Source organism: Molossus molossus, unplaced genomic scaffold, assembly GCF_014108415.1.
Source record: "Molossus molossus isolate mMolMol1 unplaced genomic scaffold, mMolMol1.p scaffold_m16_p_7, whole genome shotgun sequence".
Classification (NCBI taxonomy): domain Eukaryota; kingdom Metazoa; phylum Chordata; class Mammalia; order Chiroptera; family Molossidae; genus Molossus; species Molossus molossus.
The window spans coordinates 40,816,305-41,057,913 of NW_023425401.1; the positions used below are offsets into that span (position 1 = coordinate 40,816,305).

Genomic DNA, 241,609 nt, shown 5'->3' on the forward strand with positions numbered 1-241,609 from the left:
TTGAAGACCCTCGGACTCTGGGGATCTCTTGTTGCAGAATCTAATGAGGCTTTTGTGACTGAACACTTAACTACTCTAGCCAAGGCTCCTGGTTGTAAGCACTTCACCTTCTACCTTCTCCTAGCACTATGTATGTGAATTAGAGAAAGGTGCCCCTCCAGATCCATGAATTACCAAAGACACCTTCCCACTAGGTTAATGCAGCCTGGCACATGAGCACTGGACACAGGGCTCCTTCTCACCCTCCCACTGGGTGCCTTTGTGCAGTGCACAACCTACACAGTTGTACTCCTGCAGGCCTGTGCCCTCCATAGACTGTCTACCGGGAATCCAAAGTTTCTCCACCAGGCCCTTCTGCTTAGGATCTAAGAAAACATGCTCTTCTCTGTGCTCATTCTCCCATCACATAGTGTCAAGGAAACCAAACCCTTTTATCTGTCATAGGTGAGAGTGCAGTCACACCAAGTTAAGCCTTCTTTTCTTTCAGCCCTCTGGGAGATCAATCAATACACGGCCTCTTGTATTTTATATTTATCTACTGTTAATTAAAAAGCAGTCTACTGTATCACTGTAATTCCAAGGATATAGCAATGGTTTTGCTGAAGCAGCAGCACCCCTCCCCAGAGTTGAGGTGAGGGAAAAGCATGCACACTCCCACCCTGGACCTACCAACTTCCTTCCTCTCTCACCTTTTTGAACTTGAACTCTTTTATAATCCACATGGTTTAAAGATACTCCACTCAAGTCCATCACAGGGTGTGTGGCAACTCTTGCTTTGGAATATGGAAAAGTTGACACCTTTTGCCTTGAAGTTGCAATCTAAATTAAGACCAATATATTTGTTTTCATACTGTCTAACAGTAAATAAAATCAGATTTTACAGATGATCCCAGAGGTAGCATATTTTGAAATGAGTTGAAAAATAACTGAGGAATATTTATAATCAAATTAAATACAAGTTATAATATTTTGTACATACATAATATATTTACATAGACATATGTATTAGGACTCCAGGAGTGACTAGTCCTATCCTGGAAAAAGAGTTCCACAGAGGGATTTAATAGTCACGTGGCAGATGGAGCAAGGGAAAGCTGAGGCAAGAGATGCTAGCCAGATGATTGGGAGCTTCAGGTGACCATGTAATTTAATGAACGAACCTGACATTTTTGAAAAGTAATACAAAATACTGTTAATACGCCCATACAATAGATGTAAACCAGAGCTGTCCCAGACAAACGATATCTGATCTCCCTACAAATGATCAAAATAACTGCACATTGCTGACTGATAGTAGGAACCAACAGTGAAATTGATTTCTAGATTGAGCCAATGAAGAGTTGCTCCAAAGGGAATGCTAGTGAGAGCACAGTCTAGATCGGATTAGGGCATAGAAGGCATTTTATTTGTAATTAATAATGATAGCATATCAACTCTCCATGTGATCTGAATGAAGAATGGTATGCTGTATGGGCCACATTAAAAAGGTAGTATAGCAAAAGTCAGGACATTAGTTGTAGGGAGTCTTAAGAAGAAATATCAAAATGAATCATTAAATAAATATAGATGGATTAGTAAAGAAATTAATCAAACTAATATAAAATATGAACTAGAAAGAGTGGTCTAGATGTCCAAATACACATATGTTTGACTTGGAAAAACTAGATAAAGCTAAATATGCTATGCTAGAAGTACTTAAAAGAGGGACAGAATTGTTTAGAAACAGAGCCCAGCTAGAATAGTTGGGGGAGAGGTATCATGTCCTAATTTTTATTTAGTCCTATTCCCTGAGGATTTTATTTAAGTTGAAAAAAATAAAATTAAAATTAAAAAATAGAAGAAATCTAAAAGCATGCATACACACACACACACACACACATATACACACACACACATAAACAAACACACATTCAAGTTAAAGCTATGTTCCCAGTTAGTATAAATTTAGATTAAATTAAAAGGGACGAATTAAAGTACCAGACTAACTGCCTTCAATTAAATACTACATAGGCTCGACAATTAAAATACCATTAGTTAACTATAAACTAGAGACTAATAGTCATAACTAACACTTGTATCTTACTTACAATGTACTTATTAATCCTAAAAAATAACAGAGATGAGCAATTATTAGTCCCATATTTTATTTTATAGATGATGAAACCAAGATACAGTGAGATTTAAAAACTTGACCAAAGTCACACAGCTAGAAAGTAATGGTAATTAAGGATTAAAATTCAGGTAATATGCTACCACCAGGTTGAAAAACCCTTGTGTTCATCATTTTTTTGTACATGTGTGGCAGGGAGAAAAGGAAAGTGTCTCATAAGGCTAGATCTGAGAGTGACAATTTGCTTCAGTATTTCAGTCTCTACACATCAACACTTCTAGGGTGTTTAAAAACCTAGATGTAGGTTATGCCAATGCAGCTCAGTCTATACATTAATGCTTTCTTTTGTGCAAACACAGCTACTTTCCTTTTTTAATGAGATAAAAACATCAGCTTTCTTTTACTTTTCTCAATCTCAACTAATTCTGATAAACTTTTATTTTTTCATTTTTTTTTCTTTATTGATTTTTAGAGAGGAAGGGAGAGGGAAAGAGAAAGAGAGAGAGATAAAAAACATCGATGAGAGAGTAAATTGACTGGCTGCCTCCTGCATGTCTCCACTGGGGATTTGGCCCATAACCTGGGCATGTGCTCTGACAGGGAATAGAACCAGCAACCTCTTGGTGCATGGGTTGACACTCAACCACTGAGCCACACCAGTCAGGCTGATTCCGATAAAGTTTTAGAAAAACAAAAGGGAATCTTCTGAATGAAATCAAGAGATGCTAATATGGCTTCCTGATGCATGGAAATCCTTGCAGTGTGTAGAGCTTTATCTTCTCCATTGCTGTGTCATTGCTCTTGGGTGTACAGTTGACTATTGGACAAACATTGTGAAAATGCTCTCTTATGAAAGTCTACCGTGTTTGTGGTAAGCAGTACATGTTAGATAATAGTAATGAAATGCAAAGGAAGAGTGATGTTGCTTTTATTTTGACAAGGCTATTGCATTCTAGATAGAATGGTGTTGGAAGGGGGACTTTACAATATTTAAGAGTATTACTACTTAGTGACATTCTAATTTTTAATATATTAAGTTTCTAGTTTCAGTAGTATTCACACTGGACTATATGACTGAGCACACATGTCTTCTAAATATTGTTAGCTTCTAAAGGAAACAGTGGTAAAAATTATTTCTGTAGTTTACATGTTTTGGCTAGGTTACAAAGGAGGCAGTTGTTAAACAACTTAACATTAAATATTAAAGAATAATGGTTCATTAAAGAATTAAGTTGAATTGTCTCTGGCAACATATAACTCAGTCCTTGGTTAACACAAAGTTAGTATATCAGATTGAAAAAATTAATGACAGTGAAGGTTCAGTTTTGAAATTAAATGCAATGTGTTTCTGAACATGGAAATATGCCCGGAATTATACCTTCAGGATTTTATCTGTAGCTCGGAGTCAATTCAAGCTATTTTCGTTTGCCTTTTTCTCTTTTGTGCCTACGTCACCGATTTAAGGTTTTTATTTATTTAATTTTAAGAAGAAAGAAGAGATTCTGTGGAGAACATTGACTGGGTCTGCTAACCACAAGGAGGACTAGAGAAGGACTAATGTGTGTGGGTGGGGGTTGCTGCAAGGGGGCAATGTGACAGCATAGAGGGATAAGAAGGAAAATAATTCAGCACTCTCCTCTAATCTTATTCCACCCAAGAAATTTGAGAGAATGCGAAAAAGCAGCAACCCAGCATTCTTGAAGGGGCGTGTCTTCCCTCCAGGGGCTGTCCAATCGAATTCCTTCAGAGGGAGCAATTGCAAGAAGATTGATGAGGGTTGCTAGGAAACGAGAGCGTCTCCCTCCGCCTGACCCAGAGATTGTTCTGCACAAGCTCTCTCCAGGGGCTTGCAATGTGCAGTTGAGCTGCGTGCGGGGTAGAGCTGTACACCGGACTCGCAAGCAACCTCGCTCCCTCGCTCCCTCTCTGCTCCCGCTCTCCCTTTCCCCCTAGCATGAGGTTAGCTGGGTGCTCGGGACCATGGGAGACCATTTCTTGGGCTGTTAGTACTTGCTCTCCCTCAGACCAAGAGCTCTAACAGAGCTTCAAAGTTAGAGCCGGATCTCCTGCCGCCCCACGCCCCTTCACCCCGCCTCTCCGAAATTCCCAACATTTGCATGCACTGCCTAAGGATTTCAGAGTGAGGCGAAGCAGCCCAGCCGGCAAAACGGCTCCGGCTCGCCATTCAATAACCCTCTCGTCTGTCTAGGTACTCTGGCTCACCGAAGACTCTGCAGATACACCCCTATAACAGAGAGGGAAGAATGGGGGGAGGGGGGAGGAGAACGAGAGAGGAAGGAGAAAGACAGAATGAGGAGGACAGAATGCCAGGTCCCTGCCTCAACCGAGAGTCCTAATTAGATGCTGTGGTTTCAGCCTGGCCAAGGTGAAGGAAAGTTGCTTCCGTGCCTGGGAAGTGTGTTTGCCTGTAAAGAGGAGAGGGACTCCTCTGGGAACTGCTCCCCTTCCCTCCGAGAAAGACCACTGGGTCTCCCTTTTTCCCAACCTCCTCCTTCTCTTCTCCTCCCACCCTCCCTTTACCCACTCCCCACTGACTCGGAGGCCTGGATGTTCTGCCACCGGGCAGTGGTCCAGCTAGCAGCCGAGAGGGGGCGGTGGCAGGGGCAGGGGGCACTGTGACAGGAAACGGCGCGCACAAGTTGGCCATTTCGGGGACAACATAAGTTCTTCTTTGGATTTGGAAAGGACAAAGCCAGCAAGCTACCTCTTTTGTGTCGGATGAGGAGGACCAACCATGAGCCAGAGCCCGTGTGCAGGCTCAGCCGCCGCCACTGCCACCACGGTCAGCTCCAGTCTCAGCCAGGAGTTGTCAGTGCAAGGTAAGGAGCCCGGAGAAGGACGCGTCCCTCTGGAGGGCGCCCGGCGAGGGCACGGAGGCTCGGGCGCGCGTGGGGCAAGTGCACCCGGGAAAGTTGAGGTAGACACAGGCCAGTACCTACAGCTCTGCCAGGGGTGGGGAGGGTGGGGGGCAGTGGCCATGTGGATGTGCGTGAGTGAGACTTTGTGTGTATGCGCGTACTTTTGTGTCTCCGGGAGGGAGGCAGCTTTCAGAGCACAGATCTGCAGCCAGAATGAGGGGTGGAGGGACAACTAAAGCTCGCAGACTCCCAGAGAGACCAGTCTCATCAGCCAACCATCTCCAGCCCTGTTCTGGGCTCAGGATACGTTTCAATTGGGGGACTCTTTAGGCTTTGGCACAGGAAATCCTGCGATGACTGGCTGCCACACTAGCTGTTTCATGTGGGTGTGGAGGTTCCAGGCGAGGTGGGCAGTGGACAGCGGGACTTGGTCCGTGTTGCAACCGAGATACACTGCAGCGAGAGGCGGCCAGAGGTTCTCTCTGCTGCAAGCACGCTTGGAAATGATCCCTAACTCTGTGCCCTTTGCTCTCTTTGGCTTCAGCGAAAAATCGAAAAGCCATTCTGGGAGCATATCTCTTCATCGCTCCTGTTCCGTTTTCTTATCTGACAGTGAGATAACCAAGAGAGGGCGAGAGATTCGCGATCTAGAAATAGACTAGGTAATATATCCAATAAGCTTGTTTCTTAAGGATTTCATTTAGATTTTCTTCTAGTTCCTTCCCTGCGTTAACAAACGTGGAAGATTCCCCTAACGTATAACACTTTAAGGTAGATATTTTAAGGGGATATGTCTTTGCCTTTTAAGTATTTTAAAGCATTGTACATTTTGATAACAAAGGGCAAAACTGTACATTTCTAATAATCTGTGGTCAACTGCTCATCTAATTTGCTAATAAAATTTTTCTACTGTTATTTGAATAGTGCTGTATTTGACATATTTAGTTACATATCTGTATATTCAAAGTTGAGGTCATTGTGAGTTGACGTCAGTGCACGTTAAAGACCTCAGCAATAGTTCAGTACTTTGAGTTTCCTGCTTCAATTTATTTGTGCTACCTGATCTTAGAACTATTCAGGAGAGCTACGTTGTATGTCTTCAAGGGGGAGAAAGCATTTATTGGTAGAGAAACATTATTCATTTTTCTAAATCTAAGTTTGTTTTGGTTTATCTGATCACATATTTTAAATCTGCAACCTGAACTCTAATTGTTTACATAAATTTATTTAATATATGCATGACAAGAACATTTAGATAGCCTTTACACTAAACACCTGTGGGTTACACAGTACCTACCAAAGATGTTTAGGTTATTCATTAAGTGCTATACACACACCCCTCAAAAGAGCCCAATAAAATTTGAATAAAGTTTGTAAACTATTGCACACCAGACCTTAATAAAGTGATATTTCCCTTTCATAACATCGTGTCTTGTATTTACAAAGATTTCTATAACCTATAGGTTTTAGCTGTCCATTCTTTCGGGTTCTGATCATCCAGCAGGACTACAATAGCTGTGCCCCAAGGCTGACTTGATTTATATTCAAAATAATACAGGTGCTCAGGCTGGAAACTGAGGAGAATAAGTCATGAAACTTATTTTTCACAAATAAAAGAACAAAATGCTAGAATATCTACATTGGGCTAAAAGGAAGGTAAATGATAAGAATGACTTTTAGTATTGATAAGTCTCCACACCCCCAAAAAAATTTTGTATAAAATCTCTTGTTCTATGATCTAGATGCTTGCCAATGAACTCATTGAAAATTATGCCAACACAAGGAATAGGATAAATTTGGGCAACTTGCGGGGTAGAGACCTATTCATATAAACTGAATGGTATTTTTCACAATTCAGGAATATGTGATTATTAAATTGAGAAAATGTATGAAAAACTACATAAACAAAATGTTATTAATAATGAAAATATCTTTTATGAACCACTCATTTGTATATGATGGTCTTTTTAAAAAGTTGCAGTGTACATATGAAAAGAAATGAGTTGTAAACCATGATTTACCTCACAATGGCCAAACATCAAAATGATCTCATCTCTAAAATTTTATGACTGCAATTAAAATTGGAGGGTTGAACAAAATCAAAATAGGCTAAAACTGAGTTCTAATTAAATTTCAATTAATAATTTTATTGAATAAAAGAATGAGGATAAATGTCAAAAGGTCATCTGCCTTACTTCTCTTCTTCATGGCAGGTGATTAACCAGAACAGCACAAGATTGAGGATGGTCTTATTTTGAAAGACTCCCAGCAATAACATTTTTACAACTTCCCTGGATACCTTTTCCTCTTCCTTATTTCATGTCAAACTTTTTTCAAATCAAACCCTTTCTCTTTTTTGTCCATTTCTCTAATAGATATCAATCACAAAATGTTGCAAGATTTTTTTCCAGGGTCCTAGCTGCCTCCTGCCAAAATGTAGTCATTGGCTTGGGTATGAAATGTTTCCTATTGTTGTCCTGTACTCATCATCCCAAGATACCATTAAACAAAAGAAATGAAAATTAATACCTAATCTCCATTGAAAACCAGGCAGACCACATGCATTTATGCACACTGGAATGTGGGTGAGAATTGTTTTCTCCAGGGGTTACTCCTCCCAAAAAGGGAGTTCTATTTACTCATAGCTTTGCTATTTTACACTGTTTATTGTGCATTTTCTTCTCTTCTGAGATGCTCTAAATGCATCCAATTCTGCATTAGGTAAATTTGTTGAAAGTGTTCCCTAGAAGTAGCATAAAATGACAGATTGTTCACCAAGACTGAACACATAAAATGAGTACAATCATAGTAATCACACAGACGGTAGAAGCTATTAGGTCATTCTCCTCCTTCCATTTCTAATGTAGGCTTGGTCCCCATAGCATACTGTATTTTGGAGTACTTCAGTCCAGTCTGATTTTAAATGGCTCAAGTAATGTCTTTTTCCAGCGCATTTGAAAGACTATTTCACAGTCTAATAGTTCTCCCTATTAAGAACTTTGTCATAATATTCAGCCTAATTATTCCCTGGTTCTATTTTGTCCTGTTACTTACTCCCTATTATAACCCCTCTGGACCATTTTGTTGCCTAATTTAGAGTTCGTCTCACATTTATACAGGATTTGCATGACACAAAAGCTTTATACAGGAGAGAAAACAAAGGTGAGAGTTCTATATCGGACACCTTTTCTAAATATTTAAGATATGTCTTTCAGGTTATCTATATGATATATATGATTATATATTCTTAATAACTTATGTTACTAACATAAGTGTGAGGAAGTTTTCCATCTCTTATATTAATGACCCATGTGAATATTGAGGTGATTTCTTCTAAGTAACATTCTATGTGGATGCACATTTATGAGACATTTTCACTGCATATTTGATGTCAACAGAACCCTGTCAGCACCCACACTACAAGGGAATTCTGTGACATGCTGGTCTGATGCTCCACTGAGCCCCAGAAGCTGTTGTCATGTAAATTTTACTATTGAAATGAAAGTGACTTCCTCAATTAATACGATGTGCTAGGAATATAATAGTGTATATAGTTGAGGTGTATACAGTAACATGCTACAGTAAGTTATGTTAGAATACAGTAGCCCCTTCATATTAAAATAATGTTAAAAGTTAGTAGAATTAAGTTTGAATTGATCACTGTGCTATATCATGAAAAGTACGTTTGACTCATGCATATATCAATATTCAATAAGTTTAGATTCATAAGGAGGTACCATATGTGAAGGTGACCATATGTGAAGGTGAGTTTAAAAATAGGAAAACCTGAAATAACCACAAGAGAGAAACAGGTTTTTTACTCTGTTCACCTAAAATCTGGTTCTAAGATATCCATGTGTAGGCTTCTTTTAAGAGGCTTAAACAAATATCCTGATAGACTTACCATCCCACTCAATTGTTTCTCCAAGTCCCAGCCACTGAAATGTTAATTATGCTAGTCAGTAGAGGAGTAAATGATATAAATCAGGAAATAAGTTTCTAGGTTAGACTTGGCAAGTCCAGAAAATATAAGATTCAGAGTAAAGTGAGTCAGCAGCTAAAAACCCAATTTAATGTTGTCTTTTTCACTGCTTGGTGAACATTAGACTGCACATAGAAACATTCATGTAGATTAAATTAAGGAAACAGTCAAAAGAAGTGGCATTCTAAAACTGAATATATCTTTAAGAGAATAAAATCAGACTCCATAGAATAAATAATTTTTAAACCAAAGTTTTTTATAGTACCATTCATCACGTAGCAGTGAGTACCCTCAAAATGATTTTCCTTGAAAACGAGGGGAAATCAATTTTCTTGGTGTAGGAAAAGTAGGCCATTAATGTACTTGTGACTTTTCCCCGGGACTGAGGTACTCTAAGAAGTCTCTGCCTATACAGACTATAATAATTCCACATCAAGTGAGTAATCTTTTTATAAAACTGAAAATTATACATTGTACTTTAAGAACAGGATAGGAAATAAACTGGGAAAACATTCAGGTATGATTTCTACAAGCATAGGCTAAAACATCATGTTTGAAAATAAAACCACATATAGAGAGGGTCTCTCCACAGAAAGCCAAGGTAGCTATCATTTTTACTTGCCTGTGTAGCACTAAACACACCCACACACATACCCACATACACAGACAACATTTGAGTAAATTCATTTCAAAGAGCACAGGTACACACCAAACAGAAATTTTTGAAACCATGACACTAAACACATAGTTTGAAAAACATTACAACCTATATATGTAGTATGAGATTGTTAAGAATATGACAATTTAAAGACACTCCCCATAAAAAAAATAGATTTCCTTAAGAAAGAAAAGATAGCTCATACGCAAGCAATCAGTCAACAGATATTTATTGAATACTTATTATAATCAAGATTCTACACATACCATGGGGACACAAGAAAAAAAAATGTGAAAACATACAAAATTTCACAAACACATGTAAACTTGAAGGTATTCTAAAAATCAAACTTGAAACTCTAGAGAAGAGTTTCCACCCAACAAAAAAAGTCAATTTCTTCATTTAACAGATATATTTAGATTTAAAATTTCAAATATAGGTTGGAATATTATCCATTTCTCCATCAGAAGGATGTTGGTGTTGAGGAGAATACAACTTCCATGTCTTCTAGAGCTTTGACAAAAACTCAAATGTGTGGCCTTTTGGACAAGTGTCTGCTATTTCATATTGTTGGAGTTGTTGTATCTCTGGGGGTTGTAGCTTTCTAATTTTACTGTGGTTGAACCAAGAGAGAAGGGATGCACAGATTCCTACAAAAAGTATAATTCCATAAAAGATTTTTAGGAGATGAAGAAGGCTGTTATCTTTCAGATTGCAAAGTGATCATAGAATGTAAAGAATTTCTTTGGGTTGAATTCCATGGAAGTTTGTCACTGACCTGTGTTCCTGAACTATGAAACATGAATATTTGAGCTAAGTGTCTCTTAATAAATAGACAATTAATAAATACAAGAAATAAAATAAAATTTCAAATACAGATATTCTGACATAGTGGAGACATCATGCTGGATGCTGTGGGGTGACAAAACTAATGCTACGTCATAATAATAGGTGATATTATTGACCAATTGCCATGTGCTGAGAACTCTGCTAAAACATTGCAGGGATCATCTGTCTAATTTAATACTTGCAAGAGCCCTATTAGGTAGGTACTAAGAAAGGGAAATGGAGGCCCAGAGAGATAAAGTAATCTTCCCGAGTCCAAGGTGTTAACAAGTCAAGAACTGGAATTCAAAACTTTCTTATTCCAAGTCCTTTTTTTCTTTACTACTAAATTATATTGTCTCCCAATTTATGTTTTATGTTGAGCTTCATTTCATTTAACAAATATTTTCTGCACTCCAAGTAGAGGAACATATTTTGGTCAAGAAGACCAATGACTAGTGAAACGAAACCACTGGGTTCTTTAGGCTCAGCCTTTCTCTACCACTATCAGTCACAGTCTCCTCTGAGGGACCAAGGAATGCAAATGGAAGGAATAAATTGAACAATTACTTAAAATTAACTAGAGCTAAGGGAAAAAATAAAAATCAGAAAAGTCTATGAGCATATAAATTTATTAACAAGCTGAGAGAGAAACACCAGGTGTGAAAAGGGAACAAAATATATTTCCTGGAGCTTTCTTTTGATGAACATCACAATCTGCAAAACTAAAGACAGTGATAAGAATATAATCTCACAAAGAGCTAGCATGTAGGTGAATAGCATTTCTGCTTGTTAAGGCTACAATGCTAATGTTTCTCTCCCTACCTACTCCCCCCACCCCCCCCCAGGAAAACAAACTGGTAAAAATGTTTTATAGACTAGTAATTTTTTTTTTACAATTTATTTTATTTTATTTTATTTTCATCACCATTTACCCCTTCTATGCCCTCTGGACTCGTAACATTTTGAAATTGCTTTACTCTCAACTAAAGTATTATTCATCTTTATATAAGAAATGCAGCATTTTACACATTTGGCCATTTATTCATAATATATACAACAACTTTTAAAAGGACCAGTTCAAGGGTTTCAAATTTTAAGCAAACCAAGGACAAGAAAAGCAAAGTGACTGCTAATGATTCCCAAGCCTCAGCTAGTAGAGCTGCTGCGGGAAAACCCACATCTCATGGTTCTCTGACCTGGGTGCTTTCCCACAGGCAGGAAACTTGCTACCTTGGTTGCATAAATTTATATTTCATTTCAGACAACTAAACAGCTGAAATGTGAGGCTTTACTTGAAAGTTTTTCTCTGACTTACGATTTGTGCTAGAATATTTTATGGACATAAAAATGAATGGATATCACAGATCTGTCTCTCCATCTGGTGAGGACTGTTTCTTTTGATTGTTAATAATATATAGCAAGTAGATTATTAGTCATATTTTATATTTTGCTTAACAGTTTTAATTCACCATGTGTTGATGAGTATAACATAATAGAAACTGCTTTCACAAAATACGTCAAAATACATGCCAATTTGGGAGATGGCACTACAAGGTCAGAACAGTTGGAATTTGTATCTGCCTCAAGGAGCAAATGAGATCTGGAGAATATAATTAACTGTTTCTATTTTGAAGAATCTCATTTTTCCTATAAAAGACCCTTTATATGCTGATGCTTTAATCCTGGTGATTTCTGTCAAGTTCAGATACACTGGTGACCAGATCAGATCACATTTCAGAATTACTGAGGAGCCATACCATGCGACTTAGATTCCTAACCCATCTCCTCAATAGATTTTAGTCAAGACCTGCTCTTGGGAAAAATGTTTTTAAGAAAGCTAAGAGCCCCACTTCTCCCCACCAAAATCATCTCTTCTAGTGCCTGCCTTGGTTCCTTAAATTTTCTGAATTTTAAACTAAAGTGTTTTATCCAAGAAGTACAAAAGACCATATACTTCTAGGTCCCTGTAGTGCACTACTCCTCCTACACATTGGATTTATTGGTTCACTTTTTCAGAAAACTAACTTCATCTAGTTTGGTGAGAAGTGGGCAGAGTGAAAAATTATAATTTTTGCCTGCTTCATAATTCTGTCTATGAAAAGCCCTTCCTTGGCTATGATTTCTTGAATATACATAATGCAGTAACTTGAGAGAAAAAAATACCTTTGCTGTAGTTGTGGAACAAACGAAGCCTTGGTAGGAAAAGGGTTGAAGTGTTATAGAGTGCTCACCCTCCTCACATTCTTTTCCTTCTAAAAGTCTAAATTTGTGTTTGTTGCTATGTGATGTAGGTAGGGAATCTGGTTATTTTAAGTATGCTCCTCAGATGGAAAAGGTTGGAACATATGAAGCACGAAAGAGTGAGAAAGTTGAAGGACAAAGTTGGAGCAGCTCTTCTTCCTTCCTTCCCACCCTCCCACCTATTGTACCAACAACAATCATCTGCTTACTTCTGCTGCAAATACTGTTCATCAAATTGTTACCCAGAAAAGCCTGCATCAGAATCACTTTGAAATTTACTTAAAAGGAAGAATACTGGGATACATGCATCCCAGATTACTTTTCTTTAGGTTGGAATTCAGGAATACCCACATTAAATAAACTCCCAGATTATTTTTTACACATATTAAACACACACATTTGAGAAACACTACTGTCTTAGTCTCCTCAGACTGCTATAACAAAATACTATAGACTTGCCTGCTTAAGTCATAAACATTTATTTCTAACATTCCTGGAGGCTAGTGTCAACATAAAAAGGGTCTAAACCTGTAGATAATTTTTATGAGTTTATTTCATCCAACTGACCACAATTGCCAGGTAGCAAACTCTCAACAGATTGAGAAAATACTCTGGAGATGGGCAGTTTTGCAGCTTTTTTTATACAGCATAATCAAAGGAACACTCATGAGAGAGTTACATGAAACCCATTGGTGATAGATTAAGGGGATGGGAGGAAGCAAAGCAAGGAAATTTCCGAGACTGGATAAAAAGTAAAGTAGGGAGACACAAAATTATTTTATGTTGGTGCGTACAGGGTAGTTAAAAATTAACATTTACAGCACATATAGATGGTATGTGGCAAACAAGATAACAATGAGAAGTTCTGAAGTCTCTTATTCTGTTGCAGAGGTCATGCCCTGGGGGGGTCTGGAAAAGATCACTCTGACATTTCAAAGGTATGTCATCTTAGATGCAAAAAGATAATAGACAGGTTCACTTAAGGTGAGAATTGACCTTTGTCAAGGAAGTAACAGGCCTAGAAAATTTTTTATGTTCAGACCATTTTATGTGGTTACTTTCAGTGTCTGAGTTTCTAGGGCCTGCCATGCAGGCCTCCACCTGAGCTTGTTAGGTTTAGTATGTGGCTCTTTTTCAGTCCATAATGGAAAGTTCAAGATCAAGGCATGGGCAGATGGGTTCCTGGTGAGAGCGCACACTTCCTGAGAGACCACCTCTTTGCTGTGTCTTCACCTAGTAAAGGAAGAGAGAGAGAGAGAGCACTGGTATGTCTTCCTCTTCTTACAAAGACACTAATCTCATAATGGTTCCCCCATCCTCATGACCTCATCTAAACCTAATTACCTTCTGGCCCTGGCCCATTTGGCTCAGCAGTTGGAGCATCAGCCATGGACTGAGGGGTCGTGCATTCAATTCCTGGTCATGGGCACATACCCGGGTTGCAGGTTTAATCCTGGCACTGGTCAGGGTCATATGGAAGGCACCCAATCAAGGTGTCTCACTCACATCTGTTTCTCTTTCTCTCTCTCTCCCTCCCTCCCACCCTTCCACTCTATCTAAAAAATCAATAGAAAAATGTCCTCGGGTGAGGATTAACAACAACAAAAATAAACCTAATTACCTCATAAAAGTCCCTCCTCCAAATTCCATCACCTTGGATTTAGGGCTTCAACATATGAAGGGAGGTGGGGCAGAAACATTCAGTCCATAACAATTAGAAGTAGAAATAAAATGATCATACAGAGAACACCCAGTTAATTACTGTACAAAATTTTTCCCCACAGCAAATCCACTCTAATTATATTAACCAGTTGTCTAAAACAAATTCTGCAAGAGTATTAATTAATTAATTAAGGTCAAGTAATAAAGTCCAGTCTCTGTGAGCTGTGTGAAAAGATTCATTTTCTGGAAATATCATATTGTTTCCATTGCAAAGGAATTTTTCTTCTATTACCTACAGTAAAGTCCACAAAGATACACAAACCCATACAATACATATCTTTTGAACATCTTTATTACGAAAGTTTCTCATTTTTTATCTTTTATCCTATATTTTATCATTGTAACTTTGAGATGTTACAAGGGAAGTTACTGGTTTTAAAGAGTATCATCAGTGAAAACATTCTATTTCTAAGAATAGAAATGCTTCTGGACTTGGATAACTGCACATTTAAAACTCAAATTGTCTTTATAACTATATTCTTGCGAGCTTGGGGAATGTGGGAAAACATTGTTTTGTTGCAGTTCTCCCCTTTGCCCTCCGGATCTGCAGAGCGGAGAAAAACTTCACTTGGCAACTTCTTATACCTTCTCTACTCAGCGTCTACTTCATTCAATTGAATGGTTGCTTAGTTGAAGCTGGCAATCCTCACAAATACTGCCAAAGATAGTTTTCTAAGCAGCCTCCAGAGCCACATGGGGTAAATGCTAAAGAGGGAATGAGGGAGGGGCATGAGAGGGTGGGGGAGGCTTAGGCTGGGCCACCAAATTTACCTCCTAGGGGGTCTAGGCAATCTCTTTGTGTTCATTTGCAATTGACACTTAATAACAGACTTCATGAAGAGAAAAGCTATGGAAAATAGACCACACACACACACTTTCTCAAACAGTAAAAAACAATTTAATTTCTAAAATGTAGGCTGTCTCAGGCCCCAAAATGTTAAATTGTTGAAAGCTACACTATCCTTAGCAGAGCCTGGCTTCTTTACCCTTTGATGGTTACAGTGCCATACCTGATAAGGGCACCTCCACTGGACCCTCCCACTGGCAGGGCAGCTTTGTCCAGCTAAAGCTAAAAACCCATCACCACCCCAAACCAGCTTCTTCCTTCTTCCTTCCAGAATCTAGGAGGGCACCATCATCTCCCCAGAAAAAAGTTCAAACTCTTGAAATGTATTGATATTTTCCCTGTGTTTGGTCCTCTAGTGATTCCTCCATCGAAACTCCCCTGGACAGTGTACTGTGCTCTTTTTTCTCCCACTGCTGCCAACACCATAGCCCAGGTTATCATCACTTACTCTTAAAATCACCTGTAATAGTTTACCTCTTCCAATCTTTTCTTCATTCATTACTTCTTTACCTGACATTTAGTGAGTACCTACTGTGTGTCCCATCACAGTTCTAGAGATATTACAGCAGCAAACAACAAAAATTCAGAAGGATTTTTGCTCTCATTCCGGCTACACTAAGTAGTGTGAGTCAGACTAACAAGAGAACTAGGTGCTATGAAGGACATACAATGACATGATGCAGAAAAGAATGATATTCAATATCACTACCAGAGAAAGTTTGATGAATAACTGACTTGACCATTCCATCCCCTGGTTTAAAAGGCAATAAATATAAACTCAGCACTTAAAAACAGAAGTTTGAACTTCCTAGCTTAGCCATCAAAAATCATTTTCAAGCAGGTCACCAATGTGTCTTTCCAAACTTTTTTTCTCAATATAAGCCTCTCTGCCCAGATTTTCTGCCTGCATACAAAATATTCCTTTGAGGATATTTGTAGACATAGTCCATTTAGAATAGGCTTTCCTCTTCCTTTTTACAAATCTATACTTTAAGGCCAATTTCAAATCTCCTTTCATCCAGTCCATACTAACGATGCTTTCATCTGACCTACCAAAGAAATTTTTACCCAAAACATTCATGTGATCTTCATCATATCTTAATTGCAAACAGTCTCCATTTAAAACTTAGTATGCCTAGAACGATGCAACAATGGAAACGTTGAACTTTAAGGTTGAATCTCCTCTGTCCCCAACAGGAGCCTATTTCAGGTTAGAAGTTGAGAAGGAAAGAGCTAATGCTCCTCAGGTCCTCTTCCACCTTCCTTGTCTCTCTTATGAACTCAAGTTCTGACTCTTCCGAAGTTAGAGGTGGAGGGTGGGCTTATGCAGGAGAATTATGAGAAACAAGTTCTTCTTGACAGGCTTCACACCCTCTGGGCCCCCAGATTTTTAAGGCTATATTTAAATTTGAGGGGGGGGGGGATAAAGAGAGAGTTAAGATTTCTTTCTCCATTGCTGGAGGTCTCACACCTGAGTTTCCTTGACACAAAATTTCCTTTCTCTGAGCACACCCCCCTCAGCACCTGCTCTTTCAGCAATTCACTCTATACAGAAAGACTCTCATTTCTGGGGTCCCATTTTCCCTCCGGTTGTTTCTCTTGGGCTAGGACTCTCTTTCCTGGCATTTGGTCCATAAAAATAAATAAATAAATAAATAAATAAGCCCACTAATATTGTTGCAGGAACAATTCCAGGCATTTCTTTATTGCTCCATGGCCAAAGCATCTAAGTATCTGGCCCCTCTTGCATCTTCTGAATTTCCCAGCCTGGCATCAGATCTAGCCCCTTTTGTGATGATTTGTGTTTTGGTACATATAAGCATTTCTTGATACTCTCCCTTGTGAACACAGTTTGACATAATAAATGTAGTGCATTCTCTTGTTTAAATAGGTTGTGGTTTCTGACTTAGTTGTGAATTTAGTAACATGCCTTGGTACCACTATACCAATAGATGCTTATGTGGAATGTATGAATGTAATACATTGTAAGAAAAAAAATTATAACTTTTTATAATCCATAAGAATGTAGTTTTTTGTTTGTTTTTATGGAGCTACCTGTACAAAGACTCACAGAAATCAATGCCTATGAAATAATTTAATATGTGTCTGGAACATCCATCTGTCTCCCTACTTAGAATAAATTCAAAAAGGAAAAAGATCTTGTCTCTCTTTTTCCATGGTCTATAATAATAAATGGAATATATAATAATATTTAACACATATTTAATGAATGACAGAATCCTATTTTCAATTTTATATTTATTCATGTGTATCTTCCATGCTAAAATATTAACCTTAAACTTTCCCTTTTGTATGTTACACTTTAAAAATCAGAACTATTTTTACAATCTTAAATTGCATTCATAATTATATTCATTTCCTAAAAACATTTTGGATCTCAAACAAAATAACTCCATGTAAAAATGTTAAATTTGGCAAGGAAACTGACATCACTTCGATTAGACAAGCCTTTATTGAGTATCCACTACTTTCAAGGCACTGGGCAAAGTACTGAGGAGGATACAGAAAATAAAAACTCACTCTGTTTCACCTAAGAGTTTATAATCTTATAGGAAAGATGAGATATGTGAATATGTTACTACAATAACAGGAAAAATCAGGAGCTCGCCTGTGAGACCCCTGAATGATAATAGTTCTGCTTAGCATAACTGTATCATATAAAAAAGTTGCTCCTGTCCAGGATCTTAAAAATGTAGGGAAAGCTGTTTGATACCTATGCAAAGGTAGAGAGATAGTGTGTGGACTGGCTTAATTTAACAATTGTATGTATGGGGGTCAGGGAGAAGGTATGTCTCTAAGAGCAGATGGAATCATGGCTAACATTCCTCCTGTAGGCAGAGAGAAACCTCTGAAAGCATCTGATCAGGACAATCTTAAAGCACAGTGTGAAGATAAATATGAGGAAATAATGCCTCGGGAGTCGGGGAGATGAGTTGACTCATTATGGCAATAGTTCAGGTGAGAGGTAATGATGGCCTAAGTAGGGCAGTGGCAATGGGAATAGAAAACACAAAATGAATCTAACAGACACAAAGATGAATAGTGCCTGGTAGGTAAGAATTAGCTGTTGGGTGAAAACACCAGCCAAGACAATTAAGCTAATCATTTCCTTCCTTCTACAATGAAAAAGGCCATGCTATATCAAATTCCTGGTTTAATAAAGGGACAAGGAGGTTTTTGAAAAGCAGGTATGGGGGAATGAGTAGGTAAGAGGGTGTCAAAGGGGGAAAAAAGAGGGACATCTGTAATAAAAAAATATTTCTAAATTAAGTATTAAAAATAAAAAAGGCTATATTTCAAGAACTTAGGTAAAAAAAAATAATCCAAGTGAAAACCACTTGTAAACAAGACAGAAATGAAAATAATAGCATTTATCCTAGACAGGCAGCAGGTTAAGCCACTGTGGAGTCACAGGCTTCTGCAAGAGTCACCCACTGGCCTCCTTGACTCTTGTTTTACCCCTCAAAATCAATCCAACAATACAAATCTGAGCATGTTACTTTCTGCTTAAACTCTCCAAAGATTTTCCATTGCTCTTGAGATAATCAAAACATGCTTTACCTGGCCCACTATGGCCTGTATATGCCTCCAGCTTTATGTCTTATTACTTTCAACTCACACTTCTTCCAGTCAAATAGCTAGCACGCCTTGCCCTTTGTCTCTCTCTCTCTCTCCAGGCCTTCTCATAGACTGGGCAACTTCCCAGGGCTCTGGCCCACTCAATTAGAATTTTCATGGCTCCATTAGAATTCTGTACCACATCTGACTGCCTATAGGGGGTTAGTTCTTGCTGCTGTGTACTTCTCAAGCTCCCTGTACCCTTCATCATACTTTACTATACTTGTCCACCTCCCTACTGCAGTCTGTAAGTGCTACAAAGACAGAGACCATGACTGCTTAGTCACAGCTGTATCTCTATAACCCAGCAGAGTGAGTAGCACAGAGTAGATCAATAAATATTTATTGAATAAATGGAGTAGTGGTTAATTAAATTACTCTGAAGCTCATTTTCCTCATCTTTATAATCAGGTATTGATCTTTAAGATTCCTTTTAGTCATATAGTTTATATAACTAAACTCCAATAAAGAAGACAGAATTCAGCATCCAAGTCTGAGTCAGTATCATATTATATTTAAAATATCATTGGGTCCTACTTATAAATTTACATTTTAATTGTTGTCTAAATAGCAAAATCATTAATAACATTAGTGATATGTTTCCTTATTCCTCAACTTGTCCTTATTCTGCAAACATTTCTCCTCTTCACCTTAAACAATGAGATATGAGTAACAAGGAAATAGATGAAAGTAACCATAAAAACTGACAGTTGCGTAAACTTCCCAAGAACATCAGCTTCAGGCAGATTTCTGCCTCCCAGAACTTTCACAAATGAAAAGACATTTTAGACATTTTCATAGAAGAGGATTCATAAAGCTCATTTGATAATTCTGATTCCCACCAGCTCCAAGGTGTTTCATTTAACACAATCTCTGTCACAATACTTCTCAAAATAAAATAAATGCTTTAGATAATAGGTGTCTGTAGGTTCACACACGCATTCTCTAAAGCACTTTTAAGAGAATGAGAATGATACCTTGAGTAACAACACTGATTGAGTACTTACTATATGCCAGATACTGCTTATTTGCTTTACCTCTATTAACTTATTTAATCCTCACAACAGCCCTATGAGGTAAATACCATTATTATTATTAGTCCCATTTTACAGAGAAGAATACTGAATCACTAACATTAGTTTACATAGTGAGGCTCTAGCTAGGATTTTAGCAGTTTTAGCTAATAAACTTGACCAGTTGACTATAATGTAAAATAATCTCAAAACTAGATTGTTTGACATGCAAAAAACAGTTGGAGTAACTTATATTTCTCAATTTGAAAATAAAAACAATGCAAAATCTAGTGACATTCTGAGCTCTTTGTTGAAAATAAAAATCAGTAATATAATCAAATTTGGTTCAATTTGTTAATATTATTGAGCAGAAATATATTTAATTGTTTGTTTCTTATTTTCACCTAAAGTGTTCTAATTCCAGTAGTTTGAGAGTCAGCTGCAACTAAAAGAACTATTTCTAAGTCTTTATTTCTTTAAAAACAATTTGTTCTTTTGATCTCCAGAATTTGTCCTGTGCTCAAAAAGACAGTCAAAATACTTTTAATCTTTATGATAAAAGAGAGAGAGAGACAATATAAAGGGGGAAAAAATGCTTGCCTTATTTTTTGGGGGGGGGAGGGGGACCATCTCAGGTACCTTCGTATAAAACAAAAATAATTGATACATTTATGAAACCAGTAGTCAGGAAAGGAAATTGTCCTATTTTATTCCTTTTCCTGTTCACCCAGTTCTCAGGGTACATATATTTACATGTATATAATCCGTGACTTGATTTATTAAACTGAGTTTACAAGTTAAAAAGGAAGAAGTCTTGAGGAGATAATTAGGAATACAAACCAAGAGAGACAACTTTGAAAGAAGAGCAGTTTTGCTTCTTAATACTGACCGTAAGTCCCCAGGAAAAGAACAGTTTAAAGCAACTTTTTCTCTCTTTCCATAAGTGATTGCAAATTAATTGTGCAGCTTAGTTGAACTTCCCTGTATCCTAGGAGAAGGTCTCTAACAGACTGGGAATTTCTGCTTGTTTGTAATGTAAACTCAATACCTAGAGATAGTTCTTAACACCACATAGGCTTATTGGAAAGCCCTAATTCCAAAACAAACAAAGAGGAAAAGGTGAACAAAACAACCCATCCCAAATAGGAAACAGAATGTTTAAAATCTTTATTTTGATAGTTTGGTTTAAAATAATCTACATAAAATCTGTGGTAACATCAGAAATCTGACTACGAAACCCAAACTTATTCATCAATGAAGTGGGTAAGTCTTGTGGTTTATGTAGCTTAATTAGTTACTTTGATAATAAAAGCACTTAGTGAAAATTCTATCTATGTTTGGTATATCAACTAGTCCATGCAGTTCTAGCAAAGAGTAGGTCTGAACATTTGTTGATAAAGAGCAACACTGCTGAGTTTTAATTTTGGTAGTAAAAATTAAAATATTAGTATTCTAATTTACTCAAATTGGACATTTCTATGCATGTACATACATTTCAGATAGTTAATATTGACTTTATGATGATAATTCCACAGCTTCCTTCACTTAATCATGACATTTTTATTCATCCATCTAACAGCTATTAAGCACATATATTGAAAATGTACTATGTTAGGCACAGACAAGTAAAAATTTTTTTTAAAAAAAAGAAGAGGTTTCTGCCTTCAAAGATCTTATTTTACAATTTTGAAAGTTTACATTGTAAGATTTTTTTTAAAGTATAGCAAAAATAGTGGCATCATTGTCCTTCATCTCATGTTTGAGGCAGAAATGAGTCAATAAAGTCTATAGGGAATGGATCCGCTTCCCTGGGCTTCCCTCAAGCATGCCAGCGGCTTAAGAGTCACCCCAGACAAAGTCCCTTTCCTTTTCTATTAGTAACAAGATTTGCTTAATACTTTAAAAAAGAAAAAAATGTGTTGCAATATGAAATACAAAGGAATGTTCTTGGGGTTAAGTCCTTAATATCTTAGTATCTATAAAAATGCCTCCATTTGCTTTAATTTAGTATGTTTTAACATATCCACCTATTCTTCCCAGAAACTTTGACTAAGCACCTTCTGTAGGTGTCTGACCCTGTAGTTGGTGCTGGGGATCTGTAGATTTGACTTCAAATATATCTTTTCAAGTAGCTCATGGTCGTCTTATGTATAACTTAAAAGAAGTCACATGTGTACCAGTGTATAACTTATCAGTGACTATGGGCTCAGGATTTTTTAAAATACAAGAGGTACTTAATAAAATATAGACCATATTTTCTAATGTTCTTGGGTTACACGAAATTTCACGTAATCATAGAGGCAAAGTATTCTTTGACAGTTAAAAAAAGCAATCTGGATCAAATGGATTTGGAAAATGTACATGGGACCAACCTGAATTTTACAGAATAAAAAGCAGTTTTGCTGCCAAGGTTGTTCTGAAATTAATTACAAGACGTGATTTTTAAATGACATCAAAAATTGTTAAACTGCCCTGGCAGGTTTGGCTCAGCGGTTAGAGCGTTAGCCTGCAGTCCTGAGAGACCTGGGTTCGGTTCCTGCCAAGGGCATGTACCTCTGTTGCAGTTTGTCCCCGGCCCCGGTTGGAGTTGTGTGGGTGGCAGCCACTCGATGTGTCTCTCTCACATCAATGTTTCTCTCTCTCTCTCTTCCTCTCTCTCCCTCCCACTCTATCCGAACAAAAAATGAAATAATGTCCTCGGGTGAGGATAAAATAAAATAAAAAAATCGTTAAACCAATCAATAAGTCAACTGAGGCTGGAAACCAGCACCAGCTAGTAAGTTGATTTACTATTAGAATTCCTCCATAATGCATAATAGGCACTTTCCTTTCACAGCTTAATGTTTCTGTAATTGAGATATAAATTAACTTATGTGCATATTTTATAAAATAAATTTTTTTTTTCAAAAAGTTGTTCTTAAATTCATGGTGAATCTTATAATGAATGGTATCAGAGTTAAGGAGATATATTAGTTGCAAGTACACTAACTTCTTATCTTATAAAGTACATGTTCTATAAAAATTGCAAATATTTAAACTAAATTTACTTTTTTTTAACCCTCACCAGAGGATATGTTTTTATTGATTATGGAGAAGGATAAAGGGAGAGAGAGAAACATTGATATGAGAGAAACATCCATTGGTTGTTTCCCTACATGCACCCTGACCAGGAATCAAACCTGCAACATTTTGGTGTATGACAACGCTCCAACCAACAGAGCCACCCCACCCAGGGCCTAAATTTACTTTTAAGTGTTTCACATATTGCTATAAATAGAATGATTAAGTCTTTTTTTTCCATATACTTTCAAAATAAAAAGTTGCTTGCTTTGAAAATCCTCATTACCAGAATCCAAAATTCTCTCTCACTACCTTCATTGTTATTCTGCTTGCAAATAAGAATGGTGTTTTTTCAATCTTGATACATTTCTTGTAGGGAAAGTCATGTCCTAGTCATTTTTATACAGTAGGAGTCTATAATAATAACTTTAAAATAATTAATGATCGTTGAATGAATAAATAAGATAATGGAGGAATGAATGGAGGAATAAAGATCTTGGACACAATGAGCCCTCAAATATTTGTTGATTTACAACAAGCTGCTATGTTGACTGACAGGGTATATTGCCACAGTTCAATGATAAAGTTTTAATATCTTTCTGTAGTGCTTGCCTTTGTACCATCAAGAGCAAATTAATAAATACTAATGATTAAAAAATATTTAAATATTTGATTTTATGTATATCTAAGGTCTACGTGTTTAAAAGAGTCTTGGTATGTCAGTCTTTGGCTTAAAGATTTCCCTCACATAGTCAACTATTTTTATGATATTATCTGCTAAAGAATGTCTCCTGAGTAACTTTTATCTTAATGATGAATTTTTGAAGATATGAACTTCCTATGAAACATAACCTTCTTCAGTGATTATTTTCTGCACATATTCCAATATTAAATTATTTTAAATGTATCTTTACCTTTATACTTTACCATCAGCCCACCTAACCCCTAATACTCATGAAAGCCATCAAACTTAGTATTTTACTTCTAAACTGAACTTATTCATTCAGATACTTTCTGTGATTTTCCATTTTTCTTGTAGTTTCTAACACTGATGAGTTAAAGCAGCCCATTAAATTTAAAAACTGCCTCAAATTTTGGGATAGTATGAATAAATATATTTTAATACAATTAATGAAAATTGAACAGTATTTTTTTTTGTAAATGCTCAGTAAATTTAAAACATATGTATAATTTACTTATGTAGTGGCAGAGACCATTTTACCAATGAGACCAGTTGGGATATAATGTAAATGGGGGAGCATAGAGGAGACTTAAACCAAGCCCTAGAGTACTGCTATTTGTGAGTCCACACAAAAAAATAAAAGGAGCATTCAAAAGATATACATGGAGAATGTTCACTAAGGTAAGAAGCAAATTAAGAGAAAATGGTAATCACAAAAACAAACTGAAAAAAGTTTTCCCAGAATGCAATGGTAAATTGTAATGAAGCTGCTGGGAGAGCATGTTAGCTGAGAAAATATATGGGATCCATGCTTTAGCACCTTGATCCTAAAAACTAAATAAATCAATGCATTTATCTTCTTAAAAGTCATTGGAGGCCTGGCCAGGTAGCCAGTGGATTAGAGTGTCATCCCAATACACCAAGTTTGTGGGTTTGATCCTCAATCAGGGCACATACAAGCAGCAACCAATGAATGCATAAATAAGTGGAATAATAAATCAATGTTTCTCTCTCTCTCCCACTCTAGTAATCAATACATTAAAAAAAAATTTTTTTAAGCCATCGGAAGTTAACATGGTTAATAAGAAGGTAGAAATCTGTTTGGAGAAGACTGAGCTGAAAATTGAATTTGAAGATATAGAAGCAAGGACTCTGTTCATGTAGTTTTGCAGTAACAGTGGGCAAGGAAATGGAATGGTAGCTGGAGAGGAACTTAGGTCAGAATCTTTCTTAAATTTCAGTAAATTAAATGATATAATTCCATGGAGATGAGATTGAAGAAGTATTCTTCAGGCCAGATCAAAAGGCCTTATAGACCATGTTCACAATTTTGTTTATAAGATTTCAGGCTTAGAGTAATGGTAAGTCATTGAAGTTCCTGACTATTGGGAACTTATTATCTACTGGGGGAAGAGAAAGATTAATCAAATGTATAAAAGAAATATAAAGTTACAACTATGCTGCATGCTAAAAATGAGCTATACAATGATGTGAGAACATATGATAAGAGGAATTGTTATCACAGAAGTCAGTCTTCTGTGAACAAAAGAAGACCATTGGAAAAGGAGAGAAAATCCGGTTATATTTATTGAGCTGAACAAGAGCATGGATCCTGTAAAAGGAAAAAGGATGACATCTATGAGGAATTGAAAGGTCAATGTGACTGGAGTACTGAGAACAGTGAATAGCACTGTATATGCAGAGGGTTGTCCTTATTCTAAGAAAAATGGGAAATTGGGAAGTTATTCAAGTACTTAAAGCAGGGGGAGGGTCATTTATTCCACTATTTCAGTAATACAACAAAAACAACCAAACAAAAAAACTTAACTGGAATATGAAGAAGGGATAAGGGTTAAGGGGTCAAAACAAACAAAGGTAGATCAGTTATGGGACTTCTGTGATTGTGTAAAACAGAGAAGATGGTGGTTTGGACAAAGTTGGCAAATGTTGAAATGATGAGAAGGGGGATAATATAAAAAAAATTTTACTCATTAAGATATAAGAGGACTTGGTGATATATGAGTTATAGATATTAGATATAATTGTGATGTTTATGCAGTTGTTCAGAACCTTCACAATGAATCCATTGAGCAGTCAATCAATAAGCATTTATCAAATGCCTACTATGACATCAATATATCATTCCTTTTATGGAAGCCTCGGAATTATTTACACATTAGAAGATCAGATTTTAATATTGTTTATCTCAATTGTTTTTGACACACTATAAAAGAAACAAGCCATTGTCGATGAATATCCATTGTGTGCTAGGAAATTTGGAACAAACAATGCATTCAGAAGCTACACTAGGCTCATCCAAAAAGGATGACAAAATCATCTCTACCCAGTACAGCTTGTGCAACTGTGGTGCAAGCACATGAAGTTGCAGTTGGCTGAGAAGCCCATGGAGGGTGATTCACCAACACAACTGCAAGATTCAATGACATACACGTACACCTACTTACACCTCCTCCTGACATACGTGTGCTAGTAAACCCAAAGTCACACATATCTTTAGTTTCACTCCAAAATGTACTTTGTAGGACTGAGGGGGAGTGACCACATTAACCTTGGACGGCCTGGCTGCCATCAATCTAACACTGAGGAGAGAGACTGCTTTTAAAATATTATAAAGATGAGATTTCTTGTTTATCTCCCTCAACTCTCTGAGAAAGATAGCTAAGACTTCAAAAAAAAAAAAGTCTGAATCAAGTCTTAGAGTTTTATTCTCAGTGTCACTACTGATTGTGGTAGCTGTGAAGGTCTGCTTCCAAAGACACATTTTTTATTAGTCAAACTATTACCCGATACAGGATGAAATCTATTTTTTTATTTCTGTTTTCTTTCACTGTTACCAAACTGAATATATGTGTGAGAGAGAACACAGTGAAGAAGATGACTACCACACCTGCTATGAATACCAATTCTATCACCTATAAGGTATACTGTTCTGAAAGATATACTATATTTCTCCAACTTCAGTACACTCTCTACCTCACAATGTTGTTCAGATCAAGGACAGTAACAAATGTAAAAACATCTACTATGGCATGGCACTTAGTATGTGCTCATTAAATATTAGCTGAATCTTATTACGGCTGAAGCAAGTCTACAGCTAGAGTAAAATCCATTGATAGAAGTTTCTTAATCTTCATTCTAATAGTAATAATACCCCACTAACAGTCAAACTAATTCAACTCTCTCTTTATAATCTTGTATAGATATTAATTAAAATAGGTTCACTTATCAAATGATTTCTACTTATTTTTTGGAATTTTCTTTATAAATCCCACTATGAATTTTATAGTCTTCTCTATAACTACATGTTATATTTCTTATGTTTATGAAGATTGCATGTACAATCTAAAACTAAGAAAATAAGATTTTATATAAAGCATTATTTGCTGAAAGAAGCAAAAGAATGCAGAATATTCCCTGACTTGTTTCATGCTGAACTGCTGTGGCTTTAATAACTTCCGCACTGCAGTGATTATGAAACTAATGCATATTTTTAAATGTTAGCTAAGAGTGTCAGACATTTACTTACATTCCACAAAACTTTAGGGAGAATAAGTTAGAGGACTACACAACAACACCTGAGCTGTTAAGCATGTTTTCTGTTATTCACATTTTGTGAAGACACTTACCTTTTAATCATTTTTATATAAATTGTACTGTAATCTTTACTTTCTGAGAGCCTTGAGGTCAGAAGTAAGAATTTGATGTCAATGTTAATTACATGAGTAATTGAAATGTATTTTAATAAAAGTATGAGATATTAGAAATCAAATAATCCCTTAGAGACTTTGTTTCACTTAATAAGCAGAGAAATCTAGGGTAAAATTTTGCAAATTAATAACTCAGTTATAGAGAGAAAAAAATCTTGCATTTCATAGTACAAAAAAATGGTCTGATTAGCCTTCCTTTTCTCTATATTGACTCCAAATGTCTTACTCATAGAAGCAAATGAAAAGATACTTCAAGAAATCACATAGCCAAAAATATGACTTTGTTCACAAAACATCACCTCTCAGCTTAATACACTTAACCTTTAAAAAAAATTTAAATCTCTTTAAAACTAATATGTATAGTCAATGATATATTTGTGGCATTTTTTTTCCATCTAAAACCTGAGCAATGCTAAATGGGGGATTTTATATTTAGAAGTGAATATCCTTCTCAAAAGACAGAGCCTGATCTTTTGGAGCTTTTTCTTTCTTTCTTTCTTATTCACTTTCCACAAATAGCCCTTCAAGTTTAGAACCTTTTTTCCCCTAATGAATTGTAGTATCAGTACCAGCCATTGGTTGGTTGGTTTGTTTTTATGCAAAAAATAGCTTATTTATGAAGCACATCTTACTAAAAAGATAGACTGAAGCACTGATGAACTGAATGTTAATTTATTAGGACAAATTAGGAACCAGATTAAGATGAGCAGCCCCCTGAAGAGCATGCTCTTACCTTTCTCATCACGTCTGTTTATTCCATATGGATACCTGTTCCTGGCAAGTTATCCACTTAGTGCATTGCTTGCCAAAATTCACATCAGATATTTTGTTGTATAACTTAACTACCCAGAATAAATCTTTGATGCAAAGGTTGTCATAGGAGACTATGAAATAATATGAGTAGGAACATTTATATAAAGCATATTTCTTTCCAGAAGTTTGATCTCATTTTCAAGCTCAGTACCTCTGACAGGAAGGAGGCAGCAGGAAGCAACGTATCAAATCAAAGACTTGTGGATCTTCTCTATTGCAAATGTCAAAATCCCTCAAAATTGTTTTGTGAAATGACTGATAATCTACATATGCCAGGTAACTAACATTGCAGTACTTTCACATCTGACCTGAATAGTGGAGATGCCTGACTGGCCCAGATTGTTAAGAATTAAGGGCATAGAAGAGTAGTGGATGATTCAACTAGGTCCCTAAAGCAGAGGGAGGGAAAATACCTGTGCTTTGAGATATATGATATCAAGTAGTGATTGCCTGGCTTTTAGTTAAGAAATAACAGTGCACATCACAGTAAGAATTCCAATTTATCCTTCAGTATTTTCCTTAGCTTACTGTGCTACCTGCATTTTTCTGATTTCATCCAGGAGAGGAAAATAAACACTTAGAAGAGCTTTAATCCCGTTTTGTTATCTTTCTGTTGATGGTGGAAATGTGGTCCTTTCAGAGTCACAAGGAAAGCATGCTAGGGACCCCCATATGGGAGGGTAAGGCTTAGTGGCAAGATTTATTGTAGAAACAAAATTAGAGGACGGCCCCTGGGTTCCTAGTGTCTCATTTCCATCCATCCCACCTTGGAAAAAGTCTAGCCTTGCCTTCATCAGGACCAAAAATAGGGCCAGTGTCCAGAAATTCTGTGCCATAGGTTTAGCCCATGTCTGTCCCCATCATGCTAGTGTGATCTCTTCCTGGCTTCACTCTGGTTGTTGTACCCAGGCTCACACTTTGAGTCTGGGCCCCAGGCAGCTTCTATGCTCGCATGGCTGTTTTGGAGAGACAATGCAGAGTGCATGTTACCCAGAGGAAGAGAGAGAGAGAGAGAGAGAGAGAGAGAGAGAGAGAGAGAGAGAGAGAGCTCTTTGTTACACTGATTATATTACTTTGGGCTTGGGAAGGACTAGGAGCTTTTTCCAACTAATCAATTTTCCAATCTTTCCTGGCCAGTGTTGAGTCCTCCCCCTAATCAATGCATTTCCTAGATCTTTCAGGGTTCCGTGTCCCTTATCTAATGTGATCCTTTTTCTAGGCTAGACAGACAGGCCTTTCCAGTTGCCATCTTGACTCCTACTGCACATGTGCCCAGTAGGAATTTCCCCTTTATTGTTTTGTCCCTCTCCCAGGATAATCTGCAGGGATTTAACTGGTGGTTCCTTCAGGGAGATTGGAAAGCCAGTCCTGGAGAATGTTAATTTCTTGGGCCGGGAAAAGCTGTGATCCTCTGGAGTGCCTAGGAATGCTGCAACTTCCTAGTGAAGGAGACATATTGCCTGATTCAGCTCCCTAGTTTTAATGCTTAAATAATATCTGATTCCCTTTGCTCCTTTCCTTTACTGATATCTAGCTACCTATACTAACATCTCTATATGACCAGTTTTTTAGTATAGCAGCAGTATAGCATTTCAGTCACCTTAGGGTAGAGTGGAGGTTCACAACTGCGTCATTCTGCTCTCAGAAGGTGCACCCTGAAGTAGGGATAAACAAACAGCAGAGGCGAAACTAAGTATGCTCAAGCAATGGGCTACCAATATCTTATGCACCTTGGCCTGGCCTAGGCCAAAACCTCCAGGAATCTCTGAATAAACTTTTAGCTCTTCAAACCTGAGAAGAGCCAGTTGGAGTAGGAAGGAATGAAGTCCGTTAATATATTGGCATTTCTTTTTTCAAAATATGTTTTTATTGATTTTTTTTTTTTTAGAGAGGGAGGGAGAGTGAGATAGAAACATCAACGTGAGGGAAACATGGATGGGCTGCCTCCTACACACCTCCCACTGGGATAGAGCCTGCAACCTGGGCATGTGCCCTGACCTATAATCACACCAGGACCTCTCAATCCTCTGAGCCCCACCTGCCAGGGTATATTGGCATTTATGTTTCATTGACGCTATAACAGTTATCCACCAAGCCTTCCTGTCACTTTCACCCAATCAAAGACAGGCTTTCAAAACAGACTCTGGAGGAAGCCAATCAGATCCTTCACTTTTTTTGTTTTTTGTTTTTTTCATTTCTACTTACCTCAATTCTTATCTCCCATCTTTCTAAGTCTTACCCTGTTTGGTGGAACATATTTGGTTTATGGATAAAAATTAAATACAAGTGACTTCATTAGAGTCTCATCCAGGTCTGCCTATCATATTGCTGACTTGTTTGAGTGTGTATTCATTTCAGTTGCCCACTGTGTCAGTAACAGTTTCATGTTACAATGTGCTACTTCACACATTTTCCTCGCAAGTTTTTTTCTGTTACTGGTTCCTTAGAATTCTCCTGGTTTCCAAAGAACAGCTAAAATGTCAAAATATTTTTAATTTTGTTTTTATTATATAGGCCATCAGTTAAGAACAAATTTGGGTAATCGGCCAGTTTATATTCAGAGGCAAATGTATACATCTTCACTTACATGCACCCTAAATTTTAACTATTAGAAAAAGTATTCCCCTTTTATTCATGTTGGCTTTAAAGTGATTTAAATTAATTCCAACCACCCCTTCCTCATCCCATTGGATGGTTTTAATACCCTTTGATGGTGTTGTTTGGGCTTTTCTCTCACATGCTAATGAGGCATTAACTTTAGCTGCCAGGGCTTCATATAATCCTTGGGCAATTCTCACACTTCTTAATGACCTCTTCTTTAGAGAGCAGTGAATCTTAAAGGACCTGAGGAGAGGGAAGTGCATTACTGGCCCAGTGTAGATTTACCCTGATAATATAATCTGAAAATAGATTTGTGTGGTTGACAGCTCCTACCCTGGAAGAATAATTGTCTCTGAAGAAGAGACTTATTCCTACTTGCCATGTACAGACTGTCTACTCTGTACCCAGAGCAGACAACTGTAGTTTTTCTGCAGCCTGGTGGTGATTTCAGAAAGGGAGGAAGAAAGCCCTGTTTCCTGGGAGCCTTGCTTTGTCTATTAAATTTTCCTTGAATGTGAATTTCACAAATGTCCAAATAATAAGATACTGATAGTGTTTGCTTCCTCACAACTATGGGGAAAAAGCCTTGATTAAGCTGGGTAAAAGGAGAAATAAGGGAAACAGTCCTGTTTTCCTGCCTCAAAGAGATGAGTATTTCTCCAGTTTCTTAAAGCTGTCAAGGTTTAGTCTACAATCCACACCTTTCACACCTTTTGGAAAATACCTAGCTGCAACATATTATCTTCAGTAGAGATACTGAAGCCAAAATTGAATACGCTAAAGCAGTGGTTCTCCAGGTTGGCTGCACATCAGCCTCATCTTTAAAGATCCTCCATGCTCACACCTCACCCAGACCAATTAAATCAGAATCACTGCAGTCAGGATCCAGGCTTCCATGTTTTCTGAACCTCCCTGCATCATTCCAAGCAGACAGCCAAGACAGAGACCATGACACTACCAAATAGTGGAAGAACAAGTACTGATGACCAAGACCACAGAGATGTAAGAGTTAGCTTCTGCTAGTGAGACTGTCAACTCATCATCACCCAATATTACATCTCTCTCATGTAGGAACTTGTCCGCTAGATCTAGAGCAAGAAAATCTTTACAAAATTCTGTTTTTCAATGTTTCTTTGTGAACCATGAGTGGATTCTTATAAGACTTAGCAGTAAGTTACTATCATCAGTGTAAAGTAATCATTATTTTGTCTTTCAAAAATGCAAGTGTAGCTAGTAGTAACATTTCACAGGAAAAAATATGTTTCAATAATAATAATTAAAATGTCATTGTGACTATTTTTTTAATATCTTTACCATCTAGATTGTTTTATTTTTCTGTCTAAAAACATGCTCAATTTTTAAAACTTATAAAAAATTCTTCCCAAGGCTGCATATCCCTTCAGGTCACTGCTCTCTTTCTACCTTTATGATTAAATTTATCACCCAGAAATAATTTTAGGCTGTAATAAGAATAAAAACCAGTTACTGCCCTGGCTTGTGTGGCTTAGTTGGTTGAGCATTGTCCCATGCACCAAAAAGTTGCCGGTTCAATTCCCAGTCAGGGCACATGCCCAGATTGCTGGCTTGATCCTCAGTAGGGGCCTGCAGAAGGCACTGATTGATATTTCTCTCTCTCTCCCTTCCTCTTTCTCAAAAAAAAATAAACAAAAACATTAAAAAAATAATTTATTTGAGCAAAAGATACAATTCAAGGGATGCAGACTGAGGTAGCAACAAAAACTATACTCTGCTGTGACAAAGGAGAGGCCATCGTTTATAGTGAAAGTTCCTGCCCAAGTTCCCATTCAGGTCCATATATGCAAATGAGGGCTTTAAGTCTGATCAGTTCAGATTGGTTGATGTAGATGGAAATGAGATTACAAATTGTGCAGTTCTGATTGATCAGAACAGATTACAATTTATTGGTTAGGTGGTAGTGTGGTGACAGAATGAAGAGCTCCCCTGCAGTGGTTGATTCAGATGATGTAACAGGCAGGACATAGTACCGGAGGTTGAAAGTTCAGTGTGGGGTTCTTCCCAGAGAGCAGAGAAGTAGGAGGCCTCTGCCATTAGCCTCCTGTACACCCCCTACTGGGGATGGAACAATCAACCTGGGCATGTGCCCCGACCAGGGCCTTTCAGTCCATGGGATGACACTCAATCCACTGAGAAATCTTATCAACTCCTGTGGCTGCAAACCATCAACTTCTAAGCAGATCATTTTTGGTGCTCTACCTCTAATCTCCCTCCAAAACTCCAGATTTACATTTCCTACAGTTTGTTAGGCAATTCTACGAGGTATACAGCTACACTCTCAAATTCATTATATCCTACCTCATCAACCAGTACCTCCTTATGATTTTCCTATATCTTTTAGTAGAAGTCTCATATCCTCTTATGTTCAATTAAAATCCTCAGAAACCCAAAAGAATGTCTGCTCCCCACCTCTTGAGTCAACAACTTCAGTTGTTTCTATTTCCAAATGGCTCTTTTTCATCCCCTCATTCATTATTTTGCATTAGGACTTTATGTCTTCTTAAGTGTATATTATTAAGTGTCTTCAAGTCTTCAAGCTTCTTCACTGGGTGGTCCCAGATAGTCTGTTTCCCCTTCCCTTTTCTCTCTCATCCCTGCCTTCAAAAATCTTACTCATCCTTCAAGTATTATCTCAAATGCAGCCTTCATGAAATATGTTCAAACCTCTTTCTGAAATGTAAAATATCTTTCCTCTTCTTTGATTTTTTGACAAAAATATTTCTAACATCCACTCATCCTTTAAGACGTAAATCTAATGTCACCCAATTCAAGATACATTTTTTTTTTTATCCCCGCAGCTTCCTAGATTCTTTCTTTCACACATTCCTATAACCATTTTTATTAGTACTCACTTACTTTATGGCATGGTAATTATGTATTTCATGTATGACTTCCTTATCAGATTTTCAATACTAAGGGTTAATAACTTTTTCCTTCAACTTTTTATCCTCTGAAGTTAGCACTCTACCTAACACATAGTGAGTGCACAATTAATATTAAATGCTTCTCAATTATGTGGTTTCACCATATTCTGTGCCCATAATATTTTTGTTTATAACATTTATATTCAAATTTTCCTAATTGCTTCCCTCTAAGCTCTCACACAATGAGAGTAGACTCCACCTTACTCAACACATACTCACTATTATATGCTGAAATTAATTTAATTATTCAGGTTATTTGAGAAGACTTTGGATGTGTCAACATTGTGAATTACTTTAATCTAGAGGTATCTGAGTACAACCTCCAATCCTTCCAACTCGCTTACTTTCTGTTTCCCATGTCAATTGCACTTTCCAAGGAAGTAAAAACACTTTGTTTTGCCCTGGCCAGTTTGCTCAGTGGTTAGAGCGTCAGTCCATGGTCCAGAGAGACCCGGGTTCAGTTCCTGTTAAGGGCAGGTACCTCAGTTACAGTTTGTCCCCAGTCCCAATTGGGGTCCTGTGAGTGGCAGCCATCAGTTGTCTCTCTCATGTCGATGTTTCTCTCTCTCTCTCTTCCTCCCTTTCTCCTTTCTCTCCCTTTCCCTCTATCTGAAGATAAATGCAAAAAGTGTCCTCAGGTGAGGATATAAAATAAATAAATAAATAAATAAATAAATAAATAAATCCTTTGTCTTTTACCCTTCTAAGTTTTGGCTGAAAGTCCGCCTGTAATAAATAGACAAATTAACAGGAGAAAAAAAAAATAGAAGTTCAGTAATATGTATACCTCCTTTATACATGGGAGATACCCAGAAAAACTGAGTTAACTCCCCAAAATGCCTCAAGCCACCACCTTAAATGCCATCTCCAGCTAAAGATAAAGAAAGATGTTTGCATGGGGAGGAGGGTGGATGGAGAGGGGTTTGGGTGGGAACAGGAAGGCCAGTCAAGGGAGATAACCAAGAAAAGTACAATAAACAAGAGTAAGGTTGTGATGAAGATTTTAGTCAGTTGTCTTCTTCAGATTTAGAGTCATCCTTCTCTTTTTGGTAGAGATAGGGAGGCACTCTTATAAATGGAGATTTCTCTTATAAATATAATTGTCTTTTATAAAAGAGTAACTGCTACTCAGTTTTTAGAGCTTCTTCTGGGTCTGCTATTTTTCTTAAAAGTAACCAATTCAAAATAATCAATTAGCCAGAGGCATATCTTGGGGTGATATATTTTGCTCCCCTTCATTCATCAAATTCCTGAAAATTTAACCTTTGATTCACTTCTTTTAGCTTCTCCCTGCTTTAACCTTTCCTAGTTTCCTTCTTTACTCAATCTGAATTTTATGAGTAACCATTCTACTGACACCATCTGAACCATTCTCCCACTGATAACTTGATTCTATGTCCTTATCCATTTACTGATCTCATCACATAAAAAAGTTCAAGTGGACATCTGGGTAACCAACCAACCAAACAACACTATTCTTTATTAAACAAGTTTGACTTGAATAGAAAGAAGCATCAATTTTCCCACTGCTACTAAATGTCTTGCGATTTTTGTTGTTATTGTTTTGTTTGTTTTTTCCAACCCCTGGATAAAACCTCAGCCTGATTACATAGATTTTTCTAATCAATCTTAGGTAATAAAAGGTCAAGTCCATTCTAAAGAAAATCCCATCTAGTCCAGTCCAGTCCAGTCCAATGTGAAATCAATTAGGCAAATATTAAGCTTCTTCCTTCAGCTTAGGACTATAGACTGGGGAGGCCTGCAGTAGAGGAGGAATTGCAATGAATACATTTTCTCCCTCATTCCTTGGATACTGTGTTGGTCTGTCCACATTGGGCTGAAGTAGGGAATGTAGGGAAAAGAAATAAATGCACAATAATCTATTTTCACAGACAAATTTGTGATTTGGAATCAGGTTTGTGTGTGTGCACAATGTATTCCCAGAGATGATTTGTGGCACACATTTGCAGTTTCCACTAAAGACCATTCCCTTTCTTACCCTCCCCAGTTTTCACACCGAGAGCATCTACAGCTTCCTAGATGTAGCACTGCCTTTCTTCCAGGTGCCACCTCATCTCAAGGGTTGCATGGGGCAGGCTTCCTTTTAAGGAGATCATGGACTGGCTCCCTTGTGTAACACACATCCGGTAAATGAGAAACACAACTTTACCCCATCAATAGTAGAAATACAACTAGTTCCTAAAGCATCTCATTGCATTGTTTTGTTTTTTGTTGATGTTGTTGTTTGCCAGCCCCAGCCAGGCCCTTAACTTCTAACTATGTTCCCTAAACTCTAGGGGACTCAGGTCAAGCTTCCTCAAATGTCTTTCTCTTACTTGACTTAAAACCTGCAAAAGCACTCTGTCTCTATGACTACTGAGCGTGGTGATAAAAGACATTATTCTCTCACCTGGCCAGTGTGGCTCAGTGGTTTGAGCATCATCCCATGGACTGAGAGGTCCTGGTTTGATTCCCGGTCAGGTCACATGCCTGAGTTGTGGGCTCGATCCCTGGTGGGGGGCATACAGGAGGCAGCAATGTTTCTGATGTTTCTATCTCTCTCTCTCACTTTCTCACTTTCTAAAAAAACAGTAAAAACATATTAAAAAAAAAAAAGACAAAACTCTCTTCTTCAATATCTCTAATATCAATAGTGACTTCTCTCTTATATTCCAGAACAGCGGTGAACTAAGGGTTACAAAACCAATTTCACAATCTTTCAGAATGTATTGTTTCTATGGTATTGTTATCAGCTTAGGGCTCCAGCTGAATTGAAATGGAAAGAGCCCCAGTTGTATATACCATCACATTTCCCTACTGGTATCACTTACTTCAAAGACATAGACTCCAAATCTCAGTTAAGTACTCAGTACAACCCATCCATTAACTTTATTTACCTTTTTTGCTCTCCCTCTGCAGCTATTCCAAATGTTCTCTACTTAACTGTTATCACCTTTATTCAAAATGATGGATCTTGCCTTCTACTTCATCTGAAAAACTCACTGTCAAGAATGATTTCTATCAATTATCTGTCTAGTGTCAAACATAACTAAAAATGCACACCTATTCTTGTCACTTTTCCCCAGTGTCAGAGAATGAGATGCTTTTTCTAATGTCCGAAAGCAAACCATCTACCTTTTCAGTTTTCTCCAAGTGCCTCCCTGGTTTTCTTTGTGCCTTCCTGAAATGTCTTTTATATGCCACCTGCTTCCAGGTTGCTTCTTCAAACAACTGCTTTTCTCATTGTAGACACCTTTCTTAAATGATCATATTCTTGTTTATAATTTTCAACCACCTCACCTATGCTGAGAACTCCAAATTTCTATCTTTTCATTGATAGATTTATTCTGGACATTTTACGTGGACATCTCACAGACACTTCAAAGTCAGTGTTCAAAACCAAGTTTATTCTGTCTCCAAAAATACGGCATTTCTCTGTTTCAACAGCATCAACCACCTGGTCACACAAGCAAAAAATATGTGAGTCAACCTTGACTCCTTCCTCTCTCTTCACATTTAATCTTCATCTAAGTCCAAGACATATTAAACTCTTACTATGTTTATATGTTTTCCCTCATAGATATGTTTACCTCTCCTAAACTAGACCTTATCATTTCTAACCTGGTCAATAACAATAGGCTCCTAATTTGTCTGCCAGTGTATTAATAATCTATTTATGTAAAACAACTTATCATAAAATGCAGCTACTTGAAACAACAAACATTTATTATTTCACATAGTTTCTAAAAGTCAAGAATTCAGAAACAGCCGAACTGGTGGTCCTGGCTCAGGGTCTCTCCAAAGGTTGCAGTCAAACTGTTGGTCGAATTGCAGTTACCTGAAGGCTTGACCAGCACTGCAAGATCCAATTTCAAGATGGTTTTCTCACATGGTTGCTGGCAGAAAAACTCAGTTCTTGTGGCCTTCTCCACAAGGCTTCCTGAATGTCCTCTCCATGTGGCAGCTCTCTTCCCAGAGCCAGTGTATGTATACAACTAAAATCTATCTCTTCACCAACTGAAAACCCAAGATGTTTCCCATTATCCCCAGGCTAAGTCAAAGTTTCTTTACATAGCTTACAAGACTTCTCAATGATCTAAGCCCTAACTCTATCTACAAGTTCAATTCCCATCACTCTGTCTTTTTATAGCATCTTCTAAAAACACTGAATTGCTTTTTATTTCCTATATACTATGTTGTTTCTTGACCCCAAGACTTTTCTCAGGCTACAGTTTCTATATAGAATTTCCTGCCGTCTGTGACTGACTAAATTATATTCATTTATTTAGACCCAACTCATACATCACATGCTCTAGGAAGCCATTTTAGAAATATGACTCCCACCCCTAGGCTCAGGACTTATCTTGCTTCCTTAATACCTCTTCTCATTACAATAACAGTTTTCTATTATAGTAAACTAGGCATATTCTTTATGTAACTAAATTGTAAGCTCACTGAGGGGCAACATATTACTTATCTTGGATCTCTATATACAAATTAGGATAGCATAAGCTTCTATAATAGTTACTAAAGTCTCAGTGTCTATCTCTGTTTTGATGACATACTTCATCATCACTGCTTCTTGGAGATCCAAGAGTATAATCAAGGTGGTCTGACATTTGCTAAATAGATCATCTGTAGTCCTTTCTGGAAAGACACTATTTTCTTCAAGTAAGATTTATAGATCTAGCCCACCCTCTTTGGTACACCAGAATTGGTAAGCCATGCTGAGTTACAAGTGTTTAAAGAAACTACCACATCCCTAATTCCAGAATGTCCTGTGCTTGCCTGATTTGGCAGCCTCAGAACAAACCAGAAGGAAAAATTCAAGTAATCCTAGACTGAGAACCATAAAACCAAATCCAAAGGAAGTGAAGTTGATATCCCACCAGGAGCCCCAGAAAAGCAGTACTAACAATGGACAACCAAAATTGGTCTTAATGTGTCTTAGTGAGTTTGAAAATGGGGTTAGGAATGAAGATGGAATATTGTAATCAATTTTTTAAACCCAAAAGCCTCAAAAATATACTTTAAATAGAATAATGATTTCATTGATTTATAGTCAAGTTTGGTTACTTCATTTCTGAGGGGGACCTAAATCTAAAGAAAAAAAATAGGAAATCAAAATTCTTCTGACTAAAAGAAGTATTGTATTTATTTTAAATTATTCCATATATTTAGATGTCTCAGGATTTTTTTTTAAAAACGTTCAAGAAATAAAATACCAAAAATAATGAGATTTAAATTCTTTTTAATTCTAAAACTATCTTTAATTCTATTAGTTCAATAATGGTAAAGATATGAAAAATAAGTACTAAAAACAGTAGCAGCAATAAATAAGTTCTCAAATATCAAAAGAAGAGAGTGACTGCATTAAGTACTATATTGTCCCATTTTGAGAAAAAAATAAAACAAAACAAAAAACTTTGAAACCTTAGGCTTTTTTCCCCCCAAGCTAAAGCTCTCAGCAGAGGCTACATGAATTTCATCTATATGTTTATATGATTCCAAGCCAAGAAATTCTATAGAGATTACCAAACTATCTGATGTAGCTTCTGGCAAAGAATCTCACAAGGACCTTGCAAAAACATGTCTGTTAATTGTTGCTGATCTAATCAAGATTTTTAGATTAAAATCTAAAGAGGAGAAAAATATCCCAATAAAAGTATAATACCAAATAGCATCGAAAACAATACATATAATGACATAAAAAATTAACATCAAGGAGGAATATAAAAAATACATCCTCAAGTCAAAATACTAAGACAGAGAGACTAAGCCTAGTAAATATAGTAAATTCTGTTTTGACACAGATATAATTTCATAGATATATTCTAATTTCAGTTGTGTAACTAATGATAAAAACATGTAAATTAGAAGACATACCTTGTTACAAAAATTTTAAATGGACCAGATATTAGCTTCCCTTTTAAGAGGATACAAACATCACTTAAAAATACAGACATACCAGTGGAAGAGTAGAAAAATGTGCTTGGGTAACATGGAAGAAAAGAGGCAGAAATGCTATTGGAAATGGGTAATAATGTGGGCCATATATTCAGATGAAGTATATGAACACTGTTTTTCTAATAGATTGATCTATTAGAGGTGGGATAATGACAAAGAGAAAGTATTTAACTATATTTTCCTCTGCTAGAAAACTCTTTTGGTCAAATCGAAGTATCTAGAGAAGTAATGCCTTGATTTTGGTCATTCCTGCCTTTTCTCCAGTGTAGTCCTTCACCTCAGTAAGCATCAAAACCTTCAAACTGCATTCTCATCCTTATACAGTCCTTAAACCATTCTTGACTGGGGCAGATCATATGTACTAAGTTCAATCCCACCAGTAGCCCTAACCACAGTGTTGATGAAACTGTCTGGAGCCCTGCATATCTTCCTGATTACTATCCCTGATTCTTCCCCAACCCATTCTGTATTTCACCATTTATATCTCTGATTACCATTAAAGGCTCTAATTAGGGCAAGATTCCTAGCTGAAACACTAGTCTACTTGGCATCTACAGACCTTAACAATTATGTCTTTTGGGGAAAGTAGTCCTAGAACCCTAGATATCCAACTGCTGGGCTATGGATTGCTTAAAACTGAGAGACCAGTAATAGCTGTAATATTACTCTCTTTAGCATTATCTGAGACTTAGTTTCCCTCACCTGACCAAACTATGCTTTTTAGTTCCAGATATCTCTTTTGCCCCATTGACTTTCTGCTCAGATCAAGCATGTTTTATCACAACACTTGTACAAAACATGTCCCTCTGCTATTAATTTTCTCTTTTAGAAGACCACAGAAAGCAAGGGTATCATAAAAGAGAATTTCCTAAGGCCTTTATCAACTCTAGTATTTTATTAGTCTGTAATTTTAAGTCTGGCTGAGAAGGAAGAACTGACAGGGAATTGATGGGTGTCTTTGGAGCAGGTAAATATGGCATCAAGTCAGATAAATAAACTCTAGTCTCAGAAAGAATTTTTTTGAAATTTTAGAGAATTAGCAGACTTTCTTTTAGATGAAAAAGAGGGATGAGAAATTCTTAAATTATGATTCTACAAATTTAATTATATAAGAAAAAATAAAAATGATTAAAATCAATCATTGTTGCTGAGTAGGGAACTGTCCAATATGGTGAGGTTTTTAAAGAATGAGAATATTCAACACAATTTTATTTATAAGAACACAAAATTACAAGAGCCCACATTTCCCAAAAGAGGAGACTGGTAAGTACACTCTACTATATATAATAAAACATTTTGAAACTACTAAAATTATATAAATATTGCATGGGTATGGGGTAAATCTTATAAATTAAAAAAGCAGGATAAAAATATTAGTATGAATATGATCCTAAGTGAAGAATACGTATGTGTACAAATGATATGTTAAAATATGAATGATTTTTATTTTAGTTTTTACACTGATCTCTGCTTTTCAGGGTTTTTTTTCTAGTATAGATTTTTTTTAAAACAGAAAAAAAAAAAATTAAAGGTCAGGTACCGAAGGTGAAAGAAGAAGCACAGAACTACAAGAATACAAAAGAATGGTACAGACCTTTAAAAACAGTGTCAGGGATATAACAGCAATAATTCAAACTGATGAATATTGCTAAGAAAGATGAAAAGAAGCTGTAAAGTTATGTTTAAAACCAGAAGAAAAGAATGGGCTACACCCATTCCTCTAAGCAGAGGTTATATTTAACATTGTTTCTCTTTCTCTGTCAGAGCAAATCTTCACATTGGAAGGACAGCATATGGCTAACGGGGAAATTCCAGGGTGGTTCAGAATACTGTAAGCAACCATGTCACCAGGTTAAATGATTTCACATCTCCAAGCTCAAGAAATTTTACTGTCTAGAAGGAATTTACACATATAATCGCAAGATCTCAGATATCATCTTTGAGAAATCATAGCAATTAGGATAAGTGAAAAAAAAATTGGAAATGGACAATCATCATCTACTTTTCCAACAAAGACATAAAGAAATGTGTTATGAGAACTATATGTAGTGATCATAACATTGTTTCTAAAATAGACCTTTAAGGAAATTTTTATCTCTTAGAAGGTGATGTGGAGCTCTTAAGTAGAATATTTGCAGTGCAAGGCAAATGTAGTTAAATGTACAATAGATCAATATTTGCTCCAAGGTAAGAATGTGTTACGTGATTCCTAAACTCCTAATTCTGAAATTCCACGATTAAAAAAAAAAATGATTTTCTTGATTTTATGTAGCATTTGGAAGTTTCTTACTATCACTTTAGGCAAGATGTATTGGTGTAGACTAAAAATAATGGGCTAGAAGTACATATTAATGGCTAGACAAATGACCTACATCATGTTGATTAATGTACCAAAAAATTCCTGATTCATTCACTCTCTTTAGTAATTTGCTATAGGATTCTAATCTCTTAGCTGCCCATTTTATATGATCAGATTGATAAATACATATGTGACAGACACATAATATCTATAGATGTCATCAGTTTGTGGAAGGAAATATATTTAAATAAATTAATTTGGATTCTAAAAGATTATGATGTTATGTGACAAAGCTAACAGTATATACACACATACACATAAATGCTGTGATAAAACATAAAGGACTGTGCCTTTGAAAAAGTAGGTATGAAAAATACAGGATGAAGGAGATTTCTTGTTAGCATTTTCCATGAAAAAAGCCTAAGACTTTGAGTTCTATACAAGTTCAATATAACCCAAAGGATGACACAGTTGTTGGAAAATTACACTGACCTATCCAGAAGAATTGGGGAAGAGAAACTGACAGACAAGCAGCCAAATCCTACAGCCCCAAATGAGCAAATAATATTGGACACACTGAACAGCCAATATTTAAAAAAAGAAGAGAGACATTTTTATTGTTTGCAGCAGACTAGGAAGAGAATAGAAGTAATGGTTGTTGGCCCCAGTTGCCCACTCCGAATTCCTGACCCTCCTCTCCTCCTCTCTCCTTCAGCCATCCCTTTGACCTCTCCATTTGGAAATGATCTCCCTATGTTGTCTTTCCCATGGCTCATACTTTACTGGTTCATTACTCCCAAAACCTGCCCAGAGGCCAGAATTAAACTACTTTGGTGGCTAGATCAGATAAACCAGTACAGACAAATTTATCTTAAATGTATTTTTTCAAAGCCATACATTTAAAACAAAATATATTCCATAACTTTGTTTTCTTTATTTTTTTCATAGGGTAAGATGATTGTGATATTTTTTAAAATCAAAATTAAAAGAAAAAAAAAACACTGGCAAAATGAAATGGTATGGAAATTGAATGTGTAGAACAAGCAAGGCTGTGGTCCCACCATGCCCTGTACTGTCCCAGTATTCAGCTATTATTCTGAGCAGTTATCTACTCTACAATTTAAAAGGCGTATAAGGTTCTAGAAATGAGTGATCATAATGATAAAGCATGTAGGAACCACCGACATGAGGACTGCTGAAGAAACCATGGTCAATTTAGAAGAAAAGAGTTAGGAGGAATATTATAATTGGCATAACACAGTTTAACAGTTTATTTATTCAGACTATCTCCAGAAAGGTGAATCTGAACAAAACATAGAATACAATTGTAAAGAAAAATCTAGGGACAATATGGCCTACTTTCATAATATAAAACACCAACTTCCAAGATTTAGTCCTAAAAGTATAAATTTTGGATGATGGGACAACTAATGGAACAGTCCTGCCTCTCTCTCTAATAGTTCTTTACTACTTGTTTCCACCTGCCTCCCTTATGCAGGCTTGTGGTTAGTTCTTCCCAATTTAATACATCCCACTTTAATGCACAGTATTGAACAAAATTATCGTTCCTTAGTATCTATTGTGTAATTTAGACAGATTAACACTTTCAATAAGACTTTATTAAATACTAAATGATTGCAGAGGAAGAATTATCATAGACAGTACAGGAATTGGGCCCCTGGAGCTGGCCTGTTTCAGTGTTCCCAGCCCCCTCCCATTCCACAAGCTACACTTTAGCCACCAAGGACAATTTCATCTCCTTGACCACTCACAATTCCTAAATCCTGACCTGCCTACATGTAGTGGGCACTAATGTACCATTTTCCTTGCATCTCAAATCAAGAGAAACTAAACACTCTCTCCTCTCCCATAAAGTCTATCTTCCTACTCTCTAGTGCAAGCCACAATATAACATTCAACCACTATCTTAAAGCAGCACAATTATTATAGCATTTGTGTAGCAAGAATATCACACCCCGACAGGAAACAAGATGATTTTCTCCTCACAATATTTTATGATAATTAGAGCTATCACAGAATTGATTTAGCAAACTTCCCATTGTAGAAATATTTTCAGCAGAAGTTATGTGAGCCACAGTTCATTATATCAGTGGAGATCTCCACACTGGCCAAGACCATAGAGCCATTTAGAATAGTTCTAATATCCCATCAGTTCTAAGAGTAAAAGATACTATATCCTATTTACATTTCCTTTTTTCTGAATACTTTCCATACTATGTCACATTAATGGAATTTAATAGAATAAAATATTAATATATTCCAGAATTCATTAGGAATAAATATGTTTTTTTATGTGTCTACATTATTTATCAATAGCTCCTTTTTTTAATTTAGGGAATTTTTTGGAGGACATGGGTAGGATGGGGTGGAGAATTTATGCCAATAGCAGCTGGCAAGCATGAATAAATGGAGCAATGATCAACACATAACATATACCTGAAGAAATATTTTAAATTCTTTGGTATATATTTGAATGCTAGGATAATATCTTACCTCTGGATTTTTCTGTTTTGAATTCTATTTTCTCTTTTTTTATCTCATATTTCATTCCATGATTTAAACACTCATAGAAACATTGACAAAGGTAAATTAAATGTAGAACTAGTCCTGCATTTCAAAGAATAAACAACCCATTTAGAAACATAAACTTAGGTTGTATTTTTGAGAAAAAGAGTTCTTGCGATAAGTGGGTGGTGTTTAACAGTTACATCCCTTTGTCAAAAGGGAAGAATCACAGGTACTGACAAAGCAAAATATGTAGATCAGTGACACTGTCTAAAGCTTACAGCTTATACACACAAACTCACAGATGCATGCAGTCGTTAATTCCTTAATTCTAACATGGGAGTCCAGTGTCATTGAAAGAAAAACAAATTCAGGATTTAAAAATAATTACACTGAGTGTATGAAGAATTCTCTCTTAACTAGTGCATTTTCAGAGCACAGAACATAACACTGATATATAGGTAGGTAGATAGGTGTCCTTTGATGTATGATATATATGCCTTATATTTTAATTCTATTATATTTTTGCTTTTTTGTGACTACAGATGGATCTACAGATATCTCATACATATCAATATCTGTAGTCACATAAAAGCAAAGATATAGAACTAAAATGTAATGCATGCCATAATTATGTACATATATCATGTGAATGTTATCACAATATTAAATAATCCACAGCTTATGGGGTTGCAAGTCTATGTATGCAATAGATGAATTACAAAGAAAGTCATGACTGTTGGATTCATATTAGTACATATTTAAAAGAGACTATGCTTATTATCTTTGGTTTTGCACTGTGTTTTAGTTTAGTTTAGAAGATAGTTTAAAAATAAATAAATAAAAGATTCCAGTGTGATAAGAACTATGGTAAAGATAAGCCCCGAATATTTCTCCAGCAAAGAGTAGGGACATCTAATCAAGACTAGAGGAAATATCATGAAGACCTCCTAGAGAATATGACTTAAGCTTATTTTTGAAGGCTGAATTGGCCAAAGAAAAGTCAATATTCCAGCGAATGAAAAACAGCAAATTGCAATTCAATATGCAGAGGACTTTGGTTAGAAGTAGAGTTGAGCAAAGTATGAAGTGGAGAAAAAGAGTGTCACTAGTTCCCATGCTGAGCATTTAATTATTTTCCAATGGGCACTGAAGGGCCAGGATAGTAAAGGGCATGGCATTTTCAGATTTGCACTGAAAAACTTATTTGGGATAGCAGTTTGGAAAAATGGATCACAAGAGACCAAGCCTGACATCAAGGATAGTCTGAAGTAATCTAGATGAAAAATGATGAGGTGTAAACTCAGACAATGGCCATGTAGATTTACAATAGCAAAGAGATTGGAGAAATATCTTCACTGTGAAGAAATTTTATGACCAATAAATGACATTAAGCAAGCAGAGCAGAAGAGGTAAGGGTCAAGTGATGTGGGTGCGTGGATGGTCTTGCCATAACATTCACCGAAATGGAATGTGTAGGAGAGTTGGAGGTCTAGAGGAAGTAAAGATTCTGAATACAGTTTGAGACATGTTAATATCAGAGTACCTGAGAAATGCACAGACAGAGATATATACCAAGTCATTGTACAAACCAATCCAGAGCTTGGAAGAGATATCTATTATTTGGGAGGCATTAGCATGTGGGGTATCACTGAAGTGTGACATTGCATGAAGTCCAATAGATACTGTATGAAAGGGAAATGCTGGCAGATTGAACAATGATGACACTACCTTCTCACATAAGGAGCCTGAAGAGAGTCCAAAGAGATGGGAAGACAGCCAGTAGAGCATGGTGCCACTGAGACCAAAAGAGAGGGGATTTTGAAAAGCACCTGCTATGTTGCAGGCACTATGTCAGACACTGTGGGAATCCACCTTGAAGGAGGCCATAAATTTTTGGCAAAGTAGCAGGATACAAAATTAACGTCAAGAAATCGATGGCATTCTTATATACCAATGATGAACTCACAGAAAGAGAAACTAAGAAAACAATCCTATTTCCAATTGTGGCAAAAAATTAAGATACCTAGGAATAAACTTAACCAAAGAAATAAAGGACCCATTCACAGAAAACTACAGGTCATTGAAAAAGGAAATAGAGGAAGATATAAAAAAGTGGAAGCACATACCCTGTTCATGGATTGGAAGAATTAACATCATTAAAATGTCCATACTACCCAAAGCAATCTATAGATTCGATGCAATCCCCATCAAAATACCAACGACATACTTCACAAAACTAGAACAAATACTTCAAAAGTTCATATGGAACCAAAAGAGACCTCGAATAGACACAGCAATCTTGAAAAAGAAGAACAAAGAAGGAGGGATCACATTACCAGATTTCCCGTTATACTACAAAGCCACTGTAATCAAAACAGCCGGGTACTGGCACAAGACCAGGCATATAGACCAGTGGAACAGAACAGAGAACCCAAGGAAATATGCTCAATTAATATTTGACAAAGAGGCAAGAGAATACAGTGGAGTAAAGGCAGCTTCTTTAATAAATGGTGTTGGGAAAATTGGACAGCTACATGCAAAAATATAAAACTAGACCATCAACTTATACCATACACAACAATAAATTCAAAATGGATAAAAGAATTAAATGTGACTCATGAATCCATAAAAATCCTAGAGGAAACTGTAGGCAACAAAATTTCAGACATCATATGCAGCAGAATTTTCACTGATACATCCCCTAAGGCAACAGAAACAAAGGAGAAAATGAACACATGGTACAACATCAAACTAAAAATCTTCTGCACAGCAAAAGATACAATCATCAAAATGGAAAGGCAACCCACTGTATAGGAGAGCATAATTACCAATGATATATCAGATAAGGGGTTAATTTCCAATATATATAGAGTGCTCATACAACTCAACAGAAGGAAGACAGAGAAACCAGTTAAAAATTGGGCAGAGGAGCTGAATAGACACCTCTCCAAACAGGACATACACATGGCTAAGAGACAAATGAAGAAATGCTCAACATCACTATTTATCAGAGAGATGCAAATTAAAACAACAATGAGGTATCACCTCACACCTGTCAGAATGGCCGCAATCAACAAATCATCAAACAAGTGTTGTCAAAGGTGTGGAGAAAAGGAGACTCTAGTGCACTGCTGGTGGGAATGCAGACTGGTGCAGCCACTATGGAAAACAACATGGTGTTACCTCAAAAAATTAAAAATGGAAGTTCCATTTGACCCAGTGATCTCATTTCTAGGAATATACCCCAAGAAGCCTGAAACACCAATTAGAAAGAATATATGTACCCTATGTTCATAGCAGCACTATTTACAATAGCTAAGATCTGGAAACAGCCCAAGTGTCCTTCAGTAGACGAATGGATAAAAGAGCTGTGGTACATATACACAATGGAGTACTATGCAGCTGGAAGAAAGAAAGATCTCTTATCCTTTGAGACGACATGGAGGGACCTGAAAAATGTCATCCTAAGCAAAACAAGCCAAACAGAGAAAGACAAGTATCATATGATCTCACTTATTTGTGGAATGTAATGAACATAACAGTCTGAGGAATGGGGTAGCCCCAGAGATGTGGAAGTGTGGTACAGACTGACAATTCCCAGAAGAGGGGCTGGTGGGGGAGGGATAAACCACAATGGACATGGACAAAAAAGCTGGGGACAGGGCGGGTATGGAGAGGGAGGGGGAAATCAGTGGGGGGGAAAGGAGAAACATCTGTAACATAAATAAATAATTTTTTTTAAAAAAGAAAAAGCATGTGCATAGTAATCACAATACAAGATAGGAAGTGACATTGTCTTAGGAAGAGTTCAGATTAAGTGCTTAGGAGCTCAGAGGAGGGAACAGCCATTTCCATTTCAAACACAGAGGTGATGTTGCAATGCTGTTGTATGAACAAATGTTCATGGGTTATAGTTTATATGGTATCCTTTAAATCTTAACTTCACTACTTTTTTCTTAATTACCACAGCTGATGTCTCTCCCTTCTTTGAAGACCTTAATATTGCATCTCAATTATGATATGTATCATTTTCTCTTTACTATTAGACTTATGTTTGTTTTCTTATCTCTTCTACCTCATTGTAAGCTCTTTATAGTCTTAAATTCTGTCCTACACTTCCCTGAGGATGCTATATTCTTTCCCCAATGTCTGAATCAGCACCAACCACATTATAGCCTTGCTCTTGAGTCATTCAGTCCTGGGCTCAAAGCTCATTTCAGCCACTTGCACGGCCATTAGCTTCCTGACAAGGAACAAATTATTAATGCCTACTAAGTCACAGTTTCCTCAGCTGAAAGGAAAATACATTCTGCAGAGAGCTACTGTATCAAATGTGATAATGTTTCTCAAACTACCTAATACATTATTTGGCATGTGTTAAATGTTTAGTAACAGTTAGTTTTCTTTGAATGCTTAGTGTGTAATAACTAAATGCTAGCAGAATGAATGAGTTAATGAATGATCACATGGTAACCACACTATGCTTCTAATGATAATTTTCTGATTTTTTTATTTCTTTATTATTATTATTACTATTTTAATTTTATTTTTGTTACAGATGCTTCTTCTTTTTTACCCCATTGACACCCTCTCCCCATCCCACCTGCCTCGTCCCTGGCTTTGTTGTCCATGTCCATTGGTTATGTGTACATGCATATAAGTTCAGTGGTTTATCTCTTCCCTCCCCCCCCACTGCCTCTTCTGAAGGTTGTCAGTCTGTACCCTACTTCCATGTTACTGAGTCTACCCTATTACTCAGACTGTGTTATGTTCATTATATTCCACAAATAAGTGAGATCATGTGGTATTTGTCTTTTTCTGCTTGGCTTGTTTTGCTTAGGATAATACTTTCCAGGTCCCTCCGTGTAGTCTCAAAGGATAAGAGATCTTTCTTTCTTACATCTGCATAGTACTCCATTGTGTATATGTACCACAGCTCTTTTATCCATTCATCTACTGAAGGACACTTGGGCTGTTTCCAGATCTTAGCTATTGTAAATAGTGCTGCTACAAATATGGGGGTACATATATTCTTTCTAATTGGTGTTTCAGGCTTCTTAGGGTATATTCTTAGAAGTGGGATCACTGGGTCAAATGGAAGTTCTATTTTTAATTTTTTGAGGTAGCACCATGTTGTTTTCCATAGTGACTACACCAGTCTGCATTGCCACCAGCAGTGTACTAGAGTCCCCTTTTCTCCACACCCTTGCCAACACTTGTTGTTTAATGATTTGTTGATGGTGGTCATTCTGACAGATGTGAGGTGATACCTCATTGTTGTTTTAATTTGCATCTCTCTGATGAATAGTGATGTTGAGCATTTCTTCATATGTCTCTTAGCCATTTATATGTCCTGTTTGGAGAGGTGTCTATTCAGCTCCTCTGCCCAATTTTTAACTGGGTTCTTTGCCTTCCTTCTGTTGAGATGTATGAGTACTCTACATATTTTGGAAATTAACCCCTTATCTGAGGTATCATTGGCAATGATGTTCTCCCACACAGTGGATTGTCTTTCCATTTTATTGATTGTATCTTTTGCTGTGCAGAAGCTTTTTAGTTTGATGTAGTCGCATGTGTTTATTTTATTTTCCTTTGTTTCTGATGCCTTAGGGGATGTATCAGTGAAATTTCTGCTGCGTGTGATGTCCAAATATTGTTGCCTACATTTTCTTCCAGAATTTTTATCCATTTTGATTTATTCTTGTGTATGGTATAAGTTGATGGTCTAGTTTCTTTTTCTTTCTTCTTCTTTTTTTTTTTTTTTTTTTTGCATGTAACTGGTTCAATTTTCCCAAAATCATTTATTAAAGAGGCTGTCTTTTCTCCATTGTATGTTCTTGCCTCTTTGTCAAATATTAATTGAGCATAGTGTCTTGGGTCCATTTCTGTGTTCACTATTTTGTTCCACTGGTCTATATACCTGTTCTTGTGCCAGTACCAGGCTGTTTTGATTACAGTCGCTTTGTAGTATATAACCTGATACCTGGTATTGTGATCCCACCTGCTTTGTCCTTCTTTTTCAAGATTGCTGTGGCTATTTGAGGTCTTTTTTGGTACCATATGAACTTTTGAAGTATTTGTTCTAGTTTTGTGAAGTATGTCGTTGGTATTTTGATGGGGATTGCATTGAATCTATAGATTGCTTTGGGTAGTATGAACATTTTAATGATGTTAATTCTTCCAATCCATGAACAAGGTATGTGCTTCCACTATTTTATATCTTCCACTATTCTTTTTTTAATGTCTTGTAATTTTCTGCATATAGGTCCTTTATTTCTTTGGTTAAGTTCATTCCTAGGTATCTTACTTTTTTACCATGATGGTAAATGGGATTGTTTTTTTAGTTTCTCTTTCTGTGAGTTCATCATTGGTGTATAAGAATGTCATCGATTTCTTGACGTTAATTTTGTATACTGCTATTTTGCCAAATTTATTTATTAAGTCTAGTAGATTTTTGATAGAGTCTTTAGGGTTTTCTATGTATAATATCATGTCATCTGCAAATAATGACAGTTTCACATCCTCCTTTCCAATTTGTATCCCTTTTATTTTTTCTTCATGTCTTATTGCTGTGGCTAAGACTTCCAGAACTATGTTAAATAAAATAGTGAAAGTGGGCATATTTGTCTTCTTCCTGTTCTTAGGGGAAATGCTTTTAGTTTTTGCCCATTGAGTATGATGTTGGCTGTAGGTCTTTCATATATGGCCTTTATTATGTCAAGATATGACCCCTCTATTCCTACATTGCTGCGTGTTATCAAAAATGGATGCTGGACTTTGTCAAATGCTCTTTCAGCATCTATTGATATGATCATATGGTTTATTGTTCATTTTGTTTATGTGGTGTATCACATTTATTGATTTGCGAATATTCTACCAGCTTTGCATCTCTGGGATGAATCCCACTTGGTCATGGTGAATAATTTTTTTTGATGTATTGCTATATCCGATTTACTAGTATTTTGTTCAGGATTTTGCCATCTATGCTCATCAGGGATATTGGCCTGTAGTTTTCTTTCTTTGTAGTGTCTTTTTCTGGCTTTGGAATTAGAATTATGCTGGCCTCATCAAACGAGTTTGGAAGCCTTCCTTCTTGAATGATAGTCTTGTTGGATTGAGTTGTCTTGGATTTGAATTCTTATTTTTCATTACCTTGATTACTTCATGCCATTCCCTTCTTACCTGTAGTCTTTCTATTGACAATTTAACTGATAGCTTTATGGGGGTTCCTTTGTAGGTAACCTATTTCTTGTCTCTTGCTGCCTTTAGGATTCTCTCTTTGTCTTTAATTTTTGGCATTTTAATGATGATGTGTCTTGATGTGGGCCTGTTTGGGTTCTTTTTACTTGGGGCTCTCTGTGTTTCTTGGACTTGTATGCCTTTTTCCTTCACCAATTTAGGAAAGTTTTCTGTCACTATTTTTTCAAACATATTCTCTAACCTTTGCTAATTTTTTTTCTTCCTGAACTCCTATGATGCCAATGTTGTCACATTTCATATTGTCCCATAGTTCTCTTCAACTAAGAGAACTGTTTTTCATTGTTTTTTCTTTCTGGTTCTCTGATTGGGTCATTTTTTCCACCCTGTTTTCTAATTCACTGATCTGATCCTTGGCCTTCTTTACTCTTCTAGGATTCCTTCCAATGTGTTTTTTATTTCTGCTATATCATTCTTTGTTCCCAATTGGTGTGTTTTCAATATTTCTATATCTTACTTATGCTTTTGAGTTTTCTCATGGTTATTACTCTTAAATCTCCCTCTGATATCTTGCTCAATTCCCTTTCATTTATTTCATCTTCTGTCAAATTATCTTGTTCTTTTGTTTGGGATTTTTTTCTTTGTTTCACCATTTTGGCTGTTTCGATGGGTTTTGGAGCCTGCCAAATTTTCCCTCTGGGTGTTAGTGTTCCACTGGTTGTGGCTCCCTATTGGGTTTGGTTGAATATGAGAGGACTCACATTAAACACCACTGTCAAGTCTTACTTTCCTGGGTAGATTTTCCCATTGAGCATTCTATAAGCAGTATTTTCAACTCTGTATCAGGTACTTGGCTTGCCTGCATTTCATTTAGTTCTTTTTCTGGAATGTTCTCCTAGGTTTTTTTGTTTGTTTGTTTTTCTTATGGGACATGTTTGTCTTCTAATTTTGTCTGCCTTTGTGTGTTTATGTTTTAGGTAGATCTGCTACATTTTCGGGTCTTGGCAGAGTGACTTTATGTAGTAGGTGTCCTGTGGAGCCTGGTGGTACAGTTTCCCTAGTCACCTAAGTTTGGTGCTCTAGTAGAGTTCTTTGTGTGGATTGTCTGTGCCCTCCTTTGTAGTTGAACCTTAATTTGTTTGCTCATCAATGGGTAGGGTTGACCCTCAGGCTGACTGTCTTTGAGGATTGGCCACAATCACAGCATGGACTGACCCCACAGAGTACGATTTACCCCAGCTGGGCTGTGGGCCATCCTCCAAGTATGTTGGTTCTGGGGATTCTTGGGCTCAGCTGTAGTGCAGGCCAAGGTAAGCCACTGACTATTTCTACCCTGAGATCACCTGGTAAGAGCTGCAAACTGATTTATGGTTGGCACCTACCTGTGCTGGTCTCAGAGGCACTTTGTAGAAGCCACATTGTGACCCAAGGCTGGCTGTCACCTGCATTGGGTCTGCACTTAGAAAAAGGAACCAGGCACATTGAATCCAGCCATTGCCTGTTCAGGATCTTCTGAACTTGAGGAGTCTTTTAAAAAGTTTACATCATGAGTCAAGGCTGTCCGTGAGGCACAACCTCTGAAAAAACTAAAGGCAGTGTGGGAGTTAGGTGAAACTGAGTCTCAGGGAGTCACCAGGGTGTAGTGAGCTCTGTATTCCCAGTTAATGAAGATTCAGATTGGCCCTGCCTGCCTCAACAGGCTGTGCAAAAGGAGGGGTCAATACAGGGACATTGGTGACCCCACCCTGAAGTTATACAATTCAGTTTCTCCCTTGACTTTGGCACCTTTTGAAAAGCTACCCCTGCATTGAAGCTCAGGGTGAGTGCCCATGAGCAATTCAGTCTGTGTGCACGTGCTCTTTAAGAGAATGCCTGGGTTTCCAGTAGCCCTCTGACTCACCTAAGGGAATCCCCAGAGTGTTGGGTTCTCAGGGAATCACCAAGTTGGGGAAAGCAGTGTTTTCCCTGGTTAATGCAGATTTGGTTTTACCCTGCCAGCCCCTGTAGGTTGTGTTCTGTGTGTGTAAAAGGGGTGGTGGGGGGTACTCACCCTGAAGCCACACAATTTAGTTTCTTCCTATATGTCTCTGGTGCCTTTTGAGCTGCATTATCTTCATTGGAGCTCAGGGTGAGTGCTTGTGAGCAAGTGAGGCTGTGTGCCAGCCCTTTAAGAGGTTGCTTTGGTTTCCAGCTGCCCTCTTTTTTACTGAGCTAGGACAGAATTGCCATTGATTTTCAAAGTCAGCTGTTGTGGGAACTACTCTTCCGAGCACTGGATCCCTAGGCTGGAGAATTTGGTGTGGGGCTGGGACTTCTTTGCTCCTCAGGGTGCACCTCCGCAGCGGAGATAACCTTCTCAACTCTCAGGCAGCACATGTGTGTTTGAGCCCATTTCACCTCTCCACCCCTACTATCAGTCTCCATATGGCTGCTTCATTATTTCCTTAGTTACAGGAGTTCCATTCAGCTAGTTAGTCTTCAGGTGGTTCTCCCAGGTGGATTCCTCTATAATTTCATTATCATTTTGATGTGGTCTTGGGAGGAGTTGAGCACAGCACTTGTTTATTCTGATATCTTGATGGAACTGCTTGCCACATAACTTTGAAAGTTTTGGACCAAAATAAGTGTGCTGATGTAACATAAAGTTATTATTTTGCACTTGTTTAGAGAAAAAAGTTTCTGACAAATGCTGTATTGTTCAAAGAGAATTTGAAGACAATATAAGATATTGGCCAAAGCAGTCAGTAAATAAGCTATAAGATGTAACTTTTTGTGGGAGACTATTTGCATGGCATCCATTTTGTTAAAATCTGCTCTGCCATCTCCTGCCCCCAAAACAGGATATCTCTGTATACAATGTTTCTGCATTCCTTTAAGTAACCATTTACTCAGCCAGTTATGTTCTGCTTATCTTTTGTTTCACCCATGATATTTACATGATATTTACTTGAAATTGCTTGGGGTGGTTACCACAAACATGCTTGGCAACAAATGTTCTTGTTTTTCTGCTTGCCCTATATATAGTGTGGATCTCCCCAGAATAAAGAGACTTGATCAGAGCCCTGTCTTGTCTCCATTTCTCTGTCTCTTGTCCCTCCTCATCCTCACTCCCCCTCTAGAGTCCTCGTTGCTTGACCTGCAGGACAGGTCAACTTTTGAAATTAAAAGAAAGATTCTGACTTTAAAAAAATAATAGCAATAACAATTCATCTACATGAAGGTATCTTGATGGACTGGACCTTCCAATAGAAATTTGGAAGTGTAAAGATTTTAGCTTTCTCTAAGAAGTCTATTATTGGCATATTTGTCTTCTAAATATAAGCCTTTATATTTTTGCTATTAGTTTTAAGAAATTTAGATATCTGACAGACTTTACCTTGTAAATTAGTCATTCATTTTCCAACAATTATCCACTAAGTGTATTCCATGGTCTAGGACTGAGTTAAGTGCTATGGATGAAATGGTGAACAAGAAAGTTTTTGTTAGTAAAGTAAATAAAACAAAAATAAAATATGAAAATACAATAAAGAAAAAAGGCATTTCTTTGACACCAAATAACAACAGGCAGGAACCTATTTTAGATAGATGGGTCATAGGGACCATCACTGAGGTGCTTACATTTAAATAAGAGCAGATAGTGTCCCAAGCAGCGAGATCAGGCCTCACTGGAGTCAGGGGGAAACTCGTAGTGCCAAGCACTGAAAGAAGGCCCATGGGGCTAGAGCACATTGAGTGAGGGGAAGAGTGGCCTGGAATAAGTCACCAAAATGAAAATTAAACAAAGTAGAAAGATTCAAAATGTAGATTTTGTGGGTAGACTCAATTAGCCTCACTGATACATTGTGCGCAGGAGGCAAGGAAAAGGGAGAAAACAAGTATAAACCCATACATTTCTGCCTTGAGCATCTAGATAGCTACTGATACCATTTACTGAAATTGAGATGGTTAGAGGTGGGGGAGGAGGGGCAAGAAACTTTGCAGAGTGGGAATCAAGAGCCTTAGGTTGGACATGGTAACCTAAATATTGAATTAAAAAATGAGGGGCTGGAGAAGGATGCTTAAAAACTTTAATTTGCATATATAAGATGAGAAATCATTCTGGGGATTTCAGAAGACTTGAGCTCATTCCTTCCCTGGATGTGAAATTTGCCCTGATGTGAAACACAGAAAGCTTTGGTTGGATATCTCACATTTTCAAAGGACAAGTAAAGGATGTTAAACCTCTTCTGGGAGTAGGCTCCACCTTTATTCATGAAAAGACATAAGGAAAAGGATAAATACAGGCCATAAGAATATATCATATATATATATACATATATATATACCAATTTTATTTGAATGTACAAAAATGTGGGAAGTATACAGATATTCAAAGAACTGCGTCTTGTTATAAGTCCACTTTATTTGCATATCAGCATATATTAGAATGGATAAAAGAGGGAAAATGCCTCCCATGAAATTGTAAGATTTTGAAGTTATTAAGATGAAATTTCCCAGGGGAGGCAGTTTTTGCCTGACATTATTCTCATTGTTGGATTATTACTGTCTTTTCTTGTCCTTAAAACCTTAAGGACTTAAGCATTTTCATTTTCTCTCTCATGAGAGTGCTGAAACAAAAGTTGAAAACAAAATGAGGACAAAGTTTTCTAAAAATTTTTTATTCTCAAAAACTGATCAACTGAAGTTAGGGAAGAAAGTAAAGTGCTAACTCAAAATCCTTTAATATTTAAGCTGATTTTCTAGAACACAAAAATTTGTGTTCTTTTCCTGGATTATGTGTATATTTTAAAGTATTTCATGCTGAGATTAATTATGTAAGTTATTTGTTTATTTATTTTTATATCCATTTGACAAGTTTTATAATGTGTAATTTTTATGGATTTAAGGGGCTATTATTTACATCCCTTTCTATAATAAATTACTGATTTATATAATAATAATTGTTATATTGAGTGTTTACTATGTAGAACACTATTCTACAGTCTTTCCTATATCCATTTGTTTAATTCTTATAACTACTCTATGAAGTGCATATTATTATCATTAATCCCATTTTATAGACAGAAATACAGAAAAACAGCTGTTAAATCACATGCTCAACATTAAATGATATGCCCAATAAATAACAGCTCCTTATTCACCATGCATATTTGGGGCTGTTTAACGAGACTTTAGATACTATATATTTAGGATACTAAATATAATTTTAACATTGACCTAAGAAAAAGATAGTAAGGATAATCTATTATATAAATTATTATTCTAAATCATATGTAGCTAAATTGAATTGCCTTTTTTATATTCCACTGAATAAGATCATACAGCATTCTCCCAATTGTAGAACTAGTTTATTATACTTTATTTGTTCATATAGTCATAAAAGTATTGAGCACTTACTATGTGTTGAGGTACTTAGCATATTTCAGTCAATAAAAGAGACAAAGATCCCTACCTTCAGGCAGCTTACAGGATAATAATGAGGAGGAAGACAAATAATAAACATAATATCTAAATAAACAGAAAATCAAAATAAGGTGGTAAGTAGCAGAGAAACAAATAAAAAAAGGTCAGAGGAAAGAATCAATGTACCTAGGGTATGGGGAAGAGTGGCTTGCCATTTAAATGGAGTGGTCAGGGTCAGCCTCATTGAGAGGCTCAAGAACAGTTGAAGCAATATTGTCTCCAACGATTAATACATAGTAATAATCTGTATATCTTTAATGCTTTCTTTTTTCAATGCTATTGTTTGTCTCATTGGATAAATACATACATGTATTGAAATAGATGGGACAAAATGATCTCGTAAACAAAATAAGGCTCAGTAAGATTAAGAAATTGCTGTTTTCTTTTTCTCCCTTTCTTTCTTTGCCTTTGTTTGTTTCTTTCTTTCATTAATCCTCACCCAAGGATATTTTTTTCCATTGATTTTTAGACAGAGTAGAAGGGAGGAAGGGACGGGGAGAGAGAGAATAGATTGGTTGCCTCCTGCATGTGCCAAGATTGGGGCCAGTGATTACACCTGGAACCCAGGTACAAGCCCTTCACCAGGAATCTAACCTGAGACCTGTTGGCATGTAAGCTGATGCTCCAACCACTAAGCCACACCGGCCGGGCTGGGATTTTCTTTTTAAAGCAATTTTTGTCAGTTGAGTAACAACTTTTAACATTATAGACTAAAAGATTCTTCAAGTCAGAGGGGCTTTAGTTTATAAAATAATGTGCCCTAAACATCAGATGAATAAAATACATGTGTTTATAAGTATATCTATGTTTAGAGAACATATATATGATTATAAAAATTAATTAAAAACTAAGATTTGCCTGATTATTGCAAAAATACAGACATCAATATCATTATAAGGGAATTTGCCAAAGATATATATTTGTGTAACAAATTAACATATCCAACTAGATCTCTTAATTTGCTCCAAAATTTTGCTCTTCCTCCATGACCATCCCTCAGATGCTCAAAAAACTACTAGATTTCTCTATGTCACACATCTTATCTATTCAACATATGCCTGGTCTCTACCTCCAAATCAAATGTAAAATCTAATCAGTTCACACCATCTCCATTCATACAACTTACTTAGGCCATCGTGACCATGCCCGTTGCCTATTTCACTTCACCTTTCTCTTCATTTGTTTGTCTCCCTGCTTCCCCCTCAAACTTCACACATTCCATTCTCCACTCAGCAGCCAAAGTGAGCTTCATTAACATATAGAAGTATATAATTTTCAAAACAGTTAAAATTATAACTCTTATGCAAACATAAAATAGACATACATTAAACATATTTTACCAATTAATGGCAGACCAGAACGATTTTAAAGCTGGTTCATACATAATTAGAGAAATATGGTAAATGGGAAAGGCATACTGAAATAACTTTGCTGATTTGAGACAAAATTGGTTAATGTCCTATAGGCAATGCAACTGTAACCTTTGGGATTATACTTTCATACAGCTAGAAATCATTTGCATCTTTAATGGACAAAAACCTACAGATTATCACAAAATTCAGAGTCTGGGCCCTAAACAAAAGTAAAAAGAATGTCATCCAAAGCTATGTGCCCCTAGAGAATTATGCAATCCTTGAAAGATACTATAGGACATTGTTCCCATATAGTCAAGAAAGCAGACACAACCATCCTTTGGCCTTGTTTCCAAATTCATCATAATTTTTCTCAACAAGTGTAAATCTGGTTCTATGCCTCTATTTAAAAGCTTTTTTTCTGAGAATAAAACACAAATTTTCTATCATAGATTGTAGAAGTCTACATAAACTGGCCCTTAGTTAACTATCTCTTTGCATCTCTTTCTCTCTTTTCCTCGGTCATGACCCTACCAGGTGATCTTGCTATTCTTCAAACATGCCTTCTTCAGACCCTTGCTCTTGCTCTTCTCTCTGCCTCCTGCTCTAACACCAGATTTAGAACTGCCTCTTCACATGTCGAGTCTCGGTTCAATGGCACACACACCTGCCACGTCTCTCTATCCCATATAGATTCTTTATTTTTCTTTATAGAGCTTACCACATAACATAATAATATATCTTTATGTTTCTACTTATTTATTATCAATATCCTTTATTAGAATATTAAGGAATGTTTCCCAATTTTATTCTTCAAGTTATTTCTAGTGCTTTTAATAGTGTCTGGTACATAATAGGCACTTGCTACATATTTTTTTAAATTAGTGATTAAAGTACACATAGACACTAAAAAGCATGGTCTCAAAACAAAAATGTTTTCTCTTAATACTGTTTCTTATTTTATAAGAGACAAAGAAGAACTAAAGATGTAATTTCAGAAAGCAATTGTAAAACATATGTTGTACATGAGATTGGGATATGGAAAGACTTGTTCTTTGGAGGTAATATGGGAGATAGGGCACATTCGGTCAGGACCTGGAGACTGAACAGATCCACAATGAAATGGCAGAAAATCAAGGCAGCCCTCACAGGCTGGAAATATGAGCAAATCCGGACAGGTGGGGTTTCCTCACCAGAAAGGATTATCTGGTAATCAATTCATGATGGATATTATAAATAAGTGGACATGGATTAAGGATAATTTGGGGAGCAGACCACTATCATTCACTGAGAGCTTTCTCTATCTGAGGCACTCTACTAGGGACTTAACCTATGTCAACCTCATTTCATCTTCAGCAAAACCCTTTGAGGTGAGTAATATAAAACCTATGTTGAAATAAGGAGATCAATACTCCAAGAAGTAAAAGTTACATACAACCACTAAGTGGCCGAGTCTGCATTAGGACATGCATTAATTTGAAATCCATGCACACTGTGTTGATCTTTACTGCTCCTCACTTCCTCTCCCCATATACACATCAAAAGGTAGGTGCTCAAATAGGGTGATTTAACATGAGGATGTCCACCTACAGACTGCAGAAACACACATGCACTGGGATTCAGGAGCAGAATTCTTTGAAGCTCAGTGATTGAAAGAAATAGGGCAGGATGATGACCACCAAGTCACCAGGGCTGGAAAAATGGCCAACTTTTAGAAAAATAAAAAGACAGGGTCCTAAATTATAAATAGAAACAAGGGTTTTATCACAATGAACAACATAAGACACCAATGAATAATGTTAGAGCAGAATCTTCTCAAGTCTACTAACATGCAACTGCGTTTAGAATTCCTGACATCTTCACAACCACAGCCAGTAGTGGGCCCTGGAGTATCTTGCAGCATGACCCCATACGTAGCAGACAGATGTTCTCAGAAAGGAAAGAAAAAAAGGCCTAGGAAAAGAGCTAGAGTGCTATAAAAATTCAATTCATTGTAACAAGTATTTTTTGAGCATCTACTCTACAGAACATCATGCTGGACCTGGTAGTACCAAGTAGTAAAAATTATGTCCTCTGAGTTTTTTAACCATAGCTAAGCTTTGAAGTTGAAGAGCATGTCATTTAATAACTGCATTGTCTATTTTTATTACTTTTTAAAATCCTTATCTGAGGATATTTTTGCACTGATTTTATTTTAGATAAGTGTGGAAGGGAGGAGGACAGAGGGAGGGAGGAAGAGGGAGGGAGGGAGGGGAAAAGAGAGAGAGAGAGAGAGAGAGAGAGAGAGAGAAACATCAATGTGAGAGAGACACATACATTGGTTGCCTCCCTCACAACACTGACAGGACTGGGGATCATACCTGCAACTGAGGTATTGAACCTGAGACTCTTTGGTCCATGGGCAGACGTTCTAACCACTAAGCCAAATTGGCCAGGGCTGCATTGCCTATTTTTAAATCATTACAATCTCTCTTTCACTACAATCTCACTGTTTCATGTAGGTAGTTCTGTATTAAGTTCATAAATCACTTCTACACTATCAATTCCAGACATTTTCCTTAAGACTTGATTATAAAAGACAACTGGATGATAAAAAGATTGTTAAACCAATATGGATTGTAGAGGAGAGAAGGTAATTCTTGATTTGGATTGACACCAGTTATTTTCCTCACCAAGATGCATACAATTTTGAAAATGAGAATGGGATTTATCTCTAACAGCAACTAGCCAAATAACTCTCAGATATAAGTATAAATTCATCCTTAAAAATCAGTCCCTCTGCATAAAATTCTATATTTTTTTACCAACCTCAAACATCACAGGGAGGAACAAAAGTGAGCTGGCCAGTGTCACTCAGTTGGTTGGGCATTGTCCCAAGCACCAAAATGTTGCCAGTTTAATTTCTAATCAGGACATATGACCAGGTTGTGAGTTCAATCCCCAGTAGGAGGTGTGCAGGAGGTAGCTGATGAACGTTTCACTTTCACATTGATGTTTCTCTTTCTCTTTCCCTCTTACTTCCTCTCTCTCTAAAAACCAATAAAAAAGTCTTTTTAAAAAAGTGAACCAAGTATTGCCTTCTCTTAGCTATTTAAAAATAAAAAGTGACAATGCATGAAATGAGGAAATTATATAAAAAACATTAAATACTGACACATGGTACATTTATTTGTAAATATCTGGTTTTGTTTAAGGAGTGTCTTTTTTTTTATTTGAGTATGACAGGTAGGTAATTCTTCAGGTTCTGCTGTTTTCCTGAGGAAAATTGCTAATCCTAAAAGAGTGCTTGATATTTAATGAGCTACACAGTGACAGCTCATCTATGGATGGAAAGAGAAATAACTGGCATCTTCACTTCCTCACACATTATGTGTGTTCACAGGCTTCTTTCATATTAATTATTTTCAGAACACTTGTGTTGGGTAATGAAAAAAGATCAAGGGTTTCCTTTTATGACTATAAAGTTAATTACTGCAATAAGAGAGCATTTGCAATAATGGTTTTTATCAATGCTTATCAAATCCTTAAAAGTATTCATTTGCTTGATTCCTGGACAAGTCACCTAAAATAAAGGAGTCCATAATGTACTTCAGTTACCTTGCTGATTTATTTATCCCCTTTTCCCCACAACTAAAGTTCATTGAACTGTAGACAAAAAAAAGACAATGGATTTAGTGGTGGGTTAAAAATAGAGAAGTTGTCATAGAAAAATGATCCCTTTTCTTTCTACTATAAATAGGTTTGGAAAGGTGTTTCATTATAAAAAGAATATCTGATTTGATAGCTGCATGAGCAGATTTTTGTTTCAAATCTGAAAATTAAAATTACATAAGGCCTGGAATTAAAATCTTTCCATTCTTTCAGTTCTGTATATATTTCTTATGTTTAATATGGTAATACCAAGCTAAACTCTGAAAAGGGTACAATAATTAACTAAAGTATTACTATTAGGTAGAACTGTATTAAATATAATAGAATTCAGAATTTATAACACAAACAAAAATTTGATTTAGAGAAAGATCTCAATATAAAGCTTGGGACGAAGACACCCAGATCCAAGCCCTGCTCTTACTCATTTAGCAAGTTCTTCTGCAAGAGGTGAATTTAATCATTTACTTGCTCTGAGACTGCAAACAAGTTACTTTAGGCTTCTAAATTTTAGTTTCTTCAACAGAAAAATGGGTATAATAATATCAATAATATAGATAATTTGCCAGCCTTATCAGGTGTTCAAAAATGATGGTCCTTTCCCCCGAAACACACTATCTGAACCTAAGGCAGATTCCATGCCTTTTCCAGCTGTTGAAATCAACAGCAAAACTCTTAAGAGAAAAATGATACCATCCACAACAGACAAAGCTTTTCATACAAAAATGTATTTACCTGGAAGAGTATATATTATATTTTAACTTCCACTTACACATAACAGATAGAGTTGTTGGAGTAAGAGTTTGCTCTATTGCCACTCAAAATAGATTATTTCTATTAACGCTTTCTGCTCTTCTGCTTAGAGGTCAAGTGACCACCTGGCCTTCCATTGCTTCCTTTGCACCAAAGTGCTCAGTCTGTTTGAGGTAGATTGCATCCCCCACCCCCAACCGTACACACAAAATGTCCATGTTTTAATCCCTGGAATTTCTGAATGTTATTATACATGGCAACAGGGACTTTGCAGATGTGATTAAATTAAGAATCTACGATGGGGAAATTATCCAGGTGGGTTCAATGCAATTACAAGGGCTCTCTGAGAAGGACTTAGGAAGGTCAGAGGGAGGAGAAAGTGGGAGGACAACTGCACAGAGATTGGAGTGATGAGGACACAAACCAAGGAATGACAGTAGTCTTTGGAAGCTGGAAGAGACAAGGAATAGATTTTTCCCTTAGAGCCTCCCAAAAAGGACACAGCCATGCTAATATCTTAATTTTAGGCTTGCAACACTCATTTAAATTCTGACCTCCAAAACTGTACAAGGTTTTAAGCCACCAAATTTGTGGTAATCTGTTACAGGGCCATAGGAAACAAATACACTATCAATGCATGTCTATGTTGTTGGCAGCTCATCAGTTTTATAAAGTTGAAGTGTATTCCTTGCTTTCAGCTCTTCTGCATTAATAATATTAATAGTGCCCTGGTCGGTTTGGCTCTGCAGTTAGAGCATTGGCCTGCAGACCAGAGAGACTGGGGTTTGGCTCCCGCTAAGGGCATGTACCTTGGTTGCGGTTTGTCCCCGGCCCTGGTTGGGTTGTGTAGGTGGCAAACAGTCAATGTGTCTCTCTCACATTGATGTTTCTCTCTCTCTCTCTTCACCCCTCTCTCCCTCCTGCTCTATCTGAAGATAAATGCAAAAAGTGTCCTCAGATGAGGATAATAATAATAATAGCAACAGCTGGCATTTATAGAACTTCTGATCTATGCCAGTGACTTAAACATCTTTCCTGCACTGTGCTCTAAGGGAACCACTACTAAACCCATTTACCCACAGGACAGCTAAGACCAGGATTCTAGACCAGGACTGTCTGATGCCAAAACCCATCATCATCTAAGCCACTGTGCTATTCTAGATCTCCTCCCCCTATACATCTTCTCTCCCTTCCTCTTAGATCCATTCCATAGAAAGAGATCAAAGAAAAGATGCTGATTTATTATATTTTTTCAAGGAAGGTTTTTAAGGAATGAAAACCTTGACCTATACTCATATATAAACAATCAAGTTGTTCTTAAATATATACATTTAAAAAGAGAAGAAAGGGAGAAGAGGAAAGAAATGGATAGGGAGGGAAGGAGAGAGGAAAAACTTGAAACTCTATCCCCAAATACATTTAATTGTCTGTTCACATGCAGGGGCTTTGAAAGTTGAGAACATCTTGAAAAGGTGAAGAGAGGTAAGGATATTCATAGTGTAGGATTAAGTATAATCCCCACCCCACCCCTCCAAAAAAAAGAAAAAAAAAATCAAATGATAGAAATAGACATGATTTGTAGGCAGAACTAACAGAAAACCAGCCTGACTCAAGCAGCAAATTTAAATTAGAAAAGAACAGAAAAATTTGACACAAGTTAAGTCCAGGTCAGTTTCCAGAGAAGCTTAACTTCCAGGTAAGTTTAGACCTGACTGTCAGAGGATGAAGCCTCTGCCCCTTCTTCAGAGGGGCTCTGAGAAAGTAAGAGGGTTTTTTGTTTGTTTGTTTGTTTTGTAGCTTTGTTTTTTCTATAGAATCTTCCTAAATGTTTAAGTTCAGAATTAATCTTAAAATAAAGATAATTTCTAAAATATTTACACTAATTCAGTAACTTTTCCTGATTTATATTTTAAGTTCACAATTTAGAGGTAATAAATACTACCTACTAAAAAATTGAAATCCCCTTGCAAACTTATTTTCACAGACTATATACACAGAGTATTACATGATATTTACTAAGCTCTAAGAGGCAATGACTCCCTCCATGGATTATAAAGGTCTTCTAAAACACACACCAGCTCTGGTTTAGGAAATGTTTGGGGACAGAAAAGCAAGGGAGGTGACCCAAACTCTGCTGACTACTTTATTTATGTCTCTCATTAATCCTCACAATACTAACAGGGTAATTTTATTATCTCCATTTTACAGATGAAGAATCTGAGGCTCAGAGGATTTAGGGAACTTGGCAAGATATTAAAAAGAAAAACCGAGCCTGAGCTAAGCATATATATATTCCATGGCTGAGGATTAAACTGAACAGACATTTTAGCTATAATTTCCTTTTGTCCATCTATTCTCTAAAATTACAAACATTTCAATTGCTTGGAAATAAACAATTGAACTAGGGGATTTACCAAGGCTTCTTTGGCCCCTCCTCTCTGAACCAAGTATTAACACATTGACATGACAAAACCATTGTGCCTATACCACAGGCTGCTCTTTACAGTTGGACAGTTGAGAGCAAAGGGTCGCTCAAGGCAACCTTTCAGAGAAAACTTAGAAATAAGTGCCCTTCACCCCTTCCACCCTCTCCTCGCAGTTCTTTTACCGGGCATAGAAGTTTCTAGCCTGAAACTTCCTGCTTATTTTTCTTTTTTTTAATTTTAAAATACCTAGGACCCTGAGGCCAAAATGAATATATTTTAAAGTCCAATTTCCTATTCAAAAATGGGAAAAACTGGTGGATGTCTGCTGAAGCATTAATTACTACCTGATGAAGACAGAACAAGACTGGTTCCTGAAGTGAACCCAAAAAACCCTTTGGAACACTTCCCCAGAACAGGGCCACAGTAGCTATGTGTACAGCTTTTCCCTCTCCCCAGTGTCAAAGACAGTTCCATTTCACATTCAGTTCCACGTGTCTTAATTTGAGATTCAGAAAACTTGGCCCATCTGATGGTATGTTCTTTACTAGGAAGCTGTTCAATTATGTAAATATGTTGCGGCCCTTACTCAGAGAGAGGGCACTAATAAATTCTTCACAAACCTCTGACGATCTTAAATCACATACACAAAACCAGAGATTCTAAAGTCAAAAATGAAAGTTTAACCATAAGAAAGAAATATGGGGGAAAAGCCATTAGACTACTTCAGGAAAGTGACCCTCCGAGTTGTGACCTGCTTATTAATTAGAAGAGATGGAGATTCAGAAAGAGAAAATTCACTACTCTAATCACATCAGCTACCTTAATAGAATAAGTGGAATTTTCTCTAATTTACTTTATTAGTCAGGGCTAAAACCTACCAGGTTATACAGGATAATTAGAAACAACACATATTCATCTAAAATCAGTTCTCTACCCCTTATGTGGGCATTTATCCTTCCCCTGAACCTGACTCTGGGAAGTTCTTTGGCTGTTTATTCTTATGGTTTAACAATTGAGCAGCTAGTACTCTTACTGGCCACTCCCAAAATACCATGTTTATCCCTAATATCATTGTTCCTCCCACTGAACAACAAAGCATATTGATAGGGGTTATCAAATTAATACCAATCAGGAGAAGCAAACAGATCTTTAAAAAGCAGTAGCATAGTGTACCTTCAAGTGGTGGTATTACAGGGAATTTGTATTTGATTTTTCCTTTGTTTTCTGAATTTTGAACATGCTTTACTTATTTAATCAGAAAAGAAGGTTATTTTTTTTAACTTGAATGTAAACTATACACCCTATCCCATGCCGAAGTGCAGAGCCAACATATCTCACAAGTTCAACCAAATTGAACAATACGGTTTTGTAGGAATTTGGTCAAGAGAAAATTTCACTGTCGACAAAAAGTCTGATGCCACGAGATGAAGAGAATCAGCATTTCCCAAAGCTGGAGGAGGAAAAAAAATCACTCCTATCATTACTAACATCATCCATCATTGTTTGAGGGCAAGAAAAGCTTGACCTGATCTGATGTTAATTTATTATCTTGGAGTGGCTTCGATGGATATCCTGCAAAGTTTTCTGGTGGTTGGGTGGTTGGAAGGCAGGCTACATAGCATGAATTTGGTAAATTTACCACAGTCCAGAGGCCAGCTGTGTCGCGCAGATTTTTCCCACACAGTGAAAGCAGTTCCACCTGCAAATGGGGTTTCCATTGACCACATTCATGACACTGATGTGTAAAAGTATAAACATCATTATATTAATTTGCAAACTGAAACAATAATATTGGAGACAGGAGTACCAGAGTACCTAATTATGTATAACTAGCCCAAGTGTTACTTGTAGACAGACCAATCAGGAGGCCAGTTTATAATCAGAAAACAGTTTAAGTAGAGTCAATGTAAAAAATGTCCAAACCAGTAGAGAATTTTTATGAGTTTATTAGAACCAAATTGATGACAATTGCCAGGAAGAAAATCCAAATGGATTGAGAAAATGCTCCAGGGAATGGCAGTTTTACTATTTATTTTATGCATCAGAATCAAAGGAGAAGACATAAGGGGGTTACATGAAATACATTGGTGATAGATTAGGGAGACAAAAGAAAGCAAAGTGGGGAAATCGCTGAGACTGGATAAAAAGTAAGATGGATAGACACACTTCTTTTACAGTGGAGGGTACTGGTTAGCTAAGAATTAACATTTAGAGCACATAGAGATGGTATGCACGGTGAGTGGGGGAACAAGACAACAATGAGGGTTTCTATGGTTTCTTGCTCTGGTGGGAGATTATGCCCTGAGGGGTCTGGAAAAGGGGATTAATGTGATTATTCCAAAATTACGTTAATTTAGATGCAGAAAGACAATAGATAGGCTCAGTTAAGGTCAAGATTGACCTTTGTCAAGAAAGATACCAGCCTAGGACATGACTGTCCACCATGATTCACTTCTATAGTTTTAATTAGGAAGTTTTAACTTTAGACCATCCTATCTGGTTACTTTCAGTCTCTGAGTTTGTCAGGTTTAGTATGTGACCCTTTTTCATCCCCAGTAGCAAGAATTCAAAACTAAAAGAGTTAGTGAAGACTAAAGGAATTAATTAAAAGACGGTTTTCAACTTTTCTGCAGAGCCTCTTCTTCTCTGCTGAAGAAGTTAACGTGGAAAATTTTTGTTCTGATCTGTATTGTAAAGTGAGACTGCAGTCTACTATCTTATTTTCAAATTCTTTGGAGAAGCCTCACGTCAGTCCTGAACTACTAACCACAACTTTAACTTTTCACTCTAATTTGTACTTTGTTTTACTTAACAATCCTGAAGATGACTTGGAAAGTGTTTTCTACATTTCCCCGCCTGAGCAAAAGTTGCCTCACACTATTTAGTGAAGCTAGACAGTTATCTTATTTATGTCCCAATATCTTGACACTGAGTGCATTTAACGATGCTAGAAAGTGGAGCGCTGAGAAATATTGGAATCATCTTCCTGATGTTTTCCAAAGGACACTAGACATTTCTATAATAATGCAATGTGACTGGGGTCACTCAAAAAAATGATTGTTTCTGCTGTCATATTTTTTTCTTGGTGATTGGGAAAAAAATAAAGACTAATGATCTGAGATACATGAATTCAAAAGCACTTATTTAAGTTAACACCAGCGTTATTAATTTATTTTCTTCTAATTTAGAATATATGTTTTCAACTTGAGATTAGTTGAAGTTATATGCAATAAAACTGCACTTAAACTTAATTATTCTATACATTTGAATTTTTGTAATCCAAATTAGTAAGTTTTTTTCCTACTATTCAAACCATAAATACGTTCTGTCATCTATAATTAAACTGGAAAACACAAGTTTTCATTAGCACTATTTCTCATCACAATAACCTGAAACCTACTAAGAAACTAAATATAATTAGATAAAGATAAGCAATGTTCAATTTAAATGTATTATATTCTTATTTTTGAATGCCTTACACAGTAACTATTAATTAGAATATTATAATAACCAGAACAACAATTTGCTAATACATTGGGTAAAAGAAACTTTACTATAATTGAGAATTGACTCAAAAGAATGAGTTTAAGGGCCTCAGAATTCAGAATCCAGAGAGCAATGTTAAAGACTAAATTCTATTTTTTTTTTATTTTTATTTTTTTATCCTCACCCGAGGACATTTTTTCCATTTTTTGTTCAGACAGAGTGGGAGGGAGAGAGAGAGAGAGAAACATCGATGTGAAAGGGACACATCGAGTGGTTGCCACCCATATGACCCAACTAGGGCTGGGGACAAACTACAACTGAGGTACATGCCCTTAGTGGGAACCGAACCCAGGTCTCTCAGGACCGCAGGCCAATGCTCTAACCACTGAGCCAAACTGGCCAGGGCAAGATTAAATTCTTTTATATAAAATAAGACAAATTCTGACTGGGAGAGATATCAAAATGAAGTTGAGGAAGTGTCCTCTCCATGGTCCCAAAGGTTAAGGAAGTTTAGGTTTGGTTTTATTGCATGCTATAGCTAAAACTGTTTCTTCTTTATTTGCTCCATAATATGTGTTCTTTGTTTTTAAATTAAGTTGAAATAACTCATTGTTGTTACCCATAATCTGTCTATTTTTTGTACCATTTGCTAAATCCAAATTATTTAGATCAATTTTAGTTAAAATGGGAATAATATCCAACCATAACTACTCAAACTTACTCACTGATCTTCAAATTTTGGACCCAAAAGGAAAATTCTTATGGGAAACAAAAATTTATACATCTGCAAATGTTATAACATTTCTAAGAATAGTCATTAGTATTAAGGGTATATTGGCTGAAGCTAAGGTTACAGGGTCAGCTCCCCTGAATTAAAAAGAATTATGCTTTTGGCTTAGTGGATCGAGCGTTGTCCCATTGACTGAGAAGTCCAGGTTTGATTCCCTGTTAGGGCACATGCTCAGGTTGTGGGCTTGATCCCTAGGAGGGGGTGAGCAGGAGGCAGCCGATTGATGTTTCTCTCCCTCTTCCCCTCTCTCAAAAAAATCAATAAAAACATTTTAAAAAAGAATTATGCCTTTTATACAAAATTGACACAATCTCTTATTTGTATGAACTTTTCTATATAGATACACATATACATTGCACCTTGACAATAATACTGGGAGGTAAACATATCAGAGTCTATTCCCATCTCATTATACTGAGGAGCACACAGAGGAGAAGAAAGTCAAGACCTTGTCAAGACTGCACAGGTAGGAAATATTTGACAGAACCAAGACTTGATCTAGGTCTTCCAGAAAATCTCTTCTTACAGTCCTTATTCTAATAAAGTAGAAGATACTATGCCTACCTGAGAGTAAACAAGTGTGAGGTTATATAACAACAGAAACAGGAAAGGAGATCAATTCTTAGATTATCTGGGGAATTGTCTCAATCCTTTGCTTCACCCCTTGGCTGGGATATTTATGGCCTGGAAGATCCTAAGGGTTGATTAAACTGGCTGGCTAGGCCTGCATCTCTGCATCTCTTCTGCATCTTGTAGGGTACACTCTTCTGGGGACAGAGTGCAATGTACCCTGGGGGAAGAAAACTGTTGCATCAGGTTTTTATAAGCTGTATACCCCCTACTAGATGGCCCTAACAAGCAAACTTTCAATGTCTATTTGGAAACATGGAAAACATAGGGTTATATTTGTAAGAATCTTAGATTGTAAAATAATGCTTAAGGGTATAGGATTTATATTTCAATAAGGTTCTGATAAAGATCAAAACCATGAGCTGAAGCTCAGCTTTAGGGTCCTTCGAAGACTCAATGATCCTTTTCCGTTTCCCATGATTCATTGTGAAAATCAAGGGTAAACAGAATGATCTCAATTTTCACCTTGCCCTCCTTCTTTCTTTCCTTTTTATCTTTTTTTTTTTTTTCTTTTATAAAAACATAGCATTTTGGCCCTGGCAGACACTCAGGTATCTGACAGTTCTAAACCAAGAGAAACAATACAGTGCCAGTTTCAACAGTAAGCATATGTGTCAAAAAGTGCCTGATAGTTGGGACATTGGAGTTACTCTTCAGGAGAAAAAATCAGGCAGAATAAATATAAAAGAGAACAACCTCCTAGGAGATGGTTTTCCACAAGCTGTACAAACTTTCTTTCACTAAACAAATAATCTTAGAGATGAACTTCTGTTTTCATATTTTGGGGACACATTGTAATGATTACCTGTGGTTTTTCTCACTGGAAACCTTGACTATGAGACAAAATATATTTTTCACTTTTCCCGGCTAAAATTATATTTCTGGATTCTGAGCATTTCCTATGTGAATGATTTTATAAAATTTAATGTAGATTTGTAATCATCAGATCTAGTATGTCCAAGCACCAGTTTTCAAAGTCACGCCCCAGAAACTCCACCTAGATACAGGCAAAGCTTTTGTTTGTTAAGAACCACTTTACGCCCTGGCTGGTTTGGCCCAGTGGTTAGAGCGTCAGCCTGCTGTCCCTAGAGACCTGGGTTTCGTTCCCGCTAAGGGCACGTGCCTCAGTTGCAGTTTGTCCCTGGCCCTGGTTGGGTTGTGCAGGTGGCAACTACTCGATGTGTCCCTTTCACGTCGATGTTTCTCTCTCTCTCTCTCCCTCCCTCCCACTCTATCTGAACAAAATATCAAAAAATGTACTCAAGTGAGGATAAAAAAAAAAAAAAGAACCACTTTACAACATGTATCTAATACTCCACTCCCTCAAAGAGGTGGGAGAACATGCCCTGTGGTAAATTACAATGTGAAAATTTTATGGGATTTCAACATATTCTGAGGACTTCGTCTGAGAGAACACTCTTGAAATTCAATCCCAGATAATGAAGCAAAGAGATTGAGTAGACACAGGAGAGACAAGTGACTATTCTAGGAGAAGTAGCTTGAATCCAAGTCATAAAAAAAATAAGAATGTGTAATCTAAATCCATATGAATGTGTAACTGGAAAAGGTCCAGTCTTTGGGGAGATCCAGGTTTAAGCAGTTTGCTGAAATTTGCTCTGGTTGGCTCAGTAATCATTTTACAATGATTATTTCCAAATGTCTTCCCTCTTCACACTTTTTTCACCTTCCTCTTCTCAAATTTGTGGTCTTCTCTCACTCTTGAAGAGTCTGAGTTGTCTTACCTCAAACTATAACTTTAATTTGGAACCGAGAGTCACTTGCCTCTTAAAAATAAAATGGTTTAATAAAAGCCTCATTTGAGAAAGGCAAGACCTTTTGCCTGCTTCCCACTTCTGCTACAGGAGTGAAATGTCACTGGAAACCTATGTAGTACCCATGTCCTGTGTGACAATTGCCAAAAGAATATGAGGAGGACAAATTTCACTTTGCTTTCTAGGAATGTGCATTCATTTGTCTGTTCACCCTGATTCACCTTGGATTAAACTAAACTTTGACTCAGCCAAGTCGAATGATTCACCAAGAAGCACATGGAAAGTTGATGGCACAGTCAGAACATCACAGTTCCACTGAAGGTAGTTCCACTGAAACGCGACGTCATTATCAGTCCCTTCAAAAAAAACTGAAAAAATGGAACTGTAAAGTGTGTTTATACTTTTTAACAAGGTCCTTTCTAGTCTTAATTGGCCCCTAGAGGACATCAGACATAAATGTTCAATGACCTTTAAAATAAACTGAGCCCTGGCTGGTTTGGCTCAGTGGTGGGAGCATTAGCCTGTGGACCAGAGAGCCCCAGGTTCGGTTCCCACTAGGGGCACTTACCAAAAAAAAAAAAAAAAAAAATATATATATATATATATATATATATATATATATATATATATATATATATATTAAAATAAACTGAAGCTTTGAGACTTTTATAAAATATCCCTCCAACAACCACTAAAGTTTCCTGATTTGCCTCTAATTATAAAGTTGTTTAATTCCATTATTTTCTCCCTTCCTGTTGATCTTAAGTCATCTTTCTAATCAGGTGATGATTGAAAATAATGTGTTCCCTTGCCCTATCAATTCTGACCTGCTCACATTTCACATAGTATCCTCATTTAAACAATGCAACCTCATTTAAATTGTGCAACCAAATATTTTTATACTACCTATTAGTAAAAGGTACTAATGTTTTTCTCATTTCTTCATGGGTATTAAAACACATTTTAAACAAAGCTTCTTTTTTATAGATATAGATAGAAAAAGTGGAATACATTATTCTTAAGTTTTGATTAGGTCTTTTGGAGTTGGCTAGAGAAGTATTATTATAGTTAATTTGTACATTTATAATCATCAATGATTGCAACACTGAATAGTTATCAGCTGAATAGTTCTTTAAAGATTCAGAACATAATGTTGGGTCACAAAGAGAAATTATCCTTTATAATGTGTTTTTACTATGAACCAGAACACATTTAATTTCTTCCTTTATAACTCCAAATATAGGAACAATTTTTAAATACTCTTTAAAACACACCTAAGGGTACCATCAAATATTTGGAAGTTTATAGTACAGGAAAAGAAAGAAGAGTTATTTACTCAACTTTAATCAGCTCAATATTAATTTTATGAATTTTACACTTGAAGGATTCTGATCGCTATAGCTCTTACCATGAATAAATTTTGCTCTTGAAAACTGATAATTAATTCTTACACCTTGAAAGACTGAAAAGCCTAGACTTCCGAATACATTTACATGGAAATTAACATTCTTTTCCCTTGTTTCTTTGAAATTTCTTTAGTCATTACCTTTCTTCCTTCTGTTCTGACTGTATCAAACATCCATTAAGATACTTTTCTTTTCTTTATTTCCTCAAATAAAGAAAAGACTTGGGGTTTAAGAAACTTCAAATATACAACAGTCTAGAAACTAAGGACAATTCAACCAATTGTTAACTATGAAATAATTCCTTTAATCTTGAGAATGTATTGAATATATTGCTAACCTGACATAGGTACCTATTTCTTAATCATGCAGTTTCTTCCTCCATACATGAAGCATTTTTCTGATATCAAAAAGATTTAATCAGAGAGTTTACGTAAAACAGATTATATTTTGATATGAATATGAAGTCTAGGAGGCAATACTAAAACATCAGTGAATGTTATAAAACTATTCCAATTAGAATTACTCAGCAGCTCTCTCTTCATTCCTTCCTTCTTTGTTTTAAATTGCCTTGCCTTTTTCTTTCAATGTCATTTATTTTTCAATCTTTGGACCATTTATTTTCCCATTAAAGTGAAACACAAGGAATAGCTTTCATTACATTTCAAAGAAGTGAAATGCTGGTCAATTGGCACCAACATATAGGTTCCCTCACTGGAGAACTGAGAGAGTCATCTTTATTTCCCAGCTTTGAGACAGATTCTTCACAAGAAATAAGTGATATAAAAATCAAATTGTCATTTTGTTGCAAGAGTAAGCCAAGGCTGAACTAGCAGCGTGGTTCAAGTCTACCATATACTGATATGTGAGCCAGTACACAAAGCTCTAGAAGTTAAATAAATAGATAAAAATTGCTTCTTTAAACATACCTATGTGTAAATATTATACTATTAAATCTGGCAAATGAAAGAATGCCCGTGTCTTTTCCTTTGTTTTGCATACATCATCTTTGGAAGCACTTGTTTAGACAAAATGTTGAAATCAAAAGAACAAGAGAAAAAAAATCAAATAAATAGAAATTATTTAATCAAGTTGCTAATTTTTATTCTTCAGCTTCCCTGATAATCTTGTAAGCATACAAGACATAAATGTCATCTGGTGGACCTCACCTCTATCCTTTAAAAAAATTTCTCTCCAAGCCATAAATTTATCTCCTTCAAGTCAAGGTTATGCTGATAATGTTTATTAAGACATAAAACTGAAAGATGAGTCCATAAAAGACTAAAGCAAACACAAAAGTGGCAAATCACCATAAATGCTGCATCAGACCTCAGCCCATCTAAAGCAAAATTGCCTGGATGATAAAAATTACTCTTTGCTTACACAGATCCATGGACTATTTGAACAAAAATTGTATACACTGTATTTCTAATTCTAAGGATAAAATTAAAATTACTAAGAGACAATTTACAATGAATTCATTGAAATATTAGACCACATTCAAGTCTGACTTTCTTATATTTTGGAATATTCTTTATTCCCCATGGTGAAGACACAGTGTAGTGCTAGAAATATCTCTTATGGCTTAAAGAGTCTCTAATTTTTCATTATTAATTCTTATCTCCATCAACAAAGCTATATCTAGAAATTCCTCTGGAATTTGTAAGCTTCATGAGAAATCAAAAAAGACTTTACCAGAGACCATGATTTCAAGAAGCTTATGATATAAAAGAACAGAGATGATGCCACATGTATAGAATGGCAGTTATAGATAGTAGGAGTTGGGAGGAGGGGAGATCACTTCCAGCTGGCTTGGGTTAAAGGTTTATGGAAGGTCGTATGCTATATACAAATGGTAAACTAGAGGACACCACAAATCAAGTTAATGACACTAATGAAAATGCAATCAAGAAGTGCAAGGCTGTCCTAGCCAGTTTGTCTCAGTGGTTAGATCGTGAGCCCTCTGACCAAAGGGTAGCAGTTTCAATTCCTGGCCCACCTCGGGGTCAGGTTAGAGGCAACCAGTTGATGTATCTCTCTCACATCAATGTTTCTCTCTCTCTCTCTCTCTCTCTCTCTCTCTCTCTCTCTCTCCTCCAATTATCTCTCTCCCCCCACCCCGCTTCTACTTTATCTAAAAAAATAAATAAATGGAAAGAAATCCTTGGGTGAGAATTAACAGAAAAAAAATTTAAAAAGAAGAGGAATTGCAAGGCTCACATGGGCCATACAGACCTGAGAGCCAAGTGCACAGTAGTTAGCTGAGAGGTTCCTATAGTATTGGACCAGGCAAATACTCCTGAACTAGAGACACTGATGACTGATCAATATTAATAATGTGGGCTCTTTTATTTTTAACTTATCTTCTTTAAATATCAAATAATAGTTAACATTAAAAGAAAGCCATTCTATAATTCACAATTTCACCACCTTAACAAAACAAGTATTTTCATTACTTTGTATTCCCTTCCAGGGATTTGTCCATATGGCTGAGTATTTTTACCTAGAAGTTGTCATACAATTTTGCACTCAGATTTTTTTCCACTGAATGTTATAACATCGAACATATCTTTGCTTGCTTTTTAAAAATGTTCTTTGAGGAAATATACTTCCTTAGAAGACAGAATTAGATCTATAACAGACACTTAGGAGATTGAAAACAGACACTGAAAAGAACTTTGCCTTAGCAAGAGTAGCTAAAAACCAAAATGATTTCTTGGTGAGTTTTTATAAATACACTTCTCTGGAAGGATCTTAGGCATATGGTACAAGTTCCACATCTTAAATTTCCCAGAGCAGCACTGATAACAATTATTTTGTTCTACTGAACTTTTCCCCTTTTTCCTTCTTCCTCACTTTCAGTACATTCAGGCTTGTCAGATTTTCTTGATTTATCTTGATTTTTTCTATATTTTTAGTAAATTCACTTGAATCCAAGTATTGTTCCACTTACTTGCAGTGTGAACTTAGGCAATTTGCTTAACCTCTCTAAGCCTTAGTTTCAACCTCTATAAAACCACTCTGCCTGGATTCAAAATTTTGTTCTAGCCCTGGTTAGGTGGCTTAGTTGGTTGAAGCATTGTTCTATGCACCAAAAGGTTTCAGGTTTGATTCCTGGTCAGGGTACATATGTAGGTTGCGGGTTCAATCCCCATTTGGGGGAAGTACAGGAGGCAACAGATCACTGTTTCTCTCCCATAGATGTTTCCTTCCCCCCCTTCCTCTATCTCTAAAAAATCAATAAAAATATATCCTTGACTGAGGATTCAACAATTTTGTTTTTAATGTTGTCTACTCCTAGCTGTGGGATCTTAGTCAGGTTATCTAATATCTTCTTGCTTCATGAAGTTTTCTCATCAGTACAATAGGGACAATAATAACAATGGCATGTATGTTCTCCTGTCTGGGTTGGTGTGAGGCATAAAGGGGTGAAGCAGGGCAAGTGACTTGGAATTGTGTCTGGCATGTGCAGACGCTATGTACATTTTCACTGTTATTATGTGAAATGGCTGGCATAATATATAGATTATGGTAAGCAGCCAATAAGTGGTAACTAATAAGTGGTAACTACAGATATGACTTTCTACTATTCAAGCAGAATACTTTTATCATATCTAGTAGTCAATGTGTATTTTTACTTACTAAACCTAAGAGACATGAACCTAGTTGATGTAATAAACAAGTATGTAATATTTACCAAGTTCCAGGCACTTTTACAAGTAGTAGTTCATTTAATTTTTACAAGAACTCTATGAAATAGGCACCATTGTTTTTGAACTACATAGAGATTATATGTAACTAGCCCAATGTCACAGAGAAACTCCAGGTCAATTAATCCACATGTGTGCTGCCTCTGATAGAGCTGACATCCTCACCCAGATTCTCTGATTCTACATCCCATGCCCTTAACCATGGCACTATGGGGCTTCCAAGAATAGAAAACATTCAACCCATAGGCTCTTTTCTCAAACAATCTCCTGGGCCACATGCCAAGCACCATAAGCCCCATATTGACACTTGAAGAACATTGAGAACAAGGTCTGGAAATATTCAAGCCTTTCCAGTTTGTAATCCTGATTCCCCAAAAACTTCCACTGCACAGTGGCCACAAACAGAAGCCCAACAATCCAGGAAATGTCTATTAAATTCCAAAAACAGAAGGCAGATGAGAAGCATTGGGGAGTTTTACTCATGAATGTCTTCACACAAGAATCTAAATGCTGATTGAGGGCATATTGCCCTCCATTGAAGAGAGACCAGCTCCTGCTGGCAGGAAGCTCAGCCTTGACAACAACCCCTGAAAGGAAGGCTGAGAGCTTTGCCAGCTGGGGGTAGACATCTGGCAGAGGATCAGAGGGACGCCACATTAACTAATCCAACCCAGAGCTTGATTTAAACACATTGCCCCTCAGTACTATGCAAGAGCTTGCTCAGTCCACTACTGGAAGAACAGAGCTAAAGAAATTTATCCAGAAGAAAAGCCGTTTTAAGATAATGAGGGTGTAACTCCTAATTATACATCATTAACAAAATCTGACCAGAGCATAACTGAGGCTGCCCAGAATTTAGGCCAAGCACACTTGTAAAGTTTAAAATATTGATCACCTTGGTTTAATTTAAGGCTTTGTATCCATATAAGCAATAGGAGAGTATCTTGACAGTTAGCTAAAAAGCTCAAATCTCTCTCTCTGTCTCTCTCTGTCTCTCTCTTTCTCTCTCACACACACTGCTATTAAAGAAAATGTCTTAGTTTTAAGCTTTTTATAAAGTTACAAAGGTTATTTTGTTCTAAAACTTGAATTTTGATCTAAGTGGTATATTCAGTCTTCAATGGGGTAAAAAAGGAGAAACATCTGTAACAAAAATAAAATTAAAAAATAAAACTATGCAATATATATATATATAAAATTTAGATTTCTCATGTGCTACGGTTTGAGTGTATTTAAGTAGCAATGAGGGCTGAGCTTGGCCCCACACTTATAATTCCGGATCCTGGTTCCTAATTCAAATTGTTCTTTGCATTTTAAAGTTTCTTAGTTACTCCAATTTCTGACTTTCTTTCAGTCCCTGTAATGGCAATGAGTCCCCTTGTCCTCCAAACCAGCCACAATGCTCAGCAGCTTGCCCCAGACATCCAACTCCCCACCCATCAGAACCCAGTATTTCATAGATCTCCCCTCTCAGACCATTGAATCACTGATTCCATGAGAGACTGCGGCTGGTCCCTCAGTCTAGTGACTTATGTGCATTTTACTCTCTGGCATATATATCTGGGCTTTTCTTTTAATTGTCAGCCAAATATGGCCATTTAATTTCAAAATTCCTCAACCTCAGGTGAGAAACATCTTCCTGTCCTGGGGAACCTTCACAAGTGAGCCAAATGAGACAGTTTTTCTCCCATCCCCCACCAAAGAATGACACCTCATCTCTGTAATTACCACTGACCTGTCAGTTAGGCAAGTCTTCTATATTCCTGACAGGTTACAATAGACCTTGAAATGATATCCTACTAGTCAATACCAAAATAAAATAAGTTGTATAGATCTGGGAATGCTGAGATTTAAAAAGTAGGATACATACCTGAGTTTTACCATAAATGTCTGTAAATGAAATATTCTTACCAAAAATAGTATTCTGAGATGTAGTGGGGATAGGTAGACAAGGGTGGGAGGACAGCATGCAAGAAATGTGAAATATCAGAATGGCTTTGGGAAAACAACATTTGTCCCCATTGGAGTTAACTGCATAAACAAGCAATGGGAATAACCTATTTCAGAAACCAACATTATGGAGTATCTTGCCATTAAGAAATGGAACTAGCATTTCATATGATCCTGCAATTAAAAATGAGCACTTTCTTCTATCTCCAAGCCAATTTTGAGTGTGGCCTGTACCTATAGTCATATAAAGTCAAGAGATCATTTGTTCATAATTAGGAAAACAGGCTGTGAATGGAGCTTCAGTCTTCTTTTATTATCTCGGCAATCTAATTTACTTACATTCTTCATAATGCAAATGCAACCAATTAAAAATGTAAATAATATAGTCCACTTATTTTTTCCCTCTGAATTCCCTAGTTGTGGGCGGATAGGAGCTCTGGAGAGCATGGCGTCAGTGCACATTCAGCATATAGTTCAGAACCCAATAGTAGGTGAGCTTGTTTAATTACAGTCTCTGTATTTGGAAGTCTGCAAGGCCCATTTTCATTGTTGCCATGAAATTCGACAGCCTAACATTGTCTATGTATACAGAACTACTGTGCTGGAAGTTGTGAGAGATACAAAAATGTTTAAGACAATCCCTGCTCCCCAGGCACAAGTAACTCAAACATGAGGCAGACTTTATTTTGTGCCAAATGAGGTAAAGCAAAGAGGGGATCTACCAGCCCATAACTGAATGTGGCAGATATATGAAGGCAGGCCCATTCCTGGGAGAATGGAACTCCTCTGTCCTCTGACAGCGACTTTGCCTCAGTGGCTCCTGGACGGCTTTGCCAAGCCTTCTTATATCACACAGGAGTCAAGAGCACATCACAGTCTTGTCTTCTTTCCTTCACTGCTGATCAGTCTGGTATCAGTCTGATGAATCTCCCAGCTTGTCCAGCTCTCGCCCCATTTTTCTCACACAGATATGTCTTACACATTTTCTCCCATTTTGGCCTGCTTCTCAGAGGACCAAGACTGACCCAATTTCATATCTGACATGTCTACATTTCTTTCCTGAACTTTCCTTTTAAACCTCATGCTTTGGAAACCTTGCCTTAGTCACTACTTTAACAACCAGTTTAAACAATAACAACAACAATTAACCTTTTAGTGTGCATTCTCTCACTTGACCACACGAGGAAAACAGGACTATTATTTTCATCTTACAAGATGAGAAAAGAGACATAGGTTAAATAACTTCACCATAAAATCTAATTCCAGAGCACATCATTTTAACCAACTCAGTGCTGCTCAGTAGTTAACCTACCAAATCAAATACATTTATATAAGTTTGCCATCTTTGCATCCATTTAAAAATTTACAAAGGCCCACCTTGTTTCTTACACAGCTATTCACAAAGTGCCCGCAAATTCCCAAACAGTATAGGAGAAGTGAGGACATTGGACTTAACTATGATTCAGAAACACCTTTTTACTGCTGCAGACATTCATTGATTTTTTATTGAACAAATACATTTTGAGTGACAATCATGTGCAGGCAATAGGCAATGATAATGAAGAAGGCTGTTCTCTCTTTAAAAACAGGTGAAAATTTAAAAAGAGGACTCCTGTTAAAGCTAAGGTTCTACTTCAAAAGAATGCCAAACTTCTGACGACATTTTACCACCTGTCACAGAAGCAAGACTAGAGTCAAAACTTCCCCCTTCCTGCCCTGTTTCTTTAACTTCTTTTAAATTTAGAATCACTGCCTTCAGTTTCCCTCTGCTGGGACCCTGATGATGTTGGACAAAAATAAATAATTCAATCAGAAGAGCTCAAACATTTTTCTGCCTTCCAGCAGGTGTCATTCTGTTTGTTTATCACCCACATGAGGAAGTATAGAGGGTCATGATCAACACCAAATACAATGTGGGGAACAGCTGCTGTTAATAGTCTCAAACACCAGCTACCATCTCTTGGTTACCGTGGTCGCACTTATGTACAATACCAAAATAAACTTTTAATTATGAAGCAGAAAACAATAGTAGAAAGGTGGGCTTTAACATCAGACAGATTTGGGTTTGCATCTACCACTTACTGACTCAGATTATAGGCAAATTACTTAACATTTCTGAACCTCTATTCTCTCATGTAACATATATGAGAACTAAATGAGGCATCATAAGTAAGGAGCTTGGAATTATGAGTAGGTGCTCAGTAAATGTCTCTTAGCATCACTACAAATGCAGCCCCTGCCAGGCTTAGGCTTCTTCCAGACCCATTTCCAGGTCATATACCCTCAGCACTAAACACAGTGCATCATTCAGAATAGATGATTGATAATGATTTATGTAATGAATAAATGAATGGTTTGTGGTCTACACTAATTCTCCAGCTGAAAATTCAGATGGATGACTTTCCAGACCAAATATACCTTCAGCCCTGATTCATAAAAGCAATTCTAATAACTCTTGAGCCTAATTCCAAAATGCCAGCTTACTCTAAAAGGCCAGTGTGTGTACGTTTAGAATACAAAGTGAAAATTTTAATTTGTCACCTTGTAGTGTTATTTAAAGATGAAAGGCTTAATGAGTAGGGGTGAGGTAGGGGTGACAGTGGGAAAGCTAAGAAAAATATATTAAAGCAATGGTGATTTCAGCTTTTAAAAATGTTCATTCAAAACACAGATTAATAAATTAGAGTGGCAAGCAATAAAATGACAATTTTCATCTTCAAAGCCCTGGATCAACTGTTAACATGCATTCTTTGCCTGCCGTTGTGGAACACTGATACTATTTGACAGCTGAATAGGTGGAGTTAGAGAGACCCTCCAATGTATTTCCAATGTCATAAAAGGACCTCCGTAACAGTCAAGATGGGTATCTAGACTTATACTCATATATGGACTCATGGACCTTCTTTGAGCATAGGATATAAATAAAATAAATAAAAGATTAATTTAGTGGTGGGGTATGAGGGAAAGAAGTAAAAGATGGAGGGGGAAGGAGAAGAGAGAAAAGAAAAATAAAGAAATAGAATAGAAAACATGTACTGAGTACTTAACATTCCAAAGTAATCATAAGCATCATATTGCTTAATTCTCAAAGCAACCCTTGGTTTAAATAGTATTGTGAGAAGACTCGGGCTGAGAAATGCTAAGAAATGTGCCCAGATTAAACAAACACCTGGTACATGAAAAAGCTGAGATTCAAAGCCAGTTTTTTCTGACTTGAGAGCCCAAGATTTTCCCAATACTTTTGACTGTAAGTTGTCCACAAGGACTTGTGCTTATGGTAATAAGAGGCATCTATGCAAAGCAAACATGAGCATGTGTGTGGACATCTGCCCATGTGAGTCCAATGAGATCATGGAAGGAAAATGCTCTGTGCTGTAACACGATATGCCCCTGTTCCAGGTGTTGTATGCAAAAAACAGTTTCTGCTTGTTCATTTGACTAATATTAGGCTTATAATTTCCATAAAGCAATTAGGAAAAACAGTTTCCCTGTTAGAAAGTTTGAGCAGTCCCAGCCAAGAAGAATAAAATATTTCATTTCAGCTTTAGTATCCCCACCATTATTAAAGAGATCAATGATTATTTTGATTTATAAATTAAAGATTTATTTTTTCCCGTATAGGTAGACAACAGAATATAAAACTCTTGAGTTGAACTATGTGGGTTCAAATTCTGGCTCCCTCATTTATTAATGGTGTGGCCTTGGGCTAGCTATTTGTTATTTCCTGCCTCAGTTTCCTCATCTGTAAAATGGAGTGATAAAGAAGATTAGATTAATCAATACATGTTCAAATACATAATTAGTGAAAATAAAAATTAGCTTATTAGTCTTATTGCAAAGTGTATTACTTGCTTAGTTTTGAAGTCTGGTTCTCTTATCGCTGAACTGTGCTGATGCCCCACAAAGTCTTGGTACCTGCCAGATAACAGACAGAATTCATTTTAGTTTTGGTCAAAAATTGAGATGTCATTGTCAAATAAATGAATTTGATTACATTTAGGTGCCATGTCCCCACAATAAAATATACCAAACCCTTCTTCCTTACTTTCACTCCAGTATGTGTGAGCAATGACTTTTATTTAAATTCATAATGGCGTTTACCACCTACAAGCTGATAGAATCAGACAGATAGCAGAATAATAATCAGCAAGTGTCTATCATTTGATCTTTTTTATTTTTCTGTCCATTTTTCTTCATCAGTTTCTCCTTACAGAGAAGAACCTTTGCCTTATATCACCGATCGAAATTTATGAAAGTGTTATCAAGGTATTTTGAAGCTTTATTGTTCATTTAAATAATATGAACAATAAAAAGACATCCACTTCTCTAGAAATGATGAGGATACTGGACTATGGTTAGCCATTTTTAAATGCCTCACCTTCTCAAAGTAAACTGGACAGCAGGAAATCCTTTGTTACTTAAAGACCTGGAATGTCAGGGCCTGTCAAGGCTCACTCAACTCCAGGTGTGAAAAGATGAGCACTGAGAAAAGGGCTTTTGAAATATTAAAGAACAGGTACAACTGCAGCACTATCGACTTCAAAAGCACAAAGGGAATATTCAGAACAGGAAGAAAACATCAAAAAGTCATTGTAAAACATTGCACGTGCTACCTTCATTGTCGGTGACTGTAAGTGGAAAACATGGGATCAGCTTTAAAAAAAAAAAAAACCTCACTAAGGATATTTTATTGATGTGCATTCATTTGCTCGAGACCTCTTAATTCTCATGGGTTTCTGAAACTGTCAGAAATTCTACAAGTGTGAATAGTGTTGTCTAAGCAAAATTAATGTCTTCACTGCTGAGTGTGATATTTTAGGCTTTCTACATGCCTTATTAGCAGTTTTATAAAGCAAAAATGGAAATGGAAATCTGCTACCATTTACATTCTTCAGCCTACCTGACCTTAAGTTGTTATTTCAATCTGGCATTTATCTCGGTGTTGTAAAGCTAGTACTCTTGTCCACCCAGGAATTCTGCTTCACAATTCACCTTAACTTACCACCATCTAAGATTTGAATGTAAAGATCTAGTCAATTAAATAAACACTGGAAAATCAACAGAACACTGTTTGCTTTCAGATATATTATAATCTGACCCTTGAATAAGAGTGATATGTGGGGGATGGGTGTGAGAGAGAGAGAAAGAAAGAGAAAGAGGATACTTCTACATTTCCTTGGTAATTCTCTGACATCATTTCTACTAGAAATAGTCAGATTTGTTTCCAAACACTTGAGACTAATTGCTGGATTACCAGGAGAGGACAGGGTATTATTTCCAACCACACCGGTGTTAGGTGCAGTTGTTCCAACATTCTCCCACAGCCACTACCCACCTCTGTAAAGACAAATCTACAGAGTAGGGGAGATGGTGTAGAGAAAAGGGATATAGCATTCAGTACACCTGGTTACCAGTAACATAACTGCTGTTCTGTAGTTTGTGGCCAAGGGCAATTCACTTAACCCCCAATGCCTTGGCACCCTATATTATATGCAGAAAGTTGAGTGAAGGAACCTTAGAATTCTAAACTTCTTTGGTTTGTCAGGATTGTTGTGTTGGCAAAAAAGCTGAGGCCCACCTACGTTCTCTAAAGACCAGGACTGAGTCTTCATTGCGTTTGCGTTCTGAATGGTGCTGGCTGGCTGGCAAGGTGAAATCAAAAACATTTCTGAATTCATTTGAAAGGGGGGACTATCCAGAGCACAATATTGAGCATGTTGCTTTTGGGGTGGCAGTGAAGGACCAAAATCGGGGTGCCATTGAACAGTTGGTTAAAACAGTTTAGATATCAGGAGATGAATGGAAGTTGGAATAGAGATAACAAATGTAATCATGGGAGTGGATGAGAGTGAACTTGAAAACTAAAAATATAAGAGAGAGAGAATGAATACCAGAATAGTCTGGATTTCTTGGCCATGATCTGAAATGTGTAAGGCAGAGCCATGCTTTTGAATTACCTATCCTCTCCTAAATTTGTTTTCTGCCAGAGAGAGCCACAACAAAGCAAAGTGGCAAATCAAGTATGAACTAACACAGCGCATCCCAGTATATATGACAAATATTCAATACCCAAAGTGACAGGTCCATTCAATAGGAATGTGTGAAAATATGCACTTGTTCATTCCTTCACTCAGAAATTATTTATTGAAAACCTACTATGTTTTAAATACTAGAGATAGACAGGTGAGCAAAAAACTCTGCCTCTTAGGGTTTACCTTGTGGTAAACAAACCACTAAACAAGACTTATGTGCTATGAGAAAATAAGCAAAGTTTAGGAATAAAGAGTGAGCTGATTTAGGTAGTGTGCTCCAGCCTTTGCTTATTTCAAGCCCAACAGGAAGCTGATGCTCTACCGTGTCAGCTGTCTGGTCACTGCTAAGCACTCACTTGTTTATGCACTCACATTCATGCTCACTGGCTATGTAGACAGCTGTCGTCCCACGCATCCCCATAGCTCAGGACCAAATTTGTAGCAAATTAATCTACTGAGCAGAGAAAGAGTTCAAAAGGGGTTATATAGGAGCATAGTATTTAACAGATGAATGCTTCCAGTATCCCAGCCTTCATGCTGGTTTGTTGATGAGTTTTTAATTTCATCCTCATGGCTTCTTGGATAAAATACCAAGTAAGGGGAAAATCTAGGAGGCATTTATTTGACCCCTAAAAACCTGAAAATTTCTATAATCTGACAAAAATAAAAAAGGAATATGATCAAATAATATGTACATATTTCTGCATAACATGTATCCTCCTCTATAAAGAATAGTTTGTTTGTTTTTTTTCATAATGGATTGTTTTATTATTGTTCTACAATTCCAATTTTAGATTACTGGATTAAACCTAAAATTTAGCCTGAAAAAAAGCTATACATAGTTGGATTTGAATATAACAATGCTATATCATAAGATTTGAGAGGAACTGTAAAACATCTCTCTACCAGTGGAACAAAAGGTTAGATGTCCACCAATAGATGTTTGTTTCAGCCACCCTTGTAAGGACCTCATTATCTCCTAAAGGGCTCTATTAAAGGATACTTGTTACTTTATCAAGGAGATGACACCTGGAACAGACACACTTTTGTTTATGTGCTTGGTTAATCCCCAGTGGAGGATATTTTTTCATTGATTTTTTAGTTAAAGTGGAAGGGAAGGAGAGAGAGAGAGAGAGAGAAACATCGATGTGAGAGAGAGACATCAATTAGTTGTCTCCTGCACAACCTTGGGGTCAGGGACAAACCTGCAACTCAGGTATGTGCCCTTGACCATAATAAAACCTGAGACCCTTCGGTCCATGGGCCAATGCTCTAACCACTGAGCTAAAGTGGCCAGATGTATTTTGAGGCAAAAGAGAAAGGCTCAACCAACACTGGGAGGCGCTCTACAGGAAGAACAGATCCAGTTGCTCAATACCAGAGGACGGCATGAGCTGCCACATCACAGTGAGATTATTGAGCACTTTGAGGGTCGGACACCACTGGGAGGCATGAAAAACAGCAGGAGAAACACAGATTTCTGGAACATTAGAGTTGGCAGGAATCTTAAAGTTCAGCAAGTCAAGACCCCTTCTTGTGGAGAAGTGGGCTCCTGGGGGAGAAGATGTCTTAGAACCTAGAAACTAAAAGTTGGAAGAGAACTTTGAAATGAGGCACAGCTCTAAAACATCAGTGTACCTTACTTTCATTTAGCCATAATAATCTTTGGAGTTGCTTATGAAAAATACACATTCATAGCTTCTTCCCTTGCCCACCACCACCAATTTTAATTCATTATATCTTGAGTTATCCCCACAAAGTTCTATTTTTAAAACTGATTTCTATTATCTAGAAAATTTGAGAAAAATTCTTCTTTATGATGTACAAATTCCATTATCTCCTTTATTCATCATGCAGCCTCTGCATGAACTGATATGTTCTAGTTGCAGACTTATCACTATCTAGCTAATAAATGTATTACTTCTTTTCTCAAACACTCTACTGAGCACCTGACACATGTCAGAACTATATATGGGGCTATAAGACATGGTTAGGATGCAACTCTGCTCCCTAGGACCTGGCCCCTGGGCAAGCTCTAGCTTCTTCACAATGCTAATGAAATGGTTTATGAACCTCAAATGTGCATTACCCAGGGCAGGAGGCTCACATGGTAGTCTTAACATGTCAGTTCTAGGCTCACAGGGCTTCTTAGATTGAGAGTCCGAACTTCTAGTCATAATTCAGTTTGTTTCTACTACACTGCTGTTCATCCGTTTTAAAAAATTCCCTAAAGTTGACCTTTCTTAATGCAGTCCTAATAGCTCCAAATAATATAATTATTAGTACTACCCACACTATGAAATTTGATTATGTACCTGGTATACACTATTTCTTTAAACAGCAATAAAAATTCATTGATAATATAGAAACTCTGTTTTTTTGAATGACTCCCAAAGAGGTGATCATTCCATTATTCTCAATATAGGCAGAACCTATGCAATATATGATTTCCCATTGAGTTCTACATTTATTTATTTTTAAATTAATAACATGAGGAATTCGGTTCAAATGATAGTCATAATGATAATTAAACGAGGGAACGGGGATAACACTTGTAAGAAAAGGTAAAAGAAATTGGGATTAACAAATCTGCAGAAGAGAAGGTAGAGCGTGATGATATTCTTCTAATACATAAGAAAAATATTACACACAGAATGGTAACTGGCTAAGCTCCATTTGTACTGAAAGCAGAAGAAAAAAAAAATGGGCCTAAGTACTCATTTCTTTCTCAGCGCTAACCTTAAAATGGAGTTAAATTGATGCTAAGAAACATTCCTAAACATAGGATCTTACTACCAAAATAGAGTAGGAATTGTCATTCATGAAAGGACTTTCTATTTAAAAAGTTAAAAACAATGCAAGATTTGTGTCAAAGACAGTGTGTGCGGTAACGACTAGATTTTAAATCACATGTGTTTACAATTATAGATCAGCACTGCAGGCTCATTAATTATAAATAAGGTAAACTAAAGAGAAAATGCCATTTTTTCCCCTAGTATTTCTTGAAGAGGTGGTTTGGACATGTGTGTAAGAACCAACTGTGTCAAGAAGATACATAGATAAATAGATTCAATAGATCCCTCCAACCCTGCTTGAAAACAAATTAGCAGAATTCTGTTGATTCCTATTAGAAACCCTGTATATGTAAAACTGCTCTCTTCCTGAGAGATTGCTCACTAGGTAGAAATGTCTGCCAAAGCAAAAACCATTTTCCAGGCAAGGCATCCATTGCAGAATTTAGCTCTCATTAGCACAAAATATACAAAGTTTCAAAGCTCATATTGTCTATTCCTATAGCTTCTGGAAAGACTTCCTTGGAGACACAATCTCCATGCTACACAATCATTTTCCTGGGAGCTCTTTAAGTTTCTTCACAGTGACACATTGCAGAACTCAGTGGCAAACAGCCCAACCAGCCCATTGCTGGGAAGTTTTCCTATATGAGTACCTGAATCTGTGTTCCTCAAATTCTAATGAGCATTTGAAACACCTGGGGATATTGTTAAACATGCAGGTTCTGATTCAATGTCTGAGATGGGGCCTAAGAGTCTGTGTTTCTAGCAGAATTCTAGTTAATGTCTCTGTTGTTGATTCTAGGAACACACTCATAAGTGGCCAGTGTTAGACCATTTGCCAAAGCCAATTCAATTTAGCATTCAGCTGAGGAGCCCTTATTCTCCACCAAACACTGTTTGTGCTCTTCCTCAGAGGCATCACTAAAACACAATATTATTTAAAGAATTTAGTCCAGTTCATGAGGTGGCATATATTACTAAACTTCCCCATTGATACAAGAAACATCTCTGGAGTGGTTTGTTTAAAGTAATTCAGTGGAATTAAGATGGAGCCTAGATATCAACATTTACCAGGTGATTCTTATCATCAGACTGGAAGTAAGTCCTAGCATTACCAAAAGTTAAAGGCATTGCAGTTGGCTAGACCTTAATGTGAATCCTGATTCTTCCACTTAATAACTGTAATTTTAGATAAGTTTCTCAACTTCTCTCCACTTTGATTTTCTTACTTAGAAAATGGAAGTAACAAACTATCTTTAAGGATTGGTTTGAGGATTAACTTAATTAATGTGTGTAAAAACCTAAGCACAGTGCCTGACACAGAGTAGGTGTTGTAGTTACTATTGCTTCACAACAAATCACCCCAAACTTAGTGACATAAAACCACCACCATTACACTGTGCCATGGATTCTGTGGGTCAGGGACTGGAAAGGGCATGACAGCCTCAGTGCAGTTGAACTTTAGCATGGTACATCTGGGTTTCAAGCATGAGTTCAACAGTCTGCCAGGCAAGAGCTGCTTCTCCTTTCATGAACTAGCCTCAGAGGTCCTACAGCATCATTTCTACCACATTCTGTTGGTTACAAGTCCTCCCATAGTGAAGGGTAGGGGAATCAGACTCCACCTATCAATGAGACAGTAGCAAAGTCTCATTGCAGAAGAGCATGCGGGATAGCCAACTTTGGAAAATAAAGTCTGCCACAGTAGGCAAACAATAATTATGTCTCTCTTTCTTTTGGTCTACAAATATATCAAATAGTTTGTTAATGTGACACTGGCAATTGTACCCTTGCCCACCAAAAACTCACTCCTGGGTCATCCTGAGGTCATCGTTTAATCTTCTACTAACTGCATCTGTGTCTACCACTTAATCTGAGAATGTCACACCAGTTTCTACCTCATAAGCACGACTAAGTATATTCAGAGAGGTACTGACCCTTACTCCAAAGTGTGGACAACAAACTTCTCCTTCAGCGAAAGGACCTTTCAAGTCATGAAGATATTTTCCAAAACAAAAGACCACTCTTTCTCATAAACCAAAGACAGCTTCATATCTCTGGGTGAGAAGATTACCCCCAAACTCCTCGATGGCAAGGGCCCTATCTCTGATTATCCTCCAGTTTCTAGATTGGGATTACATTGCAGTGTGTGGTGCAAAATTGGTGCTCAATAATATTGCATAAATTTAAGTCCATTTTTTGTGCTCATACAACTTCCTTTTAGCCCTAGATTCTTTTCTGAATCTAATTCATCATCACTAACCCTTTCCTCTCTATGCCCCCAGTTGGATATTTAACAACTTATTCCAGTTGCCCCCAACAATATAAAATACAATTCCAAAAATATCACTTTCACTCTCCTTCCTCATCTCAAGTAAGTTACTTCCAAGCACATAATTGAAAATGAAATGACTAAGAGCCCTTTTAGGGCCAAATCTAAGAATTCTTGCTCCAGTTAACTGTTTACAGTATCTGTGCACCTAACCTGGGAAACTACTGCATTTTGATATAGTCATTTTCTCTTGAATGACTCTTCTTAATGGAACTGTCAATATCCATCACTCTAGAGTCATAACTATGTGTCAGGGGCCAGACATGAGTACTAGGAATAAGGAAAAAAACTGAAATGGACAATGAGGTGCCTATTTTGAAGTTGCAGTCAGGACTGAGGCAGAGGGAGCTAAGGCCTGAGTGAGAGTCAAATTTAAGTAGTAAAGAAAGTCTCAAGAACCAGCCAGGCATATGACCTATAGATTAGGAGAGAATACAAATTTGTGTAACACAGAGTTATTTTTTCTAGGAAAATTAAATAAAACAGACATGAGGAAGACAAATGAAAAATAATTATTATAACACTAGGCAGAACATGATGGAGCACAATAAGCACACAAATAGATTCATAGGACATTTGTGGAAAGTTTTAAGAGAAGACGTGTCATTTTAACCAAAGACTCTATCTCTCAGGAGAAAAGCTATCTGGAAAGACATACAGTCTGTTATGGTCTGGTCCCTAGTATAACTCCTCTTTCTGCATGTTTTGCCCCCATTCACTTATGGTTCATCACCTTCTTTGATAAACTCTTAAATCTCACCAATTCCTAAAGACTCCCTTCAGGCATCTCTTTCTTGGGTTATTTAGTTATTAGTTCTCTATACTCACCTCAGCCTATAATATATAAAGCTATCATAGCCCATATTACAGTGCATTTTTATTCATCTACATTATCTATCTTCCTCATTAGCCATCAGGTTCTTTAGGGAAGAAACTAGAGCACGGACCAAACAGATGTATACTATATAAATGAGAATCTAAAGTCAGGTCATAAGTGTGATCAAGGTAAAAAAAACACTGTAAGAAAAAAGATTCAGTGAGCAGTTACTGTTTTTCAGTCCGTATTTATACATGTGTATTTGTACATGTGTATATGTACATGTGTATATGTATAGAGTTAAATGTGTATGAACTAAACCAGTAGTCTACAACTTTGGCCTATAGACCAAATCTGGCCCAGCACTTCGTTTTGTACATTAAGTTTTATTGGAACACAGCTGTGCCCTTTTGTTTCTGTATTATCAATGGCAACTTTCACACCATAACTGCAGAGATAGGTAGTTGCGACAGAAACCATATGACCTGCAAAACGTAGGTTGTATACTATCAGGCCCTTTATAAAAAAAGTTTGGCAACTCATGATGTGTAATATTTTGAATAATAAAGAGCAGTTTCTCAATATAGCATATTACATCCAGAAAACAATTTATATTGGCTCCAAAAAGACCACTTTTTTCCTATGAATATCTCTCTATGTACTTTCTACCTACCTTTTATCACATGCTCCTACTAAGACCCTGCTCCACCCCTATTGCTTAGCTAGTCTCTTACAATATACACTGTATGATGGCATGCAAAAAAAAAAAAAAAAAAAAAAAAAAAAACACCCTAGACTCTGCCTTCTGGGAACTTAGAATTAAGACCAAAGTGTAACTAGTAGCAGCATTAGCAGTCCACTGCCTCCTGGAAACCACACCGACTATCAAGGAGGGTGAATACGTGACAGAGAGGCAGATCCCTTGGAATATGGATAAAAAAACATTAATGAAAGTCATATATATTTGAACTCAATAGTTTCGACCCATCATTTTTCAATTAATCTACTTCCAGAAAGTCTGAGCAAATTTGACTCCCTTGAGAACTTGGGAGACTATATCTTCTGAGACTCATCCCCCTCTTCCCTGAGCAGTGGGGTTGTTGAGTAAATCAATGAATTAAACCAGGCAAATACTTATCCTTCCGAAGTCCTGGCTCCTGCACTCTGTCCTACTGAACTGACAGTCCTTCACATCATCTTCTTCCCTCTTCTCAGGAGGCTTCCCCTTGTCCTGTCGTTTTTGAGTACTCAGGTGTGACTTTCCCCATATGTTTACTGTTCTCCATTTGCCACACACAGGGCAGGGCATCCATGTCCACATCTGTTCTGTTGGGGTTTTATCATTTAGCTAATGAGCAGGCAATGAAATTGGTAAAGTAACTGCAATTAAGTGTGAACTGCCCACAGTAAAATGCAGTGGTGGAGATACACACTTATCTTTATAGGATTGGTAGTTCTTGCCCTGACCAGTTGCTCAGTGGTTAGAGCATTAGCCCACAGACCAAAGAGTCTCAGGTTTGATTCCAGTCAAAAACATGTACCTCGGTTGCAGTTTGGTCCCCAGCCCTGGTCAGGGTAGTGCAAGAGGCAACCAATCCATGTCTCTCTGTCACATCGATGTTTCTCTTTCTCCCCCTCTCACCACTCTATTTGAAGATAAATGGAAAAATATCCTAGGGTGAGGATTTAAAAAAAAAAAGAAGAAGAAGAAATTCAGTTTCTTAATTTCTAGAGGCTTTGTTGATATATTATCTTTTCTTAGTATAAAAAAACTACCTTCCAAGATAAGGAGTTTACAGTTGCCACAGTCAATTTATTCCCAAAGAAAGTAACACTCTTTTATCTGCTCTGATTCTGCCTGCGCAGAGTGAATCCAGATTTAGTCACACCGTTATTTCTGATTAGCTTTGTATTGTGAGATCATTTCAAAGCAAATTTTTTAGTTGAAGAATGCTGATGGACTTTACAAGTCACATAATGTGATGGTTAAGAGTTTCTATTCTAAACCTGGACTGCCTGGGTTCAAATCCCAACTTCATCTGAAAATAATGATGAGTGGGTTTATTTAATAAGGCTATCAGAAGGCTGAAGCAAGTTAATATGTCTAACCTAACATTCTTAGAACAGTGCCTGGCATGTTATGCATATTAATAGTATTATTTTTCACACCAGATTTATCTATATTTTTTTAGGGAGTATCTTTGTGCTACGTACTGTTTAACACAGAATGGACCCTATCCTATTAATGGCAGAAAAATGGTTTTGAACAAAATGTTACTTTATGTTTCTGACTCCAAACACATCCTTATCTGACACAGAGAAAAGCTATGATTTCTAAATTGTTAACTTTATATTTCTTTCATTATCAATGGAGCAATCCACTTATTGCTCATATCTTGGTTGTAATTTAAAGGAAAACTGTAATTTTATGTGTACATGCACAAAATTATATTTTTCTAACAGAATATAAGCAATTTACTGTATATGTTACTGTAGAACAAAAAAATAATTTTACATGCCATATGAAAAATATCTGTCTCATTATAGTTCTCTCATGGTTTCAATCATATAAGATCAACTAAATTATTTCAATAATCCAGGATATCTAAATTACTACTAAAAAATAGTATAACTGGTTGCCATAGTGGAAAGCTTTTAGAAAGTGTCATGGACTTCACCAGAAAGGAATGCCCAGTATTCCTACCACCTAAGAATTAATTTCTCTAGCATCACACCTGTTACAGTACCATTTCATTTATTTTGTGCACTTTGATAAGGAAAAGTAGCTTTTTGACAATCACACTCTATCTTTCCCCCTAATAACTTTAGAAACTGCCCTCTCATTTCTTCCAAATTTAACAGAAAAGACAGAACCTTGAGTCTTTTTTGGACCTTCAAATATACATGTGAAGAATCACACTCCAAAAAATAACTTTCAAAATAATTAAATAACAAGTATGGGTCAGACCAATTTTTTTCCAAGTTTCAGACTCCTAGATCTTAATAACAGGCCACTTTGCATGATATCCTTCACTCCTTGCTTTTGCTTTTTCAGCGCTTATTCTCTAAACGTTAGCATTCCGTCTTCCACTGCACTACCGCTTTGTGGGCCGTGAGGGGCACTCTAACTACCAAATACAAATGGCCCTGTCTCTGCCCTCATTTCACTGAATCGGCTAAGATAATGTGACAGGGTTGGTCATCACTAGATCTTGAAGAACTTACTTCTATGATAACACTTCTGAGTGTTCCTGCTGTGCTCTCTACGTGTTCTTTCACATCTAGGCATTTTAAAATTTTCCTTCTTGGCTGCCATCCTATAAAATATCATCTTTCTCAATGAGCCCATTTAATGCCATGGTTTCCATCATTACCTGTACAAGCTTGACTCCATTCCCAACCTCTCTAGAACTGTGACTCATTTCCAGTTACCTATTAGACACTTCTGATTAAATACTGACTGCTCGAATTCCCAAACTATCACCTTTTCTTTCTCAAATAAGCTCATCCTCTTAACTTTCTATTTTGTGTTTCTAACTCCATGTTGTTGTTTTTTAGTCAGATGAGTTTTAATCCTAGGAATCATCTTTGATTTTTTTCTCTCCCTACTCACTACACAAAATCAATTACCAAATTATTTTGTTTTTTCCCATGAAATGACTCTTAGTTATTGCTTTCCTTCCAGTTTCCAGGGCCATCCCAAACATGAAGTCACCCCTGCACTTCTGAACTTGACATTCCAGTATCTCTCTGCTCTGATTGTTTGGTGTGCTGGCTCACACAGGGATGCATTCACATCAACACCTTTTCTGGCTCACGGCTTGCACATTCTTATTCCAATATAAGAAAGTCTCTCTAGGGCTTACCAAACATCATGTAAACTTCTGTTAGACCTTTTTTTTAACTAAGACTCTACACAACTTAAATCCAGTGTGTCCACATTTTTATCCCCAGTCCAGCAAAATAGTTCATTCAGAGTTCCCTCGGATAAAGTTTGAGAATTTCTGCCAAACATCTTATTCACTTTACTTATTTAATTGTCCTCTTCCAATAACATTATATCAATTTTCAGTGTCCACTTTAAATTCTACCTTCCCTATGATTTTTTCCATATCTTTCTGAAACTATATAGACCTGTTTATATTATAGCCATATGAAACTAACAATACTCAACAAGCTTTGATGAACAAAAATGTCAATTTAACATGGCTTAACCTGATATGCTATCTGATTATTTGATATTGTAGGTATCTGCCTTCTACATCCTAACTGTGCTAGTTACTCCTTATATGATCTTGGCAAGTCATGTAATCTCTCTATTTCTTAATTTCTTCATCTGAAAACATAGTTTAATTGGGCTTGCCATACCCATCTTGTAAGATTTTTGAAATTTCAGAAAATAGGTTTGAAAACCTTTAGGGGTAATAATATCATGTATACTGAAATGTAAGCACCTTAATAGTGAATTTCTGTGTCATATTCCAGGAATTATTCTTTTTCAATTTCTCCATTAGGAGCATTTTAGGTATTCAAATAGCTATTAAGTGACTGGCTGACTAAATGGTACACCTAAGAATTTGAATCCATATGTTATCATATATGCTTAAGGGCAGTGACTGAGTCTGTTTTTCCTTTGTTATCACCAAGCCTAACACAGTCAAATAGCTATTAAGTGACTGGCTGACTAAATGGTACACCTAAGAATTTGAATCCATATGTTATCATATATGCTTAAGGGCAGTGACTGAGTCTGTTTTTCCTTTGTTATCGCCAAGCCTAACACAGTGGCTAGCCTGGGATAGGCAATCAAGATGTATTTGTTAAATTTAGTTTAACTGCATTTTTTTAAGGTACTGAAGAGTGGAAATTTATAAATATTCACTGAACTTGGAATTAGAAATATAAATCCTTGCCCTAGCTTGTTTGGCTCAGCAGTTAGAGTGTCAGCCTGCAGACCAGAGAGTCCTGGGTTCAGTTCCTGCTAGGGGCACGTACCTCGGTTGCAGTTTGTCCCTGGCCCCAGTAGGGGTCGTGTGGGTGGTGACCAGTGGATGTGTCTCTCTCACATCATTGTTTTTCTCTCTCTCTCTTTCTCCCTCTCTCCCTCCCAATCTATTTGAAGATACATGCAAAAATGTCCTCAGGTGAATATTAAAAAAAGAAATATAAACCCTTATTTACAATAGCTACATTGACTTGAAGTGTTGAAGGTTTACATTTTAGGATGTTTATTATATTTTCAGTGGATAATTTTTCAATTATTTAAAAAATATATATATACAGAAGGTCTTCCACATATAAGATATAGTAGATGGCACAGAACGTAATTGATAAGGTCCTTGACCGTAAGAAACTTACAAGTTAGTCGAGAAAAAAAATTTTTTTTAAAAAAGAGTAAATAAGTGTAAAGGCAATGTAACAACAAAAATATCAAAGTCCTACAATGTCAGGACTCAAGCACACTTAAGTATGAGACAGACAGATCTAAGCTGGAGAAGAAGCAAAAGCTAAGGATTAGAATGAGGGCTGGAAAGTAATCTTAGCTACAGCGGCAGTCCTTCGTGTCAACAGAGCAGGGCAAGCGTGGGTGTGATTCAGGCAGAAGGTTTTTATTCGGAGACTGTAGCTCAACAGACATGGCATATTAATAATGATATTAAGAACACAGCCCTGGCCGGTTTGGCTCAGCGGTTAGAGCGTCCGCCTGCGGTCCGGAGAGGCCAGGGTTCGGTTCCCGCTAAGGGCATGTACCTCGGTTGCAGTTTGTCCCCGACCCTGGTTGGTTGTGCGGGTGGCAGCCACTCGATGTGTCCCTTTCACATTGATGTTTCCCTCTCTCTCTCTTCCTCTCTCTCCCTCCCACTCTGTCTGTACAAAAAATGGAAAAATGTCCTCGGATGAGGATTAAAAAAAAAAAAAAAAAGAACACAAATAATAAGAACAACTAATATTTTTGAGCATTTACTGTGTGGCAGGCAATGTCCCAAGGATTAACTAATTTACCCTCACAATAGCTCTATGAAATAGGTATTATTATTATTGTGCCAACTTCCACATGAGGAAAGTAAGGCTTAAAAATATTTAGCAATATTCCAGTGGTCACACAGGTAGCAGGAGACTAGGAATTAAGTGCCACTTGAAAAAAGATGGACAATCACTCCTAGTGATCATTCACTTCACAGAATACAGAGAGCCGAAGTAACATCTAGCACCACAATCTGCAAAAGCAGGGGGCTAGCGTGATCCAGATCAGTTCTGTGTCCAATAGTGGGATCCAAACTCAGAAACAAACCCTGAAATGCTAGGCAGAACATCTGCATCAGACGAGTATATAAACAGACCCCACGAGCAGAGGAGTGAAGAGGAGACAGTTATAAAAGCCAAGACTTAGAAGCTCATTCCCTAGAATGCTGTATGCCCAATCTATGAAAAACAGACTGAGCTAAAGTCCAGAAAAAGGTGGACTTGAGGCTCTTGTCATTCTTTCTTGCTTCCTGGAAGCATCAGGCAGGACTGAGTCAGGGGAGGGGGTGGCATCTGTAACTCTACAAGGGATACGCCAACATCCAAAATTTAGGAGTGGACAAACATTGGATTATAAAAGGGCCTCATGGAAAAGCTGACTTGGCTATTCAAGAAATAAAATGTCTTAAAGAGGGGGGAAAAGAAAATAGTTTCTAGTGAAGCAAAGATATAGCCGAGAAATAGGAATTAATCTAGTTTTGCTGAGACAAAATGTTTAGTCAGGAAATAGCTAAAGAAAGTAAAAAAAAAAAAAAGCAGATGCCAGATTGGAGACTCCATATACTACCTGATGGAATAAATGAGGCCATCTATAGTCCTGAGAGAGTGAGGAGGCAGTCTTTTTCTACCTCAAACTCCTGATTGTCCAAGAATGATAAAAGGATAGTTTAAAATCAGTTCAGCAATAAATTAAACAGTATAGGTATTTCTAAGGCCTTTGATCCCTCCACCATCCCTATTGCTCACTGATTTGGGCCATTTCATTACTGAATTCGTTTCTTTTCTGGGAGATGTGCCAGACAGGTAGGAGGCAACACTATAACCATCAGTTCTGCTACTTGTTAACAATTCTGCCATTTGAAACTATAGGTTAAAATAAAATTTGGAGATTGTTTCTGAATTCCACTTCTCTTTCCTATTTCTGCCCATAAAAAAAAAACAAACAAAAAAAAAACACATGAAATTAGTCATAAGTCATCAATCTCCTCACAGATCTGTTAGGGTTAGATAACTCAAATATTTACTTGTAAAAAAAAAAAAAGAACTTCATATTCCCATAAATGTCACACAGCAAATCTCTCCACAGGCAGCTTTGAGAATAAAGCTCTCAAACAACACAAATGTCCTTCACAGACAACATGCCCACAGACAGATGCATTTCCATTTCCTACTAGTTTTGGAGACTTGGTAATATTCTTCTCACCATACTGTTATCTTCTGCTCCTGTATCTTTTCCTCATCTGTCATCTTTATGTGTGTTTTCACGTCGGTTGCCTTCTCACTTCACGTTTGCCCGTCACACTGGTCCAAATGGAGCCACCCTTCTTTCTTCGGCACACACACTCAAATGTGTCTTCTTACACTCTACTTAGTGAGAATAATATGCAAGTATTGTCAAAGCTTTTCTCATATTTAAAATGTGTGAAAAGTTTGTCATTATTGCTGTCGGTAATGGTCTCATACATTTCGTTAAAATGGTTGGAGGGGAAAGAATAAATGGAGCAGAGAGGAGGTCTTTATTTGCATATGAAACCAGATAAAAGTTGCAACGGGATAGTGAGGCTGAATCTACAAGAGACCACAGGGATTTGAAGAGAAATGATGCTGAAATAGCTGGAAGGGGAAAGAGTGACTAGATTTGGGTGATGACACATCTCCTTACTATCCTCCGGTCTCTTCTTTAGTCTTCAGCCCACGCTTGATAGCAAATACACCTGTCTGAAACCCACAGCACTCCTGGTACTAGCAAACTCTCTACGCAAAATCATTGTTCTGACAGACCTCACAAATAATTTAAAATTTTATAAGTCAGATAAACAATATCCCACTGATTGGCATTATACATTCTAAGATAATTTATCTGACCTCCAATTGACTGTGACTTCTAATTTTTCAAAATTAAGTTTATCTCCATTGTTAAATATTTGCTAATATGCATGCAAACAGTTACTAATACTGAAAAGATGTGACCTGCAGTAAATCTTTCAAATATATTAATTTTGGTATTTTTTAGTGCCTAATTTGCAAGCACTCGTGTTGTCTCATGACACTCTGTCAAGTAGGCATTATTATCCAGAACTGACAGATAATAAAACCACATCATAAGGCTACCAGTTCAATGAATTACCAATTCATACAACTAGTAAGCAATGGCATGTAAGATTCAAATACAACTGTCTATCAATTAGTTTTAGTACACCGCACTGCCTTCCACAATAAAATGAAACCTTGTAGCAGGACTAAGTAATTGCCATTTTTTCCATAAAGACTCCAATGTGTATATTACTATTTTATGTAAATAACCGTTATAATGCCCTGCAGAGCACTTCCTAATTCCTTAAGAACATTCTCATAAACCTCTGTCTATTCTTAAAGCATCTCAAGGAGAGAAGCAGCACAGGAATTAATCATATTTTACATAGGAGAAAACTGAGTTTAAGAGAAATATAGGCTTGTTCAAGGCCCAAGGCTCCATGGCCACTGAGCAGCGGGAGTGGAACCAACACCCAGGTCACAGGAAGCTCGGAGATATATCTTGCTGTGCACTCCTGATGAAGACAACACATTTTCTCACAATTCTGCTACACCATATTGTTTGTTTGTTTTTTGTAAACCAGATTTTGCATATGTGTGTTTCTTTAAAATGGAATCCATACATAACAAAATCTCCCTGACAGGCTTATCAGCAAAATATACTTATTTTTACTATGTGGCAGAGCCCTAAACACTGTTACTAAGGCCCATAAAGAATAGAAGCCATCTGCCCTGGCTAGTTTGGCTCAGAGGTTAGAGCATCGGCCTGTAGACTAGAGAGTCCTGGGTTCAGTTCCCGTTAAGGGCATTTTGTCCCTGCCCCAGTTGGAGTCGTGTAGGTGGCAACCCGTCAGTGTGTTTCTCTCATATCAATGTTTCTCTCTCTTTTCCCCCCTCTCTCCCTCCCAATCTATCTGAAGATAAATGAAAAAAAAAAGAGAGAGAGAGAGAGAGAGAGAAAAGAATAGAAACATCTAATTCCACTTCAAAATAACAACTGTAGTTCCTTCATAAATAGCCAAATGCACCTGCTAGATATGATTTTAATTCATCGTGAAAACAGAAACAAGCACAGTCCTGCGCTGGAGAGGATGAACTTAAAAGACAAAAAGCTCCAGATCTGAGTGCTGACTGTGGCTTTTATCAGTGATAGTTGATGTCTAGTAAGTGCTTTCTAAGAACCAAGCCAGTGCTTCCCACTTCATGTGCATTTCACAGCTACACGTAAGGAGTAAGATTTGGTAGATGATTTTAAAGTTTTCTTCACCAGCCCAGCAGGACACAATGGAATACAGAACTGGGTTCAGACCTGAAGTCTGAGGCTTCGATCCTGTGCTTCTCGGGCACACACTAAACCTCTCTGACAACTGGCTACTTCACTTACAAAACAGGACTAATACTGCCTCCCTCACAGATTAGCTGCACATAGTAAGTGAGCATGTGTATAACAAAGTGCCAGGGACATAATGAAGGGTTTCATTTGGCACAGTTATTATTAAGCACAATAAATAACTGCTTTCGCAATATGAGCTTTTATCTACCATAGTTTACTTATTTCACCTTCAAAAAATATATCTGAGAAGAATCAGACAAAAATATTCTTTATGACGCATCTATTTGGGACACAGATATCTCCAGAAATTTACCAAGGGCCAGCTTTGCTAGTAGTTAATAAGAGTTCAAACTGCCTCTACAGAGGCAGGTCAAAATACAAAATAAATATGGTCTTTAGAGCAGCTGTAGAAGAAAAGAGGATGAAATATAATGGCAAATCCATAATGGAACAGTCAGCATCAGCCAATCTATGAATCGATAAACTAGCAGAAGAGAAGGATAAATACTTTCATTATGATTTCAGCATGTCCTACCTAGTTCTGTGTGAAATCTGTGGTGCACATTTGCCCCACCATTTAGAGGCTCCTTTGTCAGATTTGACATAGGTCATTTCCCAGATTTTGAAGTTTCACTCTGCTGGGAACATTTTGTAAGCAGCAGAGCCAAAGCACAGTTACAGTTAACGTTCCTGACTGAGTGGCAAGGAGTTAGGACAGGAAGGAGCCATATATGTATTTCTTTGGTATGCTCAGTGCCCACCCAGGGATGAACAGAGGAGAGAGGTCAGGAACTAGCAACTGAACGATTTCACACTGACCCTATTCATGCTGACTCCTTTGCTCCCAGCAAGAATGGTTAAATGGAACTAAACTAGGAGATGCCAAATTCACATCTTTTGGTTCAGCAAGTAAAATGCATGAGCTTTTGAACAAAGTCAAGGAGAACAGAGTGGCATGTTCATGGTCCTGTGAGGAACATTTGACTAGGGCAGAGGTCACTTTTTAGGATGTGAGACACAACGCTGAATTAATTGTGTAGGTCAGTTAATGACAAAACTAGAAAGTCAAATATAAAGCCAGGCACTGTGCTCTTTAATACATTATCTCACTTCAGTTTATTTTCTCTGCACAACTTTCCTGTGAAGCCAATGTTCTTTCCCTCATCTTACAGATAAAAAAAATAAAACAAAAACTGATGCTCAAAGAAGTTAAATGACTTGCCCAAGATCACATACTTGTTCAGCATCAAAGCACGTGCCATTTCTACTCTGAATCTAGTCTCCTGATGCAGTAGGAATTGGGGTGCTTTGGAAGCTTTTTAAAATTGCCAACTCAAATGCCTTATAAATGCATAATCCATGGTACCTGTAGCAGCCTAGAAAACCATGTACTTCTCAGAGTTACAAAATGTACCAACAGTTTAAATCACGTCACCATTTCTGGACCGCACACTTACCAGAGGGTGGAGCTGTAGGTAGAGGGCAGTAATGTTCCTCAGGGAGGCACACCTGGGCCTTTGCACACTGAGACGCCCTTTGGGCATCTTTGCCCACCTCTTATACCAATGTTGCTTTCCTACTCATACACCATGTGGTTGAAACACCCAGGATCCTCTCATTTCCCTCATCTTCTCATAGCTTTCTTGAGTACCTCCATAATAAATCAGTTCACTCACATCAATTCAAAATTCTACCAACAGAACAAATGTAACAGTGAGCCAAGAATAACTGTCTCTGATAAAATCAGATTGCCAACGTGAGAATGGTCAATGAATTGAAAACAAAGAATAAGAAGGATTTGTAGAATTATTACTTCCTAGTAAAATCAGACCTATGCTACCTATAAATGTCTGCCATAATAAAATGTCTTTCATAATCAAAGAGCTATAAAGTGATTTCATCTATAGAGCAACAGCCTGCAGTTCTCGACCCATTAGGATTAGGCACTGTCCTTGAAGTGAGGGGCTACAAATGGCTGTCCTTCTAGTTCTCTGTGGTCCCTTCAGCCAAAAGTGTCACTTAAACTTGAGGAAATAGCTTTCATCTGAGGCTGACACCACTGCAATCTTTAGAAAGAGAAAAGAAAAATTCTAAACCATGCATAATTCCGTTTCTAGGAAGACAAAAAAAAGAGGTAAAAGAATAAGAATCCATATATATGTGTGTGTATATATACATACATACACACACACACACACACAAATTCCATATATATATGGAATTTGGTAGGTACAAAGGTCTCAACATTACCTGGAGGGAGTGAACTAAACCAGTGGTTCTCAAAGGGCTGTCCCAGACCAGCAGTATCCATATCATCGGGGAACCTGTTGTGCAAATTCTCAAGCCCACTCCAGACCTCCTTAAATAGCAAGTGGAGCCTGGCAATTTGTGGTTTAACAAGCCCTCCAGGTGATTCTAATAATTATTGAATAAGACAACTTTCCTGCACCTTTGGAAGTTTTTTACCTTAACTAAGGTAAAAATCAGAACCTAAAGTACACGCAGAAGATAGAAAAAATAAATTTATTACTAGGGCACAATAGTAAATGATTAAGGTCTTCTACCATTTTGTGTCCTTTGGCAACTTATATATTCTCATTTCTTCAGTTTCCTCATCTCTAAAATGGAAATAATAATATCACCTGATTCACTAGGATATTGTGAGGATTAACCAAATTCTTCCTGGGGTAACTTATGTTCTCTTAACCTGGAAAATCAAGACTGGGGAGCAGAAGATGAGACAAAGTAACACATAGCAATACTCTCTTGGTTCAAAAATGGCAATCAAATCCATTTAAAAAGCAAGAATTTTCGACAAAAGAAAAATTGCGAACAGCAGACCCTATTGCCAGTGAAAACCATGAAATGAGTCCTAACCAGAATAAAAAGACAAATCTCGCTGCCTTTCCAAAATCAAGTTTCAGAGGAAAGTTTGTAACCTCAAAACTAACTCAACAAAAATAAAAAAGTCCGTAAGGAAATTTTAAAAAACAATTCAAATTACGGCAGAGGCAGGCTGAGAGTTGCTTTTGGTGAAGTAAGACGATCAGAAGTTCTTGGGTCATTTCAAAAATCAATCTACCACTAGCTGAAGACTTGGAGAGCAGAAAAAAGTTTTTTTGCAAGGACTTCCAACTCATTGACTTCATTCATGCACTTCATTCATCCAGTACCTGCCTTGATTGATCTGTCATCTTCCTCCCTGAGTGATGGGAATGGTTTCACCTCATCCATTTTTCCCTGTGGTGCTCTATTCTTGAGCACATTGTGAGTATGTCAGCTGGAGATGTAGCGATCAACCTTTACAGTTGATGTCTAATTCAACCTTTGCAAGCAGATGAAGGAAGAAACATATATGTGTGTGGGGACTGACCTTGGCAGTAAGGCAAAGAGAAAACAGTCATCTCTACCCCACTGTTTCCCCTCCTGCAGTGTATTTCTAAGCCCTTTCTACCCCAGGCTTTGTGAAAGCATTGGAACATTTCATCACTTGAAAATAAAATAGTTTGTGTTATGGGGCAGAGATAGATGTACTATAGAGTTACTCTGAAGAACAGACGGCGCCGGACATAAGTTAATATCCCTAACCAACTACTGAGTTATCTACACAGAAGGAGTTTTCAAAGATGAGCTGATGTAAAAGACAAGAGCTGAGTTCCACTTGCAGCTCTGTTCATTTGCTTTGCTACCTAAAACAAGTGAAATCCTGCCGCTGGGCCTATTTCCACATCTTTAAGGTTAGAAGAGTAAACTGTATCAGTGGTTTCCTAATCTAGGTACTTATCAGAAGGCTTTTAAATCTATGTCTGGGCACCACTCCAGATCTGTCTCATCAGAATCACAAGAAATAGAGCCCAGGATATCTCTTTTCAAACAATTGGCTCTGAAATTGTTCCTAACTTACTGGATTAGATAGATGATCACTAAAGACCATTTTTGTATTATTTGTTGTGTGCCCAGCATTAACTTGCCTTCCAAGTAAAAGATAAGAGAAATGGCTTTTACTCCCCCAAAAAACTGGAAATGAAAAGGAGAAGCAGTACTCTCCAGGTGTTTCAATTATCTAGTGTTGTGTAACAAACCAGTCCAAAACTTAATAGTTGAAATGGTAACATTAATTTTTTCTCATGAAGATGCAATTTAGGCAGAGCTTGGTGGAGACAACTCATTTCTCCTCCATTCCTCCTATCTGGGCAGATCAAGACTGGGGGCTGGACTCTCCTAAAGACTTGTTCACAAATGTCTGGTGATTGATACTGAGTGTCTGCTGGGACGTCAGCTACGTGCTGGCAGCTGGACTCTTACACATGCCTCTGGGTGTGGCTGCTTAGCTCCTTCAGAGCAACATATCTGGGCTCCAAAGGTGAGCATCCCTAGAAAGAAAGCAGCAGGAGCAGGCAGCCTAATCACTTTTTACAACCTGCTCACTAGGTCACGTAGCAGCTGGCACTTCGATTTTATTTTATTCACAAGGGGGCCACAAAGTCCTGCCCAGGTTCAGGGGGAGGGAAAATAGGCCCCATCTGTTAAGGAGAGAGGTTCTGGAAGAGTATGGGGACCAGAAATATATTTTGAAAATATAACCTGCCATTCCAATGAATAAAATAGATGTATGAGGGAGGAAAGTAAGAAATTGGGCTAGATGGGTGCAGCTTGCAAGGTTATAAAAGAACTTGAGAAACTGGCAGAAGAGTTTAGGCGTGCTTAAATAGGACATTGAGCCTCTGAAGGGTTTTGGGCAAAGATTTCTTTGAGCAAAGGATTCTTATTGAATTCCACCCCAGTAAGAGATATATATTGTGAATCAAGGTGAACTTTGCAAAGCACTTTAGAGAATATGTTTTATAGGTCTAAAGAACTGAGTTCTATTTCTCTGCGCCCTCTCACCATTATTACAACTCCAAATTACAAAAAGATAATGAGAGTACTTTTGGATAGCTCCTGTGTGTGAGACATGTTGAATGTATTGTCTTATTTAAACATCACAAGAATAATCAGAAGTCAACATCTTTACAGATGAGGAGACTGAAGCTCGGGAATGTTAAACAACCTGCCCAAAGTCAAATAGCTTAGAATCACAGAGCCATGATTCTGAACAAGAACTCCCTATGTCATGGTACATGCCCTCATCATTTTGAAAATAAAAATTATATAACATTGAATGTTTTATGTAAAAAGATGATGTAGTAGCCCCTCTCTGCATATGTTTTAATGTCAGCAAATGAAAAATAAAATCCACAGGAAGATTCAAATAAAATTCTTTTCTGTGGGGCAGGAATAAGAACTTTCTGAGAAAAACTGGTAAGGTGGGAGCTAAATCCCATGTACTACCATCTGTAATGCATCCTCTCCCTAGCTACACACAGAGACACACCAAAGTGACGCAGGAAAGTATATTCTCTGGAAAACTATAATTAAGTGAAGAGAATTTGTAGAGATTTTTGTGGTCCTTTCTATCAAAAATAATGTTCATGTCTCATGATTCTTTCCCCTTGAAGCTGCATATATTGTTCTTATTCTGAGATTCAGTCTGCAACCCTGCCTCCACCTCAGCCCTGTGACAACAGCAAATTAGAAGGTTGACAATGTTTGTTTTTAGAAGTTTTATAGCAACTATTGACCCTGGACATCTAAAATGTCCTCTATTGATTGAAAAAGAAAAGTTTATGACATACTCTTGCCAGTAGAATTTATATTAGAATTAGAAACTCATGGGTATAAGGAATAAATCTAGCAATAGACTTGCAGGCCTAGTAAGAGGCCAGGGACCAGGATCTCTATGGGCTAGAAGGGAGTGCTCAGCACCTCTTACAAATCCATCATATATACACTAATGCACTAATTAATTTCAAGTCTGACCCAAACCACTTTTATATCTAATGCCTCAAGAAGGGAGTTGGCTAAAACAATGAGAATAAGATATTCCACTGTAAGGTTTTTATAATTTACACAGCATGAGCATATCTCATTTAAGTTTATAAACAACATTATGAGGTAGATGTTATTAGCAGTATCTTACAGATGAGAAAACTGAGACACAGAAAGTTATTTACAATCTTAAAGCAATTTGGCAATATTAGTGCCCCAATCTACAAAAAGTTCCCCAAACACCGTTAAGCATTGTCCCCTATGCTTCACCTGCAGCACGAGTCACCTTCCTCCCACTAGGAGGCTGCTGTGGCCCAGGCTGACCAGCACCATGTTAGAGAATGCTATAGCTTTTCTTTAAGGAGAGCAATAGCAGATGTGCAGTGCTAGAAACTCTTGCACTCGGTAGCATTCTAATGTAATATTGGTGTTTCTCCCTGATACGGGTCCTGAAAAAAAATTTCAGAGGGCTATGTTGGTGGCTCTACCCTACAATGGAGACCATAAAGAACTCCCTACCAAGAAGAAGTATTGGCCACAGGAGCATGGGGCTCAGAGGAGTCACAAAGATTCCCCCACAGACCGCTTGTCATGGGTTTCCACTAGGTTCCACTAAGACAGTGGTTCTCAACCTTCCTAATGCTGCCACCCTTTAATACAGTTCCTCATGTTGTAGTGACCCCCAACCATACAATTATTTTTTGTTGCTACCTCATAAGTGTAATTCTGCTACTGTCATGAGTCGCATCGGAAATATGTGTTTTCCAGTGGTCTTAGGCAACCCCTGTGAAAGGGTCGTTCTGTGGGAGGCTGTTTGCATGGCATCCATTTTGCTAAAATCTGCTCTGCCATCTCCTGCCCCAAGGCAGGATACCTCTGTATACCGATGTTTCTGCATTCCTTTAAGTAACCATTTACTCAGCCAGTTATGCTCTGTTTATCTTTTGTTCCAACAGGGATATTTATGTGATATTTACCTGAAATTACTTCAGGGTGGTTACCACAAACTTATCGCTTGGCAACAAATGTTCTTGTTTTTCTGCTTCTTGCCCTATATATAGTGTGGATCTCCCCAGAATAAACGAGACTTGATCAGAGCCCTGTCTTGTCTCCATTTCTCATGTCTCTTGTCCCTCCTCATCCTCACTCCCCCTCTAGAGTCCTCATTGCTTGGCCTGCAGGACAGGTCATCGTTCAACCCCCAAAAGGGTCATGACTCACAAGTTGAGAACTGCTGCACTAGGACATCAAAGAAGCTTCCAATCTTCAGTTCCTATATTTGAGAGTGTGGATGAGCACTACCATCTCAGATGTAAGAGTCAAATAACAACTACATGTGTCAACATTCTTGTATAGGAACATATGAAAAAGAAGCTGAGTATGCTCCTAAGGAACTTGAAGGAAGTCCAGCATGGGGACCAGAACAAGGGTAGAGATAAAGATACAGGGAAAGCACTCTTGGAAGTGTAAGGAAGCTTGACCAGCAGAAGCAGACATGGTCTCTGCTTTGTTCCTCATGCCCAGGCCCTTGAGCTCCTACCCAACTGCCTGTGTTGGTTCCTTTTGCTGTGGCCAAATCTGGGTACACTGGCTGTCTTGGCATTTCATGGCCAATGTGATAAGGCTGACTTACGAGGAGAAGGAGCGCCAGGCTTTCTCATTTGCATATGTTACCTTATGGAAATTTCCCTTAGATCTCATAACTCTCTCAGTGCTGGCATTTGGGTACTTTTCTTCTCCAATTGGCTTTGTTCAACAACAACAAAATGTCTGGGCATTTGGCCATAGCAGAGGGACAGGCAATGCTTGACTGAGATAAAGTGTATTTGACTTGGCAGGTGTGCCCGAAGCCCTGAGGGCAGTGGGAGTTATGTTGTATCTAATTATTCACAGCATGCTGCTGGGGTAGAGTGGGGCATTGGCCCAAGGAGAGAGAGAAAGAGGCCTCTCTCATTTCAGTACTGGCCCACCTTGAAGAAGGCAGGCCTAGGTTTAGAATACCAGCCTCTAAACCTAGAAACCTGGACACCAGAAAATATAACTATACCATCAAAAAGGTGGAAAGCATAAGACCAGAAATTGTTCTCAGACATCTGCAGATACTTGGATCCCGGGCTTACTGCCACCTCACTCTATGACCTTGGGGAAGTTACCTGGCCTCATTATTCCAACATGGCATGAAGGCCTTCCTGCAGAGCTTCTTACCAAGAACTTAGAAGACTAAGAAACTGGACCTTCAGAGTGAGAAAATTTTGGACAAAATATTCTTTTTCATCATTATAGCAAAATGTGTATCCATATCCAATAATTCTTACATTTGTGGCTTGGAGGCATTTTTAAAAGAAGGGACACATTTTAAGAGTTTGTAAAAGAACCCTGGCCGGTTTGGCTCAGCAGTTAGAGCATTGGCCTGCGGTCCAGAGAGACCCGAGTTCGGTTCCCGATAAGTGCACGTACCTCGGTTGCAGTTTGTCCCCGGTCATGGTTGGGTTGTGTGGGTGGCAACCACTCGATGTGTCTCTTTCATGTCGATGCTTCTCTCTCTCTTTTCCTCCTACTCTATCTGAATAAAATATGGAAAAATGTCCTCAGGTGAGGATTTAAAAAAAAAAAAAAGTTTGTAAAAGAAAGCTATAGTTTTACAAAAGCACAAGAACTTCTTTTGTGTAAAGTTGATACTTAATATCTACCTGATGAAGTGAACTCATGCAATACAAAAGACTATATCTCATTCACCTCTGCATCTTGAGTGCCTGGCATGTAAGTTCACTGATTGAGATGAACTTGAATGAATGAATGAACGAATGAATGAATGAATGAATGAATGAATGAATGAATGATGGAGAGGAACAAATTATAACTGTATGCATAGGTCTAGTCCCACACTTAAAAGAAAGTAGGCCCTTAATAAAGTTTTTTTTTTTTTTCTTTTTTTTCTTCCTTTACTTTTCTTTCAATGTTGCCAAAAATAAAAAGCTTCTTAAGGACAGGCAGAAAACATTAAATGTCTTTCAATAATATCGAGCTCCTGAGCATATTTTTCTAATTTTTTTCCTCATCTGGCTCTCTAATCTTTATTTTCTGACTAATTCATCTGTGTTCCATCCTTGGGGGGAGTGTGAGTAGACAAATGAGAAAGAATGGCAGGATGGGCCTCATGTATTCCTATCCCTGGGAAACAAAATCAAATACATGACCAGTAGAGGGTCAGCATGTATAAAAATATATAGTTTTTGAATGACTGCAATAGAAATCTATGTGAGATTTGAGAGGAGAAAGTGTGTTACTGTTAAATAGACTGCTAGAATTCTAGAGTAGGGGGGTGGGGGGATGGATGAGATGAACCACAGAACTTATATCCATGTATGCATAACCAATGGACATAGACAACAATGCAAGGGGGGTGGGGAGTTCAGAATGGGGAGGAGGGTCTAGGAAGGAAAAAAATAGAAACATCTGTAACAAAAATAAATTAATAAAAACTGAAAAAAAAAAAAATTAAAAAAAAAAGAAAGACTCAAGCTCAGACACTTTCTAAGACTACATAATTCATCAGAATCCAGCCATGGCCTTCATCACCTTTGCTTCAGTTCTAAGCCAGGATGAATTCCTAGCCTGATGCATTTGCTAATGCCAAAATCAAGAAAGCTGATTTCAAAGAGCTTACATTGCTTTACTCAAAAGGAATATTGGACAGAGACCCAATGGCACTTTTAGTGCTTCTTAGTAAAAGCAGACCATTTGAAATCAGGTTCTTTGAGTAATAGGTCTGGCAAACATCACACAACATTGGCCTGACAAAAATGAAAAGAAGCCATGTGCCTCATAGTGGCTTAGATTTCATGTCAACTCTGTACTGATTTGCAGATGGAGTACAGCAAAGACCATTGACACCTTTTAGTGCAGACAACATACTCAAAGAGGACTCCAGAGTCATAGACTTAATTCTAGTCTTGGCTCTGATTTCAAATGATTTAATAATGTAGACAAGGCCATCCCTGCTCTGGGCCCTCAGAGTTGGAAGAGACGGTTTATAAGTTCACTTCCACATGGAAGTGTCCATAAATCCATTACACATCCAATTACTCAAAGAAAAATTGAAGCAGGGTACCCTTGAGCTAAGTAGTAAAAAGTTAGTTGCCTCATCAGCTTAACTAAGTTTCAGTACATTCAAGAAAACAAGGTTTTATCCATAAAATGTGCTCTGTATTTCAGCTTCTAAACTCTCACTAAACAGAAATGTATCAAAATAGAAATAATAGATCATCTAATATTTTAAAGGCCAAAAAGGATTTCAAAGCCATTATTTTAGGAGAAGAAAACTGACATGGATTTATTCTTTATATTTTAGGCCATATTTTCTATGAGTTTATTTTACTTCATAAGAAGGCTTTTATATGGGCAATTGTGATATTTAATATCTTTAATCTTCTACATAGATCAAAGCCTCTTTTCTCCTTATAGGTTAAGTGTGTTTTCTGAGCTCCTACTCATTTGTCTACACCATTAAGTATTGAAGAGTTTTAGCCTAAAGCACACTGAATGGAGTCCAGGTAAAATCTCAACAAAAGTACACAAATAGAACAATGAAAACCTCAAGAAGACTCTGTTGGAATTCCTTGGTACCAGCAGCTCTGGTTGCCATCAACTCTACCATTTCCTGCTTCTGCATCCCACACTGGGAAACATCCTCAATGGTTAAGATCTAAAATACCAGCACAGTGGTGTAACTATAATCAACTGTGTTTATTAATGATTTCTTCAATACCATATCACAGTCCAATAAACATGGAGCTGTTCAATGCGGCTGTTCTAAAAGCAGCTAATAGCAGGATGTAATTTGAAGCAATTTCAGCTCACTTACAAAACCCTTGCTCTGTTAATTGTGATTTCACACCCCACTAAACAGCACAGCCTGGAGCTAACATTTGTGTGAGGAAACACTTAGCATTTGTATTTGGTCCACTGTTGTTTTTCCTATCTCCCTGTGGTTAACTTTTCCTCTTTCAAAAGCCCAGTAGACTGAAGTAGTTGCCTTCCTCAGGGAAACGCTCTTCCCTTTTTTCCCTCACCTGGCAGGAGACAGCTTGCAGATACACCTATTATTTTGCTTTTTGCTTTTGTTTTAACCTTTCACTTTTTCACCATTGTTCTCAGAATGGCAGCATGTGGCCAACACATACTTCATGTCTCCTACAGCTGGCTGCCATTAATCCCTGTGATTAAACAATAGAGTACCTTTTTCTGCCTCATCTCACCCACGCCTGTATCCCTGACTCTTTCTTTAATTGTCCCCTCAGGAAGGGACAAGAGTGTCTAATGGAAGAAAAATATCATCAGAAATTTCAAATTATTTGAGGAAAAGTCACAAAAGAAAAACATATATGTGAAAAACCGAGCACAGTAGGTTACATCCACAGATGTTCCCAAATGTGCACCACACACAGACCAGATTTCCTCCACGGCAAGAGCCCTTAACAAAGTCTTATAGCAAGACCTTAACATAGGGACTGCCTTACCCATGGGACTCTGATTCTTCATATGCATTGAGAGCATCAAGGGTCAGATTGGATGATATCTAAAGATTTCCTACTAAAACATTTGTAATCTGTAAGTATTTGATTTTAAAAACAAGAACACATTTCATCTGTGATCAGAGGAGAGTGGCTGTTTGAAGAAAGGGGCCATGGAACTAGTACATTAAGAAGAATACTGTGGTCCTGGCCGGTTTGGCTCAGCAGTTAGACCGTCAGCCCGCAGACCAGAGAGTCCTGGATTCGGTTCCCGCAAAGGGCATGTACCTCGGTTACAGTTTGTCCCCGGCCCTGGATGGGTGGCAATCAGTCAACGTGTCTCTATCACATCCATGTTTTTATCTGTCTCTTTCTCCCTCTCTCCCTCCCACTCTATCTGAAAATAAATGTAAAAATGTCCTCAGTTGAGGATAAAAAAAAAAAAAGAGGAATACTGTGAACATTTTCATAGAATTAGTTTTCTGTTCTATTGTTCATTGGTTGTCATAAAATCAACTCAACCTCTTCTTCCTCCCTCAACCCTTATCTTCTTTTGGCATACCAATGTCCCCATGTCGAAGATACTGTCATTGTTCCTGGCATCTCATATGTCAAGCCACCAGAGCTCGAATAACACATTCCAGAAGAATATTAGAGGGCAAATGTTTAAGGATTTGTTTCGATCAACACACTCAGATGCTAATGTTCTAACAAGGGAGTTCATGTAAAGTCCATGCAACATCAATAATATTTAAGAAAATCCATATGCTCATTTTTTGTGTGTAGTTTAACTAAAATGTATGGTGACATTTCTCAGCAAAAAAAAAAAAAAATATATATATATATATATATATATATATATATATATATATATCAGAGCTCGTTTTTTAATTCTTATTACTGCCACAGGTTTTCTACCTAATGAAGAAATAATGTTTTTAAACAAAATCTGCTTTCCCTTGGTTATTCTGCTTTCCTCTGGGTGTCATGGGCAATGCCCTCCTTTGGGAAACATCTGTGTCTCACCACAGATCCTGTAACGTGGCAGCTCTCCCATTGTGAAATGGGTCACTGGTAGGCTGTGGAGAGGGATGCTTGGCTAGTTCTGCATCCACACCACTTGGGTAATTTTGCCTACATTTTCACAGGAATTGCAGTTCAGGGCTTTTGAAATTCCCCAAGGTTATTACTCCATATGTATGCTAAACAGCAAGGTGTAAATGCCTTGTGCTAAGCCACAGTTAAAGAAACATCTGGACAGTGGATGGAGTTGGCTTCAAAGATGGCCCTGGTGAGATGCCAGATGTTGAAACGAATTCATGTTCAAAGATCCCCTCCCTAGTTAGAATCATTTCCAAGTGTCATGGCCTAGAAGAAAGAGTCTCCTGAAACTAAACTGGAATATGTATAGACTTGAGATGAAACATTTTTGAGGGAATAATACTGTAGGGATTTAAGTGAAGGTAATATGTGTTCAAGGAAAGCAAAGTATCAGACAGACGAGCCACTGAAGTTGACCTATATGTCACAGTCTGCTTATCTGCCTTTCAGAGTCCTCTGGGATGTTCAGACACAATTGACAAAGGCAGGGAGAAATAAATGAAAGGCTAGAGAACTGGGAATCAGAGAGATCTACTGCACTACTCAGTAACTGAGGAGTCCAGAGAAAAGAGTACTAAGCCAATTTTACTCATCAATTTATAACAGAAATCTTGGGAGGAGCAAGTGTGCACATGTAAATCAACTTGCCTGTGAGTTCAAAAATGTTCATTATTTTTCTTCATTCAGGAGTGAAGGATCTAGTGAAAAAGAAAATTAGGATTTACTGTAAAATATGAAACAAGGAAGAAAATGTTTATTTAGTCAACTAATATTTTTTGTATACCTGTTTTTTGGTGCCTACCAACACATCATCCAACACAAGGAAAGATCATACTAATGTACACAGATCTGCTGGAGGAACTCATAAGTTTAGCTATGATAACTAGTTTGTTCAAAGCCTGTCAGGAATGTGTACCACAGTTTGCTTTATCACCAGCAGTATGCTTTTGTAATACAGACTATGACCAAACATGTAACACAAGTTTTATCTAGAATAAAATACCTTGGATAGTCCAAATTATGTAGACTCTACTAGTCCCACCAGCTAATCAACTGGATGGATTTGTTTGGACTTAGAAAAATATGCTAAGTTAAGAATAAAAAGAGAAAGCATAAGATGTTCTCTGTGTTTCCTAGGAGCTAAAGAAAATGGGCTGTAAGAGAGCAAAGAAGTAAATAGGTAGAGTGATTGAAACTGGTGATGCTAAGACTAAATTTAGAGTGACAAGAAATAGTGAATCTGTTCAAGTGATCACAGGTGAAGAATACAAGTTTAGAGCAGTATCTTGAATAGAATGAGTGGAGAAAAGAGAGGTGTGTGAAGCCCAAACAGAAGAAGGATGAAGCATCAGAAACAAAGATTAATAGAACATTGATTTTATCTATCAGCAGCCACAGGGAAAAGAAAGCCACATATGATCAAAACAACAACCAGGATTTGACAAAAGCTTAAATATAGAGAAAAAAACTGCCTAAAAGATTGGTTGGGATAGGAAGAATAAGTAAAATCAACTTTCTATACAATGATTTACGAGCTTTTTTTTAATCCTCACCCGAGGACATTTTTCCATTTTTTGTTCAGATAGAGTGAGAGGGAGGGAGAGGAAGAGAGAGAGAGAGAGAAACATCGACGTGAAAGGGACACATCGAGTGGCTGCCACCTGCATGACCAACCAGGGCCGAGGACAAACTGCAACCAAAGTACGTGCCCTTAGCAGGAACCGAACCCGGGTCTCTCTGGACCGCAGGCCGATGCTCTAACTGCTGAGCCAAACTGGCCAGGGTGATTTGTGAGCTTTTTAAATATGAGAGCCCATTGTAACCAGAAATATGGAGAATAAGGAAGATAATCAAAGCAGATGCCTGGGATATAGTCTCAGGACTGCTCCCTGCTGACATTTGGGTCTTGGGTCCATGAGTTAACCTCTGTGGGCACCTGCTTCTCAGTTGTCTAAACTGGCACCATGTCCAGAAGGCAGGATGGTGACACTCAAAGATTCACATCTGGAAAGAGCAGTGACAGCTGTAGCACTTGGAACCCATCCTGCCCTGACACAGTGATTCATCCCAACCTGTGTGGCAGAAGCAAACAATGCTGACAACCAGGGAGGAGCCGCTGGTCTTCAGCAGATTTGTCACATGGGAGTGCTCCGCCAAAATAAATTTTGATGATTAACACAGTCCCGAGAAACCTTTCCTTACTGCATTTAGCAAGGGTGTGACCCACGCATCTTTATATCCCTGCAACCTGCCGGTGGGCCTGGCACATAACAGATACTACAGTGATTTTTAAAAAATTGTCCAAGTTCTTGAATGCTGGATCATAATATAGCCAAAGATTGGTTCCATTCACTTTCAGAAGGCAAACTGCGAAAGCAGAGCCCTGCTAATACCTTGGGTGTAACACAAAGAAAGGAAAGCACACCTTGAGGCTGTGTTATATGAGTGTTTTGTGTTATCCTTGTTTTTTTTAATTTTTTTATTTTATTATTATTTTTTTGGTACGTGCCCCTAGCGGGAACCAAACCCAGGACTCTGGTCCACAGGCCAACGCTCCAACCACTGAGCCAAACCAGCCAGAGCTCCTTGGTCTTTTTTAAAACATAGATAAACTCAGAACTAGTTTAAAGGTTCAAACTATACAAGAGACATGTGAGACCTCCTCTATGAAAATCTATGCCTCAAGTTATAGCCCTGTGATGGGAGCATCCCACGTTTGGATGTACACTAAGACCCAGGGCTCAATTCTCCCTGAAATGCAGGCAGACCAGACTTGGCACAGGCACAGTAGTTGCCATGGAATTTAAAAATAAATAATTGTTATAGCCACAAGGGCCAAACCCCTGTAGCTGAGTCCCCTAATGGCTTGGGATAATAAAAATTAAGACAATTTGGTTGGTAGTATCTTAGAAAATATTTTGTTCTTACAGAGGGGTCAGTTAATGTCCTAGTCCAGATGGACTCAGAGCAAGAGGTGCCCAGGCCCCTCCCCAAAAACCTCAATATGACAGGAGAGGATCAAGGGAACAGGGATGAAAACATGTTTTCCAGAGAAACAGAATAAATCAATTTGCTGTGAGCAAGCACCTTGCATCGTTTTCTTGCGTGATTACTTTCCATCTTCTCTTGGCATTTTATGGTCTTTAGTACCCATAAAAACTAGAATTTACTGGACATCTTAGAGGTTAGGTCTCACCTTGCATCACTCACACAGCAAGCAATTCTTCAAGATCACATAGCTCCTAAGAATCACACAGGAAACAGGCAAGATGCTGGAGGATTAGCAGTGGATAGTTTTGTTCACCAAAGGAGGAATAAAGACTAAGTAGGAGCAGCCGTGGCCTTGGACTATATAGGTGCTTATATGGAGAGTCCAGAATACCCCTCTGCATAACCAAAGGCATTGACAAACTGTCCTCATTATCACGAATTCTATTAGTAACTAACAGTTATTGAGCTAATGTTATATGTTAATTATTTTATTTAGTCCTAAAAACAAATCCATGAGATAAGTACAAATATTGTCTTCATTTTGCACACATGTAAAATGTGGCACAGAGAGGTGACCATATGCCAAGACCATGAAATAGATTCAAATACTTGTTTGACTGCAGAGCCCAAATTGTGAAACAGTGACTTTCGAACTTTTTTTTAACCAGGATTCAAAAAGAAAAATTATTTTACCTTAGAACTCAAAGTGTACACTTATACACACATAAACACCCCCAAAATGTTTAGAAAATAATATTCACCCTTACTACATGCCTTAAATCAGTGTTTTAATATATTCTATTATATTTTAACTCTATTGTGATCTGCAAAAAGAAAAATATCTAAAGCATCATGCTATGTAGCTTTCCCAGGCTCTTCCAATTTGAATCTCTGGAAATGGATCTTAAGACCATGTTGTTAAATTTACCATCAGTGGTATGCTGCTCAATGTTTAACAACTTGACCTTCAGGACTTGTGAGGGGACTGGTTATTAATGTTTGCTGAGTTCTACTATATAAATACTTCCACTGTAGCCAAATTGAAACTATCAATGTGACATTACTAAACAGACTTGGGAAGAAATATGCATAAATGGCTCTTGAGAGCTTATACCAGCCAACTAAAGTACACCAATAATTTTCCCCCCAAATTTCAACAAAACAGAACTAAAAAAAATGTTTTCAAGTCATGTTAGAAACGAGAAGAGCTGGAGATATCAATGGCATTTACTTGCCTATTTGATGGCAATTATTCTAAACCCACAGTCCCACAGTGTCTGATATATACAAGTTGTTTCTATTTGAGTATGGAGTTCCTAAGTGCTATAACATGAAGAATATTAATTAGGCCATGATACTTTGTTATCTGTACACTGGGGTATCTAAAACTTCATGATTAAAAATGTTGTTTTGTTCTTAAGCCAATATTTTGGGCTATTTAAAAATTTGATCACCTCTAAATGGGTAACAAGTTAATTTTCATTAATGTGCTAAAAATTGATGGCTTAATATAACAGATGATTTTATTGGTGATAAGTAGGACAATTGAGAAAACAGGAATTCTGATAAGAGAATGAATGAAGGGATGACTGTGGAGTACTTGCATTTCTGGGAAAAACCATCATAAATAGGGTAACAATGGGAACTATCATGAATGCTGGGGTCATCTGAGATTCAGATAGCATCAGGCATCCGTGGAAGGGCATAACTGGGTAAGAGAAAAGTTACACAATGAAATAAAATAATCTATGTAGAACATTAATCATAGTTTCTGGCACAGAATAGGTGCTTAACAAATTGTAGTATCTTTAAGGAAAAGGGATGGGAAAAGAAGACAGGTTCTATTCAGGAGTAATTTACTGACACGTGACATAAAACAGATTTCAAACTGACTCAGGCAGAAGAGGAATTTATTATCTCACATAGCCAGGAAATTTTAGTTGAATTAACTAGCATATATAATATGGTCTTGGGTCTCACTGTGTCTCTCTCTTTGGTATGCATCAGACAGGCTCTTGCCTCATGGTGGTAAGACAGCTGCCAGGTTTGCATGCATTTCTCTAAGTCACTCTAACAGAAAGAGGATGCTTTTCTCCTGGTGGTTCTAAAAAATTTTCTAAAATTAACCCCAACTGGTAATGATTTGGCCACAGGCTCCTCCTGGAACCATTTGCTGTGGCCAGGGAGCCAGGGACACATCCTACTCTGGCTAATCATGTGTGTCACAAGCCACCTATCAAGCCAGGAATGGATTCACCTGGCATTATGAACGTATGTGTTGGTTCTCATATGGGAAATTGTAATATGATTTTCAGAAAACGTAGAAATGCATGCTAATCAGTCACAAGGGGAAATTCAGGTTCTGCTCAACATCTCCACGCAGCTCTCTGCCCCACAAATTGCAGCCCCTTCAAAACCAAACACCTCTAAACTCTGCCTATTGAGGTCAACCAGACTGCCATCAGCCCACGGCAGAAAAGTGCCTCCATGCAGAATATTGGGGAGTTAATAGGTCAGTCATAGGGCTTCCCTCATGTGTTTCTTTCTCTCGAGGATCATAGTTTGCCTTTTGTGTTTTGTCCAGTTTTACAGCTATTTTCAGGAGGAGGGCAAGTCAAAAACCTGATGCTATAACATGGCCAGAAGCAGAAGCTGGCTGCAGATATTGCAAAGACTTCATTTAGTTCTGAGCAAGGCTGGTGCTGTTCAAACATTTTACCATTTACACACTGGGGAAAACTGGAGAGATGGGGGTGATGTTTTTGTGGAAACATGTATGTTCTGTTTTATAAGACTTCATTGGTCAATAACAATAAAAGACTTCTTAAATCCTAATTCTATATTTACTTCTCACTACCACCTTGAATAATCTCTCTCTCTCTCTCTCTCTCTCTCTCTCTCCCCCTCCCTTCTTCTCTCCCCCCAGCAATATATAGTGTAATCCGTTCTCACCAGGAAGCAGAAAGAGTTAATTCATTTGGCAAAACAGTTTAACATTATTCAGGAGAAAGGACAGAGGGCATTATTAATAACAGTCACTTAACAGATCCTATTACCAACAGTGAAAATGTTCTCCTACGAACAATATTCTTCCATTTCGTCCCATTACCATTTTGTCCAGAGCTGGAGAGAAAGCTTCGACAACCCCAGTTTCTGTACTCTCTGTTCATGCTGACAAACCTGTAACTTCTATTAGACTTGGCAGCTTCTAAGAGGAACAGGACAAAGGTAGACTGCAGGGAGTTTGGGGAAGCTCCAATTCCAAGGCTTTGTAATGAGGTTAGGAAACTTGAGGACGAAAAAACAGCTGAGATGGCAAAATACAAACACACAGAAAAATACTGTGCATGTTGGCATTTCAAAAAATAACTATTTACTCTGAAGAGCAGTGACCAAGTTAATATTACTGATTAAATGTAAATGACTAGCAATTACCCTAAGGACCAACATATAACACAATTGTACGTCTGTTTGCTTGCCTCATAAAAACACTTTCTTCTAAATTCAGAAGGTAAAGGAACTAGGAGATGTGACTTTGTGTGGTTGGGGTGGGGTGGGGGGAGTTGTCCAAGGCAAAATAGTGAAGTGAGCATTTTTCCTTTCGGCTTCATCATCATCCCTTTCTGACTTCATCATCCAAATTGGCAGTGTCCCCTTTTCAATGAAGTCACCTAGGGTTCTTTCATCTGCCCTACGAACAGAACAGGCTTATCAGAAAGAATCTCAAAGAAATTTTTTGGTTATTTGGAGTTTTATATACATTGTAGGATTTCAAACTAGAGAAATTTGAGAGAATGCAGAACTCTCTTCCCTGACTTCAAATCTTAACACAGAGTCTTGGCCTCCACTCTTCCGTGTTGTCATTAATGCTTTCAGAGAACTATTTGGTGTGTAGTTTTGCAGTCCTGCTAATATCTATCAGATCGATAATGTGAGTTCTAATCTTTCTAATATCTCTAAGTGCTTTCGACTTTTCCAGTTTTACTTAATTTATTTTTTCTTAAAAACCATCATTTCAAAGTCAAAGGAAAGGTTAATTTATTTGAGCTGAATTTCTCTAGTGTCAAAGTTGAATCTTGACCCATCGTTATATTTTTTAATGGGTCTTTTCAGTGATCTTCTTCATTCATTGAGTGGAATTTCCAAATTATTTTTTCAATCCCCTGTCCAGTCTCTAAAAAGCCATCATACTGTTGCCAGAAGGAAAAGGTGCTAGTTGCCTCCAACACGCATGGGCAAGGAGATTCTTGCAACATCTTTAGAGAATGAATTTTCTAAGACTTGCACGGCAGAATGAATGGTTTTTATTTGTGTGGAATTATATTTCTGGAGTTGTAAAGTCCCATTTCCCTCAGTCCAGTCCTGGAAAAGGGGTAGTTGTGGGTTTAGCAAATTCAGAAATAAAACCAAAGTCCAGAGTGTCCATTCCATGGTGCAGCTGGGTTCAGATCAGGATCAGGCTAGATTCAGTCCATTAGCCCATTGTGTGGGTCCCACATGGCCACAGGCCACATGGCCTGTGCAGGGCATGGGAACCCAGCAGGCCAAGAGTCTGGTTCCAGCGGCAAGAGAGAGAGAGAGAGAGAGGGCAAGCTCCTTTGTCTAGGAGATTAAATACTCAGGTTTTGTATACTTCCAGTGACTCCCTCCCACATATATCCAAAGACAGGGAGGCATCTCCTGGGCATGTGTCTAAACTCCCTTCCCCCATCAATTAGTGAGGAATAGACCTGGAGTATTAAATTAGCTAATCTTCCCTTTACTCCTGTCTTGTTAAATAATAACCAGGTTATTTACAATGATATCAATACCACTTGGAATGTATCATTTAACCAACATTTGATAACTATATGTGACACACTGTGAAAAACACAACAATGTCTAAGACATTGTCCTTGATATACATTAGCTTCCAATCTAATGGGGAAGAAAGAACCAGTTTGTTAATTATTAAGTTTCAAAATTAAAAATCTATGCAAATAAGTATAAAACAAGATATGGTGGTCCTGATAAACATAAAACAAACTACACGGGAATTCAGCAAACAAAGAGACCTCCTTACAGCTGGAGTAATGTGGAGAAGGCTACAAAGAGTAGAAATTTTAAAACAGTCAGTTACTCATAATAATTTATTAAAGGCTTCTGGGGGGAAAGTTGCCTTTGTTCCCTAGCAAGAGTAAAGGAATTAGAATTGTGCGATGATACATCCAGCTATGAATAATGCCAGCATAGCTACAGCCTCTGTTCACCCAGTTGAAAAGGGCAGTCTAAGAACAAGGCCCATGTCTTTTGTTGCCTATAATTCTGACAGCTGAAACATTTGTAATCACATGTATAGTCAAATTGCACATGTTAGCACTAACCCTAACTTTTCTTCTGATCTGATGAGTGTGCAGACTTTGAGCCCAGGCTCAGAAGCCATTCCGCAATGTCAGGGTTTATTTGTAGGCAAGCGCGAGCCCTGTTTGTGGCATTATATCTCCCCTGGATAAACTGCTTATTCATTGAGTCAAGCTGGATTTTACTTCTGCCAGTAAGTTCCTGTGCAAAGTTAACAGATGAAGGAAAATACATATTAGCATATACAGAGTATAGAAATGCTGCCTGCCCACATATTCCAGGGGTTATGCTCACAGCAAATCTCTGAGATTTCATAATGCATGGATTAATAAAACATTGGTGAGGAGGCAGGTAGCCTATGGAGAGGGCTACACAAGCTTGTTTGTAGCTTACACATCACTCATCACCCCGGAATGAAGAACTTTGCAGAGCTGCAATTCTCTGGCTGCATATGAATGTGGCTGCAGTAGGGAGCCTGCTTATCTAGGTGCTGTGCTGCTGGCTGATTTATAATAAAAGGAACCTGAAAAGAAGCAGTCGGTGCCCTTTCCCACAATCCGATAAGCTGTTACACAGAGATAAACAGTTGCACTGATTTAAGCATGTTTGTCTATTTCTCAATGTTAAATTTTAATGTCCTAGGTTTTATTGTTGTTTAGTTTCTTAGGGGTTCATTTTAAACAATGCTAAGTGTTTTTAAATTATGATTGGCCCTACAGTCTTAATCATTATAAATTCTGCTTTTAGAAAAAGGTACATAAGAAAATATTAAGACAGTGTATTTAAACTTTGTTCTAATTGATTTTTAATTTGTAATTCTCTAAGGCTACATTAAATGTTACTTAAAGATGCCCTGTCAGAAGACTTAAAGGAAAAAAATATTTCACATGATGTTTCTGTCAGTCAACTTGTTTTTAAGATCTGTGTATCTAATTTACAAATGTATATATGTAATTTGTAATGGGTTGTTTTTTGAGTCAAGCACTTAATTGCAATTCCCATGTTAAAGGAAGCCTACAATATACTTACTTTTAAGATTTTCACAAATGACATAGTTGGTAAAAAGAGAGAGAGAGGAGTACTAATCCATCAACATCTACATAAAAATATCTAAGTATTTAAAATGTTGACAGCAGAGATAATATTCCTTTGTTTACAACTGGGTATCCAGCTTGTGGCTTAGCACACACATAGTAGGTATTCAATAAATATTTGATAAGTGAATGAATCTCCAAAGCTTTAGAATAATGTGCATGTGCCTAATGTAGGATTGCCCTGACCAAAAACTTAAGAAGTAAATGTAGGTCAACTTGGGGGTGCATCTCTCTTGTTTATTAGGGATCCACCAGAGCTGCAAGTTCGTAATGAAAAGGCAGCATTTTCTTCTGCCTACATCCAAAGTAATTCCTGTAGTTCTACCTGTTGGCAGTTTTATCGTCAAAGAGCATAATAGGATGAGAGCACTTGGGGTAATTAGGTAGGTAATGAAATAAAGCAATCCACTTCTCTACTTGAATTCACATTTTCTATGCCACAAATGAAATAACAAAAAGTCATTTGCAAACATAATGTCTTCAAGAAACATTTGTTGAATATCTTCTTGATTGCAGACACTATGCCAGGCCCTGAATACACAAAGATGAATAAAACACAGCCTCTACTTGTGAAACAGGCAGACTGATAGATACTATTAATTTTAGTGTAATTGATGTTTCATTTGAAGTCATTTTTGATTAAGAGCATTTTCCCAAAAGAGAATTAAGCTCTCCATAAACTATGAGGTTATCTTTACCCTTTGGGTAGTCAAACTTCATATTCAAGAGATACCTGCATTTTTTTTTATAATTGTAATACTGTGCTGATGACCTTCTTTTAATTAACCATTCTCTTTTATTAGGCACATAAAACAATTATGTTATAGAGCAATTTCTACTTCTATTTTATTAGCAATAATGATTGCAGTGTATTTTGATTCTATGGCAATTTTGCTTCAAAGGAAATTGCATAAAGATCAAGGGAGACCAGAAATTGATAGGAAATTTGAAAAAATTATACTACAGTATCAACTTTTTATAACATTATTATTATTAGCCTTTCTGGTACCCTGTGGTAGATCTCCCCAAGAAGCTCTGGGTTAGCAATGAGCATTCCAATGACTGCTGCCGTCATTGCTGGGGTTCATACCTAAGTAAATAAACAAAACAAAGCCCAAAGGACTCGTGTGTCTCAAGAAAACAACCCATCACTTGCTCCATGCAAAAGAAACAAAAGCATGTGGGAAGTTGGGTTTTAAAGGGCAATGCATGAGAAGGGAGAAATGTCAAAAATGTTGAACATGGGACTCATTCCTGTCTTGGTCTTTTGTTGAGTTTTCCTTCTATCTTCAGACCTTAAAAAAAAAATCCTAAATGCTGTGCATTTCATTTATTCCCAATGAGCAAAAATGGAAACAAATATGAATTATGCTAGTAAAATCAATAGCAAATGCTTCTTAAACTAGCTACAACAGGAAGTAAACAATTCTACTGGGGAGGAAGATAGGAAATAATTCTTGCTTTCCTGGTAGTGACTATTGAGTCTTAAATAAGTAGGTGTTAACCAGATAAATAGGTACAGAAAGACATTTCTAGCCAAGGGAATAATATGAGCAAAAGCAAGAGGTCATCAACATCTTGGTGTCTACTAAAGTGAACATAGTCCAATATGGCTGAAGCACAGGTTTGAAGGCAAAAGTGGGACAAATTTTTGGGTATAGTGAACAGTAAGACTTGAGAGCTAGCCAGGAACAAGATTATGGAGCATGACAAAGTCAACTCTCCAACTTAGAGGCAAAGGGAAGTAGATACCAATTGACAGGAGATGGGCCACTCTGAGCAGCAATTAAGATTATGCATTAGACAAAGCATTTCCTTCAATGGGACACTATTCATATTTTAGCATTTGCTAACTTATCCAAGAACACACAGGTGGTATGGCTTTCAGGCATCCTGATTAAGTAGAGAAGCAGCCAGGAGAGACCCCTCCTCTATAACACCCCACCAATCCACAATTATACAGAAAAGCAGGAGAGTAGACAGTCACACTATATCACACACACAGGGCAAGCAACTGTACTGTCAGGAGATGCTACAGGAGTTCCAGGCATCACTTCTCTCACCTAACTCTGATTGTTATATAAGATTGTATCGCCCTGGCCAGTTTGGCTCAGCGGTTAGAGCGTCGGCCTGCGGTCCGGAGAGACCCGGGTTCGGTTCCCGCTAAGGGCACGTACTTCGGTTGCAGTTTGTCCCCGGCCCTGGTTGGTCGTGCGGGTGGCAGCCACTCGATGTGTCCCTTTCACGTCGATGTTTCTCTCTCTCTCTCCCTTCCTCTCTCTCCCTCCCACTCTATCTGTACAAAAAATGGAAAATTATCCTCGGGTGAGGATAAAAAAAAAAAAAAAAAGATTGTATCACCTTGGATAAAGCAGTGTGGGTGAGCAGATGAATGTGCTGCCCAGAATTTGGTGCTAGGAACCTGAGTGACAAGCAGTACAACAGTAGGCCCATTGGCTCGTGTGCATGCAGTGGGGCCGCTTGACACCAGGGTCTTGGAAAGATTCCCCAGGAAGACATTAGCCTACTGACAAAAACATGATCTTCACAGCAGGACTTTGACTGATTCCTAAAAGATGCATATTTTTTAACTTATGATGTATAAAGAAGCACAATTTATGGAACTGTCTTAAATCATAATCTACTATGCAAAAGCCAGCAATAGTTCTCACGACACTCCTCTAAACATGAGGGCCTTTCAGGAGTTGCCTAACATTGGCTGGAGGCAGCCTCTAGCCATCGTACTTTCCCCATCATTTATGTTGTACAGGTTATTCAAGGATAAATTTTAAAGTTTTGTAATTCAGAAAGGGTGTCTTTTCCTAATTCACAAAAAGGTGCTTTTGTGGTTGGCAGCAGCTCTCTAGGAATCTACTGCTATGATCTTGTTAGAGATAATAAGAGCCTGGCACAGTAAGGATAAAAAAGAAGAGATGGCTTTGAGAGGTGTTAAAGCAGGTAGACTCTGCAGAATTTAGTGGCTAATTGAAAGAAAATGGGAGAGGGTGACATGAGTAGGGCTCTGGTATGCAGGTTTCTGGCTTGAGAGCCTGAATACAGAGAAGATCCATTCACAGAGATAAGGGAGAGTTTATGACATGTAGACCTGGAGGTGTCAGAGGAGTGTGTGTAGAGATGTTTAGCAGGCAGTTAACCTAGGAGTCATTTAAGTGGTGGTTAAAACTATGAACACTGGAGGAGCTAGCTCAGGAATAGGGTATGGGAAATGTTCAACAATGAAATTTGAGATGTAGTCAGAAATGAAACATGAGAACAGAAACAGAACAGAAATTTTCAACAGATAGACAATAGTCAAGATTTCATTGAAGTCAAGTAAAATGAGGACTACAGTGGGTATATGGAATTTAGAAACCAGTAGATCAATAGTAACTTTTTCCTGAGCCATTTGTTAGAGTAATGAAGAAAGAATCTTGATTGCAGTGGGCTGAGAGCATCTGGGATAAGAAGTGGGGGCAATGCTACAGATAATTATTTTGAAGAGGTAACCTAAGAAGGGAGGACAGGGATGTGGTGGTAGGAATTCAGAAATGGTGACAGAATTACAATTGTGTTTTGTTTCTTCCAAATGGAAAGAGAAGAGTGAATAAAAAGGGGTTGGTTATAAATGAAGCTGAAAGAAAGGGCATAAAGAAAGACTCATACCAAGTTGTTACCCTATCAATAGCTATGTAAATGACTCAGGAGAAAGAGTACTAAACTTGGTATTAGAGAAAACAGAGTCTGAACACTACCTCCATCTTAAGTACACTTTGTCAGATTACCTCTTTAGTCCTCAGTGTCCATTTCTGGGAGCTGGGACCATTAAGATTTATATTACAGTGGGTTGTAAGGACTGGGTAAGAATACTGCGGGAGAATGCCTGGTGCAGTGTGTGGTTAGTAAATGGTACTTTGAGTCATTATCCTATCAAAAGTCTGAATGGGAACCATCAATGTAATCATTGTTTTCTTTACTATTTTTGTTCATATAATTTTTATCTCTCTAGGAATTTGGTGACAGGCTCTGCTAGTCTGTTCTTCCCTTATATGAAGGAAAGGCCAAAGATCCAGTTTGGAAATGAGAGAGGAAGTCTAGTGGGCAACATTGGCTCCATCCACTGATATCTCCTAGAGGTACAGAAATGGGATTCATGAAGATGTTGACAAGACTCCAAGTTGTTACCTTAGCCTTGTTTTCAAAGGGATTTTTACTCTCTTTAGGGGACCATAACTTTATGAGGAGGGAGATTAAAATAGAAGGTGACCTTGTTTTAGGGGGCCTATTTCCTATTAATGAAAAAGGCACTGGAACTGAAGAATGTGGGCGAATCAATGAAGACCGAGGGATTCAACGCCTGGAAGCCATGTTGTTTGCTATTGATGAAATCAACAAAGACAATTACTTGCTACCAGGAGTGAAGTTGGGTGTTCACATTTTGGATACATGCTCAAGGGATACCTATGCATTAGAGCAATCACTGGAATTTGTCAGGGCATCTTTGACTAAAGTGGACGAAGCTGAGCATATGTGCCCTGATGGATCCCCTGCCATCCAAGAAAATAGCCCACTGCTCATTGCAGGGGTCATTGGTGGCTCTTACAGCAGTGTTTCCATACAGGTAAGACTGGCCAAGGCTACTGCTAAAGCACTGTGTTTCTTTGTGTTCATGTCTTGGGGAAACAAACAAAAAAGACTAATAACATGAACAACGGATGATATTAACAAGGTAACTGTTCATATCTAAGGGTATTTGATAATATAGGTGTGCAGACAGAACAGTTCTCTAGCAATGAAAAAATTTTAGAAGTATATCAGGTAGCTACTGCAGCAATAACCTACCCCAAAATTCAGTAATTTAAAACAGAAGTTGTTTAGTATTATAGTTTACAAGTCTAAAGGTCAACAAGAATATGCTGATTAAGGCTGAACTCAGCTAGCAGTGAACTGAGCTAGCAGTGAACTGGCTGTCCACTCTGCTCCAGGTTGTCCCTTATCCTCTAACTGGAATCAGTGGGCTATCCCAGGCATGTTCTTCTTAGAGTGATGGCAGAGGTGCAAGCGAACACAAGCTTAACAGTACAAGCCCCTTCCAAGCTTCTTTTTGCATCACATATGCTAACATCCCATTATCAGAGCAACTCACACGTCTCAGCCCAGAGTCAAGGAGTAGGGAAATATGTCCTGCCCACAGGACAAGTACAGCAAAGTTGCACCACAAGGATGTGGGTATATGGTGGAGTAATGAACAGAAGCCATTGGTACAGTCAACCACAAGAAGGTTCAATATCACTGAGCTCTATCATTTTTCACACTAATTTTTACTAAAGTATCATTTTGTTCAGAGATAAATTATAAACAATTTATCATGGTATAAAACTGAAAATGTGTCCAGAGAAAACACATAATAACTACAAAAAAAAAAAAAAAAGAAGGAAAATTCAGCTAACTTAAATTAGATAAAAAGCTGATAATTGGCTCTCATAATTTTGTTAGGGAAAGAAGGAACATAGTATTCAAACTCTTGCAGTACTCACTTACAGGGTCACAGAATTCAACTTTTTCCCTCTCCCAAGCCCCAGGAAGGTTGGTTTCATAAAACTCTCATTGGTAGGTAGCACAAGAACTAGGATTCAGATAGATCCTTTGTACTTATGGGCTCTTTCAACTGTCCAATGTGATTTCTATGTTACTTGAAGTTCAATTTTTTTTTGGTGAGAGCATTAATGTCACAGCAATAAAAGGTCATTATTCTAGGAGTCATATACTTGTTTCTTACCAAATTACTATAACAGAATCCCCAAGCACTAGAGAAACCCATATCACACTCATGCTGCCTTCATATGTCACAAACCACTTCAAATGGCTTTATTTGCATTGGAATAACCTGATTTCTATATCCCAGATTTGTGGCATTTAAAATTCCATGTACAATTCCATGCTGTTCTAAATGAGCTATTTAAAATTTCTTTCCTTCTTCAGAGCACACCCTCATCTTATGGGTAATTAAGATAATTAATTTTTCACAAACACCCTTAGACTTCATTAGACAGATAGAAAATATTGCACATTTCAGAGCATATTAAGATAATTTTGCCACTATTTCTATACTTGGATCAAGAGAGATAGTGTCCTCAGTGCTATTTGAGAAGAGAGAATTAAAAATATACATGTCATACTTCAAAAAAAATTTTACCAGATGTGTACCATTTTATAAATATTTATACTATACTCAATATTACTACTAGTAAGGGATTATATATAAGCCTTTCTAACCTTAGTTTCTCCCAATGAAGCAAATAGTACTGTATAGCAGATGTGTAAATATCTATTTATTAAAGTAATTAACAAACTATTCTAGACAATAGAGATTTTAAATCTAATTTTACTCTTTTATTATCTATATACTCCTCAAAAGAAGTCAGATTGCTTTAGGGGGAAAAAGTGGGCTATTAAAATTCTGTACTGTTAAGGGAAGAAGCCACTTTAAATCATCAAAGAACTTGCCTTATTATTTCATTTATCTGGTTTATATCACCATAAAGTCACAAGTGCTAGTATGGTTTTTGTCTCCACAGTAGAAAGAAACCAAAACTATTATGCTCTATTGAAAATGATACAGATTTTGCCATCAGAAAGACTTGGGTTTGAATTCCAACCCCAACAACATGTATTAGCTTACCTATAAATAAAGAAAATAGCTTCTATCTTTGAAAGCTGTTAAGAGGATAAGTTGAGAGAATTTGTGGGAAATACCTCACCAAAAACAACAGATTCAATAATCAGTGGAAGAGCCATATCTAAAACCAGCTCCATGGCCTGCCCTCCCAGTGACCCTGCAGCAGTCCCATGAAGTCATTGCTGGTCCCCATGTACTTCATTAGCAAGTCAGCCTGTATAAAGGTCTCACTGTTGCAGGGGTTAGAGAGACCACTAAATAGAGTACACAGCCTTCACATCAAGGAGCTTAAAATCTGGCTGTGGGTACAATACTACTATGAAATAACAGTGACTACAATTCAGAATACGTTCATGTGGCTCACAAGGTAAGAAATGAAATTTAGAAAAGTTTTGAGGATGCCTGATAGAATGAAAGTTGCATTAGAGAAAGGCTTACTGGGCCACAGTGTGAATGAGATGCTGGATGTGAGGAGGTTGATCAGAAAGTTGTGGCAGGAGTAAGAAGGTGCACTGAAGAGCAAGAGGTGTAGAGAGCTTCTCTCCCTCCTCCACGGCCCCCACGTGTCCTGACTTCTCAAACTTGATTAGGCAACACACTGGGCCCAGCCAAGGTAAGCTGGTAAGTGAAGCCATTTGTCTATACAGTGACCTCCAGGCTTTCTTCAGAGGAACCCTTTCCCACAAAGCCTTGATTTCAGCTAGGCATCATAAGTAAAAGAAGTCTTTTTTTTTTTTTATCCTCATCTGAGGACATTTTTCCATTTTTTGTTCAGATAAAGTGGGAAGGAGAAAGAGAGAGAGAGAGAAACATCGATGTGAAAGGGACATAGCGAGTGGCTGCCACCCACACAACCCAACCAGGGCCGGGGACAAACTGCAACCGAGGTACGTGCCCTTAGCGGGAACGGAACCCCGGTCTCTCTGGACTGCAGGCCGACGCTATAACTACTGAGCCAAACCCGCCAGGGCTGAAAGAAGTCTTAAGGGACTTTTATAGCTAATAATTTAAGTGTGTCATTCTTTTGAAACAGATCTGTCTTTTAATAGGAATTCTTAAGAAATAGTCAATAGCAATCCAAAAGAATAAATTTCTAATGGTGAATTTAAGGCACTCTTGTACACTAATGAAGGAAACATTTTAGCAGAGAGGATTTTTGGGGGGTACCTCTCATACTCAGCCCCTTCTGCTCCTGGCCTGGTTCTGATCATACACCATGGCGTGTGTCTGGTAACCGTGGTGATAGTGTGCAGCTCATAGCCTCAAAGATCCATGCACATCAGTCAAAACTACCATCTATATTTAACTACTTTTAACTTCCTGAATATTTACTGGAAAGTGTCTTTGCTTGAACTGAGGAGGAGAAAAAAAAGAGGTGAAAATGTAGAAGGAATGTACTAGTACAAATCCACCACACCATTTTTAAAATTGCTATAATCTAATTGTAGCATCCAGTCCCAAACCAGGTCACAGAGTTTTCTGTCACAAAACTGTCCATTGAGAGAGAGAGAATGAAAGAGAATGATAGTATGTGTACATCTTCCCTCTGTGGCTGGGTCAGTTAGATGTTACAATCTCCCCATTTGGGCCGGATTGCTTTAGGAGGTGCTTTCTCTCCAGCTTTCTCTTCTTTCATTATCTTCGCACTAAAGCAGAAGATTTCTCCTGGAAGTCAGTCGAGGAGATATGCCTTGCTGTGTGAGTTCATACAATGGGCATTGTTTGCAGATAACAAAAACTATATGAAAGAAGAAATTCTTAATGGTTTGCTGGGTTAAGCTGTATCATCACTGATGAAGACCTGGATAATTATTTTCCCAACACTCTTAGTAAGACAAACCACTCTCTGGCAGTCTCTTTTATAAAGCAATGGTATTGATTTCTTAATTTGATAATCAATAAAAACTAGCATCAAAATCTTTCTTTGTTAGAAGATATACATGGAGTCTACCCTCTCCAGTGAATAAGTTTCTTTTCAGATAATTTTGAAGACTGTTCTTCTCTATAAGCCTGCAATTCATCCACTTCAAGGGAAATGGTATTTATTCAAGAAGAGAATCAGGCTGGTTGCCTGTAGCTGTGCAGTTGTCTGTGTGGTACTTACTTTGCAGTAGTGTTTATGTCTGTGCTTTTTTAAATAGCTATAGTTAGAGCTCCTAAACTGTCTAGTCTAAAATGTCCTTGGAAATGTTCCAAAAATGTTCCTCCCTCTTTTCAGAGGATATATCATTTTGTCAGTCTTTCTTGCCCAGCTGGAACATGACAGGTATAAATGGACCTAGTTATTGTTGTGCCCCTTAGTGTTAAGGTGACCTGAGCAACAAATGGGGATCTAAATGTCAGATGGCATTCAAAGCTGAGCTCATAGGTAGGGCAGAGGAGAGTCCTGAAAGGATCTTACTACCTCTTTCCATCCGTGGTATAATCAGACCCTTGTACAGAATTTTTGGTATATATTTATATCCCAGGAGCTCTCTAGTGCTGGGAGAAGGTCATTATAACACTGTTTTTCATGACATCAATTTGGACATGCATTGCTCATGTCTCTGAAAAGAATAACTCCTTAAACTAAATCCCTTGCAGTAAATGTCACAGATTTATTTTCTAGATGGGGTAAGAGAACAACTCATAAAGACCCCTGCCTATTATTCTTCCTCTACCTAATTCCACAGTGTGAAAGTGGACCACCACTGGTCAATTTATGTTAAGCATCGCCCTTCCTCAATTACTCATTCTACCTTTAAGTACCAATGCTTCTGGGAAGTCACACATAAATTGCTGGTCTTATTATAGGTGAATCAGAAAAAGAGTTGGAGGACTTGGAAGTACAAAGTCTTCTATTTAATTAGCTGTGTCCAAGAATCAGATAGACTTCTGAATGGAAAAATTAATATTTTTGTGGATAAATAAATTGAATACAGGGCAGAGTTTCTCAACCTTGGCACTACTGGAACAGATAATTATCTGTTGTGTGGAGCTGTCCTGTACATTGTAGGATATGTAGCAGCATCCCTGACCTCTACCCACTGGACTAGATGTCATCAGCACTTCAAGTTGTGACATCCAAAAATATTTCCATGCAAAATTATTCCCATTTCTCACTGGCAAACTGATTGAGAGCAAAGCACAGTTAGGAGCAACATAAGGAAGAGTTCTTAGAAATGAAATAAAATAATCTGGAAGAAAGGGTGTGTGTAAAGTAATTCCTCTGTCACTATAGTTATTCAAACAAAATCTGGCCTATTGTTGAGGAAACTGAAGCAACAATTAGTATTTGAACTACAGATGCTCCTTGACTTACAATTGGATTACAACTTGATAAACTATTGGTAAGTTGAATATACCATAAGTTGAAAATGCATTTAATACACCTAATTCATCCAGCATCATAGCTTCATGGAGTTTACCTTCAACATGCTCAGAACACTTACAGTAGCTACAGTTGAGCACAATCATCATGCTGCCCCTGTCCAACATCATGAGAGAGTATTGTACTGCATATGGCTAGCCCTGGAAAAGAAAAAAAATTAAGGTATATTTTCTACTGAGTGTGTATCACTTTTTCACCCTTATAAAGTAAAAAAGTTGTAAATCAAGCCATTGTAAGTTGGGGATTATCTGTATGTACATGGTATTTAAAGGCACTCATTAATTTTAAAATTATATGTTGCTCAAGAAAAATACTCTATTATTAGGATATGAATGATGACAAAGGAAGTATCTAAAACATGAAGCAAATAAACACTAGGCTCTTTTACATCAGGATTACTTTAAAGAAGTCTATTCAATTGTCATTTCACTTGATTATGGTTGTATTTTTGTGAACATGGTAAATGAAGCATCTCAATTAGTTATACATTATAACTAGGACACTCCTAAAATCATATTTCATCAGAAAATAAGTATTTATTAAGCATATATATTTTAGGTACAGCAAGAACACTATTATGTAGAGTCTAGGGAAAATGAGGCAGACAGAATGTAAAATACAATTTTTAAGTAGTAGGCATCTTACGAGAGAGACCCTGAGACATGTATAAGCAAATTAGAAACTATACAAAATCCATACATAAAACAGGTACAAGTATAGGACCTGAGTATCATTTGACAAAATAAGTACTAGGAGACCAGAGATGATAGGAAAACAAGCATAAAGGAGTGGAGTTGAACCGAAAAAAGGTTTAGATCTGTACCAACAGAAAACCTGCCTTTGAAATATTCCCAGAAAGTTGTTTTCTCATAGTCTACTGGATCCTATCTATGTATTTTTTTATAAAAGAAAAAACACAATGTTTCTTCCAACTGAAATGTGATGTTCTTTAGCTGTTTGTAGGCCTTTTCAAATTCTTGTCTTTTTTAGTTTACAGCTCAAACCCTTTTGAGAAACTTTCCCAAGCTCCCACTACAGAAACACATACCTCCATTACTATGTTATTAAATATAATAGTTCATTTGAATATCTATTTTCCCACCAAACTGTAAGCTACTTGAGTTTAGAAACCACAATGCTCTTCCATGCTGAGAGTAAAGGCTTTTTGAATAAATTGAATTAACAGAATGATAACCTAAAACATGTCCAAAAGGCAGAAAATCCCTAAATGAATCTGGATTGGAGATCACAACCATGATCTGCCTATTCTACATCAGTCTGGATGTTCACAAATAAAAATCAGCATTTGCCTACAATGCTAAACTCAGTTTGATTCAAAAGACAGGTGATGTAGCAAAGCCAGCATGTGGGACTAAACTCCCCTCATCTTTCCTGCCACCACTGCCTACGCGTGTGCCACAAAAGATGCCTCGATTTGAGAGCAGCTCTAAGGCTTCCACTCCATTGGCCCTTAGCCCAACTATCCAGAGAAGACCACCAAGACTCATACAACTGCACCAGTGACCATTGCAGATAAGGTTAGAGCTCCATCCACCCTCTAACCTAGCTCTGTGCAGACTCTCCATGTGAAGAATAGGCAGAGTGCCCACCACACCAGAACCTTTGCTTTCACCAAACACAAAAGAGAAGGCAGCATCATGCTGTATTTAAGAAAAGCAGAATGACAGCATTAAAAACCCATTTACTAATGTATCTTTCATGTCTCTATCACAAGAAATGTAAAACTGATACTTGCATTAGTGGGTTCAATATTGCAAATATAACAAAGTACAGATACCTAACAACTATGCATTTTTACCATGACTTTCTAGAAAATTTTTAGCTCAGTGATCTTACTAGAATTTATTTAACCCTTCATTGCCTCTTTTCTCATGTCTAAGATGGGAATATTAGTAGTACCTCTCTTACTGGGTTATTGTGGGAAGTAAGTGAAAAAATACATGGAAAGCAGGACAAATAGTGTTTTAAGATAATGAGCATTCAACATTTTAGATTTTAGTTCTTACTAAATAGCATCTGTTAGCTTTTTTGGTGTGTGTGTGTGTGTGTGTGTGTGTGTTTAATATATTTGATTGATTTTTAGAGAGAGAGAAAAGGAGAGGGAGAAACATGGTTCGCCTCCTGCACGCCCCCTACTAGGGATCAAGCCTGCAACCCAGGCATGTGTCCAGACCAGGAGTCAAACTGGCAACCTCTCAGTGCATAGGATGATGCTCAACCAAATGAGCCACACCACCCAGGACAGCTTTTTTTCTTTAAATCTTTTAACATCTTCAGTCCAAGAGGAACAGTTCCAAGAGGAATTGAAGCTAATAAAGGTTAAGTACAAAGTTCAAGTTTCTACCACTTTATAAGTGTTGATTCCACTTTATAAGTAGTGGAATCAACACTAAAATCCAGATAATGTGCTTCCCACACCGCTATTCTGATAACCCCCTCACATAATTTATGCTTCAGAAAAACCCAGTTCCAAAGTTATCGTAGCCATAATCTTTTTATTTCCTTCCCAGACTTTTCTTTCTAAGGCATTCTCCCAAAACTGATTGTTTTGAATCATTGCAGCTGCTTCCCCTCTTCCAAAAAGGGCGATGCTTATCAGGGACTTCATCACAGGGAGAGAGGCAATAGCAACAGCAATCTAAAAATGCTTCTAACGACATTGTTTCATTGTAGAAAATTTTCACCAGAGGTAATTATCTACAGTGCATTATTTTTTCCTGTTCTTTGTCAATTTATTACTTAATTAACCCCCCTTCTGTCATGTGTTTACTTGGAAACTAGTCTTGTGAAAAACAAGGGGCTACCACTAGGACCACTATCCATGGGGCATAGAATGGCCCAGAGCTGAGAATCAAGTTCTATTGCAGCCACATGTCTGTAATTGGAGGTCATGGGATGAAAAGCAAGGTATTCAAACATTCCTGAAACATCAACAAGTGTCTTAGACTACAATTATAGATTAATTGGCAAGTTAATTGAAATAGGACTCCTGACACTTTTAGTTAAACCTAAGATATGGTTTTGCTTTAACAACACAAAGTTCTCTTTCCAAATTACCATTAAATAGATCAATATATACAAGGTTCAGTATTTCAATATGGAAAGAGGTAACACTTAGCAGTTGATAACAAAGTCCATTGAATTAATGTAATACAAGAGCTTTTACTGGTCTATGAAAAATGCAGTTGAAGATTTACAGAACAGTTTTCTAACTAACAGACTTTGGAAATTTAAGAATAGTGTTCCAAACACACCTGCAGTCAAACTCTAAGTAAATGTTGATACTCCAGGTGGTATATCCGTGGGACTTTGAACATTAAATTATGGTGGCACTATTTTTGACATCATCACCTGGTAGATTATGAAAATCTCTCTGTTGCTAGTGACAAAGTCCTGATTCTTGCCATAGGGAAGAATACAGTAGAAGCAACACTTTCAAAACTCACATTCCAGATATAGACTAGATTTCCTTGCCAAGTGGTCAGAATGGCAAAACATCTGAGACATTTGCCATCACTTAGTCGGGTTAAAAGTGCAGGGCATGCATGCCAGAGCCTAGCTGGTTCCTCCCAGGCTCAGGCGTCCAGTTTGGCCAGCTGCCATTAGGTTCGCAATGCAGCCTCGTGGAATGCAAATCAGGCAATTAAGTTTTCCCAATGCAGAAAACAGATGTGATTGAACACATAATCTACAATTTGTTTAGAATTTTTATGTAAAAAACTAACTTTTCATTGAAATTAAAGCTACATACATGCATTAAGCACATATTACCTAGTTTACACAGTAATTTTTTTTTAAATCCTCATCTGAGGACACTTTTGCATTTATCTTCAGATACAATGGGAGGGAGGGAGGGAGGTAGAGAGAGAGAATCATCGATGTGAGACAGACACATAAACTGGTTGCCACCCACACAACCCCAGTCAGGGCCAGGGACAAACTACAACCAAGATACGTGCCCTTAGCAGGAACCGAACCTGGGTCTCTCTGATCCACAGGCTGACGCTCTAACTGCTGAGCCAAACTGGCCAGGGCTACACAGTAATTTTATGTAGTATCATTTATACAGGATTTAAAGAAATGCAACAGTAAATGTAGGTTGGTGCCCTCCAGTGAATTTCAATTGTTATCAATGGCTATTTAACAGACTCTCAGTTTTTATTTCTAAATTAAAGACAGTCTTGTTATCTTTTCCGAGATACTTTCAGAAATTTAAAAGCTCTTTAGCTTTTCTACAGTCTCCAATAACCAATGTTATTTATGACCTGCTTTTTTCCAACCAGGGTTCAAGGTAACCTATAGTGACACAAACAGAGAACAAATTAAGGCCAGAGTAATTACTATCAATCAAATAAATAGTTTTAAGTGGACTCAAATTTTTCTTTAAACCTCCAGTCTTGACCTTTCTATTATTAATTTATTCATTGTTATTCAGATTACATGATCCCTGACCTTCAAGAACTCACAGCCTAAGTAAAAATGAGTATTTTATCCATCTGATTACCCTTCTCTAGCCCTTTCTTTTCAAGTTGGATGTCATCCACAGCAGTCTTTTTAAAACATAATTTTGGTCATGTCATTCCTTTAATTAAAATTTTTAATGTCATTTTTATCTTGTAAATAATAAAATTTGAAATCTTTAGCATTACATATAAAATACTTAGCAGTCTAACCACAGTCTCTGTATTCTTCCTTACTCTACCAATCCCTATGAGGTACTGGGTACTTAGATAATACTGAATTATCTAATCGTACAAAAGCAAATATGCTTTTTCCCATCTCTGTCTTCATAGCCTTCCTTCTGCCTAAAATCTTTCTTTCCCCTTTCTCTGCCTGGCAAATTTTCACTTACTCTTCAAGATCAAGCCTAAATCTCACCTCTACAGGGGAGCCTGCCATGATACACCTGAGTGTAATTAGTTGCTCCTTCACTTGTGTTTTTGTATAAGTATGTATACATATATCTCAAAATTTTATCCTCATTATGTTTCTTTGTCTCCTACCAGACTATAACTTTCTAGAAGTTAGTGAGTGTACATTACTCACCTTAGAAAAAACTAAATTTTAGAATAGTGGCTTGTATAATTGGCATCCATCAAAGTTTGATGAATGAATGACTGCTGGATGAAACATTATTCATCATCTCTGTCACCTTTATCACTTTTTGAGCATTTACTATGTGCCAGCCAGTGAGCTCAGTGCTTCATAGTTGTTATCATCTAATCCTTAGTTATAACTTCGTAAGCCAGAGATTACTAGTATTCCCTTTCCACAGATGAAGAAACTGAAACTTATGAAATTAAAATAATGGCCTTAAATTCACACAGGTAGAGAGAGTAGGAACTGGGATTTCAGTGTTGGCCTGTTTGACTTCAGTCCTGTGCACTATACTATTTGCTTTTGTTCCTGACAATGTTGCTGAACTGAGGAACTGTTAACAGGAAAACCAGGAGTAACACAGTTCTATTTGCTACAAGTAATAGAGTATATATACCTCTGCCCTACTTATTGCCACAAAACCTCAGAAGTAAATAATAATATATTTCTTTAAATTAGCCTATAGCCCTCAGCTTCTATCAGGCATACTCAACAGCTTTTGGCCTTTTGTTAATGGACAAAAAGAACAAGAATGCTTGTTTTTATTGATAAGGCTTTATTTGTCATATTCTTGCGATGCTAAGGACTTCAAAGGCCACAGAAAAATATGGATTAGTTCAACTTGCAGCTCTGTTAAATCCTCAAGAGACACTGTCAAAAATCAATATCCAGGCCACTAAAGGACATGTTTCTACAAGGTCTGTTGGTGTCAAGTCACTCTGGGAGTCATGCTTTTGCAGGTGTTTCTAGCAGACACCAATGCACTCTGGACCCATTGTTAGGGACTGGAATCCAAACCAATTCAGTTCCATGATTTCTCTTGAAAATTAATTCATGGGGTAAAAAAGAAGAAAAAAGCAGATGCAGACTGAGGTAGTGGAAAAAATGCTTTTATGTCCCTCTTAAAAATAGCTGCTAAGTCTGGGTGGAAACAAAGTTATTCCTTAAATAGTGCCTTGTTAGTAAGGGAGCAAGACAGTCACTTGTGACACATAGAGTGGCACTGCCATGATGAGAAACCTGACATGTCTCATAATGTCTCCTGAAAAAAAATGTGACTCAAGGAATCTTATGTGGTCAGCATATCATTTCAGCCTCAGCAATGATCCAAGAGAATGACAAAATGGGCAACCTTGCTATTCCTAAGGGCTTTAGTCACACACACACAAAAAAGTGTCGATCTGGGATCCAAACCACAGGTGTTAATGGCAGTGATTTTAGGAGAGATTGGGATAGAAATCAGGTTTACTCTGAGCCATTCTTGAAAGTTTCTTCCATGAGTAAGGAATCATCTATATGGAATATCTAGGAAGAACCAGTGGGACTGAGTCATGATGTTGAATGGCAATGGCAATAGGAATATTTCACTGGAGTATTTGGGGGCCAGTGGAATGTAAGAATCAGTGACTTTTGCAGATTATACTGAGTTAAACTGGCATTTACTACACTCTGTTGTACAATTTTCTAAATCCAGATTAATCTTCGGCCTTCAAACATGGGCTTCAGTCAATTCCTTTTAGACAAAACATTCCATTGCTGCAGGTACTGTGGTCCAAAAAAGTGTGACTAATCTTTTTCACAATAACAATAAGAGTGGCATCCTTTATAGGCAGACAACTCATGTGATGTGAACAGCATGAATTCCTCAGGCAGTTTCTCAACTATAGACCACCTCTGGTTCCCATTTAAAATACAAGCCAATCTGGGATGTCATATAGCTAATAGTGCAACTCAATCAATCTGAATAAGAAGGTCAGTCTGGGAACTTACCATCACAACTTTTAGAACCTGCTTTATGTAATAATCTGGTTTATCAGGCAACAGATGGTTCAAAGTGCAGCACTCAGCAGTTCTCTTGCAGGCACATATATAGGCATTTAACTTAAAAAATGGAACAAAACATTCAGCACTGCACATGTGATATAACAACTGAAGGGCTAGGCTTATTCTTAGAAACCAGCCCCCAAAAGATATGTGAACAGCACAGAATGCAAAGGCAAACCCAAGGAGGTGATCATTGAGTCTCCAGAACAGCAGCAATGGGTTATTTTCTATTGTATATTGTTTTGCTCTGTAGATAGCACTTTTGGAAAGTAAGCTCTTGATGACTCTTTACCATGTGGAATTTTTGTAGCTAAGCATAGATCCATATGAAAACCAATGACTGTTATTCCCCTTAAAGTATTAGCATTACATAACCTCAGATGTCAACAACAATGAAAGTTCTGAAAAGAATCCTAGTGCTGCACAATCAATGTAGTGGGAAACTTATTTCTACCAGATTCTAAATTTTCATACTCCTTTTTGTCTTCTGTTGAAATAAAAATGGCATTGTGTCACCACAGAAGGCACAAAACTCATGTTTGAAATGGGAACATCATTGGGAAGATTGACAACAGGACTAACTACGATGCTCAGAGATGACTCTGAAATTTCCAATCCATATCCCTTTTTTCATGACAGCAAATACTACTAGACTACCTAAACTCTTTCACATAGTTCATACTCTTTTGTTCCCATAATCAGAGCATCACTGAAATGAAGCATGACACCTGAAATTCTAAGGAGTCCCTATAACTTGCTAAAAATCTCAGAAGAAGGAAAACTCCCAAATAGATTGATCTTTCACCCAAAACTCTCAACAATGAATAGGGTGGTTTGGATGCTACCGTAGCATCGCTCCACAATCAGTTATTATTATGGGAAAGATAAAGTTTTAAACATTGCCAAGAGGAATAGTGACAGCTGATATGAGCTCTGAGTGTTTGGCTGCTTATGTGTCTTGCACATAATGCATTTGTCTCCAGAAAAGCCTTACCTTACCCGCTGATCTTAATATCAGTTCATTTGGTGAAGACTGCCTTAGGTATACATTTACATGACTCCTTTTTTAGGTTTATGTGATTTGAGGATGAAGACTTCATGAATAAGGCCCTTAGTTTGTTTTGCTTTGAACAAAATAAGCAGTTTTCTAGCCTAAAGGGAATTGGCTCAATGGCCAGATCCAGTTAGTATAATATTGACTTCCTTTTGCATACTCCTAGATAGTTACACAGAGATAATTTACAGAAATTGATTTTAATGGTATGAAAACCTTTGTGTCAGATTCCTAAAGCTCTAAGCCAATTACTTGTCTTATGTGTCATCTTATTCTGGTGAAAATTGACTATAATTAATGAAGGATACACACTGCACAGCAAATTGTTCATCAGTAGTGTTTGAGAGCAGCTTTACATTGCTTGCTGGTGGTCAGCTATTTTTTCCTTGTAATTAGAAAAGGTTACATGGATAAGCAGGAAACTGTCGATTCATGTAACAGCTCATTCATTTAACAAACATTATGCAGCACCTCTATACTCCGCAGGACACGAAAGAAACAGGGATTAAAAATACACATTCCCTGTCCTTAAGGGTTTTCATTCCAGTAGAGGAATCAGAATAATCTAGAAATCACCATCTACTTTGATTAGAGTCTTGAGGGAAATCTGTGAATGTGTGAAAGGGTCTCAGAGAATGGCTACACAGTTCAGCCTGAGTGAGGTGTCAAGAAAAGTTCCTCAAGAAAGGGACTTTGAATGGGTTAGCTGAACAGACAGGAGGTAAAGGTTATTCTAAGCAGAAGGATCAACATGGGCAAAGGCATGTAGATTTGAGAACATAGGAAACTACATAGACTTGAGTTCATTTTGAGGGGAAATTAATGGTAAAATGGTGTCAGAAGTAAAACACTATATAAATAACATTGGTGTATTGGACAGCTATTGCAGGTGAAGGCCATCCTAAATAACTCCAACATACAACTACAAAACTGGAAAAAAGACAAAACTACCAATTTTTTATCATAGTGTCTGCTGGAAAACCTGAGTTACCTAGCCAAGACCAGCATCCTAAGCATTTCTCCTTGAGCCAAAAAAAAAGTTAATACATTTGTGATATGATAGGTTACAATAAAGACACTGTAATACCTAGTCCTGGATAAATTCAAACCATCCAGAAAATGGAAACCCCAAGGTGTTTAAACATTTAATATAAAACTCCAGTACAGGCTGCATGTGGAAAGGGCTCCTGCTAAGCCTGCATTCAGTTTCTCAGGCCCCAGGAAATAACAGGTTTTTCCATAAGGTCATTGTGTTCTCACATAAATCATAAAGCCAAACCTGATCATGATATGTATATCTGGAAACTTTAAACCTTCCATTTCAAATCACCCCTGAATTCTTAGGCACCTCTTGTTATCTCTGTAGATGGTTAGTCAGTAAACAAATGTTTATGAAGTCACCACAAAGTATAAATTGACAAATGAAAAAGTATATATTTAATAAGAAGGAATGATTGCTAATGGTCCTTAAATCAAGGAAGTTCATGTCTTCAGAAATAAAACAGGACAAAAATGTTATAACTTGAAATATATCACTACATTGCAGTGAGAGGAATCATGTGCGGCAGTGGTTAGAGCTTGGATTACAGAATGGATTGAATTAGTGTGGGTAGTTGAGCATAACATCAAAATGCCTGGGATCAGATCTTGTTTTTATCACCTTTGGGCTCTTCAGCAAGATTTTTAGGTGCTATGCCTCAGTCCCTCAGTGTAAAATAGGATCATTGTTGTATCCAGTTCATAAGATTGTAATGGAGTTAAAGGAGATAATGCATCTACAACAGTTGGACCTGAACTGGAATCTATAGAGAGTAGACTTTTTTTTTTTTTTACCACCATTTGAAAACAGGTTTATTATCTTTATAACGCCTACCATATTATCAACAATTAAGTATTAAGCAATAAGGATCTAATGTCATAATTTTGTTAAGCATCAAAGCAGATATTAAATAAAGTCGAGCAAAATACGTTTGGTTGTCTTCTATCTGGAAACGGCAAATATTCTAAAATTCACTCTTATTCTTAAAATCCACATCTTCCTTTTTTTTTAAAATTGATTTATTTTTGTTACAGATGTTTCTCCTTTTTTACCCCATTGGCACCCTCCTCCCTACCCCACCCCCTGCCCGTCCCTGGCTTTGTTGTCCATGTCCATTGGTTATGCATACATGCATATAAGTTCTGTGGTTTATCTCGTCCCACCTCCACCACCCCCTCTTCTGAGGATTGTCAGTCTGTACCCTACTTCCACGTCTGTGGGTCTACCGTATTCCTCAGACTGTAATGGTCATTATGTTCTGTATATAAGTGAGCCCATGTGATATTTGTCTTTTTCTGCTTGGCTTGTTTCACTTAGGATAATACTTTCTAGGTCCCTCCATGTCGCCTCGAAGGATAAGAGATATTTCTTTCTTACAGCTTGATAGTACTTCATTGTGTATATGTACCACAGGTTTTTTAACCATTTGTCTACTTATGGACACTTGGGCTGTTTCCAGATCTTAGCTATTGTAAATAGTGCTGCTACAAACATGGGGGTACATATATTCTTTCTGATTGGTGTTTCAGGCTTCCTAGAAGTGGGATCACTGGGTCAAATGGAAGTTCAATTTTTAATGTTTTGAGGTAACACCATATTGTTTTCCATAGTGGCTGCACTAGTCTGCATTCCCACCAGCAGTGTACTAGTGTCCCCTTTTCTCCACACCCTCACCAACACTTGTTGTTTGATCATTTGTTGATGGCGGCCATTCTGACAGGTGTAAGGTGATACCTCATTGTTGTTTTAATTTGCTTCTCTCTGATGATTAGTGATGTTGAGCATTTCTTCATATGTCTCTTGGCCATTTGTATGTCTTCTTTGGAGAGGTATCCATTTAGTTCCTCTGTCCATTTTTTAATTGGGTTCTTTGTTTTCCTTTTGTTGAGTTGTATGAGTATTCTATATAATTTGGAAATCAATCCCTTATCTGATGTGTCATTGGCAATGATGTTCTCCCATACAGTGGGCTGCCTTTCCGTTTTGATGATTGTTTCTTTTGCTGTAAAGAAGCTTTTCAGTTTGATGTAGTCCAATGTGTTCATTTTCTCCTTTGTTTCTGTTGCCTTAGGTGATGTATCAGTGAAAATTCTGCTGCGTATGATGTCTGAAATTTTGATGCCTACATTTTCTTCTAGAATTTTTATGGATTCATGGGTCACATTTAAGTCTTTTATCCATTTTGAGTTTATTCTTGTGTATGGTGTAAGATGATGGTATAGTTTCATTTTTCTGCATTTAGCTGTCCAATTTTCCCAGCACCATTTACTAAAAAGCTTTCCTTACTCCACTGTATGCTCTTGCCACCTTTGTCAAATATTAATTGAGCATATTGCCTTGGGTCCATTTCTGGGTTCTCTGTTCTGTTCCACTGGTCTATCTGCCTGTTCTTGTGCCAGTACCAGGCTGTGAGAGTAGAACATTTAATAATCCCCCTTTGACTTTAGCCACCCTTATATTTCTGGAACATTTAACTTTGCATCTGTATCCTCATTTTTTACTAGTTTGGTTTCTGTTGTTGTTTGTTTGTTTTTTAATCCTTTCTACACTTGTGTGATTTGAACTTAAATCCAGAAACATACATCTCTTCCTATGTAATATCACCTTATTGCCAGAGAGGGAGAGAAGTCCTTTGGAAAAATCAAGAGACTGGGCTTTAATTTTTGCTTTTCCACTTATTGGTTGTGTAAATTTTAGAAAGTCACTTCACTCCATGATCTTCAATTTTCTTACCTATAAATCAAAAGGCTTATATTATCTTTATGGCTCCTCCCAGGTCTAAAATGGGAAGATCTTATGTGTTACTTATAGTTTTTTCCAAAATCATTGATAAAAATTTAATCTTACTTGACCACCTCATATAGACTTTCTTCCAAGCTGTTCTCTTATTATATTTAACTTTATCACCTATTTCCTATCACTTTGATTTTTCCATTGGAGTCCAAGTAATGTCATCAACGCCTTCAAGTCATGGTCCTCCATGGCTACAATTCTTCCCTAAATGGTTCAACTAGTGTTGAAAAGAATCTAGTATAATTGACTCTTAGTGAATCTGTGCTAATTCTTGGTGATTGCCTTGTTCATTTCCAAGTACTTACATGCTCCCTATTAGAAAACTCTCTTCTAGAAAGTTACCAAAATATATCATATTTAGTAATTTATATTTATTCTTGATTTGTAGTTCCTCACTCCTTTGTTTTTGCACCCTCTGACAGGCCTCCCATTATTGATTTCTCAAAAATTACTGATAGTCATTACATAATTTAATCTGTGATTTCTTCCAGAACTCGGAACTGGAGGCAAACTCAATGACTATGATTATGATATTTCTTTTGCTCTTTTCTCCTGCTTTGATGTAAGATAACTTTTTCATGTTATTGTATTACCATTTCCAGGTTAGGGAACATTCTCACTGAGGAGAATAAGGAAGCAAGAGGAGCTAGGACACTAATCTAATTGTCCTTCTTTTATTTACCTGGAACCAACTTCCCCACCCAGTGGTTCTCTCTTTCTATCACATCTTCTCCTGAAACATAATTTACACACAAAACAATAACAACAAGAAAAACCACTTTGCTCTATTTTCATATTCTGTGCTTCAATCTTCCTAATTCTCACAGGTTCATGCCCATCTTTTATGTTGTCCATGGAGAAGTCCAAGGACCCCACACACCAACAGCACCCATCCCTTGTCACTAGTTCTTCTAACACTCAAATCCCCCAATGCACCCTTGCAACGCAGTGGGTTCTTTGAAGATCTTGCTTTTTCAGTCTTGTTAAGATCGCTCTATAGTGTCTGAAATGTTTTTTAAGTCTTCCTATCTCTCTTCTGCCTTTTCAGAGTTTCTAGCCATAAGAAGTGCATCTACATTTAAAACATTTTTTTTCTAAAGTATATATAACTAGACCATGTTTTTTCTTCCTCTACTCCTACTAATAATCTAATTAGGTAACTTTCTTCCAAAATTTCACATTGCTTTCCCATGCTAAAATGGTTCTTAATTTAAAAAGGATGTCCAGTGTAGGAGTTCCCCTTATTTCTTCATGCTTTCTCAAAGAAACCATATGGCCAGTAAAGCAAGTCAGGAATGTTTTAGATACCCAGTTTTTAGACGAATGAGACAGAAAACATTCAGCTGACAACTATCCAGATATCTCCCAACTCTAGTTTTAAGTTAAAAAGAAAGTTCCTGCGCATAGCAGTTAGGCAATTCCTTGTGTATACCACATTGCTTTGGTTCCTCTCTTCTGTTTTTTCTACCTGGATGCCTTTCTGTTCTTCAAACTTCAGATTCAAAGTCACACAGGAGAGGGTAGATAGGGAGTTATAAGAGGCACTTAAAGTGAAAAGACCAGGTTCTAAATCTTGATTTTGCTCCACTTTATAATCTATCATAAAAGGCCATTGTGAATATCTAAGGAGAATACACACACACACACACACACACACACACACATTGGTAATTGGTTTTACTACAGAATAAATACATTTTTAAAATGCATAAACTGAACTATAAATTTTATTTTTCTCTAGATATCAGGTTAGGGCAGGTGAGGAAGGAAAAGGAAGGGAAATTTATAATCTGCTGACTTCTGTGGTGATTACTTTTTACATTAAGCATTTTCACTCTTGTAATCCAAGGAAATTTAAAAAAATAAATAAATAACAGGTCACCATTATGAAAGCAGTTCAACACTTTGCTCTATGACTCAATATAGGTGATAAAATTGAGATTATGCTTACTTCCTTATTAGTGTCCATTCTCATGTTTCAGATCACTGAACATGCCTCCTTTTCCTAGAGTAGGTTGTAGTCTCCTCATTAAACAGAGAGAGAGAGAGAGAGAGAGAGAGAGAGAGAGAGAGAGACTATCTTTTAAATGATGGCAACAACTGCAGTTTTATCCTAACCTACTACCTTCCCAAACATGCTACAGCTCATTGTGCCCCTTCCCAGTATAGAGAAGCTTTCCCATATTGCCATTATTGTATTCCTAGTTCAGTCTCTTGTACAGTCTGCCTTGCTTGTAAATTATTCTGATATCCTGGAGAGGTAGACATGAAGCTACAGGATCCTATCAGTCAAAAGACAAGAGCTATTTTCTTAAGCAGCTTCTCATTACTTGCTTCCCTTAGAAGAACAGAGTTTCAGCAGTTTAGGATTCTTTCACTGTGGTTTCTAGTTGCCAGACAATATCTCTGGGCATTTTTTGGGTGCTTTCATTCTCTGCCTCCCCAAGGGGTTCAGGTCCTGATGAATATAATTTGAAGATGAGAAACTGGAGAATCAAGACGAGATGTCCTCTCCAGTGCTACCCAGAAACTCCATAATCAAGTCAAGCCTATGCACAGACTCTTATCATCAGTCTGCCACAGTAGTATATAAACCTAAAGGAAGCCAGGTACTCAGTACAGAAATATTGACAGTACTGACTCAGTGCCATCTCTATCAGGCTGAGTATACAAAGCAATGGCCTCAAGTTCAAATGAATCACTATAGGCAGGGTCTCCTGGTCCTGAGGAAAGAAATAATGATATAATAGCCTTCATTCACTCACCCATCCACTCACTTCTATTCTGAAAATTTCACTCATCTCCTAAAATAATTTTTTAAGTCTTTATCAAATGCAAAATGCAAGAAAGATTTGGTTCTTAAATTTGCATTATATTGCATGCTAAGTACCAGATTTTCTAGCTGTTCTATTTATGGTTATGTAAGAGGTACTAGGATTTGAAAAGATATAGAAAACATTTTTGATAGTTCTGGGCTATATCAAAAGTATTGGTTTTATAGCAGGCAGGATCTCCAAGAATATGCTGTGTGGCTGTGTGTGAACTTGGCTGTTGGTTTCCTTTGCTAGTTGAAATGATGATTAATCAGGATTCAGATGTCATTGTTTCATGTTACTTGTGCTCTTTGCTAACAGCTGCCTATTTGAAGCTTCCTATATGTCAAGTATAAACTGAAACCACAATTTCCAGAAGGGAAATTTCAAAGTACTCTAGAATTTCAAAGAATATATAGATATATTTAATGTGGTTTCTGATTAAAGTCTACTTTGTATATTGTGTAGCTTAACTGAAGTCAGTATAGAGATAGATGTGTTCAGAGTATGTGGGGTAGCCAGGAAAAATAAAAACAAATTTATTACTATATATATATATATATATATATATATATTCTGTGTAGATTTTTAAAAATATATATTTATTTATGCAAATACTCTATACATAAAATGCTCCTTGATAAGCTAGTCTCACTTTCTTTTTTTATTCTGTAATAAATAAAATATTGAAATATTATTGATAGGTGAACGATAAATTGAAATTCTTCATTCTGAATAACTTTTAAACATTTTGAAACAAACAGCTCTTTCTTGACAAGGTCCTCAGTACTTCCTTATTTGCTTTATAATCTCAAATACTATAAGAATGACATTTGTGTGCTTTCCTTTCACATAGTCCAAGTAGAAATAATATTTTTAAAAAGAAAAAGAAAGCAAAGAAAATACTGGTCAAGTTTTTCAGAAGTTTAGAAAAGTATATTCCTAAACTTTGGGATGGACCAAATAGAATTGATTTTTTTTTTTTTGTCTTAACCTAGATAATAAATGTCTAATTTGAACTGTCCATGTGGTATACAGTTCCCAAATAAAGCTCTTTCAGAAACTGCCATTTTTAGCCAAAGAGGGGGAAGTGAGAATTCGACAACATCCAGGCTTTCTCTATACAACTGCAGCCAAATTGTGTAAAAAGTGAATTTGGTCAGTTCACTGTAGTTCATTGTTTGATCGAGTTATAAGAGAACCTCACACACTTCAAACAGCCACACTGAGGACACCTGAACAGGATGTATTGCAGTCCAGGGTCTAGCATAAAGTTTAGCGGGGAGAGGGGAGTTTATGTCCTTTCCCAAATCATAAACTACCTGCTTGGAACCTGCTCCCTAATATCCAAAATACAGTATCCAGAAACGCGTCTGGCAAAGCTTCAAGAAAAGTTTGGCAATCTAGAGGTGAAAAAGGAACTGCGTTAAAGGTCTGGTGTTACTTATTTTTATGTCCTTCGGTTTTCTAAAACAAGTATTTCTTCATTCTTCCTCCCCCAGGTGGCAAACCTGCTCAGGCTCTTCCAGATCCCTCAGATAAGCTACGCATCCACTAGCGCCAAACTCAGCGACAAATCGCGCTATGATTACTTTGCTAGGACCGTACCCCCGGACTTCTACCAGGCCAAAGCCATGGCTGAGATCTTGCGTTTCTTCAACTGGACATACGTGTCCACGGTGGCCTCCGAAGGTGACTATGGGGAGACCGGGATCGAGGCCTTTGAGCAAGAAGCCCGCCTGCGCAACATCTGCATCGCCACCGCAGAGAAGGTGGGCCGCTCCAATATCCGTAAGTCCTATGACAGCGTGATTCGGGAGCTGCTGCAGAAACCCAACGCGCGTGTTGTGGTCCTCTTCATGCGCGGGGACGACTCGCGCGAGCTCATCGCCGCCGCCAGCCGTGCCAACACCTCCTTCACCTGGGTGGCCAGCGATGGCTGGGGCGCACAGGAGAGCATCGTCAAGGGCAGTGAGCATGTGGCCTACGGTGCCATCACTCTAGAGCTGGCCTCACAGCCTGTCCGCCAGTTCGACCGCTACTTCCAGAGCCTCAATCCCTACAACAACCACCGCAATCCCTGGTTCCGGGACTTCTGGGAGCAGAAGTTCCAGTGCAGCCTCCAGAACAAGCGCAACCATCGGCGAGCTTGCGACAAGCACCTGGCCATCGACAGCAGCAACTATGAGCAAGAATCCAAGATCATGTTTGTGGTGAATGCGGTTTATGCCATGGCCCATGCCCTGCACAAAATGCAGCGCACCCTCTGTCCCAATACCACCAAGCTTTGCGATGCTATGAAGGTCCTGGATGGAAAGAAGTTGTACAAGGATTACTTGCTGAAAATCAACTTCACAGGTAAGCAAGGTGCCTTTAATCATCTCTTACGGTGCAAGCAGGAGCCAGAAATTGTTTCAGAGCCACAAAAAATGGTTCAAACTGTTAAACAAATATTCCAAGATGCAATATGATGGCAGTGTGATGTTCTCAGTTATTTTTTTAGTAAATATATTGGCTGGTACCCTACCTAAAATTGCAAGGTCCCCTAAGCAGAGCTGTTCTTAGTAGCTGCTGGATATGAGCTATGCTACTACATTTGCTCTCTTTCTTGTTGTTAGCTATAAGATATGATATCCATGATCAGGGTATTTAATAGTCTTAAGCAGAACTGACAACTCTCTAAGGAACATGAACTTCTAAGCCTTCCTTCTGGGTGATTTCAGCAAAAGAATCCCATAATTTTCACAGTAGGTAAGAAAGAAAAAAAAGTCACTCTTTTCCTAGACTCGAATTAGGTGGGGAAAAGGGGAAGATACTCAGACCATGGAGATTTTTGGCATTTGATGTTATTTATTCTGCTATATAGGACCATTTCCATGTTAGCATTCAGAGTTGTGGATTTTCTTAAATTATGTTATGAAATGAAACTTTCTGGGAGCCTAAGTACAAGCATATTGAAGACTGATGGAAGTTATTCTGATACAGTAGTGAACATGTAAAAGTGTATTTTAAGTGGCTTTTGCACTTCTCTGTTTACTTCTAAATATGGCCTAAGTATTTCTAAATATAGCATTGCATTTTTATGCACTGCTGACATAAGAAGCACAAAATCTTTAGGTTAGCATTCTCTACTAAGATACAAGTAATAGTGCATTGAAATACTGGTTCTGGGGACTTGAGCTTAATTCTAAATCATTAAATGGCAAGTAATATTAGTGGTCACAAAAAATTTTGATGTCAAAAAAATTACAATGATAAAAGATGGCAGCAGGCAGCACTGGAGGGAGGGTGAGTGTGTGAAAGAGTGAACGAGTACGTGAGAGAGTGTGAGTGGACGTGAAGGTGGATGACCAAACCTGAGCAGTGCAGAGCCATGGAGCAGAAAGTTCCTGTGTTGTGGACAGAAACAGCCTGCTACCATTGTAAGCTGCCCTTCAGGGTGCTTCTGCCTGCTCCCAGGGGAGGTCCCAACATTTTGGAAGATCCCAGGTCATCCTTGGGAGGAGGCAGTGGGAGCAGCTAGGGACCAGCAACTTGAGCCCACCAGCACACCCCGCACCATCGGACCAGTGGACACTCTGTGTCAACACAGACTGGTGCACAGTAGTGGAGCTCCCAAGGTTCTAGTCACGGAAGCTGCAGACAGCCCAGAGCCCAGCACCATCCCCCATAGTAGCAGCCAGATCAGAGTTGAGATAGACCCCCAGCAACAGAGGCTGGGGAGCAGACATCCATCCCCAGGCAACAGAAGCACAGACCAGCAGCTGAGACCCATCCCCAAAACTACAGCAAAAGATAAGCAGGAATTGAGCCCCACGGGGCAGCAGCACTCCTCAGCCACCAGCGGCAGGACCTGGGGCTGCACCCAAGAGCAGTGGGAAGTCAGAGCCCTAGAGAGACTGGTGCTATCCAGCTGCCCGCCCATGGAACCTGCAGGGTGCGGGGGCACTAGAGAGGCATGTGCAACCCGGCAGGAACTGTGAAATTCAGTTACCCACAGGACCTGTGGGATACTGAAGCACCAGAGAGGCAGGTGCGAACCAGCAGGGACTGCGCAATCTAGTTACCAACTGGGCCTGTGGGGTGCTGAAGGACCAGAGAGGCCTGCAAGACCAAGCAGGGACTGTACCATCCAGTTACCTGCAGGACCTATGGGGTGCTGAAGCACCAAAGAGGCCTGTGTGACCCAGCAACCCATAACACAGTCATAGAGCTGGGTCCCCTAAGGGACTGTGCAATCCAGTTACTCGTGGGACCTGCAGGATGCTGGGGCACCAGAAAGGCCTGTGAGACCCAGCTGCACACAAGATAGGCATAGAGGATGTGAAAATGGAGGCGGAGGAAATAGAAGCTACGCAGACAATCTCCTAGGACCAAACGGGAATTACAATTAAAATAAAGACAAATCCTCAGAAAAAGCAACAGAAAAGCAGCAGGTCAGGACCAAATAACTAGGGACACTGGTAGGATCTGTCGAGGCACGAGAGGGTGGTGGGCTGGGAACCCACGGACAGCAGCAGTCTTAGCTGTGAGCAGCAACCTTGGTGAATAAAGACCAAGCCTGCTCCACAGTGCACAGAGCCAGGAAAGAGTACTAAAATAGCCACAGCCACTCACCTTGGGGCTACAGCAGAGGGAGGGAAGACTGGGTTGGAACTCTGTGGGGACACCCGGGATTTGCAGGGAACTCAGAGTTTATGCTGAGTTGCAGCTACAAAGGACAGTGGCCAGTGTGCTCCTTCACAGAGCTGTGGGGAAAAGCAGCAGCCCTGGGCCTCTGAGATTCAGTCTTTCCCAGGTGCAAAGAAATGCAAAATGAGGCTCATTAATAACCAGCATCTATCCCACCCTCTGGAAATCCTCTTATGCAGACCTCCAAGGTTACATTCCAAGGCACTGAGTAACTGAGACTACTAGCCACCAGGAAAAGACTAGAGGATAACAGAATCTTTCCTAAGCTTAAAAATCTACCCAGGAAAGTAACACTTGACAGTGGTGTTTAACATGGGCCCATCCATGCCCATCAAGACCGAGTAGAGGGAGCCACAAACAGCAGAACACCAACACACACAGGGAAAATTTGGCAGGCTCCAAAACCCACTGTGATAGCCAAAATGGTGAAACAAAGAAATCACAAATGAAAGAACAAGAGAACTCTATCAATGATGAGATCAATGAAATGCAGCTAAGCAAATTATCAGAAGTAGAATTCAGAGCCATGATCTTGAGGAAGCTCAACAGCATGAGTAAGGATATCAGCACCATGAGTAAAGATATAGAAACAGTGAAAATCAAACAAGTGGAAAGGAAGAATGACAGCAGAAATTAAGAACACATTGGAAGGACTAACCAGCAGAGTGGAGGAAGCTGAGGACTGGATCAGTGAATTAGAAGACAGGGTAGAAAAAAATAAAAAAATCAGAAAAAAAAAAAAACAGGAAGACTGCTTAAGAGAACTGTGGGAAAACTGGAGACGTAATGACAATTGCATCAGAGGAGTCCTGGAAGATTAAGAAAATGGGCAAGGATTAGAAAATATATTTGAAGAAATAGTGACAGAAAACTTTCCTAACTTGGTGAAGGAAGAAGGCATTCAAGTTCAAGAAGCACAGAGAGCCCCAAGTAAGAAGAACCCAAACGGGCCCACACCAAGAGACATAGTAATCAAAATGCCAAAAATTAAAGACAAAGAGAGAATCCTTAAAGCAGCAAGAGAGAAGAAACAAGTTACCTACAAAGGAAACCCCATAAGGCTCTCAGCTGACTTCTCGACAGAAACACTACAGGCCAGAAGGGAGTGGCATGAAGTAATCAAGGTCATAAAAAACAAGGATCAAATCCAACACTACTCTATCCAGCAAGGCTATCATTTAAAATAGAAGGTCAAATCAAGAGCTTTCCAGACAAAAAAAAAAAGGCTACAGGAATATATTAGCACCAAACCTGCACTGCAAGAAATGTTAAAAGGACTGCTGTTATTAGCAGGAGAAATAGGAAGAAAAATAGAACCACACTAAACAAAAAGGGCAATCAATAAAACCTATCAACAATCACCTTAATGTAAATGGATTTAATGCTCTGATAAAAAGACACAGACCAGCTGACTGGATAAGAAAGCATGACTCACATACATATTGTTTATAAGAGACCCACCTCACGACAAAAGACTCACATAGGTTGTAAGTAAAGGGATGGAAAAAAATCTTTCAAGCAAATGGAAAAAGAAAAAAAGGGAGGGGTAGCAATACTCATATCTGATAAAGTAGACTTCAAAATGAAGGACATAACTAGAGACAAAGAAGACCACTACATAATTTTGTAAGGATCTATCCAACAGGAAGATATAACCTTGATAAACATATATGCACCCAATATAGGAGCACCAACATATATTAAAAATCTTTTGGAGGACTTCAAAGGAGAAATCAACAGCAATACAGTCATAGAAGGGAACATCAATACCCCGCTGACATCACTGGATAGATCTTCTAGACAAAAACTTAACAAGGAAACAAAGACTCTAAATAAAGTGCTAGATCAAATGGATTTAATAGATATCTACAGAGAATTCATCCCAAATTTGCAGAATTCACATTCTTCTCAAGTGCACATGGGGCATTCTCAAAGACAGACCACATATTAGGGGACAAACTAAGTCTGTACAAGTTCAAGAAGATTGAAATCATACCAAGCATCTTCTCAGATCACAATGGCATGAAACTAGAAATCAATTGCAACAAGAACATGCAAAGACATTTAAAACCATGGAGGCTAAATAGCACGTTATTGAACAATGAATGGGTTACCATGGAGATCAAGAAAAAAATTAAAAACTTCCTGGAAACCAATGAAAATGAACACACAACAACACAAAATCTATGGGATGCAGCGAAAGCAGTTCTGAGAGGGAAGTTCATAGCACTACAGGCCCACCTCAAGAAGCAAGAACAATTTCTAATAGACTATCTAACCTCACAACTTAAAGAACTAGAAAGAAAACAAAAAGAAAACCCCAGAGCAAGTAGAAGGAAGGAAATAGTAAAGATCAGAGCAGAAATAAATGACATGGAGACCAAAAAAACAATTCAAAGGATCAATGAAACAAAGAGCTGGTTCTTTGAAAAGATAAACAAGATTGATGGACCCTTAGCTAGACTCACCAAGAAACAAAGAGAGAGAACCCAAATACACAAAATTAGAAATGAAAGAGGAGAAGTAACAACTGACACCACAGAAATACAAAAGATCGTTAACAACTACTATGAACAATTATATGGCAACAAATTCGATAATCTGTGCAAAATGGACAAATTTCTAGAAATAACATAGTGTCCCAAAACTGGACCGAGAAGAGATATAAAACTTGAAAAAACCAATAACAACAAAAGAAATGGAAGATATAATCGAGACTCTCCCAGCAAACAAAAGCCCAGGCCCAGACGGCTTCACGGGGGAATTTTACCGAACATTCAAAGAAAAACCAATACCCATTCTCCTCAAACTATTTCCAAAAATCTAATTCCAAAACCAGAAAATGGCATTACAAAGAAAGAAAACTACAGGCCAATATCCCTCATGAACATAGATGCCAAAATCCACTACAAAATACTACCAAATCGAATCCAGCAATACATCAAAAAAATTATTCACCATGACCAAGTGGGATTCATCTCAGGAATTCAAGGCTGGTACAATATTTGCAAATCAATAACTGTGATACACCACATGAACAAAATGAAAGATTAAAATCATATGAGCATATCAATAGATGCTGAAAAAACATTCCACAAAATGCAGCACCCATTTTTGGTAAAAACACTCAGCAATCTGGGAATAGAGGAATCATATCTTGACATAATAAAGGCCATATATGAAACACCTACAGCGAACATCATACTCAATGGGCAAAAATGCAAAGCATTTCCCTTAAGAACAAGAACAAGACAAGGATGCCCACTTTACCACTTTTATTTAACATAGTACTGAAAGTCTTAGCCACAGCAATCAGACAGGAAGAAAAAAATGAAAGTGTTCCAAAAGGGAAAGGAGGAAGTAAAACTATCATTATTTGCAGATGACATGATACTATACGTAGAAAACCCCAAAGACTACTTCCAAAATTTACTAGACTTAATACATAAATTTGGCAAAGTAGCAGGATACAAAATTAACGTCAAGAAATCGATGGCATTCTTATACACCAATGATGAACTCACAGAAAGAGAAACTAAGAAAACAATCCCATTTACCACTGCAGCAAAAAAATTAAGATACCTAGGAATAAACGTAACCAAAGAAATAAAGGACCTATTTGCAGAAAACTACAGGTCATTGAAAAAAGAAATAGAGGAAGATATAAAAAAGTGGAAGCACATACCTGGTTCATAGATTGGAAGAATTAACATCATTAAAATGTCCATACTACCCAAAGCAATCTATAGATTCAATGTAATCCCCATCAAAATACCAACAACATACTTTACAGAACTAGAACAAAATACTTCAAAACTTCATATGGAACTAAAAAAGACCTCAAATAGCCACAGCAATCTTGAAAAAGAAGAACAAAGTTGGAGGGATCACATTACCAGATTTCAGGTTATACTACAAAGCCACTGTAATCAAAACAGCCTGATACTGCACAAGAACAGGCAGATAGATCAATGGAACAGAATGGAGAACCCAGAAATGAATCCAAGGCAATATGCTCAATTAATATTTGACAAAGGTGGCAAGAGCATACAGTGGAGTAAAGACAGCTTCTTTAATAAATGGTGGTGGGAAAATTGGACAGCTACATGCAAAAAAATGAAACTAGACCATCATCTTACACCATACACAAGAATAAACTCAAAATGGATAAAAGACTTAAATGTGACTTATGAATTCATAAATATCCTAGAAAAAAATATAGGCAACAAAATTTCAGATATCATACGCAGCAGAATTTTCACTGATACATCACCTAAGGCAACAGAAACAAAGGAGAAATGAACACATGGGACTACATCAAACTCAAAAGCTTCTGCACAGCAAAAGATACAATCATCAATATGGAAAGGCAACCCACTGTATGGGAGAACATCATTGCCAATGATATATCAGATAAGGGGGTAATTTCCAGTATATGTAGAGTGCTCATACAACTCAACAAAAGGAAAACAAAGAACCCAATTTAAAAATGAGCAGAGGAACTAAATAGACACCTCTCCAAACAGGACATACAAATGGCCAAGAGACATATGAAGAAATGCTCAACATCACTAATCATCAGAGAGATGCAAATGAAAACAACAATGAGATATCACCTTACACCTGTCAGAATGGCCACCATCAACAAATCATCAAACAACAAGTGTTGGCGAGGGTATGGAGAAAAGGGGACTCGAGTACACTGCTGGTGGGAATGCATACTTGTGCATCCACTATGGAAAACAATATGGTGTTACCTCAAAACATTAAAAATTGAACTTCCATTTGACCCAGTGACCCTACTTCTAGGAATATACCCCAGAAGCCTGAAACACCAATCAGAGATAATATATGTACCCCCATGTTGGTAGTAGCACTATTTACAATAGCTAAGATCTGGAAACAGCCCAAATGTCTATCAGTAGACGAATGGATAAAAAAGCAGTGGTACATATACACAATGGAGTACTATGCAGCTATAAGAAAGATGTCTTATTTTTTGAGACGACATGGAGGGACCTGTAGAGTATTATCCTAAGTGAAACAAGCCAAGCAGAGAAAGACAAATATCACATGATCTCACTTATTTGTGGAATATAAGAACATAACAGTCTGAGCAATGGGGTAGTCCCAGAGACATAGAAGTGGGGTACAGACTGACAGTCCCCAGAAGAAAGGGTGGTAGGGGAGAGATAAATCACAGAATTTATATACATGTATGCATGAACGAGAGTGTGGGGAGGGAGGGGAAGGGGGGGAAATCAGTGGGATAAAAGGAGAAACGTGTAACAAAAATAAATTAATTAATTTTAAAAATAAATAAAATAAAATAAAAAATGAGGAAAAGAAAAAAAAATTACTATGATCAAATGTTTTCATTTGCCTAAATTACTAGTAATCTCCCATGGTACTAAGGCATCATTCTAGTCGTCACAGTCTTTTTCAATTATTGTATTATTCAAGACATGGAAGTTTGTATGCTCAAATCACATTATCATTGGAGCAAGCAGCAGTTCTCACATCTGCCTTGTAGATGATTACTCAGAAGTCAAGTGGCTTCAGAAATCACTGATAACACTGAGAGAGAATCCCATGGGCATTGTTTCCTATATTAGAATTCTAATTCCTAAACCAGTCTTGAAAATAAGTATAACAATGACCAGCCTCTATTCTCACACATCTTTTCTTCATCCTACCCACAGGGAGCCAAAAGTAGCGGAAATTGATTATGTCAGTATTTCTTCCTATCCATTTGATGGATACCATCTCATAACACTAGAATGACTATTGTAAGTGGTAAACAGTAAACTTTTTCTGTGCTCTGTATTGCCACAGGTGTATTCCATATAAAAATAACAAATGAAAAAAAAATACTAAAATAATAGCAATTCAGTATTTATCTCAAAATTCTTAGCTAAGTTTCCACTGATGCCTCCAGAAAATAAGAATGGAACATAGAGTCAGTAAAATAGAATAACTTTACCCTAAATATAAACTCTCAGGTATCTATAAATTGCATCTACAATGCACTTAATTCTTAAGACTGAATAGGATATGCATCTCCCCTCCTCCCTCCCTTCAGACCACCTAGGAGTAATCACTAATCTTTATTCACCATGTGCATTAATTAATTTTGTTCTTCTTAGTTTATTCCTTACTCCTGAGCATGCAAATACATCTATTCATCAATAGCTAATAGAAAAGGAACTCTTAAAATTTTATAGAGCCCTTGAAAGGTGTTTTATGTAACCAAATTATTTTCTTTCATTTCTCTAACTATTTGAGTCTTAAATGGTAAAGGAAAATAAAGAAATAAGGCCATTAGTTGGATAAAAAATGGGGTTTTTATTTTTTGAATTTTGGCTTTTTGTTTTGTTTTGTTTTGTTTTGGTCTGCCTTGTTCAATACCTGACTTTGATTCTACAATTTGGTTTACCATACAGACCTGACTGGGAAGTAATATTTTAGCTTTCTCAATTTGCCTGACATTACCAGTCATTCCCCATCTCAGAAGAGAGTAGAAGGGTGGAAAACAGATTTAGGCCCTGACTAGTAGCTCAGTTGGTTAGAGCATCGTCCTGATACACCAAGGTTGCAGGTTCAGTTTCCAGTCAGGGCACATACAAGAAGTAAATATTGAATGTGTAAATAAGTGGAACAACAAATCAATATTTCTTTCTCAAAACAATAAATATAAATAAAAACAAAAACAAATTTAAACTACAGAAAAGAGAGGAAATTTAAGTCTGCCACCAGGTAAATATGAGAATTGGACAGGAAAACACAGTCCTATGGGAGGATATCAAGAAGAGAAATTAACTAAATATGTATATTAAAATGTCCTACAAGGCCCTACCCAATCTGCCCCCTCCCTGTCCCTTACTGCTCTCCTGTCATCACCTTTTACTCTCCCTCTTTCTCAGTCCCCTCTGGTCACCCTTATTTGCAAACTTGGGAATTTTTTACTGCCAATTCTCTCTGCTTGTAATGCCTTTCCCAAGATATCTCCTGTGGCTAATTAATTTCCTTACTCCCTTCAAGCCTTTACATAAATGTTAGCTTCCCAACGAGGCCCACCTGGCCAGCCAGACATCTTCAAACTGCCATGCACTGTACCAACCCCCATCACAGGTGCCCTATTTCCCTTTAATCTGCTCTATATTTCTCCAACACCATAATCTTTTCACCTTTTCTCATACCACAGCTTTTATTAATTTCATGCTTATTCTTTATTGTTTGATCTTCATGCTTGCATATAAACTCCATGAAAAAGGATCATTATCAGTTTTGTTCACTGATATAGCTCAAGTATAAGAGAGACTCAGCAAATATTTGTTGATTATAAATAGCACTTAATACTCAAACTCATATTTCCTTCTCTATCTCCATTATTAAGTAGTGAATTTTTTTTTTTTTTTTATCCTCACCCGAGAGTATTTTTCCATTTTTTGTACAGATAGAGTGGGAGGGAGAGAGAGGAAGGGAGAGAGAGAGAGAAACATTGACGTGAAGGGACACATCGAGTGGCTGCCACCCGCACGACCAACCAGGGCCGGGGACAAACTGCAACCGAAGTACGTGCCCCTAGCGGGAACCGAACCCGGGTCTCTCCAGACCGCAGGCTGTCACTCTAACCGCTGAGCCAAACCGGCCAGGGCTAAGTAGTGAAATTTTTAAAGGCAGAGAACATGTTTCATCTCTGATCTCAAATACCCAACACAGTTTCTGGTACAGAGTAGGCATTATATAAATGTTTACTAAAGAAATAAGGAACGAGAAAAACAATGCATAGATTTACAATGATTCTCTTTTGTGAATATTTAATGCATGTGTTTTGTTCATTAACAAATACATAGAAATGTATATGACTTATAGAATGGCTCGCTTTTTTTTCCCCTAAACACTGTCCTTTAGTTATGTTCTCTCATTGTATTTGATAATTATGTTTTATCATTGTACTGCCAAACAAATTTAAAACAAAACAGCATTAGTGCTGAATCTCTTATCTATCATTGTTTTATCGAAGAAGGCTCTTAACTGAAAGTGACTTACCATTCATTATCTGGCTAGTGGCAGAGGGGAAGACTGAACTCCAGGTCACTAGATCCAGTGCTACTTTGTACATACACAAGGAGCCTATGAAGTTGAGGACTTTGATCGCAAACTCCTACCATAGTTTCTGACACACACCAGAGAGTAATGGAATGTTTGTTAAAGGAATGAAGGATGACCAATTAGTAGGTTTGAAATATGTTTCTTTTTGTGCTCCTTGTTATTTAAGATTCCTTTAATGCTCCTGGACCACTTTTTCAATTATTTGGAGCTAAGGTGGTTTATAAAACATCCATACTTTGGAAGCTGAGTCTTAGAAGCTAAACCTTAGGGTATTAAAAAAAAAAAAAAGTTTCAAAGCATTTTTTTATTAGCACATTTTTTTTCATCTGAAAGAGCTATGTCATCCAGAATTCTGAAATAAATATTTAAATGAAAATTATGTTTGGTGTCATGTGACTTTTCAAACTTGCTTTCAATAAAATTTCATGATCTCATTATGTAAAAAGAAAGCTTAAACTACTCAAGACAGTTAAAAGCCAAGGAAACAGAGGGATGTTAAACATTTAAAGAAATGCAATGTCACTGTCATTTTGTGTGTTCACAGTACAGTATAATTTCTCTCACATTTGTTCTGAGACCAGTTCCAGAAAATGGAATAGAATAAAATCATAGAGTTAACAAACGGCTTTCCTGGAAGATGAACTTGCCCCTGCTCCTCACTTGACAGAGGTGGAAATTCAGAATGTCAGTATTATTATCTTTACTTACTGAAGCACATAAAAGTCAACTCAATTGTCAGGGTGATGTGGTAACCAGAATACATCTAGTTTAGAAAAGAGTTCCCTCATACTGAACATACTGCCAGAGGTACTCCAAGACACATTCAGGGTTGAATATTCCTTATCATGGGAGTAACATTCATAACATTCCTCTTAGTGTTTTGAAGGATTGGGCTAAAACGTTTGATAATGAAGAAGTTGAGAACTTAACAACAATAGGAAATTTATGGAGATCACATAATTGGTGACAGACCAAACTATCAGGGTCCTGATTTAGTCATTCATTCCACAGATATTTTTAGACTTTATACTGGGACCTGGGGACCCAACAGTAAAAGAGACAGATTCAGGCCCTGCTTCATGGTTCTTTATCAGTATCCAGACATCAGAGCAGGATTATTGGGGGCTGCAATATTAATTAGAGTCTTGACTTCCGTTTTGGTTTCAGTTTTTGTTTTGGATTTGGATTTAAAATGTTGTGTATCTTATGCCCAGAAGAAATCTAAACTCACTGAACAAATCTTACTCCAAGGTCTTGACTTATAAGCAAAAAAGGACAACTTCCTGTTTCTGCTGGACTGGGGTCCATAACAGGACCAGATGGTGGGACACACAGCTCTGACAGGTTTTCTGTTTGTTTAGTTGGTTGGTTTTCTTTTTGTTGTTGTTTCTTTCTCTTTTTTTGCACATTCATCTCTTTGTACCAGAAAAGTGACAGACTACTGATATCAGAACGACCTGGAGCCTGGTAAAGATGGTCCAGCCTTGTTCTTACGTTTACAGTTCTTCATACCTGGGAGATGGGCAGAGGCAGCAGATGGACAGTCTAGTAGGTACGAGCATCCCTGCTGGTATAGGACTGTAGGCACGGAGTACAGGCTGGGAAGGGAAGATTTTCTGGGACACTGCACTCCAAGGAATATGTTTGAGCTGGCCCCAACCCAGCAAGGCTCTCCTCTTGAAAAGTTCAGGGCCATCCAAGGCACAGTGAGGGAGCCAAAATGGTAATGGCCACATCTTTAGATGAATAGGCTTTGAAGTCCCTGAAAGAGCAAACTGCTCTTGATCTTGCTTCCTCCCCTGGAACATTTGTAGTTCCCACAAAAGCACAGAAACTTGTCCCAACTCTGCTAATCAAAAGCATTTTTAAAATGTAAAGATAAATATCCTGTACTTCTTTTTTCCATTCTCTCTCTAGTCAGCTTCCTGGGGTCACAAGAATACGATTTAAATCCCCAAAGGCCACCACTAATGTGGTCACTTACTTGTTTATGCACCGGGCATCCATGCTTTGGTGTCTTAGAAGCTTGAGAATGACTCTCACTTTAAGGTCACACAGTGGAGAACAGGAGCGTCTAGAAAACGTAATTTTCCACTTCAGCCCGAGTCTCCTGAGGTTGCTGCTGCTTATTACTCTTATTATTATCATGTAGTTGTTATCATGACTATTATTACTATTTCATAATCGTACATTTATCTTGATTCATTTGAAAAGCCACCCTGTCTATGAAGCAGAAAAAATGAATGACCCCCCAATAAAGTATGTAAGAAATGGATTCTACCACCTTGCTTATCAGAAAAAGTATGATAAATATACTATTTCCTAGATGTTTCCTGACTTCTTGGATATTGTGGTATATTTATCTGGAGATTGAACAAAATGTTCTGACTATTTTTTTAAACTATATCTAACATATAGTTTAAAAATAACTTTAGCCTATATACCCGACCTTTGGGACACCTGGCATTCTCCCACAATAACCTAGTTTTTAAAAGGTTTCTAATCTTTATTGTTTTAGAAACACGTGTTTTTCCACTTCCATATACCTACTTGTCCTCAACGGAACACTAGAAAGTCCGGATAGAGAAAAGACATATTTACAAATGGCAATCATATACTGAAATGTAGGGCTTTTCTCTAAAGAATTGTAAAAGAGTATATTGTCATGTAATGAAGCAGGAGGTTGTGGGAGATGCTTCCCAGAGTTGGGATTAGTAAATCTTCCTAGGCACCTAGCAAAATTCTCATGATGCTTGAGCAGTGAGCACATCTGTTAAAGATTAAGGATGCTGATGTTGTGCCCTCAGGAGCAGGCATCCAGGAAGAGGGCTCGAGAACACAATGACTTGTCACTATTCTCACCCTCTTCTTTAAACATTTAAAAAATGTCCAGCATATCTTTAGTCACTATATGTGGCATCACCAGGAGAGATTACATGGTCATACTTCACATTTTTCTTCAAACCCCTAGCATTGTACCTGGGGTAATAATGTAGACACCCCATTTTTCTGGTTTATTCCAAAACCATGATAGTGAAAAGATTTATTCCACTATCTAAGGTAAATTAGAATTTAATAAGGTGGCAGATTCCCCAGAAGATACAGTACTAAATAACATTTCAGAATAATAAAAGATTTAATTCCATCTTAAAACTATAATCAATTTTTCTAGCACAGAGTTGACCATATATTTAATTTGCAAAGTAGTATCTCAAATACAAAATTATATTTGTACAAAAATTAAACCACTGAACCAAGTAAAAGTAGAATGTTCTAAAACTGGCTGTTAATATTTTTTATTTTTAAAATTTTTCTTTCCACTTTCTTGAGATCTAACTGATATATAACATCGTGTATGTTTAATGTGTACAATGTGTTGATTTGATACAATTACATATTGCAGAATGGTAACAACCATAGCATTAACTAACACCTCCATCTTCTCCCATAAGAACCATTTTTTCTTGTGTGGTGAAAACATTTAAGAACTACTCTTAGCAACTTTCAAGCATATAATACAGTGTTATTAACTATAATTACCATGCTGTAAGTTATATCCCCATAACTTATTCATCTTATACCTGGAACTTTGTACCTTTTGCCCACATCTCCCCATTTCCCCTATTCCTCAGGCCCTGTTTCTATGAGTTTGCCTTTCTAAAATTCCACATATAAGTGATTTCACAAAGAACTTATCTTTCTCTGTCTGACTTATTTTATTTATTTATTTTGCAATTTTTATTAATTGATTTTGTTACAGATGTTTCTCCTTTCCCTCCCTAATATTCCTCCTCCCCATTATCTTCCCTTCCCCCAGCTTTGTTGTCTATGTCCATTAGTTACACCTACATGCATATAAGTTTTTTGCTGGTCTAGTTTCATTTTTCGCATGTAGCTGTCCAGTTTTCCCAACACCATTTATTAAAGAAGCTGTCTTTACTCCATTGTATGCTCTTACCACCTTTGTCAAATATTAATTGAGCAAAATGTCTTGGGTCAATTTCCAGGTTCTCTATTCTGTTCCATTGATCTATATGCCTGTTCTTGTGCCAGTACAAGGCTTTTTTGATTACAGTGGCTTTGTGTATAACCTCATATCTAGTATTTTGATCCCTCCTACTTTGCCCTTCTTTTTCAAGACTGTTGTGGATATTTGGGGTCTTTTTTTAGTTCCATATGAACTTTTGAAGTATTTGTTCTAGTTTTGTGAAATACATCATTGGTATTTTAATGGGGATTGCATTGAATTTATAAATTGCTTTGGGTAGTATGGACATTTTAATGATGTTAATTCTTCCAATTCATGAACAAGGTATATGCTTCCACTTTTTTATATCTTCCTCTATTTCTTTTTTCAGTGTCCTGTAGTTTTCTGCAAATAGGTCCTTTACTTCTTTGGTTAAGTTTATTACCAGGTATCTTAATTTTTTTTTTTTTTGCTTCAATGGTAAATGAGATATTTTTTTTTCTTTTAGTTTCTCTTTCTGGGAGTTCATTATTGGTGTACAAGAATAACATCAATTTTTTATGTTAATTTTGTATCCTGCTACTTTGCCAAATTCATTTATTAAATCTAGCAAATTTTTGATGGAGTCTTTAGGGTTTACTTTGTACAATATCATGTCATCTGGAAATAATGACAGTTTCACTATCTCCTTTCCAATTTGGATTCCTTTAATTTTTTCTCCTTATATAACTGCTATAGCTAAGACTTCCAGTACTGTTAAATAAGAGTGGCAAAAGTGGGCACCCCTATCCTGTTCCTGTTCTTAAGGGAAATGCTTATAGTATTTGCCCATTGAGTATGACGTTGGCTGTAGGTTTTTCATAAATGGACTTTATTACATTGAGATATGATCCCTCTATTCCCACATTGCTTAGCGTTTTTATCAGAAATGGGTGCTAGATTCTGTTGAATGTTTTTTCAGTGTTTATTGATATGATCATGTGGGTTTTATCTTTCATTTTGTTTATGCGGTGTATGACATTTATTGATTTGCAAATATTGTACCAGCCTTGCATCCCTGAGATGAATCCCACTTGGTCATGGTGAATAATTTTTTTAATGTATTGCTGGATCTGATTTGCTAATATTTTGTTAAGGATTTCGGCATCTATATTTATCAGGTATATGGACCTATAGTTTTCATTCTTTGTAGTGTCTTTATCTGGTTTTGGAATTAGAATTATGCTGGCCTCATAAAACAAGTTTGGGAGTCTTGCTTCTTCTTGAACTTTTTGGAATAGTTTGAGGAGAATGAGTGTTAGTTATTCTTTGTATGTTTGGTAAAACTCCTCCATGAAGCCATCTGGGCCCAGGTTTTTGTTTGCTGGGAGATTCTTGATTACATCTTCAATTTTCTTAGTTGTTATTGGTCTGTTTAAGTTTTCTATCTCTTCCTGGTTTAGTTTTGGGAGTCTATGTGTTTCTATAAATTTCTCCATTTTGCCCAGATTGTCCAATTTGTTGCCGTAATATTGTTCATATTATTTGTTAATGATCCTTTGTATTTCTGTGGTGTCAGTTGTTACTTCTCTTTCATTTCTGATTTTGTTTATTTTGGTTCTTTCACTTTGTTTCTTGGTGAGTCTAGCTAAGGGTCCATCATTCTTGTTTATTGTTTCAAAGAATAAGCTCTTTGTTTCATTGATCTTCTGAATTATTAATTTAATCTCTATGTCGTTTATTTCTGATCTTTACTATTTCCTTCCTTCTACTTGCTCTGGGTTTTTCTTTTTGTTTGTCTTTCTAGTTTTTAAGTTTTGAGGTTAGATAGTCAAGTGGAAAAATTTCTTGTTTATTGAGGTAAGCCTGTAGTGCTACGAACTTCCCTCTCAGAACTGCTTTTGCTATATCCCATATATCTTGTGCTGTTTTGTTCTCATTTTCATTGGTTTCCAGGAAGGTTTTAATTTCTTGATCTCCTTGGTAATTCATTCACTGTTTAAGTACATGCTATTTAGCCTCCATGTGTTAAATGTTTTTGCATGTTTTTGCTATAATTGATTTCTAGTTTCATGCCATTGTGATCTGAGAAGATGCTTGATATGATTTCAGTCTTCTTGAACTTGTAAAGACTTAATTTGTGTCCTAACATGTAGTCTATCTTTGAGAATGTCCCATGTGCACTAGAGAAGAATGTGAATTCTGTAGTTTTGGGATATAATTCTCTGTAGATATTTATTAAATCCATTTGATCTAGTGCATAATTTAGAGTCTGTTTCCCTGTTAATTTTTTGTCTAGAGGATCTATCCAGTGCTGTCAATGCGGTTTTGAAGTCCCCTGTTATGATTGTATTGCTGTTGATTTCTCCTTTGAAGTCCTCCAGAAGTTTTTAAATATATTTTTGTGCTCTTAGACTGGGTGCATATATGTTTACCAAGGTTATATCTTCCTTTTGGATTGATCCTTTCAATATTATTTAGTGGCCTTCTTTGTCTCTAGTTATGGCCTTCATTTTGAAGTCTACTTTATCAGATAATGAGTATTGCTACCCCAGCTTTTTTTCTTTCTCTTTGCTTGGAAGATTTTTTCCATCCCTTCACTTTAAACCTATGTGAGTCTTTTGTTGTGAGGTGAGTCTCTTGTAAACAACATGTATATGAGTCATGCTTTCTTATCCAATCAGCTACTCTGTGTGTTTTTTTGGAGTGTTCAAACCATTTACATTTAAGGTTGTTATTGATATATGCTTATTTATTGCCATTTTTGTTTAGTGTGGTTCTATTTTTCTTTCTTTCTGTTTTTTTGTTTTGTTTTGTTTTTACTAATTACAGCAGTCCATTTAACATTTCTTGCAGTGCTGGTTTTGTGCTAATACATTCCCTTAGCCTTTTTTTTTGTCTGAGAAGCTCTTTATTTGACCTTCTATTTTGAATGATAGCCTTGCTGGATAGAGTAGTACTGGATTCAGACCCTTGTTTTTCATTACCTTGATTACTTCATGCCATTCCCTTCTGGCTGTAGTGTTTCTGTTGACTAGTTATCTGATAGCTTTATGGGGGTTTCTTTGTAGGTAACTTGTTGCTTTTCTCTTGCTGCCATTAGAATTCTCTCTTTGTCTTTAATTTTTGGCATTTTAATTCTTATGTGCCTTGGTGTGGCCCTGTTTAGGTTCTTCTTACTTGGGGTTCTCTGTGCTTCTTGAACTTGAATACCTTTTTCTTTCACCATGTTAGGGAAGTTTTCTGTCCCTATTTCTTCAAATTTATTCTCTAACCCTTGCTCGTTTTTTCTTCTTCTGGGACTCCTATGATGCGAATGTTGTTACGTTTTTTATTGTCTCACAGTTCTCTTAGGCTTTCTGTTTTTTAATTGTTGTTTGTTTGTTTGTTTTTTCTTTTTGATTATCTGATTGGGTGATTTTTCTACCCTGTCTTCTAATTCACTCATTCAGTCCTCAGCTTCCTCTACTCTGTTGGTTATTCCTTCCAATGTGTTCTTTATTTCTGCTTTGTCATTCTTCATTTCCAATGGGTTGGTTTTCTATATCTTTACTCATGCTGCTGAGCACTTTACTTATGCCGTTGAGCGTCCTGATTATTATCACTCTGAACTCTATCTCTGATAACTTGCTTAACTGCATTTCATTTATCTCTTCAATGGAGTTCTCTTGTTCTTTCATTTGGGATTTGTTTCTTTGTTTCACCATTTTGGCTATATCAGTGGGTTTTGAAGCCTGCCTCATTTTCCCTTTGGGTGTTGGTGTTTCGCTGATTGTGGCTCCCTCTACTGGGCTTGGATGAGTATGGGAGGACCCATGTTAAACACCACTGTAAAGTCTTACTTTTCTAAATAGATTTGTAATTTCAAGAAAGGTTCATTTATCCTCTAGCTTTTTGCCTCTAGGCTATTAATCTCAGTTACTTGATGAGCTTAGGTTGTAGCTTGCAACTGAATGAAAAATCCCTCAGGTGTTCAGGGTAAGAGGATTTCCAGCGGGTGGTGCATATGCTTGTTGCCTGTTAATGAGCCTCAATTTGCATTTCTCTGGCCTGGCCTGGTAATGTCAAATTCCTGAAGGAGGGGTTGTTGCTTCTCCCAGGGGCCCTGGGAAGGAGCTATTTGAGTGATATGGCTACTATCCTGTGAGGGAGTGATACAGCAAAAAACTCCCATTGTCCTCCCAGCTCTCCAAGTTCCTGAGTCTCCACACAGTTCCAGTCCAGTCCATCCTCCCTGTGCCAAAGCCAACGGTGAGTTGCTGTAGCTAATTTAGTGCTCTATCCCAGCCCTCTGTGCTGTGGAGCTGGCTTGGGATGTTAACCCTGAGGGAGCTGCTCACAGCTACAACAGCTGCTGTTTGTGGGCTCCCTACCCATACTCTCATGCCTCCACAGTTCCTCTCAAGCTCAATTTAGTGTCCTTTTTCTGTCCCTGGTTATACGGGTGCTCTCTAGCTGCTTTTCTGTTGCTTTTTCCCTATGATTTGTCTTTATTTTAGTTGTAACTCCAGTTTGGTCCTGCGAGATGGTCGGTGTAGCTTCCATTCACTCTGCCACCATTTTGGAATCTCCTTATAAAATAAGTCTGACTTATTTTATTTAGCATAATGCCCCCAAGGTCCATCAATATTGTAGCAAAAAGCAGAATTTCCTTCTTTCTCATGGCTGAATAATATTCTATTGTGTATGTATACATCCCCTTTATTCATTCATCTGTTAACAGATGCTTAGGTTTCCATATCTTGGCTATTGTGAACAATGCTTCAGTAAGCATGGGAGTGCAGATATCTCTTCAACATCCTGTTTCATTTCCTTTGGATATTTACCCAGAAGTGGTTTCTGGATCCTATGGCAATTCTATTTTTAATTTTTTTAGGTCCCTCCATACTGTTTTCCATAGTGTATGCATCAATTTATATTTCCACCAACAATGCATAAGGGTTCCCTTTCTCCACACCCTCCCCAATACTTATTATCTCTTATCTTTTTTATGACAGCCATTCTAACAGGCTCTAACAGGCATGAGGTGATATCTCATTGTGGTTGTGGTTTTGATTTGCATTTTCCTAATGATTAGTGATTTTGATTACCTTTTCATGTACTTGGCCATTTGAATGTCTTCTTTGGACAAATATATATTCTGCTTGTTTATTAATTGGATTGCTTGGTTTCTGTTTTTGAGTTGTATGAGTACTTTATATATTTTTTATATTAACCTTTTATCTGGTAGATGGTTTGCAAATATTTTCTCCAATTCTGCAGCTTGTTTTTTCATTTAATTGATGGTTTCCTTTGCTGTGTAGAAACATTTCAGTTTGAGGTAGTCCCACTTATTTTCACGTGTGTGTGTGTGTGTGTGTGTGTGTGTGTGTGTGAAGTCAAAACTCTCATTGCCAAGACTAATATCAAGGAGTTTACCCCATGTTGTCTTGTAGGAGTTTTACCACATCCGGTCTTACGTTACAGTCTTTAATATATTTTGAGTTTATTTTTATGCATGGTAAAAAATAGAGGTCCAGTTACATTCTTTTGTATGTGACTGCTCAGCTTTCCCAACTTCATTTGTTGGGAAGACTGTTCTTTTCTCTACTGTATATATTTGACTCTTTTGTCATAAATTAATTGACCATATATGCATGGATTTATTTCTGGGCTCTGTATTCTATTTCATTCATCTATGTATCTGCTTTGATTTGTGCTAGTACCATACATTTTTTTATTGCTATGCTTTTGAAATGTAGTAATTTGAAATATGGAAGTATAATGCCTCCAGCTTACTTTTGCTTTCTCAAGATTACTTTGACTATTTGAGGTATTTTGTGGTTCCATAAAAATTTCAGTATTCTTTTTTCTATTTCTGAGAAAAATGACATTGTAATTTTGATAGGGATTGCATTGAATCTGTAAATGACTTTGGGTAGGATAGACATTTTAACAATATTGCTTATTTCAATATAACAGCATGAAATATTTTTCCATTTATTGGTGTCATCTTTTTTTTTTTTTTTTTTATGAATGTCTTATAGTTTTCAGTGTACAGATTTTTTGCCTCTTAGGTTAAATTTATTCCTAAGCATTTTCTTCTAATAGATAATTACTAATATAGAAATAGGTAATATAGAAACACAGATGATTTTTGTATATTGATTTTGTATTGTATTACTTTACTGAATTTGTTTAGTTCTAGCAGGTTTTTCTGTGTAAAGTCTTTAGGGTTTTCTATGTATAATATCATGTCACCTGCAAATAGAGACAGTTTTGTTTCTTCCCTTTTGATTTAGATGCCTTTTATTTTATTTTCTTGCCTAATTACTCTGGCTAGAGTTTCTGCTACTGTGTTAAATAAAGTGGCAAGAGTGAGCATTCTTGTCTTGTTCCTAACCTTAGAGAAAAAGTTTTCAGCTTTTCACAATGGATATGTTAATGGTGGGTTTGTCATATGTGGCCTTTATTATATAAGACATATTTTCTCTACATCCAGTTTGTTGAGAATTTTTATTATAAAAGGATGTTGAATTTTGTCAAATACTTTTTCTGCACCTATTGAGATGATTATATGATGTTTATTACTTATTTGGTTAATATGCTGTATCACAATGATTCATTTGTACGTTATACTGCTCTTGCCTCCCAGGAATATGTCCCACTTGATCGTGGTGTATACTCCTTTTAAAGTACTGTTGAATTTAGTTTGCTAATATTCTGTTCAGGATTTTTTCAGCAATATTCATAAATAATATTAGCCTGTAATTTTTTTAGTGTCCATGTTTGGTTTTGATATCAAAGTAATATTAGCTTAATAAAATTAAGAATATAAAGTGTTCCTTCATATTCTGCTTTAAGAAGATTTTGAGGAAAAGGATTGGTATTAATTCTTTTTATTGAAACAAATTGATTTTATTTTTTAATGTTTTTTATTTCTTCAATTAATTAATTTATTTATTTTTGTTACAGATGTTTCTTCTTTTCCCCCAATGACACCCCGCTCCCGCTCCCTCCCCAGCCTGTCCCCAGCATTGTTGTCCATGTCCATTGTTCATGCATACATGCATATAAGTTCTGTGGTTTATCTCTCCCCCAACACCCTCTCTTTCGGGATTGTCAGTCAGTACCCCACTGCACATCTCTGGGACGACCCCATTTCTCAGACTGTTATGTTTACTATATTCCACAAATAAATGAGATCATGTGATATTTGTCTTTCTCTGCTTAGCTTGTTTTGCTTAGAATAATACTCTCCAGGTCCCTCCATGTCCTCTCAAAGGTTAGAGATCTTTCTTTTGTACAGCTGCATAGTACTCCATTGTGTTTATGTACCACAGATTTTATATCCATTTATCTACTGATGGACATTTGGGCTGTTTCCAGATCTTGGCTATTGTAAATAGTGCTGCTATGAACATGAGGGTACATATATTCTTTCTGATTGGTGTTTCAGGCCTCTTACGGTATATTCCTGGAAGTGGGATCACTGGGTCAAATGGAAGTTCAATTTTTAATTTTTTGAGGAAACACCATGTTTTGTCCACAGTGGTTGCACCACTCTGCATTCCCACCAGCAGTGTACTAGAGTCTTGTTTTCACCACAACCTCGCCAACTCTTGTTGTTTGGTGATTTGTTGATGGCGGCCATTCTGACAGGTGTAAGGTGATACCTCATTGTTGTTTTCATTTGCATCTCTTTGATGATTAGTGATGTTGAGCATTTCTACATATGTCTCTTAGCCATTTGTATGTCCTGTTTGGAGAGGTGTCTATTTAGTTCCTCTGCCCATTTTTTAATTGAGTTCTTTGTCTTCCTTTTGTGAGCTGTATGAGCACTCTATATATATTGAAAATTAACCCCTTATCTGATGTATCATTGGCAATTATGCTCTGCCATGGATTGGGTTACCTTTCCATTTTGATGACTGTATCTTTTCCTCTGTGGAAGCTTTTGAGTTTGATGTAGTCCCCATGTGTTCATTTTCTTCTGTTTCTGTTGCCTTAATGATGTATCAGTGAAAATTCTGCTGTGTATGATGTCTGAAATTTTGTTGCCTACATTTTCTTCTAGGATATTTATGGATTCATGAGTCACACTTAAGTCTTTTATCCATTTCGAGTTTATTCTTGGGTATGGTGTAAGATGATGGTCTAGTTTCATTTTTTTGCATGTAGCTGTCCAAATTTCCTTATTAAAGAAGCTGTCTTTACTCCATTATATGCTCTGGCCCCCTTTGTCTAATATTAATTCAGCATATTGTCTTGAGTCCATTTCTGGGTTGTCTATTCTGCTCTATTGATCTATCTGCCTGTTCTTGTGCCAGTACCAGGCTGTTTTGATTACAGTGGCTTTGTAGTATAACCTGAAATCTGGTAATGTGATTTCTCCTACTTTGTTCTTCTTTTTTGAGATTGTTGTGGATATTTGGGGTGTTATTTGGTTCCATATGAAGTTTTGAAGTATTTGCTCTAGTTCTGTGACATATGTTGTTGGCATTTTGATGGGGATTGCATTGAATCTATAGATTGCTTTGGGTAGTATGGACATTTTAATGATGTTAATTCTTCCAATCCATGAACAAGGTATGTGCTTCTACTTTTTTATATCTTCCTCTATTTTTTTCAATGACCAGTAGTTTTCTGTGAACAGTCCTTTATTTTTTTTGGTTAAGTTTATTCCTCGGTATCTTGATTTTTCTGCCGTGATAGTAAATGGGATATTTTTTTAGTTTCTCTTTCTGCGAGTTCATCATTGGTGTATAAGAATGCCATTGATTTCTTGACATTAATTTTGTATCCTGCTACTTTGCCAAATTAATTTATTAAGTCTAATAAATTTTTGATGGAGCCTTTGGGGTTTTCTATGTATAGTATTATGTCATCTGCAAATAATGACAGTTTCACTTCCTCCTTTCCAATTTAGATCCTTTTTATTTTTTCTTCCTTTCTGATTGCTGTGGCTAAGTCTTCCAGTACTATGTTAAATAAGAGTGGCGAAAGTGGGCATCCTTGTCTTGTTCCTGTCCTTAAGGGAAATGCTTTGAATTTTTGCCCGTTGAGTATGATGTTGGCTGTAGATCTTTTATATATGGCCTTTATTATGATGAGATATAATCCCTCTATTCCCAGATTGCTGAACGTTTTTATGACAAATGGGTGCTGGATTTTGTGGGATACTTTTTCAGCGTCTATTGACATGGTCATTGATTTTAATCTTTCATTTTGTTTATGTGGTGTATCATATTTATTGATCTGCGAATATTATACCAGCCTTGAATTCCTGAAAAGAATTCCATTTGGTCATGTAAATAATTTTTTTGATGTATTGCTGGATTCGATTTGCTAGTATTTTGATCAGGATTTGGCATCTATGTTCATCAGGGATATTGGCCTGTAGTTTTCTTTCTTTATAATGTCTTTTTCTGGTTGTGGAATTGGAATTATGCTGGCCTCATAAAACAAGTTTGGAATTCTCCTTTGTTCTTGCATTTTTTGAAATAGTTTGAGGATAATGGGTATTAGTTCTTCTTTGAATGTTCAGTAAAATTCTCCCGTGAAGCTCTCCGGGCCTGGGCTGTTGTTTGCTGAAAGAGTCTTGAGTACATCTTCAATTTATTTTGTTGTTATTGGTCTGTTCAAGTTTTTTATCTGTTCCTGGTCCAGTTTGGGGTGATTATGTGTTTCTAGAAATTTGTCCATTTCATTAGATTGTCGAATTTGTTGCCCTATAATTGTTCATAATATCTGTTAACAATCCTTTGTATTTTTGTGGTGTGATTTATTATTTCTCCACTTTCATTTCTGATTTTGTGTATTTGGGTTCTCTCTCTTTGTCTCTTGGTGAGTCTAGCTAAGGGTCCATCAATCCTGTTTATTTTTTTAAAGCATGAGCTCTTTGTTTCATTGATCCTTTGAATTGTTTTTTTTGTTTGTTTGTTTGTTTGTTTGTTTTTTTGGTATCCATGTCATTTATTTCTGTTCTGATATTTAATATTTCCTTCCTTTTACTTGCTCTGGGATTTTCTTTCTGTTTGCTTTCTAGTTCTTTAAGTTGTGAGGTTAGATAGTCTATTAGAAATTGTTCTTGCTTCTTGAGGTAGGCCTGTAGTGCTATGAACTTCCATCTCAGAACTGCTTTTGCTGCATCCCATAGATTTTGTGTTGTTGTGTGTTCATTTTCATTGGTTTCCAGGAAGTTTTTAATCTCTTTCTTGATCTCCATGGCAACCCATTCATTGTTCAATAACGTGCTATTTAGCCTCCATAATGTCAAATGTCTTTGCATGTCCTTGTTGCAATTGATTTCTAGTTTCATGCCATTGTGATCTGAGAAGATGTTTGATATGATTTCAATCTTCTTGAACTTTTACAGACTTAGGTTGTGCCCTAACATGTGGTCTATAATTAAGAATGTTTCATGTGCACTTGAGAAGAATGTGAATTCTGCCGTTTGGGGGTGTAATTCTCTGTAGATATCTATTAAATTCATTTGATCTAGTGCTTCATTTACGGACTGTGTTTCCTTGTTAATTTTTTGTCTAGAGGATCTATCCAGTGATTTCAGCCTGGTGTTGAAGTCCCCTGCTATGGTTGTATTGCTGTTGATTTCTCCTACGAAGTCCTCCAGAAGATTTTTAATATTTGTTGGTGCTCCTATATTGGGCGCATATATGTTTATCAAGGTTATATCTTCCTGTTGGATAGATCTTTTCAATATTGTGTAATGGCCTTCGTTGTTTCTAGTTATGGCCTTCATTTTGAAATCTACTTTATCAGATATGAGTATTGATACCCCAGCGTTTTTTGTTTTTCTTTTTCATTTTCATTTGCTTGAAAGATTTTTTTTCCATCCCTTCACTTTCAACCTATATGAGTCTTTTGTTGTGAGGTGGGTCACTTATAAACAACATATATGTGAGTCATGCTTTCTTATCCAGTCAGCTACACTGTATCTTTTATTAGAATATTCAAACCATTCACATTTAAGGTTATAATTGATATATACTTATTTATTGCCATTTTTGTTTAGTGTGGTTCTATTTTTCTTCTTATTTCTTCTACTAATTACAGCAATCCTTTTAGCATATCTTTCAGTTCTGGTTTGGTGCTAATATATTCCCTTAGCCTTTTTGTGTCTGGAAAGCTCTTAATTTGACCTTCTATTTGAATAATATCCTTGCTGGAGAGAGTAGTCTTGAATTCAGATTCTTGTTTTTCATGACCTTGAGTACCTCATGCCACTCCCTTCTGGCCTGTAGTGTTTCTGTTGAGAAGTCAACTGAGAGCCTTATGGGATTTCCTTTGTAGGTAACTTGTTGCTATCTCTTGCTGTTTTTAGGATTCTCTCTTTGTCTTTAATTTTTGGCATTTTAATTACTATGTGTCTTGGTGTGGGCCTATTTGGGTTCTTCTTACTTGGGGCTCTCTGTGCTTCTTGAAATTGAGTGCCTTCTTTCTTCACCAAGTTAGGAACGTTTTCTGCACTATTTCTTCCACTATATTCTCTAACCCTTGCCCATTTTCTTCCTCTTCAGGGACTCCTGTGATGCAAATGTTATTATGTTTTCAAGTATCCCACAGTTCTCTTAAGCTATCTTCCTGTTTTTTAATTGTTTTTTTCTTTTGGTGTTTTGATTGGTTGATTTTTTTCTACCATGTTTTCTAATTCACTGATCCAGTCTTCAGCTTCCTCTACTCTGCTGGTTAATCCTTCCAATATGTTCTTAATTTCTTCTCTCATTCTTCATTTCCACTTGGTTGGTTTTGACTGTTTCTATATCTTTACTCATGATTCTGATGTCCTTACTCATGCTGTTGAGCTTCCTCAAGATCATGACTCTGTCTACCTCTGATGATTTGCTTAGTTGCATTTCATTGATCTCATCTTTCATAGAGTTCTCTTGTTCTTTCATTTATGATTTGTTTCTTTGTTTCACCATTCTGGCTATCACAGTGGGCTTTGGAGCCTGCCAAATTTTCCCTGTGGGTGTTGGTGTTCTGCTGTTTGTGGCTCCCTCTACTGGGTCTGAATGGGCCTGGGTGGTCCCACATTAAGCACCACTGTCAAGTGTTACTTTCCTGGGTAGATTTGCAAGCCCAGGAAATGTTCAGTTATCCTCTAGCTCTTTCCTGGAGGCTAGTAGTCTCAGTTACTCAGTGCCTTGGAATGTAGCCCTGGTGTTCTGCATAAGAGGATTTCCAGAGGGTGGGATAGATGCTGGTTGTTAATTAGCCTCAATTTCCATTTCTGTGCCTCATCTGGAGAAGGCTGTACCTACAAGGGGTGAGGGGCTGCTTCTCCCCACAGCTCTGGGAAGGAGCACCCTGGCCACCATCCTTTGTAGCCACAATTCAGCAAAAACTCTGAGTGCCCTCCAAATCCCGGGTGTCCCCACAGAGTTCCAGCCCAGCCTGCCTTCCCTCTGCTGTAGCTCCAAGGTGACTGGCTGTGGCTATTTTAGTGCTTTGTCCCTGGTCTCTGCACAATGGAGTGGGCTTGGTCTTTATTCCCCAAGGTCGCTGCTCACAGCTAAGACTGCTGCTCTCCATGGGCTCCTAGCCCACCACCCTCTTGCACTGCTGCAGATCCTACCAGTCTCTCGTTATATGGTCCTGTCCTGCTGCTTTTCTGTTGCTTTTTTCCAAGGATTAGTCTTTATTTTAGTTGTAATTCCCATTTGGTCCTGGGAGGTTGTCTTTGTATCTTCCATTCACTCCACCTTTATTGTCACACCCTTTAAGCCTATCTTGTGTGCAGCTGGGTTGCACAGGCCTCTCTGGTGCACTCACAACTTGCAGTTCCCACGGGTAACTCAATCATACAGTCCCTTTGGGGACCCGGCCCTATGCCTATGTTATGGGCTGCTGGGTCGCACATACCTCTCTGGAATTTTAGCACCCCACAGGTCCCAAGGGTAACTAGATTGCACAGTCCCTGCTGGGTCACACAGTCCTCTCTGGTGCCCCTATTCCCAGCATGTCCTGTGGGCAGGCAACTGGATCGTACCAGTCCCTCTGGGGCTCTGCCTTCCCACCGCTCTTGTGGGCTACTGGGTCACAGAGGTCTCTCTGGTGCCTCAGCACTCTGCAGGTGCCACGGGCAGCTAGATGGCCTCAGTCCCTCTTGGGGCTCCAGCTTTCCACTGCTCTTGTGAGCTGCCGGACTGCACAGACCTCTGTGGAGTCCCAGGTCCCACTGTTGGTGGCTGGGGTATGCTGCTGCCCCATGGGGTTCAACTGCTGCCCAGCTTTTGCTGTAGTTTTTGGGTATGGGTCTCAGCTGCTGGTCTGTGCTTCTGTTGCCTGGGGATGGATGTCTGCTCCCCAGCTTCTGTTGCTGGGGGTATATCTCGACTCTGATGGGGCTGCTACTGTCGGTATTAATTCTTTTTTAAATGTTTGATAGAATTCACTAGTGAAGCCATCTTGTCATGGACTTTTGTTTTATTAGGGAGACTTATGATTATTGATTCAGTCTCCTTACTAGTAATTGGTTTGCTCAGACTTTTTAAAAATTCATAATCTAGTCTTGGTAGGTTGTAGGTTGTATGTTCCTAGGAAATTATCCATTTTTTCTTGATTGGCTTATTTGTTGTCATATAATTGTTCATAGTAGTCTATTATGACCCTTTGTATATCTGTGGGTTTGGTTGTAATGTCTTTTTTTTTTCATTTCTAATTTTATTTATTTATTGTATGTAGTTAGGTCCCTTTCAGGAAAAAACTGAGTGGTGGGTGTTTTGTGTGTGCTTTCTCTGCACTTAGCCCTGTGATAGCTGTGGTGTGTGCTCTGGCTCACTGATACTTCCTTATTTACTATAGTCTTGTAGGTCTCATGGACACAAGCGCTATTGGCTTTCAGAGCTGAGTGCTTTGAGTCTATCTCTCAAGTGGGAGTCTTGAAAGCTGGGACAATACATGTTGGGTATAAACCCTTTATTCCTCTGGTAGAAGGTGGGAGTTGGGGGTTCCCTCCTGATTTTATGGTGCTGTGCTGAGAGTAGGGTTTATGGCAGGACAATGTCTCACTCAGCCTTTTCTATCCATTTTGATATAGGTATTTTCTTGTTCACCTGATGTAGAGAAGTCACTCAGCTGGTTTCTGAATTTCTTTCAGAGGGAATAGTTCCTTGTGTAGCTTTTGTTTTTGTTTTTTCAGTATGTCCACAGAGGAGGCAAGTTCAGGATCCTCCTGTCACCTTCTTTAAATACTGCCCTCTAGTTTTATTTTTGTAACCAAGAATTCTGATGAGTGTAGTGTGAATCCTTTATCAATGTTTGTATACTGCTGGCCATTAACATTAACCTGCTTCTTGTCCATTCATTCATTCATCCTAAAAGATAAGCATGAAATCAACAAAAGTTTTTAAATTATAGTAGAAAAACTTAAGATAATTCAGTATATTACTTTAATTAGTCAGCCAATTTTGAAAAGATCATTATTTCTATTTTAGTTGTAGAATTAGTTCATTTTGTATAGAACCCAAGTGCAGGAGAATAGTTTGAGAACCATTAGTCCACGTTTCTTAGAATTTTTTTTTTTTGAAACAAGATTACACATTCTATCTCTATAGTAAGTCAGTTGGCTACCTACAGGTCTCATGTTTCACCACAGCAAATTTCTTTTATGATTTGTTCTTCATTAAAGCAGACAGAATTAGGAATTTTTTCTGTTATAAAAATAGCTTTATAACCCTAGTTATAACCTAGTGCTGCTAGAAAAAATTTTACAAATATGGATGGTATTTGTAGACAAAGGTGACATGTATATAAATAGGACAACACATCATGATGTAATTGGTATAATATAATTAATATAATTATGAGATTTTCCAGAGACACTTTAGTCTTCAGTATGCATTAGTGTCAAGTACCACAAAAGATGGAAAAAAAAATAAGTTATTTCTGACCTCAAGCAATTTGCAACTAGTAAGGGTAATGAGAGACCATGGCTTTTATATTCTATAGAAGTTCATCTTTGGCATCGTAAGAGTGGTAGGAGTCGTGTAGCATACATGTACAATAGAGAGATTGACAGTGAGCAGAATCAGAGAGACTTCCTAAAAGATGTAACACTGAATATGACTAAGGCTTTGTTAGAAGTAAGGAAAGAGAAAAGTATTTTCCAGATGAAGACCTCATTCCAAACAGTCATGTTCATAATTTTTTAAATGTTTCATTTTTATTTACCTGTGTTAAAAATCAGAGCTCTTTTGACATTGAAATTAAATTAAAACAGTAACATAGTAACCTGTTTTTAGACTGAACCTGAAATGTACATTTTCAGTCCCCTTGCATAAAAATGTATAATTTTCCCAAAATCACACATTGTTTATGATCACTAACCTGTCCTCTTCACCCTGAACTTCAGCTAAAACTGGTAACGTTTTAATCTGTAGGGAAAAAAAAGAAAAAGAAAGCACCACTTGTTGATTGCTACCTGACTGATGATGGTCATTTTATATCTTTCCTTCATTAATTTTCACAAAATTTTTGTCAGGTAAGTAGATACTAGTCCCTCGATCTTGTGAATTAAAATGAGGCTCAAAGGAGTTAAATGGCTTTCTCAAATCTGCAAACCTAAGTAGCCTCCAAAACAAACCCAAGACTATGTGTTTCCTAATCACACATTACTTTCCTTGATTGATTCCTAAGGAGAAAAAAATAACTTTGTACATAGGAAAAGTATTTAGTCCCATTGGCACTCAGCTCAACTCACTGTGTGCAATTGCAGTAATAAGCAATTGCCTAAAATGTTCATTATCCAAAAAGGAATGTTAACTCTTTCATTAATTGCCATAATAATGTCTTCAATAAAGAATAACTCATAGCAAAAGCCTCCAATTTTATACTTCACTCCTTCCTCTATGAGCATCAAATTGCACTAGATCAATATTCACAATATCATACTGTCATTTCCAAAATCAACAGTAAATTGCAAATAATGATAATAATAATTAGGCTACAGGTCACTTTGTCTTAAATGTTTAAGACTGCATTTTTCTTCCCTGCCCCCCATTCTTTCATTCTAATTCCAAAACTCCATGCTTAATTAAAACTAAATTGATAGCCCAGCCGGTGTAGCTCAATGGTTGACCATCAACCCCTGCACCAAGAGGTTAGATTCCCAGTCAGGGCACAAGCCTAGATTGTGGCTGATCCCCAGTGAGGGTCATGCAGCGGGCAGTTTATCAATGTTCTCTCTTGTCGATGTTTCTCTCTCTCTCCTTCTTCTTTGCTCTCTCTCTAAAATCAGTAAAGAATATATTTTTTAAAGTAAATTGATTAAAAAAAAGAGAAGAAATACTGGGTCTGAAACTTCCAGAATTTCCACCCAAGACCATACTAACTTTGTGAATTTGTTTCTTTACTGTGTTTGAAAGTTATTCTTATGTTCATGTTGTTGGGTAGTGGTAGTAATTTGCTTTATATCAAATTGTCTTTCTAAAAATTAAAAATACAAATACAATTGGTGCTTTCATAAGTTAGAACTTCTTAAGAATTTTCTATCATAAACTTTTGTTTACAGGCTATCCAACCACCAATAATCACATTGGAGCACTATATCAGCTTCTTGGGGTACTTAAAAACCATTTTCTGTACCGAAAATGCTTATAGGCTAATAAAATCTTAAACTTGATTATCTCAATTTTAACAAAAGTAGAAAACAGAAAAATGTTAACATTTTTTAATCATCAAAAAGCAAGCCTTTGGATAATGCAATTATTTATATCCTCTTCACTTTTATTTATTCAAAATTCTGTCATCTCCAGAAATATCTTAAACAGAAAAATATAAATATAATGTTTCCAGAAGAAAAGTAAGAGTGCCAGTTTCCAGAGATGTTTCCTTTACTGCATTTGCCTGCCTATATTCTTTTTTGAATCTTATCTTTATTGTTGAATGTATTACAGATGTTCCCCCTTTCTCCCTCATTGACCCCTCCTGCCTTCCCCACACTATTGTCGGTGTCCATTGGTTATGCATATATGCATAGAAGTTCTTAATTCTTCATATGAAATTATCATGTGATAATTCCTCCACCACTTAATTCCTCACTTTTCAGCACACTTATTAAGTTTTTTTATTTTTTGTCTTACAAGGATCTTATGCTGCTGAATGAGTCCAGTAGCTAAACAGTGTTTTTTAAAAAGAAAAGTATATTTTGTTATCTTTTTCTTTGGAATATTATATCATAATTTTATTTAAAATTCTGTAGCAATGCCCTGGCAAGTTTGGCTCAGCTGAGTGTCGGCCCATGGACCAAAGAGTCATAGGTTCGATTCCGGGCAAGGGCACGTTCCTCAGTTGCAGTTTTTCCCAGCCTTGGTTGGGTCATGCAGGAGGCAACCAATCAGTGTGTCTCTCTCACATTGATGTTTCTCTCTCTCTCCCTCCCTCCCTCCCAGTCTATCTGATGATAATTATAAAATTATCCTCAGGTGAGGATTTTTTTTAAAAGTAGTAATATTTAGGATTCTGACAGATAATTTTAGAAGCAAAGTAAGCTCAATTAACTTGACAACAGAAGTAAGCAAATAAGAGATTGATATTCCAGACTTCCACTTTTTTTTGCTGGCATCTACAGCTAAATTTAGTCATCCAAACTATTAGACAGGGATTGAATTAATACAATTCCACCAGTGTGCAGGCTAATCCCTTTTTAATCTGTCTCAAGCCACAGTGTGGCAAGGACTTTAATTTCCTGTCCCTCATGTTTGATGGCCCATCACAAAGGCTTTTTCAACAAGAAGCTAAAAAGAAGACATTACCGAAAATTCAGAATCCTAACAATAGTTGTGAAGATGCATCTCGCTTAGCACTTTATCGTTTTGAAAATACTTTAAACACACTATATTAGATCCTTACCACAACCCTGTGAACTAGGTTTAGTAGATGTTATTATTTATCATTTTATAGATGAGAAAATGGAGGGTGGGAGAGATGAACTCACTGACCAAAGGTCAAATGAAAAAAGAACTCCTACTGGGTTAGATTCATGTATTTTGATTATTATCCAGTGATATGTCCCCTCAACTTCCCAGGTCACAGGCATAGAATGATATTTGTTGACTAAAACAGAAAAATGTGACTGAAGGCAAGTCAGCCTGGTAATGTTTGTTGTTGGCCAGTCTTCAAAGAATATTGGCACTCATCAGAGCAAACAACTGAATCGGCAAAGTTCATATTTATTCTAGATCTTAGGTTGCATGGCTCTGTGGCTCTGGGAAAGTTTCCTAGCCACTCCTGGATCCATCTGTTAATATTTAGAAACACTACATCTATGTTGAGTACCAAATAGAACTAGCAGATACGGTAATTTTGTTCTTGCCTTTCATATGACTAAGGTATTCCTGGGAGGATTAAAATTTCTGGTCGTAGTCAAAGAGGATGGTAATCCACATTCTATTCACACAGGAAAGACTTCCTGAAGGAAATGGGATCAGAAGTGAACTTGGAAGAACCCCAAATTTGTAAATTTCATGTAGTCATTCAGTATTTGTTGCTGATCATCTGTACATCAGGAATTAAACAGTGAAACCTAACAAAGGACCTACCCTTGCAGAGTTAATGCTCCATAAATAAGCTAGTAAATATACAGTATGTCACATAGTGGTACATGCCATGAGAAAAATAAAGCAGGGCAAGTTAACAAGGGAGCCTTGGGTGTGTGTTTGTAGGCGGGGGCGTCCAGTGGGGGTGGTTACTCTTTATATAAGGTGGTCAGGGGACACTTCTCTGACAATTTGATGTATGAGCAGAGACCTGAAGGCAGTAGGGAGCAGCCATGTTGAAATATGGGGGAGAACATTCCCAGGAAGGGAATAATCAGGACCAAGATGAGAGGCCTGCTTGATGTGTCCTGGGGAAGGCAAACAGGCCATTGTGGCTGGATGGAGTTAGCATGGAAGGGAGAGACGAGGTGAGCTCAGAGAGGTGGCAGGGCCCAGATCCCGGAGGACTTGTAAGGATTCTGGCTTTCACTCTGAGTTAGATTAGAAGTCCTTAGGAAGTTTGGAGAAAGAAGTGACAGGAACAATATAGAAGATTTTGAATAGAGCACATTTTAAAATTATGGTTACACATCCAAAAATCTAATAAAAAACCTGAAGAGGCTTGCCAGTGTTGACATCCTAATATGTATCTTTCATAAATATAGAAGAATCTAAGACATTTTCATTTCTAAAGAGTAAGGCTTTTGTTAAAACCTTCAAGGTACTCAATTAGACCAGAATCAGTTCTGTCTTTTGTGCATTATCAACTAAGCACACATGAATCTACTCTTCATATTAAGTTGTAATTCTTATACTCTAGACTCAAGACTGGACAAAAGTACTTACTAAAATAGCAGTGTGTTTCTATAGAAATCAGTATGCTCACATCCAGACTTCCTACCATACAATTGTTGATAGCTACAAAAAGGGGGAAAATATCACTGAGTGATGTTTGCTTAGCCCTGAATGCTGTGGTGATAATAGAATGTTCTTCTCTCTGTAAACCTGTCTCCCCACTGCACAAAGCCCCTAATCTAATTGTGTTACTTCAGGCAATCCTCATGTACTTCCTGAGAATAATAGTGAGAGTAAAGTGGCCTACTTCCATCCCAATAATAATTTATTATTAATGATAGGACCATCATAAAACATTACAGTCTTCATTGATCAAAGTCCTAAGTCATTTTTGCAACACTTATTGAAGCATCTTTCTTATGTTATACACTGGAAAGGGGATAAAGAGACAGTTGTGATCACTATCCTCCAACAACTGCTAATCTTCTGGGAGAGGCAAGAATAGATCTTATAACATAACGTGAGGCAGGATGCATTAAGGGCCATAAAAGGAGTATTAGGGCAATAAAATCACTTGTTTGGTAATTTACATATTAAAGATATACTTGTACACACAGTATCTCAATTAATTTTTATGCCATTTGCAAACAACCTGTGCTTTTTAAACATAGTTGAAAGTAATGCAAAAGTTGGGCAGGAGTAGCTCAAGAAGGCCTCGCAAGAGGAACCTGAAGAATAAGTCATTTCAGAATTGGGTGAATATTCGCATCATTTAATATGTAAGACGCTTTAAAAATCCCCAAACTAGAGCCAGTGTCTTGTTACCTGAAGGTGAGAACTCTTGCTGCTTGGTTTGTGATGACCTTGGATTTTCTATTCTAGGGAAAACTGCATATATTCTGGCCTGTAATGGTTCACTCAGTCTTTCCCCTTGGTAAAAGGTCTTTAGGATACTGGAAACTTCTGTTCAATTCTCATAAAATACTGAAATCTGTTATGTGATTGTAGTCATCATTAATATTTGGGAACCTAGCAATCACAAGTGTTGTTTTTAAGAATAACATAGGTATAAAATAAAATGAAAATATGGCATTCTGCCCAGCGGGTGTGGCTCAGTGGATTGAATGTCATTCCATGGACTGAGAGATCCCAGTTCAATTCCTGGTCAGAGCACATGCCCAGGTTGCGGGCTCGATCCCTAGTAGGGGCCATGTAGGAGGCAGCCAGTCAATGTTTCTCTCTCACACGGTTGTTTCTATCTCTCTCTTCTTAATTCTCTCTCTAAGAAGTCAACAAAAACATATTTTAAAAAAAAAGAAAATATGTATTCTGCTAGAAATTCACATAGATATCATTCTTATTATGAAGAAAAACAATGTTGATGTACTCTCTATCATCAGGAGTTTCATGCTCTGTTTCTACTTCACCAAGAATGACAAGGTAATCTCGTTTTGTTCCTCCACCTGGGAAACCACCTCACATAATGTATTGCCTAAAAATATTCCCTCTCTAAGTTTGGAAATGTCATCTTTCCTGAAGTCAATCTTAGCTTAATGACAGTCTTAGAAGGTAACTCTAATTGAAGGTGACATGCATATAACCGAGTTTTGTGATATGAATGAAATACACTGAACAGGGACTTAGGAGATGTGAGGTGTGCCTCAAGTGGTGACATTACCTAGTCCTGAGGCTTTGAGCAAGCCAAGCTCTCTGGGACTCAGTGACATCACATATCAAATCTTTTAAAAAATCTTTCTTGCCCTGGCTGGTGTGGCTCAGTTGGTTGAGTGTCGACCCATGCACCAAAAGGTTGCCAGGTTAATTCTTGGTCAGGGTACATGCCCAGGTTGTGGACTCAATCCCCAGTAGGGGGCGTACAAGGGGCAACCAATCCATGTCTCTCTCTCACATTGATTTTTCTCTCTCTTTAAAAATCAATAAACACATATTGTAATTAAAACACTCATTTGTCATATACACACATACACACAATCACATAAGAGCACACTCACTGGAATAAGTTCTTATCTTTTTTCATAAAATCACCACAGAATAGCACCTTTATCTTTCGGTACCTCTAAAACAAAGGATCGTTTTTCCCTCTTCACCAAAATGCCATCTAGTCAACGCTGTTTCCTGTCCCGTGGGAGCACCTTTAATAGATACAGGCCAGTGTGTCATTTTTCCTGTTTGTTTGGAGCTCATAATAACATTGCTCAGAACATCTATTTTGGTGTGACTATTTCACCATCAGAGAAATATCAGGTCAGAAGTAGGAAAGGGAGAACAGGAGCTGACAGCAACTTATTTTAACCATAAATTTTTGTTTATAGCACATGAGGTGCCATCCAATCTCTTCATGTGCCAGCATTAGAGTAAAAGTTCATGATAAGGGACAACAGTAAATTTGCTGAAGGGCTAGAAAAAAAAAAACATTTAGTTTTATGTCTTTTTAAATCTTTTTTATATGGGTAATATAAAGAATCGACTTTTGAACTTTAACCATTTTTAGTTTAGTCCTAAATGAACCAATAAAAACAATTAAATCACACTGTGGACCATTTTTGTTTCTCTGTTTTAGGTGTATGATTTTCCCTTCCTGCATTGGCAAAATGGTTTGACTATGGTTACTTAGTCAAAGCTATTGAGTTGTGTTTTTTAAAATTAACATAATTATTTATTAACCAATTTACTAAGAAATGCAATGTTTAAAAGAGATAAAAGTGGAGTCACTTTGATTGAATTCAGGAGGTTGGGAACCGTGCCACCCATCCGATAGCCTGGTCCCTTCCCTCTTCTTCCCCCTCTTTAGTCATTACACTCATTTACTAGCTAGGAAAACCAGAGGCCTATGTCTACCTATGTAATAGAAAGTTTATATAGTAGATATATAATATCTATTGATATAGAATATATAATTTATATATATTATATATAATACAAGTTATATAATAGAAATTTCTCTACTTACAGACTTTCAACTTGCTAATTGCTATTCAGATTAGCAAAGTTATGATCTGGAACAAAAATTCCACCACCATACCCCACTGAATGAGAGTATGAGCAATTGTACCTGGTTACCTTGTCCACGACCCTTGTAATTTGTTAGTTTGAGTGTTTTTATGAAAATGATTTGCCCCATTTTAAAAGGTAAAAAGTAGTAAGAATGTTAAAAGTGCAAATAAGAAGATATATATATCTTCTTATATGAGAAGTATGAGATATATATGAGAAGTATGAGATAATTTTTATTGCATTGAGAAACGTGACCAATTTTGCTATGCACATGTTGGGGAACTGAGCCAATTATCAATGACAGAATAATTCAAAATTTGGGACAAGCCTACAAACTTGTGCTGATGCAGTTGTGCACAAGTGACATGGAGACCCCAGCTGGTGTGGCTCAGTGGATTGAGCGTCATCTCATGGACTGAGAGGTCCTGGTTCGATTCTCAGTCAGGGCACATGCCTGGGTTGCGGGCTCGATCCTTAGTGAGGACATGCAGGAGGCAGCCTGTCAGTGTTTCTCTCTCACCTCAATATTTCTCTCTTGTGCTCTAAAAAAATCAGTAAAAACATATTTTAAAGAGAGAGAGAGAAAGAGAGAGAGAGAGAGACAAGGAGAAGCAGCTAGGAAAATAGGGTAAACTTTGGAGTGTGTGGATAAAGAATTGGTATCTACCTTTGATGCCCATTAACTTTTGTGTTAACTCGGAAAGATGTTAAAATTACAATCAAGAACTCAAAATTGACTTCGTAAAAGAGTTACTGTTAAAACTTTTGTTCTGAGACAAAGAGGCTTCAATGGTTTCAAAACCCATTTGAATCTTAACAGAATCAAAGTGAGCATCCAAGTCGAAAGGGACAATTCAACTGCTGAAAAATTCTTCAGCATCTCCAGGAACTTCAAGAGTCATCCTATTAGAGCAGATTCTGATGGAAAAATGGATATATTTGGAAAGAAAATAATACATCTATTTTACCACTTCAGATTTTTAGTGGAATGATGGAATTATAGACATAAACTCCCCTCTTAGAGCCAAAGGGATTTCTGAACAGCTTTTTAGAGCCTAGTTCATTCATACGTAGAGAAGCAGTTTGCTCTATATAATAAACAGCTGAACTTCTGAGTCACACCAAAAGCCCTTTATCTTGAATGATTTGTATGGCACTATGCTTAAATTTTTATTTTCTTTTGAAGATATCATTTAGTGGAGAGAATGAAGTCTAATCACAGTGCCCCTCATTATTATCAGAACTTCTTGAGTTATTTCAGAGCTTTAAGATTATTTTTTCCCCACAACTTAAAAGTACAACATAAAAATAAATTGTATTGTGTTTCAAGTAATAAAATCTATACTCATCTGCTAAATGCTCAGAATTCTCCCCATAAAGCTAATTAACTAGATAAAAGGTCCATATCAGGCTTGAAGCAGTTCCTGTCTCTAAAGGCCTAACTCAGTATTAATTATGTTTTTTAGAGTTTCGGAAAACACTTTTCCAGCCTCATGGGTCTTTAGAAATGACATATCTTGGGCATCATCCAAAAATCTTAATCTCTCAATCTGCTTAGAATTGTGTCAAGTTCCCACAAGGAAGCAGAGCTAAATGTCTTTAAAATGAGAGCTATGCATTTTCACCTTTAATAAGTTATTTACTTCAGGATTCAGATAGCACAAATTGAATTTTTAATCAACTTTATTTTTAAAGTATTGATAACATTAGCGTAACCATTCATTTGGGATCAGCTTAACATATTGGCTTGGTTGAAATAAAAAATATTTCCCTGGCTGGTTTGGCTTAGTGGTGAGAGAGTCAGCCCGTGGACCAATGAATCTTGGGTTTAATTCCAATCAAGGGCACCTACCTCAGTTGCAGTTCATCCCCGGCCCTGGTCGGGTCATGCGGGAGGCAACCAGTCGATGTGTCCCTTTCATGTCGATGTTTCTCTCTCCCTCCTGCTCTATCTGAGAAATATCCTGGGTGAGAAAGGCTATAATTTGTTAACAGGCCACTCTTTGGCATCATTGCTGCCACCATGTTAACATCATTCCTCTATTGGGGAAAATTCTTTGGTAGTTCAGGACCTCCCAAGAGAAATGATATTTTATCAGCTAGAACCCTAGTTGAGCATCAGTTGCTGAGAGGCAGGATCCTGAAGGGAATGCACATGGAGATAGGGTCTAGAGGAATTGGCACCCAGGAGTGAGCAGAAAGGCTAAGATAATCTTCCCCACTAAATTACTTTACTCCTACCTTTGGCTTCCCTCCAAATTCAGATCAGATGACTCTTTAAAGCTCCTTGGGGGATAGTAGACTATAAGTCACCCAAGCATAATCAAAAGACATGCAGAGGAGACACTGACTCTATAAAGCCTCTGCCTCAGAGTCAGCACCTCAATTTTACGGCTGTGCACTGTCACAGTCTGAACGTACTCACTCTCTCCATGTAGTCTCCAGATTTGAGAAATTCTCAAGCTATTCTTAAAAAACAAGAGTAATTTAAACTTCAAAAAGCAACTAATAGAGGATGGAGTAGACACCATCAAAAGAAATACACTGTCTTGAAGATTTAAAGCCACCCCCTCCCAAAACTAGTTGAAGTGAAGCTTTCTTCCCTTTCTCTTGGGATTTCATAATGTCACTCTAACAAAGCTGAAGAGGGTCGGAATTTTTAATTATAAGTTTCCTTTCATTGCCGGCTCCCTTGCAATGTTTACCAAACAGTTAGTAGCCCTGAGGGTGGAGTTAGGCTGTTTAAAGTCATGTTTTAATCTCCTCTGTAATTGCAATTTGATTGCTGGTATAAATTACCTAGTAGGCTTGCCACCTTCAGCGCCAGCCATTTCCCAGAGTACATAATTTTGAATTAAAAGGCTGATATCCATCCAAAAGTTTCCCAGAATGTTTCTTAGGCTCAGTGAATTATGCATTAAACAGAATTCTTTAAAAAGAAGGCAAGAGGTTTCTTTGATGTCAGCTGGGGTTTTTCATCATATTATGGACTATTAATTTCTAGACTTTTTTAGAGGTAGTTTCTTGAGATCTGTGTTCAGTTTATGACTTATTACCAATCTTTCTCTAACCTTTATATTTTATTTTAACAGCATCATACATCATCCTGAATATGGCAGGTTCTGGCAGAAACCTGGTGGTTAATCTCTTAGGGGGAAGTGGAGAGGGGAAGGAAGGAGAAAAGAACAATTTGCTGCAAACACACCCTCTGCTGGACAAAACATGTATATACTTTTAGGAACTTGCCCTCAGGTTAGAAAAAGGCTTTAGGAGCCTCTTGAGTACAAACAAGACCAATTAGGGAGGTGAAAGGTATGTGGGAACTCATCTATGGAGAATCTCACAAACGCCAATGGCCTCCTTTGATTATTTTTTTTAAATAAGAGATAACCTTATGTTAGTATGTTTAATTTTGAGCTATGTCCCCTATCCAAGTGTCACATTACAAGTTGTAATGAGCAAAATTAATTCTAACAAAATAAACAGGACCCCCTTAAACAAAAGGAAATAAAGACAGTTGAGTTTCAAACATCATATGCAAATGCAGATTCTGGGGAAATTATTTACATCATACATAATTTCATATTGCTAGTTGTTTTTTTTTTTTTCTGTTTATAGAGCAATTTTTCAAGGGCTGAGCTTTTCTACACCCTCATAAGTTGGGTGAATATAGACTTCTTATTCAGCACAGACACTGAGAGTGAAAGGAGCACATTGGATAATTCCAGGAGGACAATGTGCACACACTGGGTCTGTCCTGGGCTAATTAGGACAGAACGTTTCTCTGTCCCTAGGTAATTACATCTCACAAACAGAAACCACCTCCCAGTCTATACCTACTGCCAACTCTTAGCGAAGAACAAAACTCAAAAGTTGAAGTGATTCTGTGTGGTGAGCAGATTCCAGAAAGGGGCAGCGAGGAGAAAGACTTGGGTTCTCATGACAAATATGTTCAGCACTGACATTATTTGATTCCAGTTTTGCGATTTATTGTGGTGATCGTTTTGCAATATAAGCAAATATAGAATCATCATGTTGAAGCTAATATATGTTATGTCAACTATACCTCTTTTTTAAAAAAAAAAAAGGTCACATAAAATTTCATGAGTATGTAGAAGGGAGAAAAGTTACTTCTAGCAATTAGATACACTGTTTCATGGAGAAGGCAGCATTTGAATGAAGCATTGAAGGAGAAGCAGGATTTGGGGAGTGGGCACTCAGGCAAAGGCAGAAGCTTTCAATAATTAACTGGGCAAACTGAGTATAGTGTTGCCCACAACATCATTAATATTGCTTTTCAACAAACATTTCTTGAAGCTTACTAAGTGTCAAGCACTTTTGACACACTGAAGGATAAAACAGACATTGATTCCTGCCTTCAAGAATATATAGCCTGGTAAGTAGTAGAATGTGAGCATCTGTGTTTCAGAGGCAATTTCTGAATTAGAGATAAATTTGGGGATCATCAGCATATTTAAACTGACAGAAAATAGATAAGATGACTTTGGGAAAAGATGCAAAGAGAAAAAGGCACAGAACTAAATTCTGAGTTACTCTGTTATTTAGAAATAGAAAAAAGTTCTCGGAGGGGGGGCAGCTGGTATAGTAACCATAAAACAGACAAACAAACAAAGCATATTTTATTCTTTTCTCGAATTTAGGAATATAAGTCTCTATTTCAGAGGAAATTAAGCTTGTCAAGGTGTAGATCAGATGTAGCTTTAAGCTTCCTCGTTATCTAATAATTTTCACAGTATTTTAAAAATTATGAATACGTTTCTCCAAGGAACCCTAAATGCTGTAAGTACCTTTTGTAATGTATCTCCCTAGGATCATTATTAAATTATAAAATGATACCTTATTGAAAGTTAAGCAAAAATACCATTACTATCTATGCTATCTATGCTATTTCCTGCAGGAAAATAGTTCTCCCTTTGCACTTTCAATGAGGTGAATCAGAGCAGAACTACAACTCCATTCTTATTTATGAATATAAAATTAACTCAAAATATAGCTCAGTTACTCTTGCCAGCTCCATCTTTATGATGGGCCCTGTCATGCTGGCCATCATTTTAAAATGAATGTTATTCAATGAGCTGTTTGGGTCCTGCTTTTAGTCACTTCCTATGTTAACTATTACAGAAAAATTTAAGTGCATCTTAGTCTAGAGGTCAGTGTAGGGAACAGCAAATATTTCCCGAATTTTCTGAGCCTTGTCAGAGTTCCACTGTCATCATTTAAAATCATTTTTCTTTCTTTATTGATTTTTAAAGAGGGAGGAAGGGAAAGGAAGAGGGAGAAACATCAATGAGAGAGAACACCGGTTGGCTGCCACCTGCATATCCCCCACTAGAGACCAGGCCCACAACCTGGGCTTGTGCCCTGGCCAGGAATCAAACCGGCTAACTCTTGGTGCATGGGTCGACACTCAACCACTGAGCCACACTGGCCAGGTCCACTGTCATCATTTTAGGCTTTGGTATCCACTCAGTAAATACTTATTAAGCATCTACTTCATATTAGGCCTTGTGCCTACACATTGAGGATAGAAAGATGTCAGTCTCTACCTTCAAGATGAGACTCTATTGGAGAATACGCATGAGTAAAGAGATGATTACAATGCAGTGTGATAAATCTAACCCATTTGGGATACAACTGACCATTCACTTCCTTGTTTGTTCCTCTTTAGGCTTCTGTGGCTTCTATTCTTTTTCAAACACTGTTCTTCTATGACTTCCCTGATTCCAGACCTTCTTTTTCTTTCTCATTCCTCATTGGCCCTTCTCTCTTCATCTCCTTGGCAGGCTCATCCCGTGTCCAAACCCCTAAATGTTGGGGCAGCCCAGGCACCGTCCTGCCAATCCTCTCTGTGTAGTTGTCTCATAAATTCCCCAGCATTGAAAATTATCTGTGTAGTGATGATTCACAAGTTCTTTTCTTCATCCCTGACCATTCTGCTGGCATCTCGATTTGAACATTTAATTTTCTTAACATCTTTCTTGGATATCTGAAACACATCTTAAGTTTAACATATCTGATCCAAACCTTTTTCTTTTCACCTCCCCCCACCCACCAAAATAAAAACGCACACAACCGTTCCTGGACCTCAACCGATGGCACCATCATCCATCTCTCAATGAAAATCTATAGTCAATCAAAGATCAACTCTTTTCCTTACTCCCAGTGTTCAGTTCCTGAGTGCCACTTCAGAAGATATATCCTAAATCTGACTACTTCGTACTGTCTGTCCTCCTCTTCTAAACCACCCACCTTCACCTCTTGGTTTGATTCCTGAAACACCATGGTAATTGTTTTCCTTGTCTCCATTCTTATTCTCTTAGGTTTCATTCTCCACATCAAACCAGTGTGAGCTGTTAAAAATGTAAATCCTCAGACCACTTTTAATTGATGATAGAATAAAACCTAAACACATTACCAGAATCTATAAGACCCTATAGGACCCTGTGCCCTGCTGCCACTTCATATAGTTCTATCTAGAATATTCTTCCTCCAGAGCCTTGGATGACTGGCTTCTTCTTATCTTTAGGCTCAGCTCAAATGTTACTTTCCTAAAGAAGCCTTCCTTGATCACCCTACCTGAAGAATCCTCTCAACTACCATGACTCATCATTATACCATTACCTACTTTTAGTTTTTGACATAGCATGTATCACAATTTGAAGTTATATTATTTGTTTATTTGTTATCCTAGTAGCTTACTAGGATAATCTGCATAGAGGCAAGGATCATGGGCATGTTGTTCATACTTCTAGCCTTAACATCTATTAATTGTTAAATAAATAAATGAAAGACTTGAGGTTAGAGTCAAATACTATTAGGATACAAAGATTTGTCACTTATTCTAATTTTAAGGGGTCAGCAAAAAATAATACACATCTTGAGACCGAAATTAAAGTGTGTAAAGAGGGACCCAGGCAAAGGAAAATACATATGCAAAGAAAGAGAGGCAAATACATAGAACTTTCAGGGAATGAAAAGTTGTTCAGTGCTTATGGAGCACGAGCTTAAGAAGGATGATCTGGGGACAGAAGTGGCAGGGACGAGTGTTGGGGAGAAGGAAGGAGTAGTTAACATTTGTGAGACAGGTAAAGTATCACATTGTCAAAGACATCAAGTCTCCTGTTGAATTTGAATTATTTTTCATGAAGGTAAAAGCACATTGAAAGGTTCTGATCAAGAGGGTAACCTAGTAAATGTGGTTTTAGGAAGATTGGTGCTGCTACAGTGTAGAGAAGCAATTGCTGGGGATGAGGGATAAGTCTTGGATAAAAAGAAATCATTTACTAGGCTGAAAAATCTCCCTTTCTTGAAGTACACAAGTGTAGTTTTTCAGAGCTACCTTAGTAAATGGAATAGTAGTGGAACTCACCTCATGGTGTTGCTATATGGAAAGAATTCAGGGCCTTCCGTCTAAACCTCACCCTTCAGTCTAATTAAAAGATGCAATTTTTTAAATTGTTCACAATAAAATATCACAAATATATTCTCAAAGTTATTAATAAATGAGAGGCTCAAAGCAATAACACTTAGTTTACCCAGAAGACATTATAAAAGCTGCTATCTGGTATACAGTCTAGAGCCAGAAAGGGAATTTGGATCTACTGAAGTAAACCATGCACTACACACATACACACACACACACACACACACACACCACACCTAGGTGTGTCTCCTTAGAGACCAGGGCATTCCTTCTAGTCTGGATCACTGCTTCCCATGGTGACAGCAGAAAAATGAATTCCTTCTCAAATGACCCATTTATAGAAATCCTCAAATCACACTGTGGAGGTGTTCATTTATTTTTTTTCTAAAAGACCAGTCATGCATTTTATTCCTAATCATTCATTTAATGAGCAGTTGCTAAAATGCTTATTGAAATGTGCTAAATATTAGGATGAATGAGACATGATTTCTGCCTTCAAGAGAACTACATCAGTATGTGAAAATTACCGTAATAGATAAACTCACATAGCACTCGTGGAAGCACCATGAATAAATATGAAGATTAGACTGGGAAATCCAAGAGTAAGAGTAAGGTAGGATAGACCATAGTTAAAAATATGAGTGTTAGAACCATACAGACCTGGGTTTGGTTCTGAAACTTTCACTAACTAGTCACATGACTCAGTCTCTTTCATGCTTAGTTCTCTCATCTATCAAATGTCAATAAGCATCCACTTTATTGGGCTAAATTAAATGAGATGATATACATAAAGCACAAGAGCAGATACATAGCTGTGCTCAAATAAATGCATATGCAATAGTAACCATAACAATAATTTATCATTTTTTCCTTATATGACTTTAAGAAGGAACTATTGAGAAGGTATCCATAGGCTAGGGCAAGGGTATTTATTGTTTAATAAAATAAGGGGAATATAGGCCAAATGCCTTAATGTACAACAGATGCCTGCAGCCTTAGTCACTTCCCACGAACACCTATAATTCCAGAAACTAAATACAACAATCAGCAATAAAAGAGGAAGGCCTTATCCATCAATGCCGCATGATGTGGGTCCACTTCCTGGGCGTGCAGTTGTATACTGTTGACTGGTAAATTTCTCTTCTGGGGACCAATCCCTAGCTCACTGATCAGAACTCTGAATCGGGCAGAGAAATCTTAGGATATTCCCCAGCCATCACACAATAACCCCTAAGCATCTGTCTCGGACTTCCTGATTGTATGATGTATCTACTTGTATATTATACCCCTGCTGAGCCAGCTGAACAACTCCAACTACTACACTGGAAAGAAAGAACACTGTACTTTACACATCAATTATCACAGCCAGGGATACTTGATGCCATTTGCTGAATTCATAGGATGAAAATAAAGCAGAAAGTAAGAGCTTTCATTGTTTGTATGTCTTTATGCATGTGTGGGAAGTGCAACATGTAAGGTGGAAACTAGTTTTCCACCTTTTCCCTTTATTCCTACAACAAAGTTTGTGCAGTTTTTTTTTCTTCTCAAATCATACATTATTAAGAGAAGCTTTGAAAAAAGGACTTTACATTTATTCCAATTGCTACCTTAAAAATGTTACTGCTGATTGCTTGTGCTTCAAAAGTTACCATATAGTACATTCAAGGACAATCATACATCCTAAGCCAACAAAAGAATTGCTCCTAGAACCATTTTGAAACTGTTTGAAGAAAAGTATTGAAAACGGAGCACTGTAGCAGCAACAATCAGAGATAGAGAGGCTGAGCTGAAGCTAATGCTAGGCTGCCCAGCAGGCCTCGGGGTACAAACACATCACAATGGCCATGATCAGCAACCAGAGAATGGACTCGCTGCAAAACCACAATTTCTGCAGTGCAATTACTCAGAGGCATTTGATCCAAAATGTATAATATTCTAACCCCTGAATGCCAAAATTACAAACTATCCCCACCCCCTTCTGAAACTGTGTCATTAGTTTTGAAGGGGAAAGTACTTGCCACAGTGAAAATAGTCAAAAACAAAATTTAAAAAAAAAACCACCTTTTCAACTCCACACTCCACAGAATGTACTCTGAAATCAAAGTAAAGTGGGAATAGAAGGTAGCTATGTAAGAATGGCATCTGCTACATCATAAGTGAACCTGGAGATGAGGAAAAACATCCCTGTTGGAAAAAAAAAAAAATCCCTTGAATACATTCCTCCCATCCTTTCAAAAATGATCTGTTCCCAGATGACCAAATCCAATGTCATTAACTAGAACAAAGGTTTGGTGTTCTACAATATGACTGCAGACTTTTACAAAATGAACCTATAAGCAAATTCTCATAGTGATGTAAAGGTATACCCCTAAGTCTCTATAACTAATAATCACACCTTTTTCTGTGTGCAAGTTTTGATGTGGAGAAGGTATCTGGCTCATAACATCTGGAAAGAGTGTAAATATTGTGGAGAGGAAAATTGGAAAGTCGAAACTCAAACATCGAATGATTTGGCCTAAAAAGAGCTATGAGTGTGGCTTGTCATGCATGGAATAGACCAGACCTGTGTTGACAGGATAGCAGGGTGCACGCTGACTTCCAGCAGGAGCTCAATTCTGGTGCCTGGGTGGTGAGGTGAGGAGATGTTACCTTGACTCCAATTCATTATTTTAAAATAGACAAGAGAAATAAATACCTGAAGTTGGGTTTTTACAAATGAATTCAGCAGGTAGTACGCATTGAGTACTGTGTTCAATCTATGCCACTTACAGTTTTCAGTTTTCTAATGAAAGCTTTGAAGTGTTCATCTGAGGTTCCTTCAACGCATCATGACCCTAGCTTTAGGACCACGTAATAATATATAATTGTCTTACATATTTATGAGAATCTTTTCAGCTTATCAGCTGATGTTTGAGTAGGTTGCTTGCTTTCTGCCTCATATTCACCTCTTTCTGGTTCCTTTGTTCATTCCCCAGCACACATTTTGTTACTGCTAGGCACACATCTCTGCTATCAAACATTTTATAGGGTTCTCTGAAAGAGAGGAACAGGGATAGGAAAGCATGCCTGTGCTTCTATCGACCAGAACCAACTTAAAGCAAAGGCTTCGAACCTTTCGGGGTCTTCCCCTTCAACATCTTTGAAAGCCTGCCTTTTGGCAAAAATGTCTCTGAAGGTGCAGAAGGTCAACATCACAGTTTCTTTCTTCATTTTTTCCAATATTATGTTCTGTAGATGAAGCCCAACACTTCTTCACTACCTCTAGCTGTGTGGTGTGTGTGTGTGTGTGTGTTTGTGTGTGTGTGTGTGTGTGTGTGTGTACTCATACACACTGTAGCAGAGGTAATCCGGCAAGATTGTGGGGTGGAGCTCAGTTAATTCATTAGCAATTTGGAAAACAGGACAGTATTACAGATAAAATACTCCATGGGAAGAGGCTGAATAAATAGCAAAGACTTGTTTTTTTTTTTAAGTAGAAAGAAATAAAGTATGTCAAAGATTTAGGTGATTTTAGTCTATTTTAGATAAGTAAAGTCTGCCATCTAAAGAACTCCTGTGGTTCATATAGTAATTATTTGAGCAGACCTAAACCATTTAACTAAGGCTTCAAAAACCAGCTGGCTGACAACACAGTGACTACACAACAGTGGACGCATTTACTCGATCATTCATTCATGAGTTCACTCATTTTGTACACATTTAATGACTATCTACCTGCAGGTAGACACTCTAATAATCAAGCCAAGAGTTCTGGAGCACTTTCTAAATGCTAGACACTGTGCTATGTACTCTCAACTTAATTCTCCCTGTAATCCCATGGGTCATTGAACACAAATAAGTGAAGTGACCAGTAAGTGATGCAACTGAGACCACACTGCAGGCAGTCAGAATCGGGTGACAGTGATGCATGACCCAGCCCCAGTCCTCATAGAGCTCTTGGTCAACATAGAGGACCAGAGAAAATAAACAACTGATTGGGGGTGAATCCTACTCTGCTAAATAGAGGTGTACACACAGGCTCTGGGACCCCCCTAAGAAAGTTTGTTTATGGTCAAGTATCGCTTGTTCACTTGCATTCTCCACCAAAACAATTTTTTAATTTATTCCCTCTCTCCTTATTTTAAAAAGAAAATAAAATTTAAAAATCTGTCATTTTCTATTCAACTAGTGAGAGATTTTCCTCTCTTCTTTGATATCTGGGAGTAAGTATACCTGGCTTAAAAGAACTCCTTTTTGAGAACCTATGCTACCTATGTTTAAGGGGTGGAAACTCAAATATATCATCAAGTGGGCTTGCCAGCTTCAGAAGGGAGCAGCCAAACTAGGACTCCCACCAACCGTGTCTGTCTTGCAATAAAGGCCCAGGATCACTAGGTCTTCCTATGTTTCACAAAATGAAGAAATCCAAAATTTTCCCTCAATATTTTAATAAATGACACTAACTCAGATGTTTTGAAAACACAGTGGAGGACAAATAAAACATACTTCTCAGGTTGAACTGACCCTAGAGATCCCAGGTTGCAGTACTTTTTAAAAAATGATAAAATTTGGTTTCTGCCTTTGAGGAGCTCATAACATCATGATAATAAGATAGTAATGGAAGAGAGATGCAGAAAAAATTACAATGTGGGACAAAGATGATATGTGCCAAAGAAAAGGAACATTGTACTTGGGATCACAGAAAGGACCGCCCAGTTCAGCTGAGACACAGCAAAGGACAGAGATGCAGCATTTGTATTGGTTTTGCAGGAAGAAAGGGCACACGAAGCACAGGGAACCATGTCCGTAAGGCTTCACACGTGGAAAAGTGCAGGTTGCTTATGGGCACAAAGGAAGGGGGCAGTTAGGTTTCCAGGTGGACTGTGAAGGGAGGGAGTAAAACACATGAGTGGTGGGGTGGACCAGACTGTGCAGGACTTTGAAATGACCTTTTCCTGTAGCATGGAGTTCCAAGATACACCCATGCACAAGATATTAGGCATCCTTAAATAAAGTAAGTAAGTCAAAACAAAATTGATAATCTAAAACTTGGGAAAAAGCTATATACCCTATCAATCTCTGGATGATTCTCAAGGCAATTCACAAATTAGATGCTCTAAGAACTAACCCTTCCATCTAATCCTGAAACCTGTTTAGCTTTGATAATCCAGTTTATCACTTGATTACTGAACTGTTTTTCTTTAGAGCACTTATTCTTATCCTCAAAAGAACAAATACCTTTTTGTCAAAGTTGCTGGACGTAACAGGAAAGCCATTTAGGCCTTGATGCAATGGTGTGGTGGCCCCCTACCACATAGCTCTCCCTATATGCCAGACACCACTTGAAGTGCTGTTCATAGTGTACAGACTGTAATGAGAATCAGAATTAGGGTAAAAGCAACAATCAGTGTCCAGTTTGGGGACAGCAATGGATCAGCCAGTATTCTCCATCCCTCTCTTCTCCTCTTAACTTCCTCTATCATTTTTCCTTCTCTTTTTTTCTTCTCTACCCTTGCCTTTGCCCTGTAACCCCAATTTGAAAGAGAACAAATGTTTGGAATTTGATTGCTGCCACTAAATAATTTTTCAGATCATTGAGATTTATTTGCCTCTCTGTGTTGCTCCCTGCTATTTCTTTAAACTATGTTATAAGCTAGAACTAACAAAGAAAGTAAGTGGTTAGCTCTGTAGGGTTTTTAGGGCTTTGGGATGGGATTAAGTGCCAAATTCTACTTTCTTCTTTTCTTCTCCTGGGTTATAAACATATAAGAATCAAGAGCCCAAAGAAAACTAATTTCCATTTTTGTTAACAACTGATCAAGTCCCTGATCCCCATCCCAACCTCCTCCCCCATACAAGCCTTCTCTGATATTCTAACTAGAATGCTAGGCAAAAACCAGAAGCCCAAAGGCTTTGGCTTCTACACCCCTGTCTAAAGGTTAAGTCCTTAGAGCAGATTCCAAGCCTGCTTATCCAAACACTTGCCTGAGTAGTGAATGGCAGGTCTTCCTTCCCACCTATTGCAGGTGGAGACGAGAGCCTGGAGGAGGGCCAGAGCTACTAAGGAAGTGCCACTCAGTCTGTACAGCCTGGAGACTGGACATGCAAAGGTGGGCATGGAGATGGCTGAGGTCGGCCCTGAGAAGTTGGTCCCTCTGTCAGTCTACTGTGGAGGTAGAAGAACATCTGCCTGTCTCTTGTAGTAACTGTGACACTGCCAACTAGAGAAAAAGAGTCCAGTCAGTGAATGTTAGACTCCACCAATCAGATCTGCAAGTTCTCCTCTGTGGACGAGAGAAATAAAATGGGAAAGGATAGAAACTAAGGAGCAGAAATTCCCTTTTCTTGGGGCTAAGACAAAATCCTAAAGGATATCATTTCAGGAAAGCTGGACAAATTTTCTGGCCAAAATTCTTTTTCCAGAGATATCAAATTCCATCCTCAGTAATTTATCTATGATGGACTTTCATATTATCCCTTTGCTATGCTATCTTTCAATATGAATATTCCTGAAAGTGGTAACATAAACGGAATCTAGTACTTCAATAGGAACTGGTTTTGCTTAGAGCTACACAGGAAGCTTGGGTATTGGGAGCAAGAAGGCATGCTGAGAGAAAAAGGGGAAGAAGAGACGGGGTGGAATATCCCCAAGGTTCTTCTGCCTACTTCATTATGACACACTTGCTTGAATGCTGATAAGTAAATGCCATCATTTTTTTCATTGATTTAAAGGATGACTTTGATTAAAGTCCTGGGTGTTAGCAATGCCCTGTCTCCTGATTTTCCAGTAAAAATACCATATGGAAAATGTGGAAATTTAAGCAACAAAATTATACACATATGTATAATTTTATAAAAAGTAATATTAATTTTGCGATAGAACCCTAACATATTTCTTAAACATAACAACAAACTGTATGTTATATATATTATATAATATAGTATGGGAGTATATATTACATAATATTTAATATAGTAATACAATATTGATATATAATATATGTAATTTATTAGTATAATATAAAACATTTAAAATATTTAATATACTATACAATAAATAATATATAAATATAATATACTCTATAATTAATATATATTGTATAACTAATATATGTTATATGATATATAATATATATCACCCTGGTGGGTTTGACTCAGCGGTAAGAGCATCAGCCTGTGGACCTGAGAGTCCTGGGTTTGGTTTCTGCTAAGGGCACAAACCTCGGTTGCAGTTTGTCCCTGGCCCTGGTTGGGGTCATGTGGGTGGCAACCACTCGATGTGTCTCTCTCACATCGATATTTCTCTCTCTCTCTCTCTTTCTCCCTCTCTCCCGCTCTGTCTGAAGATAAATACAAAAATGTCCTCGGGTGAGGATAAATATATGTGTGTGTGTGTGTGTGTGTGTGTGTGTGTAACTATGTATAATTATTATTCTTAAAGGATATGTTAAGGTTTTGTGACCAAGTTAATTTTATCTACCTTATTAACACAATTGGAAGAAGAGTGGAAATACGACTCAGATAAGCTAAAATGATTACTGAGGTTGATCAATTTCCAGGAATATTTTCTAAGAAGCAACAAAATAACCAGATTTATGATACCCTTAACACCATAATTTTTAGAGTAATTCAAATTAGAAACTCTGGCACAAATTGAGGGGGAAAATCTAAAGCTATTACTTTTAATTTTGTCACCTTAATTATTTCCAGGGGAAAAGAAACTCTTCAGGAGATGGGGTTTGGACATTTTTAACAATGTGTAGATATATTTGACAATCTGACAAGGTCTCTTAAAATCTTGTGGTGTAATAAATCAGCCCCTCTCTGTGAAGACTGAATACCATGCCGTGCTACCATGGCTTAGGAAAATCATGACAAGCTAACAATAGACCTGCATGCTGGGAAAAGAAGTAATTTATTTTCTCTGTATTCTCTATACATGATACTACACAGAGTCAAATGGATGTCCATCATGCATAAGGCAAGAGAAAAGAAATTAATTTGCTTCACTCGTAGAATTTTAGTTACTGCATGCTAAGCTACTGTGCTTATCTCTGCTGAGTTTATCTTTGAGGCTGAATAACATTCCTGTTGTACTGCTTTTCATATAAAATAGTGTATTTGCTTAAACATGGAAAGCTCATTTTATTAAGTATTCTTGTTACTGCGATTATGTTCTTCAGAACATTAACTCTACTACCATTTTTCAAACACATTTTTGAATAGTTTGCACTGTTGGCTTACTAGAACTTCTCTAAAAGGAGTTTTCTCAGTTATTTTCACTTTCTGTGCATATCACAGCTTACTCTTCTGTGGCATTTAGTTCTGTAGCACAGCAGGTGACATGATTTAAGGGCAGAACAATGGGAAACACAGGCCTTCTTTTCTTGTAAGAGATATGTACTTCTATCCAGCTTACTTTTGACAAAGTCTTTTTTTTTCTGCTTTTAAAAAAATGTATGCTCTACTACTTGACATCGTCACATTTAAAAACATGAGGACAGATTAAATTTCTCCTCAGAATTTAGCATTTCTTTTCACAAAATTGAAAACCATTGGTAAGTGTTGCAAAGTCACACTGTTCTTGGGTGCTTATGTTTGTGCTGGAGACATCACATTAAATAGGAGAAAATTCCCACAGAGACCCCACTTAATGCTCCTACAAAGACTTATTCTGACTGTGAGTGTGCTCTAAAAGCGTATACAGTTGGGCCTCCATTTCCATGAGTTTCACATCTTGATTTAACCAATGTCGGATTCAAAATATTCAGGAAAAAAAAGAAATCTTAGTAAGTTCCAAAAACCAGAAGTTAAAATGGCCATGTAGCACGCACTACACTCAATCCACATGAATGAAGTAATGTACAGGTGTACCTTGTTGTAGCCTATATGCAAATATAGGCTAGATGCAAATATCACGCCATTTTACATAAGGGACCCGAGCATGTGCGGATGTGGGTATCCTCGGGGGTCCTGGAACTAATCCCCGGCAGATACTGAGGAGCGACTCTGTGACCTGATGCCAACTCCTTCCACACACAAGAAATTGCTTCTTTCCTAGAATGTGATTGAAAGCAAAGAGACATCCAGCTGATTGACTGACTTTTCAAAAGTGAATAAAAGGAAAGCCATGGAGATCTGTATGAAATGGGGCCTGTGGTAGAGATGGGAGTAAAGTGGAAATAGTGGGTAAGGCTGTTGATGAATGTGAAAAAGTGACGGTTTTGAAGGAGAATATGGAAGGGAGCATGTAAGCTGGAAATAACTCTAGGGAGAAAAAAAGACTAGGTGATAGTAACCTCAATATGATAACACCATAAAGAATCAATCTTGGCATAGGTGTTTTCCATTTATAAAGAGGTTTGTGATTATCAAAATATTTCTAGAAATCTAAATATTTATTACCCTGGACCAGGGTTTCTCAATCTTGGCACTAGTGACACTTTGGACTAGATGATTGTTGTGTGGGTGTGTCCTGTGCATTGTAGAATAGTTAGCAGCACCCCAGGCCTCTACCCACTAGATGCCATGACAACCCCACCCTGAGTAATGACAACCAAAACTGTCTGTGCACATTGCCTAATGTTTTCTGGGGGCAGAATCACCCCTGGCTGGAACCACTGGTTTTTAACCTGGGCTGCATAATAATATAGGAGAACAAAAGCCCATTTCCTAAGATTGATGTTTGAGCCCTGGCCAGTTTGGCTCTGCGGTTAGAGCGTTGGCCTGTGGTTCAGAGAGACCCGGGTTCAGTTCCCGCTGAGGGCACATACCTCGGGTGCAGTTTGTCCCTGGCCCTGGTTGGTTGTGCAGATGGCAGCCACTCGATGTGTCCCTTTCACGTCGATGTTCTCTCTCTCTCTGTTCCTCTCTCTCCCTCCCACTCTACCTGAACAATAAATGGAAAAATGTCCTCAGGTGAGGATAAAAATAATAATAATAATAATAATAAGTTAAGATTGATGTTTGATTGGTCTTTGATATGGCTGTTACTGGCATGAGTTTTACATTCCCAAGATGATGCTATTCAGTCTGCTAAGTATCATAATCACTTTAGCAAACAATTAGGGAATGCCTACTATGTGCCCAGCATTTCCTTAGATGATGAGAGAACAAAGATAATGAGATATTGTCCTTGGCTTAGAGAGACTTAGGATCTAGTGAATAGATGGACACACAGTGGATAATTTTCTATATTATAGTCAATGCCCTTAAAGTTTGACGTGCAGGACACTGTGTCAGCACAGAGGAACAGCTAGTAGCCTAATGGCACAATGTTTGGATAGCACATTTCCACCTGAATGGCTAAAATTCAAAGACAGCAACATAAAAGTAAAAAAGCCACTGAAATCACATGTATAACAGTTTTGCTACTGTGTACATATGCACACATACATATACTTGAACACACGCACACACAACAGAAATGCATCTGTGATAGGAATGGTCGTAGCAGCAGGTAGGAGATGTCTCAGTGCCTCACCCAAATCTCCTTATCTCTCACTATACTCATGCATGCCAATGACTCTGCTAGGGAGCTTTCTCTGGCTACAGGAGCATGTTCTGCCTATACCTAGAGCAGGCCAAAAATGCCATGACATTACCACCCCTGAAGCAGCCATCATCCAATGACAAATAAGAATTGTCTCATCCAAGTCAGTGAGTAAGCTGGGGTAGTTTTGAAAGATTTTTAAAAATTGACTTTGGAGAGCTAGAAACACGGGATCGGCTGCATCCTGCACGCTCCCTACTGGAGACTGAGCCCACAACCCGGGCATGTGCCCTGATGGAATCAAACCAGTGATCTCCTGGTGCATGGGATAATCCTCAACCAACTGAGCCACACGGGCCGGGCCCAGGCAGGGGTATTATTATGTTCCAATTCCCACTCTATGCCATCTCCCAAAATACCCTGGTGAGAATCAGACCCACATGTGCTCATTGATGCACTCTATATTGGATTCTGTCTCCTGTCTATATTTTACTTCTCCACTCCCCTATAAACTCCTAAATCAACTTCTTAAACTCAAATCTATGTCTCTGGGTTTGCTTCTGGGATAACCCAGCTAAAGATACAGCATTATTAATAAAGGCTAGAGACTTAAAAAAGAAAAAGATATGTCCACAACAGAAACAAAAAATTATGGCTCATCCATATAATAAAATACTATGCATCAATAAAAATGAACCAAACATAGCTTCTCATCACTACTGAAATGACTCTCACCAAACTAATTTTGAGTAACATATGTCAAAACAAAAATAAAACATACTTTATGATTACATTAATATTAAGTTTAATATTAGGCAAAACTTGTTGGTACTAAAGGTACGATGGTGGTTATCTTTGGAAGGAAGGGTAAATAGGGACAGGAAGAGAGAACTGGTAATGTTCCATTTCTCAACATCCATACTGTTACCATGGATATGTTCACTTGGTAATAATTCACTTATTTCTACCCTTTTTTGAGTATGTATTTCAATAAAAAGTTTTTAAAAATTAAAACATTCATCATAGAAAATGTAAGCAAAGCAGCCGATTATGTAACAGGGAGGGCAGGAGTTCGGGAAGAGATGGTTGAAAAAGATGTGGTAGTAGCATTAGCTCGCATTAAGGAGGGTCCCTAACCAGGGATTTAGTAGCCACCATGAGACTTCTAGCTGAAATAAATAAAATGAGCAAAGGAGGGCCCGAGCCTTACCCCTGAATCAGGAGGATCGGAATCTCACTGCACTGCTATGTTGTCGGTGCCTTGCCTCCTCATTCATCACTCTAAGAGCAAATTGTTCCTTTCTGAGCTGCCTTGAGTGCTGAAGTTTTCAGCAATAATATGTAGAATTTACATAGGAAAACAAATAAAATGTATAATAAAGTGTTAGAAGCATTAGCCATGCTAACTTTTCAGAACTAAAGAGAGTTCTTTCCAAAAGTCATAACACTGTTTTAAAAAGCCAAACTCTTCCAGTAGCTTTTCCCATACACTCACTTTCACTGTGCACCTTTGCACTTACCAAACATTTTTCACAGGTGAGACCGAGCATCTAAGTGGTCCTTTGCCCCAGCAGCTACACTCTGTTGATAAATAACAGTGAAAATGCATCAGCAACGTTGCTCCTAATCAGTAGATAAATTAATTACTGATAGCCAAGGGGTCATTCTTATTCTTTCCTATCTCCCTGCTGTGTGATGCTTATAAAATATTTTGTTTGCTCTAGTCAAAGGATTTTCATGTCTTTACCTCTTGACCTGTAAAAGGTCTTTTAAGGGAAATGTCATTTTCTGTCTTTTCATCTCTGTCTTTATTCCAATTCATCAAATTAGTTCACAGAAAGCTCTGTGAGGGCCTGGTTGTAAAAATGTTGTGAAATTGGAGCCATGTTGCTGTCAGTGGCATTTGCAGTCTTTGTCAGTATTTATGAATGTGAACCCAGGCAGCAGCAGTTATGTTCCCATTGCTGAAAGCCTGTTAAGAGTCTCATTATTGTCTTGCCTTAATTGGACTTCTAAGAAGAAAAAATTAAAGAGCCCATTTAATTTTCTCTTATCATTGACCTGTGATATTTGTGAGGCATAGACTTGCCTCATCTCTACCAAGTGGGCCCTAGGAGGACTGGACATCTTCATATTAAACTTCTCAAATAAATCCATTGGAAACTGGGGTCAGAATTAACTGGATAATGAGCTAAACTAAGAAGTCAACTCCTGACTTGAGGCCACATCAGGCTCCTTCAGGAAAGTAGGGGCCTGATTTTTAGGAACTAGTGTAGCAAGGGGCTTGAAATTAGATTTTGGAGAAAGTTGTAAGTCTTTTTGGAAACAAAATTCCACCACCTCTCCAGTTCTTTCTTCTCCCTTCAGTTAGGGGTTTTCATGCTGTTGCAACAAGAGGTGCAGTGATTTGTTTTTCCATCTCAAATGATGCTTGCTCTCTTGATGAGATTCAACTGAGAAATGGCAAACTCCCCAAAGTTTCCTCGGTCTAGAGGCCTATTTAGCTGATCTCCAGAGAACCATGGTGATAGTTCACTGGGCTGGAACTATTTCCCAGGTGAGCCATTTGACATAGAGGTAATTCTGAGTGTATTGGGAAGGTGACAGGATCAGTCCCTTAGGCCTTCAAGCTTCTCTGTCACTTGAAGTCACTCCAGCAGCACCTGAGAAAGAGCTTGGTTTTCTTTCTTGCCTCCTCACTAGCCAGGTCAGTCATATTTGAACTAACCATTCAAAAACAGGATTATTCTCACATGTGAAATATTTGACAGACATGGTTTACCTTTTCTTCTAGGTTCTCCTTTCACTGTTTCTCATTCTAGTATTGACACAGGGCACATCTGCTGACAATGGATCCTTGTTTAGAATTTATAATACACTTATTTGAAGTATTACTTTAATGTGTTTTATATATTTCAATGATTTAGACACTAGATTGTTATCTAAATTAACAAAACAAATTTAGTTAAAGGTAAACATATTATAAAACAAAATTCTACTGAAAGTACTATTTGTTCATCATCCACTTATAAAGCACTTATTATAGTAATTGCAGCAGTTTTATTTTCATAATTTGCAAGGTGTACTATATTACACCTTGCTTTTTTATAGATAACAATGTGACTTTTAGATTTTTTTATAGCTCCATGATATGAGGCATATAGAGTGCTTCTTCATTTTCATGGCTGTATGAATTTTATTTATTATTGATCATTTCCAATTTTTTCTATTATCAACAATTCTGCAATAAACAACATAGAAAAGAAACATCATTTCACACATATGCAAATATATGTTTAGGATACATTCCACAAACTGAAGTTGTGAAGTCAAAAGTTACATGCATTTATAATTTTAAAATTTTTTGTCAAGTTGGCCTCCATTGGAAGCATACCACCTTAATTATCCACCAGCAGTGTGAGAGAGGTCTTACTTCATTAGAGCCTCATTAACACAATACACGTACAAATACACAATAGTTTTACTTTGTGTATGAGTTTTCCATTGACTTTGTAAAAATCATCACAAACTTAGTCACTTAAATCAACATAAATTTACTATCTAACACTTCTGGTGGTTATATCCAAGTGGATTCAAAATTCATCACACTGGGTGCCATATGCAAACTTCTAGCATGTATTGGGACTATTTATGGATTTCTCCTTCAACTCCATTGGCTTGTCCATGTGTTCATGAGTCAGTATCTTCTAGTTCTAATGACTGAGGCTTTGTGATATGTATTAATATCTGGTCGTGCTCCTGCTCCCTCATTGTTCTTCCTTTTCCTGGCTAATGCTACTGATATATTTTGCCATATGAACTTTGGGATCAACTTGTTCAGTTTTTTTAAAAGTTGGTATTTTTATTGAAATTTATTATTTATATAGTATTATTATTATTATTTAAATTAACTAGGAGAGGATAAAATCCTATCCAAGACATGGTATGTCTCTTCATTTACTCTAGCATTCTATTTTCTACCATCAGTGTTCATATAGGTCTTTTATATATTTTGTTAAATTTATCCTGAGTTTTTATTGTCTTTGATGCCATTTGAGTGAAGCATTTTCTTTCTGATTGTGTTTTATATATATAAACTATTTTCCCAATATATCTTAGTAAATCTCTTAGTAATTCATTATATCAACAGAAGTCATTGATTATAACTAGATCCCAACCCCCAAATGTGATAGGAAAAATAAATCTTGCACTTTAGTCTCCTAGAATGACAAGATTAACTAATACATTTTATTTGTATTTAGCATAGTATATCCTCAGATTTAAAATTTTAAATATTTTAATATGCAATAAGTCACACAAAGAAGATGCTTTCAAATGATTTATAAAGCACAACAATAAGGATACTCTAATACACTGCTGGTGAGAATGCACACTCGTGCAGCCACTATGGAAAACAATATGGTGTTACTCAAAAAATTAAAAATTGAACTGCCATTTGACCCAGTGATCCCACTTCTAGGAATATACCCTAAGAAGCCTGAAACACCAATCAGAAAGAATATATGTACCCCCATGTTCATAGCAGCACTATTTACAATAGTTAAGATCTGGAAACAGTCCTAGTGTCCGTCAGCAGACGAATGGATAAAAAAGCAGTGGTACATATACACAATGAATTACTATGCAGCTGTAAGAAAGAAAGATCTTTTATCCTTTGAGATGACATGGTGGGACCTGGAAAGTGCCATCCTAAGTGAAACAAGCCAAACAGAGAAAGACAAGTATCATATGATCTCACTTATTTGTGGAATATAATGAACATAACAGTCTGAAGAATGTGGTAGTCCCAGAGACATGGAAGTGGGGTACAGACTGACAATCCCCAGGAGAGGGAGTGGTGGGGGAGAGATTATCTACAGAACTGATATGCATGTATGCATGAACAATAGACATGGACAACAAAGCTGGGGACAGGGTGGGGAGGGAGAGGAAGGGGGGAATTGGTGGGGGAAGAAGGAGAAACATCTGTAACAAAAATAAATTAATTAATTTTAAAAAAGAGCACAACAATAAAATAATCATCCATGAAAACCACTCCATCCAACCAAGATACAGAATAAAATAAACTGGTACCTACCACCTCTGAGCTCTCCCCTAAGCCATCCCTCTGCATGTCTCATCTGCAATATCCTGAATTTTGTCATCATCAATCTTTTTTTTAAAGTATACCACTTCTGTATGTATCCCCAAATGGCATGTTTAATTTTGTTCATCTGAGAACTTTATAAAAGTAGAACCATATAGTCTTATGACACAATAGAGTTTCTAAAATATATTCATCTTCTTTCCTATAACTTTTGTTAGTTTAATTTCACCACAGTATAAACTCTGAATAACCCACAAAATGATTTTTGAATGCTGTTAGAAATTGGAGTTGTTTCGCCCCTTATAAACTGTACTAATAGCATTTGTCTGTATTTTTGTTACATATGTGCAAGAATTTATCTAGGGTCTATGTGTAAGAGTGTGATTTCTGGGTCATATACATGTAAACATTTAACTTTAATACCAAATTGTATGCTCCAAACTGCTGTGTATGAGTTCCCTTGGCTCTATTCCAGGAGTGTTCAAAATTTTTATGGGATGCATTATATAGTAAATATTTTAGGGCCATACAATCTCTAGTGAAACTACTCAACTCTACTGTTGTAGTGGGAAAGTAGCCATAGATACTATGTTAACAAGTGAATAAGGCTATGTTCCAATAAAACTTTATTTGCAAAATAGGCAACAGGCAGAATTTAACCCATGCACCATAGCTTTTCAGCTCTGTCTCTGTATTAGTGTTGGTACTTTATATTTTTATACTTTTTAATAGCAAATATTTAATAGCCATTTTTAACACACACACACAGAGAAACAGAAAAAGAGAGATAAAGCAAATATGACAATATATTAGCAAATAGTTAATTCTAGGTGAGTCCAATGTTGTCATGTCCATTATACTTCTCTTTCATTATTTCTGTATATTTGAAATTTTTCAAAATAAAAAGGGAGGCAGGAAATAACTGATGAAAAGTCTGACTAGACGCTGCCCTTCTATTTTAAAATAGCCTCCTGATAAATAGTGGCAATGTTATGTAAAAGCTAAAGTCCTTATTTAGGATCTTAAAAACTTTTATTAATGCTCAACATTTTCAAACAATTAAGAAAATAATGGGAATTATAACATTATTACTATATTTTTAAGAGTAGGAATCAATATCAGAATTCTTTTGCTATATCAAACTGTTTATTCTGTGCTTAGAAAAATTGCATTAAAAATTTAGAGACTCCTTTTATATGTTACAAATAAACAAAATGTTGAATATTTTAACACATTTTATATCAAGTGTAATAACCTCAGATGTATTATTACCTTTGTAATTCTTTTTTTTTTTTTTTTTTTATCCTCACCCAAGGATATTTTTCCATTTTTTGTACAGATAGAGTGGGAGGGAGGGAGAGGAAGGGAGAGAGAGAGAGAAACATCGACGTGAAGGGACACATCGAGTGGCTGCCACCCACACGACCAACCAGGGCCGGGGACAAACTGCAACCGAAGTACGTGCCCTTAGCGGGAACCGAACCTGGGTCTCTCTGGACCGCAGGCCGACGCTCTAACCGCTGAGCCAAACTGGCCAGGGCTACCTTTGTAATTCTTAACTAGGCAACCAGTCACCCCTAATATTCAGTTGATAATATTAAATGACTTCCAGAAAAGATTTGTAAAGGAAATGTTTTACTTCTGTAGTGTTTGTTATTAATTAGCTCACATCCAACAATCTTATCAGTAACCCCCACCAGCTCAGACCACACAAAGAATCCATTTTCTTACCTGTTAAATATATTACTTTTAAGAAACTTTACATTCAAGAACAGCTGTGAAAATAGTGAAATATTTAAATTAAAATATAAAACATAATTCTTTTAAAACAATTTTTCTGAAAATCTAATAACATCAACTGAACACTGGGGGAGATTGATTGTAAAATAATTAGTAACACATCTGAAATTCTTATACTCAATGTGAAGTGTGTTAAAATATTCCACATTTTACTTATTTGTAACATGCAAGGAGTTTGTAAAGTTTTTAATAAAAGTTTCTAAGCATAGACTAAACAAATTAATTTTATGTGACATAAAATTCTGCTATTGATTTTTACTCCTGAAAATATAGTAATAATATTTTAACTCTTATGTTCACTTGTCCTAACAAATATTAAACCATAGTGGAAAGCTATGGTAATTGCAAAAAGATCGTCCTGCCATGGAAATAGTTCAGGAGAAACAGCATAAAACATAGAGAGTTGAATATCATGCAATTTAATATTTGGCAAGTGTTATAAATCAGTGGAAAATTATCAATTTATTTAGTAATTTATATTTCTTTACAATTTTCATTTATATTGTAATTTACAAATTAAGGAACAGAGTTGGAAAGGTTAATTTGCCTAAGGACTTATGACTATTAAAAGACATAGATGAGAATCACACATAGTTTATCTAAATCAAAACCCATGCACTCAGCCACCACATCATTCGGTCTCTCGATGAACTTGAGCATAGACACACACAGACATATGTGGTTGGTTTGGCAAATGTGGCAGAAAACTAGATGAAGTTTAGCAAGGCAAATGGCGGGTGAGATAACAAGACCACTAAGAGAAAAAATCATGATAGGTGAAGAATAAATTAAGCATATCAGACTACATTTACTAACAGACTTTATATGTGGAATGAAATGTTGCTATAAACGACCCAGCCCAGCCTTCTAGGGGCCTAGGCAGGAAAGTGCTGTTTGGTAAAATGTGAACTTTTATTTCACTGAGGACTCAAGGGATGCTTTTCCTCTATAAAATGACTGGATCCAAGAACAATAAGATGTTTTCCACTAGGTAAAACATGTGCCCCAGAAATGGTAGAACAGAGCTCAGGGAGGAGGCAGCAGGAACAGCAAATACCTGCAGTGTAAGAAATTGCAGTGTACTCCAAATTCCACTTTCTCACGTCACAGTATGGTTGTAGTTGGGCAAGTTAGCTAAACCACATTCACATGGCCCTCTGGAAGTTGGGGGCGGGGGGGTGAGGCTGTAACTAATTTCTAATCATTAATATTCCACTTTCAAGTTTACACTTTTTTTTTTGTTGTTGTTACGTGCCCCTAGTGGAAACCAAACCCAGGACTCTCAGGTCCACAGGCCAACGCTCCAACCGCTAAGCCAAACCGGCCAGGGCCAGGTTTACACTTTTAAGAAATAGGTATAACATCTTCAAATTCTACTTCTTCCATTGGATAGACACTGATGAAGATGAGGCTCTAGAAATTGGTACAGCTTCCACAGATAAGGAACTTGGGTTCCTGAATCCCCATGTGGAGGAGGGACACCCACTGACAAAGACCTTAGATTGTTGATTCAGGGAGAACCAAAATTCCATTGTGTTTGAGCCATCAGACGATTCTGTGTCTGTTTATCAATACAGGCAAGGCTACTCTAATACAAGTTATCTATGCATCATACAGATATAAGCAACATTCTTCTACGACTGAGGAAATAATAAAGTTTGGCAGTTGAAAGAGTATGTACACAGTAGTTCAGAGTGGCTGACATAAAACTTGGTGATCAGAGTGGCAGCAGATATTGGCAAGAGACATGATGAGCAGCAGCTAGAAGAGAAGAAACAGATGTTTAGAGAGCTGCTGCTCAGGAACTCCCAGAAAGCTTTGAGAAAGGGACAAGTCTGAGAACAGATTATTTCACTGAGGGCTACTGACCCTTCACAGTTAGGAACAAACTTTAAGGCCTAGTTACCTACCTTCTTCATACTGTTGGTGCTTTAAAAATATTCAGGTTATATATGTTTATGTGGACAGGAACCTGCTATATACAGACACATGCATATGTGTAGTCAGAAGGAATATACTCCAAAACAGGAAAATATTAGCACTAAAGGACTATGGGTAGGTTTTTGCTTTGTTTCCTGTTGAATCATGTGAACTGTTTAAAAGAAGCATACCATCCATTAACAATGACTTTTTTTCATTTTTAAGAAGAAAAATTCTATTAATTGTATATTGTCATGAAAATATTTAACTGGCTGTACATAAATAAATATGTATAAGGACGAGATACAAAGTTGTGTCCAGTTCCTACTGTGAAATCTTTCAAGAAATGAACATTTACACACCACAGAGACTAAGACCATGTTTGCCAGTTTTCCTGTTACACAATAAGCTCCTTTGAAGGCCAGCGCTGCATTGTGCTCCTGATTATCACTGGCATTTGGCATGTGGGAGTCACTGAGGAATGTTAAGTAAATGAATTTATGAATACACGAATACTCTAGTAGCTTTTAATGTGTAAATTCAATGATAATTGATACATTATTTCAGACTTGGAATCCCTATTCCCTGTTATTTCAGTTTTGCTAAGTGTATGACAAAGTAATTGATAAACACAAGACACCTAAACAGTGTTCTTTTTCTTTTCTTTCTTTTTCACTTTATATGTCACAGCTCCATTCAACCCAAATCAAGGTACAGACAGCATTGTCAAGTTTGACACCTTTGGAGATGGAATGGGACGATACAACGTGTTCAATTTTCAGTATGTGGGTGACAAGTATTCCTACTTGAAGGTTGGCCACTGGGCGGAAACCTTATCACTGGATGTCGATTCTATCCACTGGTCCCGGAACTCGGTTCCCACTTCCCAGTGCAGTGACCCCTGTGCCCCCAATGAAATGAAGAATATGCAACCAGGGGATGTCTGCTGCTGGATCTGCATCCCCTGCGAGCCCTACGAATACCTGGCTGATGAGTTTACCTGTACGGATTGCGGCCTTGGGCAGTGGCCCACTGCAGACCTATCTGGCTGCTTTGACCTTCCTGAAGATTACATCAAGTGGGAAGATGCCTGGGCCATTGGTCCAGTCACCATCGCCTGCCTGGGTTTTGCATGTACATGCATAGTTGTGACTGTGTTTATCAAGCACAACAACACACCCTTGGTCAAAGCATCAGGCCGAGAGCTCTGCTACATCTTGTTGTTTGGGGTTGGTCTATCATATTGCATGACATTCTTCTTCATTGCCAAGCCATCACCAGTTATCTGTGCATTGCGCCGCCTGGGACTCGGAACCTCCTTCGCTATCTGTTACTCAGCCCTGCTGACCAAAACAAACTGCATTGCCCGAATATTCGATGGGGTAAAGAATGGCGCTCAGAGGCCAAAATTCATCAGCCCAAGTTCTCAGGTTTTCATCTGCCTGGGTCTGATACTGGTGCAAATTGTGATGGTGTCTGTATGGCTCATCCTGGAGGCTCCAGGCACCAGGCGGCACACCCTTCCAGAGAAGCGGGAAACAGTCATCTTAAAATGCAACGTCAGAGATTCCAGCATGTTGATCTCACTTACCTACGATGTGGTCCTGGTGATCTTATGCACAGTGTATGCCTTCAAAACGCGGAAGTGCCCAGAAAATTTCAATGAAGCCAAGTTTATTGGTTTCACCATGTACACCACATGCATCATCTGGCTGGCCTTCCTCCCTATATTTTATGTGACATCAAGTGACTACAGAGTAAGTCTTTGAGTGGTTTCTTCTTTTCCTTCCTTTATCCTGTCAATATTTTGTTATGTAAAGTTTAAAATAGACTCCTTTTATTTCATCTCAGCAATTAGGTAGGTAATTAAAAATGCTCTGATGAACTGCCATGGAAGTAAATTTCCTATGTTTTAAAAGCATTTAATTAGTGTCTACTGTGTGCAAAGCATTGTGCTAGGCACAGAGGGGAAGATAAATGCAGTACATGGCCATTCAAACAATTTATAAACAAGTGGGAGAAAATGTAATATGCACACACACACATCCTTAAATTTTTCATTAAATTTAGAAAGTGAATGAAAAGAAATTGAGACTTAAACTACTAAAACCCTAATAAGGGTACTTCAAATTAGACACAAGAGGACCTGGCTACCACAGATGGATATATAAATTAAAATAGGCTTATAACATTAAGCTAGGATCAGTTTAAAGATCTAAAAACTTTCACGTAAGCTTCAAATAAGCACCATTACTTCTCTAAGACATATAAAATACAATGCTAATTTGCTGTACTTTTTCTGTAACTTTAGTTCCTATAGACATAGGGAGTATATATAATAATCCTTGAACTGGTTATAATTTTTATCTATATATATCCAAGTAACCTAATTAAGTCATTATTCATATGGTCTTTAGTAATATATAGTTCAAATGTCTAGGCTTCAATATAATTACCATCTTTTCTAAAAGAAACAGTTCATCCTTCCATCATTTCTCAAATTGTGGAAACCATCCATCAATTACTTTTGTGTTTATAATTCTGATTTTAATATCTTCCAATGAGTGAATATAAAATTTTTTTTTTCTCTTGAGGCAATTGGATTTCGTTCTCTATATTTCTCAAATTGTCACAGATGAAAGTTTTCAGAGGCACAGTGGTTTCCTTGTTACACCATGATTTCACAAAATGAAGTGCCTCTGTAGGCTTTAACAGTCCCCAAATCTTCTGTTTATCAGCAATTCCAACATTACCAAAATCTTGTATATTGTAGCACAAAACAAGGCTGTTTAAAGCAGGGGATCAAGAGACTGGCAATACTTAATGTACCTCATCTATTAAATTATTCACAACCATGTGACTAAAACCTATGGACTACATTAAAGGTAGAGCAAGAAAATAAAGAACATAAGTTCAATGCTGGGGTAATAGTCAGGTTTTCTAAGACTACCTAATAAAATGTTTGCAAATCTGTCAGATAAGAAAACATCAGAATTGAAATAGTAAGATCAAAGGTCTGATTATATGAATGATGGGGGAGTTTGAAGCTTCAGAGTGTGGGAATTAAAATAGAGAATCATGGTTTACGTATTTTAATGCCCCTACTTTTATCTTTTGTCTTCATGTACGCATTCACTGCCCTAGATCTCTAAGGATTCTTTTTAAGTTCTTGGGAAACCATCCTTTGCAGATGTGATTTGGGGTATTGAGATTGCAAAATACTTACAATGTTAATTGTTTCAAAAAATATGTTTCTATTGATTTTTTAGAGAGAGAGATAAAAACATCCACATGAGAGAGAAACATTGATTGGCTGCCTCCTGCATACCCCCTACCGGGGATGAAGCCCACAACCTGGGTATATTCCCTGACCAGGAATTGAACCAGAACCTCTCAGTTCATGGAAGAATGCTCAGTCCACTGAGTCATACCAGCCAGACATACATTGTTAATTATTTTATTATGGATATATGAAACCTTATTTTCAAAAAAGCTAATTACAAACATAGCCCAGCCAGTGTGGCCCGGTGGTTGAGCATTGACCCATGTACCAAGAGGTTGCCAGTTCAATTCCCAGTCAAGGCACATGCCCAGGTTGTGGGCCAAATCCCCAGTGAGGAGAATGCAAGAAGTGGCCAATTGATGTTCTCTCTCATCGATGTTTCTCTCTCTCTCTCTCTCTCTCTCTCTCTCTCTCTCTCTCTCCCTCCCTCCCTCCATGTCCCTTCTTCCCTTTCTGAAATCAATAAAGAAAAAAATTATTTTTAAATAAAAACATAGAGCAGGAAACACTACCAAAAATAAATAGCATTATAAACATTTAATTTTATTGAATGAATTATCATTTATTTCTAAAACACAAAAATATGATGTTTTTTCCTTTACCATGATAGCAATGTAGATCAACTGACTACACAGAAATAGCTGAAGGTACCAGAAATTTCTCCACATGGCAGAAGTCCTTAGGCAAATGGGACAGGAATTGTTAGGTAGAGTGTTTTAAGGTCCATGCTAATTAAGACATCCAATCACAGGGAGATCATCTTAGGCTTCAGTTACTCCTTACAAAGAATGCCAATCCTAAATTTGCAAAAAAAAAATGAGAAGGTAGACTGGTGCCTCCAACACAGTGCTTTCCAAACTGGACTGCACACTGAATCAACTGGGTAGCTTTGAAAAAAGTATATTGATACCTGGGACACAGGTCTGGTTTAGTTGGCCTGATCTGGGGCCTAGATATCAGAATTTTCCAAAGCTCCCCAAGTGACTGTCATTTGCAACCAAGATTGAAATCCCCTGCTCTAATGAATGGCGTGCTCTTCTTGCTGCACAGATAGTGTTAGTTTGGACTGCACTATTTGACATTCTTTTAAATATTTTTCAAAGTCAGAAAAATTGAGAAATTTTATGTAAATATCCAGATTCTTGGCTTCTCTTATCAAAGTAAAACCAAATTCCTTCATGCAAGAGTTAGCTGGACCAGAGTAGTACCTGTGCCTCTAGACAGGGCTCTCTCACTCCTGTTGCCTCCAGGCCCGCCAATCCCTGAATTCTTACACCTGGCTCCCTTCCCTTGTGAATCTGCATGGGCCCAATGAGCATTGAAACTTAGGACCCTTGTTCTAGAAATTCCAGAACAAGACTGAGATTTACAATTTTCCAGAGGGAAACCATGTGGCTCAGATAGAATCAATAGTGTTAGAAAAGTACCCAATAATTTAAAGGCAGCTATGAGAAATTTGGGCACTAAACAGTTGCAGTGTTTATAACTCAGTACTTTGCCACCCATTGTGAGTTATAAATAAATATAAAACATGATTCCAATCTTTAAAAATCTCATATCCCAGCTGGGGAAAAATAACTAGCATGAAAGAATTCAGGATTAACACAGAAGAGTTTATAATTAAATTGGTGATACAATCTCTTAAATGCTTATGGGTTTCAAAGAAAAGTTGGATCAGTAAGAGCTTGGTCTTTCCAGGAATACCCCTTGAAGAGGTGGAATTTCACCCTGTACCCTGGTGAGCAAGTGCAGTTATTGTAGTTGGAGAATATAGGGCATAAAGGGAATATTCTTGAAGCAAGACAGAAATGAACCAAGCAGAACATTAGTTATATGCAAGTGCAAGATGGATTGAGGGGAGTCTAATGAGAAACTAATGGGAACTGCCAACTTGGTCAGATTGTACCAGGCATAGAAATTCATTGAAATGGTGTTTAAGGGCTTTGAGTTCTGGCAATTATAAATTTTTCCTTGTTTTCTTTTGACTGGTTGTTTGCTTAGGGAAAAAGAGACATGATGTAAAAAGTAAGAGAGAAAGAAAGGAACAAACCTTTCCTGATCAACTCTGAGACCTTACTCTGCTAGATGCTTTGCATACACGAGCTCACTGATCCTCATTAGCACCCTGGAAAGCAAATTTTATTATCCACTGAAAAGATGAGTAAACAGACTCAGAGAACAATTCATTTCCCAGGTGGTACAGCTAGGAAATAGTAGGATATGCATGCCTTTCTCATTATACCACAGGCATATCAATCCTTAATATGGAGGCTGGAATTGAAAGAGCAGAGCCTAGAACAACTAGAATTAATTAAAGCTATTATAAGAATCCAAGACAAAGCAAGCAAGAACTTGGGTAAACATCTGAAAATTCAAAGGATCTTTGAGAAATATCCAGGCCATATCCTGTATTACAGCAAAACCATCCAAGAGAGTTTAAGAATCAAACTGAGTCATCAGGATTCCAAGACATAGTTTAAATGGTGTAAATAAAAACTAGGCCATGTTTAGGTGAAAGGGGACCCATAAAGGAATTAATTAATAGTAATGACTGAATCTTTTGTTCATTCATGTCTTCCAAATAGATTTGAGCATTTATTATGGGCCTTGGAGATACAAGCTGTCAACACAGACAAGACCCTCCTCTTTTATAATTTACAGCCTAGTGGGGAGGGAGAGGAGGAAGAGATGGAGAGTAAATAATGAACAAAGGAAAATTCAGGATAACTCATGCAGGATCAAGGCTATCATGAAGGAAGAGGTGGCTATGCTATTGCAGAGCTTCTCCAACTTTGATGTGTATATAGCTCACCTAGGGATCTTGACTCAGTAAGGGATGGGGCCCAAGACTCTGGATATCTAGGGAGCTCCCAGGTGATGAAGATGCTGCTAGACAAAGGACCATCCTTTGAGTATCAAGACCCTGGATTGTTATTGGCACTGGAACAGCTGAAGCATTTTACCTACTAGTGCCTATTTCATAATACTCCATTGAGGGATGGAATAGAGCCAGGCACGGGAATCCATGTGCCAGACAGAAGAAATAGCAAGTACAAACACTTCAACAAAAACGTCTTAGAAGAGAAAGGTGTACATAGCCACAGTTTAATGAGCTAATGGAAGAGTGATTTTTATATGAGAGGTAGGTAGGGGAGCTAGGTCAAGTTGGACGCTATAGGCTATTGCAAAAAGTACAGATTTTATTCTATATGAGAAAGGAAACCTTGAAAGATTTTAAGCAGAGGAGTTTAATATCTCACATTTCATGATCTCACATTTAAGAAAAGAATATCAAGCTTCTGAAGACACTGACTATGTGATGGAAGCAAAGGCGGGAGTGGGAGACTGGTTAGGTGACTGTGGTAGGTGCCCCAGTCAGAGCTGATGGTGGGCTGTTGACAATGGAGAGAGAACCTGCCAAGAACTGGGAGGGTTTTCTATCCACCTTGCAGTCTAACAAGTTAGCCTGCCACAGTTTCAGGAATGCTGGGAGAAGACTGGGCACTGCTGGTTCACAGACAAAGGACTTGATTACTAACAGCCATCACGATAACCAGTGTCAGCACTTAGAGGGCTCCCCAGGTCCCACTTTCTGCTAGGCCATGCAAAGTGGGCACAGGCAGGGATCAGGACAGGAGTGGTATTGCTAATTTTTCTTTTTGCCTTAAGATTAAATATGTCACAGCACAGCACGGTCACTGATCCTGCCCTTATTGAAAATGTTGGGACTGTGTTCCTCAGGGGATTTTAGCGTGAAGTGTTATTTCTTTGTAATATTGCAACAAATATATATTTGTATGTATTACTGAGTTGTTGGTGCCCTCTTAAATCTGCATCTCAAGCAAGTGCTTCATTCTAGCTCCAGCCCTCCCTTCACTCTAACAGCTCTGGATAGGATGGTGACTTGATGTCACCAATAGAGCATAACAATTTGAGTTCTTTCCTCCCCAAAGCTTCCTAGCATATAGGGTCTCGTATGTATGGACTTCAGTCACCCTTGGAAATAGGGAGACCTTGGTCCTATCCTTAAGCATCTTTCTCCTCGAAGCAGCTAAGGGCAGGTTGGAGAGAAAAGAGGAATCGGGCAGTATTGAGGGAGAGAACAGCCCTGAGCCAAGGTCAGCAAGGCACCTCAGTTTTAAGCAGCAACTACTCATGGCTCAACCAAATAAAGCTCCAATGTTTCTGAGCACTTGAAACCCTCAACTGGATGCAAGACTATCATTACTGTCACTATTCATTTCCCCTTTGAGGACCCCTTGACTCAGAAACCAGGGCCAGATGCTTTGTGCCTGGGCACATGCTTTGTGCCCTCCAGCTAACTTGGCCTTGACTTGCACCACAGCAACTTTTTTAAAGGAGTCCATCTTAATTCAGGGCATTTGCTGTTTTAACATAATAACATTTTTAGGGTCTTGCCTGGGTTCAACATAAGGATTAGGGAAATTCTCCAGTGCTGCAGCTGAATGCAAGAATGTATCTATATTTCTCTGCATCTTTTCTCATTCTTTAGTGAGCACCTTGTGAGCATTTGAAATCTAATCCGGGTCAGTAAGAGCCCAAATACTAGTCAGTGCTTTATCTGTGGCTTCTCAGGGCATTTTTCTGTCTCAGAAAAATCTCACAGAGAGCACTGAAGCTCCTTTTTTTTTTACAGCCAGGTTCCGAATGCAAAAAAAAACACAAAAAACTGAGATCTTGTCATCTTGCAATGGATCTAAATTTGGCATGAGAAACCTCAGCGCAATAGATCTAAATTTGGCAGGAGATACCTCAGCGGGGGATGAGCACTAAGAGAGCTCAGCTGTTGTCTTTCTTCCTTAATAAGCATTACGTACCCTGCCCCCTCATCTCCCAAAGGGAACCGGCCAAAGTTCACAAAATTCACCTGGTTTCTGCCTTCTCAGAAGGTCTCTCTTTTCATGCCCAGTGTAGGTGTATGTCTCTGCAACATTTATGTGAAAGGAAACACAACGTGTTTAGTGGAAACAGTTTAGTACTAGTTGTTAGATTTGGGCAGACCTGAATCTTATTGGGGAGGAAATTCACCCCCACTTTATTCCCACCCCCAGAGGAGAGTGAGCAACACTCTCCTGAGAGAACACCAGCCCAGCAGTTCTCTCTGAACCTGCCTCCTGTTATCTGGCCCATGAGCCCCTCCCCAAATCCTACTCATTAATAGACAATAAAGTGGATCACTGTTTACTGCTTGGTTGGCCATTTAATTTGGTCAACATGTTTGCTAGTGACTCCAGTCACCATCTCATTGCCAAAACTTTCAAAGACTCTATAGTCTGAGATACTACTATACTAACAAGGTAACATGTCAGCCTGCCACAGTTTTGTTGATGCTGAAAAAAGAGTTTTATGACTCCAAGCGATAGCAACAGCCAGAGTGTCAGCACTGGCGCTGGTTTCCCGAGCTCCACCTCCCACAGGCTCTGCAGACTGGGCAGGGTTACGACTGCACAGTCAGTGGTTGCATTACAAGGAAGGAACTGGGACATTCGGGAACCTGTGTCTTTTGTAATGGATGATGTGCTGGCTCGTTGCTCCACAGGTAGGCACGATATCTTCTAAAGCTCTTTATTGTACAGATATCCTCACAAAGAAAGTCCAGAACAGAGGCAGTCAGGACCTCTGCTTGAAAGACATGTAGAAGCACAAAAGAGCATAGAGAAATGTCTTCCAAAAGAACCAACAGAACTTGCTGTTGGATTGGATGTGTGGGTGCCAGGGAAATGGCAAAATCAAGGATGACTTTCAGGTTTTGGGCTTGCACCATTGAGTGGCATTCGGTGTCAATTACTCAAATGGAGACACTTGGGGGCAAGGATGAAGTTTCGCTTTCAGATTCATTCTGATATGCCTATTACATATCCAAAGCAATATTCCAAGATGGCAGTTGAATACATAAGTCTGGATGCCGAGAAGATAGGTTGGATCTGGTAATAAATATTTGAACACCATCAACCTAGGAGGTTCTTAAGCCCTAGAAATTGAGATGGTGAAGAGAAAAAAGTCCAAAACTGAGGTCTGGAACACTCCGGCACTTAAAGTTCAGGTAGGTGTCAATGCAAGAAATATTCAAACCTGTGAAGAATTTTTGTGAGTTTATTTGAGCCAAAATTGTCAACAATTGCCAGAAAGCAATACCTCAATGGATTGAGACAATGCTCCAGAGAACGGCAGTTTTGCATCTTATTTTAACATTACAATCAAAAGAGGAGACATAAGTGGGTTACATGAAATCCAGTGGTGTTAGATTAGGGAAGCAGGATAAAGCGAAGCAGGGAAACCCCTGGGACTGGATGAAAAGTAAAATGATAGACGCATTCATCTTTTACATAAGTGGGTACAGGATAGTTAACAGTCAACAATTAACTCAATAACAGTGAGGGGATTTGTGGTCTCCAAAGAGTGATGCCTGTGCTTTTAGGGGTCCAGAAAAAAGAAAGTTATTTTAACATTCCAAAAATTGTGGATTCAAAAAAGACAATAAACAGGCTCAGTTAAAGTAAAACTTGACTTTTGTCAGGAAAGATACCAGCCTAGGATATGACCACCCACCACAAATTGCTTTTAGTTAAAAAGTTTTAATTTCAGCCCTGGCCTATTTGGCTCAGCAGTTAGTGTCATCCCGCGGAGCAAAGAGCCTTGGGTTCAATTCCAGTAAAGGGCATGTACTCAGTTGTGGTTTGGTCCCCACCCCTGGTTGGGGTCGCACAGGAGGCAACCAATTGATGTGTCTCTCTCACATCAATGTCTCTCCCTCTCTCTCTCTTTTTTTCCCTCCCTCTCTCCCACTCTACCTGAAGACAAATGGGAAAATATCCTCTGACGAGGATTTTTTTAAAAGTTTTCATTTCAGACCATCCTTTGTGGTTCCTTTAGTTCTTTGAGTTTGCAAGGCCACCACACAGACCTTCCCTGAGCCTGCCAGGTTAGCATGTGGCTCCTTTTTGTCAACATAGGAGAGAAAGAGTCAACCAAGACAACTAAGACAAGGATCGGTCAGTGAGGAAAGGATGTGCCCAGGAAGCCAAAAAAAAAAAAGAAAGAGATTAACTATCTCAGATGTTGCTGTGAGTTTGAGGAAAATGGAAGCAGAGCAGCATGGAACATACAAAGAGACAGAACACAGAATTTATAGATGAACACAGACTTTTAATAGTATGACTTTTTGAAGACACTGAACAACTGAAACTATGTGGCTAATACCTCGGCTCTGTAAAAAAAAAAAAAAAATTAAAAGGTGTCAGATTTAAAACAAGTATATTGAATTATATGCTGCATAAACTATGACCAACATGCATGTTGGTTGTGTCTCCCACTGTCCCTTTGGTATTTAGCAAGTAATCATTCGCACCCCTGCATGAAGATTCCAGTGGACACATTCAAACACTAATTGTTACCATGTATGAGGACCATTCTGGTGCTGGGGATAGAGCAATGAATAAAAATGCTCCCAACCATGGTAGGCCTGTGAATTTTTGTACTCTTAGATAACATATGGCCCTACTACCATTTTCAGTGCAAAATTTAAATGCCCAATTCTATGTAATTATCGAAACTATATCTTTACCATTGCATCTCATTTTCCCTGAGGCCTGGTCTGCCTCGTGCTGACAGCCAGCAGCCGTTGGCTTCTCCAGTTCCCTGCGCACACTCATCAAACCACCAGCTGCTGTTTCCCTCTCTGCCCTGTAAAGGGAATAAGGAAGAAGTAGGACAGTTCTTTTGTGGCTGGATAGCTTTATGATCTCTAAGTCCACTGTACTTAAAGACATCCTCAAATCCTCAGGAGATGATGAAAGGGTGTTTTCACATGATCTTCAGAAGTTTCCCATTGGCCCTTCTCTCCTTCAGATCCTTGAGTCGGCTGGAAGTTCTCTATTCTCAGTTCTCTCTCGTGGTTCCATGCTCAGTCCCAGGACATCCAACTATAACTATGCCCCTCCAGCTTCTCTCTGTGAAGAACTCCAGGCTGTTCCATGTGAATCCAAGGCTACTCATGGTGACTCTTTACAGTGCGGCCCATTCATAGCACTCACAAATCCTTTGCTCTGATAAATTCTCATAGTGAAGGACTATCTCAGTACAGGTGCAAGTCTCTGTTCTCTGCCACAAAAGTAATTAGCCTTTTCTTACGCCCTAGATTCCCATGACAGAATCAGGCCCCAAGCCATGACATTCTCCTCCTGCAGGAAAACCTCCACCCTTCTGTGAATGGCCAGTGAAGTACTCCTTTCTAGGATTTAGGTGAGGAGCTAGGCACAGCCCCCTGAGGGGTTGGAAGGTAGAGGACACGCAGCACAGCTTTTTCCAGGTTATTCTCCTCAAAAAAGCTTCTTCTCTTGTCTCCTTGCAATGTCTTGAAGTGCATGAGGAGTTTCAAAGTTATGAAATTGCTTTTAGAAAAGGTTTCCTTGAAAATTTGCATATTTGAATTTATTTCACCTCACTGTGACATCTGTTCTCTCTCATATGGGTACCAAAGTCAAAACCAAGTGAGTACAGTTCTAATATCATATTACACAAATTATTCCAGCAACTGGACTCATTGTAAATAACAAGTCTTTTACATCATGGAATTATATGGTAGACTCTTTTCTGAGAAGTTGACAAAAGAGAAAAGAGCTTGCAATTGAGGGCCCAGTTGGAGGGCACTGGACTGGTTAAGGGAGACAAGTGCTTTAAAATACTAAGGATGGATTGTGTTTGCAGCATTTAGTAGAACTAGAGTCTGAAAAATTATGCTACAAGTGTAATTTGAAATTTTTTTCTTTATCAAAAACAGAATGAAGCCTTCTGAAGTTGGTGGCTTCTTCAGTTAATTGTTCGGTCTTCAGCTTTCCTTGATTAAAGAAGAAAGACACTTTAAGTCCTAAGGAATTATGCTATCTGTTCATAGCATTGTCTAGAGGAAAAAGGAAAAATAACCCTAAAATTACTTTAGGATTTTCTATAGCTACTCTGAGTAGAAACTTAGAGAAGAAATAATTTCCATTTTTCAGTACAGAAACTGATAAAATATGTAGAATCTAGTTAGGTATTTAAAAAAAAAAAATCTATGGGGAGCTGAAGCCAGAACAAATGGTGGAATCAGAGAAGATGAGGAGTCAGAGCCAGAGAATGAGAAGATATGATAAACTCAGTTCTGAGTTGTACGTTCAGGGCAGTGAGGAAGGAGGAAGTGGAAATCGTCTGTCAAGGATGGGTGTGTAGGAGCCTAGAGAACAACAACAACAAAAAACCCCATAATTCCAGAGAGATGCCAATGAAGTAATTAAAAGAATAGGCACCCCAAAAGAAAGTTGACAGTACCCCCCAATATTGACTAGGAAAACCAATAGCTAATAGTCAGAGCTCCCAGCAAGAGAGAGAGAGATCAAAACATGTAAAAGGCCCACATGTGTTTCTGGTATAGTGAACCTTAAACAATCCAAGCTGATGTACTGAAACCATCAGCAGTCTGATTGGTTCATCAATGAATATGGGCATTTTATTATTTAAGATTCTGAATTCAGTGACTCTGCAGAAATATCTTTATACAAATATAAAGAAAAAATGAGCAAAACATGAAAATCAGTGTGAAGTCTTGGCAAGCAATGCAGAGCACTGAACACAAATAGTGTTTGCTTACAAATCCTGAGCAATGTTTCCGTGAACATCTCAAACTTGGAAGATCCAAAATAATTACTGCATTGGTTTGTCTATAATAAGAACAGAACTTTGGATGATTTGGGTTTGTTTGTTTTTTAAATCCTCACACAAGGATATTTTTCCATTTATCTTCAGATAGAGTAGGGGTGGGGGGAAAAGAGAAACATTGATGTGAGAAAGATATATTAATTGATTACCTCCCGTATGACCCCGGCCAGGGATGGGGACCAAACTGCAACTGAGATTTGTGCCCTTGACTAGAATTGAACCAGCAACTCTTTGGTTCGAGGACTGATGCTCTAACCACTGAGTCAAACCAGCCAGGGCTGATTTCAGAGTTTTAATTTGGTCCTTTTTTCAGTGATCTCTTTACTTGGCCACCTGATTGAATTTACTGCCAGACGCTTAACTAGGCAACTTATTTTTACAGGTGCAGACAACAACTATGTGCATATCTGTTAGCCTAAGTGGCTTTGTGGTCCTGGGCTGTTTGTTTGCACCCAAGGTGCACATCGTCCTGTTCCAACCCCAGAAGAATGTGGTTACACACAGACTGCACCTCAGCAGGTTCAGTGTCAGCGGGACTGGGACTACATATTCTCACTGTAAGTATGGAACTTGGCACTGATCCCTTCATATACAGCATTATAGTAGGGAACAGGCTGGTAGGGGAGCAATGAACATAGATAGAAACAAACAGCACATGTCCATCCCCATGAACAATCTCAATTCAATTTTAATAAGTGCTGGTTCAGTCACTGTGTGCCAGGTATAGTGCTAGGTGCTTTGGATACAGTGGTGAGCAGAGAGTCAAAGTTCCTCTTTTGGCAGTACATCGCAATCCAGCAGGGAAGACAGATATTAAATCTGTAACTGCAAGTAGGATTTTTGACCATGTTGTGGAGTCAGAGAGCCTGGGTTCTAGTCCTGACTTTGCAATCAATTCAATAGGTAACCTTGAGCACATCACTTGATTGTCCCTGCCTAAGTCCTAGAGAATTGGACTACACTGGTGCTCTGTAAAGTATGTTCTGTGTCACATAAATGCTGAAGCTGCTTCATGAAAAATTAAAAGAGGAAGATAGATCATTGAATAAGATGCAAAATGCTATATTCTAACTCACCTTCCCCCTTGGAAGTTCAAAGTACCTCTTTTAACCTGAGCATGTTAAAGGTTTTGAGAATCTCTACAGCAAGGAAACCTTTTTATCTTTGTTATTTACAGAATTTCGGAAAAGTATTTGATAATAGTTAAACCAACTAATATCTCATGGAACACACCCTGGAAAATGCTGCAACAGATTTTCCTCTATTTCAATGACACAATATTTTTTCAGCTGAGAACCAGCTGAGAAGGCAGTTTGAGCTGAAGGCTTACCAGGATAACTCCCCAGTCCAAAATTCTCTCTGACTGGCCTACGAATATCTGAAACACCATCCTCAGGGAATTATTTGTTTAATTTGTTAGCATCCTCTAAAGCACTAATATACCTAAAGGGGGCTACTTTTTAAGCCACTTCAGCTCATCTATGATATGAAGTAGGAGAAATTCATTGACAAGGATGAGGGGGAAGGGGGACTGGAGTGACAGAGACAAATGACTACTTCACAATTTTGCCTCAAGTCAATTAGAAAGGATACTTCAAGATAGCTCAGCATCACAGAGTGAGCAATCACATTAGTGCCCCAGTTTCTCCAACAAAGTATAAAATGGAACAGGGCAGCCCTTCCCCCAGCAAACAAAGGAAAGATGGATGGCCGATGGCATGCATTCAGTGATGCGCTGCACACACCACTCCTAGGTTGACAGCTGCTATAGGGTGGGGACATTACTCTCTTTTCAGCTACATTCCCAGGTATCACATGGTTGAGTCCCATGCAGAACATGGTAAAACTTGTGAGGTGATTGTCCTTGGATTTTCGAGAAACCTGCTTATTTCTTGAGCAAACAAGAAAGAACTGACAATAACTAACAATGACAATAACAACACCTAAAAGAGACTATAATTCTTTTTTAGTGTTTTCTGTTTGCTGGGCATTATGTTCAGTGCTTCATACGTGTGCGTGTACAGCATCTTATTTCACGCTCACAACTCTGAGATAAAGCAATCTACTCAGAGTCACACATATTGAAAATGGCAGAACCAGAATGTAAAGTCAGGTTCTCTGATCTCAAAGCCAGTGCACCAAGCTGCTGTACCATGCTACTTCACCCACAGTGCAAGCTGAGGACGTGTCCCTGAGGCTAGGTACTTGATTGGCTCTATGAGAAGAACAAAAGGAAGATACCTGAAACTGTGCCACAAGAGTTACCCCTGGTAAAAATAGTCTTGTCGACAGCTCAGAGCTCTTGTTTGTAATTGGAAAAATTTAACAAAGTCCGTAAATCATCCATATAGTTCAAAATCTCACACATCCAAACCTCAGGAATTTAGAAATGGTGGCATTTTGTAACACATACACTAGGAATTAATAAATTCCTAAAAGGATAACAGGGCACTTTACCCCACCAAGTCTCTCTTCACAATTTCAGAAATATTTATTTACACAAAATTAATGTACTTCAACCACCTTAAGCTTTCTCAGTATGTGACTCTGCTAAAAGGCCAATTAATATTTCAAGGTAGGCGTCAACCCAGCCCAACATTTAATGACTGTTTTGTTACTCAATAAAATTTTAAATAATTGTTTAAATCTAAATTTAGATTTAGTACATTGTTCTATCAATCAAGGAAAATCCTTAAACTGCTCATTTTTCAGCAATTTTCCTCTAATTAAGCCAAATTAGTGAAGTGATATTAAAGTAACAAAAGGAAGGTTTTTTTTTTGTTTGTTTTAATCCTCACCCGAGGACATTTTCCCATTTTTTTGTTCAGGTAGAGTGGGAGGGAGAGAGAGGAACAGAGAGAGAGAGAGAAACATCGATGTGAAAGGAACACATCAAGTGGCTGCCACCCGCATGACCGACCAGGGCCGGGGACAAACTGCAACCGAGGTACGTGCCCTTAGCGGGAACCGAACCCGGGTCTCTCAGGACTGCAGGCCGACGCTCTAACCGCTGAGCCAAACCGGCCAGGGCCAAAAGGAAGTTTTTATGTGCTATCTCTAGACATCTCCAAGCACACAATGAACAAATACATCCATCTCGTATTTGTAATTGTATATCTTTAATTCAAAATACTTTTATATTCGTGGGCTCATTTTGTCCCATGAGTACTAACATATCACAAGTTCCATTTTATATATAAGAAAATAAAGAATGGAAGTTACCCTCAAAGATATAAAATGATTCAAGAGTTGACACCAGCTTTCTATATTTGGGATTAATACCCTCCCATTTGAGTAATTTGGAGCTATTGTCATAAAATTCATTCATGAAATGCTTGGGAACCTTCTATACCCCAGAAATTTCTAAGCACCTGTGAACAACAGTGCTGAACAGGACAGAATCCCTGGGCCCGTGAAGCTCGGTGTCCAGGGCAGTGTTTTCATACTATAGGATGTAACCCATTAGGGGTCATGAAATGTATTCAGTATATTTCACCAGCATTTTATAAAAGAAAATATAATAAAATATCTTTGAGTGCATTATAAGAATAAGTAGTAGTTCATGACATTTGCTCCAGAGTATACGTATATGTACAAGATCCTGGTACAACATTTATGGCTATGAGTCATAATCAAAGAAGTATGAAAGCCACTGGACTATGAGATGCAGTTCTGAGTATGAGCATGGTACTGACCAGCTGTGGTGAAAATTTTAGCAACTGGTTTAGTATCCCAGTGCCTGTTTCCTCCATTATATACTCAGCTCAATTTATATCCATTTCCCTCCTAAATATTTGGAAGTATGTTGTTTTATCAATGAAGAAAAATCCTTAAACTGCTCTGAATTCACTAGTTAAAGCATATGTTTTACTTAGGTTGCACATAATTTATGTTATTCCAGCAAATATTATATAGGCGTTTTATTATATTAGGTTATTGTTACTGATATTGCTGCTGGTTGTCTAACTCCCTCCAGAGGTAAAAATGAACCCCTCCCCACCCCCAGATACAATAGTGACCTATTTCCCACAGAGAAAACAGCTCCCAAGTTTAGTGGCTTATAACAACAACCCTTTTATTATGTCTCGTGATCCTGTGGGTCAGGAATGCGGGAGGACTTGGCTGAGCACTTCAGATGCTCATACGGCCTTGCTTGGAGTCCTTGCACAGTATCAACCGAGACTGAACTGATCTGGGGGGTCCACAGTGGTTTCACTCTGACGCTAGACCCCTTGGCAGGATGCCTCACCACATGGGATCACAGAGAGCAGGACAGAACCTGCCCAGATGTAAGGGGACCCCACCTCTGAAAGAATCTGTGGCCATTATTGTTATGAAACACTCTCCAGGTCCTAAATTAACCAGTACTGCACTCCTACCAGGAATTACAGCAGCTTGACACAATTAATCCTGTGCAATGCCAAGAAGTTACCTAGTCTGGAAGGTACAGTCACATTAATTCCCAGTTAATTCTCTGGTGAGAGAGTAGTGGAAATACCACATCACCTTGGGTCCCAGGTGAGCTCTCTGATAACCCCTAAAGTGGTTGACAGCAGAAAGTGTATCAGTATTGGAGTTTTAAAGCTGAGCAGTAGCTCCAAGGAGACAGAAAAGCATGACCAAACTCAGAGGCAGGCATGGAGAAAAGAACATCCTTAAGGACAACTCGGAAAACTCACCAACCGAGAAATGTTTACATACGGCTAGGTGAAAGAAAGAACAATTTTAGTTGTGTGTTATTAATACACAGTGGGAGTCAGAATAATAAATATAAAGGAAACATGAACTTTTCTCCCTTAAGTATACCTACCCATGGGCCAATAACTCCCAATATTTTTGTACCAAAAAAAAAAAAAACCTCTTTGAAGTAGAGATTCTCAGGCCCCACCCATAGTTATCTGATTCATGTGATATGTAGCAAAAGCTACCCCTGCTGATTCAATGTAAGTGATCCAAGGAATAGGTTTTGAGAACATCAGTCTAAACCATCCTGTCTATTTTTTCCACTGGTATCAGTGCAGAGAAGGGAAGGCCTCTGAGGTAACCCTCAAAGAGGATGCAGACATGGGGTTCAGATAGGGGGAGGTATTTTGAACTGCCATCCTTTGCTTCATGACACCAATGGCCACATGCCTGTGCATGTATTTCCCTGCTCCCTTCAGAGCTGTCCAGAGAAGGCATTTATGACACAGAAGCACCTGGCCACTCAGAAAACATTTAATGAAACCGGGAATGATCTCCCCAATAGCAGTACCACTGAGACCCAGCAAGTCCTGAACTCATGCTTGTAATGCTGCTCTCACACCCACACACTTAAGCAAACATTCTTTGTATCTGGATGAGAAAGAAAAGAGGTCATTCTTTATTTTGTTCAGCTTTAGAAGCAAAGGGGCTTCCCAGAGCTGGTTCCCACAGACAGGCAATCAAGAAGGGATGCTGTGAATGTAAGTAGAACTACATTAATTTTGAAGGTAAAAGCTGGATGTGCATGTGAAGTTATGCATCATAAAATCCGTATAGGACCCATGCAGGTCAGAATGTTGTCACTAATATGGGCTTGTATCAGCATAGAGTGGGGAGAGAGCGGTGAGAATTGGAGTGTGCCCAATGGTCTTCAGAGCCATTATGTACATAGACTTTCTCCTACCAGGCTGTGTGTTTCTCTTGCTCATGGTGATCATTCAGATACATGCATGTCATTACATTAAGATCAGCCAAGGGGTGTCTGCCATAATGATGCCCAGATTTGGTCCCCGAGGAGCCATGGCCATATGGAGATTGATTTGCTCTACCAAAACCTTGTGCAGAAAGGCACTTGTCTAGGTGGCAATGTGTGAACTGCTCAATTAATAGAATTATTCCTTCCTACAAAGCATTTTCACATTATAAAAAGAAATCAGTAGTATAATTTAAAGCCACAGTACTTTTGCACAGAGCCACAGCCACAGAAAGCAAGCACCTGAGGACAGACTTTGCACTTATAAGTGGCCAAGCTTTTGAAGATATCCCAATGAGGAGAGGGCGAACCATACTTCAAGTCCAGAAAAATAATATAATATGCCTGCGCTTGATTTTTCAGGGAGTCCTAGAATGACACTATGTGCTCCCTGGCCAGGAAAATTAGCAAGTGATTTAGCAAAACAAACTGAATGGCAGTCTCCCTGCCATAAGCATAGATACGTTGTAAACAAATCCTCGATGGCCAATGCACTGGAAGCCCAGAGTATTGGGCCAAAAACTGCTTCCAGGTTGAATATAACTAGAGCATCCAAATCTGAAAGATATCAACCCATTTTCCCTTTGGAAAGGAATGTCCACAGCATTCCTGGGAATCTCATTCCATTCCCTTTCATTCCCTTCCTCATTGAGGATGGGAGAATAGAGAGCTGTCATAGATAACTCTACATATATTAGCAAATAGATGTTTAATACCTCTCCTGTGTTCTATTTGACATTTCATTTGTATTTGTCTCACAGCTGCTCATCTGCAACCATTAAATCATTTTTTCTTTACCTCTAATATTTTGCTGGTTTTCCCCAAGCAAATATAGCCCACCTTCCTCCATAACAGGGACCACAGAGATTAAAGCTGGAAGAGAGGCTATGGATCATTTATTCTAATAATCACATTTCTAGGTGAGAAAACCAGTGAAGGAATTTTATAACTGAAGTCATAGATAAAACTCTCAAAACCTGGGGTGTGGCTCCTCTGGCCTCGCTCAGTTACAAAATTCATGACAGAGATTATTCCAACAAAGAGAATCTTAGCATCTGCAAATTCAGTGATTTTTTTTTTTTTTTTAGTCAAAAGCTTTCCCTTTGGTCCTGCACGTGACAACATTTTGATCTACCAGCATGGGTGCAGATTTTTATTCCTCTTAGAAGCCCATGACAGGGAGTTCAATGATATAAGTCATGTCCATCTGAGACCCAAGGATCCTATCACCTGGGCTGCACACACAGAAGGTGTGGTACTCCAGAGGGGCTAGCCAGAAAGCTTTTTGGAAAATGTGATTTGATAAAAAGAAAGGAATATTGTTAATGGCGACCAGCTAAATGTTTATATCAAAGATAACCGATTCCACTTAAATAGTTCTTTAAAATATCACTTATCAGAGAGGACTTTTTTTAGTTAATTTACATTGAACATTTCCTCTTCTGACCCATATATTTGAATGTGACATAAATTCAATATCTCAAAGGGGGTTTCTAAACCAGAGTTCAATACCGTATGAGATACCCACAGTCACGTGCATTTCCATGTAACCCCGAATTCACTAATGCCTTTGGGAACATGGTTCCATGATCAGAATTATGAAGATATATTAATTACAAAGGAATTATTATAATACTATTACAAAAGTATTATTACAAATACTGGCCATACACTGACTTCAGAAGATCAATACCTTAAAGTAAGCAAAGTGTCTAATATCAATTTATGCTACACTGTTTCTCCCTCCTACTCCCTTTTCACTTTAAGTGAAATTCTCTGAATAACATCCCAAAATGGAGATACCTGTGTGCTTACAGCACATAATCCCTATCATATGAAAAATTTGAAAACAGTGTCTTCCCCACCTGGAGTAAATTCAGACACGTTAAGAAAGAGATCCTTAACAAGTAAATGTGACCAAAATGATGGCGAATTCACTTGTTCATTGAAGAAACTTTTGGGGCTAGACACAACTCAAAGCATTGACAATGTGGTAATGAACAAAACAAATAAACTATACACTCCCGTGCTTACATTCTAATCAGCAAGAGGGGGCACAGTCAGACCAACCAATAATGCTCATTGTATCAGGTGTTGATAAGTGAAGTACAGAAAATAAGATGGGGCATAGACACATAAGATGTACTAGGGACACAGAATGTTACTTTTTTTATAGAGTGGCCAGGCAAGTCCTCTCTGATAAGGTGACATTTGAGCAGAGACATCAAGGAAATGCAGAAAGGTAATGAAGTCCGTATCTGAGGAAAGACATTCCAGGCAGAGGGAACAGCAAATGTAAAGGTCTAACATTGGAAGAACGTCACAGAGGCAAATGTGGCTACAGGTAAATGAATGTGTGAACGTGAGAGGAGATGAGCTCAGAGAGGAAGCAGACCGTAGGACTTTTACTTCTCTATTAAAGCAACTGGGAAAACATGCCAAAGTTTCATCAGAGGTGTGTGATGATCCGACTTTGAAAGTATCATTTTCATCATTTTAGCTGTGGAAGCAGAACATAAGATGGGAAACAGGCAGGGACATCCTGTAGGAAGCTATTACATACTCCAGATATTGGGGCATTAAATCAGAGTGATAAATGAAAGCTAATAGTATTCAGATGCTGTATATAATTTGACAGTGAGACTAACAAGATTAGCACCACTAGATTGGAGGGCTGATGTCTGACATTATTTTATTAGAGTTTAACACTTCGGGCTTCAGACTTTGACCCCTAAATATAGTAGCACCTTCAGCCCATATTAGGTGTTTGAGCCTCAGGGTGAGTGAGTTTCTGATACTTGCCTGAAAACACATTTGAAAAGGAAAAAAGGAGAAATCAGAGATGTTGAGCAACTAAGAGGAGGCGAGAAGAATGCAAAATAGGTAGAACAATAAAAACATTATTGAGTCCTTTCAGATACAGATTACTAATATCCAGTGTGGGCTTGTACTTCCTGAGAGAGGGAGGTGAGAATAAAGAACATGATTGCAAGCATCGCAGCTGAAGTGGCAACAATGGGTTGAGGGAATTAGTTGAAGACACTGGACTTTCTGTTGATAAGATAATTAAATCGCATCATGTGTTATAAAAAAGGTCCATGCCATATTTTCTCTTTCCACGAATCTTTTTTAAAAAATATTTTAATTGATTTTTTAGAGAGAGTGGAAGGGAGAGAGAGAGAGATGAAGGGAGAAAGAGAAACATCAATTGGCTGCCTCCTGCACGCCCCCTACTCGGGATCGAGCCCACAGCCTGGGCATGTGCCCTGTCTGGGTATTGAACTGGGACCTCTCAATCCATGGGATGACATTCAATCCACTGAGCCACACCGGCTGGGTGTGAATCTTTTCTTACAAGAAAAGAATCACTGAATGAAGAATTCTTGGCATTTAACTCCTAAGTCCACATTTGGGTCTGTAGATTTTTATCCTACACCAGAAGAAATATGATTTCCTCTTACATCTACTGGTAACAGTTTAAGACCATCACCCTGAGAATCTAGCCCACATTTCTTAACAATGGATTTTTTCTTCCACGGTGACATCTCTGACACAGCAAGGCTACCAAACCAGGGACTGGTAGTGTCACCCTCTGCCCAGACAACATAAATGAATCAGCAGATGAACTTCTGGAGTGGGATCAGGGGGCCCTCACACAAGTGAAATGAAGGTGATGAATAAGAAAATAGGTTCACTGACAAAGCAAGAAGACAAGGAAACAAACAGCTGGTGGAAGTTGGATTCTGTGATGATAGCATTAAAATATCTAAACAAGCTGACAGGCTGGGAAAATTATTCAGGGTCACTAGGAACAAAGAAATGGAACAGATGGGAACAAACTGCTGGAATGTCTGTCTGTTTTAATGTTTGTTTTCTTCTTTCCCAAGTCTGACATATTATATAGTTATAGTAACACACTGCTGCTCAGGAACCAAGTCTCAGCTACTCAGTTGACTAACACACTTGGCATCCATAAGAATCTATTAACAACCTGACCAGTGTGGCTCAGTGGTTGGGCCTTGACCCATGCAGCAAGAGGTCGCCAGTTCGATTCCGGGTCAGGGCACATACCCAGGTTGTTGGTCCGATCCCCAGTTGGGAGGCGGCCAATTGATGTTCTCTTTCAATGATGTTTCTCTCTCTCTCTCTCTCTCTCTCTCTCTCTCTCTCTCTCTAGAAGATCAATAAAAGAAAAAAAACAAAACAAAACATTGTTTTAAAAAAAGAATCTATTAAATAAATATGTTTAGCATTGATTGAGGACCTAGCTCCCTGAAAAAATAAGGCCACTTTCTTTCAAGCCTGGTCAGCCCCAGCATTACTGGTGGAAGAAAACGGGAGCTCACAGTGTGAGACAAAGCTGCCACTTGGCTGCACTGGTCTCCGATGCTTTGCCCACTTTGTGAAGCAATATATGCTTTTTGATGGGTGTGAAATACCCTTTTGTGATCAATGGTGAAACTTATTAGGTCTTTTCAGCTATCTTCAGTTTTTTATTTGAATAGCAAGAAACATCACCTTCGCCTAGAATGACTAACAGCTGCTCCTCACTCCCACTCCCAGAAAAGCCAAAAATAAGCCTGCACCCTCTTATTTCTGACAGAAAGGATGATTATAGAAATCTGCTTAACCGCACTTAAGAAAATGGGCTAAACTTACACCATTAAAGATCTCTTGAGAATGTCATTAGAATAATAGCAAAAGCTCATCACAAACACACACAAAAATGATAGTACTTTGTTCTTACACATATTTTACCATCTTGAGGGAATAACAAATGGGCTAATATGGGAGACATGTGAAATATTTATGAAAGGCAAAGTAATTGAGACACTAAACTCATAAAACAGTAATTTCATACACTATATTCAACAACATGTACAAAAATAATTTTTTACATAATAAAATAAAATGCACTGGCAAAAGCTACTGATGAAACTGTAAAAGAAAGAGAAGCAGGAAAATGAAAGTTACAGTTCCCTTCAATACACTAGAAGATGTTTTGGCAGAAACAATTACAGATGAAGTTTTGGGAGTGTTTTTGCTGTTGTTACTCTGTGTAGAAAGACCTGGAATTTATATTATCTTCCTCTCAAAGAGTTTAGACTTTCTAATGTAGATGTTCCCTTTAATGTCCCTATGAAGCAGGTAGATAATTCAAGATTATTTTGTGAGCTCTCATAATGATATCCATGGGATGACTTGTAGAAGATTTGAAACTATAACTTGAGGATGTTCCATGCAACAACCTTTGTAGCCCTTGTATTTGTTACTGACCTGGTCAAAATGCACCCAATTTTAACACATTGCAATGCAGTGAGAAGCAGAGCCTAAGAGCACACTTAAGAACATCAGTGCACCAACTTCCACAATAATATGGGGAACAGCACAGGTGTCTGATACAATCTTTAAAAATGCAGGTGAAGAGTATTAGACTAGACCAACATAGACAGAGAGAGGCATTAGCATACAAGTCCCTAGTTCTCCTAGACCAGCCCTATAACACATCATTCTTCCCCAGTCTTCAAAAATGAAAAACCTGCACAGAAGTAATAAAACTTGATCCTGGAAAAGATGAAGAGATTAGTCAAAACAATGAAGGCAGTATGCCTGCAGGGGGAGGCTACGCCCAAGCCACTTCTCTCTGCCAGTGTGGTTGGTGGTCAGTGTCACAACGGGGCTTAAGAAGCAGAAATGCCTACCTATCCCCAAACAAGGCTGCCCACAGGCCTCCCATTTGCTGGGCATTTCTTCAGGTTAAAACTTTTTTCTTCTTGAAACTTCCCTTGGGTCCTACCTGCTTTGAAATGCAACCATTTATACAAGCATTCAGAAAATATTTATAGAGAGTGTATTCTGTGACCAGCAATAAAATAATGAAAAAGATGAGCAGAGCCCCCATACATTTTCTAGTCAAGAGTATAAGACACTAACCAAAAAAAAAATCAGTTTTAAAATTGGTCGGCTACTTCAGATTAGGTGGCCTAATGACAGCCTTTTTCAGGAGGTGACATTTCAGATGTGGATGACAAGGAGCCAGACATGTGATTAAGAGAAGAAAAAATATTCCTGGCAGAGGCAGCAGCTACTGAAAAAGCCTGAAGATACGCTATGTTTGAGGACAAAAGCAAAAAAAGGGGGGGGGGGGGCTGGGGAGAGGTGTGGAATTCAGTGAATGGTCTGAATCACCCTGGAATTTATAAACCAGAGTAAAGAGAACACAAAAGGAAGCCACTGGAGGTGTACAGTCATTTTTAAATGACTTACTTTTAAAAATACTCTCAACTGCTGTATAGAGAATGAATTTCGGGGAAGCCCAAGTGGAAACAGAGGTGCAGTGGTGTAGCTATACAGTCACCAAGAGTAAAATAATGCCGGACTGGCTGGGTGCTGGGTGCAGAGCCAGAAGCAGCGGGAGGTGGGGACAGAGCTAATTGGACTTGGTGACAGGTTTGGCATGGGAGGAGGGATAAAGAGGGAAGGAGACATCGACTTCTGGTTTGGGTAACTGACTGGAGGGTGAGACTATTCACTGAGGAAAGAAACACTAAACAGGGACAAGTTAAGGAATTAAGAGTTATGCTTTGGCCACTTGATTTTGAAATATCTCTTAAACATCCACATGGAGATGTCAGGTAGACAGTTGGATACAAAGAAGCTGCAGAAAGAGCATGTATTAAATGGCCAGGAGTGTTCTCCTAAGTGTGCAGTGAACTGTGGTTTGAACTTCATCTTGTTCTTTTCTCTTGCTTTACCTTACTCTGATGAAGCTAGAATTAGGTAAAGCATATGAAGAAACTCAGCAAAGAATAAAGTAAAGCCCTCACATTCAGAATTATCACTATCACTTTCCATCATTATTTATCCGGCACACACTATGTTCAAATGTCTTCATTGTAGAAGTTTCAGGAAATGCAGATTATGTCATCCTGTCCCCAAAGATACTATAGCTTATACTGGGCTCATATAGTAAAGAAAAGTGAAGCTCATCTTAAAACTGATAAAAGGAAAACATCACCAAATGAGTTAGCATGTCACATGAGTCTGCTGTAATCTTAGGTAGCCATACAGACTTGACTTCATAGATTTTTCTCATACCTGACCAACCAAGCAATGCAAAATAAAGAGGTGGTAGTTTTTCCGCTGGTGGGTCTGCTGAAAGACTTCAGTACCCCAAATATGGTTAATACTCCTCCACTGAATGCCACGTAATCTCAAATTTCACAATTAGTTTCTCCTTCATGTCTAACAAAATTTCAATGAAAAATGCGATTGTGTGGAGCAGGAATATTTAGCATGAAATTAGTTTGTCTGATTACTAACCGAGAGATATGCCCTTAAGAAATGGGATAGCTGATTGATCAGTCTGACTTGGGCTGTGGTCAGGTAGCCAAGAGGATCAGCTCCTTCTGGACAGAGCATGTCCAGATGGGCAAGCCAAGGGATGGAACATAAAGAGCTCTAAAAGATAAAGTAGAATCATCTCTGATTTTCTTGGCTGTGTAGTTTCATCCCATGGAGAATGGGGCTCCTTGCTTTTGACCTCATCCAGGAAAAAAAAAAAAAGCATTAAGGGTGAAATAGATATGTTAGCTATACCTAGATCTCTCATAAAAACAAAACCTCCAAAAACAAGTTAAGAGCGATGAATTGTATCTAGGAAAAATAAGTGCCATAAAGACATAGAACATACATACCCATATTACTTATACTCACAGCCTGACACTGCTGTCACTAATAAGCACATCATCCCTTTGGAATGTCTTCCTTTTTGAGAACCACCATGAAGTCGAAGTTCTCAGTACACCAGCCCTTGCTCTAGTTTTCACTGAGGATATCCACTTGAACAATGAGACTATATCAAACTATTCTCTAAGGCGGGGTTCACAGATGACTCATGGAACTATGTAAGAGCCATCTCTGCCCAGAGAGAACAAAATTAATTAAGGTATTGAAAACAGGAATTAATTGAACAATCTTTAAGAAAATTGCAGTGAGCTTTCAATTTTGCACATTGTATTTCAACCAGTTTACAGATTACCAAAGCTAATTTTAAACCCACAAGTGATTTTTTTCAACAATGCTTATGCTGATCAACTCTCTCCAAGAGGTATGACATTAGTGGAGGTGTGTACCAGGATGCAAACCAATCTGGAACAGTACATTTTTAGAAAGTTGACCTGCTACAGTGTTAAATCATTTAGCATTTTCCAAAGCCAAGTTAAAAGGAGCTTTCAACGTAATTGTAAGGAGGGTCAGATATTATCCGTGCCGTTACCTACGCTGCCCACTTGTCTAACTCTGAACTTCCTGTCCCGCTTTGTTTTTCAGCCTCTGCAAGCACGTACGTGCCAACGGTGTGCAATGGGCGGGAAGTCCTCGACTCCACCACCTCATCTCTGTGATTGTGAATTGCGGTTCAGTTTTCGTGTTTTTAGACTGTTAGACAAAAGTGCTCACACGCAGATCCAGAATATGGAAACAGAGCAAAAGAACAACCTTAGTACCTTTTTTTAGAAACAGTACAATAAATTATTTTTGAGGACTGTACAGTATATAGTGATGTGCTAGAACTTTTTAGGCTGATTTTCGTGCCCGTTATTATTAATGATTCCCCAGAACATGGAAATAACCATTGTTTACAGAGCTGAGCATTGGTGACAGGGTCTGACAGGGTCCGTCTACTAAAAAAAATATGGTGGCAATATTAGGTAACTTTTTTTCCTATAAAGTTTTTGTAGGTTCTTGTTGTACTAAATTTAGGATGAGTTTCTATGTTGTATATTAAAGTTACATAATGTGTAACAGATTGTTTTTCTCAGCACAAAATAAAAAGCATCTGTATTAATATAAAGCTATTGAGAATAAACCATCACGGTTTTCCAGCATGGTGGATAATGGTTTGTTCTTTTTGAATCACTTCAAGTAAACCTGAATATGTTGACTTCAGACCATTTCTACTTTTACTGTTGGAAGAAATGAACTGTGCTTCTCTTCATGTCTATATGTACTTTGAACATAAACTGTTACCCTGCAGAGTTGTGAGCAGATCTGGGTTTCTTCACGGGTCACAATGATTAGAAAGTATCAGGCCATTTCAGAGGCCAGATGACAATATACATATTAGTCTCTTTAAGCCACATCTGTACCGCCTCCAGAACTTGTCCAGGTAGGGCTCCGAGGAAAGAAGGAGTGGGTTCCTGTATTCTGAATGCAGAGAAGGTTCAATGGCTTTCATTTCCAAAAACAACCTTAACTAGTAGGAAGGGCACTGGGAAAGCATCCTGCCACTTCACTGCAAAATCACTCTCACCATTCATAGCTAAGAAGGCAATAAAAATGCAGGATATTTTATTTTTCAATGCTTTTCCAAAGTACCGGTGACAATGCTCAGGCACACAGGCTTGTCACTAAAATTGAATGTTTCACTAGCCTAAATAAAGAGCAAACAGGGAAAATATGGAAAAGCTAAAACTGGCTTCTTCTTACCAATACTATCCTATTTCTCCTTGTAAGCCTTTTAGCCACAGATCATTTCTTAATATAGAAAAATTTACTAAGAACCTAACTATCTGTCAAGTTCTGTGCCAGGTGCCATGGATAAAGAATGCATTAGCTTCCTGTAGCTGAATAACAACTTACCACAAACCGAGTGACTTAAAACAACAGACGTTCATTCTGTCACAATTCTGGAGGCCAGAAGTCCTCTGTCAAAGCATTGGCAGGGTACCAGGCCCTCAGAAGCTCTAGGGCTGGATCCATTCCATGCCTCATCTAGCTTGCGGTTGCCACCT

At 37.8% G+C, this 241,609-nt stretch overlaps 1 protein-coding gene across 3 annotated transcripts; it reads left to right on the forward strand.

Annotated features, from left to right (window-relative positions):
- Positions 1 to 4,624: 4,624 nt before the first annotated feature.
- On the forward strand, positions 4,625 to 240,507 carry GRM3 (glutamate metabotropic receptor 3). 3 transcript variants are annotated; one of them, XM_036246946.1, is made up of 6 exons: positions 4,625 to 4,950; positions 126,638 to 127,249; positions 148,821 to 149,676; positions 213,793 to 214,859; positions 226,482 to 226,656; positions 240,147 to 240,507. In XM_036246946.1, exons 2-6 carry the CDS (start codon positions 126,773 to 126,775, stop codon positions 240,218 to 240,220), a joined length of 2,649 nt encoding a protein of 882 aa, XP_036102839.1. In that variant the 5' UTR covers positions 4,625 to 4,950; positions 126,638 to 126,772; the 3' UTR covers positions 240,221 to 240,507. The 3 variants fall into 3 exon arrangements, with proteins under 3 accessions (XP_036102839.1, XP_036102840.1, XP_036102838.1); XM_036246945.1 differs by lacking the exon at positions 4,625 to 4,950 and adding an exon at positions 231,475 to 231,543 and having other exon boundaries at positions 126,782 to 127,249; positions 240,147 to 240,220; XM_036246947.1 differs by lacking the exon at positions 126,638 to 127,249 and having other exon boundaries at positions 4,709 to 4,950.
- The last annotated feature ends 1,102 nt before the right edge of the window (positions 240,508 to 241,609 follow it).

Excerpts from the sequence above, each read along its gene's own strand:
- GRM3 (XM_036246945.1), top strand. The coding sequence starts at position 126,782 with ATGAAGATGTTGACAAGACTCCAAGTTGTTACCTTAGCCTTGTTTTCA. Across the intron at positions 127,250-148,820 it reads ACAGCAGTGTTTCCATACAG|GTGGCAAACCTGCTCAGGCT; the intron begins GTAAGACTGGCC and ends TTCCTCCCCCAG. Across the intron at positions 214,860-226,481 it reads TGACATCAAGTGACTACAGA|GTGCAGACAACAACTATGTG; the intron begins GTAAGTCTTTGA and ends TTATTTTTACAG.